At 38.2% G+C, this 288,358-nt stretch overlaps 1 protein-coding gene and 4 long non-coding RNA genes across 7 annotated transcripts; 2 read left to right on the forward strand and 3 right to left on the reverse strand.

Annotated features, from left to right (window-relative positions):
• Window positions 1–24,103: 24,103 nt before the first annotated feature.
• On the reverse strand, window positions 24,104–30,126 carry LOC112542673 (uncharacterized). The gene is made up of 3 exons (XR_003086332.2): window positions 29,993–30,126; window positions 26,047–26,141; window positions 24,104–24,512 (listed from the first exon to the last, which is right to left on the reverse strand). It is a non-coding gene; the product is annotated as an uncharacterized LOC112542673 (long non-coding RNA).
• LOC148214926 (uncharacterized) lies at window positions 30,124–31,759 on the forward strand. The gene is made up of 3 exons (XR_015796982.1): window positions 30,124–30,219; window positions 30,895–31,063; window positions 31,422–31,759. It is a non-coding gene; the product is annotated as an uncharacterized LOC148214926 (long non-coding RNA).
• Window positions 31,760–54,909: 23,150 nt separating this feature from the next.
• LOC148214927 (uncharacterized) lies at window positions 54,910–77,727 on the reverse strand. The gene is made up of 3 exons (XR_015796983.1): window positions 77,592–77,727; window positions 58,140–58,245; window positions 54,910–57,861 (listed from the first exon to the last, which is right to left on the reverse strand). It is a non-coding gene; the product is annotated as an uncharacterized LOC148214927 (long non-coding RNA).
• STXBP6 (syntaxin binding protein 6) lies at window positions 77,701–186,997 on the forward strand. Of its 3 annotated transcripts, none has more exons than XM_007436975.4 (6): window positions 77,701–78,000; window positions 109,672–109,846; window positions 154,152–154,282; window positions 158,414–158,579; window positions 174,157–174,314; window positions 181,760–186,997. In XM_007436975.4, the coding sequence occupies exons 2-6, from the start codon at window positions 109,693–109,695 to the stop codon at window positions 181,781–181,783; spliced, it is 633 nt and encodes a 210-aa protein (XP_007437037.1). In that variant the 5' UTR covers window positions 77,701–78,000; window positions 109,672–109,692; the 3' UTR covers window positions 181,784–186,997. The 3 variants fall into 3 exon arrangements, with proteins under 3 accessions (XP_007437037.1, XP_025028136.1, XP_088001540.1); XM_025172368.2 differs by lacking the exon at window positions 77,701–78,000 and adding an exon at window positions 78,311–78,431; XM_088145414.1 differs by lacking the exon at window positions 77,701–78,000 and adding an exon at window positions 78,460–78,663.
• Window positions 138,675–166,946, reverse strand: LOC148214928 (uncharacterized). The gene is made up of 3 exons (XR_015796984.1): window positions 166,834–166,946; window positions 153,307–153,480; window positions 138,675–139,582 (listed from the first exon to the last, which is right to left on the reverse strand). It is a non-coding gene; the product is annotated as an uncharacterized LOC148214928 (long non-coding RNA).
• Window positions 186,998–288,358: the final 101,361 nt, after the last annotated feature.

A 288,358-nucleotide genomic window follows, 5' to 3' on the forward strand; every position in this document is an offset into this window, starting at 1 on the left:
ATGAAAGACTTGTAAAGATGAAAGAAGAAATGAAAGAAGTTAAGAAGATGGAAAGGAGAAGGTGGTGGTGGTGGAGGAGGAGGAGGAGGGGGGAGAGGAGAGGTTTAACCACATTAATTGCCTAAACATTGATTGATTGAATTTTTAGATCACCACAATTTTATGACTCTTCTTGTTTTTCTCATCACCTGTCTGCTGATAAAGGTCTCTGAGCCTAGCTTGTATGCATCTGAACTTTACAATATTGTAAACAACTCTTAATTCTTGAGCATATACATAGTAACTGTTCTCTGTGTAGAAGAGTTGATTTGAGCCTGTGATCAAAATGGGGAAGGGCCCACAATAGCTTCCCTATGAAAAAAAAAAGTTACAAAAATTGGGACTTTTAAATTTGGGGGAGATGGAGACTGAATGGGGCCATATCAGTTAAAAGAATTATATATGGTTTTGAGAAACTTGACAAGGTTCTCTGTCTCTGTCTCTCTCTCCCTCTCTTCCTCCCTCATACTACTATAATCTGAGATCACCTAAAGTATCTGAATGGCAGGAATAAACTACAACAACAACAACAATAGTGAACTATGAAAGAAACTTAATATAGCACATAATTCAACTAGAAAATTAATTACAACAGCATATGTTGATGGCCACCACCTTAGATGGCTTTAAAGAAGACCTAGACAAAGTAATGGTGGGTATCACTAGCAACAGTTTATGGCAGTTCTACATCCCCTTCAGAACCAGAATAACAATTCTCTGAATCCCAGTTAGTGGGGAACACTGTTATTTCCATGTCCTACTTATGTGCTTAAAAAATACACCTGATTGTCCACAGTGGGGGGAAAAAAAGCCAGTGAAGGAGATATGTATGTTTATCTGGGTATCTCCCTCCCTCCCTCTCTCTATGTGTGTGTGTGCACGTGCGTGTGCGTGTGTATAGAATGCTTTGTTGCTCTGATGAAAGAAGCTCTAAGCCCCGAAATCTGTACTACAGTAAATCTATTTAAAGGTTATCGCAAACCTTGTATATCTGTTATCATGACAGATAATGAAGAGTGTTGTGAGCACATGTTTTTTGTGGTTGAAAGTGTTTCAGTGTGGGGTCATCTTTATGTTAAACATCCTTCAAACACGTATAATCACAAATCTGGAGAGCTACAACAGAATTAATCCCATTGTAAATCATATTGGAATAGGCAAACGTGTTTGTACCAGAAAGCTTTACCTTTTTAAAATATGGTCTTTTTAATGACTGAGGGCCACTCGAGATCTGGCAAGAGATGTCTCCAGAGAGGACAATGGGGACATTTAATTTCATTTTTCAAAGGATTGGGCTTTTTTGTTTTTGTCTTAAATGGGAAAACATACAATAGCAATAATGGGGTGAGTGTGTGTGTGTTTTAAGCAAAATAAAATGTGTGATACTTGAAATGTATGGTTTTTTTTTAAAAAAAAACCCTGAAAAAAATGGCATCGCCCAAAATTGGCAATTTGCTGTCAATTTTGGTAGCACAACCTTGGTAGGCCAGAGGGCTGTAAAAATGTATCTAGAAAACCTAATGCAATCCATGGGCCAGACAATGCTCCCCTCCCCCATATTTTAAAAGCTGAGCCTTATTAAAAGGCAAAAGGCAAGCTCTTGTTAAAGAAGCATCTCATTTGCTGATCAAAATGTTTCAGAAGCATTTTTTTTAATTGAAGTAGTAAATCTTCATTAACTATTCATGATCAGGAATGCAACACCTTGTCTATAAAGTTTAGGCTGCATTAAATTAAGGGGAATGAAACTATCCACTCAAAGCTCTCCAGTTATCACCATTCGTCATTCTGCATTAATTATGACAACCTTACAGTTTTAAGGATTTCTTTGGTATCTTCTTCCTGCTGTGCTTATTCAACACTGCAGTACTAATGAATTCCTTTTTCCTGATATGGCTCATTAGATACTACCCATAACTATCCAAAATTTTATCACAGTATTTACATTCCTATACTTGCTGCTTATCATTTTTGTTCCTTCCTTTTCCGCCTGCTGCATTTCAGATGACAGGTATATTTTACCTAGCTCTTTACCTTTAAGCAACTTCTTCCTGGGGGGTTTGGGGAGAGTGAAATAATGATCTACATGCTAAGTGTTCATGTTTTCTCATTAAGAGAGGGGATTTAAAAATAGCAAGGTTTCATGGAACAGAATCACTTGATAATTGTTCATCAGTGTTGCTGTTCCCACTACAACAGAAAGTAGTTGCTCAGACTGGGAAGTGTGGCCAACCCAGATATTTGACGTCTCCCCTTCTCATGTCACCACATTTCACAGAACTGGATCTGGATCTCAGACGATATGTCTTGGTGAGATCTGCCAAAATAAGTTACACAGAAACAAGCTACTGTGTGTTTCTCCCTCCCACTGTGATTCTTCCAAGGAATTGTCAAAATACCTTCAAAAATATTGATCCCTTTATGTACTTACACTTGTCTCACCCACAGAGAGGGACTGAATGATAGGCAACTATACATGAAATGTTTACAACTGTCTAGAAAACTAATTGTCTTTAATCTACTAAATGGCAAGGAAGATCATATTTTCTTCTTACCTCCAGTCCCATTTTTCCACATACATGATCAAGTGCAGAAGTATTCATTTAGTTATCACATTTGTATACCACCAAATCTTGAGACTCATACCTGGTTTCTGAAGGGAGTGTTGTTCCATCCGGAGTTATAACTGAATTATGCAGTGGGCCTGGTGATCTTTAAACAAACAACTCTGTCTTGTTGGGATTCAGCTTCAGCCAGTTTGAGGCCCCACTACCTCCCCAAGCACTGATTCAAGACTTCTACAGCATCTGTGGCCCAGCCAATGAAGATGGTGTATAATTTGGTATTATCAGTCAATTAATAATGACACCAAATCAATGGATAACCTCTCCCAGAGGCTCATGTAGATTTTGAAAAATAGAGAAGATGAAACTGATTCTTCAGCATTTCACAGAAGACTTCCCACAGAGCTGATTTCACTTCCCCAACTCCCTCAATATTGTCTGGAATCATATATTTAAAAAGGAGCAAAACCACTCTAAAATAATGCCTCCAATCTCCAACCTTCATAGACAGTCCTGAAGGATAACATGATCAGTGGTACTAAACACCACTGAGAGGTCAATTAGGACTAGAAGAGGTGCACTCCCCCATCCAGGTCCCAATAGAGGTAATCCATATGAATAACCAATGTCATTTCAATACTATGCCTGGGCTAAACCAAGAATGGAAAGGATAAAACTAATCTAAATCATGGGACTCACATTAGAGAGTTTCCTATCTGTTTCATCAGAGTTTACAGGCTAGAATGACACCCAGAAAACCATACAAGATGTTGCCCCCACCTATGAAGAGTCAAGATTCTGGCATATTTGAGTGACTTTATCAGTTGTGTTGTGCAAATGCTCAACTACAAGGCAGCTTATATAGATAACTAGTTTCCAAATGTGGATACTTACCTTACTATATTATTAGAAGCTGATCCCCAGTATAATTCCTTCCAATCTTTTCAGGCTAACATAATAAGAGAAATCTGGGAAAATTCTGTAGCATTACTTCTTCACATTATTTTTGCTGTTAGAGTGCTCTGCAATGTCAACTCTTATGCTAATGTCAGCTTCCCGGAAATGGAACTAATGCTATATGAGTGTCTCCAGAGAAGTCCAGCTTTTTTCATACTGTGTCCTTGTAGAGCTATAGAAGCCTGTTCCTCATAATGAGACAGTGCCAAATAAAGATATATTGCTGGAAATGCTCAAAAGAAGGTGATATAATCAAAGAAACAGAGAAAATACAGAGATAAAATCTCTGTTTTGCTTTCCAGGTTGAAATGAACAAAAATGAAAAGCATTTAGTTACTAATAATTATGAATGTATGTAAAGATCTTCACTTTGATAAAGAACAAAATATAGATATAATTAAAAATCTCAACTGCATTAAACCACTATCTGCAAAGGCTCTCTAACACTTTTTTACATCACTTTTTCAATATACAACTTACAAACCTCTGGAAAAAGTCAAGGCCTGTCCATTTGTTCAGTCCTAATATCTTTACCTGAAAAAGTTGCCATTCAGGGGTAGTTACTATATTATAAAATCACTGAGTTGAAAGGAGCTATTTCAGCTATCAAGTCTAACCCCAGCTCAGCAAAGGAAAACAAATTAAAACATCCCAGGCAGATGGCTGTCTAGCTGCTACTTCAACACATCTAATTAAGGGGAGTGCACTACTGTCACACCGATCTCACTGTTAGAAAGATTTTTTCTAACATTTTCTCCTTGTAACTGAAATCCATTATTCTGCGTCCTTCACTCCGGAAGGACAGAGAACAGGTATTGACCTTCTTTGTGATATCTTTCCAGATATTTGGAGAATACCATCTTATCCCCACTCAGCTGTTTTTCTGAAGGCTTAAACGTCTTACTTCCTTCATTTCTCTTCATAATAAATGTTCATCTCTATCCTATAACTATCAAGGTACCAGTCCCTGGAAGTCAATGGCAGCTTTTCACTATTAAAACTTACAGCAAAGTAACTAAAGACCAGAAATTTAAGTTGACAATAACTTATTCCGAAGGGGTTGATGCCACATATAACTGTTGCTTGCTGAAAGGTAACTTACTCTATGTGGCCTATGTAAAGGACAGTCCAAATGCTTCTACTGAAGAGTCGCAATATTGCAATTTATATTTGCAAGTAATACACTGAAAAATAAGTTAGACACTCTTCTTCAATCTAATGCCCTCCAACTATATTAGGGTTACCACTCCTATAATTATCAGAACACATGCTGGCTATACATTTTATGAATGGCAGATTGTGCACATTTGAAGGGCCCTGAGCTGGTGAAATTTGAGTTGTAGGATTTGAACATATCTTTGGTTTATTATATTTGGAAAGAACTATACATTGCAGTCCATCTGCATCTACACACTGATAAGACTTCAGAATAATTCATGTTTACTTGGAATGACTAAAGACAGAGGGTTGGATTGTTATACATTAGGTAGTATATTGTGCATATAAATACTTCATTTTGAAATGAGTTAATTTTATACTCACCAATTTTACTAGCTTGCAAATTGTTGAGCCTACTTACAGTGCAATCCTCTGTTTTACACCTACCTGGAAGTAAACTCCATTGGAAACTGTGGTCCTTATTTCCAAGCAACTATATTACTTTTTAAAATAGATTTTATTTCCTTTTCTACATTTTGTAATTCATTGATTTTATAGTCTTATGTTTATGTTGTTTACTAGATGGTGTTACAGTCTATTGCCAGTACATTTTCATAAATGGGGCATAAGATTGTAATACAAAACGAATTTGAATAATATCACCTACAATCTGAATAAATGAGAGTTATTCTATGTTTCTTTTACACAGCTATTAAATCTATTTTTATGCCATATACTCATTTCTCTCCTGGTCTCTGTTGGCTTTTGCTGAACTTGTAACACATTTCTGTCATCATGTTTATTTTGTATTTTAATAGTGACAGACCTTTTACTACTGAGATATAATCAAATCCAACTCAAATTCATAACAGTGAAATCTAATGAATAGTGATGGTAATCTTTTTCCCAGGCTACGTTCCACATTATGCTCATTAATCCTAGTCAAGGACTTGATAATTCCACTTAATATTCTAGAACAGAGTTCTGGACAGAATTGTGAACCTGGATTTGAAGATGAACAGCAAAGAAGCTGCCATGGATTTTCAGTCTATTTGGGTTAAATAAAATTACTTTAATTCAAGTGTCTTGTAAATTGCCTCCATGAAGAATCTGTAATACCACCTCACCATTGTTTGATTTCATACTGACTTACATTTGCATTTGTTTCAGACCATTCACTGTTCATCAGAATATGATGATTTAATTATAATCTGATGAAACTCATCATGTAAGGTTATATTTTCACACAAACTCCAGAATGGAAGTATACTTTCAGTGACAGATCTACTTGTGGACTACACTAGGTCTCACTTTTATCTGATAACCTAGACAACTTTTGATTCGATCAACTGTACTTTTCAGTATCTGCATACAATTACATATTTCATTTTTTTTCAGGTTTATATTAACTTGATGTGACATGTCATATATGTTCCTAAGTGTTAAACTATTGTAAAAATGCTGTCATGGAATATGGGCCATGCTGATCTCTTAATTTAGCTTTTCCTGTCCTGAAGCGGAGGCATGCTTCAGGCAAACTGTGCTATCTGTATCTTTGCTCATTGCTATCAATCTGCTCAGTCTCTGTATAATAAAATATTGCAAACTTGCCACAGATAGCGAATATTTTCTTTTCACAAGATAGTAAACTCCACCAAGGTGTTCTAGGTCTTCCTTTTATTGGATAGAATGCAACAAGATTAAAGGCTTTGTGGATAATTAAATCAGTGTGAATTAAATCTTACATAGGATCAGGTGCAGAGCTGATCCTATCTGCTATAACACACTCACCTATAGTGAGTATACATTCATCTTCATGAACCTAAAGCAAAGAAAATTATACTGATAATGATGCCTTTCCCTGCACAGAGGTTTTGATGTATAGTATACTGTCTGATAGGCGACCACTGTGAAACTATTTATATCACATTCCTGTTATGCATTAAGAATATTTTTTCAAGAGTAGTAAAGGCGGCAATTTATGTGATATGGTCAGGGAAGGGGGCTAATTTCAATCTGCATGGCCAATTGTTTCTCTTGCACAGTGTGCTTGTGATATGACAGTTGCATACCTATGGATAATTTTTCTGTATAAAAACTGTGCAAGGAAATCCATAGCATCATAAAGCTGCAAGGGGCCACTTAAGCAGGAATGCAGATTAAAGCATCCTAAACAGATGGTTGCCCACCTTCTGTTTGAACACACTATATGAATGGGAACCTAGCACCTACTTCGGTAACTGGTTCCACAATTGAAGCATCCTTACAACTAATTTTTCTTAATGTTCAGGTTAAGTCATGTTTAAATCCATTATTCTGTATCTCCCACTCTGGAATGATAGAAACAAATCTTGCCTCTCTTCTGCATGATCTCCACAAAAGTATTATCTCTCTCTCAGTCCTCTTTTCTCAAAGCTGCATGTACCCTGACCTCTCAGCTTTACCTATTGAGGCTTAGTTTCCAGCCCTTTGATTGTTCTCATGGCCCTTCCCTGCACCTTTGAATCTTTCTTAAAATATAATGCCTAGTTCTAGACATAATACTTGACATGAGGTTGGACCAATGCAGAATATAATGGAATGATTATTTCCCTTTATTTGAAAATAATGCTTCTACTGACATTTTTATGTACAATTTTTATATGTCACCCATGACATTTATGCCACCCCATAGATTATAGTCAAATAAAAACTTTCTATGTATGTGTATGTGTGTGTCAATGAATGTGCTTACAAGTCAATTAGTGGCCTAAAATCTTCCAGATATTGAAATCAAATCTCTTTTTGAAGAAAAGAGCAATATATACTGCCCTTAAATCATCTGTATTTAACCTATTCTCTAGGATTTCTAAAGATAACAAAAAGAATTTTGGCTAGTTAAGTTCCTTCAGTACATTTACAAGCAATCCATCTGACCCTGGGGTTTTGAACTCATTCAAGATTAAGAGGTTGTTCCTAATAATATTTTTATCCAGCTCAGTCTGGAATTCTGATTCTTCAACCAGCTGTTCACAGTTGTTAGATGAAGCACACATCCTCTTCTCAAGAAAAACTGAGCCAAAATAGGTGCTGAGTAGTTCTGCCCAGGAATGTGCAAAACCTACCATTTTAGGAATAGAATGTTTCTTTAAATCGGCCAGTTTTCCTGGCAGTTAACCCAGATACAGTCATGTTATTTGGCTGCCCATGATGATGTGCTGTGGTGGTTTGGTTACCATTAGTGCACACATACACGCATATGTATGAACACACTCTTACAGACAGAAAATATCCACAGGCATACAGTATGTGTACACATACATATTGAGATAGGTAGAAATACATACAAACACAACATACTTGCTCATTCACATGAATGGATATACACTCTCAAAGTATTCATTTGCAGCAGGGGGTTAGAGTTAGGGGGCTGGGGAGGCTGCCAAGCAAGTGGGAAGCAGACAAGGATGTGACTGTTACCAAAGATCCAAGGGGACCACTTTAGCTTATGGACCATAAGTTGTCCATCAGTGAGCTAAAAGCTGACCTTGTAATGTTTAAAGCAAAGCATAGCAATCATATGTCCTGGGATGAAGTAGATCCTTAGTAAAGCTACTGATCCAGCCAGAACTCTGCTACCCTTTGATCCTTCCTTGTTCCTTTCATAACTCCATGGGAGAATATTCATTAAGCCAGTTTTTATATTGGTGAAGACATTGACAGCATTTAGGGCTTGTTAATGCAAATAGAGAACCTAATAGCTTGGGAATCCTTGACTGTCACCACAAACTCATGTTCCAGTCTATTGTCAGCTGGCAAAACTGATTCAACAGGAGAGCCATGGTGACTTCACTTTCTGTCTTTTCCCAGGAAGACCACAGCCAGAAGGTTCCTAGTCTGAACATCTCTTTCCCTGCTGAAGTGGAAAGAATGTTGTGTCACATCCAGGAATCTCCTAATCAGTTTTCCAAAACCAATTCCTTCCTTAATATCTGTTTATCTTTTCAAACTGAAAGATTAACAGAAGTATATATGTTTGTTAGACACCCAGATCATAATTATTTTAGATTTTTTAAATTGTTGTGAAATATAAGGATTACTTGAACTAAAGTGATTGGAAAGATAATGTGGAAATAAAAATAAAAATATATCTATTATAAATGTATAAGACTCTTTATCCAAAACCCTTTGCAAGTGTTTCTATTTCTTTGTCTTTTATTAGAAGTATAAATTTATATACCTTAAACAGTTATTGCATTGATATCTCTTAAAATTACCCTTTAGATCTGTTTTGTTTCTATTCTGCCTTTAAGTTAATTCTGCATTTTACAGTTTATATAATCAGATTCTTTTTAAACTGTATAATCTGTTCTGGGAGTCTTTGAACTAAAGAACAATTATATGTAATAAATTAATATGAACCTTCCTGCGTGAAGAGTGATTTAAAAAAAAAAGATCCAAATATGGAAATCAAATGGGAGAAGCTGAGGCATTCATTGGTGAAGATACTGCTGATGTCACAAAGCATCTGGTTCTGACAGACTGTCTTGATACATCAGCATGTCTCTTCCTCTATGTAACATCAACACTCTATTGCTGAAGGTGGAGGAAAGAAGAAATTCTGTTAATCATTGCAACATGTGAATATCACATCTAAGGTAATATTATGAGCCAAGCAGCACATTATATTAAGCCTACCATTTTGGGACTGCATAATGCAAATGATCATTAGATGTTAGTAAAAAGATACAGAAAACTAACTCTTTGCTGCCTTCTAATAGTCACCCAAATGTCTGCAGCCCAGATATGGTAATCCTATCACAAATAAACTGTAAGGTCAGACTATATCACCATGTACACTCAATGTGGAGATTGTTTTTTAGAACCTTGAAGAGTTACATTCATTTTTCTCTTAAGGTGTAAGCAGGAGAAACATTAAGATCAGATCATGCAGTTTTCTTAAGCTCTTTAAGTTGAATAAAATAATTATGTTCTACTGCTCAAACAAATGTATTTATTACCTGAATAACCACAGACCAAAAAGAAATTAAAGATAAAGGGAAACTAAACAATAATTAAGAAAAAGGTGTACAAGGAGTTGAGTTTCATAGACAATATGCACACTGGAGACTAAATATGGTGTGAATCAAGCCCAACAAAAACTAGTACAGATTGTCATGGTTAACTAACTGCTGCACAAAGAATAATATAAGAAACTGATACAAAATGGTAAAGATAATAGAATGAAGAATTTGCTCAACATTCCTCCATTATAGATAGCAAGGTGTCTCATGTGTCCCATAAATGGAATTCACACAGTGGACTGCAAACAGAAGATGATAGCAATGAAGCCATCATTACTAGAATAAAATTTTGTACATTTCTTGTTAATATAATCAATGCAATTGTAATCCAATGCTGTGATATCCAACACAATAAGATATCCACTGCAGTTAACATTTTTGCTTACTTAAAGAGACAATGCATGGTTGAGGGTTCTCGATTCAACAAATGGAAGAAAGTGGTAGCAGTAGAAAGCTGGTTCGACAGCCCCATAGCATCTGCAATGAATGCACGACTTTATCAGAAGTAAGCCAGACTATTCAGTCTTCTCGAAGCCAGAGACCAGAGACAGAACACCTAGCCATGGATTCTCCTTTGCTGCCCCAGGGACCCATAGGTGAAAATCCAAACGGAGAGAGGGTTCAATATTCTGCAAGAGGAGAACCAGCAATACACATTTCAGCACCCACTCAAGATTCAACTCTTGCAACTTGTCAGTACATTGCTGGTCTCCTTGGGAGGATCACTGAACAGCGTGAGTATTACATGTTTGGATCAGATGTAACACAAAATCTCCTCCACCTCTACTGCTGCTCTGTGGAGGTTTTGAGCAAAGAAATATTATAGATTGCTGGAAAAGCTCTAGAAAATGGGTGGGCGAATTATCAGGGCTAAATAGGCCACACTGAGCCCTGCAAAACTCCTTTGAGGGCCTCACAAATGAGCAGTGCTGGTAGTGGGGCTCATGACATATACACACATTGCACATGTACAGTTTTAGATGCATCCATTCACAACACACATGGAAGAGATGGGCAGGAAGGGCAATATCAGCCCAAGGAAATCAGTGAAAACTGATGAATTTAAAGCCACTTCACCCTCCACAAGGGCAAATAGGACTGTTTCCCTGTTGATAATTGCATTGGAGAATTACCTAATCCAATTTAGAGAAGATCACTGGAGGAGATGTTTAACTTCATCCATTCCCCCACATTCTTGATGAAAGTTGTATTGGGAAACCAGGCATTCACGGTGGCACTCCTCATGTATCCTTCTAGTAAGCAAAATTGTACTCCAAAGAGCCTGGAGAGGGCTTTATCTTTATTGCAATGGTACTGGAGAAGAGAGTCTCAAGGGGAATCATCCTTTATGCCCTCTTTTCCAATCCAATAAAGGTAGTGCCAGGAGAGAATTAAAGGGAGCAAGTGCATTGCAGAGACATTCACAGTCGGCCACATCTCACAGTTGCATTGCAGCTGATGGAGTACCTCTGAATTCACACTGCATCTGTAACTTTTTATACAGGTCCCATATACACCACTAACTGGCAGAAAGCACACAGTAGGTTAAAGGGGACTGCACCTTCAACCGCCAGCCTCCATACTTTATTTCGTGCATCCATAAATAGGGTATGAATAGAGATATGAAATGAGATGTTGCTCTATTCTACCAGGCTCTTTTTACTACCACTTCCCAGCCAACCAAATGACCTCTATATTTCTTCTTGACAGAAGATGGCATCATGCGAGAACTACGGGCAACGCGCAGAGAAATTAGGCTTATGAAAGGTGAACAGCGCCGGACCAATGCCAGAGTAGTCTCTCTGGCTCAGGAATTTGCAGCACTCAAGGAATGTTGTTAGTGGCAATAAAAGTTGAAGTCATTCCTCGTTCTCACCAGGGCACTTTCTGCCAGTGTTTACGTTCCACTGTGAAACTGGTTGTCTGTTTCTAATAAACTGCTTCCCACATAGACTCATCAACATTGGCCCTTCAACATTGCATTTCAGCCAGATAATCAAGTCACATGTGTGCATGTGTGTCTGTGTGAATGAATTGGATGGATGGATGCGTAGATAGACAGATGATAAACAGTAATGACCTGGATTTGTGGGTCTCATATGGCTGACCTATCAGAATAGGAATAGCCAGTAGAATGGAATGGAATGGAATGGAATGGAATGGAATGGAATGGAATGGAATAGAATAGAATAGAATAGAATAGAATAGAATAGAATAGAATAGAATAGAATAGAATAGAATAGAATAGAATAGAATAGAATAGAATAGAATAGAATACTTTATTGGCCAAGTATGATCAGACATACAAAGAATTTGGCTTCAGTGCAAAGATCTCTCAGTGTGTTTGCATAGCATCAAGAAATAAAGAATAATAAAAACTTTTTAACAATTGTGCTTAAGGTATTGGGTAGTTTGAGTGTAAACCAGAGGGAAACAAATATTTAAAATGTTTTTTTATAATTTCCCATATATATATATATTGTGTGTGTGTGTGTGTATTTAAATGTCCTAGAATACATTCCTCATTTTTTTTTTTAAAGGAGCAGCATACTTTTTCTTTATACTGGGCAAAATAGATGCATTCAAAAATTATTTCTTTAATTTGTTTACCTATCTAGCTAATGTAATTCTAAACTCTGTAGTAACTGCTCTGATCTCAGAAATGTGCACAAATCAGTTAAAACAATAACAATACAAAATAAAACAATATAATCCAATATAATTGATGATAATACAGACAATATAATTCAGTATGTCTGTAAAAAACATCTAACCATCAGACTTTAAACATGCTTTCATGCTTTCAGAAATGTATTTACTTTCTAACTCAAAACCCAGATGGACTTGTTTGTCCTGATATTGCCCCACTTTAATCTCCCTTGGTAGCTGGTAGTTCAGATCTCTGCACTCTTGATTTTCAATCCACATTTCAGCAGGAATGGATATAGTCCTGAAAGCATTTTTTTAAAAATAAATTTCAATGGAGAAATGCACAGAAACAATGGAAGATTAACAAGTTGGGGGGGGGGGGGGGAAAGTACCAAAGGCTAGCATTATAGGCTAAATATTTATAAAGAGAGGAGTCCAGGTGGTCAATGGACTTGTTTCCTGCCCCCTAGTATGAATGCTGTCTTGGAGCCCATGCATTAGCATTTCATCATAGATTCACTCACTCGCTCACTCATTCATGTATTCATCTATCCATTAAATTGTTTACTGTCTTTCTTTTAGCTCCCCCTTTCTTTCTTTTCAAAGAAACTCATAGTCTTCTGCAAGAGAAAGACCTTTTATCCAGTGGATGGGTTGGTGAAGTGTTTATTATCGGAAAATAAAAATCTGCCAGATGTAGAGACTTTGATGAACAACTCAAAACCTTTGGTAGAACAGGAAATAAATGATCCAGAAGGATGTTTTTAGAATATTGGCAATTAATTGTTTCAATAAATTTATTGCATTTATCAATTATTTTGTTGTTGTTTAGTCATTAAGTCGTGTCCGACTCTTCGTGACCCCATGAACCATATTGCGCCAGGCCTTCCTGTCCTTCACTGCCTCCCTGAGTTTGCTCAGTTTCATGCTCATTGCTTCAGTGATGCTATCTAACCATCTCATCCTCTGCCGTCCTCTTCTCCTTTTGCCTTCAATCTTTCCCAGCATCAGGGTCTTCTCCAAAGAGATCTCTCTTCGCATTAGGTGACCAAAGTATCTGAGCTTGAGCTTCATTATCAATCCTTCCAATGAGCAATCAGGGTTGATTTCCTTTAAGATTGACTGGTTTGACCTCCTAGCAGTCCAGGGGACTCTCAAGAGTCTTCTCCAGCACCATAGTTCAAAGGCATCAATTCTTTGGTGCTCAGCCTTCTTTATGGTCCAGCTCTCACAGCCATACATTACTACTGGAAAAACCATAGCTTTGACTATGCGGATCTTTGTCGGAAAGGTGACGTCTCTGTTTTTTAATATGCTATCTAGGCTTGCCATAGCTTTCCTCCCAAGGAGCAAGCGTCTTTTAATTTCATGGCTGCAGTCTCCGTCTGCGGTGATCTTGGAGCCCAAATAAATGAAGTCTGTTACTGCTTCCATTTCTACCCCTTCTATTTGCCAGGAATTGTTGGGTCCAGATGCCATGATCTTAGTTTTTTTAATGTTGAGTTTCAAGCCAGCTTTTGCACTCTCCTCCTTCACCCTCATCAAGAGGCTCTTTAGTTCTTCTTCACTTTCTGCCATTAGGGTGGTATCGTCTGCATATCTGAGGTTGTTGATGATTCTCCCTGTGATTCTTCCAGCCTGGCATTTCTCATGATGTACTCTACATATAGGTTAAATAAGTAGGGTGACAGTATACAGCCTTGTCGTACACCTTTCCCTATTTTGAACCAATCGGTTGTTCCATGACTGGTTCTAACTGTTGCTTCTTGGCCCGCATACAGATTTCTCAGGAGACAGGTAAGGTGGTCTGGTACTCCCATCTCTTTAAGAATTTGCCACAGTTTGTTGTGATCCACACAATCAAAGGCTTTTGCATAGTCAATGAAGCAGAAGTAGATATTTTTCTGGAACTCTCGTGCTTTCTCCATGATCCAGCGAATGTTGGCGATTTGATCTCTAGTTCCTCTGCCTCTTCGAAACCCAGCTTGTACATCCGGTAGTTCTCGATTCATGTATTGCTGAAGCCTAGCTTGTAGGATTTTGAGCATAACCTTGCTAGCATGTGAAATGAGTGCAATTGTGCGATAGTTTGAGCATTCTTTGGCATTGCCCTTCTTTGGAATTGGAACGTAAACTGACCTTTTCCAATCCCGTGGCCACTGTTGCGTTTTCCAAACTTGCTGGCATATTGAGTGCAGCACTTTAACACCATTGTCTTTTAGTATTTTAAATAACTCAGCTGGAATACTGTCATCTCCACTAGCTTTGTTGTTAGCAATGCTTCCTAAGGCCCACTTGACTTCACTCTCTAGGATGTCTGGCTCAAGGTCAGTGACCACACCAGCGTGGACATCAGGGACATTAAGATCTTTCTTGTATAGTTCTTCTGTGTATTCTTGCCACCTCTTCTTAATCTCTTCTGCTTCTGTTAGGTCCCTGCCTTTTTTGTCCTTTATCATGCCCATCTTTGCACTAAATGTTCCTTTCATATCTCCAATTTTCTTTAAGAGATCTCTAGTCTTCCCCATTCTATTGTTTTCCTCGATTTCTTTGCATTGTTCATTTAAGAAGGCCTTCTTATCTCTCCTTGCTATTCTCTGGAAATCTGCATTCAGTTGCTTATATCTTTCCCTCTCACCCTTGCTTTTTGCATTCCTTCTTTCCACAGCTATTTGTAAAGCCTCATCAGGCAGCCATTTTGCTTTCTTGCATTTCTTTTTCTTTGGGATGGTTTTAGTTGCTGCCTCCTGTACAATGTTACGGACCTCCGTCCATAGTTCTTCAGGCACTCTGTCTACCAAATCTAATCCTCTAAATCTATTCATCACCTTCACTGTGTACTCACAAGGAATATGATCTAAGTCATACCTGAGTGGTCTAGTGGTTTTCCCTACATTCTTCAATTTAAGCCTAAATTTTGCAGTAAGAAGCTCATGATCTGAGCCACAGTCAGCTCCTGGTCTTGTTTTTGCTGTCTGTATAGAGCTTCTCCATCTTTGGCTGCAAAGTATATAATCAATCTGGTTTCGGTATTGACCATCTGGTGATGTCCATGTGTAGAGTCATCTCTTGTGTTGTTGGAAAAGAGTGTTTGCTATGACTAGCTTGTTCTCTTGACAGAACTCTATTAGCCTTTGCCCTGCTTCATTTTGTACTCCAAGGCCAAACTTGCCTGTTATTCCGATTACTCCTTGACTTCCTACTTTAGCATTCCAATCCCCTATGATGAAAAGGACATCTTTTTTTGGTGCTAGTTCTAGAAGGTGTTGTAGGTCTTCATAGAAGCGGTCAACTTCAGCTTCTTCAGCATCAGTGGTTGGGGCATAGACTTGGATGACTGTGATATTGAATGGTTTGCCTTGGATACGCACTGAGATCATTCTGTCGTTTTTGAGGTTGTACCCCATTACTGCCTTTCCCACTCTCTTATTGACTATAAGTGCAACTCCATTTCTTCTAAGGGTTTCTTGCCCACAGTAGTAGATATAGTGGTCACCCGAATTAAATTCACCCATCCCCGTCCATTTCAGTTCGCTGATTCCCAAGATGTCGATGTTCAATCTTGTCATCTCATGTTTGACCACATCCAGCTTGCCTTGGTTCATAGATCTTACTTTCCAGGTACCTATACAATGTTGTTCTTTACAGCATCAGACCTTCTTTTCGCTTCCAGATACATCCACAGCTGAACGTCCTTTCGGCTTTGGCCCAGCCGCTTCACTCTTTCTGGAGCTACTTGGAATTGCCCTCCGCTCTTCCCCAGTAGCATATTGGACACTTCCGACCTGAGGGGCTCATCTTCCGGCGTCATATCTTTTAGCCTTTTAACATTGTCCATGGGGTTTTCTTGGCAAGGATACTGGAGTGGGTTGCCATTTCCTTCTCCAGTGGACCACATTTTGTCAGAACTCTCTGTCATGACCTGTCCGTCTTGGGTGGCCCTGCACGGTATAGCTCATGGCTTCACTGAGTTACGCAAGCCCCTTCGCCACGACAAGGCAGTGATCCATGAAGGGTTTATCAATTATTATGATCCTACTAAAGATGCTCCAGATTATTACATAAATATTTTGCACATCTTCTTACTTTAGCTGTAGACACCTTAATTAGGACAGAGCATTTCAATCAAGTTTTAGCTCTAATAACATCAGTTTTAGATCTGTTATTAGAACTCCTTCATTTAAATCTAATTTTTGTGCTGAAAGGTATGACCAGTTTATATATTGGAGTTTAATTTGGTGGATATACGATAACTCTTAATTATTTATTTATTGGCAACAATATACTTTTCTTTCAGTGCCATATCAAAGTTATTCTGAGTTAGATTTTTTCTAATATTTTGATCCTTAGTTGAATTGGTTGATAAGTATATCACTGTATGTGATCATACCCCAGTAACATCAAAAAAGAATCATCCCCTTTTTTTCTACACCCTACTTAAATATATCATTATTAAAGGAAGCGTTTTTAATAAAGCAAACGCAAAAAGAACTGAAGAATTTTTTCCTCATACACAGACATTCTGTGAATTTAATGGCTGTTTGGGATGCTTCTAAGGCATGGATGCATGATTCTGTTATTGCTTATGCTTCATAGAAAAAGAAAAAAAACTTAAAAAATAAATTTGGGAGGAAAATTTTAAGGAACTTTTAGACATTTATGTACTATAAGGCAACCCACACCAAAATTATATCAAGTTTTATGAGTGTTAAATAGGAACTTTTCCCTTCGTGCATTTAAAACCGAATTTGGATTGAATTTAATAAAGCATGGGAATGAGATGAAAGATGGGGTAAACCTCTTAGCTGAATGAATTACAATATATAACAGTATTTCCACAATTAGGCATGCTGGAGATAAAGTATATAAGGATTCTGACTCAATAAATCAATATTTTCATTTTTTTCTCAGTTACTTGATACAAAATGAATCCAAACCAAGATGGAAAGAAGTAATATATTTATATAATATACCTTTTCCTGAGACTGCATACGATCAAATTGCCTTAAACTACAAAACAGAAGAGGTTCCTAGTGCAGATAGTTATCCCATTTAATGATATAAGACGTATACTGAGTTCTTTCCTCAATTTTACTGGAGGTCTATAAAGATGCCTTTTTAAATAAAGTTTTCCAGCATTGTTCAGCGATACTTAAATAACTGGGATTTTGAAGGGCAAAGATTACACTGCCTGTGTAATCTATGCCACAATCTCTTCTTAAATGTTGATGCAAAAATATTGACAGCAACCTTGGCATGTAGGTTATAGATGATAATGATCTTCGGTTGTACAATCTGGTTTTATAAAAGGCCATCAAGCATCTGATATGTTAGATTAGTACCTGGATGTACATTAAAAATATTGAAATCAGCAGTGATGGTCTTGTCAGATGTTCAAGAGGTCCTCGAAATGGTGCAGGGGAAATTTTTGAAAAAAGGTTTTATATAATTATGGAATTCCTCCTTTATAATTGGATTGATATATAGTACTTTACTTCTTTTGCTAGGGTTATGACGATCAGAGTTATAATCTAACCAATCAAAATGACTTAATTAACACCAGTTCTTATATCCTTTATCTCCTTTTATTTTTAATTTGATTATGGAACCATATTGCCTTATTGGACAGATGGAAGACATTTTGGATATAATAATGGCTGGAGTGGAATATAACCTGCTATATATACATATTTCAATACATAATGCTGATGATATGCTTTGCTGATATATAAGTGTTGTGTATGCACATATGTATTTATCTGTGCAAAAATTGGTTTTTTATTCATTTAAATTCTGTATTTAAGTATTTCAAGAACATTTTCTTCATTTATAGATGTAAATATGCCATTTTTAATTTCTCAGATAAAAATTGATGTAAATAGATAGTTAAAAATCCTGTTGAGTTTTTTTGGGAAAGATAAATTCTAAAGGAAAACAAATCCTACTTTCTCTTTCTATATATTACAGTTATCATGTGATGACAGGAGTTTTAGCTTTCCTAACATTTAACTTATATCTTGACTCCTTTACAGGTGCTCCTCGTTTAGCAACCACAATTGGGACTGGCAACTTGGTCGTTAAGTGAAGTGGTCAATAAGCAGTCCTACAATCTCTACGAATGTAGAACAGGAATATGGAGGCTCTTTTGCTCTGTAGAGTGAATTCTTGTATACATCACTCCCGAGATTGCTTACAATGGATGAGCCATTTTAGCAATGTTGCTATGATAGTGAAGGATGAGGGCTGAGGCCTTACAGTTTATCACAGGGACAGCCTTTATCTTGAAAACAGATTGATATATTTTAATATATATAGAATAGTAAGTCCCCTGTGCAATCAATACAAAGGCAGCTGACTGGGGAATTCTGGGAATTAAAATCCACACATCTTAAAGTTGCCAAGTTTGAAAAACACTGCATTAAGCCAAACTGTTGTCACTTTACATTCTGCCTACATATAAAATTATCATCCCTTAAATTAAGAAACTAGTATTGTCTAAAATGCCAGATAGTCACTATTTTTCTACATTAAAAAACATTTTAATAATTCCATATATGTGTAAACTTATTTATATTTTGAGTTGTTTGGGCTGATTTGCCATGCCTCAGTGAAAAAAACGATTTAAACCCACTTACAAAATAAAAAGACTCATTAGAAAATGTTATAGCTATAAATTAGATTCTTTTATTGACAATATGCTTAAGTAAAGGCTAATAAACTCAAACAGTTGGGTCTATACGTAGAACTTCCTTTAATGTCTCTCTGGAGACTAAGTTGCTGACAGGTGGGTGATATAAGAGACTGATTCTAGGCCAGTTCAGAACAACTGTTGTATCTGTAGAGACTGTGATTAAGTATTTGTAGCTCTAGATATCTCTTCTGGAACTGGAAGATATAAGTATTAGATTCCTTCCACAGATTTATGATGTTCATTAAAATGAACACAAAATGCTTTGTTTCATTTGACATTAAAATTAAAAATGTTTTACAAATAGCTACTTAGTGCTCCCAGAGATTATATTAATATTTAATGGGTAAGTAAAGTGGGGAAAAATACATCTCATGCTCCTAGCCTTTGCTAACAATCTCGCACTGGGACAGTTTAAAATGGGTTATTTAAATATCTTAGTTATTTTGATATATAATCCACTGGACCAACATAGACAAATTGTGGGTGCAAGCTGATAGGTTGCAATCCTAGTGTGGTTAGTAGAGCTTCTCAGAGGATTCTCTGGCCACAGTAAGGGAGATTCAAGAAGAGATTCACCCATGAAACTACTGGCAACTATTGACTGGGGCTACATTGAGGGTAACATTAAGAAGTGGACATGCTACAGCTGTATTGAGGTAGGCTTTGAATTTATAAAATCCAAAGCTCTCCCATGGCCTCAGTTCAGCTCTCCCCCCCCCCCCCCCACACACACACACGTAATGGAACAGAGAATATCCCAGTTCCAGAGGGGAGATTCTTATCACCTATAGCCTGAATTTCCTTCAGCCCCACCTGCATTTTTGGGAGGGGAGGAGTGTTAAATAATGTCCAAGACTGGCTTAAACAAGCAGGACAGTGATTTTTTTTTTTTTTTTTGGCCATGCTAAAGTTAAGGGTTTGTTATGAAACTGATTCTTAATTATTTTTATTCTCCAGCCATCAGCAGCTCTACATTTGATTATTGAGCTGCATAAGAGAGAGAACTGAAAAAAAGAAAACCCTCTTCTTTCTCTGAGATGGAATTTTTCTTGAAAAGAAAACCACTAAAGAAATGCTCCTGTCAATCTTTCTACACTTTGAACCTTCCAAGGTACAGAAAGTAGAACTTATATCAGAAGCAATGAGAATGTCCTCACTTTTCCCCCATATCTTCACCCCAAAGCCATGCCAGTTTTAAGAAGACTATTAACCTGAGCCTTACAATCTGTTTACCCTAAATCTAACCAAGACCTATGAACAGTTCACCAATGGACAATTTTTTTAAAAAAAATGTAATCTGTGTTGTGAGGGAAAACACCTACTTCAATAAGGAATCAAACATTTGGAGACAGATGCAACAAATATCTTTTATTGGCATGTACAACTATAGTGATCACTGGGCTCCCAGCCAAAAGAATGCAAAACAGCCCCAAACCAAGCAAGGATATGGGTTATATACATTCCCACCACCAAGAGATGTTACATAGGAATAATAAAGCAATGTAAATCATACTGTGACCTTTACAGTTGGAATGTAACATCTGATAACATTGTAAGATGACCTTACTATGGTTATCCCAGCAGCTCTACATTCTTTTCTACTAATGGGACTTTAACCCGCCCCAATTACAGATACTTACACGATGTACCATAAATAGTGGCGTTCATTGTGCTCATATACTGCCTCCCTTCACACCAAAGGAAAGAGAAAGGAGGGGTTTCTGTGATCTATCTCCTTTCTCTCCAAGGTCAACAGGTGGCTTTGCTTTTTGTCCTCCTTTGTATTTCTGTGCCTTTCCTCATGCTATGTCATCTATAAGCCATCATACATAGGGTAACTCTCCACATCAGGAATATATATATATATATTTCATTCCAATCTTATTTACTTTAAAATACACGCACACACACAGAGTCTAAGGTTGTTAGGAATTCTTCCTTGACAATCACATATAAAGAAGCATTCTTCGGCCACTAGATGGCAGGGCAGTTTTCATAGATTTAGTGGTTTCAGTTCAGATCTCCTTTTGCTCCATTCTATTAAACTAGCTAACAATTCATACTACAATCAGATTTTTGTTATATAGTTATAATGATGTTAGAGAACTCATACTCTGTGCCTTGCTTCTGTCTCGAAAGACATTCCTTATTATTATGAAACTATTTGATAAAAATATGCACGTGCTACATAAGATCAAACTGAGACTTGTAAACCATGATCTGTTGAAGAAATTGAATATAATCTTCATGAAGAACCTTAAGATATAACAGGTATTTCACACATGATACTAGACCAAAAGTAAGCAAATCAAACCATGGATACCACATAGCAATTGAAATGTTTGCCACGTCCAGAAATAAATCTAGGCGGTTCTTTTTTTTTTTATTGTTGAAAAGGTTTCCTATGAAACATTTCATTTCCACCATTTTCTCAATCGTTAACTTCAGGGAGTTTTTAAAAAAAAGGCTTTGGTGTTCTTCCAGCCAAAATAGATTTGGAATGTAGGTTTATGCATAGTAAACCAAAAATAATGGACTATTCAACGAGTCAAATTAATATACAAATACAGGTGGACATTTACCAGGTGATAATTTTTCACGGTATATAAAAACAATATAATTGTGCTTGACCTAACAATCTGTAGAAATGGGAAAATAGCAACATTTTCTCCACTGTTTGGCAGGACACTATATGTTACCAAATAATGGTGTACTTATTAACTAACATAACATGAGATCTACTAACATAATCCATAACATAGTTGGCTCATTCACCTACTTACCATTTTATATCCTGGGTTTTCCACCTGGTGTCTGGGTTATCAATGTTCCTAGTATAACCTTTCTTGCCAGCTTTTTTTTTTTTTTGGTAGATTATATAAATTCCAAAAAACAAAAGACAAGCTAGCATAATTCAAAGCCAATTGCCACCTCAAGCATCATCTTTATTTAAAGAGTCTTCTAGGCACCACATCTTGGAGATATTCTTACAAAATAAAAATGACTAGAGACTAAAGACTGATTCTTTGTTTATTAATAGGCCCACCTACTTGGAAAAAGAAAGACAAAAGTACGCTGAGAGTTACTGCAACACACTCTCAGACTTTCAGTTGTGCTCATCAATCCCAAGAGTCTGGAAACCAATCTTAAATTAGACATCATTATATGCCAGCAATGCCATTTTACCAATCCAGACTTTTTCTGTGCAACAGAACAAATTGAAACAACTTGCACATTCAGAGTGAAATTACAGTATACGGAAACTGGGACATTATGCAATACACCATAGGACTCTTTGGATTTTCCCTCTGTGGTTGAAGGCAGCCCTCTGACCTTGGATATGAATGTATTGTCGAAGGCTTTCACGGCTGGCATACGATGGCTGGTGTGGGTCTTCCGGGCTGTGTGGCTGTGTTCTTGAAGTTTTGTTTCCTAACGTTTCGCCAGGACCTGTGACCGGCATCTTCAAAGTGCAGGAGCACAGACAGGAGCAGTTCTCTCTGTGCCCAGGGTGATGTGACCCTTTTGTGGGTATTTATAGAGATCTGAGGGGGGAAGGGGGATTGGGGGTGTGTGTGGGGGGTTGAGTTACTGAGTGGCTGCTTGTTTTGGTGTCAGCATCTGTGTGTCAGTATCTTCCTGGGGATTAGGCAGGGTTTTTTCTTCTATTGAATTGTTAACGAGGGGCTGCTGGGGGTGATTAGCAAGTTCATTGTGTGAACTGTTCACATGTCCTGGTGGCTGAGCTGAGTTAGTTGACCTTTTGCAGGCTGTATTTTTCAGGATTGGTAGCCAGGTTTTGTTGATTTTTAGACTCTCCTCTTTTTTATTGAAACTGTGCTGGTGTTTGTGAATCTCAATGGCTTCCCGATATAGCCTGGTATAGTGGCTGTTGGTGTTGTCCAGTATCTCTGTGTTTTCAAATAGGATTTTGTGTCCAGTGTGCTTGAGAGGACACAAAGTCTACAGAAAACCCACCCACACAGACCGGTACCTACACAAAAACTCCAACCACCACCCACGTCAGAAAAGAGGCATTATCAAAACCCTCATGGACTGTGCCAATCGGATCTGTGAAACCCAATTCCTAAACTCTGAACTCAACCACCTTAATTGGGTCCTACAAGCAAATGGCTACTCCAAAAATGAAATAAAAAGAGCCATCAAACCAAGAAAGCAACATACGACTGAAGAAGAAAAACAGCCACCCACCAACAAGTATTTCTGCCCTATATCAAAGGGGTCACAGACCGCATGGGAAAACTGATGGAAAAGCACAATTTCCAAACAATCTTCAGACCCACCAGAAAAGTACAAGAGGTGCTAAAATCAGCAAAAGACAAAAGGGATCCCCTCACCGCCGCAGGAGTATACCGCATACCATGCAGTTGCGGGTAAGTATACATTGGGACCACAAAACGCAGCATCCATACCAGGATAAAAGAACACGAAAGGCACTGCAGACTACAGCAACCAGAAAAATCTGCAGTAGCTGAACATGCTCTCAAGCACACTGGACACAAAATCCTATTTGAAAACACAGAGATACTGGACCACACCAACAGCCACTATACCAGGCTATACCGGGAAGCCATTGAGATTCACAAACACCAGCACAGCTTCAATAAAAAAGAGGAGAGTCTAAAAATCAACAAAACCTGGCTACCAATCCTGAAAAATACAGCCTGCAAAAGGTCAACTAACTCAGCTCAGCCACCAGGACATGTGAACAGTTCACACAATGAACTTGCTAATCACCCCCAGCAGCCCCTTGTTAACAATTCAATAGAAGAAAAAACCCTGCCTAATCCCCAGGAAGATACTGACACACAGATGCTGACACCAAAACAAGCAGCCACTCAGTAACTCAACCCCCCCCACACACCCCCAATCCCCCCTTCCCCCCCTCAGATCTCTATAAATACCCACAAAAGGGTCACATCACCCTGGGCACAGAGAGAACTGCTCCTGTCTGTGCTCCTGCACTCTGAAGATGCCGGTCACAGGTCCTGGCGAAACGTCAGGAAACAAAACTTCAAGAACACAGCCACACAGCCCGGAAGACCCACACCAGCCTTGGATTTGAATCTTTGTCATTTGGCATTTCCAAGGTCATGAAATTCTAACCTGTGAAAGCTTCAAAGGGGGTTGAGGGAGTAATTGAATAAACAGCACAATAAAAGAAGCTTTACATCCAAAGAAATCTACCTCAACTCCATTACATCCAAACCAGGAAGGAAATAGACTCTTTCTTCCAACTCATAGGACTGCAAATGGCAGGCATATGGAACCAAACATTAAGCAATCTAATGAGACTGAGACTGACTTATAACACAATAAAACCACTGAGAAAGACATTTAGTAAGAGGCTTGAAAGTTGCAATACTCCAGCTAAAAAAGAAAAAAGAAAAGAAAAGCAATCAAATGTTCAGTAGGATTAGACTGGAATTCATATAAAGCTTTACCATAAGGTTGATCTGAATTGGAACTGGGATTAGATACAATGCATATGGTTTCATTTTGTTTAGTCAATATATTACTAATTAGGAGTGGCGCTTACCCACTCAAAAGTAACTTTTTTTTTTTACTTTTTTACTAAACTGGTTTTATGTTTCTATTCGTCAATTAATTGGGCACATATCTATATCATATCACAATCAATTTTGCATGTGTCAGTCATAAATCCATTTGATTAACTTTCTTCATTCTTTTGCATTTAAAAAAAAATCAGAAAAGTCATTGACTTCACTGATTTTTGTATGCATATATATATATTCCCTACCATATTTATTATAGCTATGGAAATTCTTCAAAAGAGATGTTTTGCAGCATGGGATAAGAAAGAGGGTACATAAGAAGCAATCCCTCTTTGAATCATTAATGTAGCCATTTCTTTTTTTCAAGTTGGGAGAAACTAACGTGAGGTGGCTATGCGTGCAACATATGATACAGTTAAACAACCCTGGAAACACTTGGCTACTTTAATGATTTAAATAGAGATTCCCACAGGTTGAGAACCATCTCTTTCAAAAGATTTCCACACTCCAGTTTGTATCCATCTTTCTCTAAAGTACATATTTTTGCATATAGCTTCCCCAAATATACATATTGTTATAGAGTCTCTCAGCTGAAAAGAAACAACCAAAATTTGGAGGCATGTGTAGTCTGAGGGAGGGAAGGAGGGAGGAAGACATAGAGAGGGATGCTTGTTCATACTGTCAGGTTGCCCCCGTTCTTGGGTATGGGCCACCAACAGTTTCTAGATAGCACAACCTTGTATTCACTCCAATCCAGCCCATTGTAGAGGAATTTAGCTCTGGACTTGAGAAGGAGGTGGGAGAGGAGGCATTGTCCTGTGCAAATACCTGATGATGTCAGCCTCTGAACCAATTCAACACAAAAGGTGACCTAAATGCTAGCTTTGGTTCATGAACTCATAAGACAATTACATGAATCAGAGAATCTGATTCATATTCTTGCTCATGCCAGAAAGTTTCCAGTACAGGTTCTTTATATCTTTTCCCAATAGGCAAAAACAACTACTTTGGAATGTATTAGTTTAGTATGACCTACCAAATGTTTCTGTCTTCCTTTTCTGAGATGTAGAAATGGAATGTTCCTGATGTCTTTCAGAGCCAACTTCTTTAGGTTGTGTAGTATTATTTGTATCTATAGGTTATGGATGAGTTCCAAGTGGACAATCCAATTACCTTTTGGTGATTTGGGGAAAATTAAGTTCCCCTATCTGATAGAGTGATAGAACTGCTTGATAGAATTTTGTATATGTGGGATCTCCTTCGAACATAATATCACTACCATCACATGTAGTTACCACCTACCAACTACCAACTACCATCACACAGAGGAATCTCAGCCTATGTGCAATAATTCAGCAATCACTGCTAGTAGGAAGGCCAAAACTTACCTATCCATTCCTGTTGCTTAAGAATGCTTCTTTTTACCCAAAGTTCACCAATAGCTCATAAAGATCTTCCAGTGATATCATAAACATGTTGATTCCTGAAAAGTTGGCACAAGTTTGGCCATTATTTCAAAAGCAAGCAATCTGAAATGTGCATATAAATAAATAATATTCTTCCTATGGTGAAAAATAAATATGGGATCTAACCATTTAAAGGGTAGCTGATTAAACGTTTCAGATATAAAAGGAGGTATTAAATATTTGATGTTTAGTGTGGCATAGCATGTGAAAAAAATTATAAGTTTCATATTCCAACAATTAAGAATAGAAGACCAAAAGGCTTCATTTATTATGTGTTAAATTTAAAAAGCAGACCCAAGCTCCAATATAATTTTTGTTAATATTTAATCATTAGGACCATTGGCGCAATTTAAAAATATTGAAAAATGCATGGACTTATTTGCCAAATTGTTTGTTTAATTGGCTCTAGAGATGATTTCTCTCTCTAAACATTAGCATTAGTCTTTTCAACAACAGATCAGCATCAGCTATATTATGCCACCTTGATTAGGTATGTAAATTTACATCCAAATTCAGAGCATGAAGAAAAGGAAAATAATATGCCCTTTGGGGATTCCACATTTAATATTCATAACATATTCCACCTTAATCAAAAACTAAGTCAGTTCAGCTTGTTAAAACTGAATCTTCATAACTCAAGAGCATTGTACCTGAAGATTATTGGTCTCAACAAATACTTAGAGATTTTTAATCATCTCCAGAAATATTTTTTTTTGCTGGTGCCCCTCCTGAGCAACATTCACTGAGGAACTACCAAGAAAGTAAATTTTTAAGTATCTAAGCATCTGACCAAGATTGTGTCAGTTTGGAGGCCAACCAAGATCAGCATTGTTGCTACGTGATGGAAGGTTCGGAAAAAAATGTATTGCATTGCCTGCCTATTACTTTCCAAAGGGTCAGTCTATAATGGAGTCCACATACCAAATATTTCAGTTTCTTATTTTGTATTTCCCTATAATCTTGAACATTGAATTGAGTATTTTCTAATCCCCCAATAGCAATTTTTATAAATCTAAGTTTGTTGTCAATATTCAAGACTGCATTCATATTTAAATTCAGTGTGATCATCTGAAATATATCTGTAAGCATCCTTAGCACAAGATGTTATTATCTCTGGACACCATTAATATTGTCCAGATAAATCTAGTTTTGACAACAAAGTCACCTCAAAGTCATCTGTTCAAACCAAGATCACTTATGTTATACTTACTGAAAGCTTTAAACCCATCAATTAAAATATCTATAAATACTAGCATAACATCTGCACACAGAACCTTTTATACACTTTATCTAATGTATCAAAAAATCTCATTACTCTAATTGCATTGTGAGAGAAAGGATGCACAGCAAAGACAATGTTTGCAATTCCTCCCTCTCCTATTGCCTTTTAAGAGCCCTGACCTTTCTTTTTTGGCATGTCATCCTTTTAAAAAGGATCTGATTGAAGAGGAAATTGTGGTGGAGAAAGAAAGAAGAGTGGTGGCAACAGAGAAGAGCTGAGGAAGGAGAGCAGAATAAACTAAGAAAAGAGGAACAGAGCTGAAAGGAAGAGAAGAACAGGGAAAGAGTCCAGAAAAGAGCTAAAAGCAATGGAGCTGAGGGAAGAGGAGTTTGAGACAGGAACTTGCAGGAGCAGCATTCCTTTCTCCTCCTCCTCATTCAGTTGAGAACATCTGTAGAGCTTTGTTTGTCTCCACTGACACTGTCAAATACCCAGTTCAATTAGCAATGTGGTATTTTATCACCAAACATTCACTATATAGTGTCTCATAGCTTGGAGTATTATAGTGGAACTGAAAATGACTGGGAGGGGATATGTGAAGCAGCAATAGATCCTGGAAACAGAGGTAGAAAAGAACCATAACAAATGTGCTAAACCTTAGTAAATTGGTATTTAATGAACAATATTGTCTTGTCTGTCCACACATAGTCTGAGACAATTTAGACATCAAATGTCTTCATGATTAACAATCAGGTATAGCCAATAAGATTTACATAGGCTTGTTTGCCTTTTGATGCTGTGATCTTTCATCCAGTTCATTTTATACTTTCTGGGATCTAGCATTTGATTTTTTCACATACTTTACAGAGGTAAGGAAATGTTCACACACACTTTTTACAGAGAGTGTGATGATAATGGAAAATGAAGACCTTGGGCAAAGAGAATCTGCTGCATAAATTCTAAGGATGACAAAATTATATAGCAAGAATCAAAATACCAGACATGTTATGTGAGACCTCTCTAGAGACAGCCAGTATGGTCTAGAAACTGGGAGACTGTGAGTTCTAATCCTGCCTTAAGCACGAAGCCAGCTGGGTGACCTTGGGCCAGTCACTCTCTCTCAACCCTAGGAGGCAGCCAATGGCAAACCACTTCCAAAATCTTGCCAAGGAAACTGCAGGGACTTATCCAGGCAGTAGTCAGGAGTCAAAAACTGACTCAAAGGCAGGAGGAGGAGGAGGAAGAGCAGCAGCAGCAGCAGCAGCAGCAGCAGCAGCAGCAGCAGCAGCTGAATTAAGTGCTGATTTCCAGAACTGGACAAATTCCTAGAACTAGGCAATGAGGGTTGGTTCCAAGATTGTGGCATAGCCCACCCATGATCAAGCAAGATATCCAGTGCATACAGCATATGGGTGCCCAGATAATCCTCTCTACCTCCATTAACATTACTTTATATTGTAATTCTGCATTCTCAGAAGGAAGACAAGGTCATCTGAATTTTGACAGACATTGGCAGGGATTATCCTAAACAGGACTAGGTTAAGCAGGGTATGTGCTATAAGAACAGAATAAGCAATACTAACAGAATGCTAAAATGCATTTCACCTTTTTCAGTTTCTGTTACTGGATAGCAATTAATAAAAGTTGTATTAAAGAAGATTCGGTCAAACCTGATAGCTTGGTGTCTCATTCCTATACAAAATTCATACAAAGTTGTGATAATGTCATTCAGGGCCTAAATACAGTCTCTCTTGTTTGAATCAAGGCCTTTGGCAGACTTAGAAAGACAGCTGTTGTCATAACACAGTACAGATCCTTTTCAGTTCTTCTCTTTTTGGAATTTCTACTTAGAAATTCTTTTTCAAACTAGTTCATTACCAAAGTCAAAACAGACAATATGGTAACAGAGTTTAGTATCTGCAGGTATGCAGGAAAAGGATACAAGTGAGGAGAGAAAAAGGTATAAGAACTAGTTTAAGCCAGTTTTGGACTGCTATCAGGATTTATGTTCATTTCACTGAAGCTGAGATATGATCTGTTATATTTTTATATAATCTGACACATTTATGAATAGCTCAGTCTGAAATGAATAGAGTTGTGACAGGTTCTGCAGTCTGAATCTAGTTAATTTTAAATTGCCCTGCTCCTCAGTCCTACAAACACAGAAGGAGAACGAGAGGGAGAAAAGAGAAAGAGAGATTTTCTCTTGAGGAATTACTGTTAATCTAACTCACCATTGCATCTTTCACAGTATTATATTTGTTAATGTTACAGCAGTCCTAAACATTCAAGCACAGCAAACTTACAATGAGATTCAAATGAAAAAATTAAAGAAAAAACTAGTTAGAAATAAATCAAAAGAAGAAAACATAATTACACTGCTGTGATGCTTCATATGCACAGGGCTGTAATTATTTATTTTTCAATGTTGGAGTCTCTCATTGGTTAAAAATGCATTGTGAGTCTTAAAAATAACTAGATTAATACAAATTAGAAGCTCTGTTTTCACTTCTACTTTACACAATAGAGCTCTCTAGCAGAATGTCCCTGATATAGGGAGCTCTTTGGTTCAAGATGTGATCTTAGGATCACAGAGCTGGTAGAAGCTATCTAAGCCAGTTGTTTATGGGACAGGAGATCACTCACATGTACTCCAGATGGCTGCTCCTTGAGAGGAGACCACAGGACAGCAGTTTCCCACAGGTTTGAGCACAGGAAGACAACCGGATAAGCCACCTTGCTTGTGACTGCAGCAGAGACTTTTAAAGGACACTAAGTTCGCAAGCCTCACTTTCTAATCACTTTTGAAAATTGCTCATTCACTACTTCTAAGCTATTAGAGACCTTTGAACTGACAAGTTTGAAAATGCTGGGTGAGTCTGCCTTCAATCTTGGATGAAAGAAAATTTTAGTCATTAAGCTTAAGAATTTAAAGAATATGAAATAAACAGTAAAAAGATAAATAAGATTGATCTTAGAAAGTTATAAATGGACTAAGAATCTAGATGAAATTGGAATATTGAAACTTTTACAATAAGATTTTGGAATTAATTTAAAAAATACAAACAGCTTCTTGTGAGAAATAGATCCTATTTTATTTTCTATAAGACATAACATAGATAAACAATTTCTTCAAAAACTGGACACTAGAGGGGACTAAATTTTTAGGTAGGGGAAAGATTTACAAGCCTGTAAAATGTTGCAAGGAAATGCAATGAAAATACTGAAGGAGACTTTTGAAGAATGGAATTAGCAAATAGTAGCAACTATATCAACAGTGTTAGTAATGATGTCTGCTTCTGTGGATAGATTATGTCCAAAAGATGTTATTGAAGAAATGAGAGATGTAGAACAAATTTTATCTGACAAGATAGAGACGGTATTGAAAGTGGATTTACAACTGACAGACTAAGGACTAAGAGAATGACTTTGAAAAGGATGTTTCATTGGATCTACCAAAAAAAAAAGCTGGCTGAGGTTTAATTTAATTTAAAAGGGAAATACAAATAACAAACCAAGAGAGTGACTGGATACTTTTTTCCTACTAGATTTGCAAAAGAGCTTATTAAAGGCTTGAAGAACTCTATGTGATGAGATAAAAAAAAAATGAAGAGAAATCAAACCCTACAACAATATTTGAATGAACTAAAGATTAAGACTGTTAGAAGTAAAAGGAAGGAATATAAAGTTGGTTGATTTGATCAAGGTTAAATCAAGGTATGTTGTGACTTCTGGTAACCCTTTATGGACTTTCTGCTGACACCAGGACTGAAAAGATGATGTTTATGGATTTGTTTATAGATAAGAGATGGGATATGGGATGAAGAGATAAATGTGTGCAGCCTTAGAGAGGGTGAAGAGTCACTAGATTTGTTTATATTTGTGATGAAAGTTGGAGGTCACTCCTTTATATATTTTTTTCTCTTTATTTATTATATTCTTACTTTCCTTTTTCTTCCTTCTCTTTTTTCTTATACTTTTTACTCTTTCTTCTATTCTTGCTTTAATTTAGTTTGTATTAAATTTTATTATTATAATCAAAATTCTTAATAAAAATTATATTTTTTTAAAAAAGGAAACAACCATCTGATCTCCTGTTCTGCATCTCATTCCTGTGAATCCTGCTTGCGTAAACCCTGAAATTCTGACCTTTTGACTGGTTGACAAATCTGACTTGGCTCTCTGAACTTCGGACTGGATTTTGACTTCTCTTCTGCGCATTCATGTTGAAAGCGAAACTACCCAGGCAAGCTTTCTTTCCCAGAGACTCTGTTTTGATTTACATTCCTTTCTGCTGTTAACTATTCAGTCTTAAGTAAATTGCCACTCTCACCTAACAACTATGTGTGTGTGTGAGTTTGAAACCTGAAACAGGACAACATTACTAACTCATATTTAGCTTGTGACTGGCATTGTGACAATGCCAATATTTTTTTACAGATCCTATTACCAAGTCAGGTATCCCCTACATTCTATCAACATCTAATTCATTAATGAAAATGTTGAAGAATGGAAACCCCAAGAGTGCATCTTATGACATCCATTTGATAATCTTATTCCAGTTTGATGATGAACTATGAACATTCTTTGGATATGTTTTTCAAGTCAGCTATGTATCCTTGTAATTGTTGTGCCATTTAACCAATATTTAACCAGCTTACTAATCAGAAATCATAGAATACCTTATAAAAGATTTGCTAAAATCAACTATTATATATTCCCACTGCCTATTGTAAGATCATGGATTTGAAAAATGTGATATGATTAGTCTAACAAGACTTGTTCTTGAGAAATCTATGTTGAGTGCTATAACTGCCACTATGTTTTCAAGATGCTTACTGAAACTTTTGATGATCTCCTCTAGAATCTTCTTAGGTATCAGGTATGACTGGCCTAAAGTACCCCCAGCTGCTCATTTATTTATTTATTCTCTTTTTGATTATAGGGGCAATATTTGCCCTCCTTAGGATCAAATTCTCTCAGGTTTCTCAAAAATAATATACTGTACACATTTTTTTCTCTTCAGTACCCTACGGTACAGTTTATCTAGGCCTGGAGAATTAAATCCTATTATTAGTATTCTTCACTATGTTTCTATGTTTTTAGCATCCTTCACCAACTTCAGTTTATTCTCCAACTCTGCTGATCTTCTCTGCTGTTTCAGGTGCCTCATCTATACCTTTCCTTGTTTTTTGTTTGTTTTGTTTTAGTTTTATTTATTATATTAAACAAATTAACAGAAGAAAAATATAGATGTAGGCAACAGTATTATTATAACCTCAAGATTATTACATATGAGAATGATGAAAGAGGTAATAAAGGAGGGAAAATATCCTGGACAATTATGACATGAATGGAACAACTTCAACAAATTTAATCATGCTGTTTGAAAGTCTTCTTCCTTTCCATTTTGTTAAAAAAAGAAAAAGAAAAACTAATAAGTTGACAAATAGCACATGTCAACAATTCAGTGTTGTAAATGAAGTATACATAACTCCTTCCAGTTTTGTGTAATTTTTTTTTAGCCAGCACCCATGCTTGAAAAATTTAACAGTAATTGATGTCCTGATAGAGTCTAATTACCAGGGATATTCCCAAGAACATTTGCTTGCATACCACAATCAACCAATCAGGAATTATCTTGTTAACAATCCTGTTGATTTCAGCCCAAATGTAATAACATTAAGACAAGTTCAAACTATCTGATTTAAGGTTCCAACTTCTAAATTTTATATCCAGCAGCATGATGATTGCAAACAACCCTTATCAAATCCCTTGCAAACACAATCCTGAAGGAAACCAAGCACTTTTTGTTGCACTAATCTCATTTTTTAGTTCACAGGAAGTAAATTTTATTTCTACTGGTTAACCAAATTTAAGTTAATTATTAAGTTAAAAATTAAGTTAATTTAAGTTAATTATTCCAGAGGTTGCATTAATAACTAATATCAATTTCATCTATTTCTATTAACTTCCTGTAAAAATATTGTTAGGTAGGAGCCATAGTTAATGCTGCCAAAAACTGGAATCACTATAATATTGTAGTAACATTAAGAACAAGAATAGACAGAATTAAAAATGCTTGAATAAAGTGCCAAGAAGTAAATAAATGTTTCTTAAATTCTGCAGAAGTTTAGAAACAGCCACTTAGAATTGAATTGATCCAAAGTGATGATGTTACGAGAGGTCCAGTTTAACAGATAAGATTGAATTCATTTTAAAATGTGATTATCCTATAATTGGACTGAAATAGGTAAAAATGTACAACTCAATATTGTCTATGCATATTTTGCAATATTACATGTAGATATATAAAGTGATCCCTTTATTTATTACATGTAGATATATAAACTGGAATCCCAGTTCCTGCCATGATTCCAGTAGGGTCAAATAATAACTCTCAAGCTGAGCCTAAAGAGGAGATGGATTTCAAAGTTTTTATATTATTATTATTATTATTATTATTATTGTTGTTGTTGTTGTTGTTGTTGTTGTTGTTATTCCAAGCAGCAATGATAGCCAGGATAAATACCTAAAAGTAAAAGGAAAGTGTGGAAACTTAAACCCACCTTTTACAACAGGGATGGTTATTCCTGCAAAGAAAGTCTTGCAGGATGCCTTTGCCAAACAATGTATTTCATCTAAATTTGCTTAAAAATAATGTGATGGAATTTTAGAAAAGCCTCTCAAAATGTAAATAATCTCTGGAGTTAAATTTGTATTCACCCAAATACTCAAAGGAATTCTAAATCATCTATCTGGATCTTTCATTTACATCAAAACAGGAGATAAGTTTAAATTTACCAGTTGAGAAGCAAGTGTATATATCAAGATAAATGAAGAAGTCAGAATCGACTCTAAAACCCTACACATCTAAAAATATTGCTATGATCCAGCGGCATCAAGTCTGATTTACCATGTTAAGTAAACTAGACAGGATACCAGAGTTATTTATTAATTAAATGTGATTAAGAATATAAAGGTCTGCTCTATCTATAATACATATGATATTCCCTACATATAGAAGAATTTTAAGCTTAGCATTCCCTGTAATTCTATTGAGGTTTTCAGTATGAATCTAGCCTGAGTAAATACATAATAATCAGAAGAACAAACTATAGTTAATGGGCCAAATAGCTGTTAAAATCCTAATACCCACCTTTATTAAGAAAATATAATTAGGAGGAATGCTAGAATCTTTGTCCGTGTTAATAACAACTTATTCATAAATAATTCATTCAAACTAAAATGCATGAATGTATTTAAAATATCTTCACCATATATCTCTGGTAAAATAGAAGATTAAAAGCTCAATCTACTTTTTATGCCAATCTACTGGAAAGACTCTGGTATCATAAATCTAATTATGATGATGATTATTTAAAGTGAAAGAATGAAGTCAGATTAGTGCTCTGGTATCTATATTCAGTGTGGAAATCTCACTTCCTGTTTAGATAGAAGTCCATCTATTGATGAAGAATTAAACAGATTAGCATAATATTTTTTAAAAATGTTGTTTAATAGATCTGGAATCTGTACACGCTTTTTCAAAAACTGAACTATATTACATTGCTTAAATTGAGCAGTTTGAGCCTGAAGGCCAAGAACTTCTTTCTCTTTCTTTTCCAAATATCTCCTGGTGCAATGTATTAAAACTGTTCTTCTGGAATCAAAAAGCTTGTTAAGTTCATATTTTTCAGAAATATGAAAAGGTCAGTATTGTTCAGGAGACAGAATGCATAAACAATAATTATTTAATTTTCCACTCTACCTTGAGCAAATCATTGCTTATTTTTATAAGTGTATGTCATAATTCAGCCTGAACTGAATAATGAGCACTTTATTATGCTTATTAACATCAATCCAGACAGGTTCACAAATCCTCCACATCCAATGTCTAGGGGGAAAAAGAGGTCTTCAAATACTTAGAGAAGGCAGGGTCAAGGCATTCAGATCTTGGGGGTAATGCTATTCCATAGGGTGGGTGCAGTCAAAAAAGGCATGTCTCCTAGGTCCCATAAGATTACATTGTTTAAGAGATGGGACCTGGAGCAAGCCAACCCTATATCATATCATATCATATCATATCATATCATATCATATCATATCATATCATATCATATCATATCATATGGACAGAGACACAGATAGTCCTCAGTTAATTATGGTAGCTGAGATCAGGGACTCCATTGCTAAGTGACACGGTTATAAAGCATGATGTCATGTGACTGTGCCAAATTATGACAGCAGTTCCAGCAGTCCCAGTTGCTGTCATTAGGCGAATCCTTCACAGTCGTTAGACAGGACATCACGTGATCACCATTTGCGACCTCCTACCTGCTTGCCCATTGACTTTACTTCTTGGAAGCTGGCAGGGAAGGTCGCAAATGGTAATCACATGATCACAGTATCTGCGATATTGTAATTGCAAGCTGGTTGCCAAGTGCCTGAATTGCGATCACATAACTGTGGGGATGCTGCAATGGCTGCAACTTCAAGGATCAATTGTAAGTCTCCTGTTCAGTGCCATCATAACTTCGAACAATCACTGAACAAGTGATCGCTGAATGAGGACTACCTGTAATCAAATAGAGGTGATACTGCAAATAACCAAACTCTGTGTGAGAAAGGAATTTAAAGGTGATAACCAGTAGCTTGAATTGTACTGGAAGTCTGCCGACAACCAGTGCAGCTCTCAAAATATTGTTATTACATGGGATAGCCCATAATTACCTGTGTCACTGCATCCTGGACCAACTGTAGGGCATATTGCAGTAATCCAGATGACAGGTGACCAAGGCATGAATGACCATTAGTAGGGCCTCCTGATCTAGTAATGGGCACAACTGATGCATAAGACGGATTTGTGCAAAGTCCCTTCAAGACGCACGCATTGGGTCTCTCTGGAGTAATGCAATCCCATTCAGAACTACAAATAAAAAAATCTCAGATCCGGGAAGCCTCAAAATCTACAGCCACTCAGTCTTGTTAGGAGTGATCCTGAGTCTGTCCCTCCCCATCAAGATCCCTATAGCCTCCAGATACTGAATCAAAATCTTGACAGGATCACTTGAGCAACTAGGGGCTGAATTGTATAATTAGTTATCTCAATGTTTTGATGATACCTAACTCCATGCCAAAGGATAATCTCAACCAGTGGCTATATATAGATGTTAAACAGAATCATGGAGAGAATCAAGCCCTGAGATACCCCACAAAGCAATATCTTCCCCTCCATGAACATAGACTGGCCCTGGCCCTGAAAGAAGAAGGACAACCACCACAATACCCTGCTTCCCACTCCTAACTCCCTGAACCAGTTCAGAAGGATACTATGATAGATAGTGTTGAAATCAAGGTCCCAGTCCCATTACAGGTAATCCACAAGTGCTATCAATCATCTCTGTACTCTGTCCAGAATTAAAAGAGATCTAGATAATATGTCTCCTCCAGAGCCCTCTGAAGCTGCTGTCCAACCTTCTTCTCTAGCACCTTCCCCCAAAAGGAAGGGTGGAAATGGATTGGAAATTATTCCATGGATGGTTTCTTGAGGATGGGATAGACTGCTGCTTCCTTAAATGCAGATGGAACCACCCTACACTCAGGTATAAATTCACTACTGCCTGGACCAAGCCACACATCACCTCCTGAGAGGCCTTGACCAACCAGAAGAGATATGGATCTAATAAACAGGTGATTGCACTCACAGCTCTGAAGACTTTGTCCACTTCCTTGGGATCAACAGGCTTTAAATCTTCCCAGGTCATCACACCAGATCATGCCTCAGCCAAATTAACAGGACTTGTACAGTTGAGTCTATCTCAGAGTGAATTTGAGCAATTTTATCTGACAGATACTTCAAAAATCTCCACAGCAACTCTTCAGATGATTTTCTGGCTATTCCTTATAAAGGATTTTACCCATGTTCTGTCAGACTCACTCTTTGTCTTCCTCTAGTGGTCCCCTAAGTGTCTCTTCTGCTGTTTCATCTCTAAGAATCAGGGGACCAACTGGCATCCACAGGCAGAGAAAGGCCACACAGATACAATCTGATCTAAGGCTACAGTCATCCTCTCATCCCAAGAGCAGTCTAAGGCCTCAGTCAAACTGTGCACCAAATCCTCAGGAACTTCCCAAGGTCCCTTTGCAACTCAGTAGTGTCCATCAGGCATCTCGAGCAAACCAATCAAATAGGTACTACCTCCCTGCAGTGGGAGCCAGTGTGGAGAGCCCCAAAGCAACCAAAGAGTGTTATGTCCATGACAAGGGACAAATAAATACATCCCCAACTCCAAATCATATTGCTATGCCCTGAGACAAAAAAAAAAAGATCCAACTTGTGACTCCCAACCCCCACCCCCAGACACATACTGGCAGGCCCTCAATAATTTGGGTCAGGTTCATAATAACCATGGTAGCCATAAGCTCCTGAGCCACTTCATGCTATATGTTCAAGGAAGGCAGGTTGAACTCTCCCAGTACATAAGTCCAGAAAAATCTATTACCTGACCCAACAGCTTAGGCAAGCAAGCTACTATATAGGAGGGAGGCCAGTACACTAACAGCAATCCAATCTGTTCCCTAAGGTCCAGCGTAACAAACAGGATATTATATCCAATTATCTGCAGAGAAGTACCTCTGAAAGCCACAAGGGACTCCCTTACAGCATAACCATAGCCAGTCCCGTGCCCTGGGGTCACTTTTGGTGCCACATTCAAACCCAAGTAAGCACATTTCTGAGAGGGAACCCCCCCTCTTGTACTCATCTGGGTTTGGGTAATACTAACCAAATTGGTCATTTCACCCATGATAAGATAATGGATAAGGAATGCCTGACTAGAGGCTGACCTGTCATTGAGCAGCAACAACCTGAGCCCAGGACCACTGAGAATCCAATGACTGAGCATTGAGGTTAAGCCAGAGGGCAGAATCAGTACAAGACAGTGAGTTCACCTTCATTGTCACAATCGCCCATCTCCCTCTGCTTATCACCACAGAGATGTTTCTGGCTGCTCTTGCCCTTCCCCCATCCAAGACTGAGGGAGGCCCTAGAGCCTGTGTTGGAGTGTTCTGGCCTAGGTTAACCCTTACCATCACTTCCAGAGAAGGGTTCTCTCAGCCTTAACCCATGATATGACCTTTGCAGGACAAAGCTGAGAAAGGCTCTGAAGCAGACCAAAGCAAAGCAACCATGTTGCATTGCTTGGGTCTCAGAAAAGAGGGGGCCACTGGAGGGCGGAGCTGGCGTCGCGGCGATACGGCGGGTGATCCTGGGCTCCCAGGATCGCAGCCGATATCTCCTCCCCCGGACGGTCCCAATGGACCTAAGCCGTCCCGTAGAGATGGCGATCGCAAAGGGCGCGTCCCGCGGATCTCAGGGATGCCGCAAGTCCCAGATTGATCCCGGGAGAAGCTCTTGAAGCCGGCGGAGGAGAGCCAGCCAAAATGGCTGCGAAAGCCGGGACAGCTCCAAAGGAAGAAGGAAGAGAGGGGTGTCAACTGGGTGAGATGGACTTTTACTATTCAACTATTCTTAGAGAACACCTTAAGTAACTTAAAGAGATTTTTAAAAGTGAAGAAAAGTGGATTAAGCGGCGAGATTGAGCCTTATAAAAAAAGGGGGGAAAATTTTTTTTCTTTTCAACTTTCCCTTTTTAGTGGAATTGGCAAGATGTTTTTCTCTTAAAAAAATATATTTTTAACTGGATTGGCTTTTTCTTTTTAATACTCAATAACTCTTTATCTTAAGCCTTTCTTTTGACTAAGATTTCTTTATTGTTATAAGAAATTTATACTTTTTGATTTTGAAATGGGGACAGTGGAGTTAAGAGAAAGTAAATGAAAGAAAGTTGCACTGCCATCTAGAGGCTCGACATAGTGCTTTTTTTCTTCTATTGTGACGCATGCTCAAAGACCCTGTGCTTTCTAAAAAGATAGTGGGATGTGCATGTTTATACAGGTGCCATCCGTAACTATAAACAAGAAAGTGGAGTTGAAAGCGATTTTGAAAATATCAAGATGGAAAGTTTGAGCTAGTCACAAGAGCCCTGATTAGTGGCAGTAGCTCTTCTTTCTGCTAGAAGCTCTGCTTTGCTCTCCATTCCCCCCTCAGTTGGATTTTTTTTAAAGAGACTTAGTCTTTTCCCTCCTCTTCTTTTTTTTTTTTCTCCTCTTGCTTTTTTTTTCTTCTTCTTATTTTTGGCAAGAACAAAGATAAAGAATCCTTTGACTCAATAAAGGTTTATCAAGATAATAAATTATACGAGAAACACAATGCAGAAAAAGATCTTTAAACTATTGAGGATGACTATAAAAAACTGGAAGAAGAGCTGCAGAAATTCCCACAAAAAAAAAAGAAAAAAAGATATTAAAGCTAAAATGGACTTAATTAAACATAAAACGGGATCAATGGAAAAGGAAGAAATAGTACAAGAAATCAGAAACATTAAACAGAATTATTGTGAGGCCTATAAACTGAGAATTAAAAGGGTTAACCAACTGATAAATGAAGAGGGACAGACTTGTTCTTGGCACTGAGGGTGAGAAAAAGATTATACAAGATTATAATGGAAAATCGTACTAAGAGAATGCACAAAAAGAAGAAGTAAAACAATACTGAAAGAAACTACTTCAGATGTTTAAAGAAAAAACGAGGGGAATACAACAATGATGGAACTGACAGAAGCTTCAAAAAGCAGAATGTTTGAAAGGACATTTATTATTGCTTTCTTTTATCCAATAATATAGAAAAAGGAATAAACAGCTAGATATTTTGGGATATTGAATGAAAAGGGTGAACTCAAAATCCAGCAAGCGCTGGAATAAAGTATAAATCCGAGATATATAGTTAAAAATTGTATTTGATTGTAAATGTTTCAAGAGATTAGACTAAAATTTATACATGGTTGAATATAGTAACATATAGATTTTAAACTAGAGACATTTTTGTTGAAACATGTAGTGAAGAATCTGGTTAGAACTGTAACCCGGTTAGAACTGTAACTGATATTGTAACTGATACTGGTTAGAACTGTAACTTTTAAGAATTGGAAAAATTAAAAAGTACTTATGCAGGAGGAAGTTATTGAAAATTATGGAATGTGCAGAGATGAGTTAAATTGAGATTTGAAATTAGAGTAAGAAGCTAAGTAATTTTATATGACACTGAGAAAATATAGTAATGTAATGGATTAGGAAATTTTATAATAGAAATTTGATATTAATTATTATATATATACACATATAATCGATAGATGAAAATGTATTACTAATCCTATTGAAAGTTAAAATTTCTTGTAATAAATGATTCTATAGATTAGCTATGAATGATTAATAATTGTTAATTGATAAGTATACAAGTATATTTTGAATAGATGATATGAGAATTTAAGATTATGAAAGGGGCACCAACGAGTTGGTAACTGGTTGACACACGGTATAAAATGGAAGATGCTTTTTTTATGCCTTTTTATGTTTTTGTTTGTTCATGTATGTTTTGTGTTTGTTGTAAAAATAAAAAAATATTAAAAAAGAAAAGAAAAGAAAAGAAAAGAGAGGGCCACTGTTGTTTCATGAAGCAGAATCTAGAGGCTGGTTTTTTTCAAACTTTGATGAATAAAGTGTTAATTTGAAGCATCACACAGCCCTAATATATTGTATTCCAAATTCCATTGCACCAAAAACTTGCATAAATTTATTTTGCTTTAATCATGGTATGCTACCTTTCAAAATCAAGTTTTTCCAGAGTAGCTTATAATACATGCATTACAATATTGACAGTTTCATTTTTGATCCCTTTCCTAATGATCTATATTTCATATGAAATTCACTTTGTTCACAGAACCCTAGTTGATCTCTTCCATTGGCCATTTATTACTTGGATGATTACATGAAACTTTTCAGTGCTACTATTACTTCCTCTTCCAATGTCTGCAGCTATGGGCCAATGCTACATGTTAGCAGAGTAGAGTGAGCCCTTCCTGGAAAACAGGAGTATATAGAAGTACATAATAAAGTGCATAATGGCATTTTTAATAATAAAGTTCCACTTCTCTATCTCTATCTCATACATACATAAACACACATCATTTTATATTGGTTGTGGTGAAGGATATTCCTTTGACTTATAACAGTGCAGGTTACAGTCATTTATGCTTCCAGAGTAATATAACTGCATCAACTTGAGTAATGTTTCCATTGGGAAAGCCAGTGAAAAATATAGTGGTACCTCGGGTCATGAACTTAATTCGTTCCGCGACTCTGGTCGCGACCCAAATTGGTCGCAACCCGAATCAAATTTCCCCATAATGTTCAATGTAAATACAGTTAATCCATTCTGACCCCTACGAATTTGGTCGCCAACCGATTTTGGTCGTGACCTGAATCAAATTTTCCCATAAAGTTAAGTGTAAATATGGTTAATCCATTCTGAACCATATGCATTTTTTTTAAACCACAAAAATATGAAACAAAGTACAGTACAGTACCGTACGAAGAGAGAGAACACTAACCTTGCTCGAGGCGACTTCTGGCGTGGAGGACAGGAAGGCGGGTGGGGAGGCAGTTATTGTTTGGCAGGAGAGTCCCCCTCCCTACAGGAAGCCACAACCACGTGTCACAGCAGGGAAAATGGCCGCAGATCCTGTTCGTCACCCGATGCGGAGTTCGCGAATGGAAGCAAAATTTTGCGAACGGTGCTGTACGTGAACCGAATTGTTCGTGAACAGAAGCGTTCATGACCCGAGGTACCACTGTATAGCTACATTGTTTGATCCATTACATAATAATTAGACTACATTAGACTTTATATCCTCCCATAGTGACACATAATTAATGAAGTAGAAATTTCATCACTCTTTTGGCAACATCAACTTTTATCCAAGAGTCATTTTGTCCATTCACCCCCTTGCCCCTTCCTTTCTTTTTAAAGGAAGCACTAGTATACTGCAAAATGAATTAAAGTCCTAGATAAATCCTCAGCTGCTTTCTAATGGAAGTTACGATTTTAGATGTTAACTAGCATTGGGACATGAAACAGACTGGAATTTCTTTGGTCTACCAAGTTTGTTATTTTATGAATGTCTTAGTGCTAAGATGTCAGCCGTTCAAGATAGTCCAGACCAGGAAACCAGCACCAGGAATATTAATATTACCTTTATTGTAAGGTTACAGTAACAGAATCTTGCAACTCTGAAAGTGCTTCCTCCATCCCCTGCCTTTATGTTCCATTTATCTTTATCCTTATCCTTTATCCACTTTGGACTCAGATTTCTCTTATCAGACCTGCACCACCTCCTCCTGTTTCTCAAGGTTATTCTCACATCCCATTACATCAGTAGATTTGGGTAGGAGTGCATTGTTACACAGATTAAAACAGTATTTCCCACATGGATTAAGATTTCATTTGTTTCATTTTTGGTAACTTAAAGCTCTATTCTAGGATCTAGATCTGGAATCATTAAACTGTTGAAATGTACTTTTAATAGAGGACTTGGGAATAAAGTAGTAGTAGTTGTTTGTTTTTTTTAATGCTGTTATGGATAATGTGTAAGGGCTAGGGAAAAGATCTAAAGTAAGAATAGGAAATCTGTGTCTTCCAGAGACTGTGGACCTACTGCTCACAGTACCCTCTCCATTGTTCTGGCCACTTTTCTCTTTTTTTAAAAAAATGCATTCATTTGTATACATAGTCTTCTACAATCTACATTCCAAATAGGACAACTGTAGCCACTAACGTGCCTAGTGACCTTTCCTTTAGTGGGTGCTTGGCTTCCCTCAGTTAAGTTTAAAAATAAAAGAAACCAATAGGCTGCAGAGCAAACTGGCAGCCTCAAGCATCTTCTGCATTTGCCATAATGTTTTTGGAACCTACAGTGGTTTGGGAACCTTCCTTAGAAAACAAAATGGTGGGCTGGTGCCATCCAAGATTTTGTCTGAAAATGTGCCTATCTGCCCAAATGCTAAAATACTGAAAAGCATCTCTGAAAGCTAGAGGAGCTACAGGGAAGCACCTCACCAGTTTGGACTCCATTAATTGTCTTGTCTGCCATCCGCATTTTGTCAGAGTGTCAATAGCATGCTTTCAAAATTCCAAATATGCCCACTGGCCCGAGAAGTTTAGGGAGAAATATTTCATAGCATATGATTTTGCATATACAATATCTTTCTCTAAAAGCTGATTTTTTTGTATGCAACTTTTTTCAAGGTATCTCTCACACCTATTCATGTTTTGTGTGTGTGTGTGTGTTTTCTAGGTATATATTGTTGAATATGCAACTTTTGAATGCACTGAAAAATTACAGACTATCCCAGGTCACTGTAGGATCAAAGAAAGAAGAGAACTGGAAAAGGATGGACAATTAGTAAGTTGTATGTACTAATGAAAATGAGTTTCTCTTACTCCCAGTTCTGATGGGAATGCTGAAAGACCTATTTCAATCATTGCTAGCCATCTATGCACTTGAAAGAAAATATACTGTGAAGTTCTATTAGCGAGTGTCAGTGAACATCCAGCTTTAGTTCTAAGATATGAATGACTCATCAGATGCTAATTAAACTCTTTTTTTACTACTTAAAGGGAAACAGAAAAGCTAAATCTGAAAAGACATACTTGCAAGTAGATTGTTGTAATAAAGATTGATTTGCTTCTTTCTCCTTTTAATTGTACACCTTTTCCTTTTTCTAATTTTCATCCAACCTAAATATAAGCCTGAGACGTATCTGGGAAACAGAAACAGTACAGATGTACATAATACAGTAATTCAGATCATGCCCTTCATGATGAATAAAGCTAGCGCTTTAAAGTTCAGACATATGGGGTCAAGAGAATCCACTCAAATTCATTGATGCCAATTACATTAAGCATCATGTAAATTCAAAGAACATTAGAAATGCTCACTAGGAATGGGGCAGGCTACAAATATTGTGAAATAATTGCATAAACAATGTAACAATTTGTCCCAATCTTCAGTCCTTAAGATATATTGCAGTACAAATCCCACCACCATCACCCATCTTCAATCAGCCTTTTCTTCCCATTTCTTTTCCTCTTTGAGTAGCTTCAGCCCACTCTGCATGAGACCAGTCTTTCTGGTACCTCTGCCTTTTTTCACTCATCCTATTGACCCAAGTTCTTATTTCAGGCACAATTTCTCAGCTTCTCCATTCTCCCCACATTGCCCTAGTCTATCTACCTATCAAGTCTACCTCAACTCTTCCCATATCAGGCAGATCTTACCATTTCCTTCCTTCTCCCTGATGAGCAGCAGTGAGAAGCAGGTCAAAAGAAAGTGCTGACCACCATTCTTACACCATCATCCTAAGATGCCTTTAAGAATACATGGAGTCCAGATGCAGAAATGCCAGGCAGCTGAAAGTAAAGCACATTGCTTCCAAAATCAGGCATTTCCCTTACTAATATATTGTAGGCACAGAGAGAGATGTAATAGGACAGCAGCCTCTGTGTACCTGATTCTTATTCTAAGAAAATTTAAAAGAAAACACTTGGATCTGTTGTCCATGCAAACTTTACTTTTTGAACAACCAGCCCATTGTTGGGTTTTTGGTGTTGAACTTAGTTATTTTCTTGTAGATTTTTTACTATCAAGCTAGGTAACGTCAATGCAATACAACAAAAACATCACAAGAAAACAATCAAGTCCAGTGAACGCCAAGAATCTGACATTCAACCCTGAGCAACATATATTCCCTACTGCTGATACAGCTCTTTAGTAAAGACAGAGGAATGTAAGAAATTGCCTTAAAATAAGTCAATAACATTGATCACACCAAGAAACATGGGGGTTGAACCTGTGCCAATTTGCATGTAAAGTCTTCCATCAGTTCTATAGATCTGAGAATGGAAAGAAGTTGATCGTGACAAACATTTTGATACATGTTGATTTTTGTTCTATGGAAGAATAATTGAAATCCCTTGTTGGATTGGAACTTCCGTCTATAATTATACTTTGTGTTAAATGAAAAAAAAAAAAGTTTACTTGTGAAGAACTCATTCTTCTAATTTCCCTTACTCAGTTCTGATATGCTGACTAAAGAACTGTTCTTGAGAATAAGTAATGTTGCATACTATCAGTAATTTTTGGCAGCATATTGTAAATGGTCTAAGCAAAATTCAGAAACATCAAATAAATGCATTTAATTGCCATTAACTAAACATTCCTGGACAATGGTACAATGATAATGAAAGTATAGGGTAGGATTATTCATTAATAGCTTTGTTATTATATTATAATTATTCTTTATCTTTTCTGGCTTCTAATTAAGACTAACCAAAAAGCATCATTCTGAGTGTTTTACTTGCTAACTGTAGGTTTTTTGGGGGGTTTTTTTTGTTTTGTTTTGATTCCTTTGAGATTTGTAGAACATTCTGTTCTACATAAGAACTCTCTGAAAAGGCATTTTCTTTAAAATGGATGTGTGTGCATGCAACTGTTGCTAATTTTGGTGCCTCAAGATCAGCCCTGAACATGAAGACTTTTTTTTAAAAAAACCATAAAAAACCCAAGACACAAACAATTGTGAATTTCTTCATGGCTCAATAAAGCAGTAAAAAAACCCAATGACAGAGTCTTTGCAGACATCCTATTTGAATTGTGTTGTTAGCATATGTGAAGTGATAATGCATCAGGATGGCCACTACTTACACCTAAGGTACAGAGCCTGAGGTCCCAAGGTAACACATAGCCCCTGAAAGCCATCAGAACCATTGAATTTTCATCTGGCAGTCACAAAAAATGATTAACAAACTGGGTAGTAATCCTAATAATTGTACTTAATTGATTTTGTTTTTAATTTAAATCAAAAACTGTTTTCAACTTCACTGTTATCATTTCATTTTCTCAGTCCTACCTCCTTTTGAAAGTGCAGCCCCCAGCATACCACTCAAAGTCCACAGGTAGTCCTTATCCTCCCCCAAAGTTGTGCATATGACTTTTCTCCTGGATTGCTTTTGATTTGTCATACACAGTCTGCTTGGGGTGATATATTCTACCATTTGGCTTTTTGATCCTTGCCCAACTTGCCTTGTAATCTCTAGCTAGGTTTTTTTGGGGGGAGGGGTCCCTTTGAGTAAGTCTTGACTGCTGGTGACTTCCTGGACAAGTCCCCCCAGTTTTCTTGGCAAGACTTCAGAATTGGCTTGCCATTGCCCTAGGGTTGAGAGAGAATGGCCCAAGGTCACCCAGTTGGCTTTGTGCCTAAGGTGGGACTAGAGCACAGTCTCCCAGTTTCTAGCCTGATGTCTTAACCACTACACCAAAGTGGCTCTTATGGCTTCATATCATAAATGTTTAAAGAAGGACATTATTAGACCAAAGAAGTCTGTTTTGGATGCCTCAGAGTTGGACAATTATGGGTCAGTCTCTAAACTTTGAGAGAGTGGTGGCTTCACAGCTGCAGCTGGTCCTGGAAGAAACAGATTATCTTGTTCCATTCCAAACCTGCTTCAGGGAGGGTTATGTGGTCCAGGTTGCCTTGGTTAACCTGATGGATGATCTTTATCTAGCGTTCAACAGCAGAAGAGTCTGTCTGTCTGAATGACTGAAATAATTCTTGAAGGATATAAGGGTAATTAGAGGTTCCAAATATGGGATAGACCACTTTTTGTGAGGGTCAAAAGTGCATCTTGGGGGGAAATGGACATGGAAGAAATGGAAAGAAGTGAATGAAAGGAGAGAAAAAATAGAATTGCAGAAAGAAAAAGTACAAGTCCTGTATTAAAAATATTAGAAAGTAAATTGTTCTCTCAATAGAATGAATAGAATGTAAAGCAGCTGCTTGGAGAAAGTGTTGGTATAAATTAGATTTCCTTAAATTTCCTCTTCTTTTTCTTATTTCATGTTTTTAATTTCTTTGGCTTCCTATTTCTTCCTCTTTTTTATCTCTGCATAAAGTTGCTTGCCCAAAGAAAATAGCATGATGTACTATTTATTGGCTAGATAGATGGATAGAAATGTACAGGTTGGCCTACAGAAATGCAATCAACTTTCTCATCATTACGAAAGGAAGTTATTCTGCGTATATCTTTAAAACTCTAAAAATACACAGGTTTCTATGCTGGTAACTGTAACTTAAAGACACATTAAGTTACATTTACCAAAAGATAAAATGGAGAGCAAGTAATGGCTCAAAACATATCTACAGTGCTGGAAATGTGCAGCAAAGCTAAAATTCAAAAACTCAAATTCCTTGCCTGGCCAATATTGTAACAATGGTGTAATTAAAACTGCACAGATATCTCTATAAAAGGGACAGTGTAGGAGGACATGACTCACTGCTTCTATATCTCACATCTCACAAAGGCAGAGATATTGGACAACTGAGATGTTTTGATTATCTGTCCATCAATAGTGCTGAAGGAAAGATGTTTTACAGGGCCACATAAAAGCCTGGAATTGTTTCAGTGCTGCAATACTATAAAGGTGTACAGGCAGTTGTGAAACTTTCTAGAACAAATAGCTGAGGGTCAAACTTGTACCTGTTCATAAATCCATGTTGCAATTAAATTTGTAATAGTTCTTTCAGTGTTATTAAACAGTGATAATGCATTGGAGAAAAGCCATAGAACTGATACTACTTCTCAACAACCCCCTTCCAGGCTTAATGGGGCCAAATCTACTGGTGCAAGAATGAGGTTTGGCTATAGCTTGAAAAAAATAAAACAAACCCTGGATTTCACCAAAATAAGCATTGCTTCTTTTTAAATGTAGTTTCATATGCATGCTCCTGCCCTGTGAAATATCATATCCCCTGAGATTTGTATGGCCCTGACTCTGATCGCCTTTTCTAAGCATTAAAAACTTGTTTTTTCCCCCAGGATTTGGGCTGGAATGTTTAGTGAGTCTATTTTTCAGGGAATGGTGGGTGTGGATTGCCATCGGGGTGATGTGTTTGAGGATTTTTGGGGGGGGGTATTTTTATGAATGAATGAATGAATGAATGAATGAATGAATGAATGAATGAATGAATGAATGAATGTTCCTTATAGGAACACATTTGCATTTCAAGTAAACAGTTGGGTTAAGACCCTTGTCCAAAGACTTTTTAAGACATCAGGAACATGGTGCCCATCTCTGGTGCAAAAGAATCTAAACATAGTGATAACACTTCTCTGAGCACCAAGTATGAAGAGTTTGGTGCATGTCTTCTTGGATATCAGAGTTTGGAATACCAGCCCCAGATATTTAAAATGTGTGGTTTTAGGGGCACCATGGAAGATTGGCAAGGAGATAGTGGTATGGACCCCTTTTTATCTTAGGAGTACAGGTACTCCTCACTTACCCGACTGACTTGTTCAGCGACCATTCAAAGTTACGACAGTGCTGTCCTTCAGTCACATGATCGCCATTATAGTCAGTACGTGTTGTCCTGTGCCTGACCTGTGTTCTTTTTTTCTCCCCTTGTATAGAAATTAGAGAGGAAGAGATTACAATAGAGGAAGCAGGCACACAGTGGGGAATGCACATTGAAAGCAATGTGCTGGCACTGGCAGCCATGAGCACACTACACAAACAGCCTAATGTATTCCCCATTGTGTGCCTGTTTACTCTATTGTAATCCTTTCCTCTCCAATCTGTCCACTGGGGGGGGGGGGGGAGACAGAGAGAAAAAAACCAAGCAGTTTCTGTAGGTAATCTCTCCTGTGTCTGACTTGTTTTTTCTCTCCCCCCCCCCCCCCAATAGAGCAGAGAGATTGTAGAGGGAAGGATTACAAGGGAGTAAGCAAGCACACAATGGAAAATACACCAGGCTGTTTGCATAGCATGCTCAGGGCTGCCAGCACCACCACATTGCTTTCAATGTGTATTCCCCACTGTGCACCTGCTTTCTTGTAATCCCTTCCTCTCCAATGAATTTAAAAATGAATGTTAATTCCCCTCTTGTCAATTATCCCAACACCGGAGTTGCCGGTCCCAATTGTGGTCAAATGTGAACTACCTGTATAGAACTTTATATTCTCATATAATGATTGAGTATTTAATACTGAATTAGGCATTTATTTTAGTTGCTAAAGGTTTATAATCTGTTGTCCTGTCCTTGGTATAGAATGCTTGTGTAGAATGCTTGTTCTCATCTTCAATACTCCTTAACCTTGGGATGGTCTCATCACCAACTTGCATACACAAATGCTCCTTAGCTGTGGGAGGTTGTCATCTTTGGCATGAGTAGGTGAAGCATTCCAAGAACAAGGTAAGATAAATTTCTCCTCCTTCTCCTTGGTAAAATCAAGTGAGATGAAGCCATTGGAAACAGGTGTGATTAATTATAGTTTGGAGTCTATTTAAGCTGGTCAGACACCCCATGAGATGGGACTTTGATGCAGACCCAGACTGCCATCTTTAAAGGTTTCTACTCACCATCATATTGTTGACTGGCAGAAGGGGCATAAAGTTTTTCTTTTCTTCCTATTTTTATTTGTTAGTGTTTTTTAATGTTATTATGCTATTTTTAGTGTTTTTGAATGTTATTATGCTATTTTTAGTGTTTCTGAATGTTATTATGTTATTCTCTCATACAGCTTTGGAATAAAGCCTTAAGTACTCATTTTGATGGGATCATTGCTTCTAGATCCAAAAATACCTGTAACCCTGCTGGGCTGGAGGGCAGAGCAATACACTTGTTCAATAGGATTCCCATTTATTGCCGCCTGCAAAATATATTTTCCTTAAAACCTGTAATTTTGGCCTTTTGCTAATTAGTCAAACTTTACAATAGGTGGAAAGTGCACACAGAGCTCTTCTGGTGTCAGCTACCATCTCAGAGAAACCTGCATCATCATCCACAATGTTCTCTTTTTATACATCTTGAGCGCACACACACACACACACACACAAACATTCAAAGCCTAAAATCTGAACTATATAGATATTATAGAAATGCTTTTGCTATTTTTAAGGAGAGCTTATTGACAGGGTACTACAGAAAATGGGCTTTTCAAGAAGTTACTTCCTGCTACAGAGGAGCTTGGATGTGCTGACCTCTATTCAGTTGTATTTTGGTGGGATATTTTCTGTCAGCAAGACACACACACACACATAAAATAAGCTCTCAAATATACTGTATTTTTCCATCAATAAGACGCCCCCATGTACAAGACGACCCCCACTTTTCCAACCCAAAATTAAGAAATCAGTATTTTAAAGATAGTGCAGAACACATTTTTATTTAGTAATTAGGTAACATTACCTGATACACTTGGTGGGAGGAGGTCCAAACCGTCTCTCTGCAGCTCTATTTCCATGCTTTTTTGCATAACTGATTACATTCAATCACCAGTGAAACTGCCGATAGCTTGTCTCTGCAAACAGACTCCCTCCAATTGGTTTGTTCAGCATCAGCTGGTGTCAGTTACATAAGGCTCGTGATTGGAGGAAGTCTGTTTGCAGAGACAGTATGGGCAGTTTCACTCGTGATTGGAGGCTTGTGATTGGAGGAAGCCTCTTTGCAGAGTCAAGCTATTTCACTCATGATTGGAGGCTAGCAATAGGAGGAAGCCTGTTTGCAGAGACAAAGTATGGGCAGTTTTGCAACCCCGCGGTTCTCTCCTCGGCTTACTTCCCTGCATAAGACGCCCTTCAAATTTTAGTGTAAGGATTTTAGAAAAAAGTATCGTCTTATAGTTGGAAAAATATGGTATATCAATGTTGTTCTGAAAAAAGCAAGGATATGATTGCTACTGTCCACGTATCTCTACTGATGAATGGATAAAGAAGATGTGTTTTATATCTTTTTTCAAGAAACTTGTAAACTTTTTTTACAAGTTTTTAAAAAGAAACTAAACTTTTCAAGCCTCTGTAGTTTTAATCCTGACCAAAAAATCCATCTCCATTGTTTCTGAGTGATGTGAATGCATAGTGTGTGTGAAAGGATGCCTGGCGACAATGCATAAGATAGTAAATCACTAGTTAGTAAATTGCTGTCTGTATTTACTCATGGTAATAGCTGAACAGCAGTGCACATGATTCCTGGCATCTCTCATTAAGTAATTCTGGGTTGCAGGTCTAAGGAGATTTCACAGTGGTGAACAGCCAGTGGTGGTCACTGGAGAGAAAGCAATTCAGATCACGGCTTCATCTCCAAGAACTGTGACTTATAACTAATACATATTTTTGATAGCATGAGTTAAGTTCTCTTCCACAACATATGGAAATAACTAATTTGTGTTGTTATCGCATTGTGCATTTGCACATCACTACACTAGCTGCTATTAGCAGTAAGAAACTAAATATGATAATGTTACAGTAACAGAAAAAAGTTGTGTGTAGCAGTAGAGACAAATTTTTAACAGCAGCCTCATCACATGTGATTCTGCCTTAGACTATTGCCATAAGTAAGTAAGTAAATAAATAAATAAATAAATTCCAGATTCTCCATTATGTTAACCAGGAAAGTAATCTGCTAAAAAGTTAAGCCTTTTGAACCTTAAAGCTCTGGCACCCTAAGTATTTGCATTCATATAGCTTTCCTTTTGAAGATGCATAAACCAAAACCCAGAGACCTGCAGTATATTTTCTATAACCTGTGAAGGGACATCGGAGTCAAAGAAGAGATTTTGTAACTCTTTGAAATGTTTACCAATATTAATAGCAGCACAAGACCTCCCCTCCTAGAAATTCTCTTTCCATTCAAGCTTGATTATGGCTGTGCTTCAGAGGGGATATGTTTAATTAATTCTCTTAGAACTACCATCATGGCACGGTGTGACTCAGTATTAAACACTTTGACCTCCAAGTGTTTTGAACTTCACAATTCTATTTTAGATAATAAATGTAATTATGAAGGCGCAATGTAAGCTGAGACAAGTGAAAGAACAGTGTTTGTTTTGTTTATCTTACACTATTTCTCCGCATATGACTTTGGGCAGCTTACAACAAATCATATGACTTTGGGCAGCTTACAATAAATAAAAACAAACAGAACATAAAACTGCAATACAATAATAAAACAGTAAAATAAAACTAGCTAAGATATCATAGTAGCAACTTCCAATAAGCTACGGTCCAAAAGCCTGATGAAAGAAGTTCATTGAAGTTCCCTCCAAAATGACAACAGGGAAGGGCCATCTTTACTTTGGGGAGCAGAATTTACAACAGGACTGAGGATTATGTGGAGAATTTGAAAAGTTTAAATGAGTACTGCTGCATTGATTTGTTAAAGCATTGTATATTGTTTTAAATTGTGTTGATGCGAAATGAATTGACATCTTCAGGATCCACAAATTGAAATAGACTAGAATTGGACCCTTTCAATCAGAAGATCATATTGATTACCGCAATGGACATGAAAAACAAAGAAAGAATGGCGTTGCTTTGATAGTTAGGAAGAGTATAGCAAGAACAGTACTTGGCTACAATGCAGTCAATGACAAAATAGTATCATTTAAAAAAAAATCTAACTAATTATGACATAGTAATACCAAAATAAAGTAAAATAAAATTCTTGATTTATTTTTTCTGTGTCCTGTAAGTATACTGTTCTATTTTTTTTTTTTTTGTACTAATTACATATTGAATATATACCTCAGCCTTGTCTTCCATTGTTCAGGCTGGGCAAGAAGAAATTACTTTCATTTATACTTTTCAGGGAGTCTGTAATATCAGATTGCAATATTTCCCTTCTCAGTGGGAGAAAACATTTGTTAATAGCATTGTGTGGTCTGCCTGGAACACAGCATCTGCTTTAAAGTTGTTTTTTTTAAAGTAAAGTTTAATTTTGTTTTTGTCTTGTGAAACTGACCTATTACCCAAGAGGATTGAACTCCCTAGCCATACGCCTCTGACTTCCATGATTAGGACATGAAATTATTTTATTCCTGCCCTCTGCTCTGTTTCCCTTTTAAGTGCCAGAAAGGTAGCACAAGTTGTGACAGCCTTATTTCTCTCACATGCACCAAAGCCCTTAGGATGAGGAAGCCATGTAATGCTTCCCCTGGAAGATATGTAGTGTCAGCAAGACTATCAAGTTGCTACCCCAAGGGAGGAGAGAGGTCCAGGATATGAAGCATCAGAGTTTCTTGGAAAGAGGTTTGAGACCTCCAGCCTACCACCCACAGTTTCAGCTGAGGGCCTGATATACAAAGAGAGACCCTATCTTTCTGTAGTGAGTTATCTACAGATCTGGACTATCAGCTGCTGTTTCAAAGTATCAAGCATGAATCTGATAAAGCAATCCCTTAGTTTAGAACAGCTCCTACCAGGATAAATGTGCCTTCAAAATGACACAGAAACCTTTGTTAGAATTTAAGGGCTTGATTAAGCTTGGAATAGTCAGTTCATTTCTATGATACTTTTAGGATTATGTCCTGAAAACAATTGTGACTTGTTGACTTGGTTTCTTACAGACAAAAATCACCTGCATATTTCTTTAGATACATCTAGTAGAGTGGTTGAATACTTAAAAGGGATTGATAATTTAGATTTAAAAGAAAAAAAAGATGTATTGTTGATTACCTGGGTTTCACAGAATGGAACTGACTTCTCAGCTGTCAAATACAGGATTGTACTATAAATGAAGGCAATTCCAAGACATACTGTACCATTTATGCACAAGTAAGAAAAATATTTTCATTTTTAAAAGACACTGGACAAGAATAATAGAGAAAAACTTCCTATTATAATGTAGCCTGCCAATATATTATGCATATTGGTCTGGGAGTTTGGAATATGAATTCCTCATAGCCAAAATTGGACAAAAACATCGAATAGGGGAGCTCATTGTAGGCGAGTTTTCTCATGCAGTCATCCTACCTTGTGCCAATATTGTGGCTTTAAATCAATGTCCTATGTTATGTACTGTAATGAAGTTTAAACTGAGTACTAATAACAAGTAATTGGCCATGAACACCAGGATTAATTAGTACACAAAGAGCAGGATTAATTAGTACCTTGCCATGCCACATCATGCACCAGAGGAGAAGCAGCTGATATGTGAGTGATGTCTATTATTAAAGGATATTGATATAACTTCAAAGATCCTAATGTGATTCATATTCAGGACTGCCAGATCACTAAGAGGTGCTGTTCAGTGATAGTGAAGTTTAATTTATAGCTGAGAACATTTCCTATAGCAGAGGGAATATATTATCCTTCAGGAGTTGCAGCTAACTTTGTTTCTCATATTTCACGGTGCATTTTGTGTCAGCACCACAAGAGAGGTCATAAAGGCTTTACATAACGTCCCAGACAGCGAGAGTGGTTCCATGTGGAATCTTTTCAGCAGCAATAAATGCACACCCTACACCAGTGTTGTCCATGCTGGCTGGGGAATTCTGGGAGTTGAAGTCCACTCATCTTAAAGTGGCCAAGTTTGGACAACACTGCCCTACGCTGTTAACCGAGCTTGCCTGCTGCTAAGTGCTTTGGGAGTTTGTTTATTTATTTATTTAGTCATTTATATGCCACTTACTGTCTATATATTAAAAGGAAAAGGCAGATCAAAGCAGGATTATCTCACTGTGCATTTAAGTATACTTAGAGATGGGTTTCCTGCTTGGGAAAATGGGGAAGAATGAGGGACAGAAAATGTTTTCTCACATAATGAGTTTATTACAAACCATAAGCATTTTCATAAGGAAGAAGTACAGGAGATCAAAAATGGAAACAGAAACAAAAGAGTAAAACATATATAAATAAATACAGTAATCAAACTGGAACAAAATTTAGCCTTCTACATAGTTTAGGTCTACATTGTTATAGCAGAAATTTAGCTACTGCTTTTGAATATCCTTTCTACTGTCCAACAAATGTTCTTGATATTACTGCAAAGAACTGCCAGATTGTTCTTCTGTAAAAGTTACAAAAGAAAAAGATGCAAATGAATTACTGGACTCTACTTCTTCACAAGGGCAGCTGTGCTGTTCATGGTATACCTATCTTGCCTGCAGAGGGGAGTATATTACATCAGAACCCAGTGAAAGATTTCTTATACTTGTGTACTGTATAATGAGGCATTTCAAATAGCTAGGACCTGCAGTCCAAAGTACAGATGAAACTGTGAGAAATGCAGGATGAACAGTGGCAGAGAAAGATTGAGCAGGTGGAATGCTATGCAGACAGGCATGCCACCAGAGAGTTCTTCAGCACAATAAAGTCAGTTTATGGTCCTTCCAAATCAGGATGCTCCCCCCTGCTGTCATCTGATGGGTCAAGCCTGATCAAAGACCAGGAAGGACTGAAAAATCATTGGGCTGAACACTTTTCCAACCTACTCAATAGGCCATCCACAGCTGATCATGATGTCTTGCAGCAGATTCCTCAGCTGCCAGTCTTGGATGCCCTAGACCTGCCTCCCTCTACTGATGAGTTCAAGAAAGTGATCTCACAGATGAACTCAAATAAAGCAACAGGATAGGATGGCATTCCTGCTGAGATTTACAAAGCACTAGACGCAAACGTCTTACAGGCATTCCAAGATATCTTGGAAGATATTTGGTCCACAGAGGAGATGCCTGACAATTTTTGCAATGCCCTCATTGTGGCTCTTTACAAAAATAAGGGACCTAGTGAAAAGCTTCTTATACTTGTGTACTGTACAATGAGATTTTTCAAATAGCTAGGACCTGCAGTCCAAAGTACAGACAGAACTACAAATCAGACTGCAGAAACTACAGGGGTATCTCACTGCTGTCCATTGTAGGCAAGATTTTTGTCCACATTCTCTTGAACAGACTTGTCGCTATCTTGGGAAGGAACTTTCCAGAGGCACAGTGTGGCTTTTGGCCAGAATGGAGTACAGCAGACTTGATATTTGCTGTGAGGCAAGTCCAGGAGAAGTGCATCAAGCAGAACAAACCTCTTTACTCTGTCTTCATTGACCTGACAAAGGCATTTGACACTGTAGACAAGGAGGCTCTCTGGATCGTCCTGAGACATTATGGATGCCCGAGGAAATTCATGAAGTTGATTAGCTACTCCAAGATGGAATGACAGGACAGGTTCTTTATAACAACAATACATCAGCTTCATTTGCCATTTCCAATGGATAAAACAGGGTTGTGTGCTAGTCCCAGTCCTGTTTAATCTGTTCTTTGCTTGCATGTTGTCACATGTTGTCCAGGGTCTGAAGAAGGGAGTGTATATCAGGTACCAATTTGGATGGCTCTCTCTTTGTTCTTTGCCGCTTGAATGTACGGATGAAGTGCCTCCATACAGTCATCCAAGAAACCCTCTTTGCTGATGACTATGCTCTCCTGCCACACAAAGACAGTGATCTACAGTTGATGCTGAACAAATTCTCAGACACTGCTATGCTCTTTGGCCTGACTTTCAGCCTGAACAAGACTGAAGTACTTTACCAGCCCATGCCAAATATCAACCCCATAGATCCAAAAATCACTGTTGACAACATCCAGCTGACCAGTGTAAACAGCTTCAAATACTCAAGAAGCATCATCTTGAGTGATGGGTCTTTGGACAAAAAAATTGACTCCAGGATCAGCAAGGCCAGCCAGGCACTGGAGCGGCTCTGTATTAGAGTCCTCAATCAAAACAACATCCATATCTCCACAAAGCTGAAAGTCTACAAAGCTGTAGTTATCCCTTCTCTCCTATATGGATATGATTCCTGGACTCTGTACTGAAGGCACATTGAACAACTGGAGAAATTTCACATGCGTGCTCTCTGCTCCATCCTCGGCATTCGTTGATAAGACCATGTTTCCAACCTGGAGGTCTTGGATCGTGCAGAGTCCACCAGCATTAAATCCCTGATTATCAGAGCTCAGATACAGTTGGCAGGGTACATCATCAGAATGGATGACCACCATATGCCTCGCCAGTTGCTCTATGGTGTACTGGAGTCTGGGAAGAGATCTCAAGGTCAACCACACAACCACTACAAAGATGCTGTGAAAGAAACCCTATGCCACTGTGGCATCCAGCCAAGGGAATTAGAAGCTGCAGCACCTGACAGAACCTGCTGGTGAGCCCTATGCTATGAAGCCTCCACCAGCTTTGAAGACAGGCACTGCCAAAAACTTAGAAAACCATGAGCGGTGTCACAGAAGAACACCCATAGTTACTACAGCAATGGACTTCCAGTGCCTCCATTGTGCTAGACTCTGTGCTTCCAGAGTGGGACTGCAGAGCCACCCCCATGTCCACAGATGAACTGTGCAATAGTGTGTCTTCTTCAAACCTGAAGGACTGCAATATAATGAGATTTTTTCACATAGTCAGGACATCCTTCTATCATAGGTCAGAATACATCATAAGTAACTGAGCTATGCTGATCTCCAAGGATCTTCACTTCTACAAAGGCTCAAGAAAAACATCACCTTGAAATTGTATTGTAAAGCAACATGACCCTCTAAGAGCCCACTTCATCTGCTCTACAGCTTTCTCTTGTCTTGCAACAGCTAGAAATGATTTTTATGTTAGGGACCATACAAAAGCTTCTTCTAACACTTCCAGTCAACATATGTAGAAGTCTTTTCCACTTCTTGACCAAGTGCTGGTCAAGGCTGCAAGGTGATACAAAGCACCTCATTGTTCAGAGACAACCTGGAATGGAGCAACATAGAAATGTTGGTAATAAACAAATACACAGTTTGTGTTGTTTCACCACTTTGACGGGGCACATCACATTGCCTTTGCAATGCAAAGTGCTTCACTGAGATGAATCAAAGCTGCCTTGCACAGGCCTAATAATTCAAGACAAACTGACATTAAACTGGATGTATCACCATCACATAAAAAATCAAATACCATAGCAAAATGTCATTTATTCATGCATTCCTGAGCACATTTTCTTGAAAATCATTGAAACAGTTATTACTAACCTCAGGCAGGACGTCTTAGAACCAGGAATTAGGCTTGCACATAATACAAGCTCCCCAGAGTGCATCTGAACTTCTGGATGATCACTTCTGTAGTTCATTTAAAGGCCTGCAGAAAAACATTTAGCCCTGATAAAGCTATGACATCCCCATCTTCCTAAAACCACACATACATAGCACAGTAGAAAAGTGAAAGTATGGTTATTAAAACATACACTAGATACAGAGTTTGATTTGCAGAACAACAGTGATGTTATTAAGTGATCTGCCAAGTCTTCCAGCATTTTTCAAGTGATCTGTGAAATAAAATTGAGCTGAGTCATTTTCTCAAATGACTAAGTGACATAACCCATTAGTTTCCACTGGACTCAATGAGCCACAATCACATAAGGTAATTCTCAAACTCTACAGCCCTACAGCCTAGTTTGCTTCAAGAGAGTAAAAATGTCTGTGATGAAAGAAAATATGTTCATTAGCATGCCATATAATTAAATAAATAATTTAGGAAATAAATAATCTAGGAAAGAGAAGGATCCCTAATTTCTGTCTGGTCCTCTCTGCCTGGCAATATGTGGAAATTATTACACAGGCCACAATATATTGTACATACCACGATTCTCTGATGCAAAGAAAAGCCAGAAGTAAAGTCTCATCCTTTATGGAAAGGGAAAGATGGAAAACTCACGTATCAGTATAATTAGGTGAACATCTGAACATAAGAACTTAATCAGGTTGAAGCTTCCAGTAAAATGTCTGCTGATTTGGGAGAGAAGGTAATCAGGTGAAGTGTCATTTCCATGTTTAATATACAAAAAACGATGCTCTGGTTATCAAAAGTTTGTGAAATGCTCAGATTGAATCTGTTTATACATTACTCCACCTTGCTTGCTTCTTTGCATAAACAGAAAAAAAACCTTCTCTAATTATTGTCTGAGGTAGCTTTATTGGACACTGTGATATTCACATTTTATTTATTATATTATTCTAAAAAAAACAAAACAAAAACCCAAGCCTTGCCATAGATACAGTGAACATTTATATCATATGGTCTTGTTCATCTATGGTTTAATAATACAATACGCAACTATAGGTAGTCTTCAACTTACGATTGTTTGTTTAATGACCATTTGAAGTTACAACGGCACTGAAAAAAGTGACTTATGACTGGTCCTTGCACTTATGACCATCACAGCATCCCCACAGTCACGTAATCAACATTTGGGTGCTTGGCAACCAGCATGTATTTACGACGGCTGCAGCATAGTGGGGTCATGTGTTCACCATTTGCGAGATTCCAAGGTGGCTTACAACAAGCAAAGTCAAAGGGGAAGCCATATTTGCTTAACAACCACATGATTCGCTTAATGACCAAGGTAATTTGCTTAACAACCACAGCAACAAAGGTCGTAAAATCAGGTGCGACTCGTTTAACAACTGTATCACTTAGCAACAGATGTTCTGGTTCCAATTGTGGTTGTAAATCGAGGACTACCTGCACAGAAATTAAATTCAAGTTTAAAAATATATAGCCAGAATTATCTGCATTTCACAGGATGGCGATGAAGGTCTGCAATAATTCAAGGAATGAATGAAGATCCAAGATAATGCTGTACCTCTACAATTAAGAAAACATCATACTTCATTCTGTTAATCAGTATTTCGAGAAAATAAGTCTATTAATTTTACCTGTGGACTGATCTATGTGAGAATAGATTATCATGATATAACTAGGCAAGATGTATGACAATTAAGTATTTATATATGTGAAGCAGCAGAGGCCTACTGCTCTCTTCAGTGGGCTCTAACATTAGAATGTCCAGCTTCCTAGCATATTTCCAGGTTCCTGTTAGTAGGACAGAAGTAAGGAAGGTAAAAAGCTTGGAGTTTGGGTCTCTCTTTCCCTTCTCTAAATTTTGTTTTGCTTTTAAGAAATCCATCCCACTTCAAGAATAGATTTGGGAAGCATTTCAGGAGGTCTCCTTCTTCATTACTTTTGGAGTATATCAAGAGACCAGTTATAAGGGATGCCTTAGTTCCAGCATACTTATTTGGGTCTTTTCTGGCCTTTTCTTCAGCAAGGCTACTTTTGACCTTTCCTAACATTGAATTTTTTTCTTTATTAGAATCAACTGGCCTCAATCTAGGTGCTAGATTCTCCTCCTCAGATTGGAAAGCTCTCTTTGAATTTGTTGGAGAAAATCCAGTGCATTTATGGTCCCTGGGATAACCTCAAAGGATAATGTATTGCAGTTCCAATGCATTATTTTAAATACTGGCAGGTAGAAAATTGGCATTTAAACAGGAAAACGTTTCCTGCATGTGGGCCATATGATATTGGTTTTACATTTCCCATATTGCTTATACAATTATCAGTTTGTACAATGATTGTACAATGAAAATAGTTGATTTATCTCCACTACTTATATTAATCACCAGGTTGGGGGAGACCCTGGGATGCCCGGTGTAGGCCACGTGCAAGTTGGGGGGAGTGCTGCAGTGCAACACAAAGCCTCAGCCACCCCAGCCCAGCCCAGCAGTGCTTATGATTGCAGGGGTGCTGCAACTCCCCCCATCCACCTATCTCCCACCCCATCTATGCCCTTTTGGCCACCCTGCACAGCGATACTTGGTGGTGGCAGCAGCAGAGCTGGGCTGAAGTAGAGGCCCGAGGCCTTCAGCAGTCTCAGCCAGCTGCCACTTGCCCCCAGGCTGCTGTTGCCATTGAGAAATGCCGCCTCAAGCCCCACACCACTGGCCTTTGCTGCCTCATGCCATTCCCCAAGCCACACCTCTTGTTCCTTCCTTAAAGCCATCATCCCATTGTCCCATTCCTTCCTGCAAGCTGGCATCCCATTCTTGTAATCCTTTGGAAAACTTCTGATCTTCCCCAGGTCTCACAAGAATGGGACACTGGCTTTAGGGAAGGAATGAGAGACGCAGTTGGGGGAAAGAATGGGACGCTGGCTTGCAGAAGGTATGGGATGTGCTGCTTGGGGAAGGAACCAGGACAATGGCTTTAGGGAAGGAATGAGAGGCACAGCTTGGGGAATGGCACAAGGCAGCAAAGGCCAGCGGTGTGGGACTTGAGGTGGCATTTCTCAGTGGCAGCAGTGGCTCTGGGGCTGAAGTTGAGGCCTGGGGGTGGTGGCAGCTGGCTGAGACTGAAGGCCTCGGGCCTCTACTTCAGCCCCAGCCCCAGCGTTGCCACCAAGTGCCACTGTGCAGGGCAGCCAAAAGAGCATAGATGTGGGGGGGGGGGATGAGATAGGCAGGTGGGAGGAGTTATAGCATCCCTGCTGTCATAAGTGTGGGCAGGCTGCCAAGCACCTGAATTTTGATCATGCGACCATGGGGGTGCTGCAACAGCCATATCTTTGGACGCGGGTCATAAGTCAATTTTTTCAGTGCCATCATAATTTCGAACGGTTGCTGAACAAATGGTTGTTAAGTGAGGACCACCTGTACTAGAAAATGAAGTTAGATTAGCACTTTGGTCAAGGAACTGATGGCATATCTACAGTAACAGAAGAAGAGTAAGTAAAGGTTTTAACCAAACTATGCTAGCAAGCCTGGAGAATGACACTGTGGCCAGCAGATTGGTAGAGGTCAGTCTACATACCAATACCAAAGAAAGTCACTCTCCATCTGCACTATCTACCAATACCAAAGAAAGGAGATTTAACAGTGTGCAAAGTATTGTACAATGTCCTAAATTTCACATTCTAGGAAAAGAATTATTAGGATAAGCCAATATAGGTTACAGCCCTAATTAGAAAAGGCGTTCATACTAGCTTTAAAAAAGGCCAAGGAACAAGAAACATTATTGCTGATGCACACTGGATATCTGAGAAAGTCAAAGAATACTAAAATAAGTCAATACATGTTTCATTGGTTACAGAAAAGTTTTTGATTGAATCAACCATGTCAAGATATGGAATGTCCTTAGGAAAATGGGAATCCCACACATCTCATTGTCCTATATGCAGGACAATGTGGATAGTGCAGATAGAGCATGACAAAAGGGATTAGTTCCAGATTGGCAAAGGAATGAGATATACTCTATCTGTATTGATCCAACCTATATCTTGATATATATTGAGGGAGACTGAGATGGAAGAAGATGAGGTGTTTTTTGGAGCAAGGATCATCAATAACCTGCATTGTGTTGATGACATTATTCTGGTAGCTGAAAATATAAACGATCTGCAAGCACTAGTGATGAAAGTCAAGAATGATAATGAAAAAAATGGGACTTTGATTAACTATAAAGACCAACCTTATCTATCTATTTATTTACACACACACACACACACCTTTTAAGCAATCTTGAATAATTCTCAGCAATGTTCATCCCAATATTTGTACCTTAATTAAATTTAAAAAACACAGTAACATCAAAACAAATCAACAACATCATATATCACACAAATATAGGATGAACTAAAAAAAGACAACGAATTCCAATAAGGATGAACGCCACAGGGTAGATAGACCAATGTCTCACCTGCCAGTCAGTTTCCTACTGCAAATGATGGCCATTCATACCCTGCATTCACATTAACCAGAAAACATCCATTTGGAAAATGGGTTTGTTCTATATTGCAGTCCTGCTTTGAATAACAGGATGCAACTGCATAGGTAAACTTTTGCAGAATTAGAGGTATGCCTGCACCCTCTAGTGCATGGGTACAGAGCCCAGAGAGGCCTGTCTCTAGGGGAAACTGTACTGACCTTTAAGGTTATGTGATCCTAAAATAAGGAACAACAGACAATCCAGAATGCTAAAATGTATTAAAACAAATGTAGCGCACTAGTAAATGAATTACCTTTCCCCGTCATTTAAGGATCTACCAAACTGAACTAGACGGCAGCACTATATTCTTTGGAATAGCAAAGAAACAGCTAAGGAGAAATTTGATCAAAAATAACCTATGAGTTAGTCTCTCATGAAGTGAATAGGCTGAATGACATGAGCTATATCAGACTATCATCTGCTGCCTTCAAAAGCTAAAATTAGGTATTTTACATTTGCAAACAAACTGCAGCCTAAGTGTTTCAATACATTCCATGTGCCTCCTAGGAGAATATTATGGTGTCCTGCAAAATATATGTTCATCTTCAGCTGTGGAAACCTACTAGGTGAGTTTGAACTGGTCACTCTTTTTTGGCCCAACCTGTTTCAGATGGGTTTTGTTGGGAGGTTAATTTAAAGGAGTTCCCCTTGTAAGTCACCCTAAATTCCTGAAGGGAATGCTTCAGGATATAATATTTATTGACAAGATTTGTAGGCTGCTCCAATCACAACTGACTCCAAACAGTATACAATTCCCGCTCCATAAAACAAAATACAATCAACAAATCAATCAGATTTCTTTTATATAAATCTAACAAATAAATAAGAAATCAGGTTTAATGTTTGCTTAACCTTAATTAATATATATGAAATATTAGTTTCATTAATTGTTAAATAAAGAATTATAGTTTGGACAGTTGTTTAAACAGAAGATGACATTGGGTTCCAACCTGAAAGAAGCATTCATTCATGGATTGGATATTCTTTGTCTCTTGTGAGTATTTCACGTAAACAATATGTTACAGCATTTCTAGGATACATAGCAACGTAACTCAATGCATCTTTTCTCAAAAGTGAGATGCATAATATCTAATAAGGTTGCAATCAAAGGCAACAGATGGTAATACTGAATGACAGAGTCATGGCCCTTGGTTTGGGCCTTCCATGTGAACACTGTATTTTCAGGTTACAAAAATGCTTTCTGATAAAACACACACGCTTCTTTATTGCCAACTACAGTGGTACCTCGGGTTACGAACACCTCTGTTAACGAACTTTTCAGGTTACGACCAGCTCTGGCTGCAAAAATTTACCTCGGTTTGCGAACTCCGCCTCAGGTTACGAACTGGATCTGCGGCCACTTTCCCTCCCGTGACACGGTCCGCGGCCATTTTTCCGCCCCTGACACACGGTCCATGGCCATTTTTCCGCCCCTGACACGTGGTCCGCAGCCATTTTCCGCCCGACACGTGGTCCGCGGCCATTTTCCGCCCCTGACACGTGGTCCGCGACCATTTTTCCGCCCCTGACACGTGGTCCGTGGCCATTTTTCTGCCCCTGACACGTGGTCCATGGCTATTTTTCCGCCCCTGACACGTGGTCCGCGGCCATTTTCTGCCCCTGACATGTGGTCGTAGGGAGGGGGACTCTCCCTCCAAGCGATAGCCGCCTCCCTGTCCTCCATGCCAGAACGGATTAACGGTAATTACATTGAACCTTATGGGGAAATTTCCTTCGGGTTGTGACCAATTCGGGGTGCGACCAGAGTCACGGAACGAATTAAATTCGTAAACCGAGGTACCACTGTACTAACCAATTTTAAGAGCTGTCCTACTAGCATGGCTTTTAAGAAATGGATTTTTTCTGCTATATATGAGCCAAATGTTGCCAAGACTGGAGGAACATTGCTTTAGCTGAATGAGTAAACAAAAATAAGATTTCAAGGTTGCAATCATCCCATCGCCATGGCTCGTAGTAGCCTGCATTAGCCTTCGAGGGATAGCAACAGATAAAATTGGTTTTGGCTATAGCTTTTCAAATGAATGTAGTTGCAAATAATGGCTTCATTGACAAATGCTCTAAACGCTGTTGAACATTTCATTTGAACTAGCCTATTTTAGCCGATGTCCTCACAGCTATAGCTTTGTTCATCTTACTTTAAAAATAATTAAGGGCAGACTGTTGCCGACATATAAAGGATCAAGTTGGGCTGTCACCAGGATGTGAGCGACTCCCTGATGGGTCTGAACCTGAAGCATACGAAAGTGTTATCATCTCAAAAAGTGATGAAGTGGTGCTTACAACTGGAAGGATATCAAAACATAATGTAAAGATTCTCTCCAGTCAGGCTTGATTCTTGACTCATGTAGTTTCCCTGGCAACAGCCTTGAAATGACGTTCTTTCCCCTTCTCTGGAGAAGGCTTTTTTTTTCTTTCTACATTTCAGTCTAGCCTATAACCCTGGGATGCCCCTTCCAAGTACTTAACCTGTTCATCTCTCGCTTAGCTTTTATACATGTTGTTCAATGTACTTTACATTTAATGTACAGATTTCAATTACACAAATAGTATAACTAAGGGTACTGGTGCTGATAATTATTGGGAGTGCAATAGGTGTAAAGAGGAAGTTTAATCATTTCTTTCCCGGAAACAATCTAGAGTAAATTGCCACTAATAAGGATTTTCCTGGAAAGCAAAAGGTTTCTAAAGCACTTACCTCATGTCTATTAGATTTTAAATTTACCTTCATCATTCTTTTAATTATTAGTTTATCGTTCCAATGGATGCTATCTGCATTTTTTAAGACACGTTCATTGCAAATACACATTTAATGCAGTTTGTAATATGGCCCTGACACTTTGTGCTTTCTGAATTCACTGGAACAGTGTTGTCCAAACTTGGCCACTTTAAGATGAGTGGATTTCAATTCCCAGAATTCCCCAGCCAGCCATGCTGGCTGGGGAATTCTGGGAGTTGAAGTCCACTCATCTTAAAGTGGCCAAGTTTGGACAACACTGCACTGGAATAACTCAAACACAGGTGTATGTGCATGTGGAAGATATATTTTGCTTCCTCTGTTATAGGAAGAAGTGTAAAATCTGGTAATTGGAGTGTCTTTTGACTATGTACATCTAGTTCAGATGCTCTTGTGCATGACAACACAGTCCTAGGTCAGTGAGGCCAACTAATTTAGTATAACCAAGTAGGAGACTTTTAAATAACAGGACTGCTCTAGGAGATTTAATTTAGGCCCTCAATTGTTGTAGATTGAAGCATATGATTAAACTGAGGGCACATTAACAGGGAGGTAAAAAATCAAATCATAGTATCAGCACACCAACAAATGTAAAATTTTATAGAAATGTATTTGTCTTTGACATCCAGAGTAAATTAGGGCTGGGAAATTGCACAGCAGCATTTTCTTATCTTTGTTTTTAATTCTCTTTGAAATGTACATGCCCTATTTAAAAAATAAAAAAGAAACACAGACTATATTTGGAACCAATGGCTATTCACTTTTGCACAGATTCCATTTATTTCAACAGTGTTTGCACCGGAGATCTTCCTAACAGATTGTGTTCAATTACTAAGTTTGTTTTTAAAAAATAACCAGGGATCTGGCCTTTTCTCTCTATTTAAATTCAAGAGAATAAATTATATGTTTGGATAGTGACACATAATATTCTTGAGCTGTCACTCAACTAGCAGGATCTCTTGAACCTATGGTGTCTGTTCTTCCTTCCTTCCTTCCTCCTGCTGACTGCAGCATGAAGCTTTAATGAACTGCAAACATGCAGAAGCTTAAATAAGTGCAAAATATCTTTCAGCCAGCCACTTGCTTTTTCATAATTTTGAAGGGCATAAACACCATTTAATATCTGTGGGACATTATATATGAACTCTGATCACTTAAAGAGTGACCTATAATTTGACTATTATTGAACTTGACTTTTGAACACACATAGCTATATTGGACCATCATTGCACATATCTTAATATACTAATGAAGGTTAGAATTAAACTGGACAAAATGTTCTAGGAAAAAAACAGTGTGTCACATAGTGGAGTCTTACTATCTCTTGTAACTATTGCAAGCTGTTTTCTTACTTATGGTTCATCTCAATAGACAAAAGTCTGTAACAATCTTTTCTTAGAAAACATATAATAAGTACCAAAATCCACCCCAGTACCCAGAGTTCCTAAGTTAAATATAATCTGACTGTATTTGCTTTAACACAATTGAGTCTTCCATACAATCTCCATAGTCAGTTAATGATTGCACTGAGAGCGGTAACTGTGTTCAGCAAGCCTATTTCCAGTCTGTGTCTCGATTTTCCATGTCTGTCTAGAAAGACTGTGTGGGAGGCAACCCCATGTTCTCTTCAATACATAACAGTTTGCAATGCCTGGATAAGCCTTGTGCATTTTTAAGCCAAGTTGGCTTCCATACCCAGTCATGTCTAATGGGCAGCCCTGGAATACTAATTCAGATTCAAGCACTGCTTTCCTGTGATTTGAAATCCTGGTTTATAGAAAATGTTCAAATTAGTTTAGATGGCATGGGAAGACAAACGGGTTTAACAAAACTGCAAGTCTCCTATTAAGGGATGCAAAAAGAACATGGAGTGTGTGTGGCACACGTAATAATTCTTATACATTACATTAACATTATATATTGATTGCCTGGAGGTTTCTATGACTGAAGGTGAGGTTCACAGCTGCCTGACATTCACATTTTTCAGTTAAACTTTTTTATTTTTTAGTGTACTTGGTGTTTTGGATATATTATTTCAGTTTCATGAAGAGCGTGGGCTGTCATGTTAATCTTTTTGCAATATATTGCAATGTTGGACATCATGTTGGATGATCCTTTTTCTTTCTTTCTTTCTTTCTTTCTTTCTTTCTTTCTTTTTTCTTTTCTTTTCCTTCCTTCCTTCCTTCCTTCCATCCATCCATCCATCCATCCATCCATCCTTTGGTTTTTATTGGGATTGAGATGTTGTAAACCACGTAGAGTCCTGGGGGATGCAGGGAGGGAGGGAGGGAGGGAGGGAGGGAGGGAGGGAGGAAGGAAGGAAGGAAGGAAGGAAGGAAGGAAGGAAGGAAGGAAGGAGCTGTGTTTTTGTTTCTGAGAAAGATTTTAACCTTCTGGCTCCATGTCAAAAGTGTTTGCATAGAGAAATATAATAAACACCATCATTAAAATAATGATATTGGCTCCCACAGAACAAAATCTGGCAAGATAGTGATAATCCATATAATTCTTCTCTTTATTTAACTTCTCTCATTGCAGAATTGGATAGAAAGTTTGGGTGTTTCCCTTTTTAGGGAAGCAGGTTCAACTTAACATCATTAGCATAACATAGTATTAATGATATACTGCAATGTTATATAACATCTTTTTCCTACCTGGCATCCTCCAGATGTGTTGGGACTTCAACTTCTAAACTTCTTAGCCATAGTAGCCATTAGTCACACTGTCTGGAATACACAGTCCCAGCACATCTGCAGTATGCCAGATTGGAGAAGGTTGCTATATACTCTTATGAAGGAGCAAATTCCATGAATACAAACTCAGATTTACACCCGAGTAAACATGCCTAGGACTAATTAAATATTTCAACTTCTTTGGCTTCTGCCTACTTCCCTACCATTTCGGTGGATGGATGAAGAATTCTATTTCTAGTTTGGTAGTCTATTTCCTGCTGCCTTTAACATGCAAAGACAGAGCTTTCCAAAAAGTTGAAAAATCTACTCACTAGGGCTCCCAACTGAAATTATTTAAAAGGAAATTGTGGCTAGAACCACCATTTCTTCACTAATTCATGTTTTCTGCGAGCAAAAGGTCTTGCCTTTAGGACAGAACCTTAGAAAGAAAATTAATGAGCTCTGCTGTAGCAGTCACTGAATGTAAATGGCAGTATTTTTCAGCTGTTCATCTTTGTTACAAAGGACTACATAAAAAGAAACTTTAAAAATGATGATCATGTAATTTAAGGATAACTTGGCCAGGAAAGTCTTTGATAATCTAAAAAGATAGCTACACAGAAGAAATCTTGGTATTATGATATATAAATGACTTTGATGTTTCCAGATTCTAGACTGTAGATATGTCTTTTCAATTCTAGTGAATTTGCAATTATTTCCTCCTGCCAATACTAAACTTCAGGAATCCAATTGTGCATTAAAATTTCTTATATTTGTCAAGTATGTAATTTTTTTTCTTGTGTGCTACCCCTCTTCTATTTATAGAATATGCAACAAAATACAATATTATAAACTACAATAATTCATATTATGTAGTACTGAGATAAAGAGATACGTATAAAATAATGTAATTCTTGCTTTCAGACATGCAAGCAAGCTAGGATTTTGATTTTCAAAGAATAATTGCAAGATTGTAAGTCCTACACTTCTGGAATAGCTTGGAGGAACAGCTGAATACATCTGTGTAATATTATTCCTTAGAAAGACTTTCTGTCTCCCAACAGTAAAGTACAATAACAAGTCAAACAAGTAATTCTGCTGTGGTTGACCTTGTTCTACTCACTCATGTCTCATTAAGTGATTCTTGTGTATAAAATATGAATATTAAATTGTAGGCTTTTATAAGTTCAGATCTGCTGGTCAGTTATATAGTGTTCTATTGGAATCCAAGGTTGCACACATGGAGAACTATAAAATCCAGTATAAGGACCATAGGATGTATTAGATAATACATCCCACCTTCAGAGCCATCATTTCACATCCAACTCTGGTGGCTGGATTTGGGGTACTAGTAAAAATATGTAGCTTTGGATCATTTTCCTCAATGAATAAATGAACAAGAATAATGTTTTTACTCATTTATTTAATTGGACTCTCTTTATCAAGTGTGGAGGAAGAGATCAAGTTTTAGGTCACATTTATGTAGGAATATTGAAACTTCATAGGGGTTCACAAACTAAGCATCACTATACATCTGTGAAGCTTGAAAACTACCAACTCCAGCTTACTTGGTGGTGCTAACAGAATTTATCATTCAACATAGCTGATCTACGCCATTTATTTATTTGTATTGATATTTTTATCTTTCTCTTCAATTAAATCACTGGGTAAGTTCCCCCCACAAAAAAGAAACCTCACAGTAAAAACAATTTTTTACAAAGTCAATTTAGAATGCAGCAGACTTCTAAGCAGCATATACTGTAAGTAAGAGAAGAGATAAAACAGTTTGACCTAATAAACCCTGGGAATGGAGAATAATTGCCTGGCACCCAAGTCCAAATATGCATTATTTAAGCTTCTCTGAAGGAATATTCTACTGTGGAATAATCAGTAGCTATTCACAACACTACTCAGAAGACTATCTAGAAATAGAAGAGCAAACAAACAAAAGACCTCCCTTATTGGTCTCTGTGTTGGGCAGACATCTGTAAAGGTGAATGGTCCTTCAAATTTTCCAGTTCCAGTTCCAGTTCGAGGCCTTTAAGCATCAAAACTAGCACTGTGAATTGAGTTTGGAAACAAATGGGGAACAATTACAATTTGGGAAGTATTGGTGAAGTGTGAAAATGGTACCAAGCTCCAATTATTAGGCTTGCAGATGAATTTAAGACTGATACCACCTCCAGAACTACTCTGAAAAACAATCATATATAGTAGGGGTTCTTACATTTTTGCCATCACACCTCCCCTAAAAATCTAAACTCCAAAATGAACACAAATGAACAATGAAAACAATACAATGAAACTTTGGGAAAGGTGGATATATTGTAACAATGTAACTAAAAGGTTCTTCACACCTCCCCTGGACTCTGTCTATACCTCCCCAAGGGAGGGTACACCTCGCAGTTTGGGAAACCCTGGTATGTAGGGGGCATTACTAGGAACACATTAGATTAAGTTACCCCTGGTGCCAGCAGGTCTCTTCTAACCTTGGAACTGAAGAAGAATATTGGGAAATTAGTTTGCCAAGATTATGCTTCCAAGAGATCTAACACAGCAATCAGACATGTGTCTGAAAGATGTGTCTTTCCAGGCTTCTGGGAAAGGAGCACAAGTACATTGTTCTTTCTCAAAAGGCACAGTGTTTATGATTCCTAACAAAGGCACTTGTTTCTTTATCCTAAGAACCTTTCATGAAAACAAGCCACACCAAAAACAGTGATATTATTATCACTATATTATTGATGATATTAAAACTTCTAAATTTAAACAGGCAGAATAAAAAGGCAGGTTTAAAGCAGATGGTTGATACAGATGGTATCACAATATTGGACATATAACAATGCAGAACAGCCTAAACAGAATGCAGTTAAGCTAAATTCAAGACAAGTATATTATGCTGAACATGTTTTCTTTTTTACTATTTTCATTCAATTTGATCAAAGCAGAATTGCCTCTAATGTTCTTTTCAACAGAAAGAAAATGTCAACATACTTTTTGGGGTGAAGTATGAATTTCTTGCAGTTACTTTAGGTGGTGTAAGATTGTGTGTGAATATCCTATGTTTCACAAAACAATCTTCTTTCCACTGGGAAGAAATCATAAGGGAACTCTTCCCACAGTACTTTTTCAGGTCAAGAAACATGTATAATCAGAGGGGCTACAGAATGGTGGGAAAACCTGTGATGAAGGAACAACTGTATCAAGCTCTGTAAAAGCTTGAAAGTAAAACATCTGAAACACCTGGAGAAGAGACAGAAAAACAGAAGCCTCTTTTGCAGAACAATTTCTGGAAGCTGGAGGAGCACTTTCAGCCTACTGTCAATGTATTGGTTTGGGACTTTAAAAAAAACACATACACACACACACAAAGGCAAAAATGGGAACCCCACTGAAGGCCTACATAACTGATGACACATACAAGTTGTGCTATTCACCATTAGGGGCTTGACAATTTCCTGCTTTATAATCCCATGAGAAAAAAGCAGATTATTATATAGTTCATTTTGAGTTACTACACATGCCCTTTCAATTACAGGACAATCTCTCCTTCACCCTTTTTCCTTCTCCATCACTAATTGGAGGCTGTTACTGCATGGTAGGGATACACTTCTATTCCATTTAGCCACACTGTGTATACTGTCTGACCTAGTTTTCAGCTCTTCCTTTCACTCAGGACAATTACATTTTATATAGCCCTCTATAAGCCCTTAAACCTTATACAATTCAGTAAAATAGCATGCTTGAAACAGAAGTTACACCTCTTATATGCAACGTAATGAATGGATTGCAGGTTTTTGAAAGAAGGCAAAACACCTAGAATACATGAAGCTTTTGAAGTTATTACAGTTCAAAAGCACCATTTTCCAATTCTAAAAAGTTTTTATAATAAATTAGAAATTTATCTGACAAGTTTACTCTATATTAGATCAGTCAAACCCAACTTAGTGTTATCCAGCTGATCTGGATAACAGGTCCCCCAAATTCCCACCAGTTAAACTGATGGTCACTGGGAATTTTGGGAGTTGTAGTCCAATACACAAGAAAAAGACTAGGTTGGGGGAGCTGTGTTAAGTGAACACTTCCCACTTAAAGGTCTATAGTGGTTTGAGGTTTTACCTGTTTTACTAGCAGGGGTGTTTTTAAAACTGCAAGCTAATTTAACAGTTAATGAAATATAATCTATTACACAACATACTTACCTTCTAAACATGAACTGATAATTGCCTTCTTTATATGACTAATATAAGAACCATTGGTTCTAATATAATAATCACTGGCTGTAATTAACAACAATGTATGATGGACAAATGGCACATAATGTTTTATGTTGTGCTTCCTTGTTTTATTACAGATCACACTTGAATTGATATGGTCAGGTCAGGCTGGCATTAGTCACCCCAAAGTAAACGCAGCCCCTTCAGCTGTGTATTGTGATCTTTCAATTATACAACAAATGCTTCTTCACCCTCTGTTTTTAATTCTGCAGTGCCAGGAAGGAAGCAAAACCAGGCTTATTAAGCCTCATTTGTTGCTAGTACAATGTACTACATTGTTCATTCCATACAATGGTTAAAAATTATAGCTTAATCACAAGAAGGCAAAATAAAAACTACTGCACTAACAATTGAGAAAATGCAGAAAAACCATAATGAGAGGCATGGAATTTATATATTAAATTCCATGCCCCTCATTATGGTTTTTCTGCATTTTCTAAGGCTAAACAGTCTTTGGCCATTACTTGGATTGAAGAAGCACTTCAGACTTCATGTGAACACCTCTCTCCTATTCACTGAAAAAACCTAAAACCTTTAGGCTCCGCATGAATATGAAAAAAGTTTCTGCTGGTTTAAGGAATCTATTCATTAAAGTTAATACAGCTTTTAAAATCAATAGCACCTTTTTTAGGCTTGTGCAGAAACCTGAACAAAAAATCAACCTACTTTAATAAATAGCAGAGAGATGCTATGTTTGCACAAGATCTAAACCACTTCTTCCAAATCATTTTTCAAGCATATACAGCCTTAATAGTTTGAATGAAACATGATTGAGCAGCTAGCTTTGCCAGGTTTTTGTACAGCAAAAAAATTATAAAACAAAACTTGAATATGTCCAGCTGCCAGCTATTTGCCACAACTCTCCAAGGTCCATACCCCTGTAGAAGTTTTATTTTCAGATTTTTCAGCTGTAAAATTGTCAAAGACATACAGAGGGATGTTGCATAGCCATACCAGCAGTTTCTAGGGAGCTATGTCATCGTAAAACTATGGCAAAGGATAAAGATTGTATCTGCATCCAATATCCAGGTCTGTTTGTGTCTCATCTGTTCATTACATTGAAAATTGAGTTGGTTCTGTGTTTTGATTCAGAGTTTGAAATTTAAAAAAAAATTGTTTTGATTTCTGGAGAGAATATTCTTTCATTTTTATCCCTCTCTAGCATGTATAACCACAGGAAGACCACAAGAAATGGGGGATTGGTAGCAGTAATGGTAAAAGAGAAATATTCTCCATTACTAGATGAAACTATACAAACTCAGCATTATTTCCTTCCTGGTCTCGTCCCTCCCTGAAAATACCTTTAAATAGTGACATATTCAATCAAAAACCAGGGCAACTGTCCAGCCAAGGACAGCTAATAAGGTTAGGTCCCTGAGGCAAAGTTGAGCCTCTACCCCCATAAAATTCTCCATAGCAATGCAAAAAAAACCCAGAAATAAAAACAGCTTCCTTCATTTCACCCCACATCTTAGGAAAAGCTCTTTTAGGATGCCTCATCTGTCCACTGTTTATTTCTTTTCAAAAACATTTAAATTGCCATCAGCTGAAAGTGTCTCAATTTCTAAAGACACAAGAGACTTGTTAGGTGGGTTGGAAGGAGAGACATTATGGCAGCATTTTACCATCATGAAAAGACAAAACAAATTAACAGAACATTTTTATCTATAATTGTATTTCTTTGTATGCTCCATGGATACCTTAGAAAAGAACAATTGTATCTAAAATGTTCTTGGGTATTACGACTTTTGCTGAGGCTGAAAACTACTGAAGCTTCTGTTTTATGATGCTGTCGTACCAGATTCCCTTGTGAACAAGAGTTTTGTTTTACACGGCTGCTTATTTGTTACTGACTCTGATATAGAGCTGAACAAAAGGCTTGCTATGCTCTTTGTAATACTATAATTTGTTTGTGAATCTGCCTCTTTTCGGTGTCACTTCCTGAAATAACAGAAGAAAACCCAGAAGAATACGACCAAGGCTGCAGTGGATTTGCATAGCAATGATCTGAGAAATTTTTGAAACATTTTTTTCAGAATAGACATGATGCAGACACAGCGACATACTTGTGCAGTGATATATTGCAACAGGATGTAAATCCTATTGGTTTTAGTTGGGATTTAGTCCAAGCCACAGGAGTGCATGAGCACAGAAGCATAGCTTTTGATAGGCACTTCCTACTCTTGTAAAATAATGTAAAAGTGCACAATGTTGGGTGTATAAAGCCCAGCAGAGATAGGGTTAAAACTAGGAAATTATCATTTTGGCTTGAGTTTAAAAAATAGCACAAAGTTTTGAATATTTCTAACTGTGACATTTAAATTCTGAAGCCAGTATGCATTTTCAATAAGTAGAATCTGTTGTATTTACTAAACTTTTATTTTAGCATATTTCAGAACAAGCAAGTAAATAATATTAATTAGGATAAACTTGCCCCACTTATTCTAAATGGCAGTAAATCCAGTGATGAAGAAAAAGAGTCTATCTTGTAATACTGAAATGCCGTGCCTTTGAATAAAAGCAAACAGCAAAATGGTTATAGCTTCTCAGTATGTACAATTCTATTTTTATAATGGTACAACTGACAAGTTACTAAAGTCAAATAGCTATAAAAATCTTAGAGATAGTCCTCTTTTTTTCTCATTACTGAATTAAAAATATTAGATACATTTAAGATTAGTTGCATGTAGCTAAAATATAAAAATTAATCTTAATTTCTATCTAAATCACAGTTTGGGATGTTCTGTGTTTTATAACCCCAAGAAAAATTAGCTCACTTAATACCTTGGTTCTATCTGTAAATTACATTTTCACTATACAGTAATCTTAAAACTAGTTAATTTTCCTTTTAATACTCACAGATAATACTATCAGTATATAGTAGAGTGATACTAAGATAAATGGATTATAGGGGATTTCCAAATATTCATACCTAAGTAACATCTGGAGCTAAGCTTGACTCCTAGTGACTATATGGCAGTGTTTCTCAACCTTGGCAATTTTAAGAAGTGTGGACTTTAACTTCCAGAATTCTGAGAGCTGAAGTCCACACATCTTAAAGTTGCCAAGGCTGAGAAATACTGTTATATGGCATAGCCATGATGTCTTCTTGGTTAACCATATAAAGCAGTTTGCCTTTGTCTTATTCTGGTAAAAAAAAATTTTAATTTATTAGCTGAGTCTACAATCCTGAAATTTCTAATGATCTCCCATTCAAGTATTAACCAAATCCAATTTTACTTAGCTTTTTCCAGTTCAGACAAAGTGGTACTATAACATCTATGTACAGCATTGGGCATAACTAACTAAACAGCATAACAAATTCCATGAAACTAAAATAAACTACAAACAAATTTCTCATTTAGTAATAGAGGCAGATTTTACTCTGGAAGTATCGTTTCTTATTCAATACATAGTATTTTTAAGAGAGATCCCTGGAGCATGGCCTAAAACAGTGTTGCTCAACCTCAGCAACTTTAAGAAGTGTGGACTTCAACTCCCAGAATTCCCCAGCCAGCCATGGGGAATTCTGGCTGGGGAATTCTGGGAGTTGAAGTCCACACATCTTAAAGTTGCTGAGGTTAAGAAAACCTGGTCTAAAGTTATAGCACTAAAGAGATTATCACATTAAATTGCAATAGTTTTTTGGGCAACAGCTATATTTAAAAGTGCAGGACATTTCCCTACATACATACACCTGCATGTACAGAACCTAACTAAACTGATTTGCAGCAAGTCAAGTCTTAATAGGTTATTTCTGTTTGAGGTGTGGCAGAATTCAGCTGACTTAGTTTGGTACCCTATGAATATGTTCCTTAGGAACTTGGAATTGCTTTTCTGCATTTTGATGTCAGGCAAGTATTTTTTTTTAAGTTTCCCCAGTCTTTTGACACATTTTACCTATGCATATTGCTTTTATGCTGGCTTGTAGGTTTTTTTCCCCCTGCAAGTTGACTTTTCCTCTTTAGAATAGTAGCATTTAATGCTGTTTTAACTTGTTCCCCCTGTAATTTTTATTCATTGTAAGCCATTCTGAATTATTTCTAGATGTTATTTTATCTTTATATTTTATTTAAGGATACATCCCTTATATGAAATATTTTACTCTTTAGTTAATGGGTTAATAACTTAGTTCATTTCCTAGGATACAATTTTCACAGGCTACATTTTTATGAACAATAAAATACAGAGCTGATTCTCAGATACATGAGAATCAGAAAAAAACTATTTAATCTCAGTAGGCAGCAAACATTGGACAATTGGGCAGGCCTGCATTTCTGCTATTACTAAACAATCTTTTCAGAGTTTTCTGAAAAACTATAATATTGAACATGTTTCTATGACATGCCAAGTACTGGATGATTAACAGAATCACCATCTGAAGACTGTCCAACTGCCTATAATTTTACTACTGTCGGTTTACATAAGCTTTTGTGTGTTGCATGAAACTGGAACAGCAACCATTATCAGCACCAACCAGAATTTGAAATCTTGCTTAATTGTTGGTAACATAAATACAAACCAAATTATATTGTGTAAATCATGCCCAAAAAGTTGTTTTATTTAAAGCTACTTGCAAGTATAAAAAGTCATGTATTTTTGATTCTCACACCAGCATTCTCTTCTTTCCACCTACAATTAAAATTGCCCAACATGCCCCCATCACAGAAGAATCTTGCCAGTCCAGTTGGTGGACAGAGTAAGGAGCTACTCCATTACAATGCACACTTGATAGGGAGGGAGGAGCACTTCAAGGTGCCTTGCAATAGTAGAACTGCAATCTTTATACACCCTTGTTTTTAAGTAAATTAAAGATAGACGATAAGGCACAAACCCAGACCTCCAGAAACTCCTACATAACTTTGAATAATGCCAAATGACTTCAGCATTCCCCAACAATCTAGTGTCCACCAGGTGTGGTGGACCACAACTTCCATAATTCCCAGCCAGTTTTGATCACAGACTGGAAATCACCAAAGTTGGTAATCTAGCTTATCTGAAGGGCACCAGTTTGAGGAAGACTGCTCCACTTCTTCCCTCCCTTTGTTAACCCACCAGCGCGCATTTTTCCCTATATTCATCAGCTTTTCCACCTCACTTCTTGTTCCCAGTGGCATTCTCGCTCGTGAGGAGACGCCACGAGCAACAGCTCCGTAGAACTGCCAACTCATCCCACACCTTATCCTCGCAGTTTCCTCCTGCAGGACGGTGCCCAAACCTGAACTTAAGCTCTCGCGGTGATCACATGGGACGGCACAGAAGGAGGGGAGAACTAGGAAGGTTCCGCGGCTGCCTCTTTCCATTGGCTCCGCGCAGGCACGTGGCGCTCCTCTCCCACCGCTGGCTCACAGCTGGGTAGCCCCGCTCTGCTGGCAGAGAAAGAGCAGTAAGAGCCGCTCGAGCCAAGTGCTTTAGAGGAGCGGGGAGGAGGAGGAGGAGGAGAGGCAGAGTTTTTTTCTTGGGCTCGTGGGTCCGATTTTTTTTTCTTTTGCCAGAGCTTCGTGGCAGGATCCTTCGCGTGCAGCTCGTCGTTTTGCTGGAGCGATAGAAGGCAGAGTCCGGAGCTGAGGTACGGGGCGGCAGGAAGGTAGGTCCCGCTGGAGGTGGTTGCGATGTGCGGTGGCTGTCTTTCTCCGGAGCAGAGGGGCTCGCCAACCGGCTGCCCCAGCTCGGGGAACGTTTCTGCTATTTTCTCGTGCAACTGACCCCGAAGTTGGGGGCTGATTCAGAAGAACTAGGCTAGCCGAGGAGGGGAACTCCGAGAATGTGCCGGGGAGACGCGCCCGCGTTCCTTCTGTGACTTCTCTGTTCACTTCCCGGAGGCGGCCAGTGAACGTGCAAGCCTCTTTCCCGGGGAGATTCACGCTTGGAGCGGAGCGCGCGGGCTTTGGATAGAGCGGCCACGGGCCGTCGACGCGCGGAGAAGGGAGTGTCTTGCGTCTGAAGCTGGCGCGAGAGCTCGCCCCGTCCAGCCTGCCCATTTTAGGAGAACGCTGAAAAGAGATCCGGGATGGCGCGGTAAATATTTTGGCAAGGCTTATGTGGAGGAGAGATCTGCGTGGGATCCTCTGGAGGAGGGAGGAATCCTCTCTTTTTTCCGGGTTTCCTTATTTTGGTGCAGCATACATGTGCTGTGCGACATCAGAATCTCTATACTTGGGTTCGGGGAAAAAAGTTCGCGGGGCTGGCCTTATTCATTTAACAGCTTTCAGGTGGCCGGAGAGGTGTTCTGCTTCCTACTGCGTAAGATGTGAGTTATATGGGGATGGAGCGAGAGCTAAAACTCCAGAATTAGAAGATTGAATTGCCTCCATTTTCCTAGCCGCGCTCGGGGCAAACTCAGTGAGGCTGCCTTCAGGGAGACTAAAGAGAGCAAGCGGCTTTATCTCCGGATTGGGGAACGGGCAGCTCACGCCCTTAACGCGCCTCTTGCCATCTAGCCTCCTTGCCTTCCCTTCGGATTTATTCATTTAAGCAGGGCGTTGCTGAATTTGGCAGTTTGGCCACGCGAGCTTCATTTAATTTAATGGGAGAAGTTGTATTTCCTTCTGTCTTGTCTGCATTGTTTCAGTCTCTTGCTCTCTTTCGTCCTTCTCCTCACCAAAGATCTGTCAGTGATGCTGGGCTTGCGGGGCTTAAAAGCCTGTTTGGTGGGAAATGGTCCAGAAATTCTTATGCAGTCCAGAAATGGATGCTCCTTGCACCCACTTGCCCCTCTAGTGGCTAGATTTTTCACTATTGTCATCCTTTATTCTAAGCCAGGGATCAAAACACACTTAAGTTGATGTAAGCAGTAGGATTTACTTTCAAGTAATAATGGGGATGGGATAGAAATCCATTAGCAGTTCTATTACTCATGTTTATCATAAGTCTATTAGTTAATCAGCCTTGCTTCAACTCTTCTTACTGATGTAGCTCTAATTAGTGCTAGGAGATATATCCTAATGTGTTAACCATAAATGTTCATTTTCTGTGGTATCAGCCATGGCACAGTTAACAGTCAAGAAGATTAGTTTGGTCATAGATTCCACTTCAATACTTTTTAAAGATTTTAAAACAAAAGCACATACTTTGAAATGCAGAAGTCCTCAGGTACCTCTCTTATCAAAACAGAATTTATCATCATGAATCTCTCACTCTTACTTCAGTGAGCACTTTTTACAATTTAATTCTTTTAATTCCCTCAATAGCAGGTTGCTATTATGATTTTATAGTTCAAATAGCAACAAGTATAACCTTTTGTTTAAATACATATTTCCAAAAACTTTCCCAGGAATTCTAGTTGAAGTGGCAAGAACATTTCCTGACATATAGTTCCTCTGCTTCAGTATGAAGATTAGACCTCCTGAAAATAATGTGAGACATTAATACATAAGCTTGTTTTTCTTATCAAAACCTAGTCAGCAACTATAAAAATTATTTCTTTTAATAACTATTTTTAGATAGGACTTTAGAGCACTTAAGATCTACTGAAGTAGAAGCGTTATACTGGGCACCTAGAAGTTAACAGTAAAGTTTATACCCAATGATATCTGTCTACCAGTAGGAGGATAACAAATTAAAGGGTTTTTTTAATGATTTCCTTTTCCTCTCTGACAACTCCCAAATTTGTTGCCTGCAGACTTAAATATATCAGCAGGTGACTGCCATTTGATATAATTATCAATAACTCTCATTACCAATTATTTTTCTATTTTCTTGTATATTGTTTTGTGTTGGGTAGGTAGGCAAATCAGTTTTATACCACTAACCTATTCCACACATGTTTCTACTTTAGATTCTTTAAGTCAGCATCTTAGCTATGAAACAGTTTTTAAAAGGAAGGCTGTTATTTTTATAGTTGAACAGTTTATTAAGAAAAAAAATGGAGCATGCATTTCAAGAAGGTAGAAGTTGCCTCTGAAAGATCAAAAAAGTTCCACTTAAAGTACAGGAAAAGGCCTCTTTTCAGTGAACTCAGTTGTTGATACAATTGGAATTTAGCCTAAACTATGCAAAACCTTTTGCAGGAAAACTTTGTATTTTCCTATTCTCAGTTTATGTTTATTTTAATACAAAAGAAAACCAAATTCTTTGATTGAAGGCCTATGGTATGTCTTTCTATGTCAATGTTACATAATAATTTTAAGAGTTATGAATATCTCATGGTGTAAACTTTATGAGTTATATACGGTTAGTATTACATCAGTAAATGGTGCAGAGGCAGTTTTCATTTGCTCATGCTATCCGCCTTGTGCACTCAAAACCTGCTGGGAAATCATCCAGAGCACATCTAGGAAGTGGATGAAGGGAAAAGTCCTGCTGGATGGGGAAATATCTGTTCACATGGTTGGATTTCCCTCAGTGTTAGGTTCTTCAGATAAAATAGTTAAAGAGTGGTGGAATATGACTGTTGACTTTCCATGTGTTTGAAAAACATTTGAATGTTAAAATATAGTAAAATACATACTGCCTAGAAGGCAGTATGTATAAGGTATGATTGATATTTTTAAAAGCAGTTTGAATAATAGTACATTTTCTTTGATTAGTCAGTATATTCTGAACCTTTGGGAGTGCTGCAGGTTTATTCTAGGTAATGGCTGTTCAATCACAAAAGTTGCATTAGATCCTTTGTGTTGTGTCTTGTTTACCTTGGTCCTCCATTCAAACCAATCCAGGCATTGTTGCAAAGTTTTGTTGTTTTTGCTTTTATAGAGTAGTTTTTTAAAAAAAAAAAAAGTCTGCATTTTTATTTACAACTTGCATTTTAGTTGATCTGCTTTCTGAAATTAGCCATTTGGCAATATTCTTACATAGTTTAGGTATTGGAACTATGCCATGTTCCAGATTCAATTCCAAAAAGATATTTTGGAATGTATGGTAATGTGAAGCCAACACCCATCATGACTTTAAAAAAAAAAAAAATAGCTACATCCAAGTCTGAAGCATTGCACAGCCCTACGAAATCCTGTTGTCTGTAAATCCATCTATGATCTGAGCTAAATAAGCACTATAAAATAGTTCACCAAATTATAGATACACTATGAGGCAGAGGTATTTGTTACAGATAATTGATAAGCAACTCATATATAGGATTATATTTTACCTTACTCTCTACAGGTAGTTCCCAGTTTAAGAACAAGTTCTGTTCCCAAGATCTGTCCTGAAGTCAAATTTGTATAAAAGCTGGAACAGGATTATTTTATAATATTGTATAAGTAGTATTGTGTAATTAACTCGAACCATTGTATGTTTAACTCAAATCATTGTGTATTTAGCTCAAATTTTGCTACAACAGACTCCGTTCTTAACTATGGGTCATCTGTAACCCGGGCATTTTTAACCCAGGGACTACCTGTATTTCAAAATAACTGCTCTGTTTAGAATGTCAACCAGCCTGGGACAAGAACAATCGAAGTATCATTGGGGGTTGCAAAAGAGAGGAACAACATGGGCACCTTTTTTTATTTTATTTTATTGTATCGTAGCATGTTCTTCCTCTGTATATCCAAAGTCCTAGAGTTGTATATAACTGTACAGTGTGAACTCAAATATTGAGCACTTCAAGTGCAGGAGCAGGCAGGAGCTCCTAGACAGCGATACCTTTGTTCAATTTTATGTGGTTCCTGGGATGAATTTAGAATAGGTCCTCTATAATATGCATTTACATGTATGTGTCTGTGTATTATGTGTATATGTATGTGTATGTATGTATGTACATACACAAAAGGATCAGTTTTCCTTTTGAAGTGTTAGATTTGGGAACTGTCACGATGCTTTAGAGGAATTATTTATTTATATGATGTAGTCTTGTAATCCTTCTTGTGAAAATATATCTCAAAGCAGTTTACAATATATGAAACACAATGATAAAGACAAATTGTTTGCTCCTGGAATTTTATATTGTCAGTCTCTCTGGTTCAGTATGATGTGCAAACCCACTCAGAAACCTTATATCAAGTTGTACATTTCAATAGGGGTTTTTTTTCCTGCTTTTGATTAGAGAAACTACTTTAATTCATATAAATCATAACATTTGGAATAAGATGGTATCTTGACAGTATTCATAAATCTCAATATCTCCTGAATGTAATATAATTTGATTTAATTCAGACATCATTGACAGTAGGTTTTGTGCTTCCAGTAAATCTGCAAACCCAAGAAATTCAATCAGAAAAAGAAAAAAAAGTATTTTTGGGCATTAAGTAGTCACCGGTTAAATAGGACTGAATCAGAATAATTTGCTGTGATGCCATAGGCTCCAACATGATTTATACTGCAGCAAGATAGATGAACATATGATTTCCTGTCCTCTAAAGATTGCAAGGCATGTTAATTACTTTTAATTTCCTTGACTTACAAAGTCTCACGGAATGCAGTCACTGTCTCAATACTGCCATCATGCACTGAGCAAAAAAAAAAAGGAAAATGATTTGTACAGTATTTAATTTGACACTGGCAAATATGTAATTCTTAAATGAACTCAGGTTTTTGATTTGTGCCAGAGCCAAAAAGCCACTGTTTAGGATCTTTTTTTCTTTAAGCTGAGGCACTGGCAAAGTCATTTTTAATCTTTTTGTTAACTTTTGAAAATCTCTTATTTACAGTATGGAAAGCCCTCATTTTGAGATATAGAGAAAAAGCTCATAGAATGCTCTAATATATTAGACAGCTACTGGTGCAGAGTCTCTACCTATTCACACTATGTGATTGGTTACTTTTTAAATATTTAAATAAAAATATTTATTTAATACTTTTCTATGGCGTTTCTGATGCAGTACATGGTCATAATGTTCAGGGTAACTTTCAGTTAGCAGTCGGGGTTTAATGTGGATATTTAACAGTGGCAACATGTTTTAGGTGTACTTTTTAAAATTGTATATTTTGGATACTGGTCACTAGCCTTCTGAAAATGTAGATATTGCAAATATTGTGTCTCTCCCCAGCCATTACTTACTTTTCTGTTCTGTTCTGTTATTTTATTTTATTTTATTTTATCTCTGCAGTCTATCATTTTACACACTTAAAACTGTTTCTAAAATAGTTTGGAGGACGTGAATGATCTACCCATATTCTAATCTAAACTGTTTTTTCTGGAGCTAATTGTAGAATTGTAGCGTTTGAAGGAGTCACTTAAGTTATCAAGTCCCAACACCGTACTCAGTGCAGAAATCAAATTAAAATATCTCTGATGGATATTGGTGTAGCCTCAACACATGCAGTGAAAGGGAACCTGCCATATTTCTAGGTCATTTGTTCCACTGTCCAATTGCTGTTATCCTTAGATTTTTTTTCAAATATTTGAAAAAGATAAATTCAGTCTTCCATTCCTACTCTCTGAAATGGTAGAGAATAGGTCTTGATCTTCTATATCACATTATTTCAGATATTTAAAGAGTGTTATATCCCTCCTCATTTTTCTTTTCTCAAGGCTAAAAATGCCCAGCTCCTCTAAGCTCTTCATAAGATTTAGTTCCTAACTTCCACATCATCCTTCTGTTTTTCTTTGAACTTGTTCCAATTGGTCTTAATTGTTCTTAAAATATGTAACTGAATGTCATTCTGTTTGATGATGAACAAGTGAAAAGCTCTCTTTGAGTACAAGTTTTGATATATCAATTATCTTAACTATCATGCCATGCCACTCACACTTAACTAGCTTGGTACTCAGAATTATGGAATGTTTGTCAAAGCTTTGCTGAAATTAAGATCTATTATGTCTACAGCTTTCCCACCATCTCCAAAGAAGATAATAAAAAAGATCAAGGAAATAATAATTATTCTTAAATTGGGCAAGTATTCTACCATATCATTTGCCTCCTTAAAATTAACAGGCATACATTTTTTTGGAAAAGCCTCTGACTTCAAAAAGAAAAAAAAGTCTAATCTACTTTTAGTACCAATTTATCAGAAAAACATCCAGGCCTAAAGTCTCCATTGATTGAATGTATTTAATAACACTGATAGTTTCATGAAGCAAAAATGATAGATAAGATCAGGGCCTTGGCACTATTATATATGTAGAAATCTCAGTGTGTGTAAAAAAGGAAAATAATATCTTATCCAGAAAGAATAAAAATATACAGTGTAGAATATTATTTTTTTAGAAATGTTGATTTATAGATCTGGAATTTATATACACTTTCCCATTTATATTCCATGTAAATATACAGTATTAATTTGTTTGAGTCTGAAAGCCATTAATTTTTTTAGCCTTCTCTCTTTTACCAATATTGCTTAGTGCAGTGCAATAAAACTTCTGGTTTGGAGGCATAAAGTTGTTAAGTTCGTATTTATCTTCCACCTCTGAAAACTTAACTATACCAATTATTCTTTCTTGCTGGTCTGCAGGAGCTCCCATAGGAAATACATAAAGATCTAGGCGGACTGTCCATGAGTTCCCTCAATATCCTAGAATTTAGGTCATCTCGCCCTGGACATTTAAATTCATTCAGAGTAAATAAATACTCCAAACATTTGTTTCTATCACCTTAGGCTACGATCTTGCTGCTTTATTCTGCTCTTTACAGTTTCCTAGGGTTACACAAACTCTTCGTTGAAGAGAACTGAGCTTAGGTTTTTTTTGATTATCTCAATAATTCCTGGTTATCTACATGTTCTTTGGAGATCTGATGCACTGTATGTATCCCTTTTTGATCTGGATCTTCAATATTTTTTTTTCAAAGAAAAGAAAGAAAAATGAAGCAAAAGCATTGGCTGTTGTTCATTTTACTGTTACTGGAATTATTTTCCACAGAGCTTTTAGTATCTATTTTTAACATTTTAAACTTGTTTTCCCATTAGTTTCTAAGAAGCTTTAATTGTTGCTCTGAGATTATTAAAATAACTTATTTGAAGTCTGATATACAGATTTGACTATACTCGGTTTTAGTTTTCCTTAAAATCAAGAATTCTAGCATTACAGAACTGTATACACTCACATAAAGTGCAAGGGTCCATGAGTTCAATTCCTGGTAGAGGGTTTGAACCCCATAGAATCACATCTGGCCACCCAGATCTGGCAAGCCCCAAATAAGATGAAACTATTTATGTAGTGCCTCCTGGTGGTATAACTGAAAACACCTCACAGGATATACACTGTGTAAAATAGAGAAGCCTCTCCTACCAAGAGGTGATGTGCTAGATGTCATATAAAACCCTGTATACAGGACATGACATAATGTAATATCCATATCTCCCCTCTCTGAGGGAGATGGTGCAAGGAAAGGTGGACTATATATATATAGCTGTTGGATAAAGTTTTTAGGGAGATGAATAAAATAATACTTCTGATACTGTAATACAGTAATACCTCAGTTCACGAACGATTCTTTTCACGAACAATTCGGTTCACAAACAGCAGCATTTGCAAATTTTTGCTTCCATTTGCGAACTCCATATCGGGTGACGAACATGACCTGCAACCATCTTCCCTGCTCTTACCCATGGTTGTGGCTTCCTCTAGGTGAGATTGCGGTCGCAGACAGACACTTGCTGTGAAGCTTTTTGGTGTGCTTTTTAGCACAGATAGTACATCCAGCATGGCTCCAAAGAAAGTGCAGAGCAAGCATGGTGGTAAAAAGAAAGTGCAGAGCGGTAATGAGGGTGACAAGAACGTGCAGAATGGTAATGAAGGTGACAAGAACGTGCAGAGCAATAATGAAGGTAACAAGAAAGTGCAGAGCAAGAATGGTAAGAAGAAGGTTTTGAAGAAAATAACCATTGAATTGAAGAAGGAAATTGTAGAAAAGCATGAGCGTGGTATTCGTGTGACTGATCTGGCCTCGGAGTACAAGATGGCGAAGTCAACAGTCTTGACTATTTTGAAGAATAAAGATGGTTAAAAAAAAATACATATGGTTCAGAACGGATTAACCTTATTTACATTGAACCTTATAGGAAAATTTGATTTGGTTGGCGATCAAAATAGGTTGGCGACCATGTTCGTAGGGGTCAGAACGATTAACCTTATTTACATTGAACCTTATGGGGAAATTTGATTCGGTTCGCAACCAATTCGGCTCACGACCAGAATCGTGGAACAAATTAAGTTCATGAACCGAGGTACAGTGGAACCTCGGTTTATGAACTTAATTTGTTCCGTGACTCTGGTCGCACCCCGAATTGGTCGCGACCCGAAGCAAATTTTCCCATAAGGTTCAATGTAATTACCGTTAATCCGTTCTGGCGTGGAGGACAGGGAGGTGGCTACTGCTTGGAGGGAGAGTCCCCCTCCCTACGACCATGTGTCAGGGGTGTAAAATGGCCGCGGACCACGTGTCAGGGGTGGGAAAATGGCTGTGGACCACGTCACGGGTGGAAAATGGCCACGGACCACGTGTCAGGGGCGGAAAAATGGCCCCAGACCACGTGTCGGGGCAGAAAAATGGCCGAGGACCACGTGTCAGGGGGTGGGAAAATGGCCACGGACCATATGTCACGGGAGGGAAAATGGCCGCGTATCCTGTTCGTACCCCGAGGCGGAGTTCGCAAACCGAGGTAAATTTTTGCGGCTGGAGCTGGTCGTAACCCGAAAAGTTCGTTAACAGAGGCGTTCGTAACCCGAAGTACCACTGTACTCTATCATAGTATATTATCATAGGGTAAATAGTGGTAGTAGGACTTAGTAAGATTTGAAGCTTTGCAATAAGCAGCTGCTCAAATTTTCAAGCTTTCAGCAATGTAACTAGGGGGATATAAATGTGACAGGTTATTTTTAAATATAATCTGGTTTTAAGTTCATCGGTGTGTTATGGTTCAATAATTATGATGTTTTCAGAGGTTGGTGGTCTGGTCTTTGACTGATTGTGATAGTGTTGGCCTACTTTAGTCAGGGCTTTAATGATAATCTTTGTGGGGTGGTGATTGGTTAGTTCAGAATTTAAGCTTCAACATTCACCATGTCAATTCCACTGACCAGAATGGCTGTATCGGGACATACAAAATTCTGACCTATTCATTTATTGTCAAAGGCTGCCCAGTTGCCTGTGTCTTGGGCAGCTTGGAGGGAATTCAAAGATTTGGCCTAGCATGATGTCTGAATGTAGTAAAAGGTAAGCAGAAGGTTTTAACATGCAATCACAACATATTCTGTTTTGGAAATCCTGAAAACCAAACAGCATTAAACATCTAGCAGTTCTGTAAAGTTTTCACAGTAACGTAAGTGGTGTTTTTCCATGATAATTAAACATTATTGCTTTCATTTGTGTATGTTTTAGTTTGCTCCTATCTGGGCTTCTTTTACGGCTCTCCCATATTTGCTATTATCCTTCTATATGGTAGTGTATGAAATAAACTATCTGACATTTTTTAAAAAAATCTTCCTTTTGCTTCTGCCATAATTAGAATTATGATTACAGTATAGAAAACAGCCAGCAAACAAACTGGGGACATCAAATAGCATCAATATATGTATGCATTTGTATATAGTTTAGCATGTGGACTTTTCCATAATGGAAATTATTATTATTGATGCACATTCTGTAACTGCATGTTTTGAATGTGCTTCTCAGTATTTAAGGGAAAAAATAGAATTAATTGTTTATTCCCAATTTAAATATTTTTTTAAAAAATTGCCACAAGACATTTTAGGACAAGAGTACCACTAATGTTGTAACAAAGTTAAGTACAATGCATCAGGCTTAGTGTAATACAGCCAATTTTACATTAAGATAAAAATATTTCCTGTTTTAGAATTGCTGTGTTGGCTTGCTGTCTCATCTGAGTTGAAGGGTGCTGGTGTAGCTTTATGTTCTTTGGATCATCTTGTCTGCTTTTGGTTTCTTTTTGTCGAGGTTGAGCTTTTAATGAAAAGTAAACGGCAGTTCAATCCTTAGTTTATTTATTTATTATTTATTTATTATTAAACTTGTATGCCGCCCATCTCCCCCAACGGGTGACTCTGGGTGGCTCACAATAACAAAAAAGAACAAACACACCAATCCCTCCAACAGTGACTAAAATCCATAAATAATTAAAATACAAAGATATATTAAAAATGTCCTAAAACCCCCCTGTATATTTTAGCACTAAAACCTTCAGGATGCTGTGGGGGGGAGCCAAAACCCATCACCCTACCAGCCATCTCCACAGATGCGAGCCCCCATCCAGCCCCCAGGCCTTCTGGCAGAGCCAAGATTTAACCCCTTTTCTGAAGGCCGTGAGGGAGGGGGCACACTGGACCTCGGGAGGCAAGATGTTCCATAGGGCAGGAGCCACAGCAGAAAAGGCCCTCTGCCTAGACCCCACCAATCGGAATTCCTTGACTGGTGGGGTCTGCAACCTGCCCCTTCTGCTGGACCGAGTGGGGCAGGCTGAAGCAACCGGGGCGAGGTGGTTCCTCAGATAACCTGGTCCTGTGCCATGAAGGGCTTTAAAGGTGATGACCAACACCTTGAATTGGACCCAGAAACAAAGTGGCAACCAATGCAGCTCATGCAACAGCGGTGTTATATGTGCCCTGAAAGAATATATATATATACAGTGGGGCAAAAAAGTATTTAGTCAGCCACCAATTGTGCAGGTTCTCTCACTTAAAAAGATGAGAGAGGCCTGTAATTTTCATCATAGGTATACCTCAACTATGAGAGACAAAATGGGGAAAAAAATCCAGAAAATCACATTGTCTGATTTTTAAAGAATTTATTTGCAAATCATGGTGGAAAATAAGTATTTGGTCAATATCAGAAGTTCATCTCAATACTTTGTTATATATCCCTTGTTGGCAATGACAGAGGTCAAACGTTTTCTGTAAGTCTTCACAAGGTTTTCACACACTGTTGCTGGTATTTTGGCCCATTCCTCCATGCAGATCTCCTCTAGAGCAGTGATGTTTTGGGGCTGTCGCTGGGCAACACGGACTTTCAACTCCCTCCAAAGGTTTTCCATGGGGTTGAGATCTGGAGACTGGCTAGGCCACTCCAGGACCTTGAAATGCTTCTTACGAAGCCACTCCTTCGTTGCCCGGGCGGTGTGTTTGGGAACATTGTCATGCTGAAAGACCCAGCCACGTTTCATCTTCAATGCCCTTGCTGATGGAAGGAGGTGTTCACTCCAAATCTCACGATACATGGCCCCATTCATTCTTTCCTTTACACAGATCAGTCGTCCTGGTCCCTTTGCAGAAAAACAGCCCCAAAGCATGATGTTTCACAGTAGGTATGGTGTTCTTTGGATGCAACTCAGCATTCTCTCTCCTCCAAACACGACGAGTTGAGTTTAGACCAAAACGTTCTACTTTGGTTTCAACTGACCATATGACATTCTCCCAATCCTCTTCTGGATCATCCAAATGCTCTCTAGCAAACTTCAGATGGGCCCAGACATGTACTGGCTTAAGCAGGGGGACACGTCTGGCAGTGCAGGATTTGAGTCCCTGGCGGCATAGTGTGTTATTGATGGTAGCCTTTGTTACTTTGGTCCCAGCTCTCTGCAGGTCATTCACTAGGTCCCCCCATGTGGTTCTGGGATTTTTGCTCACCATTCTTGTGATCATTTTGACCCCACAGGGTGAGATCTTGCATGGAGCCCCAGATCAAGGGAGATTATCAGTGGTTTTGTATGTCTTCCATTTTCTAATTATTGCTCCCACAGTTGATTTCTTCACACCAAGCTGCTTGCCTATTGCAGATTCAGTCTTCCCAGCCTGGTGCAGGTCTACAATTTTGTTTCAGGTGTCCTTCAGCAGCTCTTTGGTCTTGGCCATACTGGAGTTTGGAGTGTGACTGTTTGAGGTTGTGGACAGGTGTCTTTTATACTGATAACAAGGTCAAACAGGTGCCATTACTACAGGTAACGAGTGGAGGACAGAGGAGCCTCTTAAAGAAGTAGTTACAGGTCTGTGAGAGCCAGACATCTTGCTTGTTTGTAGGTGACCAAATACTTATTTTCCACCATGATTTGCAAATAAATTCTTTAAAAATCAGACAATGTGATTTTCTGGATTTTTTTTCTCATTTTGTCTCTCATAATTGAGGTATACCTATGATGAAAATTACAGGCCTCTCTCATCTTTTTAAATGGGAGAACTTGCACAATTGGTGGCTGACTAAATTCTTTTTTGCCCCACTGTATAGTTCTAAAAGAAAGGGCTGACCCTCATGTAATCAAACCTTTTGACTCATGCTGTTTAATAATACCCATTCACCTTCATGTTGCTTCACCATATAATTGTTGTTACCATTTGAGAAATATTGTTACGAATTTCATATTCCAAAATAAGCTTCTAATCATTTTGGTTATATGCTAATAAATGCTGCTGAGCACAGATACTGTTAGCTAAAAAGTAACTGTGTGATCAATTCATTTTTATAATGTTTAAAAACTTTTTTTTTTTTTTTTACTTTTCAAGCTAATGAGAGAATTATTCTGTACTGGCAAATGATTTGTATATGCTTCAGAATCGCCTAGTTCTCTTGTGCCATGAATTTCAATAAACCTACCTGCTTAACTCAGCTGAAATTTTCTAGGATTTGCATGTAAAACATCCATTCTTTAGAGACTTTATTCCAGTAGAATTGAAGCCTTTATTTCTGTAAGTGCTTAAGTTTAGACTAGTGTGTTTCTTCTGTTTTTATGCTCCCACATTCTTAAATCAATATGTGAATCCAGAGATGATACATTGGCTTTGAAATTCTTTTGGGGACTTGAGGAATCCTTTCACCTTTCTTTTAGACAAATGTAAGCATTAATTCGAAAAAGTTCTAATAAGTTCAAAAAAAACTTGCTGCCAAAATTGTCTTAAAACACAAGTTGAATTGATGTTTTATTGTTTTCTGGAACATTTTCTACAACATCATCAAATAAACTAGTTGGGGGAGAGGGGGAGATGGAAAAAAAAGAGTGCAAGGAGGTTAATTTATGCTTCACCTGATAACATGCTTATAGTTTAATAGTTGTCTTGTTTCACCACATGAGGTAAGGAAAACCTAGCATATAATTATTCACAAGGTTCTACTTAATTTAATAGCCTACTTTAAGAACAAAACAAAGAACTGAATGGATTTCTCAGTCAGTCTTCTCTTTTTTCAACAACAAAGCTGTAAATGTGAAAACAAAAGAGGCAGTTGCGCCAATTTTTGGTTCCAGTATGTGGGATATATTTCTTCATCAGAGGAAACGTGTCACGGTCTCACCAAGGAAAACTTGACAAAGAGAAACAGTGTCTATTAATGCAGCTATCTTCCTTTTTTTCTTTCTGCTTAACTTTCACCTATGCACCTGCAGTTGTGTTGAAAAACCCATTCTACGTGCAGTTTATTTCAAGTGTTTTTTTCCTCATAAAAGTGCAAAGGCACTGTAGGTTTTTCTTTGCTTAGTGAGGTTTTGACTCCACTGATTGTTTGTGTTGACTTTGAGAAGTTGTTCTTTTGTTAAATATGGGGTTTCAAACTTTTCTGGGCCATGGAACCTGTTACTTAAAAAAAAAAGTCTTGGACCCCCTGATCAAGAGGCGAAGCTCTAGCCATAGACCATTGTCAATCAAATGAAACTTGTACTAATTGCTGCCTGTCTATAGTAAAAGGGCCAATTAGGAATTGCCACCCGGGGGAAGTTCCCACCCTACCCACCTGAAACCTTCTATTTGATCTTGCTTAGGAGAAGGGGAAGGAGGCAGGGTTGCGGTAAGATGATTTGCCGAAGGCAAGACAGACTTGTGCAAAATGGCATCCATGGTGTCTTTTTGTAGGAGAATGTCACACAGTTAAGCTGTGTGGGTGAAGATTGTGGCCATCATTTTTGTCATTTGCTGTAGCTTAGAAACTTCGTTATAGATGCTCCTGGCTGCGTTTGAATAAGGCGTGAAAACTTACTGGTTCTGCAAGTTAAGAACAAATAGTTATCTTGCCCCAAAGAATACCTAGTCTTATGTGCAAAAAGAGGCTATTTATTTCCAAATAAATATGCACAGAATTATGTTGCAAATGTTGATGTGTAATAGCTATTTAAATAAAATCAAACCTTTCAACACACTTGATCAAGCTATAGAAACTTAAGGGTTTTTTCTTTAACATTTCTTTCTTTTCTTTATATGGTTTATGAAATACCACAATAAATTATCTAAAAAGTAAGAATTCTGTTAAATCATTATTAAGACCCCGTTAAAAAACAGTGCTGAGGTATATGTGGAAAGGCTGCCCCTCCACTTGCCTACTGTCAAGAAAGTTCTTCAGCCAGTGCTGAAGAACAGCCCCTTCTAAGCAGTCCAAGAGTGTTGTTGTTCTGCCTCTGTTGTTCCAGCATCGTCCCCCAATTTCGTATCAGGTTTCCAGCAAATAGGGGCAGATCAACCTTCCCACTTTTGTTAGTGAACATAGGATGTTGACTCACATTGCTGACTTCCAAAGTCCTTCCAATTTCTGCTGTTAGTTTGGTTAGTTCAGACAGATGCCTCGTTTTAGAGATTTCTACAGGTCTCTTCAAGACCTGCTAAATCACCCACCCAGATCCCTTCTCTTTATATTATCTCAGGTAAAAGATCAGAAACTGGAACAAAATAGCCCAAACTTTTCTTTTAGAGATAGACATGGGGTGATGCAGCAAGGCTAGTTTGCCAGGGTGCTAAATAAATATGTATTACCTATATCAAGTAATACTACTGCCCCCCCCAAAGAGCCACGCTTAGTTACAGTCCTTCCCCCCACAAGCCACCAGCAAGGAGCAAGACCTATATAGCAGGGAGAGGTGGGATGACTAATAAACCCAAGCGTCTCTTCCTTTACTTGCTAGCAACAGAATCTAAGTCCTTCCCATTAGTCTCCAGCAAGGAGCAAGGCCTAAATACCAGAGAAAGGTGGGGCAGCAAGTAAACATAAGCCAGGCTTCTTTCAGCCTCAGTCCTCATCCTGATTTGATCATTAAACATCTGTTCCTGATTTGGTTTCATTCTCCTTGAAGGTGGGAAAGCAGAGGAAATACTGGGCAAACAAACAGTGAGAGGATTCACTATTTCTGTTATTTGCCTTCACCTTTTAAGTTATTCCTGGGAGCATCATGTTTTTAAACAACCCATCTACAGTATGTTTTGTGGTAGAAACTGTAGAACTTCACCTGCTGTACCATTTACCTTTTGGAGATGAAAAGGAGAGCTAATAGAGAAAGCATGCCCTCTAGCAGTCCGTATTACACTCAAGAAAATTAAGAAACACTTACTGGTTTAGCTAATTGTGCAGTATTTTTCTGCAGAAGTAGCTGATCAATAATGGCCTGGCTCATTTTTCATTTTAACACTTTTATGTATGTTAAGTTGGGATTTAACAGAAATGTCATTTGCAGTTGCCTATTATTTATATTCAGAATTTGACAGGTTACTACTAAATAAATGTGATTTAATTAGAATGTGATTATTATCTGAGGCTGCATTTCTGGACTTAAGTCAGATTTGTCTTACTGAGGATAATGGAATACTGATGATATCCCCAATTTTTCTCTGAAGTGGGATACTGGACATATTTTCGACTGTTTTGCTGTTAAGAGCTCATTTTCATCACAAAGGAAGTTTAAGAGTGCGTACATTAACAATTTATTTAGTAATATCAAATACAATGTTTAGTGATACTGAAAATCTGCACTAATTCCATATAGGTATAACAGAAAACTGAAAATTACAGCTTACTGTGCTGAACTGCACAGTTATAAATGTATTACATTTGCAACTATTTCCCTTTTCCAATTCATACATCCTTCTTCACAAAACAGTATTATTTAACAAGTTGTCTATTTGTTGCTTCAGCTTTAGTGTTTAATTTTTTTTTTTGTTTAAAAAAAACAAGTCTATATTGTATTTCTGAGCCATCCAAGTTGAATGTGAGGAAGCTGTATGTCACTGTGGCTGTATCTAACATCTCCATCAAATGTCACAGTTGGCATATTATTTGTTTATTTATTTATTAACCACATATCTTCCTTGCCACAATCTAGCAGTGGCTTACATAAAGTATAAAACCAAATAAAAATATAATTATAAACAACAAAACAACCCCACACAAACAAAAAACTACAACCAATAAACACAGAGAATACAGATGGCTTAATAAAATTAGAAAGCTTTCTGGAACAGCTTGATCTTTCAGAACTTCTGAAATGGAGGGGATTAGCCTGATCTCAGTTGGAAGGCTGTTGAACACACATTTGGCACTGCCCCAGAAAAGCAGTACCTCTTCGCTTCAGCCCCTTGAACCTCCTAAATATTGGGATCAATAGTAGTTTCTCTGCTCAATCCAATTGGTTTTGCTAGTACAGCTAGCATAGTACAGCTAAGAGTAGGCAGTCCTGCAGATATCCAAGCGCCAAGCCATAAGGCCCCAAATAAAATGGCTACAAATGTGTTTGCACTACAAACATTTAAAAACACACACACACACATATTTTTGCCATTACTGAAACCTGGGTATCTACTTTCTGGGTGATGTAACTGAATTTGTGTTGACCAAGTTCCTATTTCAGAAGGCAACCAGGATTTCAGTACAGCTGACAGCTGAGTCATATGAACTTCCTCAAGGTTGATTCATTAGTCTTTTGGGACAGACCATCTTAACTGGATTCCCCACATGCAATTTTCACAGAAACTTTGAATTGTAGATATTTAAATGTCACCTACATGTTTTCTGAGATAATAAAACTGTTCTATACTCAGATGGCCATCATCCCAAAGGAAAAAAATTAGATCTGGTGGATGACCTGCTGAGTGAGCAAAATTGGGAAGGACTGCCATGGATAGTATAAAGTTATGAACCATTTCTGTTAACACAATCATAGCATGCCTGCTGAAGTCTTAGCAATCAAAGTTGCAATGGTGGGAGGGATCACCTCAAGTTGCATAGGAAAGGAGACTTGAGCAAATGAATGGATTCTAACCTTACATCCATCACAGCTTTACACACTTAGGAAATTTGGGTAAATGATTAGATTCTACCTTACCATCCATTGTTAGTTTTACACACTTAAAAGTGAAAGACTATGGCATGGACACCTAAGCTACATGGTAATTTAATCATGAGAGACCACTGCAGCTTTGCCTCTCTGGCACTTATGTTTTATCTGTTGCAGTGTGGATAATTCAGAAGGAGAAAGATTGCTTGGTTGCTTGCTTGAATTAGAGAATTTATATGGCCACCCATCTTACATACATAACCCTGTGTCAGCCCTTCAAGGTAAATCAAACTATGAATCCAATGTCATGTGGGTCAGTACTACTTTTATTGTAAAACTATAGTAACAGAATTTTGCAAGTCTGAATGTACTTACCCCCTCCCTCCCCTTACCTTTGTGAGAACTAGGGAGAGTCTGAAACATTTTCTCAGGTTACGTTCCTGCCACTTTACAGCCTTCTGGAACACTAGGAGGGTTGGGATCCTTTGGATCTCGGGGGAGGCTGTTCCATATGGCAGGAGCCATGACAGATGCATCCCACCAAATGATATTGTTCAATAGAGGGTTAGACCTGGAGTATGCCCACTATATTGGATCTGGTGGGACAAGCAAAAATCTAGCAGAGAGGTAGTCCCTCAAGTAACCTGGTCCTGTGCCATGCAGGGCTTTAAAGGTGATAACCAACACCTTGAATTGCACCCGGAGCATACTGTGAGCCAATGCAGGTCATGGAACAGTGGTATAGCATGCACAGAAGCCTTAGGGCACCCTAAATTGTGAACACCACTGCATTCTGGACCAGCTGAAGCTTCTGAGTGGTTTTCAGGGGCAGCCCTATACAAAGCACCTTGCATTAGTCCAATCAGAATACATATCTTTCACTTTAATCCAGACTGATCAAAGGAGCAAACTAGAAGAGACAGAATCTCACACAATTCTTGTTTTGCTAATTACGAGCTTATCTTTTCCTAATTACAAGGTCGTTTTCTATATTTCATACTAGTTCACCTTCTTGAAACTATTTAGAGTGAAAATACAGGTAGTCCGTGCTTAACAATGGTAATTGGGATTGGCAACTCTATTGCTAAGTGACACAATCATGAAGTGCGATGTCACATGACTGCACCAACTTACAACAGCAGTTGCAGCAGTTCCAGTTGCTATCACTAAGCGAATCCTGTGTGGTCATTACCCATGACATCACACGATTGCCATTTGTGACTTCCTGCCGGCTTCCCCATTTACTTTGCTTGATGGAAGCTGGCAGTGAAGATTGCAAATGACACCGCGACCATCATAATTGTGAGCTGATTGCCAAGTGCCTGAATCGCAATCATGTGGCGATGAGGATGCTGCAGTGGCTGCATCTATAAGGACTGGTCATAAATCTCCTCGTTCACCACCATCATAACTTCAAACAGTCACTGAATTATCTGTCCTTAAGTCAAATTTGTATGTTAAATGAGAACTACCCGTAATAGACTCTTGCACATATTTTGGAATATTTTTTCTCCAGTAGGACTTAGAAAAATGTAATGATTCATGTATTTTGTTTGGGGTTTTAAAATGTAGTTATTTAACAAGTCTGTGAAGGTTTAAAAACAAGGAAGAGTTTAAGAGACTTAACTTTTAAGAGACTCACATATTATAGCATAGGTTTTTGTATACTGCTGTCATGAGGTATACATTGCAGTATTCTAAGAATCTATAAACCAAATTGCAGTAGATATTGGAAGGGTATTAATGAGCTTTACGTGGTAAGATGAACAGATGTAATTATTCCTAAATTAATTCAGCAACACAATTATTCAGGTTTCACATTTATCTGAATTTCTGCTGTACAGTTCTTTGATTAAAAATTAGTATATTACAAGAATGCACGCTAAATTCTTTTGTGCAGTTTAACAAAAAATTCACACTAATGTTGAAACATGATGAAACAAACAAAAGTAATAAAAGAAAATAAAAAATATATAGAAAACCAAATAGTTACATTTAGCCTTTGAAATCTATTGGAACATTGGAGATACAGGTAGTCCCCAGGTTAAGAACGAGTTCCGTTCCCAAGATCTGTCCTTAAGTCAAATTTGTATGTAAGCCAGAACAGTATTATACAGAACAGTATAAGTAGTATTGTGTATTTAACTGAAATCATTGTATATTTAACTTGAATTTTGCTACAATAGGCTCTGTTCTTAAATATGGGTCATTCATAAACCTGGCATTCTTAATGCTGTAATGTAACCCTGTAACCTGTAGCAAAGTTAGAAGGAAGTGAAATACAAAAAATACAAACTTAGTGCAGCTTTAAACCTTTAAAGCTTAAAACTGCAGTAAGATTTCTGTGTAGGTAGTAAGGATTCACAAAAACAAGCTTTGTGCATTTAATTTACCTATTAAAGAAAAGCTGTGTCTCACTTGTAGTCAAGCCATTAGTTATTTCTCTCTCCTTCTGCACTGTAAGTTGAGAAAAATGCCCTAGGCGATAAAAGAATAACAATCTGCTTTTTGAAGATTAGATCAGAATTCTGTCCAGCCTTGCACAAGACCATTCTGTCCAACTACATGAAGTTTATTTATATAAAATGCGTAATGAAAGTAATGAATGTGTACAGTATCAAAAACTATACCAGGCTATTTGTCTCTACTGCTGAGCAATTTGGCAGAGCCAAATAGATTTCTATTGGGATCCCTGTAGGGCTTCAGACAACTCCCATGTTGGACAAAGATGTTTAAAAAGGGATGAATAGGAACACCTCATAGTGGACTTTTTTGCTATGTTTTATGGTGTTCACTTGCAGTAATCATGACTGATAGCTGCACCGTGATCAGTGGGCAAAAGTTCACATGCACAGATGTTCTGAAGGACACTACAGTGCAGAGAAAAAAATATTAAGAGTGTGGACAACATGACTGGGAAAAATAGATAAGATGTAAGGTCCCTTATTTTCTTTTTACCTACTAGTGCTTAACTCCAATAAGTATATGAGAAATTTGGTGCTGATACAGGAAATTAGTAAAAGTACTTATGTTTGGTAATGATCTGTGACAATCTAGATAAATCTTGTTAGCAAATTAACATTGTTCAGTAGGACTGTGAGAAATAATAAATTGTTTTGGAAAAATGGTTTTTCCAATGACTTTTTGTTTGTGAGATTTTTAGTACACTTACTTTTCAAACACTTGAACTGCTAAGAAGAAAGATAATAAAAGGTAATAATGATGATAGGGTTTTTTTTCCTCCCTATTGAGATTCTTTAATTATTTTCTTTGAGTCTTTAAAGCACCTAATCTCTCCTTTTTTCCCTCTCTCATAGACACATACATAGGCAGTACTAGAAACCAGTTGGATATCTTCCAAAATATGATATCACAATTCATATGAAGTTTTGGACAATAAAGTATATCTTCCCAAAAGATTCCTTTCAAAATCTATTTTTACACACTGACAAACTGATTTTTATCAGAAAATGAATCTTGCCACCTTCTATGGAACAGCTTCTAGATTTCTCTGCATAGTCATTTATGCATATATACATACATAAATAAGATCAAAAAGGAATTGAAAAGAAAACTGATGCCTTGCTTGTGATTATGACATCACAGTGAGCTGCAATCACATGATCACCATTTGCAACTTTCCTTGCCAGCTTCCCACAAGCAAAGTCAGTGGGGATGCTGGCAGGGAAGGTTGCAAGTCCGTTCCTGAAAGTTGCTCCCAGGGATCTTGTACTCCACAGCACTCCCACCAGCATCAACCCCCGCCCACACTCCGTAGCACCTGCCCACTCAGCCCCACTCAGCAATGCTGCAGCACCCCCCTTGCCTGCCCACTGCCCTTGCCAGCCAGCCTGTGCTCCCCACCGGCCTGCCCATGCTCCCCAGCACCCACCTGTGGCACCCTCCCAACCCCCCCATGGCATCTCCTGCACTACTTACTTAGGACTTCCGCCTCTTCCCACTTAACAACCCATGTGGTCCTTGGGTTACAATGGCAAGCAGGACTGCCGGGGTTGCCATCACTAAACTATGCACTCACATGACATCATGCCTTACGACCGCATTGCTTAGTGATGGCAATCCTGGTCCCAATTACCACTGTAACCCGAGGATTACCTGTAAGTCAATAAAACTTTAACTTAAAGAAAAAGTGATATCAAATTTCCTTAGGCCAGTTGGCTTCTTGTTTGTTTATTTTTTGCAGTTTTCATTCTGATAGGACTATCTTGATAGGGTTTAAGTGCTCAGAGCAAAAACCGGTTCTGACAGCAAAGCAAGATGATGGCTTCATGCTTATAATATTTATTTGATGAATTACGCTCATGTGTTAATCTGTCATCATTTTGCATTCATCTTTCCCAATTATTTGTATGAACTATTATTTTTGTCCTGCTGTTAACAGCTGAATTCAGTGTCATGTATGTGACTTGAGAAATATCTGGATGAATTGTATCCGTGTGAAATCATATTCATTGCTCATCATAATATGCTGTAAGCAAGATATGTCTGTCTCATGGCTGATGCAACAGCATGACTAAACATTCTGTAAATAATGGGCAAGTTACACTGGCTAAATCTCAGTGTTGTAAGGTCACTCTTTCAGTCCATCTTGATCTTCTTTGGAAGGATTTATTGAAAACACTATAGATAAAAGACAGTGGAGTGCAAGGGAGCAAACCCCCGGAAACACTCACCAGCACTGATGATGTTACCTAGTTGGGTAATAAAGCATCTGCAAGCAAACCACCAAGCTCAGGGAGTATCAAAGACTCCACAGTTCAACCCCGAGCTACAGATATTCTCTTCTATTAGATAAAAGACATTGAGCCCTTTATTTTAGTATGAATTAAGTTTAAGGACAGTTGATTGCTGTCGCTCTAGATTCATGGAATGAAATAAGAATATTTTGTTCCCATGCTCAGTGGGCTTCTTTAAGGAGTTTCTTCCCCTTACCCTTCAGAATAAGGGGGAGCTTGAACTCTGTGCTGCAGTTGACTTTTTTTTACATGTTTGGCTTCCTGCCATTGCTAGAAACGGAGATATTGGTGTTTTATCTCAGTTTCATGCTTGGGAGACTGGGAGGAAGCCAAGTAAATGCCATAGCTGTGATGTTTTAGTAGTATCTCACATAGCAATACTAGAAACTGGTACTTGTTCATTATTCATTCTGCAGTTAAGAATCTTTCACCACATAGGAATAATATCCAAAGTATAAAATGGCCTTTATTAGATATGCTGAACAATTAATCCCTTTTCTGCGCATTACCCTTTTAAATATTTGAACGATTTATAGAGGATTCTCTAAGCCCTCTTTTCAGTAACTTTACAGATTTTTTTTTCCAACTGCCTTCTGCATTTTACTTGCCATTTATGTCCTGATCCTCTTAGTTTGTCTTGAAACACTTTTATCTGAAACTGAGCTTGGATATATGACTGTAGATAGATTCCAAATCTAGACGGTTATAAGGGCTTCTACCCTCGACTCTACTTGGTTAGTTTTTTAAATGTATCGCCCTGGCAAAACACCCACAGAGGCATAAATAAAAATCACTGATATGTGAAGAAAACACATATCATCATTGTGTCAGATGGCTCTCATGAGCCTCATGAAGCAGCTAAAAGTCCTTTGGCTGTTCATGCCTTACTGCAGTGGGTGAAGGAGGAAGTAGCCTGTCTGCTCAAAGCAGGGAGGAGTGTGCCTGTATGTTTCAATATTGGTATAGCTGTATTCCACGTTTCATGCTATGAATTACATGTCATAAAGTCTCACTAAAAAGGTCAAGGTTATGTCTTACAACGAAGGCCTACCTTAATGAGAGGTTCCTCTTGCCTGAAATAAAATCTGCATCTCATTTGCTATATAATCCAGTTTCTGATAAAGGTAGAATCGTTTTTGTTTAAAGCAAAAATCTTACACTGTTAATAATTGTCCTTAACTGTATTTGACATTGCCTCTTATTCTGGAAATTGATCTTATTTCACTGTGTTCCTCATTATTATGCTCACACAGAAGTGTCAGGATTTTTAAATGAAAGTTTACTGAAAAAGTTATGATGGCCTAGTTAGTGTATAATGTTAACATAGAGTTGATCAGTTGACATCCTGCACTAATTGAGAAATTTTGCTAAAGCTGTCAACCCAAGTACTACATACCATAGTAGGTCTTCCAGACTAGATCAGAATATTACTGATTATCATGTAAACTAAACCACACCTTGAAAGTATGTATCTGGTTTCTCTTTCAGAATATTAAAAGGAAAAGATTGTATAGTTTTCCTAAGAAACAGGCAAATCTTTCCTGATTTTCAGCCTTCGTGTTTTGCAGCAGTGTGAACCAAACTTTTAATTACCTTTCACCCAGGAATTCTGGTAAACTGTTTTTCTCCAGTTCTCTTTTCTTTTTTTTTAACCAAATTATTCATGATGCAGAAATAAATCTGTAGTTGTCACCTATTGCTAATTCAGTAGAAAGATATAGCCAGTTGGAACTTGGTGACACATATAGTACAGTGACTTAGTGCAAATTGCCCTAGATACACAGCAATTACTAGGTTTTACTTTTTGGGTTCTGTTGTATGAATTTGGTTATTGTAGTTTATAAATCATAGTTGATAGCTTAGTGTAACATGTGAACTTAGTCAGTTGTGGCTTAGGTAACTGATTAAATCAAATAGTAACTTTTGAGGGCTTATACAGCACACTATGTATTAGTTCTGTTTGCACTTAAAACATGCTTTTATTTATTTAGCAAATTTATATGGCTGCCTATCTCACTGGACATGACTCTGGGCTGTGTACAATCAGCAACAATTAAGACAATTATACTGCTGTATAATTGAAACTGTAATGTTCCTGTGAATGGCTTTGTTATCAAAATATACAAAAGCGACAAGGAACTGAGATCTTTGTGAATTTAACATATTGAAAATGTTTATGTAAGACAAGAAATACAGTATGTAAATAGCTTTTCGTGTGAAATGCTGATAGAGCTGCCGATGAAACATTTTCCAAGGTTTTAATGGTTTACCTTGTACTGTGTATTTGTGGACTTCAACACTCAGAATTCCCCAGCCAGTATGCAGAGTTGAAGTCTACACCTTTTAAAGCCACCAAGTTTGAAAAACACTTATCCAAAGGTTTCCGAGTGAGCTTCCATGAAACCTGACTCTCCCAGAACATAGTCCATTATTTCACCTGCCCTGCTACAATGGCTTTGCCAAGAGTCTCAAAGAGAATTTCCAAGGTTGCAGCTTTAACAAGACTTTTTTACTTGCTGGACTTACGAAAGTCAGGAAAAGTGAAATACTATTTATTGTGGCACTCCTGCATCATTATGGAAGAAACGTCATTAACACAATCTAGGAAATGTTGCTGTAATTCATGGTTTTAAACCCTGTTAATGACGTTTCTTGCATAATGATGCAGGAGTGCCACAATAAATAGTATTTCACTTTTCCTGACTTTCGTTTATCCCAGTGCTTTTCAAACTTGGCAGCTTTAAAAGGTGTGGACTTCAACTCTGCATGCTGGCTAGGGAATTCTGAGAGTTGAAGTCCACACATCTTAAAGTTGCCAAGTTTGAAAAGCACTGGGATAAACGCTGTCTCTCAGCCCATCTTCTGTCCCACAGGATGGTTGTTGTGGGAAAAATAGGAGTACTATATAGGCTTTCTTCAGAGCTTCTGGAGGAAGAGATTAATAAGCGAATAAATATTGCTTCTTTTGTCTCAAAGGAAATTTTAATAAACTTGAGTATTCTTCTCAGTCAGATTTTTTTCCCCCGTTTTTCCTAAGTATTGGACTATTGGAAAACCTTCCCTGCAGAGGTATGGATAGCCCTGACCCCACTGGCATTTTGTTAATTAGTTAAAGGCTACCTGTGATGTTTATTAATACAGTAGTGTTTTAATATTTAATGTTGAGTGTTTACTTTTGTACAAGTAGTCCTCGCTTAACGACCGTTAGTTGAACGATGGTTCAAAGTTATGACAGCCTCAGAAAAAGTGCTTTACGAACTGTACTCTCACTTAGGACCATCGCAAACCATCACACCACTCCCCATGGTCATGTGATTGCGATTTGTGACCTTTTTAATGACAGTTGTTAAATGAATCACTGTGGTTGTTAAGCTAATCACACGGTTGTTAATTGAATCACATGATTGTTAAATGAATCACCTGGTCATTAAGTGAATTCTGGCAAAAAAAGTCCATTGGGGAAGCTGGATTTGCTTAACAACCATGTGATTTGCTTAACGACCATGGTGATTTGCTTAACGGCCTTTGCAAAAATGGTCATAAAATAGGATCTGGTCATTTGGTGACTTGCTTAATGACTGCCCTGCTTAACAGCCAATTTTCTTGTCCCTATTGTGGTAGTTAAGCAAGGACTACCTGTACTGAGTTTTGCACTTGACTTTGTTGTATTTTACCCAGAGTCTGTTAAGTTTGGAGAAGGTTATAAATACCAACTTAATAAATAAATGAGTGGATAAATAAATAACATTTGCACTGAAGGGAGCCCATATATATAGGGCTATCCTGTTTAATGTGACTAAGTACCCTTGTAGTGGTTTTCTGTTCAGTGTCCCTCTCTTTCAGAAAAATACATGGTAATTAAAGTGGTGATCCCAGGCTGGGATTTATTGCCTCTTCTAATCTACTTTAAAGCCTGAGCTTATCAAGAGACTGCCTGGAAACATTTGCTACTCAGTTCAAGTGAGCAGTTTAAAAAAAGTCTTTCCTGAGCTCAAGTCCAGTTGAAATACATTTAAAAACAGTTGTAAGATGTACTTGAGGACAATTTTTAAAAACAGTTGCTTTTTTCACTAGAGTATTCAAAATCCAGTATGCTAATTAGCAAATTAATTTTTTCAACAGTTAAATTTCTGAATGCAAATGAAGATAGATTTATTTATTTATCAAATTTATATGGCCACCCATCTCACAAAAGGTGACTCTGGGCAATGTGGGAAGTAACTGATTAAATGTTTATATGGGTAACCAAAGTGGTATTTGAATATGAGCAATTTAGGCTTATACCATCTTTCATATATGAAGTTTCTATTCTTCTCTGTGTAAGAACTCTTTATCTGAGTGAAGTGAAAACTCTTTCCTATGTAAAAGAAACACCAACTTTACAATTACAAGTGAATTTCTCTAGCTGCCAAACTCTTCAAAATAAGAATGTGACCTCTCTTGACCCACTGAGCCCAATACTCCCCGTGGTTTACGAAGGAGTTGAGGATTTTGAAAAGGATTAAGAGACGTCTAGAGCACCACTGGAGGAAAACAAGGACTGAATCTGACCGAACACAGGCTAGAGCCACTATTAAGGCCTATCTTGTGGCGGTAAGAGCAGCAAAACATCAACATTTCTCCATTCTTATTGCATCTGCAGAATGTCAACCAGTGGCCCTGTTTAAGATCACTCGATTTCTTCTGGGAAAGGTGAGTGACCCACCCACAGGGCCTCACAGAGGAATTTTCTGGGCATCTGGTGGATAAAATCACTCGGATATGTTCCCAGTTGGATGCCAAGCATGTGGCATCCCATGTCACCCCATCCAGCCTAAACTGGAAACAGTTCAGACATGGTCAGTGGACTGTGCAAAACCATTCATAAGGCTGCTTTGCGAAGCAAATCAAGTGTTCCTCTGAACATGCTGCTTAAAGCTTAGAATCTCTGTGTCTTGAAGATTTGGCACCATTGCTTTGAGGGGCTTTGCACATTGTCCAAGTATGTGTGTGAATACACAGATGGCATGGAGAAGTCCCCAAAGTAGCCTCACTAAACCTTTGAGAGAATGTGGTTGTTGAACACTTCAACGTTCAGAGGGGTGCTTTAGGAAAAACATTTCTGAAAGGTTTTGCGCATCCATAATGAAAGATCCCTGTTGCTATATTGACTAGGGTGGGAAAAGGTTGAAAAAAACAAAAACATAGCCTAATCACAGGCCACAGAACAGCTCAGTTGCAGAGCTTGGAACATCTGGAGCTTTCAAAATGAAATTGGTCAAGCATGTTTCATTCTGATTTTCATGCTAAATTCTTGGAACTCATGTATTTTGTTTCAGGTTTGGTTGAAACGTTTTGCACGCCCATATATATTTCTGTATCATAGCAGATAACAGTATCTAACTTGTCTTTAAAAACTAAGTAGGGTCAGATCTGGTTAATACTTGAACGGGAGATATCCCTTGGCTGATATGTATAAATCAGGCAAAAAATTAAAATCTGATCCCGGTTCAAATGAGAAATTAAGAACTTGAAAGAATCCTTATTGCAGCAAATATTTTCTGTGTATAATGGTTAAATTATATCTCCAAATTCTGGAATTTGTCTGATTATAAGGAACTTGAAATATATTGTACCGAGGCTGTTGCATTATGTGTACTTTTCAAAAACTCAGAAACAACAACATCCCAGGGCTATAGACTAGACTGAGAAGATGATGATGATGATGATAATAATAAAATAAATAAATAAATAAATAAATAAAATAAAATAAATAAATAAATAAAAAAATAAAATAAAAATCCTGAAGAAGGTATGGGAACCACTTCCATTCAGCTGCACATAAAACAACATGTACAGGTACCACGAAGAGCCAAGGTCATCTCAAGGGTGACTTCACTTTTCACCTTTCTCTGTTCTGTAGTTTCTCAGAAATAAGTGTTTAATGAGATTTACTTGCAGGCAAGTATATACAGGATTGGAACACAAAGCCGAGAGTTATATGGTGTATTTTATCTTAGACTTAGTGAGTAAATCACACTTTTAACTGATATAGTACATCAGATTTTTTTTTTCTGAATTCCCTCCCCCTCCCCCCTGAAAAAAAACTCAATTGCTGGTCTCTCTGGTACTTATGACACATGCAATGCTTTAAAATATGCGTACTTAAGCAATTGTTTCCTGAAATGCTTGAAATATCTGGATGTTTACATACCCTGTGATTTTAATGCATGGTGCTTACTTTCCAGTGAAAAAAGGCTTGTCTGAAATCCAAATATCTGGGCTTTCTTGGAAAGATACCAAGAGATAAGAGTTAAAGGGGTAGTAGATTTGAAACCAATTGAATACTTTTTTTTTAATACGACTGGAAGTATAGCTTACTTCTCATATATTTGTATGCTTATTACTGAGAAATGCCACACCTGTGCATATTAAGGTTGCTATTGTAAATAGGAAGAACGATGTAATCCCATCAGTGTGTGACGTACTTGTAAAACAAGCGAGGATCCACTTTCGGTAAGGCCATTCTGAGCAGCACGTCACTATTTTTTGAACAGGAAGCACCTTGGCAGTAGTGGGTCGTTTTTCTCCTTTTCTATTCTGCTGTACCAAAAAATAAAACAGATTCATAACGAAGTTAATAAACTTTCTATGAACGTTTTCATATGCCATGGCATTTTAGAAGCGTTCTAAAAGATGTATTTGCTCAAGCTGACCTATCTATCTAATAATGCTTATGACTGAGTGCTGTTACATTTCAAGGTGGTCAGTGAGACCATTGATAGGTACATCTGTCTGGAATCTGGTAACAAATAAAAGAACGACTCAGTATATTAGGAAGAAACGCAGTGCAGGTATATGCTCCGTTTTTAATTCTATAATGCAGTATCTTTTCTTCCAAGCTTTGATATAAAGCATCGGTTGATAGCATGTGAAAAAAATTAAATTAGTATGTGTACTTACTGAAGTATTCCCTAAATGTCTAGATCAGTCTTCCCTGGCCTAACATCTTCTGGCACTGTGGAGCTATGGTTCCCATTATCTGCTAATCAGTGTGACCAATGCTTATGCTAGCTTTGGGTAATAGGAGTTATAATCCAACCTTTCTGGAGAAAACCAGGCTGGAAAGGGTTGATCTTATTTAACAATTATTTCCTGTTCTTGCAGTGCTTGTACATAGAGTGGACTAGTTTCACACGTCTGATGGTAGAGCCATTATCCAATGCTGGTGATACCAATTTTGTCAATCCTGGTTACTTTTCTTGGCCATAGAAAGCTTTAATCCAAGTCCATCTTCTGTATTCCCCTCTCTTGTGTATTTATAAGTTTATTGCTGAGAAATGCCATCTCTGTGCATAGGGGGGAATACGGAAGATGGTCTTGAATTAAAGCTTTCTATGGCCAAGAAAAGTAATTGCTGTGGAGGCAAACTTACTGGCATGTATGTTGAGGAAATGTTTATGAAGACTGCTTCAATTTATGTTTTGTGCCTTTTATACTGAGGAAGAAGACCCTGGATTTAAATTTTTCCCCATGAGGGGAGTTGATTAAAAAAGAAAAATCTTGTGCCATAATCAGCCCGCTCATCTTATCAGGAGTTGCTAACTTCAGCTGAAGTCAGCCCTAGGCCTCCTCATCATGCCTCAACAAACGTATGCAGGTGATATACCTGTATATGTGTATATGGGCAAGACTAGTTCAAAGAACCACTGAATATTGAGTATTGAAGTTCCATGCGGTAAGGAAGGGAAAAATTGTTTTGTTTTTATATATTAAGTATTACAGCTTTCTTGAAAGTCTTCAAATAATCTGGGAGATGGTTTGGAATTTGAACTTAATGAATCTGGTTGAATTCTTTTTGGTACAGCAGTTCTTTTAAATCTACTTCAGCTAATCATCAAGAAGTGACCATAAAAATAATCCATACATGACACTACACCTCAGTGAGTGGTAAACAGATTGTTACATATGACCATCTTTGGTCATTATGTCCAATAAGTCAGTCTTTTTGGCTGAAAGTTTTGAAAGCATTAGGAGAGTCAGCACTCTTTCATCATGAATCCTGTTGGCTTATTATACATATTTCCTAAGACACATACATTAATGCATCGTTAAAAATAAATACTTTTGGTTTTGCTAGGTCCTAGATTTGTTATTGCAAAACACTAGAAAATTAAAATATATCTTTCATGAAACTAGTAGGATTTAGGACTGTGCAAATTGCTCTGACTGAAAAATTAATACAATAACAAAGTCCCTGTTCAGTTGTTACTGTCATGTATTCAGTCCAGCATGACAGGAGCAGGGAGCACTGTATCTCCCCACCCCCACCCCGTATCCTACTTCTCTCTTTTTCATTTGTTTTGATTTGTTTTTAATTTTTTTTTCTTTGTGCTACAAGTTCCTGTTCAGCAATTATTAAACACTATGGTGCTGAGTCTTCTGCTGTATGGAGTGCAACATTGCATTTACAAAGATATATAGGTCTTAGAAGTGACTTACTCAAAATGTATAAGAACTACAGGTAGTTCTCAACTTATGACCAGTTGTTCAGTGACCCTTTGAAGTTACAGTGGTGCTGAATTAAGGGACTTACGACCCATGCCCAAAGTTACAGCCATTGCAGTGCCCAGCAATCACATGATAAAAATGTGGGCACTTAGCCCACCCACACTACCGCAGGGGCACATCAACTCCCCCACCTGTCTATCTGCCCCCCTTCTATGTCCTTTTGGCCCCCTGCTGTCCTGCACTGCACCACCCCAGCTGACCTTCATCGTCTTCTTGCTCCCACTGCTGATGAGGCATGCCTGGCCTGGTTGCTGGACTGAGCTGGGGCTGGGCTTTGTGCTGTGGGGTAAAAAAAAAAACAATAGCCCCAGATCTGCAGTGTGCTGAAAAGCCCCTTTGTGCTCTGCTCCTGGACCAGGCTGGGGCTGGCTTTGTACTGCCAAAAAAAAAAAAAAAAAAAAGTAAAAAGCAGCCCCTGAGCCACAGCATGCCAAAAAAACCCCTTTGGTCATGCTCCTAGGCCAGGCTGGGCCTTGCTTCACACTGTGCTGTGGCTCAAGGGCTGTTTTTACTTTTTTTTTTTTCACAGCATGAAACCAGCCTCGGCCCAGCCCCAGGAGCATGGCCCAAAGAGGCTTTTTGGCACGCTGTGGCTCGGGTTGAGATTTCTATGAAAGTTGCTCAGTTATGATTGTTCAAAGATGTTGCATCTGAACTGTGCTCACATTTAGATGCTCTGGTTTTTTGTGCCTTTTGTGAATACTGAATATTTGTCACTTCTATCCCTCTAATTTGCTAATTCCTCATCTCATTGTACTGAAACCCCTTGTGTTATTGCTTACATTTTGCTCTTTGACTGTAAATTGTTTACTTACTTAAATAAAAGCCAAAAAGACCCTCCCTCATCCCCTCCATATCAGCCCAAAGACCTTCTTGTTCCATCCTCTCCATACTGAAGATGCTAACCAGCCAGGCAAGTTGTCCAGTGGCAAAGATCTTGCTGTCATGTTAATGGTCAGATTATTCTAGACTGAATATGTTATTTGTTATTTTGTATATATGTCAGTGCAAATATGTACTTTTATTAGAGGAGAGGGGACAGAAAACCAGTTTGTTATATAAATGTTTCTTCAAAAAAGTAACACTGTACAAATTCATTTTAGGAACATCTTCCGTCTGTTATAATGAGTGTCAAATCTGCTATCAGTAAAGAGATTTTTGCACCACACGATGAAAGGATGCTGGGTGCCGTCCAAGTAAAAAGGAGAACGAAGAAAAAGATTCCTTTCCTGGCAACTGGGGGTCAGGGTGAATACTTAACCTACATTTGCTTGTCAGGTACGCTAAATTATTTTGAATTTTATCTGTAAAAGTTGATTGATGTGTGTGGTTAAAAATAATGTAGCATCATGAATTTTAATCAGACAGCTAGATGAGAACATAAACCTTCAATATTCACATATTTAAGTATATAAAGGAAATGTATGGACAGAGTTATGGCATGTGATGGTGTCAGTAATATACTTACATAGATTTTCAAATATTTCTCAGTATTTGGCAACATTTATCACAAGATCTATTCATTTAGGCATTAATGTGTCAGTGAAAGAATGGGCCTGCATTTTTGGTATTGCATTAGGATATTTCTTTGTATTGTGTATGTTTCCTGTGGTCTTAAAATGGAAACTAGTGTATATACTTGCAGATGAACCAAGAATTTTGGGTGCCAAAATACACTCCCCAAAATGGGTCCAGCTTATCTGCAGATGGACTGATCTGCGAGTACCGTATTTTTCCGACTATAAGACGATACTTTTTTCTAAAATCCTTACACTAAAAATTGAAGGGCGTCTTATGCAAGGAAGTCAGCCCAGGAGAGAACCGCGCGGTTGCAAAACTGCCCATACTTTGTCTCTGCAAAGAGGCTTCCTCCTATTGCTAGCCTCCAATCACGAGTGAAATAGCTTGACTCTGCAAACGGACTTCCTCCAATCACGAGCCTTATGTAACTAACGTCAGCTGATGCTGAACAAACCAATTGGAGGAAGTCTGTTTGCAGAGACAAGCTATCGGCAGTTTCACTCATGATTGAATGTAATCAGTTTTGCAAAAGAGCATGGAAATAGAGCTGCAGAGAGACGGTTTGGACCTCCTCCCACCAACTGTATCAGGTAAATGTTAACTAATTACTAAATAAAAATGTGTTCTGCACTATCTTTAAAATATTGATTTCTTAATTTTGGGTTGGAAAAGTGGGGGTCGTCTTGTACATGGGGACGTCTTATTGACGGAAAAATACGGTATATACAGTAATACATTTTTAAAGTACCCATATATACTCATGGATAACCCCATCCATGGATAAGCTGATCCTCAAATGTTTAACCAAACTACCATGAAAAATGTGCCATCCGCAGATAAACCAATTGTGAAAATTAAAACCTACAAAAATTTCAAGAGTCAAGTGTTCTAGAAACACTGAACTTTGTAGAGACTGGCGTTATATAAAGATCTCCTCTTTTAGTAAGAAATTCTATATTACATTTTCCATACCTGCAAAAGACTAATGGGCCTACCAATTCACATATTCTCAAGAGATTCCCAAGAGAAACCTGAGACAGATTACTTGTTGATACTACCTAGATATCCTATACTGCCTTCAGCTTTTGACCTAAATATCTGCCTTGTTTTAATCTTATAATCAATTTATCATGAGATTCCCCCAATTTCTGCCACACTCAAGTTTTTGGAGAGGCATAAGCAGCATCATTTTTTAAATTTAGTTATTTACAATATTTGCAGACCATCCCAGTCTTGAAGGATTCTGAACAGCTCCTAACAAAACAGCAATAAAGAGAAACATAATAAAAAGAAAAATTCATTAATCAAATCATGATGGGAAAAATGGTTCTCAATTTTCCTTCATTAAGCTCATTCAGAAACTCAGTTTTTATATTACTTTCTTCTGTTTTGGCTTTGAAAACTTACTCTATTCTAACAGTCAGCAATCTTTTCAGCCTTGCAGTGTCATTGCAAACAGTAATGACCTTGGCATTTCCACCACCCAAAATCTTGCAAAATTGGTAAATCTTGTGAGAATTAGAAAATCTTCATTGTAGAACTCTTGTCAAAGATGAAATTGTGCAAGATTTTTGCCATTTAAAAAAACAAAAAATATTTAAATCCATGTTAGAGTATTTTAGAGCTGTTTTGGTGGACAGCTGGCCATGTTGCTGTATACTATGCCATGATGGTGACAGTCATTATATTTATTAAAATTGCTATTTTATAAACCACCTTTCTGGTCTAAACCATTTCCCAAGGTGATGCTAAAAACTATTAAATCAGACTCATAAAAACAGATTTATAGGCATGCAGTTAAAGCAGATTAAAATACCTTAACTGCATGCCTGAATTTGAAAAAGATTGGGCCAATATAGGAAGGAAATTCCACAGCCAACATGCTGATACAGAAAAAGCTCTGTTTCTGTTAACCTAGACTCTTGCTGATAGGACATTTAACTGGGCCTTTGAGGAAGGTTGTAAATTACCAGAAGACTCATATGGAAAGAGGTTACGTTTCAGGTGTCATAGCCAAACCATATTTTTGTAACTTGTATAAGACTGTTGTGAAAGCCAGTTTGGTGTAGTGGTTAGGGAATCAGGTTAGAAACCGGGAAACTGAGTGCTAGTCCTGCCTGAAACACAAAGCCAGCTGGGTGACCTTGGGCCAGTCACTCTGTCTCAGCCCTAGAAAGAAGGCAGTGGCAAATCACTTCTGAAAAACCTTGCCAAGAAAACTGCAGCAACTTGTGCAGGCAGTTGCCAGGAGTCAACAGTGACTCAAAGGAACACACCTACACACACACACACACACACACACACACAAAGAAGACTGCTATAGAACAGAAAGCAATGGAGCTGCAGTATTTTGACTAGTATTTCCAAATGTCCTTCAAAGAGCTACATGAAGAATGTATTAGTGTAATTTAACTTAGACATGGCTAAATTATGGCTTACTCTTCTCAAAGAAGAGCCACTACTGCAAATGGCATTGGCACCAGTTGTTAGAACAGCTCTGAGTCCAAAAATAATCCTAAATTGGGAATTTTCTGAATATTCTGAACTCAAAACTGCTGTACTGAGTATTTGAAACCAATGTGTTGTTATAAATTTAAGACAAATGTACTGATTTTGTCCTTTCCTCAGAACAAAGAAGATAATTTCAAACAACATTATTATATGGACTATTTCACATATTTCCAGCTGTTGTGAATGCTGTAACTGGCTGGTTTTGTTTTTGTTTTTTCCTTCAAAATATTCTATATCTGCTGTATAAGGTGAAGATGAGGGGAAAACAGCAGTTAATTCTAAATGCATGCTCAGTGGCAGATATTGCTGCAATCAAACCCTGGTCACCAAGTCAGATTAGGTGCTGCATTCAAGGTAGCTGATCCCAAGTATAAGCACTGATGAAGATTGCCCGTCTCATTGCCTGGTAGGCAAGTTATAAAATAGTTCATTTATAGGGCAGTTGAGTTCATAGATTGCATTGTATGTATATACTGTTTTGTGTTGTGCTTTCTTTTGCAGACAGGTAGCCATTAGGCAAGTGCAGAGGCCTCAATGCAGTATGTGTGTTATGCCGTTGAGATTTCCAGGTTATAAGTTGTAAATTCAAATATTTTCTTGTGGATTTTGTTGGTTTGTGTGTTTAGTGTGCAACCTGTGGGTAACCAGACCATTACAGTATGTTCCAGAGTACTTTTAAATATCCAGACTATTATATTGGTTTTGTTGGCTTGTTGAGCTTTAGTGTATATGTGTTGTGTATGGTTTCTACCTGGTCTTGTTTCTTGTTGATACTGGACTTTTCCGGGTAGATTTAAAAGTTAAGAATGGCTGACAAGAGATGAAATTATCACTTTTTAGAAAAGGCAGGAAAAGGATATTGTTTATCCCAACTCAAAAGAGCGCAGGCAGCCTGCTCCATAGAGATTCTTCTATATGTTTCTAAGCTGTGAAGAAACACTGAAAGTTTATTAAATTGTCCATGTCAAGAATTTTTTTCTAGCTTGAAGATGGAATTTTCTCCCCCTTTCTCCTGTGCTGTTGTTGAAACATATACGTATTGCAGTTGTTAAGCAATGCTTGCCAACCTGTAAGATATTCCTCTAGACCAGTAGTATTGAAAACTGTAAAATTTATATCTAAGCATACATTTAGGCAGTTAATAGCATTTCATGTACTTGCTGCTCTGGTGAATATGCACTTCAGTCCATTGCATCAGTGCTTAACTTGTTTGTCATATTGGTAGTTTAAGCCTCATTGCTCTTAACCTAATCAATTTGTATTTCATCTTGCAAAAACTCAGGGCTGCTAAAAGTTTTCTGTTTGTTTGGTGAGGGACAGGTTGGGGTTTTGACTCCAAAAGCAAAACAAAGTCGAAATAAATTTATCTTACTTACTTATATACCTAGCAGCTTGACATGTATGTAATAGACAAGTCCCCAAACAAATTATTTTTCAGCACTTTTGTGAGCACTTAGGTAGGGTTGTTTCAATTCAAAGAAGACAATATGAGTGAGTTGCAAACAAATCATGCAGGACCAACTTTATCTCCTTCAGAGTTATTAACTTAATATATCAGGGAAATGACATAGACATAGTGTACCTGCATCTCAGAAGAGTATTTGACAAAGTCTGTCATGATATTGTCCTTAGTAAAATGAAAAAATACATGCCTGATGCTAATACTGTTAGTTGAACTTACAGTTGGCTGAATAACTAGTCCCAAATAATGTGTTTTAATAGTTTCACTTCAGCACGATGGGATGTTTCAAGTGGAAATCATTTCTAGCAACGATTTTGATGAGAGTATTGAGGGAATACTTAACAGATTTGCAGATTACACAGTGTTGGGGGGTATGGCTAATACTTTAGAGAAGAGAGTAAAGACACAAAAAGATCTCAACAGGCTTCAGCAATGGGCTGAAATTAACAGGGGTAGAATTCAACAAGGAGAAATGTAAAGTTCTACATCAGGGTAGGAAAAATGTAAGGCACTAGTATAGGATGGCATATAGGATGGGGGAGACCTGGCTTAGCAGGTGTACATGTGAAAAGGACCTAGGTGTCCTTGTTGCCCATATATTAAATGAGCCAATATTGTGATGCAGACAAATGTTTTCTAGGAGTGCACTGACGGGAGCATAGAGTTCAGATGATAGGAAGTAACTGTTCCACTTTACTCTGTCCTGATCAGACCCCACTCGTAATATTGTGTTCAGTTCTAGACATCACAGTTCAAAAAGGAGAATCATAAAGTGAGTTAAGAGAAGGTTACCAAGGTGATGGGGAGTCTGGAAACAAAGTCTATGAGGACCAGTTAAAGGACCTGGGTATATTTAACCTACAGAGATATGATAACAGTCTTCAGATATCTAAAGGGCAGTCACTTAGAAGAGGGAATGATTTTTCTACGGCCCTGGAGGGCAGAACCAGAACCAGTGGGTTAGAACTACAAGGAGGACCAGGTTAAAGGTCGAAAGGAACTTCTTGGTTGTATGGACTGTCACCCAGTGGAATAGGCTGCTGCATGAAGTGGTGAGTTTTCCTTTGCGGAGGGTCTTCAGACAGAAACTGGATGGTCATCTGTCAGAGATACAGTGAATCCTGCACTGATTAGGGAGTTGAACTAAATAACTGTAAGGTCATTTCCAGCTCTGTCATTCAATGATATAACTAATATCTCTACTCTGAGACCTCTGGCTCTTGGCTTATTTCTCACACAGTTTATGTATGATGTTCTTTCTTTTTTTATACTTCATTTTTAAATGCTGCATTGTAGACCCACTTGAAGAGAAAATAATAGAAATACCTTAAATAACATGTAAAAATAATCATTGTAGTGCTAATGGTCTCAAATTGTCCAGATTTGTGGGTTGTGCTCCCAGTTCTAGGATAGGGAGATGGACCTACAAAAAGAACAACTTGTCAAAGTTCCCTGTAGCTAATGTTTGTGTTTTCCACAAAGTTATAGTGGTACAAAAATAATCTCCTTTCTTATCAGTTCCACAAATTATTTTTACTTTATTTTATTTAACAGTGCTTATAATCCTCCCAGTTACGAAGGACTCTGAGTGGCATACAACATCAACAAACAGAAAATCAAAGATATAATAATAAGTAAGTCAATCAGAATAACCACAAAACAAAAACAGCAAATATAAGAGCCCAATAAAACCCAGGATAGGTGCTCACAATCAGTCAGCCAGGAGTGAAAGTACCTTGAAATAAAACTATTTCAACCTGTTTCTGGAATTGTAACAAAGTGGAAGCTGCACATTTTTCTGGGGAGAGAGGGCTGTTATAGAGAAGGCCTGCCATTTCACTCATGCCTGGGACCGTCACGAAGGGAGGGAGCTTTCAGCAGATCCTCTCTCAATGACCAAACTGGACAAGCCAATTCAATTCTGGCAAGGCATTGCCTGATGTATCTGGGTGCTGTACTGTTTAGGGCATTAAAAAATAATGGCCAGCTCTTGGACCTGGAAGCCTAGTGGCAACCAATGCAGCAACTTTAATATTAGGTATAATTCTGTATTTGGCAGGGCTGTCCTGCCAATAATCTTGTCGCCATATTTTGTATCAGGTGCAGCTTCTAGGTTGTCCCCAAAAGCAGCCCACGTAGAGTATGCTGCAGTAGTCCAGTTGAGCAGAAATTTATTTATTCATTCATTCATTCATTCATTCATTCATTCATTCATTCATTCATTTATTTATTTATTTAATTTGTATGCTGCCCATCTCCCCCAGAGGGTGACTCTGGGCAGCTCAGGATTGCTGAATTAGGGCTGAATGAGCATTGCTAGTCCCAACCATCTTTGGTGACCTCCCAGTATTTTGATCATGGGGGAAACACATGTTTATTTATATAAGTGTAAGGTATGTGCACCATGCCGATGTGTGACATCCTTGTGCATATATGCAGGGAGGTGCCAATACCTGAGCTAAGGAGTCCAACTAGATGAGAAGGCTATCTATGATAAATTATTTGACAATAATAATTGTAGGTAGAGAGCAGCCTTTTAATATCAGGTCTTCAGGGTCAATTCTCTGTTCTCAACACTGTTTTCAGTAATGAATATATCCTTTTTCCTTTGATGTAGGTATCCAGTTTTCCTAATGAAAAGTTTACAGCAGTGGGACCAAGGGGGGAGATTTTATGATCAAGGGGAAAGAAGAGTAGGAGGAGAGAGGAAAGATACTAAGCCGTTCTGTTTGTCTAGATCATGGCTGATTCAGGAAAAAAATTGGGAAGCTGGCAATCTGGGATTGTGGAATCCTGTCTCTTCTAGCTGAAATTTGGAACACCAGAGGGGACTAAAATTTTACTTTCTGAGTCATAAGTTCATATGTTTGGAATTGAGCATTTGCTCTTTAAAGATTTTTATAAATATATTTTGGAAGTGGGGATTGCTGCTCTAGAAATCCTCTCCACTTGGCGAAAAAGAAAATCTTTAGTTTTTGTATATTTGTTTTGCCAACCTGAACTAGGCCACTGCCCACAATTATATATATAAAATTGCTAGATATCAAGTCAGTGGAATAGCTTTTTTGATGTAAAAACTCAGCTGTTTCTTGCCTATTAATTGGTTTCAACCACAACATGAGTAATGGAAAAGTAGCAGCATGCTATTCATGCTGTGAGCAGCATCTAGTCCAATAGAGGTGGACTTAAGAACAGCAGGAAGAGACTGACTGCTGCTTGGAGGCATGTCAATCAAAACCTGTAGCGCTTGCCAAAATGTCTTCTGTCACCACCATCCAGTCTCACAGCTGATTAGCAGTAGGATATTCATTCATTGATCAGGTATGCCTATTCTTAATTTTTCTTTTCTTTCTTGATTTTTTTTAATAAAAGAAGCCTTAATTTTTCCTACCTACTGTGAAATGTAATTTTCCCATTTGTCATTTTTAGAGGAAAGGAAACAGTTCACGCTGAGAACTTTCTCTCATGATCTCAGTCAGTGGGTAAATGTGAATGGAAGATGAAGTAACTGGTTTGATATATAGCTTTTAAACATACCTTCAGAATTTCTGAAGACTTGCAGACCCCAAAAACTTTTTATAGAATGGAGAACACTATTATTAGTGTTAAATTAATTAGTATTTTATTTATACTCTGACTTACATGATACTTGATAGTTCAATTTCTTTCAGTCAATAAATAACATTTTATTATAATTAAATAAAACTTACAGTTAAAATAGTAACTGTAAAATATTGTTTTAGCAGGATCTCACATATTCTTTACTTTTAGTAACTGTGCACTAATTAAGAAAAATATTTTATTAGAATTAGATTTAATTTTACTATTCTGATTTAATAGCAAACTCTTAAATCTATGTCAGTAAAAACCAGAGTTGTATCTTGCATAGATATTTAAAATCATGAACATTTTTGAAGTAAAAAACTTATGTTGGAAATTTTGTAGCTTTAGAACTCTTGTGTCATTTAGTTATGTCAATCAATAGTTACTTATTTACTGGTTATAAAACACATCTATCCAAGGATATATTTCTTATGACCATGTTTAAAGGAACGTTATCAGTACTGTCTTCTGCATAAGGAAAACAATAATAATTAGTTATCAAATAGTGTGGTTTTTGCACCAGTAAAATAATTGAGCCACATAAAATCCTGCTATATTGCCTAATCATGGTGTGTGTGCGTGTTTCTGGGGAGGATTAACAAAGAATGCTGGGAGTGTACACCAAAAATATATATTCCCAGCAGGGTCACCCAAGCTGGGAAGGCCCTCCCAGCTAAAGCAAGTGGGCACCTATATTTGACAGCAACAATACAGGAAGTTACTGGAAGTGGATGATCACTTTTGTGATAATGGCAAAACCATTTTTTCATATTGCACAGGAGAAATCAATGGTACTATTACTGTATTTTACCAGAGAAAACCACATGGATAGAAAAGATACTGTGATGAACAATATAATGTTAGATTGTATCAGGTCAAATACCTCTCAACAGATAAGTGAGGGAGAGGTGAGGATCTTTCAGAATCCTAACTGTGTTTATAATGTAGCTGGATTAAAGCCTTCCAGACATCTACTTGTTGATGTTGCCATGAGGGAAAAGAATACCCAAAGCTGCAAAGACAGAATTACAGAATTTTATGGAACGTAAAAAGTATGAACATGGGGAAACACAACACAGTAGAAGATTAAATGAATCAATTTCACGTTGACATCTTAGACCTCATCAAATAGAAGTGGACTAGAATTGGACATGTTCATGTTCAGCAATCCAAGTTTTTGCTCCAACCACTGATACAGAAGAAGAGGGAATTGATTTGATGATAGAAAGGCCCTTGATTGTGCCAACCACAGCAAACTGTGGAAAGTCCTTAGAAAAATGGGAATCCCAGAACATCTCATTGTCCTCATGTGAAACCTATGCCCAGGTCAGAAACTCATCATCTGGACTGAACATCACAAAACAGGATGGCTCCAGTTTGGCAATAGAGTGAAACAAGGCTGTATGCTCCCTCCTTACTTATTCAATCTATATACTGAATATATACTGAGGGAAATGTGGATTGGAAGAAGATCCATGTGGTTTTTTAAACCAGAAGAAGAAACATCAATAACCTGCACTATGCTGATGACACTATTCTAATAACTGAAAATGCAAATGAACTGCAAGCTCTAGTAATGAAAGTCAAGGAGCACAGTGACAAAATGGAACTGCAATTAAATATAAAGAAGACCAAAAGAATGACAATGGGTATAGCAGCCAGCCTCAGAGCTGAGAATAAAGATATATGAATATCTTTTAGGACTGACTAAAGGAAGAAATATTACTTTGGGTTGTATTGAAGGTTTTGGAAAAGATATTCAGATGTTGGGATGTATCTATTCCTACAAAGATCAGAATCATGTAGGCAGTGGTTTTTCTTGGGACACTCTATGGTAGTGAAAGTCAGATTTGAAGAAGCAGGATAGACCAACAGTTGACCCTTTTGAACTTCAGTGTTGGAGAAAACTCATGAGAATATTATGAATAAACAAGAAAATAAACATGGATCCTAGAACAAATCAGTCCAGAGTTCTCAGTCAAGGCACAAATGACCAAGCTCAAATTACAATTTTTAGACACAGTTTGCAAAAATGTGGATAACCATCATATTAAAAGACTGTCCACAAAATCTAACTGATATTATTTGGTCAGTCATCTGCATTGTACCCAATTACTGGCTTTGCTATATCCTTCCTGTCTATGAAAGCAACACTGTTCCTTCTTTGTTTTTCATGCCCTGAGTACAAAAATTATCCCGCCTTTATTATTCTTTTGCCTTTGTTATTCTTCCTTTCTTCTTCCCTCCCTCCCTCCCTCCCAGAAACACATTTATTCAGAATATTGCAGTTTTCCCTCATACTCAGCCCTGATTCTTCCATTATCACCATTCACTGAAGCATAACATGTAACTATCACCAGCCTATGGATTCTTATTTTTACACACACCAAGAACAACCTAAGTGACATAGATTAATAACTTCTGACATACAGTTTAGGCCCTTCATTCATAATTAAATCTACAGTTTCACTTCCTTTATGTCTTCCACAATTACACTCCTGAAGATCAGACCACTTCCATTCAATTTTATTATATCCTTCCCCTTTCTTTTGGCCTTACAGGCACAAAATTTACAGTATCTATTTTTCTTTCTTTCATTCCATTTGTTAATTCATTCTCTTTACTGTTTACTCTTTGTACATTTCAAGTTGTAATCTTCCATGTTGAGCTTTGCTGACCATCATGGCTTTGGTAAGTGTAGGCTTTCACATAACACCCTTTATTAAGATAGATAAGGTATTTACTAGGTTAGCTGCCTTAGTCATACCCATGCTACATGCAACATTCCCTGCTAACAGTAAAGACATTATTAGTTCTGGCACATTTTGGCCAATATGTCATAAGCATAATGAAAGTTAGGTTTTACCCCAAGCATGTTCATGCTATTCTTTGAAATTTAGGATCTTTAATCTAGAGTGCCTTCCAAACTAGCATATTGTTCCCTGCCTCCCACTAGATAGGATGTATATTTAATATACTAGCACACTCAGGATACTGAGTGGAGTTTCTGTTTTTTGTGTATGTTGATGTTGTTGTTGGTTGGTTTTTTAATGAATGGCAAATAAGTCAGTTTCTTCAACCTAGCATTTTCTCATTGTGAAGTTCCAGCATATCCAGATAGAGTCTCAGACTGGGGAAAATTAAGAATTATAATTTTCTAGAAAGTCTTCAAGTTATTCTACATGAAAATGCTGTTATTCAAACTAGAGGGCACCAAAGGATGGAAGCTGCACCCTGTATAAACTATTGCCAATTGTGGAAAGAAATGGTGCAGAAATCTTATTTTTAGAATATATAGCTGGTTCATAATAACCATTGGTCCCCCCCCCCCAATATTAGAATTAAGCAGAGAAGACAGTATTGTTCTGCTGGTTGGTAATTCTGGAAGCTATAGTCCAACATGTTTTAGCTACCCTGAATATTTCCCAGAACAGAGAAGTAGGATATACAGTATATACATTCTGGAAGGTTCTGTTGTTCATGTCCATTCATACTAATTTAAATTAGATGGAAAATGTGAAGATGTCTAATTAGAATTTGTTGTCTAAATGTGTGTAATTTAGATGTAATGAGTCTGTACCTATGACCTGGCTTATTCAGCCTCTGTCCTGATGTCTATAAACCTTTAAATGGGAAGACATGAAACACTAACCATGAGGTTAGATTTATTGAAAAGCTGCTGTATCCCAGTTACCTAAGATGGTAATTTCTCCCAAATCCCTTTCCCTTTTATGCACAAAACTAAGAACAGTTTGATCTAATTTCTCCAGTATTACTACCAATTCTTTAGTTTTCTTTAGCTGATGTCCTTACTAATACTGAGATTATATTTACTCTGAATTATAATATTAGCATTAGCATTATGCATATTTTGTAAGGGTGGCTTAAGGATGATTGGAATGATTTGTTTTTAGACCAAATGTAGGTACTAAAGCTTTTCAGACTGCATAAAAATAGCTATTGCTGAAAAAAGTCAGGAAGAAGTGACATGCCTACGTGATGCACTGCCTGAGGAGATGCCTGGAATAATGCTGGTGAAAAATAAAGTGCAAAAATGGCCAGAGATGGGTATGAGCTCAAATTTGAGCCTGTACCATGGCAGGAAAGACAGTGAAGCATCAGTACTTGTCCACATTTACTGCATCTGCAGAATGCCAGCATTATTTAATGTGCGCCACTTCCTTTTGAGGACTGCTGGGTTGGGAGATCCACTTAGGGGTTACTGTGACTAGTTTACTAAGCGTTTTGCAGACAAAATCGCTCGTACTCCTTTGGAGTCAGATAGCAAATAGTCAGGGTTTCATAACATGATGCTCTTCAAAGTTCACGTGGGATTCTTTCAAGCCTGTAATAACTAAGGAAATGGACAAACTCCTTTATGCAATGAGCTCTTCTACCTGTAAATTAGATCCGTGTCCCTGCTGACAGACAAGGAATGACAGCTTGGGTACAGGCGGTCATAAAAGTGATTTTGAGAGAGGGGGTGATGCCACCAACCATGAAAGAAACTATAGTGCACCCCATCCTTAAGAAGTCAATACCTGTCCCAGCTGTATTAGATAGTCCTGTGTTTAACATTCTGTTTTTTTTGTTTTTTGTTTTAGGTAGTACAGGTAGTCCTCAGTTTAAGAACAAATTCCATTCCCAAGGTCTGTCCTTAAGTTGAATTTGCATAGAAGCCAGAATAGTATTATTGTGCAATTAACTTGAACCATTGTGTATTTAAGTTGAATCATTGTGTATTTAACTTGAATTTTGCTACAGTAGTCTCCATTCTTAACTTTGGGTTGTCTGTAAACCAGCCATTCTTAACCCAGGGACTACCTGTTACAATGGTGATGGGCCTGCAGTTACAAAGGGCACTGGATGAAGTGGGGTTATTTGGATCCCTTCCAGTTGGGATTCAGACCTGAGCATGGGACAGAAACTACACTGATCACATTTCTGAATGATCTGTGATGGGACATGGATGAAGGTGGTGCATTCTCCCTGGTCCAGTTAGGCTTCTTCAGTTCTATTAACCATGGTATCCTTTTTTGACTACCTTTGGGGATTGGGGTCCCTGTTTGGAGTGTTTCTGCTCCTTCTTGAGCAGGCTGTCCCATTCAGTGTTGACAGGATAGTAGAGATCAAGCCCTTGAGTACTTCAGTGTGAGGTGCCTCACAGCTCCTATTTAACACCTATATGAAGCTGCTGGAAGAGCTGCCATTACATGTTGGGTTGAAATATCATCAGTATGTTGATGATGCCCAGTTATGTATCACCATCCCAGGCCAAACAGAAAATCTAGTAGAAGTCTTGATACAACACCTACAAGTTGTGAGGGACTGGATGATGTGGAAGAGACTTGCTGACCTTATCCCAGCAAGTTGGAATTGTTAATGCAGGTGCCTTCAAGTATAATAAAAGCTACATCTAAAGGTCCTGCATTTCCCTTAAAGAGCAGGTCTGTAGTGTAGAGATTTTGTTAGATTCACAGCTCCTGATGAGTTTGTTTATAATCCAAGTTACAATATCTAAAGTAGTGGTATGCATGTCACTAGTCAGAAGCATTTGTGTGGGTCACAGGTTTCCATTAGTTAGATGCCACTGAGTCAACTTGACTCCTAGTGACTGAATGAACAGATGCCTACCATCTTGACCTTTCTCTGTAACTCTTTCAAGGAGAGTTCTGTGATATCTTTGATATTCTGTTTGCCTTATCCTACTTTCATCAACCTTGCCCAACATTTTTTTTCTAGTCCATTATCTGCTCACATCCATATCTTCAATGTGTGTGAGTTTCTGCTTGGTGATAATAACCTTAAGAGAATATTTGTTTTTATTTGTCTCAGGATTAATTAATTGGTTTCTTTTATGGCCCATGGTACTCTTAGTAAAAAAAACTCCAGGTCTATAATTCAAAAGCCCATCTCCTTTCTGTTTTTTTCTTAATGTCCAGTTGTTGCAGCGCTATATTACCACTGGAAAATTAATTGCTTTGTTTATTCTAGACTTTGCTGTCATAGTAATATCCATATCCTTGAAAATCTTGCCTAAGTTCATCATTGCCTTCCTCCCGAAATATCACAGATATTTTATTTTCTCAATGAATTCTTTATTTTATTTTATTTTTTTACTTTCAGGTAAACTGTAGGGTTGGCTGCATATGTCAAATTGTTAGTTTTTCAGTGTCTAATCCAGGCTGTCATCTCTTCCAAACCTCCCATTTTTATAATATAATCTCTGTACAGGTTAATTAAATACAAGGACAAAATTCAGCTTTGTCTCCCTTGCTTTCCTATTTTGAACATTTTTGCTTCTCTTCTATTCTGCCGTCTCCAGGTATTGCAATGTCCACTATCCAGATTTTTTTGTCTTTCTTATCAACAATTGTTAAGTCTGGGTTGTTGTGTGGCAGGTGCTTGTCTGTTTGAATTGTAAAGTCCCAGAGCACTTTAGTTTCTTGATTTTCTGTTACTTTGTCTGTTTTGTGGTCCTACCAGTTCTTGCTTGCAGGCAAATGGTATTTCTTGCAGATATTTCAGTGCACCATTGTTGCTACTTTGCCATGCCATTGTTTGTAGTCAGTCTGTGCGATCTTCTTGCAGCAGCTAACTAGGTGGTCCACTGTTTCTTCAGCTTCTTTGCAGAGGCGGCATTTGCTGTCTGTTGCTGTCTTCTCAATTCTGGCTTTGTATGCATTTGTTCTCAAGGCTTGGTCTTGTGCAGCCAGAATTAACCCCTCTGTCTCTTTCTTCAACTTTCCTGCACTTTCCTTGCCCTTTTCTCCACCATTTTAGCTGTTATTACAAGTTCTTTAATTTCACTTCTTTTTTTATTCTTATCCACCTCCTTTATCCAAGCCGCATTCTTGTTATATTTCTTTGGGTTGTCCCATAGCTGTACAAGAACTGCACTGTTTCTTCTTTGTCAGATATTGACTAGTTCATTGCAGTCTGTCCACTGATGGATCTGTAGAAATGTTTCTGATTCAACCGAAATGGGAGATTCTGCCTATAGTGTGCAATTCGAGCTTCGTATCTGCTGATCTTCTTGGCTATTGTTGTTATTTGCTGCTTTATTATTTCTAGTGCTTCTTTGATCTTCCTTGTTTCTAGATGATACTTCTTGATCAGGTATTCTTTGGTCTTCTTGTTCTTCAGCTTCTTTTCTTTCATCTGTTCTAGTTTGCTTACATCTGATCTTAGCATGCTGACCTTATTTTCCAGCCTGATCTTCCATTTTGGTGGTGGACTGTTTGGCTTTTTTTTTTTCTTGTTTGTTGATTTTGCATCCAAGGTCTTCAGTTATAACTGCAGCTGGGTTGTACATCAGTTGGTTTGTTTCTTCCAGTGAGCTGGTGCTTATATTTGATATTACAGTATTGGCATCTTTTAATACTTGTGCTAGCTGTTTCTTTGTAACAACTTCAATGCAGGCAACCTTATTCTGTTGTCTTTGTACTATTCTAGATGCTCAGTTATTCTTTGTTTCAATTCCTCTTTTTTTAAGTTAGAGGGCTTTGTTCTTTCTGAGGAGAAGGCAAAGGAGAGGGTTCCTGGTTCAGGAATGAAAATGATTCAATAGCTATGCTGGCTTCCTCTACTGCTGACTACCCCTGGTTTGCCTCTGCAGCCTGAGCTACTTCCGGCAAGGCTTCAGTTTCTTTGCCCTGGGTAGACCTTTGTAGTTCTTCCAATTCTACTCTGTGAATATTTTATTTTGTATTATAAATCAACATTGATCTGCTAGCCTTTGTTCTGTTCTGTTATTTCTTATTCTGGATGTTGTTTCCAGAACTGGTTCGTTCTTTTCAGATATCCTCTTCTCATTAGACTTGATTTGTAATAGCAGATGATTATTTCTTTGTTTTCAGTCTTCATATATTTGCGACAGGTAAATAATTTTTCTTCCACTAGTCCTGCAGCTGCTGGACCTGGTTGTTCAGCCAACAATACTGAGTCCTGTAGCCCACTTGTCACTAGATGTCCAGGAACAAGAACACCTAGTGCAATCCTTGTTGACCCAGGTGACAACTGATCCAGTATAGGTTTCTATAAATTATGTTTCACCATATTGTTTATGGGAGAGGCACTCTTCATCTGGATCTTCTGATGAGTCCTGTCCAGTATGGTTGAACCTCTGGCATAGCTCTCATCCTCCTTGGAGCATTGAAGCCCCACAACCACGTCAAGGTATTTCCTCACTGGGGGTTTCATGATGATGACGATGATGATGATTATGGTTGGGCGCATAGTCATCCAGATGTTTAGACTGGGTTTGGCATTTTTATCCACCTATCAAGTTCATCCCAAAGACCTGGGATAAGCAGATGTTGTTTGATAGTGTTAAAGATATCGTCGCAGGATATAAGCTGTTCCAAGTAAAGCTGCCTTTTGCAATTAACTGATGGTGATTTTGTCAATGGTCTTCAAGTGGTGCTCCAGATTATTGTTGTTGTTGTTGTTGTTATTATTATTTGATCTCATGTCTATGTGCCTTTTCAGAAACTGCCCAGTTCATTTGACAAATTTTTCTCCATGTATGGCTCTTTTTTTCTTGTTAAGAAAATCACTACACTAATTTCACACTAGTGGTCTGGATGTTGAAGAAGAGGCTTTGACTCAACCCTATCAAGCAAAACTTTTAAGCAAAACTTTGTGTTCAAAATTAGTGTAGTGGTTTCATAATTGATCTCTTGCATTTCCTTTTTCAGTATAGACATATATACCAGTCTTTTCCACTGTGTTGGCCACACAGCCCTGTTTCATATTATTTGGAACTTTAACTGCCTCTTCTCCCACAGGTTTGAACAGATCAGTGGATATTAGATTTCAAAGTAGCACATTCTGTTGTTCCTGTGTTCTGTTCTATAGGCAATGCAGAGTTTTGTGCATGAGATTCTGCAAACCTGAAGGAAGGTCCTTGTTGATTGAGGATTCATACCTTTTATCCTTGATCTGTTGTTATTCAGTCACAGCATAACTTTCATATAATTCAGCCGATTAAAAATAATTCAAGGAATATGAGTTTTGCTTTGGAATTTACTTTCTGATGTGCAAATACCTAAGATATTAATTAGTGCTTAAATAAGTTTGCCTTGGGTCCAGAGAGGCATAAATGAAAGAGGTATCAGTGGAAAAGCCTTGCACTTTTATTAAAGGTCATTTTTATTCGTCTTAGACAGGGATTTGTAGCAATTTAAAAGGTTATCTTGTTGATGCCTGTTTATAGAAGTGTGATTTGTTAACAGGGGCTCTCACTGAGACAGGTGAGAATTATCCCTTCTGTATTTTAGCTATATACATTTGAAATGTAGCTTCAACAGTTCTGAGACAAGTGATTTAGGATCAATATCTTACACTAGATTTGCATCTGACATTCTTCCTGAATGTTCGTTATTACTTTGGAATACACTGGAATACGTCAACCTATGCCTGACTTTTGTAAGAATAAAAATAGAACTGTGTAAGTTACCATTTATCAGAAAAATCTCCTAAAGGCTTCCTGCATCAGCAAAAGCAAAAGTTGTATAATCAATATAAATCTGAGCTTCCTATATGTGCTGGATTTAAGGAACTTCCATTAAAACCTAATCCAGTTCTGAAAAACAAAGGGAAAATCATGGGGAATTTTTATAATGATTGTGCTATTTTTTTAAAACTTAACCATTTATAAAGGGTTACTGGATACAATAGTATCTTGCATTCAACATTAAATAAAATTCAAAATTAAATTGAAACAATTAAATTGGGGAAAAAAAGAGCCAGTTTGGTCTAGTGGTTAAGGCAGCAGGCTAGAAAGCTGAAGACTGTGAGTTCTGGTCCCACCTTAGGCATGAAAGCCAGCTTGGTGACTTTGGGCCAGTCACTCTCTCTCAGCCCAACTCATCTCACAGGGTTGTTGTTGTGGGGAAAATAGGAGGAAGAAGGAATATTAGGTATGTTTGCTGCCTTGAATTATATAAAATTAATAATTATATAAAAATAATAAAGGTGGGATAAAATAAAAAAATCGAAAAGAAAAGAAAGAAGTGCAAAGAACTGAAAGAAACTAGAGTGAAAGAACAATGAGCCTTAGAATTGACAGTGAAGATATTGAAGCAGTGGATGGCTTCTGCCTTTTAGGATCAACCATCAACAATAAAGAAACAAGCAGTCAAGGAATATGCCGCAGATTAGCACTCGGTAGAGCAGCCGTGAAGGCCATGAAAAAGATATTCAAATGTCGTGATGTGTCTATACTTAAAAAGATCAGAGTGGTGCAAGACATAGTATTTTCTGTGGCACTCTATGGAAGCCGAAGTTGGATTTTAAAGAAGCAGGATAGGAGTATTGATGCTTTTGAACTTTGGTGTTGGAGAAGACTCCTGAGAATATGGTGGACAGCCAAGAAGACAAACTGATAGATCATCGAAAAATCAACCCAGAGTTCTCACTCGAGGCACAAACGACCAGACTCAAATTATCCTACTTTGGACACATTATGCGAAGGCATAGCTCTCTGGAAAAGGTGCTAATGCTGGGAAAAGTAGAAGGAAATTGAAGAAGAGGATGATCAGCAACAAGGTGGATGAATTCAGTTACAGAGGCAATGAGTGCACCTTTGGGAGATGTGAAAGAACAGGTTAGGGATAGATCTATCTATGTAGTTGCTAGGAATCAAAAATGATTTGATGGCACATAATCAATTGAGCACTATAGCTCTGAAGTCCTTTTAAATACTGTATACTCCCTGCCTCTTTAGACCTGCTTCTCTGTTCAGTGTCATTGTGGCTGCACATGGTAATATATGCAATGGCTTGCATGCTCACAGAAAAGCAAACTACATATTGTTGGTATGTTTAAACAGTAATTTTGGAAGTCATTCTTAAACCTTATTAATGAACAGTTGATCTCTGTACAAAATACACAGTGTATTTAATGTATCCTTTTATTTCAATATTTATAATTTTCCCCCTTGTGATCAGTTTTCTACTCTCCCATCCCCCCGGGTGGTTTAAGTCTCTATCTTTTCCTCACTTTTGTTAATATCTATGTGAGGGAAAGTCATCATCATGCTGATGAAACTCAGGCGTACATCTCTGTATTTTCCTAGCCAAGTGATGCTCTCAGAGTTCTTTTCCAGTATCTGGAAGTGTGGTGCTCTGGATGTTGAAGAAGAGGCTTTGACTCAACCCTACCAAGACCGTGGCTGTGGGCTCCTGGTCCTCCAGATCTTGGGACTGAAAATTTTCCATCCTTGACTGGGGGGGGGGGCGGGGGAGATGTTGTACTCCCCTGCTCAGAGCCAGTGTGCAATTTGGAGCTTCTCCTGGACTCACAGCTCCTGCTGGAAGAGCAGGTGACACAACTTCATCTTGTGTGCCAGTTGTGCCTGCTCCTGGATTGGGAGGCTCCACTTGCTGTCACTCATACTTTAATCACTGGCTGGATTACTGCAATGCATTTTATGTAGGGCTGCCCTTGAAAACCAACCAGAATCTCCAATTTGTCCAGAATGCAGCAGCACAGGTTTATGGTATGCCCATGTAACACCATTACTCTGCACGCTGCAGTGGCTCCCAGTAGGTTTTGGAGTGCAATTTAAGGGGCTGGTTGCCACCCATAAAGCCTTGTATGGCACAGGACAAGTTATTTGTGGGACCACCTAACCTCAGTGGTATCTGCCCATCCCACACACTCTGGCAGGATGGACATACTTTGGGTCTCTTCTCTGAAACAGTGGCATGTAGTAGGATCCAGGAGGCGTGTCTTTTCTGTTGCACCACCTGTTGCAGCTCTTGGAATTATCTCCCTCCCCTTCCCTCTGCCCAGTATAAGGTTGGCCCCAATCCTAGTGGCCTTCATAAAAGCTCTAAAAACCTGGTTCTTTCTTTGGCCATGATTGCAGTTCCCACCTGGAATGGTGCAGTAGGAATCTTGATTCCGTTCACCTAGTAATTTTTTGTGGTTGTTTTTAAACTCTATTGTTTGTTGGTTGTATGCCAGCCAGAGCTGCAATTGTTCACATTGGGTAGCCATATGAATTCCTAAAATAAAATGAAATAAAATAATTTTTCTTCCTAAGTAGGAAATAGCTATATGTCTAAGGTTTTTTTTTGGTAAATGAAGAAGCATTTCCTAAGGAATAGGCTATCAACACAAACTTCACTAATGGTCTATATGTCAAGCACCTTTAGAAAGAAAAGATACATATTTTCTTTTGGCTTGAGGAAAAAGTAGTAATGCTAATAAGCAAGGTTTTTGCGAGTGCATGCATGTTGATGAAAATGGCCTTTTTCATATATAACCCTAGATCTAATGTGTGTCCATTTTTCACAATGAGCCCAAAGCTCACCTTTTCCCCCACCTCTGACTTTAAGAAGCCTGCAAGGTTCTTTTGCTTCAATTTTAGATTCAGTTTAGATTATTGCAGGCCAATTTCAAACCACAGTGAAATCAATCATAATTTATAACTTGATTAATATAGCAGATAATGTGCTGTAAGACAGAAAAATCTAATGTTTTCATCTGTTATGTAGGGGATAAAGAAGTGGATCACATATGTCCAAGCCTCACTGGGATTTGTCCTTGTGGTTTAACAGTAGATGGATGAGAGTCCATTTGGACTGCATTTATTAGTTTCATATTTAATTTTCCAGCTTTGTAGTTAAATAAAGTGACAGGATTTAATTGTATAAGACAACATGAATAATTTTGATTAGTATTTTAAGAGATGGATGGTTGGATGATTTACCACTTAAAGCGTTTGAAAATTCTCCTCTTTTGTTTTTCATTTTACATATAAGATAAGGATATTAAAAGTCAAATACATTGAAAACATATAGAAGTTATACAGGTAGTCCCCAGGTTAAGAATGCCTGGGTTATAAACGGCCCATAGAAGAGAGCCTATTGTAGCAAAATTCATGTTAAATACACAGTGATTTGAGTTAAATATACAGTGGTTTGAGTTCATTACACAATACTACTTATACAGTATTATACAATAATATTGTTCCAGTTTACATACAAATTCAACTTAAGGACAGACCTTGGGAACGGAACTCATTCTTAAACTGGGGACTACCTGTAATATGTTGTAGTTTGATATCTTAATCCTATCCCATTGTAGTTGGGAACATACAGTACCTTTTTCATTCTAAAATGTGGATTCTGAGCTAAAATTATCCTGCTGCTTTATTTCCCTTGAGTGAATTGGTTCAGGCTTCCAGTAATAAGAATGCCACTTCATTCTGTAGAGTTTTGCCACTTATAATAGTTCTTGCAGCCAGTGTTAAAACCTCCTATTGTTTGTCAAAATTCTTCTTAAAGAGCAATGGAAATAGCATTCCAAATAGAAGATAAATAATATTCAAATAGAGGGTAAAAGAAAGTATAGTTAAATGGAGAAACTGTGACAGCAAGAAAATTTTAGGAGACACCTTAGTAACCTTTAACTTCTGTACAGATGTTTTACTATCTATAGCTAAGGAAATAACAAAAGCTGCAGATTATGAATTCCAAGGATTTGAATAGAAACTTCTGTGATATAAAGTATACCACTTTATTTGGTTTGGGTTATTTCCAGTATAGAACATTTATATCCATTAAATAAAAGAACATTTTACATGCACTGAATAGACTCTTAATAAATTGATAAAAGCCACAAAAAAAATGTATTCTACTTTTCTTTTAAAACTGTACTGCTTCAAAGTTTGTTTATAAAAATATGTTATGCATTTGAAATACTGTTAAAATATAGAATTAGTACCAAAGGATATGGTTTTATAATTGTAGTAAACAGGTACTCCAGTGGAGAATGCCTAAACTGTTGTGAAAATGCTGACAGATCTAATGATTAATTAATGAGGAAATTTCCATATATCAAAATAATAAAGAAAGTCTGAGTTTGACATAGCTAGTTTGATGGAACCCTATATGCTGAAATTAAAAAAAAAAAAAATCCAGAGAGCAAGCAACTAGAGATATACTTTAGAATTAAACCGAATGAATATTATGTGTGATAAACAGTTTTATTTATTTATTGAACTGATGAACTGTATTCTGATGTAATAGTTGGGCATTAATTATGTTTATGTGGAATAGATAGTATGCCTATGATTAGCAGGCTCAAGCATTAACACATTTTGCTGCGTATTTCTTGAAAAATGGGTACCGTTCTCTTTCTGTTCAATACTTTGGGGCCAGAAGGGTCACTCCATAGCTTAAGTCTCCTATATGTGGGCAAATTATCTCCAGCCCTGTCCTCTGTCCATTGATGCCATCTTCCCATACATCTTTGCAAAAAGAAACCACATCATTTAGATATTTGTTAAAAAATAGAGTTTTGATTTAGATGGATTCATACCTAGTGAAAAGCCATGAGGTGATTTGTTTGATTTTGGCTTACTACAATGTGTGAATTCAGACATTGTGGTTTATAAACTATTGTAGGTATGTGGGAGAACGTAGGCATTGTACTTTATTCAACAAATTATGGTTAAAAAATCATAGCTTAGGCTGATATGCAAACTAAGTCAACATGACTTTTCCTTCCACATATTTGCTGTAAGAGAGGGATATGGAGTGGTGGAGAATGATACTAATAGAATGGAAAGTAGGATGGGAAATAGACCTCAAATAGATGGGGAAGTATGACTTCAAAAGAAAAATGAAAAGTTCTGTGAAGAGGCAGAGATGAATGAGATAGGGAGGTGGAACATTTGTTTCATCACTACTATTGAAAGATCAGTCCAGTCATTCTCCCCCGACCATCTTCAGCTGATTGTCCTTTTAATATTGTCAGTGGACTGAATTCTTTAAAAGATCTTGAACCCTCAGTTCCAGCATGTATGTATTTAGAATACTAGATATTGCAGGCCATGCCAGTTCAGTTTAATAAACTCGATGATACATCAACGGGGCACTTGGGTGGATACTTAATAGCCCAGCTTGAAAATATACTTACTCTTTTAAAATTGTACTTTACTCCTTTAATTTTTTTAAAGTGAAAAGCCTTGGAATATACTAGCAAGCGCAGGAGGATGCTGTTTAAGACTAGAAAGAATTGTGTCAAGCCCCTTGGGTTGTACTTTTCTTATCTTGACTTAGAAAAGACAATTATGCTACTGCTGCAGCCTTCTGATAGGAAAGAAGAGAGTTCTAAGCTCTGACCTCTGTAGATAGTGGTGGCATGTAATACAGATGGGCTGTCCAGCCAAACCCTGACAAACAAACTGCTCTAATCCTGTAGTTTGTTATCTCCACCCATTCAGAATAGCTGCTATTGATCTCTGTAATATGGTAGGTTGCAACCAATGCTAATGGTAAAGCTGAAGCTGTAGAAGTTCTGTAGAAGAGTCCCACAGAGCAACTATTCCACTCCTCCTACTTCACATGGCATGAAATGCTGTTTCTCATCACATATAGAAAATATGCTGATGCATGTTAGAACATTTGAAGCTTATCTGCAGATTTATAGGAAGAAAACCATATTTTAAATATAACAGTCAATTTTGTTTAACTCAGCAAAATAAAGAGGCTTTATTTAAAGTATTGTGCACTATAAATTGAGAGATCTTGTATCTTACTTGCAAGAGAATTGAGCTATCAGCCATGATGTCCTTGGTTTGAGTTTTGTTGATTAGTCATAGCCTTGGACTCTCAGCTCTTGGACCAGCATCCAAACAATGAATGGTTCCATTTTATAAGCAAAGAGTTGTTTCCTATATTTTTAATGGACTGGCTTTATTGGAGAACAGTTTTCTTTCTAAATGAAAACTTTATAGTGTCTTCTTCAGATTTCCCCCTTCCTGCAATTAGCAGTTGCCTGAGAGAGATTCATCAAATTCATGGATAGTAGGAGTGAAAGGACCTAAGGAGGGAATGGACTTAGCTGTTGAAGCACTGCTCTCTTTATCCCATGATAGTTAAGTATATTAGGTAATACACTGGTATTAACAAATCATGTGATTTGACAAATATTTGGGATGGCAAAAAATCACTATGCAATAGTGTTATGGTGTTACTATACCTATCTGAACTATCCATATGTGTAGAATATTAGAAAATGATATTTATTTGTTATCTAATAATAATAATGCCACTTTACAAAGTTGAAGCTGTATGGTTTTCAAAATTAATTATGCTTAAGAGGAATGGAAATACCCAGCAGTTGGATGGGAAAATATACATAACTATGTCTTTTTTTTTTTTTTTTTGCAAAGTCTAACAAGTGTACATATCCAAAGCTTTTCTCATTCATTCAAATATAATTAGTCCTGGAGTATAATACATTAAGGCATTTAAAAAAAAATGAGTAGAATAACTATTCCAGAAACCTATTTAATACAGCACATCTTGTTGTCCCTTGTAACCAAATGAAGTTCTCAAGCAGTAACCATGGGCATTTCAGGCAAATACACCAACTGGGTAAGCAGGAATGGATATTGTTTGGTTCTAGAAATGTTGCTGAATTAGAACTCCCATCATCTATTAGCATTGCCTGTGCTATCTAAGGATTATCCCTTCTTGACATTGTTTCCCCCCCACACCCTCTCTTTCTTCTGGCTTCCAGGGAAGTGGCAGATCTCTCTTGCCAGAAATCTGTCAATTACTTGCAAAGGACTTTTGAATTAGGCTTAAGTATCGGCTTTATATGTTATAACTTGTTTCTACTAGTATTTGGAAAAGAGATGAATATTGCATAATTCATAACAAACGTATAGTAAGAATGACTTCCAGGTGTTTATTTATTTATTTATATATTAAATTTGTCACCACCCAACTCACCAAAAAGCGACTCTGGGCGGTTTACAGAAGAGATAAAATCCATTAAAATACAATATAAACCAATCTTAAATAATTAATAAATAAATTCCAAGGGATAATAAAATTGGTAAATAACTCGGGGAGTGTCATCAGGGCACCAGCCACCCCCAGGATCAATTACAACTCTTGTCGCCCCATGCAAGCTGACAGAGCCAGGTCCTAAGTCCTTTCCAGAAAACCAGGAGGATAGGGGCCCGCTGCATCTCTGGGAGAGAATATTCCAAAGGATGGGGGAATTATGTCAATCAATCAATTTTATTTCGGTCATAGACCAGCATATAACCAGTGACATAGGTCTTACGCTACAGTAAGTATAAAAACAAAAATCATGTTAATAGCATAAAATAGGATGAAGATAGAATTATTGAGATAAAATTGCAGTGTGAAGATATTATAAACAAAAATTCTTTGTAGTTACAGTTAATTTTACAACAAATAATCTAAATACTGTAATTAACTAAAACAAGTAACTATAAAATGGTATAAATAATACTAAAATTTATAAAAGATTACAAGAGTAATACATTTTTATACTAACTTGTCGTATCAGATCAATTATTATTTGGTCACAGGGTAGGAAGTTAGACATAAGATTCACACCTGATTAGGGATGTTACAGCATATTGTACAGATTGTAAAACAGAATTTAGCTGAGGACAATGAAATAAGATCAGATTGGTCTGATAGAAGCAAATTGTGATAGAAGGAGTCCGAACGACCTGGGTGTTTATCAAAAAACTGAGATAATAGTTCCTGGTGAGCATCTGCATAGAGAGGGCAATATAAGAGGATGTGTTCCATTGTTTCAATTATTCCTCTGCCACATGGGCATAGTCTTTGATTGAGTGGAATATTTCGATATCTGCCTTCAGTGATAGCATCTGGCCAGGGATAAAGCCCTTCTAAATTTTGGAATCGTTATGCAGGTAAGATATCTAGCTGGTTGGAGAAGGTGTGCAGATTGACCCAAGAAAATGTTCTTAGGTAGAAGTGATAAAGTGATTGTAGCTCTAGATCAATGACCCGTTGTTTAAGGTTCTCTAGCGCATGTTCATAGCCCACCAGGATAATGGCTGCCCCGGAAAAGCCATACAGTTGCAGTTTGGCATGTATTGCCTGGCACCAGGAGGATCAAAAATTATCGATCATAATCAGGGGAGCTAGGCCGTCTGGGAAGAAGGAGAGCTTAAGCCAGTAGGAGAAAATGTAAGTCCAAGCAGAAGTTTCTATTTATAGTAGGCCATCTTCATGGCGTAGCACCACATTGGAGACACAGCAGGGAACTTGGAAAATAGATCTTAAAAACTTGGATTGGACTCTCTCAAGAGAAAGGAATGACCCATATGGGCCCAGCTGAGCTCCAAAAAGGAGCTCAGTGGGGCAATTATGTACTTCAGTAAACTTAACCACCCAGAGTCATTTTGAACTGGGTTGCCATTCAAGTCCAATAAATTAATTTCTGCCATGTGAGTAGCCTACATAGGTTTGGAGAAATACCACTGGGTCATTGTAATAAGCCTTTTTGACAAGTCTGTCTGATTGTTGATAACTATGAGATGGTATTTTAACTGATAGAATACAGAATACTGTATATACCTTGAGGGCATTTAAAATATGCATGTCCATCTCGACCATAGTTAGCAGAGGGTAGAAATTTTTAACTTTACTTGGTTTAATAAAATGCAAGAAAAGCTGTTTTAAACTGTAAAAACTTATATTATGATAACATTCTGACAAGTATTTGATTCCACGGAGATCATCAGGAGACATAAGCATTTTAATTAGAGGTGAAAGATCTGTTGTACCTTTTTGCTTATTGATTTCTCTTCAAGTTAGCTTTGCAGTAGCTTTTTTTTTTTTTTAATTTGTCCTCTATAGGATTTGTAATGAATATGCAGTATGATGCACAATATAGTGGACCTGGATTCAAGGCCATTTTACTTTAGAGGCTTCTTTGCTGCTTTGAGTACATTTTTGATAAAACCTTTGGTAACATTGTGTGATTGCTTAAAGGAAGATGGTGCGGGACTTAGAAAATCTGACATAAAGCCTAATGTGAGCACACCATAGTTAAACTCTGACTCTAATTCTAGCTTGTTTTAATTTAATTTTAGTTCCCAAATGTATAGTGAATCCGTGGTTCAACCTATGGAGCTAAGTTGTAGTACAGAAGCAATGCATAGGATACCCTAACAAGACCCAAGGAGATTATTGATAACATTATCTTACATTCAATCCTTAATTTATGGAGCTAAGTTGTAGCCCAGAAGCAATGCATAGGATAGGATGAATCTGCTTTTTGTTATATGCTTCGGTATGAAATATGCTCATTTTCAGCTGCATGGTTTCATTGAAGGTTATGTTCATATGAAATTCTACAGATCATCTGGGAGATACTCATAAAGTCCAGATGGAACAGATAACACTGGGAGTCTTTAGAACTTCCAATTAGTATATTTGCATAATTAGCATTTTATTATGAAAAACCCATTACATACCAAAGAGTATCTACTGCCCAAGCTAGGCAGATTATTTTCCTAGTCAGCCAATATGACATTATACACATGATAGATAACACTACACAGACTAAAAAATGAATGAGAAAAGGTGTTCATTCATTCTCATGTGATTAGATGTCTTCAAATCTAATCCTTAGGCCATGTGATTATTTGAAAGTGAGAGCTGTGAGGTGGTGTGTCTACATGACATGCAAGTAAGGAACCGTTTTACAGAAAGCTAACAGTTACGGAGTTCTCCTTTCCTCCACCACCACTACCAGCATTTGCCCTTTTTTTATTTCTTACAATTACTTTAGATGCTTGCATGGAAAAAAAATGGCTAATAGGTTTGGGGTTATAAAGCAGAAGCACTATCAAGTGCTCCCTGCTTTGCCTGGACAACCCATAGTAAGCTTGTTGAGGCACAGGAAAGAACAAGGTTTGGACTTAAGTCTGAGAAATGGCTAAATCTGTGGTCTAGCCATCTTTCTAATCAGTAGTTTTATTTATTCACTGTTATTCACGACTGTGTTTATACAAATGTATATATCATTTTAGGGTATCACAGCCTTGCAGACTTTGACAACCCATGTATTAGAATAACCTTCCCCAATCTAGTGCTTTCCAAATGGGCTAGGACTACCATTTGCTGGTTGGAGTTTCTGGGAATTGCAGCCCAACACTCTTAGCAGGTCCCACATTAGGGAAGATTGCATTAGATGAAGGTTGAAGATGGGATAATTTAAAATGGTTTTAAAAATTCTAACTTCTGCTTCTCATCTCTGCAACCTTGCTTCTCTGGGCAAGATAGCTCCATGTCTTTGTATATCCAAAGAAAAGAGCAATGAATAAGTTTCCTCTACTAATTCTACCCAATTGCTCACTTCTCCTTTGGTGGTTAACTAAACAGGTCTAATAATGGCTTCCCCTCAATCTCTTAAAACTAAGTGATGAACATACATGAGCTATTGATAGAAAACAATGTCCAAATGGACGTGTTGGACTTATACAGTTATTTGAATCACATATCAACTAGGTTACTCAGATTTGTAGAATAAAGATATAGCATTCCTACAGAGGAATGCCCAAACTAGCAAATACAAGTTGAACATTAATTATTTGATTAAATATGTAGGCATCAGGTTTGAGAAAGGGATGCAACTATAGAGACAAGGATATTGACATAGGCTTATTGTTCCTTCCAGACAAGAAGCCTTTCCTCCCATATGTACTCTCTGAAGAGAGCTGCATTACCACATGGTTTTAGGGAACAAGGAAGTAGCAAGCAATTTTCTCATTAATTTTAATGAGAAATTAAAATCTAACCCTTCAGTGGAGGTAAAATGTGGTAACTCTGCTAACAATAAATTCGGGAAATATAGAGCAAATAGAATATCAAATATTTTGATGATTCAATAATATCACCTTATATTAAAAGTACATTAGATATTTTAGAATCAACGGGAACCAAATTTATGTTGTTGGTTGGAACATCAGATATTTACAACAGAAAGTAGTGCGTCTGAAATGTTTCAGGAAGATAAAATTGATAGTGTTCTTTATAAAACATGGAGTTTCACTTACTTATTGTGGGAGGAGAGTGTTTGTCTATGTAGGCAAAAATCAGCTGGAGTCTGGTAGCACCTTTTCAGGTTAACACATTTTATTGAAGGGCGTACACTTTTAAATAAAAAAACGTAGCTCACTTCATTAGATAGCCTGAAAACTGTTGACGTGTGTTAGTTTGGCAGTCTCTCACTCAATTGTGCTGATAACATTTCCTTTTTCCAAAGCAGCTATTTTGAGATCTGTAATCGAGTATCTGGGAGATTAAAATGTTCTGATACTACTTTGTTGTTTTGAGACCTGAAGTCAAACTTCAGTCCATCAGTTCTTTGTCCATCTGGATTCTTCATTGGATAAACAGGCTAAACTTTGCACAACCAATTAAATAAATACTAGTTTTCTACACTGCTGTATCCAGGGTAATTTACCATGTATAGAAATAACAAATAACACATATATAAAATCGTAATGATTGAAATGAAAAAAATGTTAGGTGAAAATTATAACCAAGACTGTAAAGCAAATTCAAAGTATAAATTAAAAGCAGCATTTTGAATTGACAACATTTGTTCCAATGATAGAATATCTTATAAACAATATACCAGCAAATAATAGTTAATAATTATTCCAAACTATTACAGCTAAACATTACATTATAAATAGCCAAAACAACAGCAAAGATTGAATGTCATATATCGTGCAAAGATCTATTTAGCAATAAGGTTAACTTTACAGAATACACAGCTATAACTGACAACCCTAACTATTGAGAACACAAAATAAAATCTGTCATAGAAAGTGGGATAATGAGACAAACACTGCAATTCGATTATGATAAACTAAAACCTTCATTGTTAACAGATTTGGGCAGCCAATATTAATCAACTCCCTACCCCTTACTAAGGAATCATGGAAACAATATTATCAATGGAACTGCCCTGTAAATATAGCAAGCTCAATAAAATATCAGAAAGGGACGTACTCTTGATTCAGTACTTTAATGAAGTATGCTAAATCTTTTTGTTGTTGTTCCACAAGGCATTCTTGTACATCTGTACTGCAAAAACAAAAATAAATTAAAAGCTTCAGCAGTTTATAGTATTAAACATGTACAGTAATATGTTACAGTTGTAAAAACATGAGTCCTATAGTAAAAGCTGAAATCTTAAGTGGAAGTTTACACTTCATAGGTCCTAACTGCTATGTATTCTCAGTTGTATTATGGGAGAAGGAATTCTCTGAACTCCAGTTTTGTGATTTATTGTGATAAATGCTAGCTTCAGCAAGGAAGCAAAGGCTTGCCAAAGAAGAAAAATCCTTCAGCTGTTGCATCTGTTTTTCACTCTTTTAAAATGAAATGACTCTTGAATTTGGCTTAATTGCTGATTTGGAAGCAAAACATTCTTTTACTTGACTTAAACCCTAACCCTTTATTTCATATTTGAAAAACAATGCTTACCTCAAATGGATATATATGATTTTTTTTAACTTCAGGTTAAAGCTATTGTTCATTATTCATATTATAACACAAACATTGAGTTATAAAGGATTTTAAATCCAGCTACTCTAATCTTTGGCCCATGCAGAAAACCCTTTACTAAAAATAAAAGCATGCCTGAATATTGCTGGTGACTTTACCAAATATGCACACACACATTTTGTCTAAAGTGTCTTCTGAAGAAAAATGGATTTCTGTAATACACTCTACATGGGGCTGCCCTTGAAGAGTATCCTGAAGCTTCAATTGGTGCAAAATGCAGCGGCGCGGGCAGTTACATGTGCCCCTAGGGTGGTACATGTTACACTTCTGCTTCGTGAGCTGCCCTGGTTGCCAGTTTGCTTCTGGGTCCAATTCAAGGTGCTGGTTTTGACCTTTAAAGCCCTTCATGGCATGGTGCCCAGTTACCTGAGGGACCGCCTCTCCCCGATTACATCTTACCCACCTGATCAGATCTGGCAGAGGAGGCATGCCATGGATCCCATCTGCTAGAGAATTACATTTGGCGGGTCCCAGGGGTCAGGCCTTCTCTGCTGTGGCGCCTGCCTTATGGAATCTTCTCCCCCCAGAAGTGAGATTAGCTCATCCCTCTTAACATTCCATAAGTCCCTAAAGACCTGGCTCTGTGATCAGGCCAGGGGTTCCCAGAGGACCGGGGAGATTTTATGATGGCTCCCATATTAATTTTATCCCCTCCTGTTTTGTGTTTTTACCGTTTTTTTTATATGTAGTTCTTTTTATGTATTTATTTTTTTTAATTGTTGTACACCTCCCACAGTCACCTTGTGTGAGATGGGTGGCTATATAAATTAGATAGATAGATAGATAGATAGATAGATAGATAGATAGATAGATAGATAGATAGACAGACAGACAGACAGACAGACAGACAGACAGACAGACAGACAGACAGAATAAAAACATGGATAAATTGAAGCTGATGGAATATTCATTTTCTGACCCTAAGAGCATCATTTTCTAGTTTTTAATTTATTACATACATATTTTTCCCATCCTTCATACAATTTAATGGAAAGCACACAGTGGTTATTTCATTTTACACTCTCAGACAACCATGAAGAATAGCAACTGATGCAAATTAATAAAATGAGTTGTATGATTGGAAAATGGGATATGGTATTTGAATTCCACTTTTCCTAGTGGGAACATTTCCTGACTGAAATTCTGCTATGAGGTGTTCCTGGAGGTGGGAGGATATTTTTCCTGATCCCCTCTTGCCTCTAAAGTCTCATGTATCTTTCTAAAATCTTCTACAGAAAGTTACAATAACATGAGGGGATTGCAAAAACAAGAGGCAATTGTCTCCTTCCCTCTTTCTAAAACAGAGTTCTCTACTATATAACACAGCATATAGGCTTCATGAACTAAGTTACCCTTTTCTGTTTGGGAATGCTTAATGAGGATAAAGATTATAATAATGGATCAATCTGTATTTAATCTCATCCCATAAACACATCCGTTTAAACATTTTTTAGTCAAAAGTCTACATGAAAATGTGGATGAATTTCTCTTAAAATGAACATCCATTTTCCTATACTAGACCTTTTGTATGAAACATAAAATTTGAAGAAGTGTGAAAAGTGAGTGATCATTAGTTTGAGAGCTGTCAATAAAATTGAACAGTAAATCTCTTTCAAGTCAAGCTCGGTCCCTGGTGACCTCATGGATACTTTCACGCAGTTTTCTTGGCAATATATAAATGTAGTTTGCCGTCGCCTTCTTTGGGAAAGTTTTCTGGAATAGCCCCCTTTGGACATTAGATAGCCCGCTTATTACAGCTTTCCAAAAAGCATTAAAGGCTGAACTATTCCAGAGGGCCCTTTGGAATTGAAGGTTGTCTTATTGCTGCTCTGTTAACTGTGATCTGCTGGATGTAGCGTAATAAGGATTATTAATGTTTTATGATAGTAAGGTGTTACTGTGTTTGTTTTACTGTACCACGGATATCCTAGTGTCTACTATTTACCTTGGATATTTCAGTGTTCTCTTTTTTGCCACATATGCTTTAATGTTTCATTGTTTACCATAGAAGTTTTAATGTTTTATATTTATTGTGGATGTTTTATTGTTTATAGTGTTACATATATGATTTTAATTGCTGTAAGTTACCATGAGTCAAATGAAATTGGTGGGATACAAATTGGATAAATAAATGACTTCCCAGTCTAGACCATAGCCTGTAGTCTCCCATCTAACTACTAATGAACCCTAATTTTAACTTCCAAGCTGAGACAACATGATCTGGACGCTTCTATTTGCTAAATAGGATAAATAAGGTGGATGTGTACTGAAAAACAAAATATTTTTCTCCCATTCTAATCCAGCACAATATCCACAGTACAGTACTGAAACTAGCCTTTATGTTCAGTCCACTCCACAACTGTGAGATGAATATATTCCATATATCTTCTTCCCCATCCTCCCACCCTGCTTTTAAAACAGAAAGAGTCTATTTCAGAAAGCCATGTTCTGTGAAGTACTTCTTTATTAATCACATAATGTTATGGAAAATTTTAGGGCTGTACAAATGAAACATGAATGAAGCCTCTTTGCAAATCATTAAAGTACACATGTCTTTTTCCAGACTTCGGTAGCTTCATAATATATGCCATATTCTATGCAATGAAAGTTCATGGCTTCTTCTCTTGTAATAAGTCCCTGTTATAGACTATTAAGTAGATCTCTCCCAGTACTGACATTCAAGTGATATTGGTTGCCTTACATGAATAAAGCTTTAGATGGGTTTCTCTGGACAGATGATAATAAATAACACTTTAGTTTAAATTTAACTCATTTTGACCTTTCAGGTGAATGCGCGCACACACACACAGGAACACTTAGGCACACATACATGCATGCATACATAAAAGATGTTCTAATTGTGTACATGTGTACACATACACCCACGTATATATAAGATTATATTATCATAAATATAAGTTTTGACTGAAAAGCCAAAGTCTCTTGTTTAAGCATCCAAACTAACAACCTTTATAAACTACAACTCTTGGAGACTTTAAATGTATTTGTATATACTTAGTTCTGAATGTTGTGAACATGGGAAATAAAGCTTGACATGGGGAAGAATAGAAAAGCCAAAGGGCCAATCAGGACAAAGATTGATAGGAGAGTTGTTTTCATCTAGTTTGTTGAAGGTTGTTTTTGGCAGACGTTCTCAGTAGTGCATGGAATTTCCTCCCTTCTTTGTTTCTACAGCATTTTACTACCTTCTATTATTCTGTCTTTGCTAAAATAACTATTGGTTATCACAGTGGAGCACTTGTGTGAAAACATAACATCTCATTAATTTAGATAGTGTGCAGTATACTAGAATTTTTATACTAGAACATTTTATCTTTACATATGCTTTTTGTTTGACTTTACACCCTTTTCTAATTTGAATGTTAGGAACGTACGGAATTTCAGGGTGGGAACTGAAAATTACTGAGGTGGTTATTTCATAATTTCTTCCCTACCTAAATATTTAGCTGTCCATTTTCTATTTAACCTTTAATAGGAATAATGATAATTGGTATAGTATTTTGTATTAAACGTGTTCAGCAAACTTTATTAGTAGCCACCAGATCAGCAAAGGATCTGAATTTAATTGGGCTTTGTTCCCCAGAACTTACAATCCCCTACCTGAATTTCTAATTTTCATTTAAACAAAAGTCCTATTTTGTTAATCATCAACTGCAGGGGGAAAAAAATCTTCAGCAGCACATTTACTTCAGCAGCAAAACTTGTATAATTATCATTTTCACACAGTCCAAAGTTTTGTATAGTCATGGTGTTTCCCAGAGTTAGGACTCATTCATGGTATTCAAACTGTTACATGTAGCTATCAAGACTATCTTCAGTATTTCTGATGGTATTTTTGCCATCTATCGGAATATGAATTTGGAAATTACTGTTTAACTCTGTAATAGTTTAATTGGCCCAGAAAAATTATGAAATGCCAGGACATTGATTTATTAATAGAATTGGTTTATAAATATAACTTAATTATGGGATTTTGAAAGCAAAATGAAATATGGATATGTCTTGAAATTCTGCTGAAAGTGGTAAAAAAAATAATCATTTTTCCTGAGTCTTCCATTTAGCATTGCAAAATCATTGCCTATATTTTCCAGTCATATATCAAAGAGGAAGAGAACAGTTGAAAACTTTAAGATGCATTTTGAACAAACACAGAATAATTACCAAATACATGGATTAACTCCCAGGTTCTACCTTCTGATTCAAAGTAGGTTTTTCTGAGCACTCTGTCTTCAGTAAAGCTATACAGTTAATTGAGGCAAGGGATGAGCAATGGAATAATAAGGTTTATTAGCATGTTGAATAGATTTGGGGTCTCCTGGATATGAATGTATAAAACCTTCTGAAAGTGAATAAAAATTGGGTAAATAAACAGAAATGTACTGGTACTTGAAGGTTTGCAATCTCTGATCCCTGTAGTCAGAGTTGATTTGGTGTAGATCTTACAGGCTTTGGGAATTTGAATGTCAGAATTTCAGTCAGTGTGCTTTCTCTAAGATGCCTTGAAAGAAAGTTGCATTTATCGGGAGATTAAAACTGCAAATAGATTGACTGATTTATTTGACTTATATTCTTTGGAGGATGCAGAAGTGAAACATATCATCTGAACAGTGAATGTTTGATTTAAAATGTCATTTCCTCTGTGTCCTTGTTCAAGAGTGAGTGCTATGCTTACAAATAGGCATCACCCATCCACCAAGAGAGGAAGAAAGCAACAAACATACAAATATCTAGCTAGCTAGCTAGCTGTAGGAACAGCTCAGCAGTGAGAATCTACAGTGCACCACTGGTTCAGGAAAAGAAAGGAATATGTCATCTTGTTGGTTCTATGCAATTCTGAGCTGCTGATCTATCCTTCTTCAAGGTGTGATTAGTCTCAGAAGCCAGTTTGCATTAGGAAATATAAAGGAATTATATTATATTAGGAAATAATATTAAATAATATTATCTAATATTATTAATATTTAATTAATAATTAATATTATTAGATAAATAAATATTAAAATATTAAAAATATTAGGAAATTATATAAACTATAAAGGAGGACTTGACCTGGGGTGCTCATGTTGCAGCCTTGGTTAAGAGGGCCCAGCAGAGATTATACTACCTGAGACTTCTCAGGAAACAACAACTGAATGAAAAACTGCTGGTGACCTTCTACCACTGTATCATTGAGAGCATTTTGATCAACTGCACCTGTGTATGGTTTGCTAACTGCACAGTGACAGATAGGAAAGCACTCCAGAGGGTTACCACCACTGCCCAGAGGATCACTGGTTGCCCTCTCCCCTCTTTGGAAGAAATTTATAGTTCCCGCTGCCTTAAGAAGGCTCAAAACATTCTTAAGGATCCATCCCACCCGGGACATTCTTTCTTTGAACTATTACCATCTGGCAGACAGTACAGGATAATAAAAACAAGGACAAATAGGCTGAAGAATAGCTTCTATCTTAGAGCTGTAACTATACTGAATTCTATCGCATAGTGCAGTATTAATGCAGCATCAGGGGTTGTGCAATATGGAATGTGAAGATTGTGTTATATGTTTTATGTGTGATATGTGTTTTATGTGTTCTATGGTTTTTATATTTTTAAAGCTGCACTGGGGTGGCATTTAATTTCGTTGTACAAGTAGTACAATGACAATAAAGATTTCTATTCTAAAAAATGGCATAGAGGTAAAGGATTACACCCTTTTTCTTCAACTTTATCTCTGTGCACATTCACATGTCCAGTGGTTCCTTCAGTTATGGAACCACTGTGCCATCCTAATTGGTCACTTTTTATATATACGGTGGGGCAAAAAAATATTTAGTCAGCCACCAATTGTGCAAGTTCTCCCACTTAAAAAGATGAGAGAGGCCTGTAATTTTCATCATAGGTATACCTCAACTATGAGAGACAAAATGGGGGGGGAAATCCAGAAAATCACATTGCCTGATTTTTAAAGAATTTATTTGCAAATCATGGTGGAAAATAAGTATTTGGTCAATATCAAAAGTTCATCTCAATACTTTGTTATATATCCTTTGTTGGCAATGACAGAGGTCAAACGTTTTCTGTAAGTCTTCACAAGGTTTTCACACACTGTTGCTGGTATTTTGGCCCATTCCTCCATGCAGATCTCCTCTAGAGCAGTGATGTTTTGGGGCTGTCACTGGGCAACACGGACTTTCAACTCCCTCCAAAGGTTTTCCATGGGGTTGAGATCTGGAGACTGGCTAGGCCACTCCAGGACCTTGAAATGCTTCTTACGAAGCCACTCCTTCGTTGCCCGGGCAGTGTGTTTGGGATCATTGACATGCTGAAAGACCCAGCCACGTTTCATCTTCAATGCCCTTGCTGATGGAAGGAGGTGTTCACTCAAAATCTCACAATACATGGCCCCATTCATTCTTTCCTTTACACGGATCAGTCGTCCTGGTCCCTTTGCAGAAAAACAGCCCCAAAGCATGATGTTTCCACCCCCATGCTTCACAGTAGGTATGGTGTTCTTTGGATGCAACTCAGCATTCTCTCTCCTCCAAACACAACGAGTTGTGTTTAGACCAAAACGTTCTACTTTGGTTTCATCTGACCATGTGACATTCTCCCAATCCTCTTCTGGATCATCCAAATGCTCTCTAGCAAACTTCAGACAGGCACAGACATATACTGGCTTAAGCAGGGGGACACATCTGGCACTGCAGGATTTGCATCCCTGGCAGCATAGTGTGTTACTGATGGTAGCCTTTGTTACCTTGGTCCCAGCTCTCTGCAGGTCATTCAGTAGGTCCCCCCGTGTGGTTCTGGGATTTTTGCTCACCGTTCATGTGATCATTTTGACCCCACAGGGTGAGATCTTGCATGGAGCCCCAGATCAAGGGAGATTATCAGTGGTCTTATATGTCTTCCATTTTCTAATTATTGCTCCCACAGTTGATTTCTTCACACCAAGCTGCTTGCCTATTGCAGATTCAGTCTTCCCAGCCTGGTGCAGGTCTACAATTTTGTTTCTGGTGTCCTTCAACAGCTCTTTGGTCTTGACCATAGTGGAGTTTGGAGTGTGACTGTTTGAGGTTGTGGACAGGTGCCTTTTATACTGATAACAAGGTCAAACAGGTGCCATTACTACAGGTAACAAGTGGAGGACAGAGGAGCCTATAGTTAAAGTACTTAAAGAAGTAGTTACAGGTCTGTGAGAGCCAGACATCTTGCTTGTTTGTAGGTGACCAAATACTTATTTTCCACCATGATTTGCAAATAAATTCTTTAAAAATCAGACAATGTGATTTTCTGGATTTTTTTCCCCATTTTGTCTCTCATAGTTGAGGTATACCTATGATGAAAATTACAGGCCTCTCTCATCTTTTTAAGTGGGAGAACTTGCACAATTGGTGCCTGACTAAATACTTTTTTGCCCCATTGTATTTGAAATATTTGACATGGGTAAAAAAAGTGGATCTGCAAGTTGAATGGTCTTGCTCAAAGTCCCAACATTCTCTCTTTAAGATACTCCATTCTTTTCTCTCTCATACACATTTTGTACCTTTCTTCATCAAGTAATGCATGCCCAAGGAGTATGCTTAGTTCTCAATTGGTTGTTTTGAGCCTCTCCATCTCTTTCACATTTCATTTCTTTTGCATTTCTATAAACATTGGGGTTATTTGAACCTCTTGATGATTCTCTCTCAAATGTGATCAGTGCTCTTTAGATCCAGACTTGGAAATTGAGTTCAGTACTATTCTAAAAATGATACATGGTCATCATATTAGTTAACGTCATGGTAATACTAAACTGCCACCCTCCAAATGTTTTCCATGACCATCTCTCTTTTTATTGGTTATGTTGTTGAAATTGATGGTAGTTGAAATGTTAAGCATCTAGAGAACATGAAGTTGCTTATCTCTGTTTTCAACTAAGACTTATTTTATACATACTTATTCTACTTCACCTTGCTATAGTTTTTAGATGACACTATTTCATCACATGACTATTCTTGGCTAGCATTACATTCATTACTCACTTGCTCAGGACCACATGAGAGGAATAAAAATGCAGCTAAGAAGATGTATGTGCTGTCATAATTATAAGGTTTGGTGAGATTCTTAATATAGAAGGCTTTATTATAACCATTTTTCAATGCACTAATGTTTCTCCTATAACCCTCTCATTCTGGTCTTTTCAAATTAAAAAAAAGATTTAAGTAGGCAAAGATATGCTCTCCCTTTTTCAATTAAGGATATGCCTTTTTAGTCACAGCAGCGCTGTTTAAAATTGCAAAATAAGGCTTATTATTTTTTTTTCCTATTTCTGTCTTGCACAAACTAATGGAAACTTTTTTAGCTTTAAGCTAACAAGAATTCGGGTGCTTATAGTACTGCCTGTATTCAACTTTTCATGTAAGCAAAGCATTCATGATTTTTCATTCCCCTGATAAGCAGTAAGGGAAAAACAAAAAGCTAAATGCAGAACACACCATGGGAACTTTTCCTGATTTCACAGTTCAACCTAAAGGTCTTTTGGAGAATAAAATGTAAACAATTATAGCAATCATTTTCCTTTTTAACAACTTAGGCATGAAATATTGATGTGCATCAGTACATTTTTTGATGCCATCAGCAGTTTATAAATACATATAAATACATAGAAGGCTTTTCTAGGAAAGCAATCAAGCTGTTTGTCAAAAGAGTTATGATTATGAAAAGGGTGTTAAATTTTCATATTACTGCACTGGCTCTTAATTTTCAACAATTCTTTTATTACAACTAGTCTTTCACAACCTGGTGTCCATCACATATGTTGAACTACAGCTCTCATAATTTGCTGCAAGCACCACATTGGGGAACGGTCATTCTCAGTAGTGCTGAATATTAAGTGGTATGGATCTTCTCACTGAAGTTTCCTGAGTGTAGTCTAGTAGGAATTACCCTGTGTGGGTTTTTTGGTTTGGTTTGGTTTTGTTTTCCTCCATTAGGTAATAGAATAGTGTGGGTGAAGGAGGCCAACTAATCAGGAATAATCTGAGAAAAAGAGAAATATACTCATATGTCTTACAGATGAAGGCTTTGGGGCCAGTGAACGATTTGCTCAAGGAAGGAAGAGAATTTTCTTGGATTCATGGAAGATAGATTTGTTAGTTTCGCCTTGTGAAATTTTACCAAACAAGCAGAATTTTGAAGAAAACCTGTAAGTTAACTTGTGTTTAGGTGACTCAGTACAGAGAAAGTTATCTGGACATTATATCATTCCTAAACAAATTTAATTTCATCCTGAAGCCATGGTAGCATTTCTGGGCGTAACAATTTTTGAAGATTCTGAATAAAGATTAAAAAAAACGTTAGTTTCCTATCTGACTCAATGCATGAAGAATAGAACAAATTATTTGCAGATTTCTTGGGCACTTAAGAAACAGAATTGCAGAACAGTACACCTGAAGAAATTATATGCTTTTTTCTTATTACATCAAAACATACAGTAGTCTCTCTATTTGAAAATGTTACTTTTGCTTGTGTTGGGTCTTTAAAGAGTCAATTCAATCTAGCAGTGCTTTTCCCCCCCTCCATTAATTTTTTGAATACTGTCCTAAATATGGAGATATGAGTGGACTATGGAAGTGAGCTGCCCAGAGTTATGGCACATAAGATGGGCGGCTACATAAGTCTCATAAATAAATAGTGATCCATCCAACAAACCAGTTGAACTGACTTACAACATTCAGTACTAAACCTGTAGAAATTATCCCAGTGATCAAGCTTTACTGGAATAAAGGCAGAGGCAGCCAGAGGACAAAACTAAATCAAGAAAAAGAATTTAACTATTATTTTAATGGTTTAAGAGGGACATGCTGAACCCCATTTCCCAGATTTTTGAACAAAAGTGCATCTGTCTTGTCTAGATTTAATTTCATTTATCCAGAAATAAACTTTTCTCTTCTTCATATGTTTTATGTAAAAGAAAAGTGAGTTTACATTTGAATTTTGAAAAATGTATGCTGTCATACCTGTCATGGAAACTTGAAATAAGTACACTTAAATATATATTCAGTAAAACAGTTTTTGATAAGCCCATTTGATATTATCCATGATTAACAAATGTATAAGGGTTAAGCTATGCCAGTTTCAATTAAATGTGTAGGACAGATAACAGACATATGGAGACAAAGCAAGATTTGCTTGATTCCCCTCCCCCCAAAAAGGTTTTCTGTTCTTTATTTGTACACTGGTTGTTTTGATTCTTGCCATATACTGTATATAATCCATAGTGTATTTTATATTTCTTAGAAATAAAAATTGTGAACTAACATGACAGAGTGGCCTTTGTTTAAAACTTTGAAACTAGGTCTAAAATTCAGAAACTAAAACAGAGTACCCTTTCCTTTGGTGCTGAATTTAATTGTTAAAGTTCCAGATTTCACACTCATTCTACTCAGTTTTTAAGTCTTTCACTTTTGATGGACCACTCTGACCTATATTTCTTTTCAGGATTTTTAAATCATTTTTAAAGTTGATGCCAGAGGTCTCAAACTCATGGCCCATGGGCTGCATGCATCCCTCCAAGTTATTTTCTGAAGACTGCAAAAATGCAATGGCTCAAACTAAAATACTTGAAAGATATGCCTTGCCATTTCAGCTTGCTCAAATATTAAGTCTCTCCTGGTACCCTTTATCATAGTAATCATGGTCTCTGTGTTTCATACACATGGGTTGAATATGTGTAAAATCCTACTCAGAAACAAGTAGCATTTACAGAACTGTTGTAGGCTTTCATGGCCAGTATCTGTTGGGCAGGGTTTAGTGACCATGGTCTAGACAACAAATTTCCTTACATGTGGCTGGCATCTTTAGAAGAAAGGTCTCATATGCAGCAGACCACCTTGCCTCTGAAGATGCCAGCTACAGTTGCTGGCAAAATGTCAGGAAATCTGTTGTCTAGACCACGTTCACTAAACCCTGAAGCCCAATACTGCCCAACTTACAGAACTGTTTGGCAAAGCCCTGCCCCCTACTTATACCACATGACTAGACACAGCTCCCACCAAACTAGGTACAGCTTTAGCACATTTGTCCATAAGCTGATCATCATTCTGCTTTGCTGAAAATGTTTATTATTTGTTCTTTTCTTTTTCTCCTTTATTTTCATCTTCTCCCTAGAACTTCATAGAATTATTTATAAAGGCACTTTGTCCTTCGGTTGCAGGCATATGCCCTTCAATCTTATAGCTCATTGGACCTATTTAGCAACTGCCAGAATTACAGATGCAGACATTCCACCTCTGATGGGTATTGTCTGTGCCCTTTTTCCTTGGAGGAGGTCACACAGTAGACATTTGTATTTCCTACACAGGCTTGTCACAATAATTTTTCTCATTGGCTAGCCATTCTCTGGGAGAAGCTCAAAAGGTGCTAGACTCTAAAGCAATGGTAGCCCTTCATCCTCTTTCAAAACTTCTATGATGTTCCCAAAATTTTCTGGCAAAACTCTTCAAGAGATTGATCAAACATTGTACTACTTGGAGAAGATAAAAACAGATTATCCTCTTATCTATTAATATAATTGAAATGGAGATCTTTTACTTCAGTCATCTCAAAATCAAAGTTCATCATCTCATGCCCACACTAGTTCCAAAGATCATATCTCCCTAGGGTTAGAAATTACCAGCCATCCTGCTTTTCTAGGGTGAATCATTAGGCTTCTTCACATCAGGCTTTTCATGATCCAGTGGACCTATATTCCCCAGACTGTGAAAAATATAGTGAGGCAGACCATTATGTATGTTGAACTTCTGCTGCATATTTTTCTCAAATTGTGCCACCTAATCATGCCTTAGCGCTGCCCATGTAACAGACAGCTTTTGCAAGCATATTTCTCTCCTCCTTAGGACTCTTCTGTCCTCCCAGATGTTTCTTCAAGGCTGACCTCACATCCAGTTTCTACCTGTCATGGCATCTTGCTCATCTTCCCCTCACTTGCTCATCTTCTCTTCTCTGCTAACACAGCTGGTGTTACCATTTGGCCTTTTCCTCAGCCTAAAAAAATACACCACCCCCACCACCCCCGCTTACTGGGTAATATGATTGCTATGACTTCAGTTGTTTGTTTCATCTGTCTTCAGAAGTGCCCATTACAGATGTGGTAGCTTTGTTCCACATATCCAAGATAATAAAAACAGTTTTTCCTCTCTGTTCCACCTGGAATCACTGATAGTTGTTTTCAGATAATCCTGTCTAAGGTATTCAGTTCATGCCTCCTTCCATGACACTTGTCCTCACTACTAAAGCAGACATATCCAGATGGAAGCTCAGTTAAGCTCTCTGCATCTGTTATGCCTGTTCAAGCATAAAGCACCAAGACACATGAATAAACTCAATTTTTTTGCAGTTTGAAAGCATTTCAAGCCTATCAAGATTCTCTCCATGGTTGGATTGTCAAAGCAATATTGGAGGATGCAAACGTAATCTGCTATATAAACAAAAAGACAGCACAAAGGTCATCCTTCTTTCTCACTTTACATTATAAATATGGCATTGTTGCATCTGTCATTACATCTTCATCTTGGAAATCCTTATGCCACAGAAGCAGCGGCATTACAGATGTGGTAGCTTTGTTCCACATATCCAAGTGGAACAACTCAGCCACACCAGGATGACTACCAATAAATGGAAGCTGCATCTATCAGCAGTGATCCTCATCAGATCCCAAGGTCTATCTTTTAATGTTGTGACAGCAGGTAATACCTAATATTTTGTAGCAGGAGTGGGACAAACTACCAATCTCCTGGTGATATTTTCCGTTTTTCTTTTAGTAGACCATTTTTTACCATGTTTCTACCCACTCTCCTCCTGACTAGTCATGATAAAAACCAGCAAAGTCAATCACACCTTAGTGGCCTCAGTAGCTATGGTTTACCCTGTTGCTCAATTTCACCTGTCAAAACAATCTAACACCCTTTCCATCCATTAGGGACAAGCCTTCTGTTCAGATTGTATAGCTCTCATTACATCTAGGAGAATTTCACAACCCTTCCCGTTTATGTAGGCTTCTCATGAACCTTGCACAATGACTTCCTATGCGGCCACACAGAAATCCTGGATCCTTTCTCTAGAAACAACAAAATGTAATATTTGGAAGGGGTGACCTTTCTTCAGTCATCTTATGACGAGCAGGGCATCCTTCAGGTAAAAAGCTCACTACTCACTTGTGTGTGAGTCACAGAGACAATGATGAAGAACTGGTTATTTACCTGTAACTGCAGTTTTTCAAGTGATATTCACACAACCCATCCTTTTATTCTTCTTAGTCTCAGGTGACCTCTTTCTACAGACGTTCTTCTGCAGTCTTAGGAATTGAAGGGATTTAGCAGGAGACCCATCTAGCTGCATGGTACATGTGGAATGCAGGGCTTCCTCAAACAATTCTGTATGCATTAGAAAATTCTAATTAGGGCTTTGCACAAATGCAAAACTTCTGTATGTGAGCTCACCATTTGCTTTTCAAAGAATTGCAGTTGCAGGTAAATAATATTTTGTTTTTGTTTTCTTTTTTTGGCTTAGAAATACCACTTCATTATGGAAGACTCTATACTGAAGCTCATCAGATGTTAGCATTCAGATTTTTTTATTTTGTATTCCCCCCAGGCTTATTAACTTACTGAGGTTAGAATTATTAAACATTTGTTATCTAGCTTTTTATGACTTAAAGTGCTCTTTATTGTCTTTAGAATTTAAAACAACTTACAATTAGTTTTAAAATTCTAAAGACAATAAAGAGCACTTTATAATACGTAAAATAAAATACAGTCAAATATAATAAAAGGCACTATGAAGAATATTTTAAATAAATATAATTATTTGTTCATTCAGGTAGGATTGTATTTAATTGTGTAATGTATGTACAGATATAACACATACCCTACTTCTATCCATCCCCCCATATAAAAATTACATTATTACATATTTAGCTGTGTTTGTCATGATTGACTGAAATGGTAAAATGTTGATTCTATAAGCAAGACTATTTTAAGCTTGTATGCAGTTCTCAAACATATTTGCAAATTTATACACAATCATTTTTGTTTTATGTTTACAGTGACCAACAAAAAACCTGCACAAGCATATATTACAAAAGTTAAACAGTTTGAAGGTTCTGCATCTTTTGTACGAAGGACACAATGGATGCTTGAACAGCTTCGCCAGGTTAATGGTATAGACCCTCATCGGGTAAGTAGATGATAGTAGAGGTGTTTCTCATTTAACGATATCCTTTTACTTGTCTGTAGTTCTTATGATTAACTTGACTCAGATTGCCTTCATCCTTTCTTTTCCTAGGAACAATTCAGTCATTTGTACATGTGTGTGTATGTGTGTGTGTGTGTTGATTTTACTTAAAAAAAAAAAAAAAAGTAGGCACTGTAATGGATATTTTGAGTTGTTAACCATAACTCTTCAGGATCCTGAGCAGTCATTCCAGATGTTCTTGGTTTCCTTTCTAAATCATTGTAGATTTTACCACAGTATTATATTCAGTAAGCAATTAGTCTAATGGACCATTTAGATATCTTGAACCTCAATATCCACTAAAACCGTACATGACATGATTTATTTTGTTTGTGTCAACTTACAGCATTTGCATAATGACATAATTATGCATTTAACACAAATTATGTCATTTGTGAATTACATCATTAAGGAAATGATGCACATTGATGCAAGTCATCAACTGAGACACAATGGACTTTGTCCATTATTTGGGGTATTTGAAGTCTACTAAACTGAAGTCCATTAAACTGAGGGTTTAGTATTTCTCACAGAAACTGAAGGGTTTTCTATATTAAAACAGTGGGGGAGGGGGTTCCCCTCCATCTGAGATTATGACTTTTTCTTCTATGTAAAACATTCATATTCTTTGTTCCTGTTAGCTCCTTGTTTATGCATTTCAGTATTGCATGTGTGGGCATGCATATTTGTATTCTTTGCTTTTTATTTTTTAACCAGTTAGCAATCCATAAAAGGACATATCTTCTGATCCCATGACTGCTCAATTGACTCAAGACCCTTGACAAAGAACTTTGTCAAAGGTTTTTGAGAATCCAAGAATATCTACTCCATTTGTATGCCAAATGACATTCTAGAATATTAGCAAGACAGGGTTTACCTTTGCACAATCCATGCTAATTTTCCTTTAGTAGTTCTTGATCCTCTGAATGTGTAGTTATTTTTAATTTGATTACCATTTCTACCTGTTTGCCCAGAATATATATTAAAATGACTGGCCTATAACTTGATCGATTTTAACAGGTCCCTTTTAAAAATTGGTGCCACACTGGCTATCTCCTAATCTTCTGATAACTGGTTTTAGGTACAAGTTAACTGCTAGGAGATCAGCAGTTTCACATTTAAGTTCTTTAAGAACACCCAGTTAAATGCTATTAAAACCTGGTGATTTGTTACTGTCTTTCAAGACATCCTAGAATATTTTCTCTTGTTCCTTCAGTTTGCTTTAGTTGTTCCAGTTACCTCCCTGAGGAAGTCAATATAAGCTCAGGTAACTGTCCTGTATATCTACGAAAAAGACAGATGTAAAGAATTAATTTAGCTTCTCTGCAATTGTCATAGCCTCTTTGAGTATCCCTTTTGTTGTTTTTGCTGCTGTTGTCTAAAAACTTCCCTGGCTGCTTTTCTGCCTGACTATATTTAAAGAAGTTCTTAACTGTTTTCTGTAAAGTTGTTTGCTATACATGCCTCAGTTTCTTAAGTTGTGCCTCTTTATACTATCTGTATATATCTCTGTATATCTATGCATACCTACACACACATATATATGTATGTACATACATACATACACACACATGCATACTTTATACACCACCCAGAATCGCTTTTTGTGAGATGGGCAGCCATATAAATATGATTAATAAATAAATAAAATACTGTGTCAGAACTAGTATGTCCTTGATGTAAAGAGCAGCACCTTCCCCACTGCGCTCTTCTCTATCCTTTCTATAATGCCTGTATCCAGGAATTAGTATATCACACTGATTCTCTCCATTATAACAGGATTCTGTTATGCCCACTGTCTCTGTGTTCTCCTCAGATTCCCCTATATCCACTTATTAACCCCCTTCCAACCTTCTCTTATCCCTTGTAGCATTATCTAAAATGTTTATACCCTTCTAAACCAGATGCTAGCCATCTATCAGCTTTCCCCTAGTTTAGAAGTTGCGCTGTCACATTTTTGACTAGCAGGTTGGTTCCATTTGGGTTCAACAAAGCCCATCTCTATCATATAGGTTTGGCTTGTCTTCAAATATTCATAGTATTTAGCAAACCTAAGTCCTTCTGTCTTGTACCAATGTGTCACCCACTTATTGAGGCTTCTCAACTTTGCTTATCTAGCTGGCCTTGTCCATGGAACAGAGAACATTTTTCAGAATGTTACGTTTACAGTCCCAAAATTCAGTCTGCTATCTAACAATCTAAATCTGGCTTCCAAGACTGGCCAACTATATTGTACAATGGCATTGATGCCAGTATTGTCATCTATTCACTATTGTCACTATTGCCATCTTTCCCCACTATCCAGAAGTTTATATATACAGTGTATGACAGCCTTTTCACAAGCCAGGCAACCACAGGATCATCTTCATGTCTCTCACAAACCTATATCTCTATGTTTATAATGAATAATGAATCATCCTTCTCTGCCTCCAGAGGAATATTCTGGAAGCAGAATGAGCAAACATGAGTTCATCACCTAAATATCTGGTTCTTCTTATGGGAAGAGCCAGTTTGGTGTAGTCATTAAGGTACCAGGCCAGAAACCAGGAGACTATGAGTTCTAGTCCCACCTAAGGCACAAAGCCAGCTGGATGTCCTTGGGCCACTCACTCTCTCAGCCCTAGGAAGGAGGCAGTGGCAGACTACTTCCAAAAATCTTGCCAAGAAAACTGCAGGAACTAATCCAGGCAGTTGCCAAGAATCAACACTGACTTGAAGGCATCCCACCCCCCCACCCCGCTTTTAGGGAATATCCTTTATCCTTGAAATCATGGCCTCCTTTCCCAAGGAGTTTCTCTGTAACAACAAGGGAGCTATCTGTTAGCCCTTTGAAGCAGACCAAGTCAGGAAACAGACTCCAGAATTTTGATTATTGATGTAGGCTATTGTAAGAGAATCTTGAAACCCAGACTGCGTTTTCTCTTTCTTCCCTTCCCATTGAATTAGGATGGATCCAGTCTGAGTTTTTTTCTCATCCTTTCTCTGTTTCCTGGGTTTAACACATATGATTGTTCTGTTCTACATACTTTCTCCACGGTCATATGTATGGCTCTCTACACCAACATTCTGGAAGAGGGACAAAACTATCACATCTTGTCTAGATATTTCTCTGACTCTCTTAGCATTTGCAGTTCACCCACCTTGGTTTCAAAGGAACAGACTTGTTCTGTAAGAGTTCATTGTACTGAGTACGAACCCTTGCCTTATACCTAATAGGCAAGTAGTGATGCAGTCAACACTCTGTACAATGAACTGGAAAGCAGTCTCTCCCTTACTGGCTTTTACCTTTATACTAGTTACTTTTAGTAACTTGGGGGGGGTTAGTAATTGTTTGACCTAAAAGATAGCCTCTATGTTAATTTTTACACAGTTTGAAAACCTGGCTTTCTTACACTGGAGAAGAGACATCAGTGTGCTTTCCCCTCCATTCAACTCCCTTGCAAAGCTCCCCACTCTCATTCTGGCCACAAGCTCTCAACTGCATCTCTTTTTCTAAAGAGGCAAAGAAAACCTGCTTGGAATCTATCCTAAATTTCCTATGCGGAAAGCATACTGCACTTCAGGTGGAGATTCTTGGGGTTCCAAAGAACCAGCAAAAGTAACATCTGCTGATGACAACCTAAAACTGTTTAATCTTAAGACTAAAATGCTCAGCATCGCTTGTCAGCATGATCTATGTTTGGAGATTATAGAAACTGTCATTCAAAAATATTTTAGGGATCCAAGGTGGGAAATAATATAAGACCCTTAGCATGCTATCTTCCAGCAGTGTTGCCATGTAGGACATTCTGAAAGGATGTACTCTTGTAACGTGACAAAGAATCATTTCAGATCCAGATAGATTCAGTGTTTGGTTCCACTATTACACTGAGAATTGTTGCCTTCCATCTGCTATTGAATTACCATTTGTCTACAAACAGCATTCTGTAATAACGTGGAATTAAAAATATTGTAAAAATCAACAGAAATGTTGGTTATGAACATTTACATAATGTTTTAATATGTTATTAAAGAAAATCTAATATAGCAAGCAAGACTTTGTTTCTCTAGTAATTCTGATATTATTCTTTCTAGGATTCCCCAGAATTTGATTTATTGTTTGAAAATGCTTTTGACCAATGGGTGGCAAGCAAAGCCTCTGAGAAATGTACCTTCTTTCAAATTCTCCATCATACTTGTCAGCGGTATCTTACAGACAAAAAGCCAGAATTTATTAATTGCCAGCCTAAACTTATTGGAGGTAAGTGCTATCTGCTTTAATCTCAGGAAAGGATACAATTTTTGTTTCAGGTCATTTAATCTAATATATATTTAATCCATTTAAAGCTATGCAACTGTTTTTCAAATTCATCTGGGCTTGTTGGTGATATAATACAGTAGCATATACAAAATTAACTATGATCCTAATAAAAAAGTGTTAAAATATTCTACTGGGCTTTGAAGTCAGATTTCTAGACATTCTAATTATTTAACTATAACATCATTTAATAAAGCCAGGAGAAGATTTTCCTACATAATCATTTCCTTCCTGGTTTTAATCTATTGTGCTTCACTGCATAAGTATACTCCCTATGGAATGTATGTCACTTTTTAATTCCGTTCTCTGTTGGTTTTATTGTGTTCCATTTAGCAATGATTGATTTTATTAGTCTTCCTAAAAGAGAAATTTCTAAACTAGAGTGGGAGTTTTTGGACAATAATCACTTCTCTTAATGCACTATTTTATTATGTCAAAACATCTTTGTTTCTGTATCAGCATCATTGATGTCAGCAGATCTTATAAGTGTTAATGTGCATCTGATGTTTTGAGATAACAGAATTCTTAGTGTGGCCCACTCAGTGTTTGTGGTGACTATCATTTCCAGGAAGAAATCCTGTAATTATATTTGTTAGGTCTGCAATAACTGAACTGATTACATTAAGTCTTTAGGGCACAATTTTAGAGGTGGTATAAAATGTGTTGCTTGTATACTGCGGAAACAGATTTGCTGCTCCAAATTCTTTATTCATGGTCACTTGATCTCTAAAGAGAAGAGGTCTTGCTACATAATTTAAAATTGCTTTGAAATCCTGTAATTTAGAACCAAATGAAGTTCAGAAATTGGCAAATGCTCTGGTGCATTTCTTCTCCCTGCAGGCTTGAGTGAAGAAAAGTTTATGCTGATATTTCAGCAACAAAAACCAAAATCCCTGGCTGAATAATGTTTTATGGTAGCAAATGCTTTTTGAAATGATGAAATCTCCCATTTTCATCCCCAAAACCCATTAATTGGAGTGCCAAAGGGATAATTCATTGATTCTGTACTTAGTCCCTATTGTTGATATGCATTACGTGTGTTTGTTGCACCTTTCTTTCTGTAGAAGAACTTCTTAATGTTGAAGGGGAAAGGGGAGACTAGTGATGGCACAGAGGTATAGTCTTTTGTGGGTTCCCTTAATTTCTACTGGCTCTGACACACTGCACTAGATCTATAGTCTATAAATGAAAAACCTTATACAAGAATTCATGCTGGAGCTTCAAAATGTGGTATAGCAAGTAAGATGTTATTCTGGCTGTAGGAGACCTGGGTTCAAGTCCATCTTAGTCACGGAAGCTCATTGGGTCACTCATTCTCTCTCAGTCCAAACTACCACACAGGGTTGTGTTTTGCGGAAAAATAAGAAGATGGAGCATTGTATAAGCTGCCTTGAGCTTCTGAATGAAAGGCAGGATAGCTGTTAGCATTGTTATTTTGGAATTGAAATAGTTTGTAATGTTTTATTTTATTGTATTATTGGAATACAGAATTCCAGTTGAAAGGTATGTCTAATTTGTGAGGGCAGAGTGGCTTTACATTGAGAAGAGGGATGTGATGAATAGATTTTGCTCTTTAGCAGGTAACTGAGGGGTGTATGTTAGAAAGATTATTGTACATTTGCCGGTTGAGAAAATACATTTGATTAAATGAATAGGGCTGAACTGTAGAATATCAAATATGTATGTGAAAGCTGGTAGTGAAATGTTATAAGAACCCTGCATGAATAAAGTACAGGTAGTCCTCACTTAACAACCACAATAGGGACCAGAAAATTGGTCAAGCGGGCAATTAAGCAAGTCACCACGTGACCGGACCCAGTTTTATGACCATTTTTACGACGATCGTTAAGCAAATCACGTGGTCATTAAGCAAATCCAGTTTCCCCCAATGGACTTTTTTTGCCAGGATTTGCTTAATGACCATATGATTCACTTAACAGCCATCATAAAAAGGTAGCAAATTGCAATCACATGACCACAGGAGATGGTGTGGCAGTTTGCAAAAAGAAGTTTGTACTTTTAGATGCAAATGATGTCATGCTCTTGTCTGAAAACTCAGCAAATCTTGTATTTATGGCTTACTATTTCATACTCCTTTTTTGCACTTTGCATAACATTGTTTTCCCCAAGAGGGAATAGCATGATGTGCATGCATGTACTGTATAAGTTCTCAAATAGATCATTGCCATAAAAGGTCAGAATCACCACAATACCTAATATGTGACAACAATTTCTCCCATCACAGATATTTAGCTGTCAAATAAAAGTTGAAATGCTAATTCTTCCACCTACATTATTCAGGACTAAAGAGGGAGCTAAAAATATAATAAGAGAAGAGAGCGATTGAGTGATTGATTGATTTTTGAATGTCTTTTATCAGGATCCAAATTTCAAAAAGAAGCTCCTATATAGACAGAGTGACATGTTGACATATTTTTGAAGTACAGATATGTACAGATTTGATATTTTGTATAATTTGTACCATGGTAGATTACAGTCTGATAGAATATCCAGCACTAAGAATCATATAGCTCAGTTTGTTATGCATTACATCGGGGAGAGATATTCATTTATCTCAACGATCAAAAACGAATCACTAAAAATGTCTCATACTGAACCTATCTTCAGTTCCACCTATTGCAGCCTTTCAGAATCTGTGTCTTCCAGATGTATCGGGACTGTATCATGCAAGTTTTCCACTTCACATGGTAAAGCAAATTCTTGGAGTGGTACCTCTTATATAAATGGAGGACGTGTGGTTGGGTTAGGATGTGAGAGATCAGTCCTTTTCAGTTTGAGTGTTATCTGGTCACTTGCTGTCACTTCAACGTAATCTTTTCTCTGGTTGTTATAAATATAAAAAGGGGAGAAATGTACATATATCCCTGAGCTTTTGAAGAAAGGGAAGTGTACATACATGCCTTTAGTTGTGTCTGTGCAGCTTACTATTTTAAAATTCAAAACAAGAGGTCAAACTCTTCTGATGAACCTATCCAGTGGTAGAAATTTGGAAAACAACCAAGGCGCAGCCATTGATTTCCTTGGTGTCTTTGGTGAAGCTATAATATTTCAGCCACATGCAGAAGTTATGACTGATGTTGTAAGTCATTTGACAAGCTGAAGTGCTGAATAAATACCTAATAGATTGACCATTGAATAGATTGAGCACCGCAAGTTGAGAAAATGCAGCCAAGACACCTCTCATGGTACCACAGGCAGATTTTGTAGGGTCCGCTTATAATTCTTTGGCATTCAAAGCAAAGTGTTCATGGTTTGGGGAATAAAGAGTGCAAAATTGACACTGTTTTCTTAATCAGGCTGGAGCAGCACTTTCTTAATGTTTAACAGCAAACCTCAACCTTAAGGAAGAAATTTCTCTGCTTGAAATGCATTAGAGAATATGAATAGTTCTCTGAATTAATCATTAAATAAATGAGCAAAAGTGGTTTTAGCCCATTATGTGCAGATTGTTCTTTAGCTGCCTTGCTAAGAAAACATTTCATCACATTTGCCTCATATTAGGACAATTCCAGACTTTTTTTTCCCCTTCACATTGCCTCATTGTAAGTGGAATGGCTGCAAAATAGACATTATATCTTAGGAGTGTGTGAATTAGCGTAATGTGTTCCTAATATTGAACCTTAATTTTCCCATTGTTGCTTCATCCAGTCTACATTACTGGACAGTTTACTGTAAAACTGATGATAGCACGGATGTCACTTCCCAAGATGGATATTGACTACTTCTAAGAAGAATATGATTGTCTCTCTTTTGCTGTTCCAAACATTTTTCTCTTGGCCTTTCTACTTGTTCAGGTAATTGGTGAGAATTTTACAAGATAGAAAAGTTAGCAAGATGGCCAACGTATATCACACTGGACTCTTAAGTGAAGGACTACCTTTGTGGGGTTTTGCAGCATTTCATTCCATTCTGATGATTCTGTATTTTAGTCAGAACCTTAAAGAAGTATGCAGTAGATAAGTTGTTTGACTACAGCAAGGGAGAAGTTTGCTAAATAAATAAATGGAATATTGAACCATTCTGGCTCAGCTTAGGTCACAGTAGATGTAATAAATTATTTTGCTGTATCTTACTACTGATTCTGAAAAGGTCTATAAAGTTAATAGCCCAGTATTATTTTATATGGGTTCTATGCAGTCTTAAGAATTTTGGCTGATATTAAAACTGGCACAAAATCACTGGTAATTTTCCTCCTTCACAGAGGAGATATATAACCTTTTTTTCTCTAATATTCTGTACACCTCTTCTAAAATCAATACTTCACAGTTGGAAATGCCATTATTTTGTTAAAAAAAAATGAGCAGCCTTTTCTGATGTTTTTGCTCATGGAAGAGTGACAGTTCTCAAATTTGGAGGCCTCACATGTAATATTCCTGAGGTTTTTCAAAACGTATATTTCCATTTAAAATTCCTACATAAAATGCTTAGTAAGGAGTCATAATAAATTCAGTAGGACTTAGTAAATGTTTATAGGATTGAAGTTACAGTTGCTTTCTAAAATATATTTTCCATATCATTCAAAATCAGTTTGTGATTAGCAAAGTCTTAAAATTAATTGCAAATTTTATTGAGGAAGGGGAAATATACAGTATTCCATAGGAAAATGACATAGAGGAACAGTCATTTGTGGTCCTGATCTGGATCAGATATCCTTTTGCTGTTGTTTATTTAAAAAGAAGAAGAAAATCCCAAACATGATTATTGGTCTAAAGACATATCTAAAGTTTCTTCTAGTTTTGCCAAAGTTCCATGTAAATTTGGATTTCTACAGTAGCGATAGCATAATAAGTTACTGATGAGAACTATTGGTGGCACCTACAGGTAAAGACTAGAAATTGCAAGGTTTTTAATATAAAAAAAATGAGAAAGAGCAGAAAAAGGACCTATGAGATGATGATTTGGGATTTTGCATAAGGCATCTTCAGAGCATGCATTCACCAGCTAAATTAAAGAATTCCCAGGTTGAGGAGCAGTCATCAAGAGAAAAAACATCTGTAATCTTTTCCCCCAGTTCTATTCTCTTCAGAGAATACTTGGGCATTCACTGTTTTATTTAACTGTTTGTTTTTCTCCAGCCAAATATTGGTTGAGATGAGTAAGGTATTATGTAAATAATCCATATGATAATGACATTATTGTCATGGATCACATAAAGTAAGAGTGTGGAATGAGATGGAAAATTCATTTAAAAAAACACACTTTAAAGCTCAAAATATTTGTTTTCCTCTTATCCTCATAAAGGTATGTAACAGACCTGATCTGAGTGTGGCGTTTTGGGGTCTTCTGTTGTAATGAAATCTGAATTCTGTATTTAGAATTTTTTGTTGTTGTTGTTCAGTCGTTAAGTCGTGTCCGACTCTTCATGACCCCATGAACCATATTGCGCCAGGCCTTCCTGTCCTTCACTGCCTCCCTGAGTTTGCTCAGTTTCATGCTCAGTATTTAGGATTACAAACTGAATATAACTTGAAATTGTTTGCCATCCAGAGTCACTTGGATTGAGATGGGCAGCTATGGAAATTGCATAAATAAATAAATAAATAATATCAACATGTGAGTGATGCCTGAGTACGCAAGCATGAATCTATATTTTTGTTTGTTTGTTTGTTTCTGTGATCTCTTAAAGCAAGTAAAGTAGACTCTGGATATTGGAAGGATACCAATCCTGTTCAGATGTTACCTTGAGGGAGGTCCATCATAGGAAGAGGAGGAATAAACAACTCCTTTCCTCTTCTGTCCTAGTTGCAGTAGTGATGGAGGTGAAAAATGGACTCTGTGTTTCCAGCACAGTTATCTCAAGCAAATCATCTAGCTGGCATGGAAGCAAACAAGTATATTTCTAGGCCTTCCATGTGTGTAGCACTTTCCCAGTCATTAAAATTAGGAAAGAGCTATACAGTAATACTCACATGATGAGTTGAACAGTTCAACTCCTAGTTTATGCTGTCATACTAAACTATACTAATGGAACCAAACAAAATGATGCTTTTTTTAAATCCCAGCTGTTTCACTGAAGAAAGTAAAACCCCAAATGCTTGAACCCTAACCTTAGTCTCATTCTCTTGGATTTTCCATTACATCACTTCTAAAATCCTAAATGTTCTGTAAAAATCAGAAGGGTTCATGTTTAGATATTTTGTTTATCAGCCTTTAGGAATTAGAGGCAAATGCAGGTGTAGAACTGGGCAGGATATAAGCAGAAACTAAGAAAAGCAGATAATTTGGGCTTCGGTTCCAAGGACAGTAGATCTCTTGTGTTCTGACTAAATAATCAGGAAGCACAACCCACACTACCTTTCTCCTAAGCCAACTTTCCCCCAACCAGATGCCTTACAGACATGTTGGATTACAACTCCCATCATCTTTAGCCTTTTTTATATTAATCAGCACTGAGGTATTTAGCAAGGAGGATTATTTAAATCATTAGAGTCTAGGCGGTATTTACTTCAGCTGAAACATGCTATTATCCCTAGAAGTACTTTCCTCAACATATGTTTCCATTAATAGGGATACCTGTTGTTCTTTAAAAAAAAGTTCTATAAACTGCTATTGTCTTCTCCCTGCCTTTAAATTAGTTCAGAATGACCATGTGAAAATCTAAAGATTTAATTTCTGTTTATCTGAGTAGGGGAACCCCCCCCCCCCAGATCTCTATAAATACCCACAAAAGGGTCCCATCACCCTGGGCACAGAGAGAACTGCTCCTGTCTATGCTCCTGCACTCTGAAGATGCCAGTCACAGGTGCTGGCAAAACGTTAGGAAACAAAACTTCCAGAACACGGCCACACAGCCCGGAAGACCCACACCAGCCACCTAGGGGAACTTTTGTTTGTTAACTCTTCATGAGAATATTACAAGCTTCTAATAATTTCTTGTAGTAGGACTACATTTAGACCTAGGTTAACTTTGCCCTATGTACAGTATTTTGCTAATAGAGAATACTATGATCTATCCTTGATGCTTTTTGTACCCTAACATCATATGACCTTGAGAAAGATCACCTTGGTACCTAAATTCCACTTGCACAGGGACTGGTGCAGGAACTTACATTGCTGAGTCTTGGTAACCCTATCTAAAGTACAGGCTGATTGGGTAGTCCCATACTCTAAATGTTACAAATTTTCAAATTTCAAGTTTTCACAATATTGGCCTTGTTTAAACTAGGCTTTAATACAGCATGCCTGAATCTGGTACCTGCCAGATGTAGCTGAATGATGGGAGCTGAAATGCCAACATCTGGAGGACATTACATTGGAGAAGTTTGCTTTGTGTATATATTTCAGTAGTTGCTTATGTATCAGTGAAATGCTTGCTGAACTTAATATAGTGAGTCATCCTTTCCAGCAAAGAATTAATATAAGTCTGTAGTGTATTAGACACATGATGTAAGAGTAAACATTTCCAACAGATTCCTCATGTGTTAAATCACTATACTTTCCCTGACTTTGGAGACTGCTCAGCCTGGGCAACTCTTTTCTATCATCACAACACATTTCTGCTTTTGGTTGGTGAAAACAAACAAGCAAAGACATGGTAGTGATTTTTTTTTTCAGTTAGTTGACAATTTTTGTGACTTGCTGTATGTTGATCCTGCTTAATAGCTCTGTCCTGCTTAGAAGCCCACAGCATCTTCAGAAGACAGAACTCTCTCTTGAGTCTTTTGCACCGCATGCTTTGCTTTTTTCACCAATTCAAGAGAGGCATTCTGGGAAGGAAAAAAAAAAAACTACTGCTGAAGAGAGGCAATTCTCCCTGCCTCATGACAGAGCTAATAATTTCTAGCCCCGCCTACCCCATCTCACATTTAAGAAGCTCCATATGAATGACCAGATAATGCTGAGCATTCACGTTTTGCAGAAGCTTCCTTCTTGCAGATGCCTGCAAAACAGAGCTGGCTGAGAGAAAAGAGAAAAAAAACGTGTTTTTTTTCTTCATAGGATATTTTGTAAATGTATTTATTTGTTTTAAATTGGTTTGGGGTAAGCACTTTGACTGTAGAAAGGAGTCATTGGTCTCTGTTACTGTCCAGGTTCAGGCTACTCAGTTCAGTGACGAGAGATATATAACGAGATATAGTGTAATTGTATGTTATTCTTCAAAACTCTTATGTCCAGCATTTAAAGAGGGAAGGGGAAGATGCAGAGAGAGCTCAAACCATGCCATTCTGATCCTTACCTGTTATGCTGGTGAATAAAAATGAAAAGACCCTGCTGAAGGACCTCTTCACCAGAAGCAGGCAGCCTATTTGTAGCCAGGGACTACAATATTTTTGTCACCAAGAGGCACTAAGGTGGTGACAGTGGAGATGCAGTGAGCCAGAATGTTCACCCCTATTTGGGGAGGAGGGTGAGAGAGGTTTCCTAAAATAGGAGCATTAAGCCTACTAGCTAGTTTAATGCAATTGTTTTTCTTCCTTTACCAAATAGAAGATTGTGCTACTGTTATTCAGCAATTTGAAATACCAAATCTAAGTGACCTGTTATTGGGCTCTCGGAATGCAGAATGCAAAAACAGGCAGAAGCCATTTGCAGGCCACAAATTGCTCACCCCTGCTCTTGAAATCTGCTTAACTTGTTCTTGTCTGTTGTTTGTGGTTCCAAATGTGTGAATCTCAGTTTCCATTGTGGGAAACTGAGACCTCAGTCATAAATGTATCTTTCTTAACTTCAAAGTGTAACACTAAAAATCTGTGACAAAATTAAGATGCAAGGATAACATTGAGAGTTCTGTTGCTTGGTAGGCTCTATGTTGGCTGGGTTCTATGTGAACGTGAATCCTCCAGGATGGAGGTGGTACAGCAGTGTAATCAGTATCATTTTGCCATGCATGAGAAGTCTAAAAACCATGCTTGTTTTATTGTATCATAGAAATTATGTTGCTATTGTTAGCAAATACTTTGGCATGATTGATTTGAGTTGGAAGGCTACAAAGCATTCATAGGGAAAGCTACAATCAATTGTGTAAGAATCTTAGCTGAAGACACTCAGAACAAAATTGGATGAAATGAAATACGTCAATTGAATTGTTAAGAGCTGAAAGTTCTATCACTTGTCTTAGTAGTAAACCATGTGTAGAGTTGCTTAAACAAAATAAACGGAAAGAAAAACAGGAGTAGAACCTTGTAGGTGGGGCATAGCCTGGGGTTTGCAGAAAGCCTTTGCAGCATTTAAAATACCCCCTTGTTCCCTCAGTATCTCATAAACCTTTCAGGGCCAAGGTTTGTCCTTGCACTCTGGATCTTAATTGCCATCACTGTCACATAAATGTTTGATTCAATTATTACTACTGGTTTCACTGATATATTTCCCCACCATCACAATCACCCAGGTTATTCAGTCCAACTGACATGAGTTTTTGATCTGGAATGTTACATGCAAGAGTTAGTGAGAAAAATCTGCAGCATTAGAAGCTGTGGAGAAAAGTTCCAGTATTAAACATTAACATAAAATTATATCTGCATTGATTACTTAGGGTAGTTGGCTCATATTACAGTTGAAACTATGAAGTTTAGCTAGCCTCTCCAACTCAGATATATTTTTGGAGATGAGAAGTCTAGTTACTTGTATATGGAATATTTTCCCCCCTTCAGAAAGTTCATGGGAATTATTCACAATTCAAGATGAATTACGAAAGGTACAAGCTCCAGGTATCTAATACAAATAAATATGTACTTAACTGAAACTTTTGTGTCCCATCTTAGATTGTGGGGAAGGGCATCTCTTTTTAAGGTTATATCCATTAGAATTTATTTATAGAGACTTCATTCTATTTTTCTTTAGCTTCCTTCATCCTGTAGCACTTACATGTTAGTTTTTACTCAGTGTCCTGCTTTATCATGTCCTGACCCTTTAATATAACTGGTTCATCTTGTTTCTTCTTTTATTCATATTTCTTCAATTTCTTCAACTTTCATTTTTGTCTCTACCTTCATTGGCACAACCTCTCTGTCAGTATATTATCATGAGAGTTGGAATAATAATCATTACCTGCAAAAATCTGAACTCAGTAGTGTTACTATTATTTAGTTATTAATATTAGTTTATGATTTTTGCTGTCTTCTAAGTGTTGACAGTATAGTTCAGCTGTTAATAGCTGGGCTGTAGGGAATTCTGTCCTGATGTGCCCTTCCCTCTAATTTAAACCTAGAAAAGATTAGTGGAAATTATACTAAGACTAAAAGCAAGCTGTCTACTCCTATCAGTGAAAATGTATGTGGGAAGCTCCCCTTGTAAGGTTGGGGATACAAAGATAGGGGTGATCTGATTTTTAGTAGTTTCCCTCAAAAGTCAGTTGTTACCTCCCTTAAACATATTTTTCCCTGCTTATGTATTTTTTGAGAAAATTACTTTATTTTACCACTTTGACAAACTGCTTTATTGGCTTACTTTCATAATCTGAGAATAGCTGTTGATTTTATGTTCCCAGGAAGTTACTAAATGAATATAAAATATTAGTGCCACACAGAAAAATAATCCAGATTTTTTTCTACCATTCCCATTCCATTTGATTCAAAGGGGAACAGAATTACAGTTAAATTCTCATGAGTGGAGTTTGTAATTCTTTCATTTATCTTTTTGTGAAGTGAGGGTGTTTGTGAATGTCTGTCATTGCATGATCATCTTTCCAGTGTTCTGCAGCTTCCCTAATTTTCCGCAGTGTGCTTCAATTGAATCTTAAGGGATGTCGACATGAATAAACTACTCTCATTGGGCTTCTCCAGATTGGGAAGCATGGCTTTTCTCACTCAGCAACTTCTCCCAGTAAGATATGCATGTTTCCTTTGTCACTGGCCCTCTCTAACTTGGTGCATGCTGGCTGGGAAATTTAAATCCTGCTCAATTTCAGTTTCACTTGTCATTTGATATTGTTGCACACAGTATGTAGACCCCATCAATAAAATTAAATCAACTGCAGCATGATAGCAGTTATACATGGCTTTGTAGGAACTGCTATACTGGCGCTTCAAAAGCAGGAAGAAGAGAACATTTTATGCTTTTAAGGTGTGTGTAAAAATATATGCAGTAGTGAAGAAGAAAAAAGCTTTCTGTAATCCACCATGTTGACTGCTTAGTGTGAGCTATTTGATATCTGTTGCAGAATTAATGAGGGAAAGTGGCCATGGTGGAAAGTCTGCCAGCTGTCTCCATATTTTGAAGATGGTATAAGCAGGGAATACAGCCATTATGTTTAAATGGTTTTACTTGAACAGCACTAATCAGATAGAATGACTACGTTATGAAATTAAGGGGTTTTTTATTCTCTGCAGGTATGAATCTACCAGTGTATAATGTATAGGTTTTTTGTCAACTTTTGGTAACTTTCAAGAAGCAAGATATTCGCCCATATTTTTCATTTGATCTTTTACTTACAACCAGTGTAATATCTTAGTTCTAACTAAAATATTGATTTTGCATATTTTTGTGCTTTGCTTGTTCTGACAACTATGTAATTAAACTCTTTCCAGTGCTGACCTACTGAATAATCATCATTTAAGTGTTTGCACCTTTAAACTTAGCACCATGTAATATAAATATGAATGAGATAGTGTATGTAAACTTACACTATCAGTGTAAACAGGTAGTGTTACAGGACTGTAAACAGACAGTCCTTACCTATCTGTATGAATGTTTCATAGCATGAAAAAATATTGTATCAATACATGCTACACTGCCTATCAGTGTGGCAGCATTTCATATGAAAACTGCCCATTACCTTGCATGAGCAGAATGATTATTGTATCAATGGTTGTTTGTAAATATTATGATTAAAGAGGGATGTAGGAATCAAATTACAGAATATTAAAAATAGTGTCAGTAACAGTTTTAGATAAATTAAAACTTTCTGTAAAATGCATGTTTTATGGAATTGATGATCCATATATGCAAAGAATGAGACCCTCACTAGATACTTATGTTGTCATGTAACAGAACTCATAATTGATTTCTTCCAGTATTTTCTATTTGTCTTTCTACCTTAGAAATACAGAAACTTCTCAATAGCTCTCTCTTCACAAACACAGATCACAATTATGTCTTCTATTAATCCTCTATGTCTCATATCAGTAAAATGTATCTTTCCCAATTATTAGATGGGGATAGTATATTGTCTTTAGGAAGCATAAAATGACTACAGGTAGTCCTCACTTAACAACCGTTCATTTAACAATGATTCAAAGTTACAATGGCCTCAGAAAAAGTGCTTTACGACCTGTACTCGCACTTAATAACTGTCACAAACCATCGCACCACCCCCTGTGGTCATGTGATCATGATTTGTGACCTTTTTTACAATGGTTGTTAAGCAAATCACGTGGTTGTTAAGCAAATTCTGGCAAAAAATGTCCATTGAGGAAGCTGGATTCGCTTAACAACCACGTGATTTGCTTAATGACCACATGATTCCCTTCATGACCATAGTGGTTCACTTAACAACCATCATTAAAATGGTCATAAAATTGGGTCTGGTCACATGGTGACTCACTTAATGACCACTCCACTTAACGAGCAATTTTCCAGTCCCTATTGTGGTCGTTAAGAAAGGGTTACCTGTAGTGCAGGTAAAGTATAGGATTATATCTCAAAATATCTCAGGAATGTCATCTGCCAGGAGAATGGCTGTCTCCATCCATTGCACACACCTTAAATATGTTTTCGAAGATTAAAATGCTCTCCAGACCAGGTTTGGAGAGATGTGGGAAGATGCAAGAAGAAATAGAGCAAGGAGTGATTTCTCTGATTCACACATGGGATATGTGCCTGTGCATAGCCCTGGAAACATCTAGAATTTATAGAGTTATTCAATGGGAATCCTGCCTCCACATGTCCCACACAACTAAAAGTGCCTCCCACCCAAACATTTCTGTTTATTTTCAATAACCACAGTATTAGCAAATTTATCCTGGAGCTGTTTGGTCTTCTGCTTTATCAAGATTCTTTGTTTTCTTATTCTCTTTTATGTTCTTTCAGTTGATCTTCAGCCATCGTTTTCTCCACTGTGGAGAAAAAAATGCAGTGACATAGAAAGATGCAATTAGTAGATAATGGAGAGAAAAGGAGTATATTTTCCCAGGCCTCAAGACTGGGTTCACATATCACTTTAGGCTGTAATATGTCTTGGTTTGTTTCAGCTTAATATGTTTCATGAACCTAGTCAATGGTAGCTTATACAATAAATAGTTGTTGAACAAACTATAACTTAGTGGAACATGTTAATCTGGCAATGATGTTTCCATTTTGAAAAATAATTGAGTTGTTGAATTCCAGTTTGCCTTAAAGCTATTGAAATACGTTATATTAGAAAACATGTCAGGCTTTTCTGCATGCTATCAGTTCCTTCCATTACAGTGTTGTAGCTGTTGAGAGTCTTAGTTACTGGAATCATTGATACATCATACTTTGGATCAACTAAAAATGTCTATTCAAAAGGCTTTTAAAAATACCGTCTTTTGGAATGTCATATTGCAAGATGTTTGAATGTGTAATAGTCAACTGTATTTATATCTCAATTTTTCCCAATTTGGAATATCAAAGTAGACATTGCCACAATGTAGGTGGAAGTTGCTGTTTAGAATGAGCATTGCGAGCACATAGACACACAAAGGGAGATTAACTGTTTCTTGTCCTTAAGAATAAATTAGAGTGGATTGAGCTGAAAATTTCAAAAATCACTTGCCAAGAAATAAACAGTATTCATTTGATAATGAATGAGCATCTAACTTTAGCAGAATAATTTACAACAATTTATTTTGACAAGAGTATTCTGTGATTTCTTATTGAGAATGTATCTAAAAGCAAGATGTCAAGATGGTCACATAAAAATGTTGATGCTAAAGGTCTTTGTTCTGCTGGCAAAATAAAACATAGTACTAATGGAAAGAATAAAAAATAATTCTCTTCCAAATTAACCATTACATATATTATCTCATTATTTATTTTTTGATCAGCATTTATACCAAGGAATTACTTTGTTAGGAAAAGGAAGAAGCAATCTGACTTGCCCCAGAATTTAATCATTCTCAAAGTATGTATGTGAAATTCACAATTTTATCTATTGCCTACTGAAACAGTGCAGATAATATTAACAGCAGATGCTTCCTTCAGATTTGTGAATGCAGAGTAAGATAGTCTGTCACCAGCTCAAATCTTGCAGAAGCTTGTAATCATCGAGAAATCGATATGTGTTACCACCAGAGAATGTTTAACAAAGGCACTGGTTTATTACTGATTATTACCTGATGTAAAGATTTGATGAAAATTAATAATGTTTTTGGACAATTGCAAATAAAATAAAAGAGATCTCTTTATGTTGTGCTGAAGCACTTAGCGTCAGAAGCTGGAAACAGAGTCATTCTTCTGGAAATTGTTCCTGTCTACAAAAGCGCATTGTTAATTAAGATGATTAAAATTAAGCATCTCTGTTGATGGAGCAGGGAGAATGGAAATTTATTTGATTCCTCATTCACTGTACCCCTCCTGAAGAGAGAGTTGGTGGACGCTGCAAAAAGTACTACTAGTGACTGAAGAACAGCATAGGCAGAGAGTGATTTTTCTTCTTTTTCACTAAGGAGAGCATTCCATGCTGCTCAGATAATGCTGCCATTAGCAGTCTAATCTCCAACCCAGCACTGGGAAATTGGAAGGACTTAGTTTGTGTAAGAAACAATAATAAAAATAAAATTATGTATACAGTCCTAAGCTCCTTACTTAAAAGTAATTATTAAAAGTAAATGTTTACTTAAAAAGTAAATATTCTGAAGTAGTTTGCTTTAGCTTTAAAATAATTGAGATCAAGGAGTGTTTTCCGATACAAACATAAGCTCAAGCTAATAAAGATTAGCTCAGATTTTTAACTTTATAGAAATAACCCCATATCCACTTATCCAGTTAATAATCCTATCTTCTATATCCACTTAAATAATAAGCCTTATTGAACACATTTGGGCATTGGCATAGAAATTTACTGTGCTGAAGAACTGTATAAGAAAAGCATGAAAAGTCCCAAGTGTGGGAAGAGGGAAAATATAATATATGATTGTTGGAGATGATGCAGTAGAAGAATTTAGTAAAGAATAGAGAGGTTTTCCTAATAATAATCCACTATTCCTCACATTATTTATTTATTTGTCTTATTTGGAAGCCAACCCATATGATTTCATCATATGGAATGGATGACAAACGTTCTCTCTCTAGATCAGTGTTGTTCAAACTTGGCCACTTTAAGATGAGTGGACTTCAACTCCCAGAATTCCCCAGCCAGCCATGCTGGCTGGGGAATTCTCGGAGTTGAAGTCCACTCATCTTAAAGTGGCCAAGTTTGGACAACACTGATCTAGATTGTACTAAATCCAGCTTTGTTAGGTTTACTGCCAACAAAGCCAACTGCATCAGGTAAAGTTGAAAAATACATTATTTTCCATCAGTAATTCTCTCATAGGTTTTGCTCTGCTGCGTGTTTCAGGAAATAACACAGTGCATTATAAAAGCGTGTGATGTGTTGCAGGTAACAGCATATTACATTCAGCAGCAGACAGTGTGACAAGTGCAGTACAAAAAGCAAGTCAGGCTTTGAACGAGCGTGGTGAAAGATTAAGTCGAGCTGAAGAAAAGACAGAGGACATGAAAAACAGTGCTCAGCAGTTTGCAGAGACTGCACACAAGGTATTTCTTTCCATGTTTATTATCATATTTGTTCCTTGTTTTTCTGTTTGTATAAACACTCATGAAACAAATAAAATTCAATTGAGGGAAGAGAGAATAAAATAAGACAATAATACTGGTGTGAATCAGTTTGCAAGGAGATACCTCATATTGATATGAAATATTTTCAAATATTGTCTTTATATTTTCCTATTATTATGATTTTGGAGGGTGCCAAACAATGGTATAAAAGAGCCATTTTTATGAAGCAGTTTAAATAATAGCAGTTCAAGGCCCAACTTGTTAAGGTAGCACTGAAGGAAATACAATATTGTATTAGATACTCCTTGCTCAGCATTAAGATCAGCTGATGTGGCCCCACATCAAATCTCCACCTTGACTTGAATGTCAGGAAATACCATTCAGCCTGTGGATCCATTGGACCTGTTCTTGAATGCATTTGCAGTTGTCATCTGAAAATGAATGGGCTCTTGGACATAAAGTTGCCCTATTTGAATTGAGAGTTTAATCTGAAAGCCATTCAGTATCTCAGCAGCTGTCTGCTCTTGGGAAAGCTGATTGGTACTGAATATGCTGTCTTTAAGGAAAGTTATCCACTCTTGTTTATCCTTCATTTAAGGGGCCACTCATATGATCCTGAAATTCCCCAGAGTACAGTTTAAAAATCACTGCTTCATAGTGAATAATAGGAATGGAGCAATTGAGATACCCATTCTGTAGGCCTTATGAGATACTGTTACTGACTGAGAACATTTTTATGAAGCAGTTTAAATTACAAATAGATCTGGGTTTAAATCTAAGTACACTGTTGTTACTTTCATTCTGTTTCTACTGTTGTAATAATTTGCAAGTTCTTTCATTTTATAGCATTCTTCTTCATTTCATTTACTGTTCTGTTGTTTTCAGTGCTGCATTCAGTACTATATTATAGACTGCCACCAAGGAACTCCATTGATCAAAGAAGGCAGTAATTTCTTTATTATGATTCTAGATTGCCACTTCTTTTGGGATATACTTGGCACCAGGAAGAGAAGGTTGCCACCGCAAAATAATTATTTGGGATTACAATCAATTAAAAAAACAAACAAGCAGCATTTTCCTGCTGTAGTCATTGTCAAATGCTGATAGAGTATTAGAATTATTTAAAACAATTATTGCATCTCATCTTATTATGAAGACCTTATTTAACAGTGCTTACAGATATCAAGCATTCATTTGTTCATTTCATTGCACTGCATTACATTTTCATAGAATCCATAGAGTTGGAAGATATCTCAGAGGAAATCTAATCCAACCCCCTGCTTAGTACAGGATCTAATAGCACATCTCTGACAAATGACAGTCAGCATCTGTTTGAAAATCTCTAGCAGCAGAGACCTTACCACCACATGTGGCAGCCCGTTCTAATGATTGACAGATCATACAGTCAGGATGGTCCTTCTGATATCTAGCTTGAATCTATTCCCTTGTACTTTTAACTCATTGGTTCTGCCCCTGACATCTGGGTCAATATAGAATAAGTTCACTGTCTCCTCTATGTGATAACTCTTCAGATATTTGAAGCTATTGTCATATCTCTCCCCAGTCGTCATTTCCATAGGTTAAACCTATATAGATCTTTTAACTGTTCTTCATAGGGCTTGGTTTATGGTTCATGGTAGCTGTCCTCTGAACTTATTGCAACTTGTCACTGTCTTTTTTGAATCATGGTTCCAGAACTAGACACAGTACTTCAGATGGGGTCTGAGGATAGAGCAAAGTGGAATAGTTACTTCCCATGATCTTAACTCCATGCCCCTGTTAATAGCATTTGTCTATTTAGCAGCTGCATCACATTACTGACTCATGTTTAATTTGTAATCAGCCTGGACACACAGATGCCTTCGACATGTATTACTACCAAGCCAGATCTCCCCCATCCTATATTTATGCCTTACATTTTTGCCACCCTTATGCAGAACTTTACGTTTCTGCTTTTTAAGGATATAAGCAGTGCCCTGATGGATCAGACCCCTGGCCCATCTAGTCCAGCAGTCTGTTTTCACAGTAGCCAACCAACTGCACAAGGATGCCCACTAGTCTCCTAGAAGATGGCCTTCAAAGGCAATCACACTGTCACCAGGGCTAATAGCCATTGATCCCCATGATTTCCATGAATTGATCCAACTCTTTTTTGAAGCCAGCCAAGCTGGTAGCAAGCACCACATCTTATAGTAGTGAATTTTAAAATTGAATTATGTGTTGTGTAAATTCCATCCTGTTCATTCCAGCCCACTGTTCAAACCTGTGTAGATTTGTTTGTATCTTTACTTTCTCCTCTAAAGTATTAATTATCCCTCCCAGTATTATGCCATTGACAGCATTCCTTCACCTCCATCATCCAAACCTTTAATTATAATATTAAATAGTACAGAGCCCAGGATAGGGACCTGTGGCACTCTGCTCAGTACTTCCCTCCAAGGTGAAGTGAAGGCATTAACAAGCACTTATTGGGTGTAGTCATTCAGCTAATTCTGAGTCATATAACACAAGTATCATATAACCCATATTTTACAGTTTTACTAAGAAATATATCAGTAAGGTGCTTTGTTGGAGGCTTTGCTGAGGTCCAGGTACACTATCTCTAGGGTAATTTCATTTTCTACTAAGCTAGTAACAATTAAGGAGATAAGGTTAATCTGGTACAATTTGTGTGCAACAAGCCCAAGCTGTCTCCTTCTTGATAATATATTAAAAGATCTTGCCCAATGTAGACTTCAAGCTGATAAATCTGTAGTTTCCTAGCTTCCTCTCCTTCCCCTTTTTAAAAATAAGAATATTTGCTCTCTTTCAGTCTTCTGGGACTTTATGAGCCCTCTAGGAATTCTCAAAGATTATCAAGAGTAGTTCTGCTCTGCTAGTTCCTTTATTATGTATTTCTAACATATTCCAAGAATTCAATTTTTTCTTTTCTTTTTCTTTTTTATTATTTTATTTTTGTCAAGAATGAATACTCTTTTTTAGAGAATATTATTTTTAAACTTGGAGCTTCTTGTTTCCATTAATAACTTTGAAGTAATAATCATTCTTTCAGGATTCTTGGTTACAGCTAAATAATTGTAAAACACTTCAAGACTCTTTTACAGAAAGCAGCAGGTTTTTTAAAATTTATTTAAAGTGTTCCTGGCCTTTCTCCTCTCTTTGATCTTGCATATAAAACCTTTTCTTAGAACATGTATTATTGAAGAAGTAAATATGTATTTCTATTTCAGTTAAAAGGATATAGTGGCCTTAGAAATCTTCATAAATTGGGATAGTATGAATTAAAAACCTTCCATCCTTACTGAGTAAGAGCTGTGCTTTGTCTTGAACCTTTACTATTTACAGTTAAGTCTGAATCATAAGCACTGGTGATGAGATGACAGCTCCTGAAGCAGAATAGCATATGTTTAGATGGTTAGAGATAGAATTGGCATTCACTGGCAAATGTCAACATTTTAATAATAGAATTAATATTATGAAAAAATAGCCAGTTTTAGAAGTCTGTCACTTAATATTCTTCAAGCATCTAGAATTTTTAGTAATTCATATAATAAAACACAATGGATAAATTTAATCCTTCTGGAGTGCAAAATGATGGGACTGTTTTCCCTATGTGGCCCCCATATGTCCTTCTGCCTTATATTTCATTGGCCTGTGTAATGAGGCCATCCTTTCAGAGCAAAAAGGACATATCTATGACAATCTTCCCTAGTTTCCTAGTTTAATGTAATGATTAGTTTTCCTAGTTTCGGTGTCACCAACTGCTATTCAGCCCTGTCTCCCCCACTCTTTATCACCATAGAACCTTCTTCTTAAGCACTTAGAACAGAATCCAACTGTATCTTTCCATTAGCAGAAGCACTTTCAGCTAGCAGAATGGAAGGGATATAATTTTTCCCTTTCTTCTACCCATTTTTTCTTTAATACCAGGGAGGTAGAAAGCTGTTCTGGAAAGTTCTGAATTCATCTGGGGAGATATAAAGAGAAATCCTGCTGAATTAATGGAAATATCACATATAGGGTAACAACAGATTCTACCCATAACCCAATCCATTTACATTGTTTCTAACCAGTAATCATGTTTGACATATCTCAGCTTTTCCCCCATACTGTTGGTTTCTTCACTAGGCAACTATGCTTGCATACATTCTTTGATATTTGCACTCAGATATATCAAAATACATATGTCAAGAATATTCTCTGGATGCCCCCAGAGTTATATTAATTGCAATGCAAATCATATTTACTTAAATCCACATACCAGTTGTTATATTTGAGTAACCATAATTATGCCTTTGAACTGTGGTGCTGGAGAAGACTCTTAAGAGTCCCCTGGACTGCTAGAAGATCAAACCAGGCAATCCTAAAGGAAATCAACCCTGATTGCTCATTGGAAGGATTGATAATGAAGCTCAAGCTCAGATACTTTGGTCACCTAATGCGAAGAGAGGACTCTTTGGAAAAGACCCTGATGCTGGGAAAGATTGAAGGCAAAAGGAGAAGAGGACGGCAGAGGATGAGATGGTTAGATAGCATCACTGAAGCAATGAGCATGAAACTGAGCAAACTCAGGGAGGCAGTGAAGGACAGGAAGGCCTGGCTCGATATGGTTCATGGGGTCACGAAGAGTCGGACACGACTTAACGACTGAACAACAACAACAAACCATAATTAAAATAGGACTATAAAATGTTTGAGTGGCTTTAGACAATAAAGAACAGTTCTGGCGCATAATATATTGGCAACTGCAATACAGAATTATGAAGCAAGGTGGTTGTTTCCAAATAAACACCTATTTGTTTCCTATAAGTTTAGTTATGGATATGTATTGGAGAAAAGCATTCAAGGTCTACATTTTTTAAGATGCAGATTATTTGAAGCACGTTACACAATTGATAACTAAAATATCAAAGCCAGGTTATTTCTAGTTCATTTTAAAGTCACAGAGTATCAAAAGGTATGAAATAAAATCCATTTTAGGCCAACTGGCATGGGGTGAAAAAAAGGGGCAACCAACCCTGGGGGTGGCTAGCACCTTGAAGACGTTCCCATATGTTAACATCTTACTGATCATCAACATCTTGGAAGATATTATTATTTGTGTATGTTTGGTTTTATTCTATTTTTACTGTATTTTTCTACTGTTTTTATTGTATTTTAATTAATATTTATTGTTGTTTTATTGTGAACCTCCCTGAGTCACTTCTTCATGAGATGGGTGGTATCTAAATTTGAAATATAAATAAATAAATAAAGTAAAACAAACAGTGTCCAGGCTTGTGGCAAGAAAACTAGGAGAGAAATACATGTGAACGGGATTCAAGTTGTGCCTGTATCATTTACTGTCTTGGAGAATTCTATAGGCAAATTAGTTACCATCAGAGGCAAATATCAGACTGCATCTAGGACTCCCCCAACATTTATGGTAGGGATCATCTAAGACTATATCTGACCCAGCCTTGCCTCTTTCCCACTGTTTTCTTTTGCATTTGCTTTGTATTGCCTTGCCAATTTGCCTGGCGAAGAGTTCTTGAAATTGCCATGTTTGCATACTGTGATGCGGACATGAGCTGGCTTAATAAACGTTTCCAAGTTAATTTTATTTTGCTTCTGCGTTTTTCTATCACTAAGAACTGAATGCTATTTTAAAAAAAGAAGAAGAATGAGTTTCGGTGCTTCATTCTATTCCACCTCCCACCCTCTCCTAGTGGAAGAAACCAGTTATTCCAGCTCTTGTTTACTTTTGAGCCCTTTGAAATGACTTCAGAATCATTGTTGCAGAAGTCAATTATTTATACAAATGATTGGCTTATATGATGGTATCAAATAATTTATCTGTGAAGTGCCTGAAACTAATCCTGTACTGGGGGGAAAAAAGCTTATGTTTGTTATTTTTGTCTGAAAAAAAGAATTTAAATACAATAATTGTTTTCATTTTTTTTAATACTATTTAAAGACTATTTAAAAGCCTTGCTTCAAAAGAAATGGTAAAAAGGCTATGAGGCATCCTAAACTCCAAATCACACTCTCTAAATGTTGCGATGAGATGTTGGGTTGCTCTTTAGTAGGTGCATGTCAGGTTAATTTTGCCGTTAAGCAGGGGAGATGTGGTGAGAAATATTTCCTGGTACCTCTCAAGAATAAGCTTTGCTGTGTGCATCTCAAAATAGCCAGATGATCCCTTGCCAATATCACTCAGGCTGATAATTGATAGATGCAGCTGTTTACTTGTGCTGTACTCTGGTATTTCAAAGATTCTCTGAGTAGAAGAAAAGAAGGATGTTGTGGTAGGTGAGAATGGTTCTTGGTTAGCCTACAGATGACCCAGTTTCATTCTCATTCACCTGAAGATGGAGCCAACATGGACAGAAAAGAGTTGAATCACCCGTTGGTGATCAGAAAGGTTCCTCACAGCCCAAGTACTGATACCTGATATTTCCAGGAATGGATAAAAAGGATTCTGCCTTAAAGACCTATACCAGGCAACGAAGACAATACTGAATTAGATAGAGAAATGATATTATGTCTCCATGGTACCATGGAGATTTGGCAATTATAAGAATCATCACTTCAGCTTTTAGTGTTACTCCGGAAATCTTCCGGGCCTGCTCCTAAGGTGAAATATTAAAATAGTTGAACACAGAATATTAGCTGTCCATCGCTATTGCTTGCACTGGCAACTTTGCTAAGAAAATGTTGATCACATCTGGCCACATTTAGGATTTGGTGACTGCATTCAGAACATCCTCCAAAGGATAGTTTGGGGAAATATGATTGTGACAAAACATTTTCTCCTCACCTTGCACACAAAGGATTGGGTCTTTACTTCCTTTATGAATCAGTCTGGAACACTCAGGCATCCAGACCCTGAAACTGTGGTTTGAATTAAGTCTGTACCACAGAGCTGGATGTAATTTGCATTTTTAGTTTGGACAGAATACTCAACCACAGTTCATTATTTTATTTATTTTATTTATATATCACATTTTGATAGCCACCCATCTCACACAAAGCCACAGCTGTACAAGAGAGGAGAACAACTACACTTCCTCTCGTCAGTATAGTGTTTCTTTAAAAGTTAGAATTGGCAGTAAAATATCTGGCAGCCAATGTGCTTTTAAATAGCCCTTGAGATTGTTATAATTCAGTATTGTTTAGCACTAATTGATTTTCAGCATGTTTGAAGTGCCATTCAGACAGAGTAAACCCAACTATATGCCTTACTTTAATTTCAGTAACATTAATTCTTAATACAGTAGGCAGTATAGACTTCCCACAGCAAGAGAAAGTTTAATTTGCATTACAATTCTGTAGACATGTGTTTCCGTTCTATTTTTAGCATTTTCAAATCCTAAGAAATCAAAGTTGTGGCTAGAATGGCAAATAAATGTATTCATATGTCCTCTTCTTTTTCCCCTCTGCAGCTTGCCATGAAACACAAGTGTTGAAAACACCTGTGTAGAAATCTTTCCAAGAGGAACTGAAAAAATAGGATTGCCCATTTTTACTGGAAATGCAAGTCTACGTCTCTTTTTTCCAACAATTTGGTAATCAGTAATTTCAATTGTCATGTAGGAAATAAGTAGTATTCCTACTTTTTCTATTGCTAGGCCATTCAGTGTCTGTCTTTTTTAATATTTAAAATAAGAGGTGGTGTTAACATGTAAATTGGACCAAAGGATATACTGAACTGCACTGATCTGCAACAATGCATTGTTCCCAATGTTGTGTAGGAATACAGTATTTTAGCTGCAAGAAAGGTGATCAAGTCAAAGTAAAGTCCAGTAATTGTTCTAGAGTTGTTTCATAGAGCAAATTTTGAAGTAATAGGGTGTATAACTTATATCACTAGGCAACAAAAATAGGTTGCTGTGAAAAACAATTTGACTTCTCAGTTCTGCCATTTTTAGCAAACTTATTTTCCATGTGCCATCATTCCATGGTAATTTGAAATTGAATTGTCCACCATGTTGTCAACACTACTTTAAAAAATCTTCTTTTTCCTGTGGTTTGAGTTTAATATTACCAAAAACACATTTGGAATGTTAAGAAAAGTCTGATTAAATCTGTAAATACTTTGACATTTTATCTGAAATTTTGAGGACAAATTATCCAATAGCTCTTACCTTTGTAAGTGGAGCAAAATGTCCTTCTAAATGAACATTATATTGAAATAGTTTCAAGAAATAATACACACACAAGCACTATTGCAAGTTTTTGGAATTCTGCTATTGATAGGCATGCTTCAGTTTTATTGATTAAAGTAAGACTTGGCTAGAATTTTTCTTCATAGTGTAATCTGGACATGAGAAGACCAAAATTCAATCTTTGCAGTCACTACATTTGTAGTCACTGGATCATAATCATACATTATAATTAGCATTATTTATAATAAAATGTTCCTTTCCACTTTTCATTTTATGAAGTAAAAATGTTTTCTTGCTTGCCAAAAATCCCTTACGACAGATTTTTAAATGAACCTGTGCATTCTGTTACATGCACAGAAGCCCTCTGGGTTATGCAGGAAGTTCCTGGTTTTCATCTAGCACTTTCCAATGCTAAATCCGGAAGAGCTCACATCAGAGTTACAGCTGGTCATGTCAGATTTGTCACCACAGAATAATTGGAGTGATGATGTAGAACCATTAACTCCTAACTTCCTTTGAAGAGATGAAGCTGAGTAGGGAGCCTCTTCTCCTGTTATCACTGAACTTATGTCAGTCCTAGAGAGACGGATGCACAAACAATGCTTAAAGAGCCCCATAATGAATCTGTAAAACTCTGGGTTGAAATCATGGCATGCATAGCCCACTTCATTCCCAGCAAACTTTTAAAAGCTTGAGATTTTCAGTGTTCTAAATTCAAACGTTTAGGTCCTACAGGATCTAATGTTTTTTCAAGGGTGACGAGTAGAACAGCTAATATAAGGCAGTGGGACGGATACTGTGAGTAGAGGTAGATCTTAGGGAGAGTCACTCTCATATTCTCTTATGTTTGTATAATTATGAACCAAGTGAAAGAAGCAATTTTGGTACAGGTAAACAACTAAATCAATATAGAGAGAAGGCATCCAATTAATTACATTAACTGCATATTGTATGCTGCCATAATATATCTTTGTGGGCAACTTTAGAGACTGGTAATAGCACAAGTTTGACAGCCATATGGATTTCAAACAATACAATTTGATATAGTGTGTTGTGGGCTACCTTTGATTATAGGTTTACTTAGAAGTTGTTTTTATTTCCTGTGTTAAATCATTTTTTTAATGTATTGCCATTATTTATTTTGCACATTTTTTTGCATTTCAGCTCAGTGATCAATCTGGCTTTTTGTCAATGCAGGGTTTCTTTTCACCTGCCAAAAAATAAAACCCTCAAGTCATTTCATCAACTTGATACATCAGAAACTAAAACCTAATTTCTGTCCCTACTATTGAGTATCTTTAAGTTATGTGATGTTTTCTTAGGATCATTAGAAACAAGTGTGCTTATACTGAAAATAAATGTGATTGTATTAAAAATGTTCCTCCTGGAAAATTGATGTAGTATTCAATTATAGTGTTAGATATTTGTGTATATAAAGTATACAGTAATTCAGATTAGTGTTTCATATTAAAATGTATTTGTAAAAAGTAACAAGATCAATAGTTATCACCTTTTTAAAGTTCTGCAAAGAATAAAAATCACACAATATTAGACCTAAGATAGTTATACCTGCAAGATCAGCCTCTTTCTGTGGCTAGCAACATGTTGTGCATTAATGTGAAAGTATTAACAGAATTTGCTCTCTAAATAAGTGAACTTAAAGCACGTTTTGTTTTAATATGCCAAAATTGTCAAATTTGTTTTCTCTGTTGTCCTGAAGCCACATACTTTTTATGCCACACTAAAATAAACAGTACTTTGCTCCATTGTTATATTTCACAGACATTATTTTTGTCATTTAAGGTTTTAGTCATTAATTAAAATATTAGAGTTTTACATCAATGTTAGACAATCTTCAGGCAGTATACAATTCCCATACCTATTTTTGCAGCCTCCTAGAGGGACCATACCATTGAAATTCACTTTCAGTAATTTGTCAAATTAAGTTTTAAAATAGTTGTATTAATGCTTTGGGAGGCTCTATGTACCATTTTGCATTTCTCCCTCCCTGGACCACCATCCTCCCCATTGGAAAAAGGGCTGAAAATTTCATCTCACAGACTCTGCTGTTGTCCCTGAACAACTGTCACATTTCCTGTGGCCCTCAGATGCCATGAACAGATGCAGCCCCTAGTGGAAAAAAAAATTCTGTCCCTATATTATTTGAGAGGGCAGGGTGGGTGTAACATTTATAGTTACGAGCGTTGATTCCATATGCCTTCATTTTTGGCTTAAATTATTTTGGAGAGATCCAGCTCTAATCAGTTATGTGAAAAAGCATATCTTGAATGAAGAAGATAGCCATCATTACCACTAGGTGTTTCCCATAATTTACCTTAAGATGGCCATTGCAACAGTTGACCTTATTGGCTCTAAGTAGCTTCAAACTCATCATAATGCACAAAACCACATGAAGTGTGTGGCTGATTCAGCTTTTACCTTGCCTTAGATCCAGCAGGGCCAAGATTTCTTTCTGTGATTAATGAAGAAATAGTGTGATCCTGTATTTAAGCTCTCTTTGTAACATGGACCCCTAAATGCTCTCTCAGGACCATGTGCAAAAGTGACCCTCTTCTGCTTTTCACAACCTGCACCCCATGCGTAGACTAAAATGTCACCATGCATTTATTTTACCTGTATATTATATGGAAGGTAAATTATAAGAGCAGGGTCTGCACACACATTAAATGCAAACTGGAACACTTCTGCATCTCAGCAAGCATATCCCATGTGGGAATTGCCTATATGTGTTTTTATGTCGTGCACACATGCATATATTTGCATCCCATGTATCTTTTCTAACTTTCATCTGTTCTATTCAGAGACTGCCTCTTGTGGGACCTTAGCTTTAATCCTTTCCTTTTCCTTTCCCTTTCCCTTTCCCTTTCCCTTTCCCTTCCCTTCCCTTCCCTTCCCTTCCCTTCCCTTCCCTTCCCTTCCCTTTCTTCTTGCTGGCAGAAGTGCCTAATAAAATATTTACATATTAAAGGTCCATAAGGAATCAGCCATTCAAACTGAAAGTTTCATGGTTCACACTTACTGTATATATGCCTTAACTAAATGATTTACACAGTGCTGGCCATGAGTTTTAATAATTACTTCAGAAAGCTGACTGACTGTGAAGAATGTAACTCTATTCTGTGGCCTGACATGTGTACAGTTTCTTGTAGAACAACTTTGTTGTTCAACATTGTCATATTTTTCATTGCATTGTGTTGTTCAGAATTACTGTGTTTTTTCAACTTTCTTGTATCTGTGCTGTAAATATTCACATTACTAAAAGTATATTTAGCAATGTGCTACAGGCATATTATGAACTTGTTTCATTCATCTACTCTCTCAAAAGTTAAAAACACTGTAGCTATAATTGTTCCCAGGCTTACACTGCATTGCTGAATGTTGAGAATGCAAGTTACAGTCCTTCCCTTAGGCCAGGACTATCTGGACTCATGGACTGAGGTGCTGGCTGTATACAATTTATATTTTGGCAACATTAGAATTTATTATATGCAATATTTTGGTTTTCATTGTACTGTATGTAATTCGTATCAAATTGTACAGTTACAATTCAGTTTTCATAATAAATATTTTAGTAAGTATGTGAATGTTGAATTTTACTGATAAATGTGTAATGAAATCTTACTAGTTTAAATTGTGAAATGAATTATTGGGGGAACATGGTTATTATGAGTTGGCAAGTATATACATTGTATTGAAGGCACATAACCTAGAATCAAAACTTTGGTATGATAGGATCTACCAAAACAATAAAGACTTTCTGAGATGAAGCTTGCACTTGCCTTTGAATGACATGATAGGAGACACATTCTCAAGAGTAGTCTTGGCAAGATGAAAGCTAAGGTTAAATATAAAATTAAATATGAATTTAAAATGAAAAAGTTAAATATAAAGTTACATAAAATAAACATGTAATTTCTCTCATGATATATTTCATGCTTCAATTCCATTAAAACATTTCAGTGCAATAAAAACTTTTGTTAATGCTCTGGTATTCACAAGAAAAGTTTTCAGCGCTAGTTTGTGAACATGGGGGTCTGCCGAGGGGTCAAGATGGTTATAACTGCAATCAGCGCCCCAATTCTTTTTAATGTGCAGCACATACATTGCGCACATGTAAAAAAGGAATGGAGCTTCCATAATGTCACACCCACCATCCTGACATTTTTTTGATACAGCCTGCAGATGCCACGGGACATAAAACTTCTAATTCTGCAACCTTGGATTAAACTATGGCAGACTTGAGACACATTATTTTTCTAAGCATTCTGGATTCTTCTGGACCAGCAAGAAGCATTTCCAGTCTTCTGAAAACCTTTTGTATCCATAGCTCTAAAGACTGCTCTGTAACTGTATTTATTTATTTTTGTTAACTGTTATTTATATGGATGTTTTTAAATCATTGTTTGCTGCCCAGAATCACTTTGTGAGATGGGTAGCTACATAAATAGAATGTAATAAATAATAGTAGTCTTCCATAACATAATTTCCAGTTCTCACAGTCTTTTCATCTAAGGATTTGTGGCATTTTCCATTGTTCTTTCTTAAAATGATAGGATCTACAGGGCTAGCTTCTTGGACAGTGGAGAGAGGGCCAGAATCACATATCTGAGGTTTTGTAATGGCGGCTTTTGCATTCTGATTGTAAAGTATAATATTCTAGCAATACAATCAACCCCCCCCCCCAAAAAAGTATGAATTAAGTAAAGACGGACAAGGAAGTAGTTTGACAGAGCAACCAGAATATCTCATCATTTTGGGGCCATCGTTAGAAAGGACCTGTGGAATTATTTGCTGGTTCAATTCACTGGTGATGGCCCAGAAAACAAAGTCTATGACCATTCAAGACCTTGAATGGTTCACATTTATAGACCTGAACCTAACCTATTTTTTGTTTGTTTTTTAAAATGTTAAATATTAAACCTTTACACAGAGTGTGAAGTGGCATACATCAGCAGTCTCCCTTCAGCCATTGACTTAACCCAGGCTTGATTAACTTCAGCAAAGTTAATTACAACTTAGTCAATAACCTGGAACATTTATTATTGAGATGCCGTTACATCCATGCTAGCAAATAGTACTAGGTTCACAGGAATAACATCCCAAATCTGCAGCGACATCCCACATCTGTCCATGTGATTATGTGCCATCATTGGTGTTGATTTTTAGCAACCACAAAGATTTTCTTCAGGATGATCTGTCCCCAACCTGGTCCCCAACCATCACTCCTCTAATTGAGTCCATCCATCTTACTGCTGGTCATCTTTTTCTTATTCCTTTCAACTTTATAATGCTGGGAATACTAGGTCTTCACCTCGTGTGTCCAAAATATGATAATTTTAGCTTGGCTATTTGTCCTGAGTAAGAACTCTGAATTAATTTGTTCTGGGTCCATTTGTTTGGTTTTTTGGCTATACATGGTATTTTGAAGAGTCTTTTCCAACACCAAAGTTCAAAAAGGTCAATATTCTTTCTATTTGCTTCTTCAAAGTCCGGCTTTCACTTCCATCCAGTGTCACAGAGAAAACCATTGCCTGCATAATTCTGATCTTTGTAGATATAGACACATCCCACTATCTGAATTTCCAGACCTCAAAGCTACTCTACCAAGTGCTAGTTCCTTTACTACTGATGATCCTAAAAGGCAGAAGCTATCCCCCACTTCAGTATTTTCATTGTTAGAATTAACTTGACTGCTTGTTGTACTGTTGAAGATCATTATCTTGGTCTTTTAATCTTAGTCCCATTTTATCACTGTGCTCCTTGACTTCCACTATAGGGATTACAGATGATTTGCATTTTCAGATACCAAATGAATGTCATCAGCATAGTTCAGGTTGTTGATGTTTCTTCCCCAATTTTAGAATCATGCTTTAGCTTTTTTCAATATATATTCAGCATACAGATTGAATAAATAAGTAGAAAATATACAGCTTTGTCTCACTCCTCTGCCAGTCTATCCAACCTCTTGCTTCCTGTACTGTGCATAAATTTTGTCTGAAGACAGATATTCTGGGATTCCCAATTTCCTAGCCGCATTCCACAGCTTGACACAGTTGACACAGTCAAAGGCTTTTCTATAATTAATAAGCATATAATAACTTCTTTTTGGTATTCTTTGGCTTTGTCAATTATCAAACATACATCAGCAGTAGAGTATCTTGTTCCTTAGCCTTTGCTAAATCCAGCTTGAACATCTGGCATCTCCCTTTCTATGTAGGGCTCTAATCTGTATTGGATGACCCTAAGCATTATTTGGCTAGCATTTGAAATTAAGCGTACTGTACTATAGTTTTGTTGGAAGGTTGAATGGAGAGGACTGAAGCCAACGCACATATGCAGTTAATGCAGTTAACAAATGGATACAGTGCTGTTTATAGCTATACAAACTCAATATAAAGTGTATTTACAAGACTTTTAATGAATAAGTATCTATCTATTATGACCAAGCATAAATATATACTGTACACTAATAAATCTAACTATACAGTATACTACCAAATCTTAATTAAATGACTTACATAACATTTAGCTGCTAGTTTCTGCCTCCTCCCACACATGCTTATCTTCAGAACAGATTTAACAATGCTAACAACTTCTTCACACAGCCTTGCCCAGTTATGCAGCACCTCAACCAGTTCAAGTTTGCTCTCCATTGTCACTGTTTTCCTTTCTCCTGATTCTTTTTCAGATTCCTTATATGGCTTCAGCTGCTCCGGGCTCCTTTCCAGTTCTTCTCTCTGGCCATAGGTCATCTGGCTGCACACTCTCCCAACCATTGCTTCCTCTGTCCTCATCCAATCACCTCTCACTCCACCAGCATCTCCTGCCAAACCTAGAAGAAAATCTCCCTCTTTCTGTCTACCTGCTCTGTTTTCTTTTGTACTTCTTTCTTTTGCCAGTTATAAACTGGCCTATGTGCCAGTTTATAAGCAATTCTAAGGAGCTTAAACTTCTTTTTGTTTCCTCTGCAGCTGCCTATGTGCCCAAAGCCTGATGGACCACAGAGAAAAGTCTTTTGAAAGACTTTCCTTGTTTTTCTGTGTGTTTCTATCTTTGATATTTTATAGTCGTCGTAATACTGTATCTCATCTCTTCTATCAGCTCATTGAAATTCCTTCCTGAGGTCTGTGTCTTGGTTTGTGCTTCTATTTTTGGCAATTTCTTCTGACATCCAGTTTGCTTTCTTCTGTTTCTTGTTTTCAGCAGACTCTTTCCACACTCATCCCTAACAACTTATTTGATTTCATTCCATAGTTGCTCCGGTTCCCTATCAATGAGTTTCAGGATGTCAAAGCAATTCTTGATATTCTTGAAAACGATGAGTATATGCTCAAGATAATATTGTGGAAACTGGTTGGATTTCTTCTGCTGCTTTAGTTTGATTTGGAATTTGCACATGAGCAGTTTGTGATCTATTTCAAAGTCAGGCCCTGGCCATGTTTTTGCTATTATAATGGAGCTCTTCTACTTCCTTGTCCCAATAATATAGTCAATTTGATTTCTATGTACTCCATCTGGTGATGTCCATGTATTTAAGCATCATTTTGGTTGTTGGAAGACTGTGTTAGCAATTAAGTCATTGGATTGGCAGAAGTTGATAAGTTGTTCTGCTTCATTTCAGTTTCCAAAGCCATGGAATCCAATTACATTTTCCTCCTTAATATTTCTGTTGTTGGCACTCCCATCTCCAACCGTAAGCAGCACATCTTGCTTGTAAGTTCTATCAGTTTCATCCTGCCCTCTCTGAACAATACACGCTAAGTAGTGAAAATTAGGAAGCAGTCCTTTGCTTCCCCTACCCGAAACGTCTCCAGCAGACGTCCAGGGAAACAGTATAACCAGCAGAGCAGCATCCAGCAGGGCCATTTCTGGTTGAGGTAAACCTTGCCCCAAATTCTGTGATGTTCAGGTTTGTAATCTCTATCTCTGTGCTGTTTTATGCTGCTGTAATGCCTCTGCAACTTGTACTTCTGGAGTTGGAGCCATGTTCTATGTCTAGAACACAGGAACCTATACCTGTCTGATGAGACAGTCATGTGGCTTTCAAGATTAATGTCAAACCCTGTGAGGCTGCCAAACTCAGGAAACAAAGAACAACTTGGATTTATGGAAATATATTTATTGCTAGTATTATAATGTAACAGAATCTTGAAAGCCTGCTAAAGCAATTCTTCAGATCAACTTATATCTAGCATAATTAACATGGAGTTATTCTGAGTCTCTTTCTCCCACTTCGCCCCTCCTCTGGGTTGAGTTGTCTGTTTTGCAATGGCACTGTGTCGTTCCCCATGTTTGACGTTCCATTGCCCCTCTTCTTCACAAGAAACCATTCGCTGCATAGTAGTTCTGGTAATGTGGCTATATGGAAGCTACCCTTCAAACTCCATACCATATATTAGCAGGAGCTAATTTTGATGGCTTTTAGCAGAGTCACTCATTCAAAAGAAAAGAGAAATGAGATGACTAATGCTTGTTATGAGCCTATAATATATGCATTAACAGTAGAAGCTCAGTGGGCCATATGGAGGGATTGTACAATATTTCTGTACTTTTATGCTTCAAAGATAACCAAGAACTTTGTTTATTAAATCAACCCATCTATAGCATTAGCTGCTTTGTAATCTCACTTGTATTGTTTAATTGAGGAACTCCATGAAGAAACCCTTTTAGTTTGTACAAGAAGACACAGAGCCAAGCACATTAAAGAAAAACCCTGAGGGTGTTTCCAGTCACATCTTTCATCATGCAACTGTAGTGCTGTCCAGATGTCATCTTCCATTGTTACCTATCAAGTATTTGCCCAATGCTTCTTCCTTTGTGTAAAATACATACATACATACATACATACATACATACATACATACATACATACATAGTGTTATGGCAGGAAACATGGAATTGCTACATAATGTCTTGATTCGTTATCCATCTGAAAACATCACATCACTCTCATACAGAGAATCTGTTCTCCTTAAAGTAAATAGAAATATATGTCTAAGTGCAATGTAAAATATTTAAATGCCACACATTTTTAGTAACCTATTCCCAAGCAAGCAAGAGTACGGTATATATCTTGCTTTTAGCAGGATGCTTTTAAACACTATGGGTCTGTCGTTAGTATGACATCCTTTCTATATGCAAATAAAATTTTCATGGGAAACTCTTAATTATTCTTTAGTGTATGGACTGAAACTTCAGGGATTAGGGATTCAGAGTCATATGCAAGTGAGATGGACGGCTATATAAATTCAATAAATAAATATTGCTAGAAACTTCTTGACTCAGTAGATATAAATGTATATGATTGAAGCCTTACACTGCAATAAATGTTTACTCAGAAGAAGCCAACCCTGTTGACTTCCCTTGGGCTTGTCAGGTAAGTGAGTGCACAATTGCAGCCTTAATTACACTGAGGTAAGGAATAAATTAATCCCGCAGTGCTAAATTAACTCCATGCTGCTAGCTAGCACAACCATTTTTTTCTTCTCTTGAAAAAAATCCATCTGACCTTCAAATGAGGCTTCCTGCTGAAGCTGTAAAACAATACAGTTATCACCTTTCCCCTTTAAAACCATGTTTTTTGTTTTTGTTTTAAATCCACTGTGATCTGTGCCTCATTGGAGTTCCAGGGAGATTTGGCACAGTAATTTAAGTTGTTGTGAATGACTCCTTAAACTAATGCAGTAGAAAAATGATGTCAGGAAAGTCAAGTAAGTTCCCCTCTCTCCAAATGCACTTTTCCTGGGGAAAATAAGCTATTAGTTCAGCTATAAACATTCAGACACAAAGAACATTGATTAGGGCACCAAGAGATGGGAACAGTGCTAGGCAGCAAAGCCATTGGGAGAGAATACCTAGGGAAAATAACACATTAGTATTGAATCTTATTTAAAGAACACGACCTTTGTGTAACTCAGCTATTTTCTCTGTAGTGCCCACCTTACGACTTCATGATTCTTACCTCATCACCATGCATACCCAATCAAACTATGTTGCTGTAACCAATCAATTACTATGTATATAGTATATATACCATGTATGTTGTAATTAGCAAAAGTCTGTATAACAGCATTGCATCCCTGCCCTTCTTCAGGTTTTGCTTCTGCTGCATCCAGTACCATAATAAATAATTTGTGCTTCAAAGGAAATGTGCTGATCTCCAATATAAACAAGTTCTTGGGGAAGTTTATAAGAGAGATTTCTCCTACATTAATTCCATCAGTTACAGGGCTGCATCAGCTTTGGGACCCCTGCTATCTCATTTGAGTTTGCTTCTGCACCAAATTCAATATCAAGTGTTTAGTTTTCATGAAAGAAACAGACCATGCTAACAAAACTCAGAAGTGAGAGGTTCCCCCTGCAGAGTCATTTATTCAGAATGGATTTTTGCTTGAGAAAGGAATAAATGAAAAGGCTGGTTGTAGAATATAAACAACACTTGCAGTATATATCCAGGGATGTTTGAAAGTATGCTAACAATAGAGATAATATCTCATACCTTCATCTGTCTTTCGTAGTTTTATTATTCCTTTGTTGAAATGTGAAATATTTGTTTGCAAAACAGGCATTGTTAAGGAAATGGAGAATTCAGTAGCTAAAATAGTTAGGAGTTGTAACATCAGAATGACACCAGATTGGGAGAGACTGTGGCATAGTTATTCCCCAGTTTAAAAGCAGATGAAGTTAAGGATCAGAATAGCAAGTGTGTGTAATCATCATCATCACCATCATCATCATCATCATCCCAGTCTCCATCAAAAGAGTTTACAAGTTTCCTTTCAAAGTTTTTCAGTTCTGAAACTGATTTGTCACAAGTACAAAGTCCTGTCCCATTCACATGTGAAATAAATACAGGTATTTGGGTCTCAAAACCTGATTCTAACCATGCTTTAACAATTTGTTACCATTATCTATTATAATTCTCTGCATGGGCCCAATTCCACTCATTTGGTGGCTGTCCCATCTACAACTTTCCATTCTTCCTTATGAGCTAACTTCTTCTATGGGAGCCCTTAGAATGGGCAATCCTTTCACTCTGATCCTCAATCTGACCTTATTTGCTCCTTCCTCAAGACATCTTCTGACACGGAACCATCCCAGGTGCAGGACACCATTCATCCTGATCAACAACAGAAGACTTGCTCTTTTTCCCAATTATTGTTCAGGGTTATCCAAGGGTTGTTCCCTCTATGCATCTAACAGGAGATCATGCCCTGAGGGATTTAGTAGATTGACAATTACATCCTGTTAATGATCTCACCATACTCTCATGAAACATTGTTGGATGGACTTCAAAGCAAGCAGACTGGTTTCCTTAGATTTTTGTCCCAATTTAATGTCTTGTTTTTTGTTGTTGTTGGTTGTTTAGTTTTGTTTAGTTTTGTTTTTTGCAGGAGACATGAATGCTAGAGGAATGTTCAATCCCCAACTATTTTTCTCTGTTTGTCCCTGTGCAGCCTAGAGGTAGTCCAGGGGTAACAGATCCAAGGATGGGGCTTGATTTATTTATAGCTTCCAACTTACAAGTTTAAATTGAGAAACAACCACTTCAATTCACCATATCTCCCTTGTTAATTTTAACCAATTTTTCTTACTATGTATTAATGTTTATCTCTCTCCTCAGCAGCTCCATTCATAGGTCACCTAAACCTGGAACTAGGTTGATCTTTTCTCACTCTTTGCCTGAATAAGTTCCCCTGCACATATATTTTAATAGGTGGGGATTTCAATGCAAAAGCTAGCTGTAGTGATGAAACTCAATACACATGCTTCAATGCTTGCCCTCCTGAAGGAGTTGTTGAACCACCATTCATGCTCAGTTCCTTTAAAGACACCAAATGTAATTTAGCTGGCTTAAGGTTAATGCATCTCATAAATACTGTAGGCTTAATTTACAAATGTTAAACAGCTCTGTTACAAATGATTTTCCTGAACAAAATGCATTTTGGTCATCTTATAAATCATCTACCATAAATGATTTAATAATTTCTAGAGATGTGGCTTAAGTACTTTGGCATAACCCCCAGGTCTGAAAGTTATGACCTCCTGCTAATTTTTCACCTGTGAATTTATGCAAGATCCAATTAGGAATCAAATTAAGGCCCACTTAAACTGCCTGGTAGCAGGTGGTTTTCACAGAATCAGATGGAACAGTTCCCTTGAAAGTAGGTTGTCTCAGTGGTTTCACTCTGAGAAAGGAAGTGCACATTTAGATCTACCTAATCCCCAAGATAGTAAAATATTTGATGTATATCATGCTCTTGTAGTCAGGCTCCAACCTTCTGTAAGGAGGACAAAGATCAATTCCAACTGGAGGGCGTGTCATTCCAAGAATCAGATTGACAAATCCTGCATTGCTGCTAAGATGGCATTATTGGAATATCACACTACTTTACAGAAGGCCAATTTACCAGATTCCACTCAAATCTTAAAGGAGCAGAAAAGACAATATAAGGCCCTGCTTAGAAGGAAAATAACTCTTGATCAGAAGAAAAAATGGTCACAATTAAAGCTATGAAGTCCAAAAACCCCTTCCTATTTCAGCATCATTCCTGTAATGGTGCCACCCAATTGCATTGCAGCATTCCCTCCAATATCTGGGTATGCTATTTCCAAGCCTTATATTACAATCCAGACATATACTGTTGCAGAGGGCATGCCATGGAAAAGCCATTAGATGACAATTAGATGACAATTCCTGATTGATAGGACCCAGAGCATGCCCCTCCTGTCTGACTACAGGGACAGGTAGAAACAATGAGAGTAAGGTAGGTCTTCAAATGCCTTGGCTCCATGACATGGATGGCTTTATAGGTAATAACCTGCACCTTGAATTGCACCAGAAGCAGATTGGGAGCCAATGCAGCACATGAAGCAAAAGTATAACATGGGCATAGCAAGACATACCTATTATTGCCCATACCACTGCATTCTGGACCAAGTGAGACTTCCAGATGTTCTAGGGCGGCTCCATGCATTGCACTAATCTATTGCACTAATCCACCTGGGAGATGACCAAAGCATGAGTGACCATGTGTAATGCCTCCTGATCTAGGGAGGGGCACAATTGGTGCAGAATATGAACCTGTGCAAAGGCCCCCATGGCCACAGCTGCCACGTGTTCTTTGTAAGTTCAAAAGCTCAAGTGAATGGTTTCATATGCTCTTAGGTTTATAAATGGGCTAAGCTGTATACCATTCAATAGTTGAGCAAGAGGGGTTTCAATCAGGATGATCTACTATAGGCCATTACTTAGTGCTATAACATCTGGCCAATAAATATACAAATCATTCTGATCTGACTTTATATCCAACTTTTATTCATTTTTAAGCAGCATACAATGACTTCTCTAGGATAGGACTATGGGATATTTTGAGTAGATTTTCTTGTTGCTAATTCATAAGTTATATGAAAAAACAGCTTCATGGTAGAATGTAACCAGGGAGGGGATCTTTCTGATATCATCCAGACATCCAAAGGAGTGAAACAAGAATGTATTTTAGTGCCATTGCTTTTTAATATGTACTGTACATTAACTGATTAAAACTCTCCAAAGTGTTGACACCCAAGTGCCCAAATTAGCTGACAGCACCTCCCAATCCTACTTTATGCAGAGGGTGCAATTCTTCTCTTCCTCTCTTACATAGGGCTCTAAGAACCTTGGTACCCTACTGTAAAGAGGAACAATTGGTCATTCATTACAATGAATCTAAACTTTTAGTTTTCTCAAATGAAAAGCAAAGGCACAAGCGGATAATTGACTCTCACAAACCACAGCAAGTTAAATGTTTTAAATATTTGGGCACAATCTTTCAAGCTTCTAGGAAATTAACAGCTCAGATTAATTCTGTCACTTCTGCTACTTAAAGAATTGCATTAGCTACAACCAAATTTTATAGACAACTTGGGCAAATTACATTCCAGTGGCATTTAAATTATTTATGGCTGTTGCTTAACTATTACAATCCAAATGACATATGAAACCAATCAAGCATCCTTAGGACTCTGTCAATTCTCCAAAATGTGTCCCTAGTGCAGTTTTGAAGCTTGAAGCTAATGGGCCAGGCTTTAAGGCCCAGGCTTGGACCAGGATTTAAACTTTATGGCTCAGAATCAAGTTTGATCCTACAGGGCTATTATTTCTACTGTTGAGAGACAGCTATCAATCTCATTGGTATCAAAATTGTATGGAGGAATTATATTGTCTTGGCCTTTCTCCATATAGACTAATTAACCCTTATGGAGGCCAAAATCAATGGTAAAGCAAACATGGGATGAGGTATCAATATGCTGATGATAGCCAGTTATATATCTCCATCCTAGGTGATTTGAGTGATGCTGTGGCTACCCTTTCATGGTGCCTGGAGGCTGTGGGGGTCTGGATGAGGAACAACAGGCTTCAGCTGAACCCTGATAAGACAGAGTGGCTGTGGGTTGGGGGCTCCTCTGTATCCAGAAGTTTACCGTCTTTATTTATTTATTTATTTATTCAGCTTGTATGCCACCCATCTCCTCCACGGGTGACTCTGGGCGGCTCACAATAAAAAAGAAGAAATACAATTCTCTCCAAGATGGCTAAAAACTATAAATAACTTAAAAACATATTAAAAATACCCTAAAAAACCTCCTCTAATTTTGGCCCTATAAAAATCTGTAAGATGCTGGGGGGGAGGGCAACCCATCATCCCACCAGCCAACTCCACAGGTGCGGGGCCCCCTCTGGCCCCCAGGCCTTCTGGCAAAGCCAGGATTTAATACCTTTCCTGAAGGCCATGAGGGAGGGGGCACACCGGACCTCAGGAGGCAGGATGTTCCATAGGGTGGGCGCTACAGCAGAAAAGGCTCTCTGCCTAGACCCCACCAATCGAAATTCCCTGACCAGTGGGGTCTGCAACCTGCCCCTTCTGCTGGACCGAGTGGGATGGGCTGAAGTGACCAGAGCGAGGCGGTTCCTCAGATAACCTGGTCCCGTGCCATGAAGGGCTTTAAAGGTGATGACCAACACCTTGAATTGGACCCGGAAACAAACTGGTAACCAATGCAGCTCGCGCAACAGCGGTGTTATATGTGCCCTCCTAGGGGCATTAAGAACTGTCCGCGCCGCCGCATTCTGCACCAGCTGTAGCTTCCAGATACTCTTCAAGGGTAGCCCCATGTAGAGCGCATTACAGTAGTCCAACCCAGAGGTGACCAGGGCATGAGTGACCGTGCAGAAGTCCCCCTGATCCAGGAAGGGGCATAACTGCCGCACGACACGAAGTCGTGCAAAGGCCCTCCTGGCCACGACTGCCACCTGCTCTTTGAGCAGGAGTTGTGAGTCCAGGAGAACCCCCAAATTTCGCACTGGGTCTGTCTGGGGTAGTGCAACCCCGTCAAGAACCAAAGATGACAAAGTCCTAGATCTTGAGGCTCCCTGTATCCACAGCCACTCTGTCTTACCAGGGTTCAGCTGAAGCCTGTTGTCCCCCATCCAGGCCCCCACAGCCTCCAGGTACCGCGAAAGGGTAGTCACAGCATCACTTAAGGCACCTGGGATGGAGATGTATAGTTGGGTATCATCAACATACTGATGATACCTCACTCCATGGCGCCGGATGATCTCACCCAGCGGCTTCATGTAGATATTAAATAGGAGCGGTGAAAGCACTGACCCCTGTGGCACCCCACACAGTAGGGGCCGGGGGCTGGACCTCTCGCTCCCTATCAACACCGATTGGGTTCGGCCTTGGAGAAAGGAGCTGAACCAGCACAGCATTGTGCCACCCAACCCCAACTCCTGCAGCCAACCCAAAAGGATACCATGGTCGATGGTATCGAAAGCCGCCGAGAGGTCAAGAAGAGCAAGGATGGATGCACTACCCCATCCCCCTCTCGCCAGAGATCATCTAAAAGTGCGACCCATGCTGTTTCTGTCCCATAACCAGGCCTGAATCCTGACTGATAGGTGTCCAGATAATCCGTTTCCTCCAGGATCCTCTGAAGCTGCCGCGCAACCACCTTTTCTACCACCTTCCCTAAAAAGGGGAGGTGGGAGACTGGATGAAAATTGTCCAGGAGGATGGGGTCTAGCGATGGTTTCTTGAGGAGAGGGTGGACCAAAGCCTCTTTGAAAGGCTTCGGGAACACCCCCTCCTGCAAGGATGAATTAACCACCGCCAGGACCCACCCTAGGGTCACCTCCTTGGTGGATCTAACTAACCAGGAGGGACACGGATCTAAATCACAGATGGTCGCACTGACAGCCCCGAGGATGCTGTCCACTTCCTCAGGGACAACAGGATCAAACCGCTCCCAGATAACTGGGCAAGAACGCTCCCTGGGCAACTCTTCTGGACCTACTCCACACTTGGCTTCCAACTGAGAGCGGATCTGAGCAATTTTATCCATCAGGTGTTCAGCAAATTCCTCTGCACGACGCTGCAAGTAGTCCTCCGCCCCCTCTTTTCCCAGGAGGGCCCGGGTGACCCTAAACAGGGCTGCAGGGCGACACTCTGAGGATGCAATAAGAGCGGAGAAATATTGACGTTTCGCCGCCCTTACCACCACTAGGTAGGCCTTAATAGCCGCTCTAACCTGTGTTCGGTCTGATTCGTCCCGAGTTTTCCGCCAGCGGCGCTCTAGCCATCTCTTTGCCCTTTTCAGCTCCCTCAACTCCTCCGTGAACCACGGGGAGCGCCGGGAGTGATGGGCCAAGAAAGGACGCACAGGCGCGATCCTGTCCAAGGACCCAGCCGCCTCCTTATTCCAGGCTGCGGCCACAGCCTCCGCTGGGCTGTGCAGCAAGGCCTCAGGAACAACCCCCAGCTCCCTTTGGAACCCATGTGGGTCCATCAGTCGCCGGGGGCGGACCGTTCGAATAGGTCCCGCCTCCCTGCAGAGGGGGGCAGCATAGGAGAATCCTGCCACCACCAGGGAGTGATCTGACCATGACAGGGGGGATAATGTAAAATCCCCCACCAGATCACGCTGCCACTGCTCCGACAAGAAAACCATGTCTGGAGTGTGACCACTGTCCCGGGTCGGGCCATCGATGACCTGGGATAGGCCCATGGCTGCCATGGTAGCCATGAACTCCCGAGCTGCCTCTGAGGCCAACCCCAGGGATGGGAGATTAAAGTCCCCCAAGACCATAAGTCTGGGGAACTCCACTGCCAACCCCGAGATGGCCTCCAGCAGTTCAGGCAGGGAGGCTGCTATGCAGCAGGGAGGCTGGTACACCAGCAGCACTCCCAACTGATCCCGTGTGCCCAACCTCAGGAACAGGGTCTCACATCCAGCAACTTGTAGAGCAGGGCCCTGAAGGTCAATAGGGATTCCCTGATGACTACTGCCACTCCCCCTCCCCTGCCCTGGGGTCTCGGCTGGTGCCACACCCTAAACCCGGCTGGACACAATCCCGAGAGGGCTACTCCCCCCTCTGGTGCCAGCCAGGTCTCGGTGATGCATGCCAGGTCAGCCTGCTCCTCCCCAATAAGGTCGTAAATAAGGGGGGCCTTATTATTGACTGACCTGGCATTCAGCAGCAACAGACGAAAGCCCGGGCCTCTGTAGGCCTGCTGACCAGGGTCTGGGCTTGAGCTCTGAGGGCCGGAACATGCCACTGGTATAACGCATCGGGGGCATCTTCCCCTGAAACGGCCTCCCCTCTGGCTCCTGCCATACCGCCCCTTGCCCGTCACCACCTGAATGCCCGCCCTAAACTGCCCGAGGTCCACCTCCCCCCCCCCAGGCCTTCCACTTAAGGGGCCCGCCATACCCCCCACCACACAAGGGAGAGGAGACAAAAAAGGGGTGGGGCCACACACCCCTGTGGCACTTCAGCTGATTGCTCTCAGCGCCAACAGGGGGTCACCACTTCCAATCCTCTAACAAACACTCACCCTCTCTCCACTGGCTTCTCTCACTGGCCAGGGAGAGAGGGACCCCATTCACTCCTGCCCTCTGCCCGTCTCCCACCCAGGCAGAGAGCAGCACGTGCACCTTCTCCAATCACAGTCTTTGTTCTGGATGGGGTCGCATTACCCCAGACAGATGTGATGCATAACCTGGGGGTCCTCCTGGACTCACGACTCCTACTCAAAGAGCAGGTGGCAGTCGTGGCCATGAGAGCGTTTGCTCAACTACGTGTTGTGCACCAGTTACACCATTTTCTGGATCGGGAGTCCCTCCAGTCAGTCACTCAGGCCCTAGTCCTCTCTCCTATAGACTATTGCAATGTGCTCTACATGGGGCTACCCTCAAAAAGTATCCAGAAGCTTCAGCTGGTTCAAAACGCAGCCATGCGGGCAATTTTAGGTGCCCCAAGGATGGCACATGTTACACCTTTGCTACGTGAGCTGCATTGGGTCCCAGTTTGCTTCTGGGTCCAATTCAAGGTGTTGGTTATCACCTTTAAAGCCCTACATGGCATGGGACCGGGTTACCTGAGAGACCATCTCACCCCCATTATATCCCCCTGTCCCACCCAGTCAGGCAGGGAGGGTATGCTGCGGACCCTGTTGATGAAAGAATGTCAACTGGCGGGGTCCAGAAAGAGAGCCTTCTCTGTTGTGGCCCCCACCTTATGGAATACACTCCCCCCAGAGGTAAGGCAGGCCCCCAACTCTCTTGTCCTTCTGGAAAGCAGCCAAGATCTGGCTCTGCCAACTGGCATGGGGTGAAAAAAAGGGCAACCAACCCTGGGGGTGGCTAGCACCTTGAAGATGCTCCCATATGTTAACATCTTCCGGACCATCAACATCTTGGAAGATATTGTGTATGTGTTTGGTTTTTATTCTATTTTTATTGTATTTTATATTGTTTTTACTGTATTTTAATATTTACTGCTGTTTTATTGTGAACCGCCCAGAGTCACTTTTTGTGAGATGGGCAGTATCTAAATTTGAAATATAAATAAATAAATAAATCAAGCAATAAATTAGGGACATTCTTCTTTAGAATGATCTAACCAGTGTTCCTGAACATTATCGTCAAATTTTAAACTGCCACAGCACCTCTATTTGCTGGATATTTACACAATCTAACTGAGAAAATATAGATGGATTTTTTTTCTAGCATTCATTTTAATGCTCTTCTTTCTGCATATTGCTGGGTAGATTTCATAAGCCTCCTTATCCTCACAGACTTTGCCCCTGTGGCTCTAGGGAGGTAGAAATTCTTGCCTACTTCTTCTTACCCTTATATGATATCCCAGGATGCAATTAGCTCTCCCCAATTATTTCCATTTCAGGGTCATACCACTAAATTTTATGTTCATTATTTTTTAAGGGATGTTAACTCTTCACTAACATTCTGGTGACCAAATACCTCTACCAAGCCTTATAATTGCTCAAACTTTGACTTACATCTGTTGTTCTATTTTGTGATAACTTTTTGGTAATGGGTTTGCTATAGCAATCTATTTTCTTTCTCTTATTTGTAATGCTGGTCAAAGACTATAACTAAGAAAATGTCTATTTCTATTACAAGAATTTGTATATTATCCAGTCCAGGTAGTTTACAATAGGACAAACAAAAACATAAAATCAACACTTTAACCCACACTAAAAGCCATAAAAACAATTAGCAATGTTATATAAACTGGATAACAAACAGAATCAATCCAATATAACCACAATTGCCTAACTGATTACTCATCAGAACAAGATGGTTTTTACTGCCTTCTTAAAAATTAGTAGGTCAGGGGCCAAATGAACCTCAGGAGATAAGCTCTTCCTTAGTGCCACTGAAAAGAACTCTCTCCATCCCTTTAAATTCAAATGTATTGGGGACCCTAAACAACTCTTCCATCTGCTGGGATTCAATTTAAGCTTGTTTTGTCCCATTCAGTCCCAAACAGCCGCCGGACATCAAGTAAGGACCTACTGCATCTCCAGTAGGTGATGTATAGCTGAAACAATCAGTGTACAGATGATATGACACTCCAACCAATGGATGCCCTCCCCCAGCAATTTCACATAGATATGGAATAATATGAAGGAGAGTGCTGAATCTGTGGCACCCTATACTGCACTTTTCTTCCTGCATGAGTATTGACTACTATCGCTTACTCAGGAAACATCATAAAATGGTGTTCTCAGTCCCCAGCCAACTCTAATCTGGGTATAGTACTGAGATGGCATTGATCACACATACAGGTTTGGGGGCCCACAGATTCCGGAGATTTTCCATGTCTATTTCTGAATGGGGCTGCATTGGCCCAGTCAGGAGTGGAAATCTGGGATCCTTCTGGACTCCTAGCTCCTGCTTGAGGAACAAATGGCAGCTATAAGCAGGAAGGCCTTTACACAAAGTCATGTGTACCAGTTGCACCCATTCCTGGATTGGGAGGTCCTGCTCATGGTCACTCATGCCTTGGTCACCTCTTGTTTTGATTATTTGCAATGTACTTTACATGGGGCTACCCTTGAAGACCACTTGGAAGCTCTACCTGATTCAGAATGCAGCAGCATGGATAGTTATGGTCCTTCTTCTCAATGCTCCCATTCTGATTGTCTATTCATGGCCCCCAAGTCTTTGTATAGCTTTCAGTTCTTTTCTCTTTCCCAGCCATATGATCTTCAGTGGCGGTCATTTCATTGACAGTATGTCCCAGGAGACCATGGCACTGCAAGAGATAGTGGTCTCCACCTTGCTCCCTCCACACCACTTCTGCTATCCAGTGACAAACTATTCTTATCTTGTGCCTTCAGTTGGACTCTTCATCTCTCTTCCAGACTCACTACTTCTTTGTTTTCTTCCTCTCTGTCCCTTCTCTTACACTCCCAGGGCAATCACCTCCACTGATATCCAGTTCCACTTCTCCACAAACAGTTGAAATGTATCACCTTATTAGGCACTGTTTTAATGAAAATATATTTTATGAATAGTTCCAAAATGAGTTATAAGAAAAGCAGATGAGAGAGAGAACCTTTGTCCTGTTTTCTTAGTCACATATCTAATGAGAATATTTTTGTGCAAGAGTTTAGACACATAACATCAGTTTCTAAAAAGAAAATAATAAAAAGAGCATCCTGCTTCTCTTTGAATATGAACCCAACGTTATTGTTGTTGTTCTTGTTGTTTTTCCTTGTATCCTGCTATATACAGTATTTAATGTATAAATCTGGAAACTCTATGAGCCAGATCAAAGATTAGGCACAGAATCTGCCATCTATTAACATCTCAGCTTCTAAAGTTTTACTCTGTTTCTGTGAATATATTTCTATCAGCTTTTGCTGATCTGTATTTGTGAACCTTTCTGAATGTTTATAGTCCTGCTATTTTTAATTTTCACAACATTTAGGACAATGACTTTGACAGGTGAATAGTGCACAAAACATGTTCCTCTTAACAGGAGGCCCAGGGACCGTTCAGCATTTAACATTCTTTTGTCTGAATTTTAAGAAAGTGTGAAGAGAAGTTCCTATTCCCTACAGCAGTGTTTCTCAACCTCAACAAGGTTAAGATGTGTGGACTTCAACTCTCACAATTTCCCAGCCAACTTCTTAAGGTTGCTGAGGTTGAGAAACACTGCTCTACACCATTCATCATTTCAGTTTGTATTCAGAGTCTTACAACAACAACTTTTTCCACCAAAATTCTTTACATTCTTTTAATCCTAATTTGTAGGTGCTGACAGTTGCTTCATATTTCCATACAACTACTTTTTACCCATCTTGCCCTGTTATTTTTATTAGAAATATACCCATTCAGGAGTGAATCCAATAATGTCCAGTTGTCAGTTGGAACGAGGCCTCTGGTTGAAGAGCTCCTGTCTTTTCTGAGTGCCTCCTCCTGTTACCAGTTTGGCAGGGTGGGGGGTTCAGGAAGCCTCCAGAGCACACTTGGTCATGGGAAAGAGGAAAGAAAAGAAAATTTATAAGTGTGTTTGCCTCACATTGGCTATGGCTCCAAGTTTAAAAAAGGAGTGAAGGATTGCTCCTATTCACTTTTTCAAACATTCTACTCTCCCCCAACTTCCCCCTTAATGTTTGATTTTGAATGGCTGTTGGTCTCTAAATGTATATTGACTTCACTTATGATCTCAGGCAAGAAAACATGTGATAATTTTCTCACTACAGTAACACTCTGTGTCTAAATTGCAGAGTTAACACATGGAGAGTAAGACAGCTATTTAAAAGTGTTGACATGTGTTCTCAAAAGGACAAAGTAAGCTAGTTGCATAGTTCATGCAAAAGAAGATAGTATTGATATGAGTTATGTATGTGATTCATCACTGATTAAACTGTAATTTCTCAGATCAAACCTTTTATACATCCTGCAGTCCATTCAGCTGCCAAAGGTTTTGGATAAATTAAACTCAGGAGTTTTAAGACTGAAGAAGTAGAGAGATGGTCAAAGGAGGAAAATCAAGGAATACAGACAGATGTTCAGATACAGCTCTGGACACATCCATTCTTTCTTAGATCACATTTGCTTACCCACTTGTCTCATTCCCATGAGGTTCTTGACCCTAAATTGTGCTCCCATCATAAAATTAGTGTACCCTATATCAGTACACTATATATGCTCACTAACTAGATGAAGCTGAGCTGAAGAGGTCCAAATGAATTTCTTGAAATGATATTTACTCCATGCCTGTGTACCCAGTCCTGTTCACATGTCAAGTTTCTTGGTGGATATAACAGGTGCCATGTTACTGGTTTTTCCCCTTAAGGAAAACACCTGGAAAATTTCAGAAAGACAGGTCCAGGGAACTTTGTTTATCTATTAATTGTGGTTTTAAATAAAGATCATTTTAAATTTCTGTTTTCACTAACTTTGTTGGTCACTTTTATTGAATTATTTTTAAGTAGAAAATGAGGATATTTTAAATAATTAAAATGAATACAATTCAAGTACATTATTCGGGGGAAATAGAAACGGAGATCTCCCACCCTCATAACATTGATTTACGACCAATTTGTCACTTATAAAATGTCTGGGACATAGTTGCAAGGAGTACAACAGTAGCTTTTATAATTTAGAGAGTTTCAGAAGATTTTCTCTTGGCCCCCTGAGTTTTTAAAAGCAATTTATATGAAAATGACTTAAGAACTAGAAGTGCATTTTTGGCTGAAGCCTGACAAATATAAGAAAGATAGCTACATTGGCTAGAGAGGTTTAATGAATGAAATGCAATTGAGACCTTTGTTCTAGTTTCTTCCATACTGAGTGTTATTTATATGACATCACTTATGCCACATTGCAGAAATTGTAGTGCAAAATTGATTGGATAAGGATTGATGCGGCAGAAGCTAAAGGATTTCAATATCCAATATTCAGAGACAAGAGACAAACTCAGAATGCTCAATTTAAATAAAAATAAAATGTATATAACTAGGGGCAAAATTGGAATGGTGGTGATAGGGGAATGACTAAAGTGACATGGCCTGTGTCTAAATAATATCTAAGGTTGAATTTAATAAACTACAGCAAGAATAGTTACATAAAAACAGGAACAATTGTAGAATTGTAAATAATTGAGGAAGACCTTTATAATGGAATAGTATAGATATTAGGAAGAATACACAAACCAAAAAGGAACTTCACAAATTCCACCCAAATTCTTAACATTCCTGTTCTTTGGAGAAAAAAAAATATAGCAAAGAGTGCTAATTATTAGAACAAACCTGAGAGACATTATTTAAATTTACCTTTCCAAGACTCTGGTAAGTAGAGGAACCTGGGGAAGTTATATGCTAGCATTAGAAGCCACAACAATTAGTTACATAAATCCCATCCTCTCTAATCTAAAATGGACTACAGTAGAAAGCCTAGAATATGTTAATTCTAAATTAAATCTTAGTGTGTGGCTTATTTTCTAATAAAGGTCTTTATAACTGCTGCCTGAAAAAGTGATTTTATCAGCTTATCTATTTGTGACCAAAGCCTATATGTAACTAATCTATTGCATTTTTGTCACAAATAATACTTTGCACAATCAGACTTCCAGGGACAGCAATGGCAGACTGAAGATGGCTGTGCTTTTGTGGAGCTGACAACCGTGCTATATGAAAGAATATATGAAGATTTTGAAGTTAATTATAAGAAATTCTCCCAAGGGAAAGTTTTGTTGACTGGAAAATAAACAGAGGATAAGAGGGGACTTGAAGGTTGTCTGGAGGGAGCCAGAGAGAACAAACAATTACAATTAAAGGAGAAGAGACCCATTAATACAATGGAGCAATATCATTTGACTATAGTAGAAATTAAGGCTGTTTGGGAACAATGTACTCAGAAATTATTTACAAGATTGTCTGATACTATAACAGAGGATATAGAAGAACAACAGATTTTATTGGACAAAACAGAGATTGAGGCTGATTAGATGTGGATTTGGAGTTTAAAAAAAAGATGGATTATAAAAGTGATATGGAAAAAGATGCTCTGGATTTGAAAATGGATTTTAAGATGCCAGAGTATAAGAGTGATATGGAAAAATATGCCAAAATGGATTTACAAATGAAACCAGCTAATGTCGTAATAATTAAAAGGGACATGCAAATAATAAATTAGAACAGTGACTTGCAAAGCCTTCTTATTTTGGATTTACAAAAGGAATGTGTTAAACCAGTGAAGCTGTTTCTGAGAGGAGACAGAAACTACTGAAGTTGTTCCTGAAAGGTGACAAAGAGAAAATGATAATTAACTTGTGGGGTATTATTTGACAGGATTAAAGATCAAGCTTTTTAAAAGTAAACAGAAGGTTTACAAAGTGAACTTATTTAACTATGGTTAAAATATATGTTGTAGTTTCCAGTAGCTATTAATGGGATTTCTTTTTGACCAGGACTGAATGACGAAGTTTAAAGGGTCTGTTTATAAGTGGGGAGATATTTCTTTTGCTTTACTTCTTAGAGAAAGTGATAAGTTCCACCCCTAAGTTATACTTGTCCGGAGGGAAGGGGGAGTAATCTTTTATGTATTCTCTCTTTTTTTTTAATTTTCTTCTTTACTTTTTATATTTTCCTTAGTCTGTATTAGTCTTTTGTCTTTGTACTTGTAAACTCTAATAAAATTATTATTTAAAAAAACTTTGCACTATCATTGGATTTCAACCAATATTTGGTATCAACTGAAATCTACTAGGGTTAAAAGAAATACAAAAGTATTCATTGTTCAGGCTTCCCTCATTCTTCTTCCTAACATAATGAATCTGGGAAGGGTAAGCATCTTAACCTGCGCTGGGCTAAATTACTTTGTCTACCTACATTCAGTAATATTTCTGTCCCATCAGATACAGCAACCTTTTTCTTTTCTCCAGTGAGACTATTGCATAGCAAAGCAGAAGGTAATCAAGATGCCATTTCCAGCCTTGCGTTCAATTCTAGTTGTTTCCCACATGCCATTCCTCAGCCTTTCAGAAAAGCTGCAAACAGGTCTGTTAAAAGCTATAACACTCTCAGTGCTTTTGACAGCTATTATTCTTCACCAAGGCCATGAACAATTGTGAAGCTGCTGGTGTCTGACTGAAATAAAGCTATACATACAAGAACATTTGTAAGACAGATGGCTCAGGCAGGTACCACTTATGTGCCAGCAGTTCTTTCATCACTTTAAGCCTCCTCAACAGGAAGAGTTATAGAAACGTTCAATCTCACTAATTCATACAAAGTATTGTAGTAAGGTTTGGGTTCTTTAAAAAAAAAACCCACGTTTCAAGCTTATAGATTTGCAACGTCTAGATCTAAACTTGGATTTTGGATGATGAAGAACAGAGAGCTGCATGTATAATGCTTTATGCCTTCCTTGGCTTTTCTTCCTGGATCTTTACAACTGGATAAAGTTCATTTTATGACTTCTACATTCTTTAGCTCTTATCCTTCCATGACACCCAAATTCACCCTTCATACTGTATTTCACTATCTGGATGGTATCCTTATTACTGGACATGCAACTTTCCCCCCATTATTAGATGTGGCTAGGACTGAAATATTCTCTAGAGCAGTGTTTCTCAACCTTAGCAACTTTAAAATGTGTGGACTTCAACTCCCAGAATTCCCCAGCTAGCATGCTGGCTGAGGAATTGTGGGAGTTGCAGTCCACACATCTTAAAGTTGCCAAGGTTGAGAAACACTGCTCTAGAGTATGAACTGGAAGATATTTTTATCTCACTCAGTTTTTCTAATACTTTTTTTATTATTATTAATAAGCCATAATTTATTTGCAGTATCTTTCTTTACATATACCAATAAATGCTTAGGGATAAATGGCTGGTGTGGGTCTTCCGGGCTGTGTGGCCGTGGTCTTGAAGTCTTGTTTCCTAACGTTTCGCCAGCACCTGTGACCGGCATCTTCAGAGTGCAGGAGCAGAGACAGGAGCAGTTCTCTCTGTGCCCAGGGTGAAGTGACCCTTCTGTGGGTATTTATAGAGATCTGGGGGGTGGGGTGGGGTTACTGAGTGGCTGCTTGTTTTGGAGTCAGCATCTGTGTGTATTTTCCTGGGGATTAGGCAGGGTTTTTTCTTCTACTGAATTGTTAACGAGGGGCTGCTGGGGGTGAGGCGCCTTTTCGCCATGGGAAGCCCCCTGAGCCCAGTCGTAGCAAATTTCTACATGGAACATTTTGAAAAACGGGCTTTAGAAACCGCACCCGTTACCCCAACAGTCTGGTTCCGATTTGTGGATGACACCTTCGCAATTTGGAGTCAGGATGAAGAAGACCTACAGAAGTTCCTGAACCACCTAAACAGCATCCACCCCAATATACAATTCACCATGGAAAAAGAAGTGGATGGCCAAATTCCATTTCTAGACATGTTGGTCATACGCAAACCAGACCTCAAATTAGGACACAAAGTCTACAGAAAACCCACCCACACAGACCGGTACCTACACAAAAACTCCAACCACCACCCACGTCAGAAAAGAGGCATTATCAAAACCCTCATGGATCATGCCAATCGGATCAGCGAAACCCAATTCCTAAACTCTGAACTTAACCACCTTAATTGGGTCCTACAAGCGAATGGCTACTCCAAGAATGAAATAAAAAGAGCCATCAAACCAAGAAAGCAACATGTGACTGAAGAAGAAAAACAGCCACCCACCAATAAAGTATTTCTGCCCTATATCAAAGGGGTCACAGACCGCATGGGAAAACTGATGGAAAAACACAATTTCCAAACAATCTTCAGACCCACCAGAAAAGTACAAGAAGTGCTAAAATCAGCAAAAGACAAAAGGGATCCCCTCACTGCTGCAGGAGTATACCGCATACCATGCAGTTGCGGGTAAGTATACATCGGGACCACAAAACGCAGCATCCATATCAGGATAAAAGAACACGAAAGACACTGCAGACTACAGCAACCAGAAAAATCTGCAGTAGCTGAACATGCTCTCAAGCACACTGGACACAAAATCCTATTTGAAAACACAGAGATACTGGACAACACCAACAGCCACTATACCAGGCTATACCGGGAAGCCATTGAGATTCACAAACACCAGCACAGTTTCAATAAAAAAGAGGAGAGTCTAAAAATCAACAAAACCTGGCTACCAATCCTGAAAAATACAGCCTGCAAAAGGTCAACGAACTCAGCTCAACCACCAGGACATGTGAACAGTTCACACAATGAACTTGCTAATCACTCCCAGCAGCCCCTCGTTAACAATTCAGTAGAAGAAAAAACCCTGCCTAATCCCCAGGAAAATACACACAGATGCTGACTCCAAAACAAGCAGCCACTCAGTAACCCCACCCCACCCCCCACCCCCCACCCCCAGATCTCTATAAATACCCACAGAAGGGTCACTTCACCCTGGGCACAGAGAGAACTGCTCCTGTCTGTGCTCCTGCACTCTGAAGATGCCGGTCACAGGTGCTGGCGAAACATTAGGAAACAAGACTTCAAGACCACGGCCACACAGCCTGGAAGACCCACACCAGCCATCGTATGCCGGCCGTGAAAGCCTTCGACAATACCTTAGGGATAAATGTTACACAAAAACAAGCACACACAAAATGGAATATAATCTGCTTAAAAGTGGAGATAAACAGATAGCTTCATCAATTTGGGATCCCAATCAGGGGAAACCATATACTATCAAAACCTAATACATATTTTAACAACTACATTTTAATATAAATTCAATACATTCTCAAAAATTAATTATTCCATTTGAACACAAGCAGAATTACTCAGTGACCATTGCTGGCAGCTGTGAGTAGGCAGAAAATGATAAATTAAAGAAGGCAATCATAACAAGATATTACAGTTCAAACAAAATGAGATAGGACATAACAGCCTTAAAGTTCAGTATGTGAATTTCTTTAGATTTTATAAACATAACCCACTAAGTGGAATGGGATGACATGGAATGATCTCTAGCTTAGCCTTCATTCAAACCCTCCAGATGTCAGCAAAGTCTGGAATGTTATCCTAGTGGATTCTCCATCTTCAACTCATGGAGCTTTATTTATATGAGAAGAATTGTTATTTTTCATGTAATCTCTTTACAATTTTAATAATAACAATAATAAGCAATGTACTGTTAAACCTTTCACCAGTCACTAATCTGGTTGAAAAATATTTTAAAAGGCAGGGTGTCTGGGGATTTTCCTGAAAATCATATTTAATACCATTGAAATTTACATCCTAAGTCTTTTAAAAATTAAGTTTCATTTCTAAAATGTAATGAGTACCTGTTTTCATTATTTTATCAACCTATATCATAACTTTTGCAGATATCAGATGGCAAGCATTATGATGGTAAGGGAAGCAATGAAGGGAAAGCAGAAGGGAGAAAGAGAAAGATGTGTGGGGATGCAGAGGGAAGATAAGAAAATGAAGAGAGACCACTTGGGCTGAAACAATGAAGAAGCTGGAGATTCAAACTATCCAGAAGGGAGTGAAGAGCCAAAAGGACATCTTATTCAACCTCACTGTAAGGAAGTTTAGATTCTATAAAAGAAAAATGATGAAAAAAACAACATGTGGTGAAATAATTTTAATTCAGCAAATCTTCCCATTCATATTGACAAAAACGTTTGTTTAAAACTTAACAAATACATGAAGTGACTATTCATTATATGATCCTCTCTCTCCTGAGATATAATAGGTATCATTGAGGTTGAAATTAGATATTAGAAACTCTGGATTGCTAATAAAACCAATCCTGAATCTCCCATCTTCCATGATATGTTTGGTGATATGAAGTCATACATTGAGAATTCTTCCCCAGCTTCATTCTTTCCCAATAGTTCATTTCAATGGCTGCTTCTTATAAAGCCACAAGTTAATCACAATGCATATTGCTGCTACTAGATTTTAGTGAAGGGAGAAGGGGGCCAAGTCATTCATGTTTTAATTTCAGATTGTTCCTGGCATCTTCTCACAGAGCAAAACGGGCATCTGCTGGGGGTGGCAGGGGAAGGGGAATGTCAAAAAAGTCAAGATGATGGCATGACCATGTGATCACAATCCCTCCCCTTCTTTTACATACAGACATTCCTGAAACAAAAAAAGAATTTAATTCCAGTCAGCATAGACAATGCTGAGGCAGACGCAGTGGCCAATTCTCTACATATTTAACACCACTTTTTATGGGACACTCTTATAGTTTCCATCTCATCTAGTGAAATGCGAATATTTTCTTGATGCCTTCCCCTCTAAGACACATTTAGATAAAAGCTAGGAATAATTTCCAAGGGTCTGATCATGCCATCTGTAAAATCTGTTAGTATAAACTGGCACTATAATCTCTCCTGAACTATCAGGCATTAAATGATGCTTTCAGATGTTACTGTATGGATTTTTTTTGCCTGCGATCCTTGATTTTGAAGTCTCCAATACTTGTAAGCAGACCTCAGAAGGTAGAATATTGGCTGTATCTTGGGAGAATTGACTCATTTCATTAGCTTCCCCACGCTACACCAAAAAGCTACATTGACAAATATTTCTGTATAGAAGTTAGCAGTAGTTAACCTAATGCTAAGTGATATGAATGGAGATTTGGGTCTTCTACACGCATTATTATACTTTAAAAAATGGGCTAGCTTGTCTTCCCTGCTGTGCTGTGCCATTCTGCAACCCCATGTGTTTTCTCCACAAATGTTTTAATACGTCCCTAATTACTTTTTAATTGCAGCAGCTGTTTTTGATGTGCACCGGGCACAGGAGATAAATCTCCCTCATACGTGCTTCTTTTCCCTTATGTTCCCCAGATTCTGCCACATCTCATTATCATTCTGCTGTGCTGGAACCCAGAAACATTGGCTGACACTTGATTATACCCTCCACAGTATCCATGTGAGCCAACCATTTGGAAAAAAAACTGAGTGGGAGGAATATTGAAATAGCATTTCTGTGCTATTAGCAGTCCTGTGGCATCTAAAAAAAAAATGTGGCCTGTGATTCATGGAAATCCTGTATCCTGTAGAAAGTCCAACAATGCAACCCTAAGCCTGTTCGCTCATAAGGAAGTCTCACAAAAGTCAAGGGGATTTATTTTCAAGTAAATACAGCATTCTGTCCATATACTTACCAAATACCCATCATTATGATTGGTGTGTTTACTTTTCAAAAACTTGAGTGGAATGTCCTCCTGGTTAGTGTAAATTAGACTGCCTGGTTTGCATGAAAAGTAACTTGGGCCCTTGACAAAATTGCTGCCAAGTACCTTCTCTCTGTGGCTAGTCCTGGTTGGCTCCTTGAAGCAGCAGGTCCATGAATTGGGACTTACAGCAACTACTTGATGGGCAGATAGAGGCCCTGGTTGGGGGGGGGGGGGACTTTGCCCAGCTTTGGTCAATGTGCCACTTATTTCCCTTCCCAGAGTGGGAGGATCTGCTAACAATAATTCATGCTCTTGTTGCCAATCATTTTGACTATTGCAATGCACTTTACATGGGGCTGCCTCTGAGGACCACTCAGAAGCTTCAACAGCAACTCAGTTTTAGCCAGCATTTGTCACCAGGAGCACCTTAAACCTCTGCTCTGAGTCCTGCACTGTCTTTTTATTAGCTTCAGGTGCAAATCAAAGAGCTGTTGTCACCCATAAAACCTTACATAGCTGGGTACCAAGGTACCTTCAGATCCAGAATTGACCTACCCACCTTGCCCATCCAAAGAAAATCTGCTGGTGATCCCCCATGTTTGCAAGGTACAAAGAGCAAAGGTTTGTAGGTACTACTTTTCATTAAAAGTACTGACTCTGTGGAAGATCCTCTCTATAGAAATTAAAGCAGCCCCCAGCATTCAGGCCTTCCAGAAACTTTTGAAAACTGAATTCTTATGGAGGGTTTAAAGTGAGTGTCAGGATGCCCAGTTTGATTTACTTATGGATGCTTTTATTTGATAGTTTATTTTCTTTTATTAGTTTAATTTGTTTTAATCCTAATGTAGATGTCTAATTACTATAAACCACCAAGAGTCTGGTGATCTGCGGCAGATACACTGAAGTTGATTGATAAATAAACAACTTTTTTTCTTCCTAGTGTTTTTCCCGCAGGTACAGGGTCCTCTTTTTTTTTTTTTTTTCAGTTCAACCAAATGTTGGTCCATTGGTTGCAAAAGGAATTGACTGACCAGTTTGTTGCCTGAGCCTGACGTTGTGGCCTGAGAGAGGATGACTGGCCCAAAGTCACCCAGCTGGCTTTCATGCCAAGGCGGGACTAGAACTCTCAGTCTCCTGGTTTCTAGCCTGGTGCCTTAACCACTAGACCAAACTGGCTCTCACGATTGATAAATAATATGATAAGTAAACAATGCCTCCTCAAAACTTAGGTATTCTTTCTGCAAAAGCCTTTGGCTAACTCTTTAGCTAAGCCTGCTTAACTACATCAGGTATTCATGCAACATTTGCTCCTTGGCTATTTTCCTTTGTCTTCCTCTGTTGGCTGCTTAAGTCCTGAAATAGATTGTGAGCTCTTTGAATGCAGCTGCCAAGGCTTATCATTTTGTTTATGGTATGTGAAAGCTGCATGGATTATGTTGGTGTGATATATATATATATATATATATATATATATATATATATATATAGTCTATCTAGATCTAGATCTATCTATATCTCTTTCATCACAATTAAATCAATCATGCTTTTAGATTTGTATTCATTCCACTGTCATATATACCTATGACTACTCCTATGCTTAAACCATGTGTTCAAACCAAACAGTACTTTTTCAAAACAGACATTCTCCTGTCACCATTCTCCCATTCTAATTCATTTCTGTGTCTCCAAATGATCCAATCACTTTTTCCATATTCTCTTGACTTGTTCCCAGCCATACTTTCATATATATTTTTCCCCAGATCACATCCATTTGGAATCTTGTACAATTTTTTCCCAGAAGTCATCCTTGGATCCATCATCATCATTCGCTGGAGCATAACCTATAGTTATCACCAACCTGTGAATTCCTACTTTCATACATACTCACAATAACATAGATGACACCAATTCATACTTTGTAAGAAACTGAGGCACTCAACTCCCAATGAAAGCAACTCTCCTTGAAACTGATGCAAGTCAAATAAAAGTTCATTTATTGAGAAGTAGTGTACAGAACTGGAGCATTACTGGAACTAAAGCCCGCATGCACCAAAAGTTGATTTTACCCCCTTTCCCATTTCACCTCCGCTCTTCTATCTTCAAGACTCTCTTGCACATGTCACCGGTCATCTCCTGGTCTCATGCTGGTATGGCCTTGGGCATTTCTGAGAAACAGATAACAGTCCATCTGTGCCTAACGGTTCACCTACTAGCCTTCCCCCCACCCCACTTTTTCTAATGGCAGAAACGAAGCAAGCAAACTAGCAGGACAGTTGATTGATTGTGAGGATTCTGACATACTTCCTGGTATACATTTTAGATATTGTATTCACAATTAAACCTGCATCTTCACTAACCTCCATGTATTCATCAACTCCATTCCACAAGAACTAACCACCTTTATGCAGATCTATTACATCCATGTCATTTCTCTTAGTTTCACATACACACAATATATTTTTCCCTATTTTATTTTAACACATGCTGCTGCTGCTGCTTCTTCTTCTTCTTCTTCTTCTTCTTCTTCTTCTTCTTCTTCTTCTTCTTCTTCTTCTTCTTCTTCTTCTTCTTCTTCTTCTTCTTCTTCTTCTTCTTCTTCTTCCTGTGCCACATGCAGCAATCTCTGCTTATGTAAGGACGGTACATTTTAACTAGTATCCCAGAAGCACAACTGAGCCCAGTTTTATTCCAAGCTTGCTCATGCTATTTCCCGCAGGGTGAATCTCTAATTTTGAGATTGTCTTGCAAACCAATATTTTGTTTCCTACATCCCATCAACTAGGATAGACAGACAGATACACACACATAAACACAGAGTGTACAGTCAGTAAGCATTTCTGAGGTAGCTTTCTGATTAAAACTTGCTATCATTTCGACATCCAAAAAAAAGGAGGGAAGGATGCTTTAAGTGCCAGTAAAAACATTTTATTGTATAAAAGTCCAACAATTATTTTGTCAGAGTTTAAATGAAATTGTGAAGTTAAATGAGCCCTAAAAATACCGCTAACAACAAAGCTGCAGAAATCAATGAAATATCAGCAGAATTATTTCACACCTTACAAGATGATCCAGTTAAAGTGCTGCTTGTGGTTTGTAAGCAAATACAGCAGTGACAAGGGACTGAAAATGACCCATTTATATTCCAATACTCCAAAAAGGACAGTGCTAAAGCATATTTAAATTACTAAATGTTTGCAGTTATTTCACAAGCTATTGAGATAATGCTGAAAATTTTGCAATCCAAACTTTGATAATACTTGTGAGACCTTATTTGTGAGAGTTGCACACTGACCTCCCCAGCCTCACTATTTGACACTGAGTGGAGTTCTTCAGACTTATAGTAATGAGGGAATTAAATCTGCCTTTCCTAGGTGCAGAGTCGGAAGTGGCTCAGGAGTTCCTGGACAATCATGGACCTAACTCAGAGCATTGAGGACCCACACACACAAAATCTAGCTTTTGTCTTGGGCAGTACTTATGTGATCTGTTTTGGGGGAATATTAATATCTCTCCTTGTCTTAGTTGGATTACTCCCTGATTACAATGGTGTTCTCATATTCTATTCCCTAGCACAGGGCAGCTGGACCTATTTGGATGGTCTGATCCAGGTCCCAGATGGACTCTACTGGGTTTCAAGGCTGATGTTGACCTCAGATTGGATTGTATCCATGTAGCATCTTCCTTTTCATGGAAGCTCGAGAAAATGACAAAACAGACTTCCAGAGCACTGCTGGAGGAAAACTGGGAAAAAGTCTAACCAGACATTAGTAAGAGCCTATTTAAGGATTAAATTTGGCAGTAACAGCAGCAAAACATAATCATTTTTTCTGTTTTTATTGCATTTGCAGATCGTTGCCTAGTGGCACTGTTTAAGGTAACCTAGTCCCCTGTTAGGGAGGGAAGGGTTGGAGGAACATCTTGGGGGCCTCTGTGAGGACTATTCCAAACATCTGATGGATAAAATTGCTCAGATCTGCTTTGAGTTTGGCACTGGTTATGCAGGTCCTAAAGGTGATTCAGGCATGGCTATCTGGGAAGAAATTGAGCCTGTGACTCTGGAGAAACTGGACGGGTCCTTTGAGTGTGGCCACCTGATCCAGCTGGTTAAGGCCTCCTTGGAAACAGTATGTAGTTGAAGCCAAGCAGTGGTGAATTCATCTTTGTGTCATGGGGATGGTCCTGCCAGCCTTGAAGGAGGCAGTAGTCCAACCAGCCCTTAAGAAACCATTGCTGGGTAGCATCCCCCACAAGGTCCAGATGGCTCTGACCCTGCTTGTCCTTTACAAAAATTCTGAAGACTTGGTTCTTCCCCCAGGAATTGCTGAGCCATCATTATGTATTGATAGGTGTGAGGTGAATTTTGATCTTGGCACCATAAGTGTTTATATGGTTTTCTTGTGTTATTTGCTTTTCTTTGGGGATTTTTATTATCTGCCTTTGAAAAATGTTGTCAGTCATCTAGAATCACTGCAGAGTTGGTGGCCATATAAATTGAATGAATGGATGGATGGACAGATGAATGCACACATGCAATGAGAACTGCCAAATCTACAAGCTGGACTCAGAAGGGGTACCTATGATCATATTGCTAACTTCTGAAGGATAATTGAAAAGGCAAAAAGGAAGTCAATTTTTGCTTCATTATTTATACAAAGGCCTTTGAGTGTGCAGACAGCAACAAACTGGGAATTTTAATACAGCAATGGAAAGAAACTACTATAGCTTTCTTCTTCGTCTCAGAAGCTAAATGGAAAACACACCAAAATTGTTTAAGAATCTCAGGGATGACATTTTCATATTCAGGGGCTTTGAGTATAATATGGGAATGTGATTGCACAGCATTACTAAATTGATACCTTTCTCTTTTAAAAAAATGCAAAGCTCTAGTTGCTATAGTGGAGTTCATTACTGTACTTACACAGAATTAACTATTGAGCGTCCATATATATAGGGGGCTGTTTTATACTAGATCATAGTTCTCTGGTAACTATAGTCCCTCCAATGTAATGATGAAGGAAAATAAAAGGCTTGCTGAGAAGCCCTGGACAGGAGACAGGGCAGGCTCAGACTTCTCCCAATCAGTCTTCCCTGCTGTGGTGAGATGCATTGTATTTCTTTTCAAACAGTAGACATTCTTTCCAAAATAGCATTTCTTTATACCCCCCCAAAAAAAAAAATTAACAGAGACAAATGATATGCAACTGAGGGCCTACTTTTGACTTTCTTTTCAGATTATGTAATTGTATGTGTTTATTTGATGGTCCAGAAATGGCTAACCTACCCATTTTAAAGGGTTAGTTAGATCTTGATGCAAAAGCAGACACAAGTGCAAGAAGAAAAGAAAAAAAACCATTTGACAGAGGCCAGGCACATATATGAATAATATATATTCAGCCCAGGCAATCTCTCTTGCCCTCTGCCCACCAGCGAAACAATATAGTTCCTACCAATTATTCTATTTATAGTGTGCTCCGGCTGCTCTAAAGATCTGCGCCTTTTAGCACAGCACAACAAGAACTGTTGTGAGTTCTCTGACTGACAGGCCAATCTGCAGCTCACACTTATTATGGCCTCTCATTTTCTCAGTCATTTGCATGAAATAATCTTACGTGATCATACGATGATTTGTATTTCCAGATGTCTCATTCCACCATTTCACTTTCATGCTTCTCTAAAGTCTGTAGCTCATGCAGTAGAGAAGGGATTCAGCTTGCAGAATGCATGAAATTTGATGTGCAGCTTATCCTTTTGTTGTTTACAGGCAACAGTATTGTGTGGTTGACAGAGGGATAGTTGATGTTCAGAAGGCGAAATTTTTTGAGCATCCCAAGCCTATCTGTTACATCACCATATATTACATCTTGCACTTGGTTAATTCAGATGTGATAGCTGTCCCTGTATTAGATTTGTCTAAAGCTGTGTTGTCCAAACTTGGCCACTTTAAGATGAGTGGACTTCAACTCCCAGAATTGGCTGGCTGGGGAATTCTGGGAGTTGAAGTCCACTCATCTTAAAGTGGCCAAGTTTGGACAACACTGGTCTAAAGTAAGTGAAGGGTTTGAGGCCTTCTTGATTGTGTCAAACTATAGCTCCCCAGGGTGGGGAGCTGAATGGGGCTGTTGACAATGCAAGTTCAGCAAGGCCTGGGCTTCCATAGGCTCTCAGTCCCTAATCAGGGTTGATTCACATGTGAATGTGAAATGATAGATTTTTCAGGACATCATTATTTAATATGGAACACTCTGCAGAGATTCAGTTTGTATTTTATGTATTAGATTTTTTAATCCACTCTCATTCAGGTTCTCATGGCAACATACGTAGTGCTCCTCCTCCTGTTTTTCCCACAACAAGATCCCCGTGAGGTAGATTTGGTTCAGAGAGTATGATTGGTCCAAAGTCACGCTGTGAGCTTCCATGGCTGAGAGTAGACTAGAACCTGGGTCTCCTCTGCTCCTAGGCAGACACCTAACTCTCAGGTTTAGTTAGAGCACGGTGAGATCAAGATCCCTGTCCTCTCCATACATTTAAACAAAAAAAATACCCCTACTTTCAAAATCAATAATTACACCAACAAAAAGAGTGTACATGAGACGACAATGCAGGTCCTGCACTGCTAAATCTGTAATAACTAATTCACATGTGAGGCTACTTCTTACGTGCGCCTATGCATGTGCGAACCATGAGAATGACTAGATGCACGCTCCCACATGCCTTGTCTGGCACATGCTTGCTTGTTCCTGAGCTGGTGGGCCTGTGCTTCTCCAAGCCCCATTCCTCTTCCCATCTTTACCAGGTGGCTGGCTTTCTCCTGTCACATCAGTTAAAGCACAACTAAATAGGAGGCAATTTCACTATTTTGTGCTATTATTAGAATGCAATTACCATCTGGTGTTGAGCTGCTGGAAAGTGCTATTTGTCTGTGTCATCAAACAAAAAGTGCCGCAATTGCATGAATGTGCAAGGGAGGTTAATGCTCAAAAGCAGAGAAACCGTTGCAGGGATGTGGTCTCAGGCCAAAAAATACTTGCAGCACTGCAGAATCCCTAGCAAGGAAAGATAATTGAGTAGCTGGAGGGTGGTCTTGTTTTTTTTTTTCCCCCTCTGCTAAAATAAAAACTAGGGAGACTTCTAGCATGCACACATTGTGATCTATGGCCTATAGATCTCTTGCATAGAACCTTGTTCGTATATTTGACCCTGGATTTGTTCTTTGTACCGGTGTATCTTAACTGTATTCTGAACCAAACAATGCCATATAGGCAAATAAACCAATATATATGTTTCAGCTGAGGCTTGTAAGCTTCAAGCTGCTTTCCTGGAAGGCATAGAGGGACGCTAATTGGTTTTCTCATGACACTTACCCAAATAGCATACTGTACTTTTCTGTAGCCAAATCTATTTCGGCAGGCCTTTTCATTTCTTTTTGCATCCAACTCAAAAACTAAAGCCTGTAAGGATCAGTTAAAGCCAGTAATCAAATCATCTCTGATTTTCAAAGTAATAAGAATAGATTCTGAAAGGGAAAAGCCTTTTCTGGCCATTGAAGCCCCATCCCATTTTTTCTGTGTGTTGCATACAACCCATATAAAAACAGGGAAGGGCTTCAAACACTCAGCCACCATTTTGACTTTTTTACCCTCCCCTGAGGATGCCTCTAGTCTCTTTGGCTGTAAACCAACATGCTGCTTCTTCACTGTTGCAATATGAGGAAGCAAACTGCAATGGAGTTTCTTTGCTTTTCCTTCTTCAGCTTCCTCAGAGCTAAATTGATTACATCAAAGTCACTGGCAGCATAATTCAATTTCCCTACAAGCCTGATAAGGGGAAAGCACATTGCAACACCTCTGGTAGGGAGCAGCTCAATTCCAGCCCTTATAAATGAACATGAAAAGGTGTTCTTTTCTGCTGATGAACACTTTCTCAACTATATTGTTAGGGGTGGAGCTGGCATTATAAATAACTGAAATGATTCCTGTCCATCAAATACATCCCATTTTTTTTCTATGAGTCAATAGAGAGTTCCTTGATGATCATGAAGCTCACTGCTACACCTGCATTTTTAATGGAAATCTGATATATGGTTAGAAAATAAAAATGGTGCCTGGCTGTAGTCTACAATTCTATTTGAAAGTATGCCCAATTTCTCAGAAACAAACAATAATTGGGGGGGGGGGGTTATAGAAAGCCTCCTGGGAGCTGGAGCAGATGGTGCATAGCATGGGGTTAGGGGTGTCATGTGATTGGTTACCCCCACCTTAGAAGTGACAACACATTCTCCAAATTCCAAAGTTGTCCTCAGTGGGCCCTTGCCATAGTCCAATGCTTGTTCAAAGCAGAATATTTTGAGGTAGAGCAACTCTAAAAAAGGCTAACCAAACCTGGCTTGAAGCTCTATGATGAGAGAGAATCCATCTTCTCTTTAGATAATTGGTTCCAGCTTCAATCTGACTTTACCATTGATACTTTTATCCAACTAAAATGTATTTTTCTGTATCTTAAGAGTGTATGTTCCTGCTCTGTTATATGTAACAGCCCTCCTGGCATTTGAACACCGTTATCCCTTTTCTTCTCCATAGTAAACATTGACTGCTGTTTCCATCTACTTTCTTAGATCTTACTTTTTGTGACCTTGACCATCTTGACTGCTGTTGTCCAAGAGTTAAGAGAGAGTGTATTCTGCTCTGTGGCCAAACTCCATTCTTGGTGCACATGAACCAGATGGATAGGAATGCTTGGGTTTGTACAGTGAAGGCAGGAAAGACTGAAAGGTCCTTAGTGACACTGAAAACAGATTCAGGATTAAGTGCCATATCATACCTGAATCTGCTGGTTTTCTTTTTTCCTCGCCATCCTTTTTTCTCCATTATATCATCCCTATTAAATTTCAAATTCAGGGTTCATGGACTGTATACTTTTTAGTTGGTGGTGGCTGGTTTCTTTTTTTAGTTTTTGTACAGTGTCTAGAAAAATTTAGGTGCTTGTAACAACCTCAACAGCTTTGCAGACCATATTAAACCTTTGTACCCGTACTTCCAATTGACAATTAATACCATGCTATAAAGGTCCTAACTTTATACCAGTTCTGGGATCAAGATTTTCAGTTGAGGATAGATATATTTGCATCCAAGTACACTCTAAAAAAGTCTGGATTCTATTTTTCAATAGGCCCTGTCTTTGCAAAGGAACATTTTCTCCCCAACTGAATTCCTTCCTTCCCTTACAAACAGAAAAAAGAAAGAAAAAGAAAAAGAAAAAGAAAAAGAAAAAGAAAAAAATCTTAAGACTAAAGTGACGATGTCCCACAAATTATACATCACATTTAAGGCAGAGAACAATACAAAGTACATTTCATGGCCTGTTTTACAATTCCTACTGCTGAGGCAAAGAAAATATTGAATTTCATTGCTATTAAGTGGTAATAAATATTACAGAAAAGAGAGAGCTTGGGTCCTGACCAATCCTCTTCATTAATGGTATTATAATATATATTAATATACAATATTGGTTTATTGACTTCAACATCCTGTCTTTTTTTAATAACTTGCATAATTCCATGCTATCTTTTCTCCTCAAAATATGAATTACATATTTCTCAGTCTGAGCCTACACATCTATGATTTGTTTTATGATCTTTTCCAAAACAAATTGCTTCAGTTTGGCTGCATTTGTATGCATCACTTGTTAACTTCTGCCTCTGTTTCCTACTCTCCCTCCCCCTCTGCAGTCCCAGATGAGTTGCAAACTCCTTGGAGCAGAGTTTTTGCTTATGGTACACTGTAAGTACAATTCATACTGGCATACTCATCTAGATAATAAAGCCACTAAGACAATTTTTATCTTCTGCTTTGGAGCCATTGCAGTTAATTAAAGCTGCTTTTCTAAACCTACTGTCTATGGAATGAGCCCTATGGGACCCCTTTGTGTGTATGTATTGTATTAGATTCCACAGGAAGTGATTTCTAAAATATAAACAATAAGCACATTGACTGACCTGTCCTTTGACCAAATCTAAGTATACCTCTGAGTGAACAAGGCTCTTCTGAAGTTGACTCTGCACTGCAGCTAGAGATACAAAGTGTACTATCAACAGTTTGTTATTTAGCTATTTGTTAGATTTATATCCCACCTTTTATTCAGGAGCTCAAGGTCTAAAGTCACCCACAGAGCTTCTGTGGTTGAGGGCAGACGTGAATGTGTGTGTCTTCAATGCCAGTCTAGCACACCTTACCTACTGCTCCACACTGGCTTACAGATGGTTGTTCACTGCCTCTTAATGTTATCTGGGTGAACGTTTTAACCATACCCTGCAAATACCCTGGCTAGGTTTTAGGATTAACTAAAGACCTAACTGCTCGCCCATTTTTTTTTCTTAATTGACCCTTGTAAAGTAGGTTAATTTTGTCTATAAAGGTTGGATTTCTTTTTTGTGATAGGACTTCTTTGGGGTGCCTTTGAATCAGTGTTGTCTCCTGGTGACTGCCTGGACAACTCCCTGCAGTTTCCTTGGCAAGGTTTTTTGGAAGTGGTTTGCCATTTTCTTCTTCCTAGGGCTGAGAGACAGGAAGTGGCTCAAGGTCACCCAGTTGACTTTGTGCCTAAAGTGGGTCTTGAACTCATGGTCTCCCAGTTTCTAGTCTGGTGCCTTAACCACTGCACCAAACTGGCTTTCTGATAGGATTGCAAATGATAATACCATTAGTTTAGCTTTACACATTTCTGATATATTCAATTTTTTGCCTTTTCTTTACAAAGGAACACCAATCACTCTATACCTGTTACTCATAGGTCATCATGAATTATATTACTTGCAGTTTGAAACAACCTAATGAATGGTCTAATTCTCACTGAGATAGAAAAATCATTTCTTGAGCTCCACCGCTCCTGGACTCATGCATTTAAATGCTTCTCCATGCCTCAAAAGACATTCTCCAAGAACAGAGAGTAAGTTAGAATCCTTCCTAATGTGACAGTAATGATGATGATAATGATGATGATTTCTTGTTGCTGCTGTTACTGAAAAAAGAGTGAGTCAAGACACAGCTCAAGTATAGTATTACCAATTCAGATTCTCACTTTAATGAACCTCTTATCTGACCCGCCTTTGTACAGTACATCACCATGGTCCTTGCATATTGCTGAAAACAGCTGTTAAAGCACCAAATTACCAAGCTTTCTGAGCTTTTTGAACTATGATAAATTTAACAAGTGGGCCTAGCAACATGCCATCATTCCAGTGAGACAAATAAGTAACTAAGCAGCCATGTTCCTTTCCAGGATCTCCCATTTTGTCCCTCTTCTTACTCACTCTATTTATCCAAATGTTGGCAATATCATTTTCAGATTCTCTCTCTTAAAATAAGGATGGGAAAGGGAACACAAGACTTCTGGGAGGTAAAATAATGAAGTTCAGAGTCTTTTTGAAGTTGGGCAGCCTTAAAAAATCTAATAAATAAATAGAAATGAAATGAAATGCTGAACCACTGAAACATTGAAACACTGAAGTTCAAGCTTGGCTGGTTACAGTGATGTAAGAACATTATAATTTTCAGCACTATTGCTTCATGCCAGATCCAGTAATTTTAAATTATTTTGCCATAACTGAATTGAGTTCATACAGCTTGCTTGCTTATTTATGTATTTGCCCACTCATTTTTCTCCAGGAGCTCAAAGCCCTTCCTTCTTTCAATTTATATAGCCTACATGAATATCACCATTCATTTTAACCCCATCATGTGAGCTAAGTTAGTTTGAGTCATTGGTCCAAAGAAACCCTGTGAGTTCCATGGCTGACAGTGAACTTGAACCTGACTCTTCCCAGTCTTAGCCCAGTATGTCAACCATTACACCACACTGGTTCTGAAAAAAGTTGCTACACCATCATTCAAAGCAAATGTACCTGACTTTGAATGTAACAAGAGAAGGACACCTTTAAAAACCTAACAAATTAAGGGGCAAACTTGTTTCATTGTTCAATTGTGAAGACTGATGTCAGGAAATAAAAGGACAACTTCTTGGAAATGGATAAAATAATGTTTCTGTAACAGAGCTATGATGGCTGAAGAAAGCTATCTAATGATTAGATGAGATGATTCATCTTTGTTGTTATTCAGTCATCTAGTCATTTCTGATTCTTTGTGACCTCATGAACATAATTTTGCCAGGAATGTCTATTATTAATTGCTTCTTTGAGTTCTTGTAAGCTCATGCTTGTATCATTAGTGATTGCATCTACCCACCTTCAGTTGGCCTCTTTTTCAATTGCCTCTGATTTTCTTCCAAGCAACAGGGTCTTCTCCAGTAAGTCTTGCCTTCACATCATATGCCTAAGCTATTTAAGCTATTTAAGGCTCATCTTTTGACTCCCCAGTAATCAGGAAAGGGAACAAGCTAAAGGCTGCAATTTGAGTGAGATGCAGCAGGCATTTTGCCATATCACCTGTCCAGCATATACTGCTTGGGGCAGCTATCTCACTCTGCCCAATGGTAGAGCTGGCCCTACCATTAAAACTGAGCAGCTGCACAAATCATTGTTAAAGTGTTAATTGCCACTACTACCACTCCCATAACTGATTAGTTTATTTGCATAGTCATTTAGATTTATCTCCCACCCTTCTTCCAGAAGCTCAAGGTGGCATGCATGGTACTTTATCCTCCAGCTATTTTCCACCACAACCCTTGTAAAGTTGGTTGGGCTAAGAGAGAATGATTGGCCCAACGCCACTCACTGAGCTACTATTGGGTGGATTTAAACTTAAACTTGCATGATCCTAGATCAATAACCTAGCTACTGTCAGGGAAAAACCACGTTAAACATGGGAGACAGACACACCAGAACATAAGTCACTTCAAAGTTCTAAAAGCTTTATTAAAAGTTAGTTCAATAAGCAAGTAAAATTTAATCAATAACATACAAGGTACTTACTTAGATACACATTGCAATGAGGACCAACAAGAGCAAGCCGTCAACTGAGACAGCTTGACCATGTGGTCCTGACCATTTAGTTGCAATCCTTTTTATCCTTAAAAACTGCAAACCACAATCATGACTCTCAGGATTTTCAACTGAATCATAACGTCCCCAGAGCTAATTTTACCACACTTCCCTGTTCCCATCAACAAGTTTGCTTATTTAACAGTTTGCTTAGTTTTGCAAGTTTTACTTATTTCCTGTCATTGCCCCAAAGGTCATCTCTAAGCTAGCCCTTGCTTTTATTATTAAATGTGATTAAAAATATATCTATATTAAAATAAGTTTCAGGCCACTAACATTTTTCCTCTCACACTACTTAAAATAAACTCAACATTAATTTAATTTTAAACATGAAAATGTTTAAACTCATATGGTGACTTAATCTTCATAGCTCCAGATGTACCACAGATGATCTACCTGCCTTGAAGTTAGTCTGATATGCTAAATCATTTTTGCATATGTTTTACAAGTGACAAGATAAATCACCCTTTTAATCCTTGTGTTTCTGTGAAAAGGGTTAAGTGTTAGCTGCTCATTAATATGTTCAGTGCAATTCAGTGTAAAACTCTGTAAATTGCAGATAAATTTTGGAAACAATTTGTGATCTTCTGGTTATTTCTCCCCACCACTACCATCCCCAGATTTATCAGTGCCCTAGAAATGACTGTACAGCCTTCAGCATATCCTATCAAAGAGCAGATACACTTTATTTAATTCATTAAAAATGGCCTGGAAGAAATTAAATTTGGCACAGCTTTGACTGCTGCTTTAAGATCAAACATTCTGGACAAGGACCACAGTTCAGTTACTAGCTGTTGAGGAACCACATCAAAGTGCATTATGTAGGCTGGTGGCTGAGGTGGCATATCTGCTATCTCTACTCAGCAGGCACATTTGCATATTCATGAGTTCCTTTTTGAATTCATGAGCTATCCTCTGCCTTGCCTTTTCGCTGTAGTTCTCACAACAGTGAAAGCTGCAGAAGATTCCACTATCATTTTATTTTTTCCTAAAGCGTAGTTAGGAACAAACAATACTAATGGAAACAGTGGTGACTTCCTTTTTCCCTGCCCAGTTTTCCAATAAGTGGGTTTTCATGACATATTAAGCCAAAATGTAGTTAGCTAATTTAGAGTTCGATCCATTATGTGAGCCTATAAAATTGAGTTATCATGTAAACATAGTCATTATCTATGATTCTTGCAGAAATCATCCATCCACAAAGATAACTTTCAGTTCTAACCTCCCTACCTCCCATAGCCATGGCTATTTATTTTTCATAGGATGTTCTTCCCAAGTTTAGTCTGACATGAAGACTGTTGGAATGTTCATCTGCTGGTCGCTTAGCCTATTTTTGATTTTGAAGAACTGATAGATATATACAGTATTTGGTGGCATCTTTTTTTTTTCCCCATGATAAGGCTCCAGATACTCAGAATGCATATACAAAGCACATAATCACAGCTGCTAGCCAAGCTGTCAAACACTGCTGGATGCAGACACCCAAGAAATACATAGTTTTCATCAGTGAGGAAGGTTGCTCAGCACAAGCATGCATCTCCTTAAGGGGATCTTGACTGGCTTACAGTCAATCCAAACAAAACCTGTGTCAGGCCCATCACAGCCTTTCACAACCAAGAAGGCTAGATCTCCAGTCTTATTAACCAGATTTATTGAAAGGAAAAAAGGGGGTTAGGTTAAAGAATCTTGAAAGCTAAGTATGTTTATCTTAGCATCCCATTTATCAATATGTTTGTTAGTACAAGGATTGTTTGATCCCTTCTGACCTCTCTTGAAGCAGTGGGGAGGTTGCTACTCACTTCTCTGATACAGGAGGAATGTGCAGATGTTCGGGCCCTGTAATAATTTGCAAACTGATGTTCTCTTTCCTAGACTCTGAAAAGTCAATTGCTACACAACTGTTGTATCAAGCAGGAAGTCATTCTTTGTCAGAGTGAAAATTTCTCTTGTATATTCTGCTTCCAGTCCCCAGGTTAATGTGGTCATCTCTGAATCAGTACAATTCATTAGATTTAAATCCTACCTTTCTTCTAGAGCTTAAGGCAACATACATAAACCTCTCCTTCAATTTTATATCTACTGCAACTCTGAGAGGTAGGGTGAATTAACAGAGTTGATCCAAACTTAATCAATTAGCTTTTATGTCTCAGCATAAATAAATCTGGTTCTTCACAATCTAATTCAACATCTTAAACCACTATACCACTCTTTTCTACTATTGTATGCATATTGGGAGGGAGGTGTATGCATATTCTGTTTAACTGGAAATTCTATTAATCCACATTTTTTATGAAATGATACTTACTGGATTCATATATAGCCATTGGTCATGGTTTAACCATATTTATTGACTAAACTACTGTTGACTGGTTGTATAACACATGGTAAGCCTTGATTTACAAACCACAATGGCTGGTTTACCATTTCATATTATGATGATGTGAAATGAGTGAACTCAGCCTATCTCAGGTGAAATTACATTTGGTTTTGAAATTGCACTTTGTTTTATTTCTACATACTTCTACGTACTTCTGCTTAATTCTTTCTCCTGCTTCTGTTCTCCCAATGTTAGCAGGTATAGCAAAAGGTAAGATATACTATATGGAAAAGCTACAGCAACATGTTTTGTTTCAAAAACATCAACTGCAGAAGATTCTTGAGGATAGAAACTAGGAAGGGTGCTGAAAAGGCCATTTTGGAATGTTAAAGATAAGTCACTAGCCATAAGCATCTATATACATACAGTAAATGTTATTTTACATAGAAAAAGAAATAACCTCCAGGTAAATTATAAATACATCCAACCAGAAAGAGCCAATATTATTTACTGAATGGCTATGCCACTAAAGTAGGCAAATATTTCTGCCTCAAATGATCTGCTAGTATGGATTTGTAATGACAGCTGAATTTAATACTGAAGCAGCTTAACAGCTGAAGAGGTAATTGTTAAATTTGTTTTAAATTGGTAGGGATTTTAATATTCACACCGAGTTAATCAACCCAAGCCATCCACAACTATGAGTTCATAGACAAAGTTCTAATTTTTTAATTTCATTTTTTACCACTAGAAGTAAGAAATAAGCAGTAGGAAAAAAAAAATGAAACCAGGGACAGACAAGTTGTGGCATTCTGGATGTTGCTGAACTACAACTCCTAGTATCCTTCACCACTGACCATGCTTCCTAGAGATGCTGGTAATTGTAGTTCAGCAACATCAAGAGGGCTACATGTTACCTATCACTTAACAAAGCCATATAACTTATCACAGCCTTTTCCAACATACTGCCATGTGATGGGCTTACAACAGTCAGAACTCCCAGCTAACATACTGTGAATTGGGTTGGGGAACATTATCATACTTAGCTAGAGTATTTATCCATCAACCCCAGCAATATTGTCTACTATATCTGACAGAAAAGCTCCAGAATCTCAGACAGGGTTTTTCCCATCCCAGCTGCTTGAGATATTATTGACTTACAATAGGTCCTTACCTTACCAGTGACAGTCAAACTCCAAGCTTGGTATGTGCAAGATCAATATTTTCTTTACATGTCTTATTACTGTAAGTTCTGTAGAATTGCTAAACTACATTATAAACTCAGAATGTGAAGTTAAAGAATAGTCCAAGGATGTGCTGGTGAATGCTGCTGAAGTGGAAATTGGGAGAAAAAGCCAGCTGTGCAAGCAGCTGAGGAGTGGGATAATGATCTGCTTGCAAGATGCTCAAGTTATGTACTTGGTTCAGAATAGATTGTTGCTTGTATTGTGCTAGATTGTTCACCCCAAGGACACTCACACTGATCCAAAAAAAAACAGAGTCAGTGGTAACTTAAAAACTAACACATTTATAATTTTATAAGCTTCATAGGAATAGAAAAGAAAGTCAGTAACTGCTTTGCTGATTATAAAAAAATAAATGTTGATTATGTCAACCATGTCAAGCTGTGGAAAGTGCTCAGGAAATAGGAATCCAGGAACATCTCACTGACCTCAGGCAAACGGCATGAATTGCAGAACTGCATGAATGCATACACAGGGCATGAAGCTACAGTCCAGATAAATGTGGTGAAACAGACTCCAGCAGACATGGTGGATTCACTCCAGCAAAGGAATGAGACCAGTGTCTATACTTTCTCTTTATTTCTTCAATATATATGCTACATATATATTGAGGGAAGCTATAACAACAACTCTCAGCATTGTTTAAAACTCTGCTATGCTTATGACACTAATTTGATAGCTGAAAATGCAAGTGATCTGCAAGCTATAGTAATGAACGTTAGGGAGCATAGAGAAAAAGCAAGACTAAAATTAAGTATAAAGAAGACCAAATTGATGACAAATGGTGCAGCCACTAGCCTTAGAATTGACCATGAAGATGCTTTAGTGATGGATAGCTTCTGGCTTTCACGATTGACTATCAAAAGTAAAAGATCCAACATTCAAGAAATATGCCACAGACTAGTACTTGCAATGAAGATTTGCGGTGATGTGCCTGTACCTACAAAGATCAGAATTATGCAGGCAATGGTTTTTCCTGTGACATGAATGAAAGTGAAAGTTGGACCTTCAAGAAGCAGGATAGAAAGAGTATTGAGGCTTTTGAGATTTGTCCCTGGAGAGGAGTCCTGAGAATACTATGGATAGTTGGGGGGGGGGGGGGGAGATCCCAGAACAAAACAATCAGAGTTCTCACTCAAGACACAATGACCAGGCTCAAGTTATCATATTTGGTACATATTATGCAAAAATCCAGCTCTCTTGAGAAGTCCATAATATTGGGAAAGGTGGAAAGAAGAGGTTGGCCAGTAGCAAAGTAGATGGACTTGATTATAGTGGCGATAGGTGCTCTACTGGAAGACCGGAAGCACCAGGTTAGGGACAGATCATCCTGGTGAAGGTCTATCGATGTGGTCACTAAGAGTCAATACTGACTTGATAGTACATAATCACTCAAAACTTGATGGATCCACTATCAAATGCATGGAATGTAATCCCTTGAGTGCCTATCTACTACCTATCTATCTACATACAAAAATGTATATACGGAAGAGGAGAAGGGAAAAGAGAGAGTGGTGAGAAGAGGTGTGGGAGATAGAATTATGTCAGATATTGGCCATAATCCAGTCAAACGTAAGCACAAAAGCTTTTGCAAGGGAGACAGGTGACATTGTATGTTACATGTTATCATCATGTAAATGATGAAAATTGTTATTTGTGTCAGTCATAGATAAAATTTATGAAGATTGTGCATCAATCTTGAGTCAATTGCACTATGATGTTATGACACATATGACAACATTGTGATTTCTAATGGACAGTGTAGATGGAGAACTTAAATATTGAGTTAACAGAAGTGGTGTGGCAAGTAACCCTGATCTTTGTTCAGTTTTTGAAAATGGTGTCAAATCTCTTAACCAATCCTAACTCACCTGACCTGCAATGAATTTGGTCTTTTTGATTTCTTTTTTCAAGGATAACTACCCTGAGGTTAGGTCATCCATCGCCACTATAATCAAGTCCAAGGGAAGTGCACACACAGGGAAGCAACATATATGTATGTGCCTCGATCAGGCCCTCACAGACATATATACACACAAAGGCAACATTTTATTATTTTATTTATCAAATTTATATAACACCCAATTCTCAATGACTTTGGGAGCAACACATGCATAATATGGAGAGAAAGCATTTGTGTGTTCAACCCAACAGATTACTTTTTTTACACAAGAGAAGACAGTCATCTCCTATGCCCATTGCTAGGAAAGGCGTTGGAAAGAATTCCAGAAATCCCATTCTGCCTGCCTCTCCTACTGTATTGGGCGATGAATTTCCTCCTTTTAGAGCATAAAGAAAAAAAAAATCCAGAATGTGGCTCTGGCAAATCGTTTCTATATCATGCCAAGACACCTGCATGAATGTGTCTTTGGAAGTCACTATGAGTTCACCTCGATTTGAAGGCAATTTTATCTTTCAGTATTCTTTTACTATAACCACATTTCTTTTTATTTGCAATCTAAAAATAATTACTTTAGGATTTTGAACATACATGAGTTCTAATTATAATCCCCACGTCTAAACACATAGTCTTTGTCCTCGTGTTATGTTCACTTTTTACAGGAAAACAGTAATTTTCTATAGAAAAATTAAGACAATATTTACACACACACACACACAAACCCCTGGGCTATTTGATTGTAATTACAGATTTTGTGTAAAGTTAATGATGTCAGAAGATGCTGTGTTGCCAAAAGGGATGCAAATATTTTGTTTTGGTAAAGCTTCAAAATGTTATTGAATTATTTGTGCACAATTTCTTAGAGAGCATCTTTGTTTATACAAAGAAGACTGACACCAAAGGAAGTCCCTCATTGGACTTCTACTGTACTGCATTGTCTGAAGGTGACCTTGAAGTACAAAAGCCAATGTGTGCTACTGAATCAATTGATGTCACTCTCAAATATGGGCCACAGCTTGCAGCAACGTTACATTGTTGTCATTAGTGTAAAATGTATTCTTTCCTTTCCACTCACAGCCCTGACTACAAAACTTGTAAAAAAAATGAAAAAGCATTGGAAATGCCAGAAATCTTGTTCTCAATTTCATCAGTTCCCAGGACTTCTAAAATTGGCTAAATAAGCAGATTTATATTATTTGGGCTGATGTTATCTGCACAACATCTATTTTGTAGAAAAGCTTGTGTTACTGTTCCTCTATGATCCTTTTCATTTAAAAAAAAAAAAAATCAAAAAGGTATGTTTTCCCTGTGAGATACTGCCCTCTTGTGTTTCTGTTACACAGATCTCAAGCTTAAGCCTATGGCAGCAATAGATAGCAAAGTTTTTACAGTCTGCAGATGTCTTTTGTGAAACAATGAAGGCAAGGAAGACCCAAATAATGGAAATTTTATCTAAAGAAGAATGTATATAGAATCTGATGAATAGGTGGCATAAAAATTATTGCAGTGAATCAACCATTCAGTCAGTCCATCAAATTTAGAGGGGGGGAAAATCATAAACAATGTTTAACATATCCATCTAAATTACGTAAAAAACTATTGATCACACTAATACCGCTGAAACAAGCAGAGGTTAAACCACAGTTCATGATCACCAGCCATGAAACCACAATTCTGGTTAATTTTTGCCTTCTCTTATATTGCCAAGGTTTCCCTTTATAGATACTTCAACAGATAGCACCCAGGGTTCAGTGATAAACGAGGATGTGTATGATGAAGTGTCATAGTAGAATGACTAAGTTTATCAAAATAATTCCAATCCTATTTTTAATTAAAAGAATATGATCGTTTCATACCTTGCATTTCAAACTCTCCACATCCAGTCTACATTTGAGAATTAGGTTTTACATACATGGTATCAAAATATTATATTTGGATAGATTTACTAAGGACATTGCAGCCTAAAATATGTTTTCCCCTCTGTTGCATCCAAAATATGCTATTGAAATAAGGGCTGATGTATAGTTTAATTACTCATGTTTAGTTGCAGAAAGTGGCATGAGGTTGAGCTTCAATAAACATGAATAATTACAGCACAGCTCACATTCTGTCATGTCCCATTGCCTAATTAATGTTGAATTATGTTCTTCCTAAGGTGTCATAAATAAAACTCTGAGGTCCATATTAGCACACTACTTCACCATGATATATATTAGAACAATAAGCCTATACTGGATTAAAATTATGGAAGTTTTATTCAGAAATTAAGACTCTAGATCTGGCATGATCCTTGGAAAGAAATAGCCCTTTCAGAAGAGGCAAGCAGGGATACATTATAAGTTTGAGTATGCACCATCTGTGAAATCCTCTAGCAATCAGATAACAAATTACACAGAGTCCTGGGAATGAAAAAGGCAGCCTGTCTTTGTCAATAAATAGCTTAGAGGATGTGGAAGGATAACAACACTGTTAATAAACATGCTCTTACCATTCTACTTCCTCTAAGTATCATATGACAATATATACATTTTTCCCATTTCATCCTTATAGCCCTCCTGTAAGTTTGGTTGGACTTGCTAGGATATTCATTCATAGTGACATGAATGAAAATAGTTCAAGGTATGGTAACCCAGATTCTCTTAGTCCAAGGTCTCTTCTGCATACTATACAGCACTGAAGAAGTCACATACCTCTGCCCTGTTGTGATGCTGTGGAACTTGCAGATGTCTTCACAAGCTGGTTAGTTAACTTTGCCTCAGGGGATGCTCCAGAGGAAATGCTGCATTTCTTCTGCAGCTACAGGGCAGAAGACTGTTTCCCATTGCCAGAAACTCCTGCCTAAACCTACCTGCTGATACTCAGAGGTTCCCCCTCCTTCCTGAAGTTACAGTGTTGTTGTGCCTTTTTGTCACCCTTCTTCTCCTTCTCAGTTGATCTGAAGAGCAGCTAAGCCACTATTTTGCACAGGGTAGGGGCCAGGTCTTTCCCCCTAACCATAAGAACAAACACAGCAGGCAGTGGAGCACTGGTTCAGCATGGGTTTTTGTTTTTTTGTTTTTTTTGGTACTCCATTTTTGATCAGCTGCAGAGAATATTGGTCTACTCAAGATATTTGCTTGGTACCTCAAAAAAGAAAAACAGGATAGCACAAAATGTTTGGCTGTGTGGGAGTGCTCCAAGTACAGCATCTCAAATTATGCTGGGACTTTATTTTGTGGATGACAGGGCAGAAATTTCTGGAATATTCTCTTAATTTCAGTGCAATGGTTCTTGTTCAGCCTTTGGTTTCCACACAGAACATGTCCTTCCCCTCTTATCTGTGACAGCTTTTATATTGCATATTTTGCAAACCAAACAAACCCAGCATTTTTAATCATTCCTCATAGGGCTTGGTTCCATACCCTTTATCATCCTGGGAACTGTCCTCTGAACCCACCCCAACTTTGCCATGCCCTCTTAAATTGAGGGGCCCAGAACTGGACAAACTACTCCAAATAGAGTCTAAGTAGTGTAACATAGAATGTGTGATTTGTGTGCAATACTTCTGTTAAGGTGGCTCAAGATTCCATTAATTAACAGTTGCATCACATTGCTAGCTCATGTTCAGGTGGTGGTCTCCTAGGACCACTAGATTGAATCAAGTTGCTTTGGAATCTAAAATCACCAAATCAGGTGATAGGCATATCTACTTAAAGTCTCAAATCTCCAATCCAGATCACATCAAGGCCAGCATTATGTTCATATAAGATTAGCTTCAGTGTTAACTTTGATCATTTGACATTTCTTCATAGGCAAAATTTCTGCTTCATAGTAGCAACATTCATAACTGAAATACTTATAATACTGATTTCATCCTATTAAATTCATGTAGCATATTCTATTAGTAGACCGAAGATTAAAGAAATAGTCATGAAAATAGACTATTTAGTCTATTATTTAGACTAATAGTCATGAAAATATACAGAGAGGGCAATGTGATAAAGTTTCATATTTTTGGAAGAAAATGTTTAATTAGATGTCATATATATGTATGTATATATATATGTACAGACACACACACACACACAAGATTCTCCAAAGTTAGGTTTACTACACATATTTGATGGTCAGAACAACAAATTTCAAAGTTAAAACTCATCAAATTTCTACTTTTAATAGTCAAATTAATTATTGCTCAAAATGGAAATATCAGAATAATATAGCAGTGGATAGATGGTATAATAATGGTCTATAATATTACTCAAAAACATTTCTGATAAAAGCCATTATTTGGAAATGTAAAGTAACATGATTATTCTGTTAGGAATTGTATGATTTTATTGTTTATATAAGCATCCTTGTAACAGTCTGCAGAGGAAATAGAGAATGGCCTTGAAGGACAGGAGGAAGAGCTGCTACCCAGGCAATAGTCAGATAAAAGGGGCTTGAACCCAGCCCAAGAAAATAATTTGAGAAACATCTCAGATGAGCCCCTCTCTAGTTCATGCAAAGATAAAGGGAGGGAGGGGGAAGCACATTCATACTTGCATGATTCTATATTCTTCTTCTGTCCCTATAGTTGTTCCAATAAAAGTAGTTTTAGACCTATATGGCATTGGTTTCTTAATCTGGTCTACCTTGTTGGACTGACAGTATCGGAAATGATGGGCAAGTTAAAATGTACGAGTATTATGTAAACTTTAAATTTAATCAATAAAATACCATTTTAAAAATCTTGACAGGACATTACATAACATAAATACCTCTGATTAGGGATGGCAAATATTTCCTTAGTGTTGGATACTTTAGAGACAGTGTGTTGCCCTGGAAACAAGAGACTTGACTGATTGCTTGTCGATCCAGAATGTTCTGAATAGGGATAGACTTTTCCTTCTCCCAACTAAAGAATAAATAGTAAATGTGAGAGTTAAGCTGCGTCTGCAGATATCCCTTGATTCTATTGGCAGTTTGGAGTCAAAGGGTCATGCAATAATTCAATGAATCACCTGATAAAGGAAAACCTTCTCTGCATCCAACATGTTTGTTAATGGTTAAAGAAAGCTGGAAGAAATCCCATTCAGCTGCCTTATTCACGTTAAAAATTAAATGAAATCCCCATACACCCACCTGTCTGACCTGACAGATTTTTTTCCACACACATGCAAAATATACATGTATATACACACAAAGACACAGGGAAGTATACATCTGTGATAATTGGAGGGAAACACCAGATTTGGGACATCACCTTGCCAAAATGCATGTACAGAAGCCATTTCTTTGTCAGCCAAGCCTCTGGATGAGAAGGATCAACCATATTTCAGTGCTGCAGAAATCAGAGCACAAGGAAAAAATCAAGGCAATGCATTGGAGAATTCCACTTCATGGGAAAAACTGCAACACCATGAACACCACCATACCACTAGGAAAAACTGCAACATATCCCAACAGTGACTAGGAGGAGCAGGCAATAAGGTATCAGTGAAATATCTAACAACCAGAAGCCTTCCTTGAAAGAGCCTACTTGTCCACTTACACTCTGCATTTCTCTTTGCAAGGCCAAGGGAAATTAAACCTGTCTTTAGAACTTCTGCCTGTTCAGGAAAGTGGAGTTCACATAAGAACATTTTTGAACTGGCAAGTCTCTCCATTTCAAGATAAGTGAAAGCTTCATTCTGTATAGGAACAGCCACATTTAAGACATTTGTTTATCCATTTCCCCCCAGCTCCCCAATTCCTCTTCTTCTGTCAAAGAATTCAGATTGTCAAAGATGACAGGTTTATTTCTTTTTACAGACCCAAGTTGTTTACAAAATTATAACAGTATCATCAGGAAGCGAGCTCTAGGGATTTTTTTGCTCTAGAACATTCACAGAATGCTTTATTCATCTGAGGATGCTAAATCTCCAGCTGCTAATAATTTTAAGATTTAAAGGCTATACTATGAATATACACTTATTGTTCAATTGTGGAATGTTCTCCATCATTCCATTCTACTGCTGGGTAGTAGTCAGTAGGGAACTTACACAAAATAGGAATTACACAGATACTTTTTTGAACATGTGTGGTATGCAGTATGTGTGTAAGTGCATATGCAAAGAGATTCAGCTGAAATCTCTTGCATATTTATTTACATTTTGTATCCCATGCATTGGTCCCATGTAGTCATGTCAAGAACAAAAGAACCAACTTTCAGGCAGCTGCTTATAAGTAAGATTTTAGAGTAATGTGAAATTAGGCAGGAACAATCAGCAGCGCAGCATTATTGTAAGACAAATGCTGAGAGATAAATTATCCATGTTTTATAACAATTATTCAAACTGATGAAAGGCAATTTGTGTTAGATAATTCTTTCAGAGAGGAGAAATTTGAAGAAATGTTCATGAGTAAACACCAGTGTTCTTGCTCTTGCTTGGTTATGCATAGCCTCTCATTGTAAGCCATTTCTTCAGTAGTCTGACCCGTCTTTCCATAGTTCTTTGGAAGACATCATAAGGGAACTCCGTGCTGCCTTATGATTTTGTATTATTTTTTCCTGTTTTAACCCTTTCACTATAGGAAGGGAAGGAAAGTTGTTCAAGGTCCTGTTGCATTAAAGAGGCGTAGAAGCCCCAGGAAATAAAATAAATAATATCATCAAGGCAAAAATTCTATCCCTGAGAATTTTTTTGCAAATTCCTCTTTCTCTTGGAGAAATTCAGAGAAACAGTCCAGCCAGTTGCTGGAGAATTTAGAAAGGCTATTTGTACCCAGCTCTAAGTTGAAGACGTTCATTACATATTTTTTTTCATATAACTTTATTAAGATTTTAATAAAGAAAGGTAAGAGATAATAGATACTAATATACAGAGTAAAGAAAAGAAAAAAGAAAAGAGAGGGAAAAAAGATAAAGCCAAAATGCAGGAAAAAAAAAAGAAAAGAAAAAATATAAGGAAGTAGCTTCCAATTTTCTTCGCAGCAGTTTAAGCCTAAATTTACCTCTTACTCTGTGCTGTGGTTACAGCATAACTTTCATTTTTTCTATAACATTTTTTTTCTAATCATCAAAACCAGAAATCAAAAGTTCATCTTTTTCTGTTTCATGCAAAAGGTCGATAAGGGGTTTCCAGTCAGCAACAAATTTAGTTAATGTCTTTTCTCTGATCAAAGATATCAGTTTAGTCACCTCAGCTAGTTCCATCAGCTTCACCAACCATCCCTCCATTGTGGGTAACCTCAACTCTTTCCACCTTTTTGCACATAATAATCTTTCTGGCCTACAAGGAATATTTTGAAGGTTTAGAGCTTCAATATTTTGCACTTGCATGTAGACCACAACAGAGGGCACTAATGGAACATGTAAAGACCTGTGAAAAGAAGTGGTCATTTTTAAAAAAAAAATATAGGACAGCTTTTGCTTTCAACTCTACCTTTGCTTATTCACATCTGCTTGGTCCAGGAAATTGATGAACATGGTATGACAAAAGCTACTGTTATGATGCATTCAGGAATGTAATGGCTACATTTTAAGATAAATGAAATGGTAATGAAAACAAAAGCAAAGGGATATTTTAAAACATGAACAACAGTTACCCACTGCCCTATCCTTACCTCAGATACATGATTGTTTATGTTAACTTCATTTATTTTTCAGATTATGTAAATCCTTGGGAAACTGTATTTTTTGTGTGTTTCACAGTATATTTATAGTACTTCAATGTATTAGTACACTGACTTTCTTGTTTTAAGGGATGTCCTTAAATACTGACTAAATTGTTGATGTTTTCAATAGGTTTCTTTTCTCTTTATTTTTCTTTATTATTTGGGAAACTAATATAAACAGTTATAAATAATATAAACATTAAAAAGATGTTGGAAGAATATACATAAATATTCATCATTCATCATTCGCTCCATCTTACATGTTAGGTGATTAATTTGTTTACATTTAAATCAGTTTACCTAACTTAAAAGTAGAAACGAGATATGTATAATTTAAACATACAGAGTTGTATACACATACCAAATTCCTAATTGTTGAGACTCCTAACTATAGAATCTTCCTCAGATATAGAAAAAGAAGCTCTTCATACCTTTTATAATTAATAGAAGATAGATTTCTTTCCATTCTTGTACTCATCGATATCATGAATATATAATCAAAAGAATATGAGCATCTATAAAACCTAGTGAGACTTCCAAAACAGAATTAATATGTGAGATAACTTCTAGCCAAAATAGAACTATTAAGACACAAGACCACATTATGTGTTTTGTGTATCAGATCTCCAGCACTTAAATGAACTTTTCAATTTTTTCATGAAAATTTATTAAGTACCATCTAATCAGTCCTGACTCTTAGCAATCACATAGATAGATATTCTCCAGGACAATCAGTTCCAACCTAGTCCTTCATACACCCATTGCCACTGTAACTGAGTCCATTCTCCTTGCTGTTGGTCATCCTCTTTCCTTCTCTTTCCTTTCACCTTTCCCGGCATTATAGACTTCTCCATAGAGCTAGGTCATTGCATGATATGTCTGAAGGATGATAATTTCAGTCTTGCCATGAGATGTGTGCCTTGAATGAGAACTCAGGGTTGATTTGTTTGACGACTCATTTGTTTTCTTGGCTAACCACAGTATTTCCAGGAGTATTTTCCAACACCCTTGTTCAAAAGGGTCAATACTCTTCCTATCCTGCTTCTTCAAAGTCCAACTTCCACTTTATGGGTCACAGGAGAACCATTGCCTGCATGATTCTGATCTTTGTAGGCAAAGACAGATCCCAGCATCTGCATCCTGACCTGGTTTACCCCTGATTTGATCCTATAGATAAAACGGAATATGCACAAGACTGGGTTCCTAGCATTTGTGCTAGATCCTCCCTCTTCTCCCTTAAGCCTTCTTCTCCTCCTTCCAAGTATCAGTGACCACGAATGTCAGGATTCTATTCCCTTTTTTGGCCATTTATGTTGGGAACTGTGAAAACACACCATCTTCAGTTATTGATAATCTGCTGGATTTTGGCTGTTCTTGTTCATTGACACTGCATATTTATTCAGGCCCTGGTGGACTCTAATCCAGACTACTGAATAGTCTATGGATGTGTATGTCAGGTTCGGTCAGCACGGGGCTTCGGGGAAGCTCGCAGCCAGACCACGCGAACTCCACCGGCGGTAGCTAGCGAGGAAAAGAGGAACTGAAAGCGCCGCTAATTAATGGGCCACCTGCGCCCAGCCAAACAGGAAAACTGCAGTGGAAGCTTTAACTATACACTGATAACGGCGCGAGCCAACAATGAACGGGGCCGCAGGCAGCGAAACAAGATCGCCGCGCAGCACAGAACCCTCGGGCTTGCACGTAACGGGGAGGGACCAACCCAAGCCGGAGGGGACTGCCAATCAAGGACAATGGACCCTGACCGAACCTGCCATCATCAACAATCAAGAGGGATTATTGGGGGGCCAATAATCCGCAGCGGTAACGCGATCGCGGGGCAGAAAAAAGCGCGGGAAGGGGGGAATATAACGAGTGATGCAATTGTACCAAGCCAGTCCTGGCTTTGCTTGTGACTGCTACATTACGCATGAGTAAACCTCTTTTGTGAACGACACGTGTCATGGGAGTTTCTCTGTCGAACGGGGCAAACCTTACATAAAGCCAGGAATCACCATTAGCGCTACCCGGTACCACCGAGGAGCGTTTCCCTTTCTAATACAGGCATGACCAGCGACGAGGAATCCGTGGGTCAGCTGGAGCATGAGGAACCCAGGCTCGAGGAAGGATGGTCAGAGCCACCCGGGAGCGACGGGACAGTGGCCAGGGCCGGGTACCCTCCAACCGAGCGGTGGTCGATGTGCGTGAACCAAGGGCCAGACAGCTCAGGCGTCACGATGACCCGGGGTTCGGGGCCCCGGAACCGCGAGTGGGACGAGAAGCTCGCCCGACTAGAGGAGAGGGTCGAGCGGTGCCTAGACGCCGTGGAGGCGATGCTCCAGACCTTGCTACAGAGAGTGGGACCATCGGCGGTGAGCGATGGCACGAGCAACAGGGGTGGCAGTCCGGCACCCCAGCTGGCACCGCCCACGATGCCCCGGTCGGTGGACCGACGGGCGGTGGACGCCCTGAGACTTCGAGGCATCACCGGGAAGTTCTCAGGGGACCCTGAACAGCTGCTGCATTTTTTTTTTAAAATAATTTTTTTATTTTTTACAACAAACACAAACAAACAATAACATAAAAAGCATAAAAAAAACCATCTTCCATTTCAAACCATGTGTCAGCCAGTTACCGATCATTTGTGCCATCCTTTCATAATCTTCACTCATCATTTATATAAAATCTCATGTCATCTATCCAACACATATTTATATATTTATCAGTTATCAATTATTATTCATTTATTACTAGTCTATAACACCAGCTTTCATAATAAGATTTATATCATTTTTATCCATTGATTATATATATATATATATATATATATATATATATATATATATATAATAATTTATATCAGTTTGTCAAGTTTCTATTATATAATTTGCTGATCTATTACATTACTATATCTTTTCATCCAACCATTGATAAAACAAATCCCATATCATATAGAATTGTTTAACTTCTTGCTCTCTAATTTCAAATGTTAATTTACTCATCTCTGCACGACAGCTGCTGCATTTTTTGACGCACGTCAGGGGTTTTATGCAGAGGGGTGGTCACCTATTCGCTAGCGACAAGGATAGAGTATCCTACGTGGCCGAGCTGTTAGATGGCCAAGCGGCTAGCTGGGTGATCGGACTATACGATGCCAACGTGGCGGAACTGCGGAGTTTCCCGGACTTCATGCAGGCGCTCCGGGACAGATTTGAGGACACATTGAGCGCCAAGCGGGCTGAGGACGACATCCTGCAGTTCAGACAGCGGGACAAGTCGGTATCGGAGTACGCCCTGGAGTTCCGGAGGTTGGTAGAGAAGCTCACGGACTGGCCGGAGTCTCTGAGGGTGAAGTATTTTAAGAGGGGGCTCAATCCAGAGATCCTGGAGCGGGCACTGGGACGGGATGACCCGTCCACAGTGAAAGATTGGATCTGGCTGGCCGGAACGGCGGAGTCGGCGTGGCGGCAGATTCAACAAAGCGCGAGGCAACGGGACCAGACGAGGGACCGGCTGAGGGAGAGATCCCCAGAGGAAAGGCAGAGCAGTCGGCGGCAGTCCACCGGGGGGCGAGAGGCGACCAGAACCCCGAACCTGTGCTTCCAGTGCGGAGGCAGAGGCCACTGAGTGGCGCAGTGCCCGACGGAGCAGGAAGGAGCCTCACCACGGCCCAAAGTCAAGCCCCCGCGTCCTACCGGGAAAAGGGCCGGCGACCGACCACGGAAGAGTGCAGTGGCGGCGGTGACCGAAAGAGGACGGCGGGGGTGGTCGACCCCGGAGACGGCGTCCTCCGGAGAGGACTCGGAGCCAGCGGGAAACGAGGCGCGCTCGCACTGAACGGCGTCCCAGTGCGAGCAGGGGAACCGAGGCGCGCAGACCCAATCGGGGATGAGGACTGCCCTCCGGGTGAGGATACACATCCGGGGGTGAGATCCGGAGGGGAGGCACAGCTGCGGGCGCTGCTGGATTCAGGCTGCACCCACTGCTTGATGCACCCAGCTGTGGTCTCGGGACTCGGACTACAGCTGAGGCGCCTCCGGGAGCCCATTGCATTCAGCCAGCTAGACGGCACGCTGGCGGGGGGGGGCAGCTCAGTATTACACCGAGCCGGTCCAGATGACGATCGGGAGCCACCGGGAAGAACTAAGATTTGTGGTGGTCCCGGTGGCCGACTACGCGGTGGTGCTCGGCTTGGCGTGGCTGCGGCGACGGAACCCACGGGTCGACTGGACGGCGGAGGCAGTGTGATTCGGGGTCGACAGGTCGGCGGAGTGCGAGAGCAGAGGGGACCGGGCCGTGGAAATGGGCGCGACCGCAACCACAGACGGGCAAGTGGAGGATCCGAGGCACAGGGAGGCGAGAGCAGACGGAGCCCAAGACCCGGGCGGCAACAGCAGCAACAGCAGCGCCGGAACCCCAGAGACTCGCAACGATCCCGAGGCGTGGGGAGGCAGCAGCGACTGGCGGAACAACTGCAAAACGAGAGACAGAGTCCGGGGAACCCACGACGAGCGGCGGAATCCCGAGGCAATATCGAGACCTGGCGGTGGCGTTCGGGGAAAAGGAGTCCGACCAGCTCCCTCCACACCGACCCAGCGATTGCGCCATCAAGTTAGAGCCAGGGGCAATGCTGCCCAAACCGAAAATGTACTCCCTGTCAATGAGGGAGATGGGGGCTCTGCAGGAGTTCATAGACAAGAACCTAGCGCGGGGATTCATCCAACCTGCGAAGTCACCATTAGCGCCCCCGGTACTATTCCGGGAGAAGAAGGATGGCTCGCTCCGGATGTGCGTGGACTACCGGGGGCTGAACGCAATCAGCACTGAGTACAAATACCCCCTCCCCCGATGAAGGACTTAATGTCGCACCTATCTAAGGGGAGGGTGTTCACAAAACTGGACTTGCGCGAAGCTTACTTTAGGGTCAGGATCCGCGCTAAAGATGAGTGGAAAATGGCGTTCAACACGCCACTCGGAAGCTACCAGTTTTCCGTGATGCCGTTCGGATTAAAAGGGGCCCCGGGGGTGTTTATGCAGCTAATAAACGAGGTGCTGCACGACCTACTCTACCGGGGCGTCCTGGTCTACCTGGACGACATCCTCATCTACACCGAAACCCTGGCGGAGCACATGAGCCTGGTGTACACGGTGCTCCAGAGACTGCTGAAGGCACAGCTGTACGCAAAGCTATCAAAATGCGAGTTTCATTGGGAGCAGCTAGACTACCTCAGCTATCGGATATCCAGTCGGGGAATTGAGATGGACCTGGCGAAAGTAAAGGATGTTCTGGGCTGGGAAGCGCCGCGAACCCGGAGGCAACTTCAAAGCTTCTTGGGGTTTGCGAACTTCTACAGACAGTTTATCCCGAACTTCGCCCAAATCACCTTTCCCCTAACAGACTTGCTAAAAACCAAGGGCACTGGAAAACCCCCCAAGCCCAGCATGACACTTGCATGGACTGCAGAATGCCAGGGGGCATTTGAGGAGCTAAAACGGTGGTTCACAGCGGAGCCGATCCTGCGCCATCCCGACCCAGATCGGCGGTTTATCATCCAAGTAGATGCGTCAGACATGGCAACGGGGGCGGTCCTGCTCCAGCCCAGTCCGGAGGGGGCCATCCACCCATGCGCCTACGCCTCCCGCAAATTCACAGAGACGGAGAGAAGGTGGATGGTGTGGGAGAAAGAGGCGTATGCCGTCAAGTGGGTGCTAGCCACGTGGAGGCATCTATTGGAGGGGGCAGCTGAACCATTCGAGGTGTGGACGGACCACAAGAACCTTGAGGCCCTGAAGGCCCCGCGTATGCTATCCCCCAAACAGGCGCAGTGGTCCCAATACTTCGGGAGGTTCAGGTTCACCCTAAAACACATCCCCGGGAAGTGCAACTTCCTAGCAGACGGGTTGTCTCGCATGCCCCAGCACGCCAGCCTACAAGAGGAGATCGTGGACTCCATCATCCCTGCCAGCAGGCTGGCTGCAAAGGCGGTGACCCGGAGCCAGACCAAGGGGGAGCGACGGGACGCGGCACCTGAGGTAAAGCAAGGGTTCGCGGAGGCGGCGGAGCGGGACGCTTGGCTCAAGCAAAACCGAGAAGCGCTAACCAACCAAGAGGGTTTGTGGTGGCACGAAGGGAAGTTGTACGTGCCCGAGGGGTGCCGATGGGAGGTCATGGAAAGAGCCCACAACAGCCGGAACGCGGGGCATTACGGCTTCGTGAAGACGCTCCACTTAATTCGGTGGCAGTTCTGGTGGCCAACGCTCCGGAAGGACGTGGAGGCATACTCGGGGGGTTGCCCGGTGTGCGCGACGGCGAAAGGGGCCAAAGGCAAGCCTAGGGGGTTACTCCAGTCAGTAGCGGAGCCCGACGGCCCATGGCAAGAGATCGCCATGGACTTCATAGTAGAGCTCCCGGAGAGTAAGGGGAAGACCGCCATTTGGGTGGTTACGGACTTATTCTCCAAACAAGCGCATTTTGTAGCGTGCCGGCGAGTCCCCACGGCAGAGAGGTTGGTGAGGCTGTTCGTGCAACATATTTACCGGCTGCATGGCACGCCCCGACGGGTCGTCAGCGATCGGGGTGGCAACTTCATCGCGCGGTTCTGGAGGGAGTTCCTGAAGCGGGTGGGGACGAAGCAAGCCCTTTCCTCCGTGGCGCATCCGCAGACGGACGGAGCCACGGAACGCCTGAACGGGGGGCTCGAACAGTACCTACGATGCTACGTGGGGCACCAACAGGACGATTGGGCGGAGCTACTGCCATTCGCGGAAGTAGCATACAATAACGCCGCCCACAAGAGTACCGGCTTTTCTCCATTCAAAGTAGCCACCGGGAGAGACTTCGTCCCCATGCCGGAGTTGCCTCAGCCGGAATCCCAAATCAACTCCCTGGACGCCTGGTTCGCCCAAATCGACGCCACCCGGCGAGCAGCGCACGCGGCATTGCAAAGAGCCAAAGCCGATTACAAAAAACACGCGGACCGCAAGAGACTCCCCGAGGGGCAGTGGAAAGTGGGGGACCAGGTGTATTTGTCAACCAAAAACCTAAAGACGCACCAGACATCGAAAAAACTCAGCCCGAGGTTTGTGGGGCCATTCCCCATTGCAGAGGTCATCAATCCAGTAACCGTCAGGCTGACACTCCCGAAAAGCCTTGGGAAGATCCACCCGGTGTTCCATTTCAGCCTGCTAAAGCTGCACCAGCCGGGGAACACCTGGCACAAGGCAGAGGGGGTGCCACCACCCATCATGGTCGGTGGGGAGCAGCATTTCGAGATCAACCAGATACTGGACGCCAGGAGGCACAAGGGGCAGGTCCAGCTCCTAGTGCAATGGAAACATTTTCCCAAGTCCCACAGCGAATGGGTAAGCAAAACCCACATAAGAGCGCCGGACCTAGTGCGGGACTTTTACAATAAATACCCCGGGAAACCGAAATAAAGTCGGGGGGGGGAGTTGTCTTCAGGAGGGCGGTATGTCAGGTTCGGTCAGCACGGGGCTTCGGGGAAGCTCGCAGCCAGACCACGCGAACTCCACCAGCGGTAGCTAGCGAGGAAAAGAGGAACTGAAAGCGCCGCTAATTAATGGGCCACCTGCGCCCAGCCAAACAGGAAAACCGCAGCGGAAGCTTTAACTATACACTGATAACGGCGTGAGCCAACAATGAACGGGGCCGCAGGCAGCGAAACAAGATCGCCGCGCAGCACAGAACCCTCGGGCTTGCACGTAACGGGGAGGGACCAACCCAAGCCAGAGGGGACTGCCAATCAAGGACAATGGACCCTGACCGAACCTGCCATCATGGACAATCAAGAGGGATTATTGGGGGGCCGATAATCCGCAGCGGTAACACGATTGCGGGGCAGAAAAAAGCGCGGGAAGGGGGGAATATAACAAGTGATGCAATTGTACCAAGCCAGTCCTGGCTTTGCTTGTGACTGCTACGTTATGCATGAGTAAACCTCTTTTGTGAACCACACGTGTCACGGGAGTTTCTCTGTCGAACGGGGCAAACCTTACAGTGTATTCCTTTGTCCTCTCTGCAGCTATTAATCTTGGTCCAGAACTTTGCAGTATGCATTGTTCTGGACCTCCCTCATTTTTCCTATGATTCCTTCTACCTCAGGGCTTTATGCTGAGCCCAATTTAAGCTCTTAGTACTAGTTTTTAAAGTCCTCTAATTAGGGTTCTTCTGGGTCCTAGCTCCTGTCTTGGTATGATCCTCTTTATACAACACAATCAAGAGAGGGTCTTTTTCCCATTCCCTTCTCATATGTTGCTCCATCTCATTTGCATGTATTATGGAATTCTCTTCCCCGCTCTATTCTGGTTCCACCCATCCTTGGAAGCCATTAAGAAAGATTTGAAAACCTGTTTATTCAATAAAGCAGACTGATAGGCGAAATGGCTATGAGCAGATACTAAGAATGGCAATAGGGTGTTTTCTATAAATCATACAAGTAAAATGAGATGTAGGTAGGTTTAGGTTTTTATAATTTTATAGTATTATTTCATTGTGATTACAAATACATCTTGGGATATATTTTAACTCTTTTTGTGTAATTTTAACTGTTTGGTTTCTATTTCTTAATTTTTCTTTGGTTGGTCCAAAATTTGTGTGTGTTCTGTTTGTTTCTACCACTTTTTTTTTTTTTAGATTTTTTATCCCACCTTTCTTATTATTTATAAATAACTCAAGGTGGTGAAGGTACCTAACATTCCTTCCTCCTCCTATTTTCCCCACAACAACCATGTGAGGTGAGCTGGGCTGAGAGAGAGTGACTGGCCCAAAGTCACCCAGTAGGCTTTCATGTCTAAGGCAAGATTAGAACTCACAGTCTCCTGGGTTCTAGCCTGGTGCCTTAAGCACTAGACCAAACTGGCTGACCACTAGACCAAACCACTAGATCAAATATTGCTTGCTGAAGTTTAATATAAATGAGGTTAAAGTAATTTAGAAACAATAATCATGATAAATGTGCTATTTGAAGGACAGAGACAGTAGGCCAATCATTTGGGAATCACAGGAGGGAGAACCAATGCCCTCAGGTCCCACTTAATGGGTTTCTCAGAGGCATCTGGTAGTCCACTGGGGAAAAAGGATCCTGAAATAGACAAGTTTTCACAGTGACCTAAATGCATTCTTACATTTTTATCTGTGAATCCTCTTGTTTGTGTTAAATATTAATTTATGCTCTTTTGTTAGTAACTGAAGAGCAATTTGAGGACACTTTTTTTTCCTATCTTTTAATTATATGGTTATTTGGGATTCTTGTTCAAGGATTCTTTTATATTCTTGACAAGCTTATTTACAAAAGATGCTCATATTATTATATAAAATGACCTTTGTTCAGCCATCTTATAGCTGCTATTCATACAGTTTATTTGATATTTTAATAGCTGGTTTGCAACAGCATCATCCTCTCTAATGTTAAATGCTTAAGTTCTTGTTTTATTTCTCAGTGTCATATTTTTTTCCATCCCATTGACAGATTTGGTTCATATTCTCATAGACAGAGTGAAAAAAATACCCTTATCTGTAAATTAGATGTATTTTTTCCAAATGCGATTTGGTTTTTACTTCACTTCAGGGATTCTTTATTACTGTATATTTAGAGTTTTCAGGAAAACATGAGTTTCTTTATAAAACTCTATTCTTGATTATATTATCACTAAAAAAAACCCTTACCACTGCCATTTTAAGAAAATAGAAATCTACGGATTTTTACATGAGTGAGGTTTAAATTAGTTTTGATGCTCTTTTAATTGCTTTACGATAGCAATGCACAAAAGGAAACGAGCATTTTGCCACTGTAGATGTCAGGGCTATTTCCCCCCAAGCTGTTTCTAGCGTCTTTTAGAGTTATCCAACCATTTATGTGCCCAATATAACAGTAATGAGGGGAGGCTTTATATTTCTCCAACAAAGGCAGGGTGTTGCTAAACGATGCTATGAGTAACTATGGGGAAAGGATATCGGTATGAAGCTTTCAACCTTGGGTGTGAGCAATTCCCAAGTCTAATTCTGTTGTTTGGTGGTTCCCAAACACAACTGCTGATGCTGATCAGATCAAATCAGTCTATTACAGAATGAAGGCCTCTTCATTGAAGATTTCAGGCTGTATTCTCCCAGGTGGACTTCCCAGTCTAGGGCTGACAGAGAGCAACTGGCCCAAAGTCATCCAACTGGGTTCCATGCCTGAAGGTGACCAGGACTCCCCTTTCCTACTCCAGCCCTTTAAACTACTGAATCAAACTTTCTGTTTCCTGTCTTTGTTTCTCTCTTTCTCTCTCTCTCTCTCCCTCCCCCTGCCCTTAAATTAAAACTTGCTTAACCTGAGAACAGGTTCAAAGCACTTCTTACAGTCAGCAGTTTTTACCATCTTGATCCAGAGGAAAATCAGTGGAGAATGTAGGCAGGTGTCTTGTATATACAAAGATGTAAAGAATGGGATAAAATAAATACAAATAATAAGCAAACTGCACACAAAACACAAATCCACATCAGAAAAGCACCAAGTAATTTTCTTATATTTCTGAAATGTCCCTGGAGTAATGGTAGTATGGTAGTTTGGAGAGGTTTTGTTTTGTTTTTTTTAATTACACATGAAAGAGGAAATACTGAAATCTAAGTCATACAACAACAACAAAACAAATGCTGTTTTAATTAACTTTTTATTTGTCTGTATATTGGAATGTAAAAAAATGTCCATACTGTATCTGTTTACTAATAGTCTAGTCCCAGTTGAGATAAGCAAGATTCATGATATACAAAAATGCATGGGACTTCATACAGATTGGTGGTATATAAATCCAATAAATAAATGAACACATAAATAAATGGTGGGAAAGAAATTGTGCAAAGGTGGACATCTTTCTGAGTTGCAGTACTTTCAGAAATTAGAAACTGAACCTGAGATTTTAATTCCAGTCCAACAAGGATAAAACAGATGTTTCTAGACAATTGTGGGTACAAAATACACTTTCTGGTGGGCACCAACCCTCTTATACAATGTCTAGCAAGTAGATTGGAAGCGGTTTGTCTGGAGAACTGTAACCCCAATCAATTATTTATTTAACATCTTGTGTGCATTACACTGGAAAGTCTTTTCCCTGGCTGGATTTAATGCTCTGCCATCCATACTAACTGAAGGGAAATAAACAGTACCAGTATCTCAGTGTAAGATGACTTATGTCCTTGTCTGTTGGGGGAAATTGAATTAGACATGTGTGTTTTACTGCGATGCCTGTATTATGCAGTCTGGCATTCAGTTTTAATAATTCTATTGTTACCCAAATTTCATGACAGGTCCAATAAAGAGAATACTCATTTTTATTTAATAACCTGTCACCGGATATCTCTGGAAAGATTGCTAAATTGTGCTGTATAGCTATTGTAGTACAGAAGCTGTTGGTAGAGTTTTGTTCCCATTCAGAGACAACATAGTAGTTCTTGGACAATTTTGTGCACTCCCAGGAATGTACAATACTTTCTTGTCCTGAGTCCAGCAAGTGGATTAGGGATGGACAGTGGAGAACATATTGAGAGCAGATTTATTTTGGTATCAAAACTCATGTCACCAAAATTCAACAGCATGTTGTCTCAAGTAGACGTAATATAAATGGTCGTTGGTAAACGATGGTAATTGGGACTGGAATTTCTGTCGCTAAATGATGTGGTCATAAAGCATGACATCACGTGACCACATCGCTTAGCAATAGCAATCCCAGCACTCCCTATTGCCATTGTTAAGTGAGGATCATGGGTTGTTAACCAAGTCTTAGGTGGCTTGCAAGCAGGCCAGCAGGTAGATTAGGCACAGTGTGAGTGTGGTGGGGCCTGGGGTGGCTGTTGCCAGGTGTGGGAGTGTGCCCAGGTGGCCTGCAAGGTGCAGCAGGGCCATGGGATTGGCTAACAGGTAGGGGAAGGTGCAAGCAACTTACTGGAGTGACTTGTGACCTTCCCTGCTGGCTTCTCCATTGACTTTGCTTGTGGGAAGCTGGCAGGGAAGGTCACAAATGGCAATCGCATGCTGCAACCATTGTAAGTGCAAGCCAGTTGCCAAGTGCCCAAATCATGATCATGTGGGGTACTGTGACAGCCAGAACTTTGAGGACTGGTCATTAAGTACCACTTGTTCAGTGCCATCATAACTTTGAATAGTTGCTGAACAAGTGATTGTTAAACAAGGACTACCTGTACCTCTATTCTATTCTGAGTGATGCCCTAACTCTGCCATTCCCCATACCCCAAAATCTTCCCCAAAAGTCAAGCAGAAATTGCCAGCTCTGTCTTTTCCAAAGTCTTCATTATAATCTCTGCATGCCCACTGCAGCTATCATAAACAAATGAATGAATAAATAAAATGTCTGTATTGAATGCAGATATACATCTTAATGAATTTTGACCATTTGGTCTCAAAACATGATCACTGGCTAGTGGGAGCCACCAAACTGATTATTTGAATTTTGGAGCTAATGTCATATGATGAAAGAGATACATGACTAGAAATGATGCCATGAGTTGCCAAAACAAAAGTCTTGTGCTTTTACCAAAACAAAGCACGTGTGCTTAGAAATGAGGCCATTGTCCATGGCAGAAATGATCCAGGTGCCCTGCATCTGGAACCCTAGAAAGTAATAAATAATTTAAAGAGTCTGGTGTTTTTTTTTTTTATTACTTCTTCCATTTGGCAAAAGAAAGTTTCATCAAATAGCATCATTATTTTTTCAAGATGCTTAAGGGATCTTGCAGATTTTCCCACTTTGTGATCAGAATTAAGACTATGTACCAACAGAAGAGAATATGTGTAGCTCAGGGTTGAACTGTGGAATCCTTGGGGTTCTCTGAGCTTGGTTGTTTTCTTGCAAACATTTCATTACCCGGCTGGGTAACATCTTCAGTGCAAACCCCATTCCATTCTAGCACTGAAGATGTTACCTAGCCGAGTAATGAAATGTTTGCAAGAAAACAACCAAGCTCAGAGAACCCCAAGGACTCCACGTTAAGACTATGTGCAATACAGCTAGAAAATTGATTTTTTGTGCTTAATTTGTAGCTTCCTATAAATGTCATTTATGAGACCTACATTTAGGCTTCAGAATACAATAAATGGGTGCTTTGTCAATATATGATTGCATGAGAGTTTTTTTGTAAAACATACTATGCTTCATCAATTTCCACTCTCAGATTTCTCAGTGTAATCTGGTTCAACTGGGCAACTGTTAATTCTTTAGCATCCTGAAATATCTTTAAAAACATTAGGAAAAAAACAGACATATAAATTCCTCCCACCCACACTCACAACCAAGTCCATCATGCTGTGCCACAGCTGGGAAAGCTCACTGCCTTCTTCATGTGCGTTCTTGGTTGGAAGATACTGTGAAGTGATGTAAAATCCGATTCAATGATTTGGGACTCCCTACTGATAGTGGGCAGTTAACTCTATAGCCTTCATGGTGTCCTGAGGACTTGCCCAGAAGTGAAATATGATCTGGATTTATAAAAAAATAGACAAGCATTGGATAATTTATGTTTATCAATTGATATTTTGGACATAGTCCAAAATAAAATTGACTCTACTGGACTGTTATCTTTAGATGTTAAAAAGCTTTTGATATAGTACAACAAATTATTTTCTTAAGCAAATGATGAGTAGATTTGGATTCCTGTTTTATTTTATTAAATGGATGGAAATTTATTACCAACAACGCTATGTACAAGTTATAAGAAACCAATTGATTTCAGAAGCATTTGAATTACAGCATAGTACCTGTTAGAGTTGCCCATTTTCTTTGCTTCTTCTTGACTTGATTTTGGAACCACTAGCAATTGCTGTTAGGCAATTTAGTGATATTACGGGTATTATGCTGATGGGTTTTGATTATAAATTGTTTTTACGTACTGATGCTTTTTAGCAATTTTAGATAACAACACTAACTCACTGCTTCTAAATTTTATAAAGGTGATTCAACATTTTGGAAAGTATTCAAGCTAAAAGATTAATTGGGATAAATCTTGTTTACTTCAATAGCACAATGTAAAGATTTAGGTTTTGTAATTGCCACATATTATATTGAGCATCTAGGACTTTACATTTCTAAAAATATTTCTAACTATGTGGAATTACATAATGTTAAAAGTTTTAGAGAGCATTCCATAGATATTGATAGATGGATTAAAAATCCATTAAGTTGGTGGGGTAAAATTAATGCCATTAAAATGAATATCACTCCAAGAGGTATTCCAATGTTAATCCCAAATAGATATTTTTTTCAGATAGATAAGCTATTGAGGAAGTTTATATGGGAAAATAGACCAAGTAGGATTTCATTAGCTAAACTGAGTTTATCTATTGAGGATGGTGGTCTTAACTTAGCAGATTTTCAAAAATATAATTGGACTTATATTTTATCATCCATATCTATGTGGAACAAACATCTAGTAGAATATCTACCTCTGTGGGCTGTATTGGAAGGTGCTTGTGTATTTCCTTTAAGGAACTGGCAATTTCTCGGGTTGATATATAGTAGACAGGGTATTTCATTCCCAGGTTTTCAAGCAGCCAGGCATGTTTGGGCCTTGTTGAGTCATAGATTGGTTTTTGATGTTGACGATCATGAATATTTAACTTGATGGGCAAAATGTTTTTATTGGAAGATTTGGGCAGAATCTGGAATACATAGTTTAAATTAATTACTTTGTCTTGAATATTTTAAAGATTTTTCTAGACTTCAAGCAGAATTTTGTCTACCTAATTCAAAGCAGAGGCAATGTAATCAACTCAAGTATGTTTTAATGTCTCAGTATGGATTGCATGCTTTGGCTGTGTCTGAGAAACCTGAGGTGTTAATATGTCTGATGGAGTCAATGTTTGAAATTAAACCTGTATCCTTTTGCATCAAAACTAAATAATGTTTTTAAAGTCAACATTAAGGACATTCATGGTTCATGGATTGAAGAACTGGAACACTCAATAATGGAGCATCAATGATTGCAGGTCTTTAAAATGTTAAATTTGCTTCAGTGGATTTAAATTAAAACTGATTCATCAAAAGATCTTATTTCAAGTTTATTGGATACCCCAATGTATGTACTTAAAAGTATGGACATCAGATTTTCTCTGTTGGTGACATGAAAAAATTGAGGGGTCATTGGTGCATATGATTTGGTCTTATGAATTACTGACATCCTTTTGGAATAATATTTTAATGTATCCAAATAGATTTATGGGGATTTTTTTTTTTTAGCTTTAAAGATGTTTATATCATGTTATATTATGTCCTGAAACTTTTGAATTTGACTATTTTTGACAAGTTATGTTGTATTGAGCCCAGGGTGTTGCTAAGAGAATTATTTTGAAAAATTGGAAAAGCTGCACAAGTAGACCTCCTTTAGGACTCTCTCATTTAGCAACCATTCACAGTTACAACAGTGATGAAAAAGTAACTTTGTGACCTGACCTTTGCAGGTCTGTAAAGCAAAGAAAAGCTGAAGTAAGATCGTAAGCACAGTTGTGATTTCACTTAGAGACCACTTTGCATAATGACTGGGTTGCCAGTCCCAATTGTGGTCACTAAATGAGAACTACCTGTTGTATTCCTGATATTAAGGTTTAGATTCAAGAGATGTGTGACTTATCCATTTTTGAAAAGGCAATTTTATCTACTAATAAAGAAAAATGACTCACTTTTTTTCTGTGGCTTAGTTTTTATATTTTTAATGTTAGGCAATCATTAATTCTTTTAAGGTAGAAACCTGTTTTTAAATATTATTTAACCAGCTGGACTAGAGGACAGAAGTCACCGAAAATTAAATTTAGAAGTTCAGGTTTAAGGATTTCTGTTGACTATGTCAGCTCCAGATATCCACAATGGTTTCATTTTCCATCTTATATATTTTGTTTTTTCAGCTGGTGGTTTCATTTCCAATTTGGTGCTCTTTGCTTTGCTTTAGTGACATGACAGAGTAAATGCTGATTTTGTGATCTTACTGTACCAGGAATAGGGTCTTACTACTGTTCCAATAATGGGCTCATGGTAGAAATAGACTTTATAAAATGGATTGGTAATTGGACTGAAGACTGTAGAGGCAGATTTCCTATAGTGCTGGGGACTTTTCACAGTAAAACTTATAATAAGTAGAAATCTTGTTTTTAGTTGCCAATTAATATTGCAGGAGGTCTAATTGTGCTGTTACACATGTTGTGGACAAAAATTAACCAGCTCTCTGGTTGTTTTAACTGCCTAATTCTAGATATGAAAAATCTTCATATTTACTTGAATGCCTGAGGGCTCAGTAAGGAAAAAAGGAAAATACATTGCTCCAATCCTTTTGTTCCCATGCATAGTGACATCTTCTAGATCCAAGTGGCAATCTTGTGAGTTCTAAATCACCTAAACAAGCCCAGTGTTTTTGTACAGCTGCATTAATATTAAGACGTATATGCTTCAATATTGTGATAATTGGTGTATTTTTGATCAATTATGCCTGACTAGTATAAGCAGAGAATTTGAATCTTATTTAAATTGATCTTTACTGCACTAAAAGCAAAATAAATCTGTTTTTCTAAATGAAATAGAGCAATTGTTTGGAATGTATGTTGTTATCTCCAGAGAAAGCATTAGATCATATTGTGGGCTAAAGAACTGTAAAATTGCAGTATAATTATAGAATTTTCTTTCTTGCAATCTGATATAATTTATCTACATTGAGAAAAAGTTCAAGGAAGCCCTTACTATAAAGCTAAGATCAAGTCCAGGGAGATCCCTTTTAATATCAGTGAAATAATTATGATTGCTTGGCAACTGTGTGGTCCTGATCGTATGATATGCTTAATTGCGTCAAGTAGGAGGGAGTCAATTTATCTTTCAAACACCATACTTTAATCAACTAAACCTGAAGAGTACCACAAAGGGTAGTTTTATCTTCAAATAGCCCGGGTTTTTGTTTGTTTGTTTGTTTTTCTTTGTGGGGCTCAGCTAATTCCTCCCGGTCAGGCATATCATCCAAATACCACAACAAGGTCAGTTGCCCTATTCCTAATGTCTAGTACCCCAATGCAAACTGCTGGGGCTGTAGAGTGACCCAAAAAATCCCAGTCTCCATTTTGAAATGCAAATCTGGATCCCAGGCCATAGAAGACATCTTCCCAGCACCTCCCCAACACATACAGCCCCAGGACTTAATACAAGTCCTCTCACCATCCATATCCAAACAAGACTTCCCCCTATTTGTACCTCAGAAGTAACAAGATAAAATAATAATCTCATTCACATTTCACTAGGAAAGACTGGGCAGGATTTGGTCCCAAGAGGCACAACACCAAGAACCATTGGATTCTATGGTTCTCAATATGCTGTTTGGGTCCAGCCAACTGACCCTAATGACCAGGTTCAGGACTTGGTGCGAGGTGAACAGAACACGAAGATGAAAATCAGACTTTTTATCCACTTTATTTTAGAGCTCTAAACAAACTGGAGACCAGCAAAAGGAGGGAGTCCTGATTACAGATTTTACATAGCTTATATACTTTTTCTTCACAGGATCCACATGACAGTTTAAACAAAGAAACAGGTTAACTTCTTACAAACATCTGTTTCACCAGGTCATGGTGACTTCAACCAAAGATGGACATCCTTCCGGCTATTCATTAATTATTACTCATTATCCATCTTAAACTTATCTTAATCCCAACTCTCTTCCCCTTACCCTATCAGGATAATAACATTACAGCCTTATGGATCTTGTCTGTCCTGTTAGTTGCTCCAGACATGGCCCCTTATCAGACTGACCACAGCTGGTGTTTCCCATCTCTGCTATAGGATTAAGGAAATCACAAATCATACAACCATTCTTATCTTCAAGGATACAATGAAATCACTAAATATATAGCTATATTTAAAGCTTAAAAGACTACAGAAACAAGCAAGGGATACATCACTCTTGATCAGAATGTCATTTAAAAAGTAATATATCACTCTTGACAAGAACACTGAGTACAGTGTTCTCATATGCCAGCCCCCCACACTCATATGCCAGCCCCCCACATATGTCTTCATATGCAGGTTCAACTTCCACATACTCAGGTCCACTATCAAATTCAGCACCCATAAGATTCATTCCCATCAATGCTAATACTAATGCTAATTTTCTCATTCTAAACTACTATTTCTATTTTTAGCTGAAGGACACTTACTATAGTGTGTGAGTGTGTGTGCGTGACTTGAAAAAATGGCAAAGATTAAACACAGGGCTCCTTAAAGCATTAAACCGATCACTGTAAATATTTTATTCACTGCCACAAAACCCTGACAAGTTATGCTGACATCAAACTCTGCTAGCTTGCTTAAATGAATGTACTTTTTAAAAAGATATTTTATTATTTCTGTAGCATTTTTAAACATCAGAGTGATACTGGCATTAGTTTTCTCTGTAAGATCCAAAAATCAGACTTAAAATAGAGTGTAGTGCTGTTTTTTTTTTTCCTCCAGTATCTTTATATATATAGCCCATGCATGCAAGGGCTTGTGAATTGATACTTACACACACACACACAGGCATACTGACTCTCTGAGCAGAGAATACAGAAGTGATATCCCAATTTTGCTTTCTATGGTCACCACAGGAACCAGTTCATACAAACTGGCCAAAACTAACATGCCAGCCCAGGATTTTATCAGAGGGCTTGTCATTCTTGGCCAGATAAAGACTTTTAGAAGCTATGCACATACACTTTCCTCTTTTTCTTAATATGCTGTCATACTAGAGAGTTTTGTGGTTTTTATTAGCCTAGGCCTCATGCTAGAGGCCTTAAGACCGCCCCCTAAGGAGTGCTTCTATAGCCTTAGGTGTTATATTAGTTTCTAACCAGTAGGAGGCAATACATCACTGTTTTTGTCCGTATTGGAACTCTTCAGGCATAGGTATCCTCCATACCTAAACAGGTTGTGTAGTGCCTCCTACTGGTCAGTAGCTAATATAACATATAATGACTTAGCAAAACCAAACCTTTCCCCAGGACAGAAATTTAATGCTCTTGAAGTTAGATGAGTCTGGGAAAAGGTATATGGTAACTCTGGATACACTCTACATTTTCTACAAGTCTTCTCAACAAGGTGATACTGCTTAGGCAGATAGATACAATCCTGAGCTGGGGAAAGCCTGAAATCCATTGCCAACAGCAATAGCCCTTCCAGGTGCCTTGAGAGAGTGAGTTGAAAGGAAGGCAATAGCAACAAAGTGCTAACATAATATGTTAGTCTAACAGCTTGCTTTCAAAACTTGAACAAGGAGAGGGTTGGCCACAGGTCAAGAATACAATTTATAATTTCATGCTAGAATAAGGATCCAGCCACAACAGGTTTGGCAGTAAGCCTATTTGAGTACTAGGGCAAGGGCATGAAATATGAGATGGGTTTTCACCTGATATTCCTGAATCTGTTTCTCACTGACCTATTGTTGGTCAAATGTATCTCCGTGCTTAAAAAACAAGGGGTCTTCCTCTCCCTCTTGTGCTTCAGATTTCATCAAATCCTTCTCTCTATTCAAGATACAGTGTAAGTAGAAGGGAGCTTTTTCTGTCTTCATCTATTTCTTAAGACTTAAGAGCTTTTGTTTCAAATAAGATGAAATGATTTTTTTTTCTTTTTTCTTTTTGCATTCACTGATAACTGGGCTAAGCCCATTCTCTGCATCCTACATTGCTACATTATGTTCATTACCTTTTAATGGGATGTTCGGCTATTTAATTTCTCAGTATTATTTAAAAACTCTGTAATCAAAAGCATATTCTTTAACAGGAGCTCCTGCTGAATTCAAATGTCCAACACTACTATTAAGAAGTTATGATGCAGTGGGCTTGTCTTGTCTTGTCTTGTCTTGTCTTGTCTTGTCTTGTCTTGTCTTGTCTTGTCTTGTCTTGTCTTCTCTTCTCTTCTCTTCTCTTCTCTTCTCTTCTCTTCTCTTCTCTTCTCTTCCCATTAATTCCTTTAGCATATAATGTTGCATCAGTTAAACCTATCTGATATTCAGTAATCTCAAAAAGCCAGTCCATCTGGAGGAAAGCAACAGTGCCTTCACTCTAAGATGACTTTCTGTTGAAACCAGGTAGCCAGTCATATTAGTCTACGTGATGACATCACAAAGCTAACCACTGTGGAAGCAAAGAATGCATTTCACATGGAACGATAACTGTGAACTTTCCCCCTCTACCATTTCAGCCCAGACCTAATGATTAGGATATTCAAAGCAGTTATCCCTCACCTTCACAAAATGCTTCACACCACAGAGGTGACATGATTCTCCTCCACAAGCTGATTCATATCATTCTGAGCTTCCTATCTGACAAGTGCAATAGACAGAAAAGGTTTCCATGCATGCATTGCCCAGAAGCCTCTTCCAGCTCCTGGAATGACATTCGAGAAGCTCAGAACTAGATGTATTTTGTGAAACAGCTGTAAAGGAGGAGTTCATACAAACTTATATTGATGCCAAGCATCTCTATAAAGCCCTACACGAAACACATTTTTCCCCCAGGGATTGCTTTAAGGACTTGTTCTGAAGCACCTTTTTGCCTTCCCATCCGAAACACTGCACAGCCCTAGTTTTAAGTGTCAGGTCTTGTATGTGAAATCTCTACATAAGTACAAAACAAAGTGGTCATTCTGAGGTAATTCCTTTTTCTTTCCTTTTCCCCCTTTTTCAGGCTGCATGTCTCTTGCTGGAGTAAAATAAACTGCAGGATGGAAGACATGAGTGCAGCACGGGATATGATATGTGACAGGCCCATGCAAAGAAGGTGCAACTCACTCACCATTTTGGTCAAGGACTGGGGGAGAGGAAATCTCCATCAGCATTCCAAGCCAAGTGTCAGATGACACATCCTGACTCTTGAAGCTTCAAAGGGGGTTGCCGATCCACCTTAACTAGCCACTTCATTTCAAGGCAAGCAGTTTTGGCTTTTGTAAGAGCCTCATTGGAAAGGCTTGCAATATTATTCTTAGATTATTGTAAGATTAGCATCACACTCTCCAATGAATGTATTCATGTGCACTTTCACTAGATCACACTAGATAATAATAAAAGCTAGTTTGCTCTACTCCTGCAGCATAAAAAACAATAGAACTGGCTTAACGAAGTGGGCTTCCAGCATATTGTCAGAAATTCTAACCTTCACTTTAAAAGTATTGTAAAACTTTGTGATATAGGACATTACTTTGCAGAAACTGTGTGGATATTTCTTATCAATCAAGTGACAACCAAGAAATCACTAAGTTCTACTTCCTAGAGACCTTAGACTTACTGTTATTGAGCAGTATAGCCAAAAGACATCTGCAATGATTTTCCTGGACCTTAAAGACAGTGGATGAGTGGAAGTTCTCCTTTTTTAGTGCACCCCATCAGATCCTGCATTTCAAAGTAATTGCTGTATGAAAAAAGTGGAGTTAGAATGATTCTTAGTTCCTTTATAGATACATTACAGTTTGATTATGCATCTAAAAACCTAATAAAACATTTTTTAAAAAATCAGTTTGGTATAACCTGAGGACACTTTCAGATGGATGTTTTGAGACACTTTGGGAACAGCTCTGAACCCAATTACTCACATAGCTCCCTCTGTGTTTGACTGCTGAGTCAAGATTTTTAATCACAAGCCAGCAAACTGTAAGGATGGGAGACAATGGTATGCGTCTCTGTGCAGGATTTTTACCAAAAGCACTCCAGATACCGTAGTAGCTACTTATATTTTGGTCTTCCTGTAATGATGCCCCATTTTGACGAGAACCTTCTTCCCCCTTCAGTTTATCTTGAATGACTTTCAACCCTTTCAACCCCAACACCACACTATTGAAGCTTATACAGGAAAAAAAATCTTTCATGACATGCCAAGTATTGGATGAGATGTGAAGTTGCTCCAGGTCAATGTTTACAGGGAATTCTCCTGTTACTCCCTTTTTGTCCAGGTTTAATACCAATGCTGCCTACAAAGATAAAACTGCCATTGTGGGAATTTGAGGAACATACTGTATAATCATCCTGTTGAAAGGTTGATTGGACTACAAATCTCATCAATGCTGGTCACTTTGAATACAAGAGGGAAGGGACAGGACATTTTTAAGATAATTACTGGAAAGCTTTCTGTGATGTTGGGCAAAGAATAACTCAGCAGCCACATTGGGCAGCCCTGTTACAACAGCACTGACCATTTAGTCAAACAAAGAGAAGGAAAAAACTCATTTTGAGCTCTTTTGTCCATCTTTAGCTAAAGTCACCCAAGGAGAAGCTGCTGCAGCTGGATGGCTACTCTGAGTTCCCCCCTCCTTGCAAGCTTTTGCTTATCTTAGGAAACCTCATTAAATGGTTTCAAACACTACCCTTGTTTTAGAAAATTGGCTAGATTTTCTTTCTAAAAGCTGCAGAAACTGTTTTGCTCCACTCTTTTCATTTGCCATTTTGTTTTTGAATTGGGCAATTAGCTAGACTCTTTTGGCATCTTCTTACTATCAGGATAATTAGCCATCTGTACTGGATTCTGCTCATTATCTGCCTTTGCTGGCAGAAAATCCAACTGCTCATCCACCAGATTCATCTTCTCTTCTCTAACTCCAAGGAATCCTAGAATGGATGGTGTGCCAGTATTTAGAACCAGCCTTCCCTAAGTGTATGTGCTACCTTTTCAGCAATGTGTAAAGAACAACCATACAAGACAAAACAGGAGTCATTTCCAATATACAATGTAAGACACTGTGAAAACCACTGTGTGGGGCAAACAAGCAGAAAACTGAGAGAACCCATCCATCCAACCCAACTGGCTTCAGAAGATATGGTGGAAATGCCTTAATTTCACAACACACTGACAAGTTCAATCACAATTTCAGCTGGGAAACTTTAGACAGCTTAGACCAAGCAAGATCCAAAAATGCAAAAGAATTCCTAGAGGCATGGCATTCTGATGAATCAGCCTTTAACAGGCATATTGAGATAAGCTGCAAGCTATTCAAAAAAGGAAGTAATCAAAGGTCAAGAAAAGAGGCAGACAGATCTAAACACATCTTTCTTCATCACACACCTATCAACCAACAGTCAGGTAAGCAGGAAGCAGCACCAGATGAACAAGAACAATCAAAGAAGAAACAATACCCCAATACCCCAATCAAGACTAATAAAACAAGCTACCACATATGAACAGCCAGCAAACTCTACTTTCCCATTACCCTAGCCTGGTAATGAAATATCTGCGGGAAGAGAAGCAAGCTCAAAAGAACACCAAGAATCCAACAATGTGTGGAGAATCCTGACCCCTTGGCAGCACCCTCTTATGCTCTATATTATCTCCCTACCAGAGTTGAAATGCTGTTTATTTTTTTCAAATAATTTTATTAAAGATTACAAATAGAAAAGAAAGTACAGACAATTTTAGTAACTTATCACCATCTCTTAAAATACAACAGACACTCTCTTCACCCCATATCTCATCTCTTAACTAAAAACAAAATCCAAAAAACTAGTCATTCATTCCTTATCAGCAAAAGTCCATTAAGAATTACCAGAAATAACTACTTATCTATTTCAACCTTCATCAAATAAGCCAACCCTGTATCCCTTCCCTGTACTTATAACATTCTTGACTTTTAACCCCTTCAAATAATACCTCAGAGCTTGATTTCTTTTCCTTTTCCTTTTCCTTTTCCTTTTCCTTTTCCTTTTCCTTTTCCTTTTCTTTTTCTTTTTCTTTTTGTTCCTTCTCAGAGAATCCTTTAGGACTTTAACAGACCTCTTTCATACATCCAGTAAAAAAAGGTTATCCAAATTACTTTTCTGATTTGATACTTGTATATCCCCTTCAAGTATTGAGACATCAGCTGGTTTCATTTGTATGTCCAGTACATCTTTTTCCATATTCTTCCCATAGTTTGTCACATTTAAATCCACATCCAAATTAATTTTGAACTTATCCAGTGTAGCCTGTTCTTATTCTGTAACATCATTAACACACCATCTATTATGATATCAGATAATTTCAAAGACCATTGTTCAAAAGTATCCATCAAAATTTCTACTGTTAAGATATTCTGCTCCATTCTTTGTTAATGAGTCAAATTTAATTTTTCTTCTCCTTTAATTGTAATCTTTATTTTCTTCTAGCTCTTTCTAGTGCCCAACCCTCAAAGTCCCATCCTATCACGTTTTTTCTTCAAAGAATCCAGACAACCACAGTTTCCCACAGGAAGGATTCTTCTAATTAATTTAAAATTTTTATTCCAAGTCCATCTGGACCCTTAGCCTTTTCCAAAATCAATACTCTAAACACCCTTTTGCTCTTTAATCCAAAAAGTAATATTTTTCCAAATCCTTAAAATCATTTTTAAAAATTCTTTCTCTAAGGAGAAGGCAACCTACCCACTGAATGCAGTAAAACTTCCATTCTGAAGGGTCTTAATATTTCCAAAACAATAAAAAACAGATCTAAAAGTGATTAAGAAAGGAGGCTTGGTCAAGCTTATTGTCCTTAAAAAAGGCTGTGTTACAATGACTGTGAGCATAGATGGTTTCTCCTTCAACTTCCAGCCACTTGACGCGTAAGCCAACTGCAAAACTTGGTTCCTGTGGTCTACTCAGGAGGAGCGGCTGTCCAGAGTGCATGGGGGCTATCTCTCCTTTCTCTGGAGAGATTTCACCGGCCAGGATCCAGCATCCAGCCCCTGATCTCTATTATAAATGCCATCTTGGTGCAGCAAGGACAGTTAGCTCACCAGAAGTGTCCAGCTGAAGTGCTGGACTTTAGACTACAAGAAGTAGAGCAATGCTGGCCACAATATCAGTATGTCATGTAAAGAATCAATTCTGTTACTCATTGCTAAGCTGAAAAATGCAAAGCTGTTTGTCCTGGTAGCTTGAAAAATAAGAGGAGGAACAGATGTGATGGGAAGTAAAGGGAATATTAAATGGTCAGCTTTCTCTAACACTGTGGTAGCTAGTCACAACTTTGCCCACTTTCAGTATCAGTAATCTGTCAGGTTAAGCCCAAGAAACTCCACGAGACAGTTCAGGAACAGCTCAGTTACTTTATTAGCTCACACCTGCTAGACAGAATCTCGCCAGACTAACTCTAAACTCCCCAAGCCAGCAACTAAACACTATGAATTCCTTAGGGTGGTGCCAGTCTCATCTTCTTCGCTTTCCCATGCTCACGCTGGGGGCTGAGGAGATGCTTCTGTCCTTGACTCCTCTCATTCCATTCCATCACATCTCTCCAGAAAAGGGGAGAGGAAAAGTTGCTGTGATAACTCAGCATAAACATGCACATAAAGCAGACATACAGCCTGGTAGCAGCTTCAAGACTAAACAATTAGGACATGTTACTTATTTTCCGAAGCTCAGGAATAAAGAGCTGGAATATCCCATGTTAACTAATCAATAGCTAGGGTCTTATACAATATTAAATGTCTTATGATCTTAAGGTATGACCAATTCAACAAAAAGCTGTTTTCAAATTAACTGGACACACCCATAAAAGGGTTGGCTGTCATTTGCCTTATGCTGGAAGTTTAAAATAGGGGAAGGGACATTTACTGATATGATATAGGTTTGTCCCACTATTGACAGGTTTTTGTTTAACATCCTTAGGTTGTTGTTATGTTATTAATATAAATATGAGTTAAAGATTAATTATACACCAGAATCATGAAACATCAATTTATCAAGCATGGTGGAGGGGGGCATGCAGTAAAAAAGTAATTCTTCAAAGTGTGAAAAACAACCCCAGGTTTACAATCTTGGATCATCACTTTTTGTTTATAAACTTGTTCCTATCAAAGTAACAAAAAGACTGATCAGTATTATTCTGGATGGTCAAGGTTAATGATGTGTTTAAAAATTTGGTTGATTTTCTAAAATATGCAATATGAAGTTTTCTGTTTCCTTTTTTTGTTTGTTTGTTTGCCTTTTTGTTCATTTTATTTCTCTCTTTTCTTTTGCTTTCTTTTTGTATATACATTAAAGCAATAATAATGAATAAATAGACTCTTCCAACTCTATGATTCCCAGAATATTTAGACTTCACAATTTTTACTACAACCAAAGCTGAGTGTATGAAAGTAAGAGGTTTTTATCACTGCATTAATTCTGCCACATTTGTCTGGAGTTTTTGGGTAATTGAGCAAACAGTGCCCTTGACAATAGATTCCCTTCATCAAGATTCAGAAACAAGGTAATTAATTAGAGGCCAGAAGGGGGTTGTTAAGTGCTCCTAATGAGCCACTATTGAAGAAATTACAGCCACAGGACTGATGCTTTAGATATCACCTGCAACACTGAGTTAATGAAAGCTTTAAATTGAAGTGATTTTTACAAATCATATAGAGGAAGGAACATTTCCAATTGTTTTAAATTGGCTCATCTAAAAAATGAGCATAAACTGATATTAGTTTTGATAACTGTGACGATATTATTCAACAAGAGAAATTGTTCAGACTTGTTTCATATAGCAGGCAGCATGGGAAATTTTAAATAATTTTCAGACTTTTGCAACTCCTTACAGATTAACAAATTTGATGAGACATGAACTTTAATACACCCTAAAAGAGTTAGGGAGAATTATGCAACCCACTTTGCTAGAAGATACCAACATTGCTTTCTTTTTAGAATGGCTATTTGTGAAATAGTTGTTGAGTGCAACACAGGCATTCCTTTACTGGTGAGCAGATAAATACATGTAGGACGATAATGAGGATATTATCACTGCCTTTCATTTCTCTCTTATCATTAACAATCCATCATTGCAACTAATGCCAGATAGTATCTGCCAGCTTGTTTCGTTCCAACTGTTTCTTATTTATTTGAAGCAGTTATATAATCAACCCCCAAAAAATATTGTAAAGCTGTTTTCAGTCAAATTAAATAGAAGGATTTTAAAATAATTAATATTAAATATATACATCAAAAGGGATTGGAGAGGAAAATAAGCTGAAATAAAATAATAAAAAATATATGTATACTATTTCTAAGGTGAAGGTCTAAAATTGAAATTGACCAGGAACTGAACCTATTTACTAACAGTACTTCCATCTTATCTGGACTGAAATTCAGTTTACTAGTTTTAATCTAGTCCACTCCAGATACTGTCTTACCTGTGTCAGATACGGGTAGAACTTATTCAAAAGAAATAGGAACAGAGCAATGTGTCCACAGTAGACTGATGATACTGTATTCAAAAGATCTGAATGATCTCATTTCAGAGGTTTCAGAGTTTATATAAAATGAGGATAGAATGGCCTCCAGCCAGAAGGTTGAGCAGAAATCTCCCATATCTACAACTTTCCAAGTATGAGCAAAATCACTGCATAGCTAGACTACAGGTAGTCCCCAGGTTAAGAACACCTAGTTTAAGGACAACCCATAGTTAAGAATGGAGCCTATTGTAGCAAAATTTGAGTTAAAAAGACTGTACAATGATTTGAGTTAATTACACAATACTACTTATACAGTATTATACAATAATATTATTCTGGCTTACATACACATTCACCTTAAGGACAGACCTTGGGAAGAGAACTCATTCTTAAACTGGGGACTACCTGTATTCAAAGCCACCTAGACAGCCTCTAGTGAAAGCACTATGATCAGTGGTTTAAAAAGTTGCCAAGAGGGTGAACATCACAACTGCCAATCTCTCTCCCAGAAAAGGTCATCTTATAGGATGGCCAAAACAGTTGCAGTACCAAAACCATAGCTAAGCCTCAACTGAAATAGACTTCAGAGGTGCCTTAGTGTGATAATGCACTGGCCAGGCAAACTTTTTTCTCAAGAAGGAAGTTTTGTCACTGGTCTACACTAATTAAGGTTTTTGAATTAAGAGTCAGCAGTGAGGCCACTTCTTTTAAGTGAACTAGAAACATTCCTTATAAGAATGACTTAATACTCTTCTAGACCCAGGTAGGTATCCCTCCTACTAGATGTAATAAACCAAGCATAAACAAATAAGGGGTTATGTCTTTTTGGCTCACTTTCAATATAGAGTCATTAATCTATCCACTCTCCCTTTATAATGGCCTTACTACTGATATAGAAAGGAGAAGAAGTTGTATACTTCTCCCCTACTTCCACAGTGACATGTCATGTTCCTCTTCCTCAAAATGTCCTTTCTCAAATGGGGGGGGAGGACATTTTTTTTCTCATTTTAAATTATTGGTTGCTGCTCTTCTACATTTGATGTTTCAAACATGCAGCCAGTTTTTGCAAGTCTGCCACAGTTCCAGAGTCACCATCTCACTATAATTTTGTGCTAAGAAGCAAACTGGAATGTTAATACAAATCAATACATATGTAGGAATCATTTGCAAACTAGCAGTAAACTTTTTTTTTTAATTGCATTTCTTGCAGTTTTATATATTGGTCTGCTAAGAATCAGACTAAACCTGGATGCAGTGGGGTTTTTATTTTAGAAAGGAAAGGGTGTTCCTATGAATATATAATAAACTCCACTGAGCAGGTAACATGCACAAACTTAATCTCCATTGCTATATTGTATACTTAGCCTATGCACTCAGGGAAGAAGAAAGGAAAACTGAAATGAAGATAATGCCTTACAACTAAGATGAACAATTTTTAGTTGTTGAAAATCTACAGTTTTAATGATATACTGCTGGTATATGACTCTAGAAAAATTATCTAGAATGTATAAAGGTGTTTCAAATTTATGCTGGAAATGTGGACAACATGAAGGATCATTTTATTGTGACTGTTGGACTTGTAAAAAAGCCAGAAAATTTTGGGTTCAAATGCATACAATGATACAAAGAATTTTAAAGACTAATATTCAACTGAAACCAGAACTTTTCTTGTTGGGATTAATGGACAATCATTGCTGCAAGACTACTATATGTGCAAAAATGGAAAGACTCTGAAATATCTACGATGGAGGAATGGTTAGTGAAGATGACAGAACTTTGCAGAGATGGCAAAATTAACTTGCTTGCTTAGAGAAAGATCATCTACTACATTTATTCATGACTGAAAACCCCTTGTGGACTTTTTGCTGAAAGAAGAAAAAAAACAAACTTATGATTTATGTGTTTGATGATTAGAAAAGGTACACTATGGAAAGAAGGAAATTATGTTGTAACCTTAGAGAGGGAAGGTAAAATATAAATGTAACTGCTAAGAAGATTGGTAGCCACTTATTTATTACTTTCTTTTCTTTCTCTTCTCTATTTCTTTCTTTGCACTTTTTTACTTACCTATTACTTTTTTTTACTTTCTTTACTTTTTTCTTTTAAAATTTGTATTGTTTTTATTTTTAAAAATTTCTTCAATAAAAAATTATCTATATATACACACATATAAAAGAATATATATATATATATATAGTGTGGGTGTGTGTATACACACACACATACATACACATATATAAAAGAAAATCTGTGGCTTTAATAAAAAACAATGTAGGCTATTAAACCTTAGTAGATTTGTGTGAGAGATAATTGCCAACAATCTTTCTGAGATTTTCCTTAACTCTAAAATTATTATGATTGGTCACACACTCAGGCAGATGTTTAGACTGGATTTGGCATTTTTATCCACCTATTGAGTCCTTCCCAAGGACCAGGGCTAGGCAGATGTTGTTGTTTGATGGTGTTAAAGGTATCATTGCAGGATGCAAACTGTTCCAAGTAAAGCTGCCTTTTGCAATTGACTGATGGTGATTTTGTCGATGCTGATGGTGTTGAAGAGATGCTCCAGATGTTTTGGGATTGCACCTAAGGTACCTATAACTACTGGTACTATCTTTGCTTTCCTTTGCCAGAGTCATTCTATTTCTATTTGCAGATCTTTATATTTTGTGTTTTTCTCCAGTTCTTTCTCTTCTATTCTGCTTTCTCCAGGTATTGCAATTTCCACTATCCAGACTTTTTTGTCTTTCTTATCAACATTTGTTAAGTCCAGGGTGTTGTGTGGCAGGTGCTTGTCTGTTTGAATTCTGAAGTCCCAGAGCACTTTAGCTTCTTCATTTTCTATTACTTTGTCTGTTTTGTGGTCCTACCAGTTCTTGCTTGCAGGCAAATAGTATTTCTTGCAGATATTCCGATGCACCATTGTTGCTACTTTGTCATGCCATTGTTTGTAGTCAGTCTGTGCGATCTTCTTGCAGAAGATCATCATCATCATCATCATCAAACTTGTATGCCACACAAATCCCAACAATTCTGGGCAGCTCATAACAATCAAAGAAATTACAATAAAACCAATAAAACATAAAAGATGGCAAGTGTGACAGACCAGATGGAATGAAGCAAAGGGTCCCAGCTGGGCACAGAGAGAACTGCTCCTGTCTGTGCTCCTGCACTCTGAAGATGCCGGTCACAGGTGCTGGCAAAATGTTAGGAAACAAAACTTCCAGAACACGGCCACACAGCCTGGAAGACCCACACCAGTGGTCCCATTTTCCCTCACCAAAGACTGGATGAAGATCCAGTTCTTCATGGCTCTTTTAAACAACAGCAGAGTGGGGAACATTCGAATTTCAGGGGGAACCACAATCCAGAGCCAGGAACTGCTACAGAGAAGGTGTGTTCTGGGGTCCTAATATATAACATTGTTTAATTGGAGGAACCAGAGTGCACCAGCCCTGCAAGATCAGATTGGCCAGGCAAACATTATTAAGAAGTAGATGGGGTTAAAATAGAGTAGTGCACACATACATCAGGCTGATACCGTAACCTGCAAATAGGCACACCTAAAGTTGTTTTAGTACTGGAAAAAAAATGGGCTGGCCTTGCAATTTAAACTGCTTAACAATTAAAGCTTGGTAGGAGGGAATTATTTGCAATGGAATACAATGCAATTATTATTTTATTATTTATTAATTAAATTTTTCAGCTGCCCATCTCCCCTCAATGGGGGAACTCTGGGCGATTCACAACAAACATTAAAACATAAAATATATAAACACATAAAACCTTAATTTAAAACATTACTAAAAAGAAGAAGGAGAGACCAAGAGGATGAAAAATCTGAGGCTGAAGGCAGAAGGCCTCTATGGGGCTAGCCATCCCCATCCTTGAGGTATTCTCACCCCACCCCAGGCCAGGTGGCAGAACCAGGTCTTCAAAACCTTACGGAAGGCCAGGAGCGTGTGGGGTAATCGCACCTCCGGGGGCAATGAAGCTGCTTGTGCTTTTCACTATAATGTGCTTCTTAATGAAAGGATAAAAACTATCTAAAAGAGCTGCTTTTGCATTGCATTGCATCGAATCCTATGGATACAGAGGATGACCTGGTCACACTCTTCACCCACCTTTAGAGTTGGCAGAAAATTATACTGGCATGAAATTTGCTGTCCTCGTTGTTGAATTTTATCCTCCTGCTATTGCCTCTGGTTGAGGTCACTGCAGTCAACTCAAACTAATGAGTGACAAAGCCTGACAGATTTTATCTACCTTGAGGCTGTCCTTGAACACTACTGGTTGAAATAAAGGGGAAAATACTACTTCAACAGAGATAACAGTTGAGAATGACTTAAGCCCATCTCACTTTTGGACTGTGGATGAGATGAAGATATGGGGTATGGAATACAGCAAAAAAAAAGTCACCAAGGCATGTTTGTGTTATGATCAGGTACAAGAGTCATCATCACATTGTTTAAAAATGAATTGGCTGTATGATAGCTCTTTCATATTGTTTGGGAGGCAAAGTTATTTGCTTCAACCATCAGTACTTAAGAGGAGAAATCCCTATTTCATGCTTTGAAAATAATTGTTTTTCCTTCATTAAATCTTGTTAGGTCTGCTAGCTGTGTTTCCATCCAATCTCCTGTATCTAGGTAGCTATTACTAATAAATATATGTAAGTGGAATTTGCTTAATATTCTCCAAGATATCTTTTAAAACACTGTGTAGTGGTTTTTTAAAAGGAAAGTCACACATCCAATTATCACATACATATATAAAATTTTGTATGATGTCATCCCTTCCATGAAGAGTTTTACCCTATGCTGAAGATGAATGCATTGTGGGGAAAAAGTACTAACTAATGCAAATGTCATGGTGGAGTGCCAGACGATAGACAGAAGACAAGATCTGTCATGGACAGCAATATATGGAGCACAACTCTGAGGAGGAAAATCTCTTTATTAAAGCAATGATGACTAGGTTCCAGCTTATAGAAAAGCAGAACGGAGCACACACACAAAAAAAAGTATGGTCTTTTATAGGAATTTTGAAATGCGCAGCAGGAAAGGGCTCTGGTTTGCTATCAGGATTTTGGGATTATAGGAAGGGAACTGGGTTATGCTTAGTTTATATACAGTAAATGGAGGAGTTTTGGATTAGGAGAGTACACAAAATGTAGAAGCACACAACAATGGGCAAGTAAATACAAGAAGGAATAGGTCATTCCAGTGTCTCTAGATGAATGCAAAGCAAATAGGAAGAATTAGAAATTTAAAGCAGGAAGCTCATGAGTGGAAAGCAAGGACTGAAATTCAAAAGAAATACACCAGATAAAAGGGGAGTAGGAGTTGCATTAGATTTATTTTCTTTGTTTGTTTATGTCCATTTATATGACTGCTCTGAGATGAAAACAGACAGCCATCCATACAACCACTTCATGGGCTCTAACTGATCCTCTGATCTGGGATCTGATCTGACCTGGGAACGTAGTCATGTCTTCAGGGCCATGCAAAAGGCCAGCAGAGTCAGAACCAATCTGATCTCCAGGGGAATTATATTCCACAGGGCAGGTGCCATGAAAGAAAATGCACTCTTCCTTGATCCTGACAGATGATACTCTGTAATTGAAGGGACCCATTGCTTGCCAGAACTAATGGGATGGGTGGACACAACTGGAAAGAGACAGCCCCATAAATCACGTTCAGATTTAAAGAATGCATAGATATACTTGAGATCCAGGAATTTGATCATGAAGGGCCAGTTGAGAACATTTGGGTAAGGATGCCATGAAAGGAAAGCAACAAAGATGTTATTGTGGTAGTAGGCTATAGATCACCAAGCATATTGGGCAGCAGAACAGTATGGGAGGGGACAAAGTGTACCAGGCAGAAGTTTATGAAAAAAGAATCTGGGTGTCTTGGTGGGACCTGAGTCAAGAGTGTGATACAGCTGCAAAAAAGACAAATACAATCTTAGGCTACATCACCAGAAATGAAGTATCAAGATCAAGGAAAGCCATAGTTCCTTAGACATTCTATAAGTATGTTTTTCCCCTTTCTCTACTCATGTATTGCAACCCAATATACTCCCTTATCACATACTCTGATGTTTCCTACCCAAGTGTAGGGTATTTGTCCACCTTGTTCAGACCACATCTAGGAAGTACAGGGCACCATATTTTAGAAAGAATATTGACAAACTGGACTGTATCCAAAAGAGAACAACCAGGATGAAAGAGTTTTGGAAAGGAAACATGTAAGGAAGATTTGGAGGCTTTTATTACATTCAGTCTGGAGAAAAGAGGATTGAGGGGAGACGTAATAGCTGTCTTCAAGTAGCTGAACAGCTGAAATAGAAAAGATGGAGCAGAATTGTTCAGAATGTTGTAGAAGGCAGGACAAGAAACAATGATTTAAATGAGAAGGAAGAATATATCAGTTGGACACTAGGAAAAAATTCCTAATAGTAAGATCTGTTCAACAATGGGACAGAGGTGGTGGACTGTCCTTCGCTGGAGGTTTTAAATGAGGCTGAATGGCAATCTATTGGATATGCCATACTAGTGAATTTCTATAGTGGACAGAAGATTAGACTATATGATCTCTGAGATCCTTTCCAAGCATTACATTCTCTGATCCTATGTTTCCCACCTTTGCGGAGATTCTGAATTCCAATAAATTCACCCAAGTAATTTATAACAATTAAATTAAAGAAAATTCCTCCATGTCCAAATCATCACCCACAAATGCAAGCAGGGTTCCTTTCCTCATTCTGCTCCAACTAACTTTAAAATTTTTAAAAATTCGTTTACTTAAAAAGGTAATTAAGTAAGAAATTGGCATGCTGCGAAGCACTATGCCAACTTCTATCTTTATCTCTATTTTGAAGAATGCCCACAGAGCCACCCCAGGCATTCTAAGAAAATAAAAATGGTTGATGGCGACAGTCCAATATTTTTTTATGGAAACATGTACTTGCTGCAGGGAATGAAAAAGGTATGTTAGGGTGGGGCATCCTAGAGGACCAGAGAAGATGGTGGAGACAGAAAGGATGGTGGGGAGCAAGCTCATCAAATTATCTTCTGGGAATTGTGGACTTCATAACTGGGCATATCTACCATTGCAGCTATTTTGTTAGACAGCCCATGATATTCTCTCCGCTTTCCAACTTTCCCTACTCAAGAAGGTTGCTTACCTCTGATCTAAACACAAAGCTCTCTTTCCAGCAACAGGCACCTTTTATCATAAGTCCTAGTTTGACCAAGACTGACTAGAATTTGCAATTCTTTAGGAATGAGAACTAAACAATATATACTCTTTTCCCTCTTCTTTCTCAGGAAGGAATCTTTGCACAGACAATCCCTTCAAGCTTTGACAGGGCATTCCCGCTGAACTTTGGTGACATTTTGCATGATTAAAATTTAGTAGGCGCCAAGATGGGGTAACGAGGATGAATGGTGGATGAGTCAGACATTCTGCAAGAATAAAAAGTCACCTTTCGTTTGCCAAGGGGCTAATCCATTCAAGAATGATAACATCCAATTTTAGCCACCACTTCAGAAATACAAAACACACATGGTGCTAGACTGGAAGGAGAGAGCTTTGTTAGTATGTGGGATTGCCTGTTGTTTTTAGCTGCTGCACCTGCTTCGTTTTGCATCTCCAGTCAGCCAGATCCAGAAGTTAGCTTTAATCTGCCAACTCATTCTGATTGGATTGCTTTGGAAGTCACTCCAAAGTCACAGTGGCTAAATGGGATGAAGCTGTAAGGCAGAAATGCATTTCGGTTAATACTCTAGGAAGCTAAGCCAGTGCCAGTCCTAATTCCCTAAAGAAAACAAATCCACAATAATCCATCTTTTAATTCTGAACATAGTGGCTCAATGCTGAATAATATTGAACATGCATAATTTGCCCAAAGCCCTCCACCCAGTTCCCCACTTATCTTCCCAGCCTCCTGTTGTTTTTATTCATTCACTTTGAGGTCACTGAGCAGCATTAATATAAAGGTGTTATTTCCACTGACATCACTGATGGTAGGATATTTCCCAGAATAGTGCACTGGGAGAAATTAAAACAAAAAAATAGGTTAATTGTTAATCATCATATTTTGAAAATTCATCTGGAACAATTTTTCTAAATCTTCATTTAAACTTGAAAACCTGGCCAGATAAAGGCAATGTGATTATTACAGGGACAGTCCTTTTGACTGCAAATAAGAACAAAATTTCTTCAAATGAGATATTTCAGAAAATGTTGCAAAATGGTACAGATGCAATCAAATCAGGCCTGATTCCTGTTGTCTATGTGACTCATCCATCCAGGTTTCTAAGAAATAGTGTGGAAGCTATTTCCTATTGTCTCTTGCAGGATATTAGGATTCTTTTGTTTTTATTTCTCAGTCAAATTCCTGAAATTCCCTGGAGGATTACTATATTCCCATCTGAATACTGACTAGGCCCAACTCTACTTAGCTTTCAAAGTAAGCCAGTGTCACCCAGAAGCTGGCATACTTGCATTTTCCAAAATGGAGAAAACCATATTGTCACTCAAATTATGCAGATGTATTGGAACACTTCCTCTTTGCAGTAAGAATGCACCCCAACAGAAATATACAAAAGAATAGAGTGTACAGATTCAACTGTATGTGACACAGCATGAGTAATGTGGCTTTAAAAAAATATATAATTATAAGCATTGGGGCTTATTTTTACTGAGACTGTGGCACATGAGAAGAGTTAATATTTATCTCCCTAGCCACTTATACTGCTGTTTGCCTTTAAAAAAAAGTTCTCATTTTATGTAAATGGGAGTGTGTTTATTTTGCTAACAGCAGTATATTGGAAGACTTTCATCAGGATCATAGAGAAGAAATGGTTAAGCCTCCTCTCTCATGTACCCTGCGTCTTAAGAACAGCTGGAGACAGTGTGCCTCCCCTGCCCACCCCCCCCCCAAGAAAACCCTACCATGGTTCTTAATGATACATTTAACATCCTATGTACTTTTAAAACAGTGAACATAGGACCTGGTCTTTGAACTGTAAATTATATTTACAGCAGAAAGAATAGTCCACTAAATTAGTGCTGCTCAAATGATTCAGAAACTTCAATGGCTGCCTCCGGTAGCAGTAATTGACATTTTCATAATAGGATTGGCCTTCATTATCCAAGGCCCTGATACTCCTGAATTGTGTTTTTCGATTGTTGAGTACCAGTCAAAGGGTGAACTAAAATGTGGGTATTATGTAACAGCTCCATGACCTTTGTAACTATTGTATCATTCACAAAAGCAAAAAATAATTCCTGATGTAGAAAGTTTCTTTTTCTCTCTGTGTTGTTTTAATCTAGGTTGCACTTATGTGTTTGGAAAGCAATCACTGCTATTTAATGTAGAATATATGTATGATGTAGAAGAGTAGCTGTAATTTAGTGTTTGGGCATGTACAACCCAAGCTAATATGTTCAATACAGCAAAAGAGATCCATGTGAGATGTCAGTATCACTGGGATTTATAAACAGAGACCCCCATGTGAAATGTGTTGCCCACTGTGTATCCTGTGACTCTCTCTCTATCTCCCAAACAGATAGAGTTGAATGTGAAATATCACAGATTAGAAGCAACAATAATGTTGGAGCATCATATTTACCATCTGTCTTCAATCAAAATATTTGAGCAACATTAACAACTGCATAGCTTCATTAACAGGAAATGATATGGAAAGCATTGTGTGGTATCAGTCTCTCTCTAAATATATTAGAGTTTCAAGTTACCTTCTTTCCCATTAAGGATTCAGCTAGTTTATTCTCCAGGGCCCTGTGCTAGTCAAGTACCTTGAAAAATTACTCAGAACTATGGAGAATTTAAGATATGGTCATCACAGCAGTGTTCAAGATTTAATGATAAAATCATAGTATCTTCTGTCACTGATTGATCAGCATCAAGGACCCAGTATAGCTAAGTCCAGTGCCAACTAGTGAATGGACTATATAAAAATACTATCCACTATCTTTGTTTTTCTGGACTTGCTCCAGAAGTCAACATGCTGAGTAGACTGTCTATTTCCAAAAGTCCAATCAGTGACCTTATATTCAATGTCACCAATTATGATGCTTGCCTGGGAACCTATATATAACTATCTGGTCAGATGTTGGTTTCCTCTATATAGTTGGTCCACAATTGGTATTTGGGGGTGGAGGCAGTAATGTGAACTGTTCATGCTATAACTGCATGCTGCCACCTTCATGTGATTTCACATTTCCATTAGCACCCAATCTTCATGGCTTTTAAATTCTAATGCACCCTGCAGTTCAACAGATTTATGCTGGCATTGGGCCCTGAGTTTATAATGGCAATGCTATACAAGAAATTCCACTTGTGCTCAAAAACATTAGGTCCACTTTTTGTTCTTCAGGAATAGAAATAAAAGGGATCAGCAATACCAGCCAATTTTATTTTTAGGCATGAGTTCAGTTGCAGAACAGGCAAGCAATAATTACAGCTTCCACAGAGCCTGCACACCAAAGCCTGCATTTACAATAGAAGTTATATAACACACGGCCAATGAATATAAACAAAGAATTGTATCATTCCATTATTGGGCATGGGGAAGACTTATTTGGGGAGGAAGTTTCATTTTGTCATCCATAAACTCACATCCCTTGTAATGCTCCTGTGCAAATTGTTCCCTGTCTTTCCTGACACAACAGATACTTCAGTTCTCAGCTTTGCTGAGCTTTGCTGTCTAGCAATGAAAATTAAATGGTCCACCTGTTTGTTATGTATCATGGGAGGCAATTACAGCCATCTGATAATTGGGAAAACCCATCAGATTTTGCTATTGGGGAGATGGAGGATTACAACTGGGAGAAAGGTATAGGAGGAGAAAGGAGAAAGGTTTCTATTTCATCAGTAAGATCAGGATACACCACCTTTTTTGGCCTTTGAGAGACATCCTGGGCTTCTCTATAAAGAAATGGGTGAAGCAAAAATAAATCTAAATTTTAGTTTATTTAGTTCATGTAAATTAAATGTAAGTACAGCTCAGTTTCATCTTTTCTATTAAAAAATGCATTCTTTTTATTACATTCAATTTCAATTTCAGTTCAGCAGCAACTTTTGGAGAGAACTCAGAAAGATACACCCTGGGCTTTGGGGAGTCTTCATGCAGCTCTGGAACCTGTTTGTGTACTACTGCTGTGTGCGTTGTGATAATGCGCCAAGCTGCTCAACTGGCTCATTTATACAACTTTGTATTATGAAGAACTGCTGACAGAAGAAAACCTTGGGTGCTAAGCTGATGCCAACTAAGGTATGGAAAATGTGGTATTTTCCATATGTGAAATAAGGGAAAACGTCTAACCTGATTTTGTAAGGTGGAAAGAAAAAGAGACAACATTTTATGAACATCCAATCAACCATCACCACCATGAGCCAAATTAAAAGCTAGGCTCCTGTTGCACTGCCAGTTAGAAATTATTTTAAACAGTTTTCCTACTAACTGCCCTTCAGCAGTGGCCTTGGCCATGCCACATAAGTGCTACTGTATATACATTTCCTGAACATTGATATACTTAATAAGACATATACAAACACTCTTAAACAACATGTGTCTCTTTATTAAAACTGTACTGATTAACATTATACAAAAATCCTTAGGCAAAGATTTTATGCTCTATGCAGGATGACTTTTTCTCGTTACACATATTTACAGACAAAAGACTTACCGGGATGGTTCCACCAGGCATGATCCCCAAATCAAGAAAAGCTAACTCCAGTTGACTCTCAAAGGGGTGCTTCTACACCCAAACCTAGTTGATTGGAACGACATCCCCCAACAGTGCATGTCCACTGTCTGCTTTTTTATGTGTGCCTGGATTAACAACATTCACTTAAATCAATGTAGTGATGATTAGGAATGTTTACCTTTTTTTCAGAGTAAGTGCATTCCATTCTGAATCAGATTGGGATGGACCCCAAAATGGATTCAGACCAATCGTAGCTATGGTAACCTATAACTTGATTGTGGTGAAATGAGAGCTTTTCAATTTTTGATTACAATATTTTCCTAAATAGTCCTTCCTTTGAGTATCCAGAAGCCTCCTCCTTGCTATTTCTGGGGCTGAACTGAGAACTCTGATACCATGTGCAAGAACATGATGAAAGTGCAGTACCTATAATAGTGCATTATTTTACTATAGGGAAAAAAAAAGACTACCTAATACTGCAGTTTTCTATTTGACTATATTCGCATTCTTACTTCTCCCAGTTTCCTTCATCATTTTTGCTCCAGTGGATAGTTCAAGTGTATTTTATTGTTTGAACTATTTCACACCAACAGTTAAATTGAGCTCCTGTCTGCTATAACATTTTGTTGTGTATGAATTACTGGCAACAGGGGAAAATAATCCATTGAACCTAGCCTTACTGGCAGTAGTAAAACACTATTGAATCCTGTCCTTGAGAAACCATCAGCCAGTAATCAAAAGTTAATATGCTTAGAAAGATGCTCTTCCCCCCCATCCTGCCCCAAACCTTGCTATATAGCCTACAAAAGAAATTATGATCAGTTTCTGGAGAAAAAACTGTAAATATTCAATTTAATGTTTTTCTTATGTTGTCATTTGCAGTTGAGAAATCAATTTCAGCAAGGGATTGGAAGCTATTTTTAGCACACAACAGAATAAAGAAAGATTGTTAAAGTTTAGCCTGCTTGTGGTTATAAGAAGAAAATTTAAAAGGGATTCTATGTGGCCATTGGGTAAATAACTGGGATTAGAGAAGGCTAATCTGGTGCCATATATTTGTTAAGTGATGACAAAGTTTTGCAGAGCAAAATAGTCTTTTGAAAGCATCCTTGAATATGATTGAAAATTAATATTTTCAGGATAGGAGGGCACTTTGACAAGACTGCTTGGACAAAAGAAGTTTTTTTAATGGTGATTTAGGTAGGAAAAAATGCATAGTTCATACATCAATTTTCCTCTTCAAAAATTCTAGTCACAGTTAATGGGCTTACATTTACATTTAGTTTTAGACTCTTCTTACTGAAAGAATTCTCTCATAATGAGTGGGGAACCATATTTATTAAATTCTTATATTTATTTCTATAATGGTGCAATGTCTTAAGTGGCTCACATTATACTGCTGTATAAAGCACAGTTAAGGCTAGAATTCTATTGTCCAGGAACAACAACAGGTTCTGGAACTGTTCAGATTTCCTCCCCTCCCCTTCCCTTTCTGCCACACCCATAAATCAACCAAATCTTTAAACAGAAGAGAATGATGGAGAAGAAAACTGGCCAGGAAGGAGACAGAGTCTCATACTCTCATTTCCATCCTTCTCAGCAAAACACAGAAAGTGTCAAAATGCTCCAAGACCAGAGCAGTCCAAACAAACAAACGGGATTGCTTTGTAAAACAGATTTCAGAGTGAATGCTCCATAAAAAAAAAAAAAATCACAGTGACTGCAACAATCTTTGCATGCGTCTGCATTGCTCTAAAGATGGCACTAGACAAATTTGATTTGGGAAGGTTTGTTCCATAAGTGAAAAGCCACCACTGAAAAACCTTTCTTCAAAGGGGGGATTTAACCCAATTTATTGGGGAAGGGTATCTGGAGGAAGCTTCTAAAGAAGTCTAAGCATTGGGTGGATAGATTTGGGAGAAGGCATTTTTTCTGGCAATTTGTCTCAAACCGTATAGGGATTTAAAGGTTAAAATCAACATTTCAGTTGACCTAGAAATGGAGTGATAGCTCCACAGTATCCATTTAAGAGAAGGTGCTTCGTAGTTAAACTGCCTTACCCTGAGTAAAATCATTGGTCTGTACAGCCTGGGATACCAAGGGCGGGGGGCGGGGTTAACAATTCACTGGTACTTCCAAACCATTGGCTATGTTCCTCAAAGTCATAAAGCAATGTTTAAAATATCTATTTGTATTTTATTTTTTAAAAATTGGATGATCAGGACTGCCGATGAAGTGCAAGTTCCTGTGTACATGCTATCTTTGTTTCCCAAAATGCCTTTGGAGGTCTGCTGTCTTTCTGAGATAACAAGATTATGCGACTGGCCACCTTTCTCATGGCAACTCTTTTGGGTTGGTGTCCAGATTTAAACTAATGGGTAGCAGACTCTTCTGCACACAAAGCAGTTCAAAACAAGAGCAATCATTTTGTTCAAATGACAGATGACACTTTCTGTATATGTTACTTCACTGTAAATTATAATTTGGGCTTAACCTCTAATTTAAGCTAAAAAAAATGAGGACCCTTTAAAAAAATTAATTATTTGACAGACATCCTTCAAAAGATGCACAGGGAAACTAAGTTTGAACGTCTGATACTATACCAGCTACTACAAAAGCAGAAAAACAAATAAATGAATTCTTCCCTTCTGGTACATTTTCAATTTTGATTTCATTTTTTACAAGAATAACTTTTATCAGTCAAAATTAAAGCTTGGAGGCTGCTATAAATTTTATTTGTTTATTACATTTATATCCTTTTTCTCCAGGAGTTCAAACTGACACACATCCCACTTGCTCTTCTGCTTTTTCCTGCAGCAGCTCTGTGGGGTAGTCTTGTTAAAGAGGAGAAGGAGTGAAATTTAGTATCCCTTATTTGACATGGCCACATTCTTCAAGTGAGGAGTCACATCAATCTTCTGATAAAATCCAAATTTGGCAACAGATTGCAGGTCGGGTGAAAACTCTGTGAAATGATGATACCAGCAGTCAGCTATACCGAGAATGGCTCGGCCATTGGCATTACCAAGTTACTGCCTTTGGGTAGGAATTCTCGAGGTTATAGTTCCAATCAGAGGCTGTCACATTGGGGAAAGGTCTATGTCATATCTCTTATTTTCAAAGTATTTTCCTACAAAAAAGATTGGCAGAAGGAGGAAGAGGAGAAGCATCTCTAAGATGAATGTATACAATCATGCCAATTTCCACTCATGCTTTAGAACAGTGTTCCTCAACCTTGGGAACTTTAAGATGTGTGGCTGGCTGGGGAATTCTGGGAGCTGAAGCCCACACATCTTAAAGTTGTCAAAGTTGAGAAACACTGCTTCAGAAACAGGAACTTGAAAAAAGTTGCTACATTGTGTACAGTGTAAATTGAAAGGAAAAAAACACCCATTCTCTTTACAGCAACTTCTTCCTCTGAAACAACCCAAAACGGCTGCCAGCTTGGATCTAGGTCTCTAGTGTAGTCACACTATGTACACTGAAATCACGTCTTTCTCAAGTCACATTATGTACACTGAAATCCCATTTTTTCTACTGTTATTGTAAATCCCTTAGATATTTTGCATGCTTGTACAGCACTGGAATGATATTGTGCTTTCAGGGCTTTTCTTATTTTTTCATAAGCAAGAGGCTCAGAACAATCTTAACTTTTTGATGCAAATTTAAATGCCCAGAACTGAATGGTGGTCCATGGACCCTGTTGGACAGTTTTTAAAATTCTGTAGTTTCGTTAAATTTGACATGATTTCCACCCAATCTAGTGCAGTGTGTGTGTGTGTGTGTGTGTGAGAATGTGTATTCAATAAATATTCAAAAAGCAACCAACCTCCTATATTTTACAATGGCTCCCTTATTAATTTTATCCCCTCCTATTTTGTGTGTTTTTACAGTTTTACATCTAATTGTTTTTATGTATTTATTCTTTTTAATCGTTGTACACCACCCAGAGTCACCTTGTGTGAGATGGGCGGCTATATAAATATGATAAATAAATAAACAAATAAACAAACGTCTACATAGGCACACTCCTGTGAGCTCATACTATGTAAAGAATAGGTTCTCTTCCTCTGTCATTTTTCTGCAGCAAATGACCATAAGAATTAGGCAGCTTCCATTTCACTGTTCAGCATAGATGTCACTTTTGCTCTTATTTTAATTTCTCAAAGTTCCTATTAGGATGAAATAACAAGGAAAGTAAATGAATGGAACACAGAAATCCCCCTGGCCATGTCAGACAAATTATCTTCCAAATAAAACAGCCGTCATCATCGTCATCGTCATCATCATCATCATCATCTCATAACTGAAGATACGGTATTATAAACATATTTGAAGAACGACCAACATAAAACAAACCCAGCCGTTAAACTCAGGATAGTTTAAAAATGAAAAATGTTGGAGTTGTTTTGAGAACAAGCAGAGTAAATATTGTTAAAATTGCTATGAAACAGCAGGCGTATAACAGCTCTTCATCTGATTCAGCCTCCCACTTCCTAAACAAACCGACACATGAAAGAAAACCAACCCTCTGTGACTGTAGGAGCACATTCTGAATAAAGAATGAACAGGAAGCCTGAACAAACACATCACACTCATCAGTTGTTGACTGATGGATAAACTGCTGTTACATACAGGTATACATCAAATCATAAAGTTGGAAAATGCCTCAAAACTTACTCAATACAATTTCCTGCCACCTGAGCTCTACGGTGACTAAAATCCAGCTGCAACTTTGGGGTTTTGTATTATCCTGCACACCTGAGGCAAGGAGATTGAAGTACTAAGGGTTAGGCACTAAATGCCTAGCTTTCTTATGAGATCCAGAAGCTTGGGGAAGGCTGCTGCCAGGAGTGTGGGGCACAGTAAGCAAGCAGCAACCATAACTTGTCTTCAGTCCTAACTGCATGTGGAAGTATTTAAACCCAATCATCTGTATAGCAGTATCTCTGGTCACCACGAGGGTCTTCTTCAGAGATACAATAGTTAGTCCCCAGAAATCTGATGCACAAATCTCAGACAGGATCCCAACCTCATTGTCATCCAGCAGGGGTTTCATGATACAGGGCAGATCTGTACGCTTGTCTACTGCCATGCCATGACTAAATATGGCCATATTGTGGGCAGATCTGGCATTAACTAACAAGGGTGGATGTGAGGATCATCTGGATACGACATTTGTCACCCCATTGATTGACTGGTTGATTCAGCTGATCTGGTTGGCTAGGTGGGTGTCCCTTTCTTCACTTCTTAATGTGCATCTCTCTTGAAGCTGTGCACTTGGTGGAAGAGAATGACCATCCCAGATAGAAGGGTATATGATAGCTGCACTCCCCTACTAGAACCTCCAAAGAACTAACAAGAGCTGTAGACTGAGACTTCTAGTAATGCCTCCCTGGATCCAGATCAGGAGCCAGAAGGCCAGAAGTGGGGACCAGCACCAAACTGTAGGAACCTCTTTTTTTGTAATGGTCAGCCCAGTGTCTTCCATTATATACTGTATCTCATGGCCCATCACTATGGGAAGGTGCTACCTGACATAAACAGCCCACCTGAGACTCCTTGTCACCCCCACTCATAGACTTCTGACTACAGCAGATGCCAACGATCATTCTCAGCACCCAACAAATAAATATGGCTGCCTGGACACCACTCAGCTCACTCGCACCAGCGCATCTACTCACATATTAATTAATATCACCAATAACCCACAATAGCCATATATTTAAAAAAACAGTATAAACTTCCCCATTATCAGTGGAGCAAGCCTGCTCCATCTCTGATTCATAGGAAGGCTGTGAGAAATAAAATCACAAAGTCTTTTCCATAATGTATGTGGAGATATATTGGTTCTAAATCGAAAATAGTTCACTTGTTGAAATTCTTGCACTCCTACCCTTTTCATCTCAATAAATCTTATTAAAGAGAACTCTATAAGAATTGGACTTGGAAAATAATCCCTTTCAGCTTAGGCAGCTGCCAAAGAGCTTAATATCATCTTTGATTCCCCATCTCTTGCCCAGAGAGCAATATAGTCCTTACTCTCCCTAAGTTCTTCTTTAAGAGCCAGATTGTCCTCCTGCCATTGGCACAAGCTCTGCCAGCAGTGCCTCTCACTTGCTGCTCCCCTCCTTCCCTGAGTTCCACTTCTCTTTCTCACACTGGGATTCCTCCAGAGTCTCCCAGTTCTCCTCTACACTACTCATGAGTAATAGTCTCTCTGCCGCTTACCCTTCCTCTTCTCTGTCATCTCTGCTGTCCAAGGTCCAATTGTGGCAGGTAGGCATAGCCCCAGAACTCTGATGCCAATAACAATGGCCTTTCCTCCAGGAATGTCACTGCCACTGCCCAGAAAATAGTCCTATTTGAGGGACCACCTCTCCCCAGTGACATCTACCTGTCCCATCAGGTCCAGCAGAAAAGGCTTGTTGCGGATTCCGTCCACTAGAGAATGTCATCTGGCAGGACCCCGGAGGAAGGCCTTTTCTGCTGCTCCACCCACCCTGTGGAACATCATTCCCTCCGGGCTCCAGCTGGCCCCAAGCTTGCTGGCCTTCCAGAAGGGCCTGAAGACCTGGCTTTTTAATCTGGCCTGGAGATCAGAGAGTGGTGTGGAGCCCATAAAATGGCTGTACTGTTCTTGAATGTCTGTGCTCTCCCAGCGACTGTATTGTATGGCTTTTAATTGTTTAATTGTTTTTAATGTTTGTATTGTCTGTATGGCTGTTTTATTTTTTGATATTTTTTAGGTACTATTTATGTTTTAATTGTAAGCCACCCAGAGTCATGAATGTGAGATGAATGGCTATATAAATTGAATGAATAAATAAACAAAAAATAGCTAGATCAGCCCTCCTGGCACCCAGAAGCCCAGTGATTAAACTTAGAAAAATACATCCACTCACAAGGGCAAGTTAATGGCAAATCTTTAATGTCATGCCAAGCCTAGAAGCCTAAAAGTTAAGAGCTTACTTTTTAAACAATTTTGTTTTTAAGTGCTATAGGACACTTGCTGCACTGATTCAGCACAACTGAACCTCTTTGCTGAATAATTTGGAGGCAACTGTGCAGTCCTTTCTGTATCCTCAAAAGAAGGGCAGCCAAATTATTTCAAAGTTTACTAAAGTCCTTGAAGGTATTCAGCTGAACCTTGGCAAGGTAAATTTTCTCTAAAAAATATATCATACCTGCTATTTTCATCCCATCCTACCAAACAATGGAGCAGCTGAAGGTTACAGACATTTGATATCAGCCCATGATGGCCTACGTACGAAGCTACATTTTGAATCAAACTGGCTTTCCCTCAGATTTTGAATCATCAACTTAAGAAGTCTATAATGCTGAGACAAGTGGAAGGAAAGAGAAGAAGAGGATGATCAGCATCAAAATAAATGGACATGATTACAGCAGCAATGGGTGCACTGTTGGAAGACCTGAAGGGCCAGGTTAGGGAAAGATCATCCTGGAGAAGGTCTACCTATGTGGTCACTTAGAGCTGACATCATGTTGATGGCACATAATCAATCAATCAATCAATCAATCAATCAATCAATTACATATAAAACAGTTTATCCTTTGCACTGTTTTCTCTATTATTAGTAGAAAACCTTGAATGATTGCATTTTGAAATTCCTAGCAATCCCTTCTGCTTCATTTTCAGAAAATGTCTCATATACTGAGAGGAGAAAATAGCTGTCTTGATAGTGCAGACATCTGTTCCACAGCAGAAAGAAAATCCCAGGGGTAGAGCCAGCAGAAAATGTATTATGATGTGCTTAGAGTTACAAGATAAATTATACCAAGTTCAATAGACTGCCTAACTCCTTGAATGTCTAAGTCAAGAACAGAGAATGTAAAAAAATGCATTCTTTTGCCACTATTTTCCTGCAGATGGTTTGTACTTTTCCCATAATATAACTTGAGTAGGTGTAAAAGTTCAATTATATGTACTTCCTTTAGTCCACTGATAAAGTATCACTTCCAAGTGCTGAGTTGTCAGTGCATATCAGTTTTTTTTTTAATTAAATGGAAATGCCTTATGATCTTTTTACTTTAATAGTGCATCATGGATGCTTCTACATATTTGATTCCTAATGTTCCCAATCAAAGACACAATACAATTGCTTTTTCTTTTTGTGTTCTGGTGACAAAAAAAAGACAGAAGTAGTAATAGAATGGAGCTCTTACGGATTTCAGATAGAAGGCAACGTTGTCTGGACTCCACCTAAAATTCCAAAGATAAGAAAAAGTATTTATTCAATAAATTCCTTGTCTGAATATGCTCTATGTTCAAATACACTGCATTCCATGTATTGTCTGTAATATCATATTTATCAACCCAGTTTTCAGATGTTTTCTGTTTAGCAAAGTGGTGCAACTGAAGTATGGAGAGAACAGGAATGGAGGAAAAAGCCAGACCGGTCTTTCAATTTTTTAGCATGGTAGTGAAAAATCCATTTTGAGTCAAGCACTTCAGAACACATTTTTAGATTTGTTCCCTCGGGCTGCTCTTTGGCCCACTGTCCTCTCACAGAAATTGCTGTGCTGTCTGTGTTGCTGGCATAGATTTAATGTGTTTAAACTTTCTAACCTCTCCACATGCAGCATTAGTTGAAAATGACTTGAGTTTTCTGCTCACTCAGTTTATGAAAGTCACTGAATAAAACCTCTTTAACCGTGTTCAGAAGCATTTCCACTGGAAGAAATTCAAGTTCTGTAAGGTCTACTCTAATGGCTTAATGATTAGTAATAAAGAAGAGTATGGAGTTAAATTCAGGAAGTACATGGTAATGTAATATTATAGTGGATCCACTGGGATATTGTGATGTGACAAAATGAATTACTCAAACTTGAATCAATCGATACATCATTTCAGCTTTACACAAAAACTGCCGGTAGAAATATGTAAATCAGATCGGAGCACCTTCCATGAGTACCAACTCCAGAATAATTCCTCCATGACTGCTCATTCTTAGTTTCTACTTCTAGAGATTGGTTGACACATCTGTATGAAGGTCAGATTGCTGCAGCATGTTAAAAATGCCTGGCATAACAGCAGTTTTTGGAAGCCTGTCTTTTCACTATTTACCACTGGGAATAAAATATGGCTCTTCACATATCCATCAGACTAGATCATCAATATTTCGGTGCATTCACCTCAGTCAGTCCTTTTGTCTACAATTAGACCAAGTTCTATTAAGTTCAATCTGATTTTTCATATTTACCAGTTAAAACTGTGTCATGTCAAGCACATCCAACGTCATCTGGCCTCATCACTCTTTCCAGTAAAGGGCCATGATACATACCACATCCTAATCAATCTAGAAAGCATTCAAAAGAACATACCTGGAAGCAGCAAATGTGTCCTTTCTTCATACTAACCAAGATTTTGGGATCAGAAGATAGGTGTCTGTGTGGTCACATAAGGATCTTTCTTTTCTTTTTAATAAGAAATTGGGGAAAGCAAGGGTGGTTTGAAAAGACAGAAAAATATGGAAAGGCATAGTGAATGGTGTTGGTATAGTCTAAAGTTATATTTCCTTTTTTAAAAAATCCTGCCTTTAATTTGTTTTGCCTACTATATCTTAATTTTTTCTGTATTTTGCATAATGGTGCTCATCCCAGAAGAGCGTAATATGATAGGTAGATATATATGCATGTGAAAAAAAAATAGTCTTTTCATACATGGAGCAAAATACCTTGACTGGGAGAAAGCAAACATGATAGATCTATACTTAGAGGGTTTTGAGTGCTTATATTGTAAACCTTAAAATGGGGAGCCTGCTAATAAAAATAATTTGTTGCCCTAATTTAGCAAACAGAGTGAATATACAGTGATATATTCAATCTGTTTGCTAAATTAAGATAACACATTATTTTTATTAACAGGCTCCCCATTTTAAGGTTTACATGTCGGACTGACAGACCAGTCTGATCTATTCCAGGAATAGCTGTAATAGCTGTGCTTCTTGAATGTGGGTGATACAGATAGAGACAAATTTCATTTAATTGATTTTTTAAAAAATAAGAATTAACCAAAATTCATAATTGCTTCATAGGCAACATAGACATGCAGTGTTGTTTGTCTGATTGATTGATGAATGTGGAAAAAATGGAAAACTGAAAAGTTCAGTCAAAAAGTGTTTTGGAGTCAGGAGCTCTGAAAATGACCTTCGCCAGATGTTATACCTGCTCATCAAAAGATTCCAGAGCCTAAGAACTGTAGAAATAAGCTAATGCTTAACCTAAACAATCCCAAGGGTTTTGCTCCCCCCCGCACTTTTAAATAAAAGTGAAAAACAAGCCAGCTAAACATTATTATGATTCAAAGTGAGCTTTCTTAATACGTGCAGGAGAAATCAAGCTATGTCACCTAAACTCCTCAAAATAATA

The sequence above is a fragment of the Python bivittatus genome, unplaced genomic scaffold, assembly GCF_059951505.1.
Source record: "Python bivittatus isolate LINGU-HERP-01145 unplaced genomic scaffold, Pbiv_v1 ctg000480_np1212, whole genome shotgun sequence".
NCBI classification, from domain to species: Eukaryota; Metazoa; Chordata; class Lepidosauria; order Squamata; family Pythonidae; genus Python; species Python bivittatus.

Coding starts and splice junctions, on each gene's coding strand:
- STXBP6 (XM_007436975.4), top strand. CDS start 109,693: ATGAGTGTCAAATCTGCTATCAGTAAAGAGATTTTTGCACCACACGAT. Junction 154,283..158,413: donor ATGGTATAGACCCTCATCGG/GTAAGTAGATGA, acceptor TATTCTTTCTAG/GATTCCCCAGAATTTGATTT. Junction 174,315..181,759: donor TTGCAGAGACTGCACACAAG/GTATTTCTTTCC, acceptor TCCCCTCTGCAG/CTTGCCATGAAACACAAGTG.